The sequence below is a fragment of the Carettochelys insculpta genome, chromosome 6 (genome assembly GCF_033958435.1).
Source record: "Carettochelys insculpta isolate YL-2023 chromosome 6, ASM3395843v1, whole genome shotgun sequence".
In the NCBI taxonomy this organism is placed as follows: domain Eukaryota; kingdom Metazoa; phylum Chordata; order Testudines; family Carettochelyidae; genus Carettochelys; species Carettochelys insculpta.
The window spans coordinates 54355349-54643706 of NC_134142.1; the positions used below are offsets into that span (position 1 = coordinate 54355349).

Here is a 288358-nt window from a genome sequence, read left to right on the forward strand (position 1 = left end):
ACATCCTTTGTATACTGGGGGACCCAAAACTGGACACAATATTCCAGATGTGGCCTCACCAGTGCCGAATAAAGAGGAATAACTACTTCTCTAGATCTGCTCAAAATGCTCCTCCTAATGCACCCCAGTATGTCGTTAGCTTTCTTGGCTACAAGGGCACACTGTTTACTCATATCCAGCCTTTCATACACATAACCCCTAGGTCCGTTTCCATCGTACGGTTGCTGAGCCAGTCAGTCCCCAGCCTGTAACAATGTTTGGGATTCTTCCACTCCAGGTGCAGGACTCTACACTTCTCCTCATTGAACCGCATCAGATTTCTTTTGGCCCAGTCCTCCAATTTATCCAGGTCCCTCTGGATTCTCTCTCTACCCTCCAATGTAACTACCTCTCCCCCTAGTTTTGTGTCATTTGCAGACTTGCTGAGAGTGCAATCCAGTGCCTCATCCAGGTCATTAATAAAGATGTTGAATAACGCCGGCCCCAGAACCGAGCCTTGAGGCACTCTGCTTGAAACAGACCGCCATCCAGATATTGAGCCATTGACCACTATCCGTTGGGCCCAACCATCAAGCCAGCTTTCTATCCATCTTATAGTCCAATGATCCAATCCATATTTCCTTAACTTATGGACAAGAATGTCATGGGAGACCGTATCAAAAGCCTTGATGAAGTCAAGGTATATCACATCCACATCCACAAAATATTTTAAGACAAACAGAATACCTGTGAAATCCAGTGCAGTAAACATTAAAATGCTTGCCGGTCGACATGAGCTATTCCATTAACAGATTCACAACTCTTTCTTTCAAGACTCTCCCCTCTCCTCTACCCACTTTAGCCTTGCATCTCTGAGCCTACAGAACTGCCACTACACACAGATTAGTAGGACTTGTACTGTTTTGAGGGGACAAGTCCATTTGCCGTATTGCATCAAAACATTAGCCAGCTTAGTCCTGGACCCTGCCTCAGGATCAGTTAAGTCCCTTTCAACTCCTTTCCAGTAAAACGTTTGTTTTCTAAGCAATTACTGGAAACACACAAGTAAGCACATAGCCAATTTCACTCTGCCCTGTAATGAATACCCATTTGGTATCACACAACTAATGTCTGCTGCACAGGAATACAAATGTTTACTGTAACAAAAAAGTGAGAAGAGAGATTCAGCAAAGATAGGCTATATAAAAACAGAATGAAAACTTACAGATCATTCGGTTCCCATAATTTTTTATCATGTTCTTAAAGATTCCTAACTGGTTAGATAATATTTCAATCTTATGGCTTAAGGTATCATAAAAAATAAAATAGCATAGCAAAAGAAACTTTAATGGCTGTGTCTATGATAACTGATTTATTAATATTTCAGTGTAAGGAAATCTGAAAGAAAGCTGCCATCATGAATACTCCTAGTAAATTAAATAAAGTGTTAAAGTAGAAAGAAAACTAATAGCTACTTTAAGCGCTTAAACTATGTTTCCATTTAAATATATATGGATGAATAAATAGTAAAATGAAATAGTGATCTGACCAGAATCTAACTTTCACATATTTTATAATAAAGCAAAGTATAATTCAGGAATCAACCTTCCCCAAATGCAGATTTCCATCTTACCAAACCTGAGCATCCTTTGATGACCACCATTAGACTGATTTGAGCTCCGTGACAATGTTTTCAAATTTAGGCACCCACAGTTTGGACTCAAGTGTTGAGAACTGTACTTATTAACCCAGACAAGGATTTGAGGTACAAGTCTGGACTGTCAGTTCTGGTTTCTCTCTAGTATCAAACCAGGCACAAAATAATAAAGACATCATCATTACTCTTTGTGGAAACAGGAAGAATGGTTTTAAAAGACAAGCAGCAGCTTTTTTATAGTTTCTTTCAGAGCTTATCAAGTGCCATTTATATATTATCCAAGAACCAAACTACTTTTGTACAGACATGCAAACATTTTAAGGTCAACAGAGTAACTCTGTAAAATCCAGAGCCGTAAACAGGAAAAATGTCAGGTGCAGTTCTGTCTTCATTGCTCAGCAGAGGGGCTTTCCGTTTTGTACATTCTTAGCACACTGCCTCCCCAGATTTACTCCCCTCAGCAGTGCTTCACTGAAGTCATCCAGTCCTATTAAGGTAGTGAGAGGGGACAGGAACCCATAGAGACCACCCAAGGCTATGCTTAAGGGCCAACCAAAAAACAGCAGCACAATGAGCCAAAATATTCCCCACATTACGCAGTTGCAATCTGCCATCTTGAACCTAGTGAGACAGAAAATAGAGATTAATTTGGACAGGTTCTGTTAAAAGATAGTTTAAACATATTTATTTCCCAAGAAAAATTCCTATTCAGACAAACAAGCTACAGTAAACTCTTTCATATCCACCAGCCCTGGGACTGGGAGGTTGCCGGGTATTCAAATATTCTAGATAATAAAGATGTATACCTAGCAATGAATGATGCTAAAGAAAAACAAGATTAGATATTAGGAAACAAACAAAAATGTCTGCAGAGTACTTTATTTACCAACAGTAGTTTTGTACATTAAAAACTTATGCTGTGTTTGCTGCATTTATTTGTGTTTACTTTCACTATACTGTACTGGCACAGAAAACATAACTAAAATTTACTTATGGTTAAAATGCTGGTTATTTGAGAATTCCGGACGATAGAGTTTACTGTGCTCTGAAAAGCAAATTTAACTCTTATATTTTTACAAAGCACTTTAATCCAATACAGTTCTCAAGTCCTTGGGCTGTTAATATAGTAGCCCCTCGAGTTACACAAGGGTTCCGTTCCACGCACTCTCATGTGACCTGAATTTTTCATGAGTGGGGGGTCTGGCTTTTTCCCTGGCCAAACACACGTTCTACAGCTGGAGAAGCAGCAGAAAGGTAAGTCTTACAGTGGGGTGGGGGGCAGTTGGGGAGGGTTAATCCTGGTGGTGGGTTGAGGGCTGTGGGAGGCAGGAGGGGGGTGGGTTAGGGCTGCAGGGGGTGAGGAGTGGAGTTGAGCCGGAGCTGTGCGTGGGGGTGGGGAGCTGAGCCGCGGGGTGTTTGAACTGGGCCCACACATGGGAGGTGTGAAGAGGGCAGGGGGTGGGGGTTGAACTGGAGCGACATGCGGGGAGTTTGAACTGGGATGGGACTGGAGCTGTGGGCGGAGAACCAGGTTGGGGGTGTTGAACCAGAGCCACGGGCAGGGGGAGGGGAATTAAACCGGGGCAGGAGGATGGAACCATGGCTGCTCATGAGGGGTTTGAATCAAGGCAGGAGGGGTCTTGAGCTGGAGCCGTGTGTGAGGGATGGTGAGCCGGAGCCAGAGCTGGGTGTGGGAGCCAGAGCAACACACGGGTGGTGAGGCGGCAAGGGGGTTGAACTGGGGCTGGGGAGGTTGCACCTGAGGGGTGGTGAGCTAGAGCCAGAGGCAGGGGTGAGTAAGAGGTATGTGTGGGTGGTGAGCAGAGCTGAGGGGTGGGGGCTGAGCCAGAGCCATGCAGAGCTGGTGGGGGCAGGGGAGGGTTGAGCCAGGGCCGCGAGTTAAGTGCAACTGGAAATTGCACATTTCCAGGGTTTACCGTACGAACCAGGGTCAGCCGCGTAAAAGCAGGATCACGTACTCTGGGTTTGCATACTCTGAGACCTTTAGTGAAGTATAATGTTATTCAGGTCTTACTCGCAGGCCCTTTGAGGGTGCACAATAAGCTCTCAAGACACCAACAGGCAATGCTGAATGAGGTGAGTTCCTGCTGCTTACTGACTGGCTTGGGAGATACAGTATGTTCACAGCTAGAACCAATTCTGTTTACAGCCACTTCTTTTTGGAGCTCAACACAGGGAGCTTGTAATTTCTCTGACAACTCAACAGAGTTGTGGCGAGGACAACCATAGCTGTTTCCCTTCCGCATGAGACCTCAGATCTATTGTGAGCTGTCAGGGCCCTTTATTTTTGTCTTTTTCTTTCTTCCAGAAGCCTGGGAATACTACACATCCCAAAATAGTACATAATCCCAAATACATCTTGATGCATCCTGCTACATTAGTGAGGACTGCTGTTGCTGTTTGGTGGTGATTATCACTTCTATGTTCCTGTAGGATAAAGAGAATTTTTTCTCCCCCCAAAAGTTAACTGAAGATCACAAACACTAAAATGCTTTAATCATAATCATATGCTATTTGAATGGTGTCACTACAAGATAGCGTTGAGGATTTTTGATGTGCCCTAACTGTTCATGTTTATTCCTTCATGTGTTTGGATTAAATTTTAGAAATTAATATTAATTTTCTAAGTATAAATGCCAGTTTCGGGGACTATTAAAATGTAATTTAGTTTACTCTAAACTACTGGAGCATTTTCAGTATCGATTCCATAATCATGTAGTCCTTTTTGGGAATTTAACATTGTTATTCATTAAAGCTGGTCAAGGAATTTTAACAGAATACTTTTGCATCAGAAAATGGAGTTTTGTCAAAATCAAAATGTTTCACTGGAATGCGTCAATTTAGACAATTTTTAACAGAATGATGTCATAATGAATTATGATGACTTTCGTGTTTCATTTCAGTATGGTAGAAATATTTTATTTTGATAGCACAGAAGTGTTTGGATGTTTAAAGTGTCATTTAATTTTGATGTTTATAACACTTTGTATATTATATTTAGTGTTTAAATATTTTATGTTTCAACTGCATATAAATGAAATGTTTCAAAATTACTTTTTTGTAATTTTCCTGAGAGAAATTTTGAAGTTTCAACATTTTACTGTTTCAGAACAAAAACAGAGGTAAAAAAGCAAGTAGTTTTTGTGTAATGGAAATGTGGTTTTCCATTTAGCTAGATCTTTTATCTGGAATATACAGTAAATATAGGGTTACCATGAGATGACAGTCACACTGTGCAGGACTGCAAAAACCCTGAGTAAGAGAGTGTCTATGTCCTGGGGACAGATAAAAGGTGACAGAAAGGGCAAATCTGATTTTGACAGATGGAGAAACAAGCATAAATCAGCTAAATGTCTTGACCAAACTCATATCAATAAGGGTGGAGCCAAAAGATCAACCCACATTTCTTGTTTCCCAGTCCAGCGGACTAGCCAAAAGACTGACCTTCCTATGCTTAATTACACAAGTAGTCCCAATTTCATGAATAATCCTTGTTCATGTATGCAGTCCCATTGGGCTGGGACTACACACATGAAGATTTGGGCCTTCAGACAGTAAGTAGGTTCCTTGAGTCAAACATATACTATTTTTTGTAATTATTTCTAAAGAGTAATTGCACATTTTAAAATGTGAGATTCATGCATCAGTAAGTAAGATCACCTGTTATATATGAATTATAACGTAAAATATATTTTTATAATAGGTACCTTTAACCAGAATTCCCAATTGTCACCTTGCTTTAAAAAAAAATTGAAGATTGGACAAAACTCCACCTAAGGAATCTAAAATAAAATAAAAACAGAATCACAACTGTGTCAAAAGCGTTAGTGAACAAAATAAACTATGTCTGGATTACTGCATTCTGCTCTGCACTGCATTCTGCCTTGGGCACCTCTGCACAAAAAAAAATGTAAGTTGTTTTGGAAGCAGTTCAATTAATACTAACAAAAATGGCTATGGTACTGATGTTATTGTCTTAATGAGGAAAAGTTAAAATAACTGCTTGATTAGCTGAAGATTAAAGAAATGGTGATACTCATCCGTAAGTATATGAAGTAGTTAAACATCGAGGATAGAGCGAAATGATTTAGAATGGCATAATGGTAGTATAATTAGCCATCATGAATTGACACTGACCTTTAATGAAGCAATATTGTAGATACTATAGTATTGCTCTTTTGAACTGGTTGTTTCTAACAGAGATGCTGTTAAGATGCAAAGGATGCCATGACAATAGGCACTATGCAAAAAAAGCAATACAACCTAAGAAATACAGAGCTATAAACTGACCAATCAACTCTCACATCCAATTTGGAACTGGAAACACAAGAAGCAGCAAAGAACGAAAGAAAAGCAGTAGCAAATACAGTACACTACTACATTAAATGTAAACTACTAAAAAGGGGGAAAGCTGCATTCTTCTTCTGCGTATTAAAATTTCAAAGCTTTATTAAGTCAATGTTCAGTTGTTAGCTTTTTAAAAGAACAACCATAATGTTTTGTTAGAATTACAGACAATGCAGAGTCACAAACATCTTCCACTGCCCAGATGTTCATAGCTCTGATGTTCTACTTCAGATAAATAAATGATGGAGTGAAATAAAGAAAATTTAGGCTAGCTACCAGGAAAAAAAATTTTTTTGGACAGTGAAATTAGTCAGGGTGAGCAACATTGTCCCAAGAGACTTTCTCTTCCTTGAGTCATTTTAAAGCACAGCTACAAAATGTTGTGCACCACAGGGTATAATCCTACCCTGGTAGTTTCTAGTGGACAAGAGTCCATATAGGCCCTTTACATTACTGATTCTAGGATTCTGTGATCAATTTAGTAAGAGATGAATACATCAGTGTATTAGTATCAAGTCACTGGGGTGCATAGTAGGTCTTACTTAATTTAAACTGCCCTTGGACACAGAAAGGTATGCATTTTGTTTGACTATGAGAAATACAGCAGTAGAAAGACTTACCTTTAAAATATATGTATTTCTGCAGCCTTTTGAATGAGCATACGTATTCCTCTAGGCATTCACTGAAGCACAAGAAAACAAGCTAGTTGAATAACACCAGGATCTTAACAAAAAGCCTTTGTCCCCCCCTTATGCAACTCACTGACATCATCTAACAGAAGTGTATCAAAACATTAACATACCCACAGTAACCAATGTGACATCACAAACAGGCCACTGTTTCATGGGGGCAACAGGGTGCAGATAAGCTGAAACACATGGCTTCCTGTTATACGAATATCTCCAATAGCATTAACCTGAGGGGAAAAGTTTGCCACTGGTCATCTAAGAACAGCTCACACATCCCATGTGATTTGTTGCCCTACTTCTCCTGCTCTTGCCCCTCACTTTGAGTTCCTGTCACATAGTGTGTCCGTGTGTGTGGAACTGCCCCATACCCAGACCTGCACAAGTACAAAGCAAAGCGACCTCTGGCCTAGCAACTCTCAGGTGGGGATTGGAAATAGCAGCTGCAGGGTACAGCAGCAGGGGATTGAGTCAGATTCACATACTCAGCACAGTGGCGGAGGTCTCTAGCTCTGTGTTGATATGGGACCTACCTTAGCAGGAGTCCCAGAAACTACCTTACCCCACAGAGAGAGGAGGCAGACTCCCTGCTGGCCTTGGGGGACAGGCAAGATAGGCAGGCTTGCCTCACACCAGCCATGGACACCTCAGAATTCATTGGGGCTAGTTCAGAGTCAGCTGGGAGAAAAATAGAAACATCCCTCTCTCTTAATCTTTCCTGCCTTCTTCCACACCCGGCCTGGTAGGGCTCGTTTTAGCCTGCAACTTGCTCAGACCCTTCCAACTACCTCAGAGTCAGTTGTTCTTCAAATGTGCTCAGCTTTCTAGGATACGTTTATAAGGGGCAAAGAAATCCACAAAAAAATTCTATAAACAAACGCACCGTAACAAAGGGAGACCAACAGTAATAAGAGAACAATTAAAATATACTATTCTTAATACATTGTCATAATGGCAGAGCGAGGAGGAGGGAACGTGGAGGGTAAGAGGCAGAAAGAGGGAAATAAACTGAAATGAAATAAATGCAAAGCCCTGAAGGGGAAGTGAAAAATAAAAGTAAGTCACAGATTAAATAACAGATCCCCAAGAAAAGCTGGTAATGGAAGATCGTAAATATAGAACTACACATTCTGAGAAAGATTAGAAAGAAACAGAGCAGGAAAAAGAAAACCAATAAACAAATGACACACGTTTAAGGGCCCAAACCTGCAAACAACATGTGTATTCTTACTCATAGTCCCTATGTCCCACTTCGCATGGAACTAGAAAATATGAGAGAAAAACGTGGCTGAAAACCATTTTTGCACACCCAAGTCTAAAGGTAGATAAAAGCCTGTTCAACCTGGCAGCCCTAACTAATAACTTAGAGTTTACACATGAAACAAACATTGCAGAGAGAGGTGAGTAATGAAAAGGACAGCTCACTGGTACAGACCGAGCTACAGCTCTTGGTAAGTGAGGCACAATCTAATAGCATGCATTTTGAAACAGTTAAATGAAACTGTCAGTGCCATAACTAGCTAATTTTGTGCCTGAGGCAAGAATATACAACTGTGCTCCCTCCTGTTGCAGGGTGTGCGTGTCACATTATTGTCACCTTTACCTCTGCCCTGGCTGTAGAGCTGGGCTTCCAGAGAATGGTGGCTGTTAGCTGGGCACCTAGCTCTGAAGGCGGTGCCCTTTCAGCAGCAACTTTAATTAGGAGGGGGGGGAGTGGAGGACGAATCAGACAGAGGCAACAGCATAACAAGCTTCAAATGGCTCTTGACGAATGCACACAGAGCTGCCCAGCTGGCTTTTAAAAATGGCGCTGCTGGCTTCGGAACTGCGCCCTTCTCAGCTGTGGCATCTGAGGCAAGTGCCTCAGTCACCTTACCCTCATTATGGCCCTGGAAAATGCATACATCTAAGAAGGAGGAATGCAGGCCTTGCTTACAAGATGGAGGACTCTAGCCTAGGAATCAATGACCCTGAACAAGATTTAGGGATCATGATGGCTAATTGGCTGACTGTGAGGGCTAATAGGAGTTAGAGAGGTTATTCGAGCTCTGGGTTTGATGCTAATATGACCACTGCTGTGTCCAGTTCACAAAGGATGTTGTTAAATTGAAGAGGAGTGAGACAGGAGCTACAAGAATTAACAAAGGATTAGAAAACATGACTTCTAGCAATAAACTCAAGGATCTCAATTGATTTAGCATAACAAACAAAGTTAGAGGGTGATTTGATCACTCTAAAATACCTATAAAGGGCTCTTCAGTCTAGCAGAGGAAGGTTTAATATGTTCCCAATAGTTATGAAGCAAGACAAATTTAGACTGGAAATAAGTCATTTTAAACAAGGGAGGGTATTTAACTAAGAGCAATTTACCAACAGTTGCAATTTTTAAAATCAAGAGTGTTCTACGTTATGCTATGAAGGGAATCATTTAGGGGGAGTTCTCTGGCCTACGTAATACAGGAGGTCAGACTAGATGATCAAATGATCCCTTACCAGTCTTGGAATCTACGGCCAGATCTACACTAGGGGAAAAAATCAATTTAAGATACTCAAATCCAGCTACAAGAATATCCCTGGAAATGACATATCTGAAATAGATTTTTGCCACCAGCTCCACCATGGAAAGTCAATGGGAGAATCTTTCCTGTCTACCTCCCTTGTTCCTCATGACTATGAGAAGTACTGGAGTTGATGGTGGCACCCTGACAGTTCGATTTAACACAGCCCCACTAGGCGCACTAAACCGAACCCCAGAAGATCGACCAGCAGCGCATCCATCAGCTGGTAAGTATAGACATGGCTTATAACTCTATGCTGTCTGGCTAGCAATGCCATCATGCAGCTAGAATTGCCCTGTGCTTAAAGGCTGATGTCAGAGTTGTCTAAAATCTGCTATTGTAGCCAGAGATCCTCTAGAAAAGGGCAAATTCCAGCTGCCTTTTTATGGCAGTGTTACATCTCTCATGCCACAGAGCAGCATAAGGAGGATCGCTCATAACGGATCTGGCCTACGGTTTTCAGTAATGATTCTGGCAGCAGCATTTCAGTTCAATAAACATACTCTCATTTCCACTTCAGGGAGATGTGAAGAGGGAAAAAAATCTGTAGGGAACTTAAGATGGAGACTGAACAGAGAGAAAAGGGATTACACAGTGCTGGGAGTGACATGACACCACAGGACAGCTTTGGAGGGAAGACTCTGAGGAGACATACTTTACATATGACAGACCCAGCCATACACAAAATAGCACATTTTGTTACACATAAAGCTGGACATGGTGCTGCTGGGGAACTTTTGGGAAGGTGGGAGTTGAGGCTAACTGTGGAGTCAGATCCTTGCTTCACCCCACTTTGGGGTGGAAAAAAAAATGACAAGTGGGTCTTGCTCCCAATTTTGTTTCCTCTGGTTGCATGGACATTCTCTCTCAAAAAAAACCTTGTTAAAGTTTATTAAGGTGAAATGGTTGTAAAAGGCTGGTATCCTGACTGTGACTAACACCCAACCACTATACTGAAATCTTGTCTCACACACACTGAATAGGTGACTCCTCCTTCTGTCTGGTTTAATGCCTTCCCCCACTGCTCTCTGCTTTCTAATTCCAGTTGCCCACAAGAGCATAGTCTCACATATACAACAGCAGCTCAGGTGGTACTGCTTGGCAGATCTGCGTTAAAACACTTAAATTGGTATATCAGTGAATTTCACACTAATGAGGGCACTTGAGGCACCCAGGTTTAGAACCATCTCCTCTCTCACTGTGGTGCATGGGAATTCCAGTCAGAGAAGCTCCCTCCTTTCATATTCTTTTCTTCTCCAATGGAATCCCTCAAGTCACGCTTTCTCCTTCAGCCACTGCTCTTGTCAGCCGGGTGATGTATAGCATGTGTATTTCTAAGGAATATATGTCTGGAGGAAAAAGGTATTAACAGGTAAAATTGCACCAGCCCAGTAGTTACAAAGGCTATGTCTACACTAGAGAGTTTTGTCGACAAATGGCATTTTGTTGACAAAAAACATGGAGCATCCACATTTCCAAGGCTTTCTGTTGACAGTAAATTGACAAAATGTGGCACTTCTGCCAACAATGTTCTGCTGCTTCCCCATGAGGTAGAATGCCTCCGTCGACAGAAAGCCGGTTTGGACATTCAAGGGACTCTGTCAACAAAGATATAAACAGCTGATTCATGAGAGGGAACTTACTTGTCTTTCCTAAAATGTTATGCCAGTTTGGAGCCAGCCCACCAAAACAAACAAAATTTGTAATTTGCAGGGCAAGCCTCTTTTGGAGATGGAGGTTAAAAAGCAGCATTTGAAAATTACTATCATCACTGAAGGGCCCTTTATAAAACTGAGCCTCTGGAACAGCTTATGCTCTGCTAGAACCAAACTTTCCAAAATAAGGATAGAGTTTAGGTGAGGCGTGTAATGTAAAATGCCAGATGAACTGATTTCATATTAACAAACTTGGATGGGTGTATCCACTCTGGTTTATATAGGAAGCTTACGTCAAAGTTTGATTCTGGCATTACAACCTCTCTCCCCCTAAATAATGTGAATACACAAACACACAACATATATCATTAATTTCATACTATAAAAAGACGCCCATTTCCTAGAGGCCTCATCCTAATTTTGCACCAGTACATTTTACTTGACTCAGCTCAGAATTCAATCGTCGGGCACGGGGTACAGGACTGAGAGCTCAGTCAGCAGCAGCAGCTGTCCTCGGTGCTGCCTCTCATCACATAGTTCAGGCTGACAGAATGCCAGTGGGTGAACACCGGGGAAGTAAGGGAGCACATTAGGACAGTTGGCCCACCCACCACTGAAGTCTGAGCTGTGCATCGTGTGCATGTGAGAGATTAAAACCTAGTGCATTACAAGCCTCCGTGCTCAGTGGAGATTAAACCAGCTCGCAAATGGGAACATACACAAATAGATTCAATTATATTTGGACCCTGTGGTACCGGTGAGTCTAAGGAGCTCAGGAGTGGAGTAGTCAGGCTAGGGGCTCCGTGCCAGTTCACGGTTTTACTTTTGAACAGGAAGGGAAAAGGCCTGGCACAGGCTATTTTAATCTTAGCCTTGTACTTCTTTCAGGTTACACTGGCTCATTGATCTCTGTGACAAGACGTGGCAGTTTTCAAAACGTGAACTGAAGCAGCATGGTAGATAGCAGGGGCTCGATCCTTGGCTGAGCCAGGGTCACGCATAATGCAGCTTGGAAAAAGACATTTGTCTTTTCTCTGATCTGGAGATAATCACCTCAGATCTACCAAATTACAGTGGCTGGGGCAGTCCCATAGAGATTTGTGTTTTGGCTAAAGATTAAGCAGAGCACCATGTGCCTCACCCACTCCTGTCCTAAGTTTTCCTTGTTACACGCTCAAACACCATGGTGTTGAGAGCAATATGCAAATCTAGATAGATGCACATCACACTCACTCTTGTCACTAGGATTCTCATGCTTTAACAGTCCCTACAAGGCATGTGTGTAATGTTCTAGTTAAGGGTACACACCAAGACAACTGAACTAAGAAAACTGGAAGCTAATCTTTTTTGCAATAACTAGTTTCTCTAGAAGCACATTCTCTTCATTTATAAACAACTGAAGAATCATGAAAGAGAGTAATAATTTCCAACTTACTTCCTTGCTAACCAGTGCCATTCCTCTTTAAATATGTAATTGTTACAAAATTTTATTTTAAAAATTATTTATAAGCGAGACTGGAGCCAGATCCTCAAAAGACAGCTATTTAGGCACCTGTCTTGTACGGATTTCAGTGGGAATCAGGCACCTGAATATAGCTGTGAATCCAGCTACAAGGCACTTGAAAGGACTCCTTTTTAAAAAGTTTCCAACACACAAAATGAATACAAAATTATACTACTTACTGGAGTCTTGGTCTCATTCAGGTCCTTCCTTTCTCTGGGATTGTTCATCACGAAAGGGTGCAGATACTTTATTTTTGTGTGGTGATACCTAAGTTCTGTTCAAGCTGATTCCCCCTTAAATACAGTAACTGATCAAACAACACCCATTCATATTCCCAAACAGTGGCCAACCCATGTCCAAAAGGAAGACTCCAGCTCATCTGTGCCAGTTGAACAGACCCCTGCACTTGAGCAGAAGGGGTTAAACCAATGCACTTAACTGCAGAAGTCCCACCCACCCAGCACTGCTGGGCATGTGCCAACAACCATAGTATCAGAGAGAGTAGCACAGCTCAGACTGGGCAGACTGTTGAAGAGGAAGGACATGTTGTGTCAGCCCCTGCTGCAGATCAGCCTGGAACCTGGGAGTCTCTGATGTGTGGACAGGCACTCTGACCCACTCCCCCAGACACTCAAGATTAGGAACAGATCTCTATTCTCTAGCCATTGGGAAGCACTGCCCTGAAACTAGGGTCTAATGTATACTGACTTTGGCCCTTGAGCCACACTGTCCCTGTGACTGATTTTATATATATATATTATGGACTCTGGCCAGTGGGTCCCCTTTGCCCTGTGATGTGGAGCTGGGGTGTATTAACTATGAGTTTGGCTGCTAAGCCAGGTGATTGGATTGCTGGGCATGACCTGAGTGATGCAACCACAGAGCTACTGCCTCATTGCTTCATCCTCAGAGGATAGGGATGAGCAGACGCCTTGACAAAATCAATTCTCCCAATACTCCCATTTCAGTATTCTGTTGTGTGTCCTCAGCTAAAGGGGATGATTTTTTAAGGACCTGTCCCCACACACAACTCAACATCCCAAATGCATATGGTATGTCTCATTTTGGAAAACATGGTCTCATATAGTTCAATAGGATGAGGTGGTTGCTTACTGCATTCCATTTGTATTCGAAACATGCATGCACAGAATTGGGTGGCAGACTCCAGAGGGTCCCAGACCCATCAATGGGCCCAGCAGTGAAGGTGATGGACATGGCTGGAGACAGCACTGGCATCTTGCAGAGGAGCCTTGCCTTATGTGCTATGTGAGGCCTCTTAAGAGATAGGGGGGCTGAGTCAATATGTGACATCTCACCTGACCTGATGTGGTCAAGGCTGCAATGCTGCGATTTGGTATAATCCCAATCAGGGACATCCTAATGACCACAGCTGTGCTTCTAATGCACACCGGTCTGCTGGGTTGCAGTGGTACTCTGGGTGCCAACACATAGGAGGGAGACAAGGAGGTGTTCACCAGCAGTGGTAGGTGCTGCTCTGGCAGTCCCAGGTCTGATTGCACAGATGGGTGCATACCCTCCTCCATTGGACAATTGCCATGGTGAAGTTCCTTGGCTCCCCGAGTGCACGGAGGGAATGAGCAGCAGGTGACAAAGTGGGCTTTGCTGAGGCAATACAAGCAGTGTTGGGGCTTGAGGTTCACAGAGTAGCTTGGCTACAGAGCACAGCTCTTGGAGACTCTTTGCCAGGACACAGTCTGTGGAAGGGCAGGAGGAGGAAGTAGACCCCAAATAGGGAAGAAATCCAACAGACACCTAGCTAACAACTGGGTAGCTATTTACGACTAGAGGAAAACAAAAAACAAAAACTAGATACAGGAACCAGGAATGGACAGAGTTCTCTTGGCAAGCAAAGAGCACCAAAGAATGTGGATTCTGATTCCGGCTGTGAGGTGGTGTGAGAGAGAACCGGAGCAGTGTCAGCCCAGACAATCACTTAAAGCCTCAGATGCAGCACGTGGTTGATGCACTTGTGGGTCAATGGACACGACTGAAAAGTTTCAGCGTCAGTGCAGATGCACATGTGCACCCACATCTAGGACCAATCACTTAATGAAGAAATAAAAATTGCTGCTGAAATGACTCCCAAAACCAGGACAAGGCAAAGGTCAGAAATAATAAAGTCTCTTCTCCCCACCCCCTTTCTCTTTTCAACAGACACAACACATTACGCCCCTAATTACCCTCCATCTGAAAATAAGTGCTCTTCCTATACAGAGGTGCAAACTTTGAACAGTAGGATGCTGAAGCATCTCTCAGTGTATCATAGGACTTCACTTATATGGGGTTGTGGTAATTTCAGACTTCACAGTTGATAAACACAATAGGTTTGGCCTTCCTTTATCTCTTGCAGGGAGTGCCGATGAACCTTACGTTTTTCCACCTGAATATTTTAAGCTTACTTACTATCCTCAAAACATTGCAAAGGTGTTTTACTGGCACAAACTCTGAGGGTCAGAAGCTGGATTTTTCCCCAGACTTCAGATTCACCCAGAGGGCAGATGTCAGGATACCCACTTCCTTCCCTAAGGATGTTATGGGCCCATGGTGAAACTTGTTTGAGCTTGAGTTGCTAATGTACATGGGGTGGGATAAGAAAATTTACTAGACATACTTAGGAGCTTGGGGAACTCTTCTTTCCCTCGCAGCCTGCTTGTTAACACCAATTGCTACCCTGTTCCTTCGCCCCATCACACTGGTTTGAGATGGAGCCCTGCCATGTAGCAAAGATCAGAAAGCTGTGAGCAAGAGTGGCAAAAAAGTTTGCCTCTCAGCTCTCAGATAGGAAACTAAGATAAATTATTCTCTAAGAACTTGATTGAACTCCCTCCAAGGCCCACGAGTAGCCCATTAGTCATAAACTGAAGGGGATGCTATGATACAGAAAAATTTCTAGCTGAAAACTGCAGTTTTTCCCATTATTTCCCAAAGAGAGGTGGACAAAGGCAGGGTTTCTTTAAAATATCATCATCTGACTAGGGAAAATAAACAGAACAGAGTCACTGACTCAAGGTAACATGTTCTTTGCCTTTGTTCTTTCAGTAATTAGACAAATGAACAGTACATTAGATTACACCTGCCAATTTCAGTATTTCAACATCTATAAATTTGTCACTGTAAATTTGCATCAGTGTGATTTGCAGCATCCAAAGCATAATCTCTGCTTTGTAGACTCCCATGCTCTCTACCGCATGGGGCTATATAGTAACGTTTTGGCCACATACATTACAGTGGAGTATTTTTAAAAAGTCCTATTTAACGCATCTCTGTGGGTCACAACTGAGAATACCAAGTTCAGAACACCCTGCTGAGAAACAGCATATATGCACCCAAACTCCACTGTAAGTTACACTGAGCTAGGAAAGAAAGTACATTTCTGGCTAACAAGATGTCAGAAGAGCCCTTTACCAAGGTATTCCAGTCCTTGTGTCACCACCACAGATACTAAACTTAATTATGGCTATTTAAAAATCAGCTCTATCAAACCAAAGATTCTTCTGTTCCTGAAGGACCAGCCCCATACCCAGGTCAATATATCACTCAGGTCTCACCCAATAATCATGCTGGTGCCAATCATTTAGTGTTTAAAATACAAAAGTTTATTTATAAAAAGAAAGGTGAGAGCTGAAATTGGTTAAAGAACTCAAATGCACACAATAATTGCAAAGTTCTTGGCTCAGGCTTGTAACAATGATGAAAGAGACTGTGGGCTTAAGCCAAGTTTCTGGCTGCTTCTAAAGCGTTGCAAGATCCTCCATGTTTTGGTTGGAATGCTTCCATTAGGCTGGGGGAGGGCAGTAATTTTTGGTGAGAGCCACTGCAGGAATTTGGTAGGAGGTCAAGGGCCACACTTCCATATTATTAATGGAGGTGGGGTGCAGAACAGAACTTGGAGTAAAGGAGTAGGGGACAGGAGCAGGTGTGGGATTTGGGAGAGAGTTTAGAGGAAGGAAGGGGTTGTGACCTGGGGTAGGGAACTGGGGTGCAAGAGAGGGTACAAGGATTTGGGTTGTGACTTAGGGTAGGAGAAGTTTGTGACTTGGAGCAGGTTGGGGTGCAAAGTCCGGAACAGGATATAGATGCAGGAGCAGAGGTGGGAAGAAGGGCTGGGATACCAGAGGCAGGTTCTGCCCAGCAGATGGTTACTTGGGTAACTTCCAGCCAGCACCTGCCCGCAGGTTCCCTCCATGCCTTGGCAGGCTACTCAGAGCAGCCACTGTGAGGCCATCAGGGGATGGGGAGTGCTACTTTGAGCACTGACAGTTCTTCAAACAAGCAGCTCCAATTGGCCATATGTAAACTGGTCAATGGAAGCTCCCTCCCCAGCTATTTAAACAGAGCCCCATGGCAGGCTTTTCTGAGTAGCATACAGGGGTGGGGCAGGCAGGGAGCCTGGCAACATGTATAAGCCTCAGTAAAAAGTGCTATTCGGTTTCACTATCATTCATTAGCACAAAGCTGCAAACACTACAATGAGATCAAATCTCACGAAAATACTGTCTTTCAAAAACAAGCAACCAAGGCAGAGAGAGAGAGAGAGAGATTTTTGTATGAGAAAAAGGTCTATGGTTCCCCACATAACTATATCCACTTTTTGAACTTTCAGGTTCTATCAGGGCTCTCTACACTGCAGAACAAGTGCAAATTGCTTAACAATGCACTGGGGAATGAGGATTCCTGGAGACGATGCAGAAGGCCCTTCACATATAGTACAGCTCAACAAACACTAAAATATTTATAGAATATAGGTCGGAAAGGAAAGATGACCCTCAGCTGAGCTGGTCACATGTTGCCTGAAGGCCTAGTACTATTCATCCCTGATTAAACATATGCCTGTTTATGAAACTATCATCCACATATTTAACTCTGTACCATTCATCTCTCCACTAGCAGAAAATAAGCTGTGCATTTTTTCACTGGCCGATTAGGAACAGGTGGGGCCCTGGGACAACACAGTCACAAGTCCCCCCACCAATATATTAAAATATTAATGTATAGTTACACACCAAAACAATAAACTGCTACATATAAATCACAGTTTTATTCTTAATAATTAATCATGGTAAGAAGTATGTTTCAACACACAACATAAAATATTATTTACAAATGCAATTTCAGGTTACCAAAAAATATAAAAAAATCAACATATCCAATAATGTAATGAAAGTCTATCACTATATGCTTATCTAATGCAATTTAAACACAAAAATACATTGGAAATGCTGAATACAGTATAAACTAAACTCTAAATTTGAAAAATGTAAGAAATGTCTCAGTTGCAAAAGCTATTTCACACAACCAAAATTAGAGTAGGCTTTTGTACTTTCATTTCAGCAAAAATCATGGATAATGGCATTTGAGTCTATGCTGCATAGAATTTCATGCTCAATTGACAAGAGAGTTAGCGCATTCAAACAATGTTGATGCATGGTTGACCATAATTTGTTCTTAATCAGCCCAAGCTTTGAAAAAACAACGGTTCTCCAATACAGTTAGATGCCATGAGGCAAAGATACAAATGTAAAATTGTCAACATTTTGAAATGCATTTTTAAGACCATAAGAATGAAGCAAGCTGTACATTTGCATTTCAAATCCCTTATCACTTGCTTGATCTTTTGCAAAATCTGTGGAAAAAGATCTGAAAACTGATACAGTTCTGCAGTGACACATTCTTCAATATCTGAAGAGTAATATTTTAGAAGATTTTGAGCAACACTTGAGATTTCTTCCCTTGTCATTATTTTCACTTTGCCGCCCTTCCCTGGTCAGCACTACGAAACTAGCCAGTTTTACACTCAACACTTCTTACTGCATTCATTTCTTATAAAGCTTATGTTACCATAAAGATCACCAATGTATGTGGAATGGGATAATATAACCAGAGAAGGGTGTACTGTACAAGATGTTCTTGAAAATAATATATAAATGGGAGACCAACCCCAAGTGGCAGCTACAAACACAATACAACTCAGTCTATTGTCAACTCAGCCATTTCAAGGAATTGGAACCAACAAGCTGTAAAGTTAGCTGGTGTCATTTAGAATATGAGAATGTCATTATTTATGCTTGAAAAGCTATTCATGCTTATTACTACTCAGGATGCATAATAAAATTATGCCTAATTTTAAAATAAGAATGATGTGACAAATTTCTTTTGTCGCAATTAGAGTGAATTGTTGAAGGAAAATGGAGTTATGGAGCCTTCGGGCCCTGGGACAAATGCCCTTATGTTAATCCACCACTGCATTTTTTTTTTCTTGTTGATATAAATGACAGATGGGACACCCTTCTCATATGATTCATTTTCTGGTTTGGGTGAGAGTTCAGAAAACAAAGGTAACAGCTCACAGAGAGCCTGGGGTACCAAAATTAGAGATTGTGAGGTACAATACTGGAGACGTGCCATTTACAAACTGAGATTGATTTTCGTGAAGATGACGTAGATGAGGGGCTTAAGATTTGCTTTTAATTTTTTCTTTGAATTTGGTTCTCATTATGAACATATTTACAAAACTTGACCATTTGAAACTTCATTCATATAAATTATTCTTTTATCTCTATTTAGTGAGGAAATCTTGCTGGCATTTTCACAACTGAACATTTTTCCTTTGCCAGCAAAGAATACGAAGCATGGTCCTGTGGTTACTGCTTTGTTTGCAAGTCTACTGAAAAAGAGTGTGTTTCATTGACTCAATTGCCAAGTTGGCAGATGCTGCTGATAAATCAGTGCAAAATCTTTTACTTCTGAACTGCTTACAAAGCATGTGCATTTGGAAGCTACAACAGAAAATCCACTCATGCACTATCTCCCTATGCACATGATACTGTTTTGAAGACCATTTCCCATGCATGGGGGAACAACCTTTACCTTTAATGTTACTTTTGCATACGTAATTACTGTCTCAAAAATACACACTTTTTCATTGCACAATATTATCAGTTTCAAAATTTCAGTGTCTTTATGAAAGGTAGGGAGAGGGTTTGTTTTTGCCTGTGCTGACACACTAAGAACATCAGCAGAAGGCAGCAGTGAAAAGGAGTACAACTAGCACATGGTCTTACACTACTCTCAAAGGCTACAATTCAGCAAAGCACTCAGATACATATTTAACTCCCACTGAAGTTACTGTGACTGCTCATATGCCATTACCGGTGCATGCTTAAGAATCTTACTGAATTACGTTCCATACCAACATGCCTACATAGACACATGTGCAGTTTAGTTCCAAATCTCTCCATTGTATACTTTATAAAAGTCCTAGGGAAAAAGTAACATGAAGTGGGCTGGAAGATGATTACTTAATCACTACAACAGGAGTCGAGGAACCTTCAGCCAGCAGGCCAGCTCCAACTCCCTGCTTAGTTAGATCTGGCCTGTGAGTTCTGACTCATGGAGATTCAGGAAGCTCCAAGCACAGCCCTAGCCCACAGGTGTCACCCTCACAGCTCTGACTTGTCAAGAAACACAGGCAATGAGAGCTGTGGGTGCAGCCTCTGCAGCTGGGGGCAGCATGCAGAACCGACTACCTGCCTGGCCCTGAGGCTGCAGGGACACATGCCAGCCGCTTCCAAATCTGGGAGCTGCCAGAGATAAACATCTCTGCACCCTTCCTGCACCCCTCTAGAATAGAAGTACCAGCCTTAAGTACCTACTTGCAACTAGCTTCCTTCCAGAACCCACACCTCAACCACTCCCTCAGCCTTTGTCCTCTTCCACATCCAGACTCCCCTGGCCCAGCTGGGTGTGGCTCAAGAGTTTTTTTTTCTGATGATCAGTGGCCTGTGGCAGGGAAAAGGTTTACCACACCTACACTAGCACTTTGATCAGAGTCCATGAACCAGTAGAAAACAAGTATTAAAAACATTTTTACTAAACAAGTTATGAAAGAAAAGCTCTTGCCTCTTAACATGTGTAAGTACTGAAACGGATAAGAACTTAGTTCTCATTATTGTTTAACATTACATACCAATCATGATGTTCATCCACTGAACTATTCAGTGAAAAATATGCAGAATAGGTAACAATGCACAGCCACTATTAACCAAGTCCAAGTTATTTTTTAGATCTATCAGCCTCCAGTCTGTGCCCAAAACATACTGAGGGTAAAGATCACTGCTCAGTCTGTCTCAGCTTCACTGTCTTCACTATCACTATCTCTTCCTGGATGCTCTGGCATTTTCCGAGGTTCTTCCTCTTCTGCCACTTTCACTCCCTCTTCTTTCACTGTCTCTCCGTCTTCTTTCATCACCTCACCACCCTCCACTGTTGTGATTTTGGTTTCAACTTCCATGTTTGCATCCTGAATTTGAACAGTTTCACTTTCTTCAACCAGGGCTGGTGGGGGCAATAAATCCTGCTAATATAAGAAAAATAACACAAATGAAGTTCTATAGTAATACTTGTATACACCAATTTCTCTTTCAGTTCAAATTGCTCATCTTAGATCTAAGACCTAAATACCTTTCATCATTTCTGCATAAAACCCAAAATACCAGACTTACATTTTTACTTCTGTTTCTTTCTCCCTTACATGCACAAGTATTCACTATTTCTGAACTTTAAGGAACAATTAATACAACTCCTTCAGAGATAGGAATGAACATGAAATTTAACATATACTCAGGTCTTACCAGTCTATACTTTCCAAATTAAAGAAATCCTATAAAAGAATAAGGACAAGTCACCCCTAGATAAATTGGGGGTAACAAAATGCACTCAAACACCCAAGTAAGGATAAACAGTTAAAAAAACAAAGAGTGGTATCATGCAGCAGTCTACCATAAAATAGACCACTTCGCTAGGAAGAAGTGGAAGACATTTTTTGAACTACTAACAAAATAATCTGAAACACACAGGATTGGGTGAAGACGGGGACTTAAAACTACCCAGACCTCTCCTGGGAAATTATGCAACAGAGCAGAACTTATCCAAAAATTTTTTGGAATGCATTGGAGCTATTTTTTTTATTACAGAAGGTGCAAAAAGTGACCAGGGATGACGCTATTCTGGATTAGATCCTGATAAAAAGGGAGGGACTAAAGGAGAATCTGAATGTGGAAAGCCGTTTGGGAGAAAATGACAGAATTCATGAATCTTAGGAATGGTAGAAGTTCAAACAGCAGAATACTGATAATGAACTTAAGCAAACAATTTCCTAATAAGATCCCATGGGAAGCGAGTCTAAGGGAAAGAATAGTTCAAGAGAGTTAGCAGTTTAAGAAAAAAGAGAAAAAGACATTGTTAAGGGCACAACAACAGCAAACTGTAACAATGTGTAGAAAAATAAGGACTAAACTAGGAGGCCACCAGGACTTAATCAAGAAATTATAAAGCACTACAAGACGTGGACATCAAGTCAACTTACAAAGGATGAATATAAAAAAAAATATATAAGCACATACAGACCAAATTAGAAAGGTCAAGGCACAAAATGAGAGTTTTAATCTATATTAAAATACATGAGAAGCAAAAGAATGACTAGGGACAGGGTAGGCCCATTACTAAATGAAGGAAAGCCAAAGGGAAAAGGCAGTGATGGCCAGTCTTCGATGACTTTTCTCTTCAATTTCTCCCCCCTCCTCGCCCTAGTCCAAAAAGTTGTCTGTAATAGGATAACTAACATCACGAGTATCATTGTAAATGGGGGAGGAACTGAGGCTAAAACAGAAAAAAGAAAAGTTAAGAATTACTTTGATGTCTTTTAGTCAGCAGGGCCTAGAATCCTTAAGGAACTGACGGAAGTGATCTCTGAGCCACCGATTATCTTTGAGACCTCTAAGAGGATGAGAGATATGCCAGAGGATCAGGAAGGGTTATTACAGTGTTTATCTATTAAAAAAAGAATAAGTACCCCTGAGGGAATTCTGTGAACATTTTAAGTGTTTGCGCTTTTAATTTGTTAGTAAATAAATGTGGAAGCTCCATCATGGCAGTGGGGAGCACAGTCAACTGGCTGCATAGAGTTCGGAAATCCTCCTGCAGCCTTCCCCCAACACGACAGACACAGCGATGATGCTGCATGTGCCCTGACACAGCACAAGGGACAGATCTGTCCCCAAAATACCCCAAGGCCTGGCTCCTCTACACCAGGAGCATCAAGATAGCAAGCAAGGGGGATACCAGTCTAGCATGCATTCCCAGCCCTGGCCCCTGATCCATGCATGGGGCAGGGAGGTTCAACCTGGCAGGAACCAAATATGGAAGGGTTAACTGTGTGCGTGGGATCCAGGTGAGGGGTTGAGGGTTCTAAGAGTAACAGTTCGGGTATGAGCAGCTCATCACAGCCCATGGCGATTTACCTCTCAGCCAGCTGTTCCAAGCACCCAAAATGACCTGCCTGTGATGCCTTGCAAGAGCACATAACCAATCTTGATGTTTCCCTTTGGATCCCCATCACAAATAATTTTTCTGTTGGGAAGCAAAGAAAACTGCAAGGGCCCTGAATTCTGTATATGCACAGTAATGCAGAAACTCCCAGAAGTCAGTAAGGAAAACCAAAGGAAGTAATTCATACTTCCTGACCCAATGAACCTTTTCCCAATCGGTCTGCAACTAGTCTGTACCAACCTATTGGTAACTAGCATGATGCACATTCCAGGGAAACGCTTACATAAATTAAAAGGCTGGAATGTGGTGCATGGGCTCTCTGCACATGTATGAATTTTATCCAAAGCAAAGAATTTAGACTTGATAAAGCAATCCTTAGGTACCTCATACTCCATCCCAGCAGTAGTGTGAAGATGAATTATTTAATACAGGCAAAGTACTTTTGTCCTCAGGTGGGAAGGCATCTATAAGTACAAAGCATTAAGAGCAGTTATACTAACTACACTATGGATAACTGGCTGAGAAGACTGAAAATAAAGTCGGCTGTAAAAGAATGCTGAGGAGTGCTGGGCAAAATTCCAAGTTGAGAAGACTATTTATCCACAAATACAAAAATTCCAGGTTGACAAGGAATATATGATTCAGCTACATGATGAATAATTTTTGGTAATATTCAGAATGGCTTTAAATGAACCCAAAGTTCAGACAAAGTTCCAGAAGAGCACTGTTTACCTGTGGTTGCCAAAAGGGAGCTTTCCTTCACACTACAAATTAAGTATTAAATTACAGTAAAAACATACCTACAATTAGCTGACATTAGTATTACATGTTTATGACAACCATGGAAAGTTTTAAAGAGTGGTTATTATGGGTAATTATGGAGATAGAGAAATAATCTTATGAACTTTGAAGATACCACAGGGGTCTTCATAATGTAAAGTGAATAGCAATTATGGACACGTGAAAAAATAAATTTCTCAAACAGAAGGTCTATTATCTTTACTAAAGATATGTTTTCTGAGGGCAGATAGAGACTGGGACTCCTATAATGAAGCTGATCCTTTTTGCCTCACATGTGATTACTGCCATGTATCGCTTTTGTAAGAATGGATTCATATAAAATGAAAAACAACTTCTTGTATTAAAAAGAATTATGCAAAACACATGACAATGCTTTCTAATATCTGCATATTTGTTGTGTCCCCCACCCTCCCCAACTTTTGGCTCCATTTCTTCTGCAAGGACAGCATGACTCATTGTCACAGCAGGGAAAAAGCAGTTGCACTGCTACCATTAGCTACTAATGAGTTAGTTTTAGATGCAAGTAAACAGTGGTTAAATGTCAGCAAAACCATGAGTGCATTTGTAAGTTCTTTTATTCTCTTAGGTGTCAAGAGCTATGCAAGTGCAAAATATTGTCATTCATGCTTGATGCTACACACAAAACTCTTTCTAGTATATGATTTTTTTGACTGTTGTAGCAGCTAAGGAACCTAATCAAGGATCAAGGTCCCCCACTCTATGAACTACCACAAACACAGTTTCTGTCCTCAGAAAGCTCAGACTACAATTTACGGGTTTGTCTATACTTAATGGAAGATTGACACGCTGGCCATTGATCTTCCAGAGTTTGATTTTGCACATCTGGTGAAAATGCAGCACAATCGACCTCTCTGTGCTCAGCCGTTGACCCCGTATTTCAAGCTATTGCATGGACTAAGGGACGCCCACACGAGGCTACAGAGGCTTGGACTTCACTAGGGAAGTAAGTCGCTTCTGATACTTTGATTTTAACTACGCAAATGCCGTAGCTAGAACTATGTATCTGAAATTGACTTATTTCCCTAATATAAACTTACCCTAAGACAATGAACAATTGATGAATAAATGCGGAGGGAAGGGGATAAAAAGGGGAATGAGACAGACGTGTTTGCAAAAATTAGTGCCCACTGATGACTACTGAGATCAGTGCTAATCAACACTTACATCCTTCTCCTCGACTATTAGCAATCTCATCCCTGACTCTGCATAAATGCTGAACCATCTCTCTATCCACCATGTAGAACAGCAGAACCCCACCAACACCATATAGTATGAAAACGACTGATATGTACAGGCTTTGGATAGTTATGGAGATAGCCAGACAACTAGTTGTGGAGGAGACGAGTGGGCTAGTCTGCCTCATATGAGAGTTGCTACAGCACTGTTTTGTTTTTTTTTTATTGTTTTGTGACTCACATGACTACCTCTCAGACTATTCACATGACAGCAACAGTATTGGAACAAAAGAACTAACTGGGGGACAAACGCCAAACCACATATAAAAACATATGATGTGTATAGTCTATTTTCCTTTAAAAGTGAAGATTTTTATTATTTCAACTCATGGCAAACTCTATAATGATGGTGTCTTCCACTGAGTTTGACAGATGAGTTAGTCAGTCACTTACTGTGGATCTGGAGATGAGACCAAAGTCAGGTTTGTAGTCCCAACTGCAAGAATGCAGACTAACACGGCTATCTCTCTGTCACCACGCAAGTGCCACTGATGAAGACAACTGTAGATGAATGTGTGCTTTACAACTTGCATGTAAAGTAAGCTCTTCAAAGCTTTCAATCTGATGTGGAAGAGCTAATGCCACTTGACCTTGTCATAACCTCAGAGCTCCCTGGTGTTTAAGTCAAAACTGACTGACCGGCTTTGAGAGAGTATTTGCAATGTTTTCTTAGTCTGCCCCTAAAAAAGAAATTCCCACCTGCCATTCTCCATAAAACTCCGCCATGAAGCCACTGCTAGCTCCATGCCAGTCCCAAGCCTGGACGAAGGTAGAGGGTTGGTCAGATGTGTGTCAATGCGCTGACTGTCAAACAACAATACGAATGAAATCTGATGCCAGTACAACTAAACGATAGAAGATGCTGGTTCAGACGTCGCCCAGATAAGCAAGGTCCGTGATACCAATCGAGCAATTGGGGTTGGGTCGATAAAATGGCTACCAAAAGAAAATTACAGCTAACACATATGCTATCCATTGGAACCTGGAACATCTGAACACTGTGGGTAACTGGAAAATTAGAGCTGCTCTGGATGGAGATGGAGAGATACCGATGTGATATACTTGGACTGGCAGAGAGGTGTTGGACAGCATCAGGAGAGATATGCGGTTGCAAAGTCATTTGGTCAGGAAACGAAACGAAGCATGAAGCAGGAGTTGGATTCCTTCTTAGCAAAACAGCTAGAAGAGCATTACTAGGATGCAAACTGGTGAGCGCAAGAACTACAGAAGCGAGATTCGAAGCAAAACCATTCAACATCCCAGTCATTCAGGTGTATGCACCCACGTCGGACAGTACTGAGGAAGAGACTGAGCTATTCTATAAAGAGTTGACAAGGATGGTGGAGGAGATACTGAAGAAAGATGTGTTGATCATTGGATGATATTGGAATGCAAAGGTTGGAACAGATAACAAAAGTTGGGAGAGAGTCATGGGAAGGTTTGGATATGGAGAGAGAAACGAACAAGGCGAGAAACTGCTAGAGTTTGCTACAGAGCATGAGATGGTGATCTGCAACACGAGATTCCAACAAAAGGACTGTAGGAAGTGGACATGGCGATCGAATGAGGGGAAGTCCAAGAACATGATATGATTTTGATAAGAAGATGGATAACAAGAGTACAGCAATGCTAACCTTTCCAAGGAGCAGATAAAGATTCAGACCACAGTCTAGTGACTGCAAACATCAAGATAAAACTCAAAAGAAAGTGTAAGACACAGTTTAAGAAAAAGAGAGACATTGCAAGGCTATGTGAGGAAGCAACAGGGAATGCATACAGAACAGCACTTGAAGAGAAGATTATTGCCACAGAGAAAGACCTCGATAAGAGAGTCACAGGGATAGCCATCGCTATAGAAGAGGCAATTGAGTAGACTGTTCCAGAAGAGAAGATCAATAAGAAGTGGATTACCCAGGAGACAATGAAGTTGGTTCAAGAGAAGAGAGTGCTGAAGATCAGATGAGATGTCTCTGAGATGGCAGAACAGTAATATAGGATGAAATGCAATGAGGTAAGAAAAGCAGCCAGAAAGGATAAGGAGAAATGGTTAGAGGAGCAATGTGAAGCTATAGAGAGGTATTATGGCAAATGTAAGACCAGGGAGGTGTATAAGACAATCAGCAATATTAACAAGAAATGGCAACCAAAGCGGATGGCGATAAAAGATGAGAATGAAAAACTGCTCATGAACAGGGAGAAGATTGTGCAGTGATGGATGAGATATTGCACCAATCTATATGAAGCACAGTTGGACCCGAGTGTCTCAAAGATTGATTGAAGAACTGAAAGAGATATCTCCCCCCGAGCATCAAGAGTGAGACTGATATTTCGAATGAAGAAGTAGAAAAAGCAGTGAAACAACTAAAGAACAACAAGAGCCCTGAAAATGATAAGATAACAGGAGAGATGATCAAATACGGTGGAGAAAGCATGATTCAGGAAATACACCAACCATGTCATATAGCATGGAAAGAAGGAAAGATGACTAAGGAATGGACAAGATCTGTGCTAGTGACAAAACCCAAGAAAGGAAGTACACTGGAGTGCAAGAACTACAGAACGATTGCCCTAACGAGTCATCTAGGTAAGGTGCTGATGATGATGATACTGACAGAGATTCAGATCGCAGAGAGAACAACGTATAGCAGATGAGCAAGCAGGGTTCAGAAAAGACAGAAGTACCATACAGCAGATATTGGCACTAAGACATAGGGGAGAAAGCTCGATGAAAGAACAAAAATGTATACACTTGCTTTGTCGATTTTCAAAAGGCATTTGACAGAATAGATCAGCAAGTGACTTGGGTGGTGTTGGAGTCATACGGAGCGGATAGCAGACTGATACGGTTGTTGAAGGATATCAGTGATAATGTGGAGGCAGCGGTGAGAACATGCAGGGAGTTGGGAAGTTGGTTTAAAACAAGCAGAGACAAGGAGATCCAATATCGCCAAGTATCTTCATCACACATCTGCAGAGAGTGATGGACCAGATCAAGGAAGAGGTAGAAGGGGTATCCGTGCACGGGAAAAGAATAACTTGAAGTTCGCGGATGATATAGTTATCATTGAGGACGATAAGAAGCTAGCAAAAACGGTGCATGTGTTAAATGAAGAAGGGAAGCGGTACGGACTGATTATGAACATTGATAAAACAAAAACAATGGTATTTGGAGATAAGGAAATAGGAAGGAAGATCAGTGTTGATGGTACTGAACTAGAAAATAAAGAGAAATTCACATATCTGGGGAGCAATATAACATGATCTGGAGTGTAAGAAGGAAATAGCAACTAGAATAGCGAAAGCAAAAGTAAGTTTGAAGGCAATGGATAAGACCTGGAAAAGCAAAGCAATTAGCTTAAGAACGAAGTGAGCGTCTTGAAAACTTGTGTATTCAGCAGCATGTTGTACGGATGTGAGACATGGGTGGTAACAAAAGATTCTAAAAGAATATTGGCGTTTGAATGGAGTTGTTATAGAAAGATTCTGAAAATAGGATGGATGCAAAAGATCACGAATGAGGAATTACATAGGAAGATACAGCCAAAAGAGAACCTGCTGCAGCAGGTTATAAGATGGAAGCTACAACTATTTGGACATATTTGCAGAATGAACGACAAACGAAAAATCAAGACCCTAGTATTAGGCATAATGGACGGTTCGAATAGGAAAGGCAAACCCCACAGAGAACGGATAGATCTTCATGGACAGAGGCCATTGCTCAGAAATGGTAACACTGCTTTATTCCTCCTGTGGCAACTAACTTCCAACTTGTTACCCAGTCACTGCTGCACTAATACTTTCATATTAGTCAGACATCTTCAAGTACATTAGTGATTTTTTTGGTTTGTTTTTTAAAAAACAAACAGTTCTTGCTCCTTCCTCCAAACAACTCTTAGCAACAAAATCTATCTATCTATCTATCTATCTATCTATAGCACTTGTATGTATTTGTTAATACAAAGGGAGTTTTGAGTATTTGCATTACAGGAAGCTTTTTGAAATTGAAAAAGGAATCACTTCCTCCTAGCTCCACTGAATTAAAAAACTACCAAGCCTGCGGAAACCTGGTATATCAAATTTTAACCTACTCATCTCAAAAGCATCCCCTGATTTTCTACAGGGAGTTACATTTTTGATGAATGTTTTCAGAAATTTATTAATCTACTTACCTGTCTATAGTGATGTGTACTTTGTATCATGTGCATATACATGTTATACACAAAGTTAGCCATCTGAGGCATGTTCTTTATAACATGTACTGGGTGAGAAGGTCTTTCTCCATTCTAGGGGAAAAGCAAAAGAAGTTAGCATTCAGAAAAAAACATACTGAATCTTCAAAAAGTGCTATTCTTATGCTAGGAGAGATAGGCAAAAGCACAGAAGTGAAATATTACATTTTTAAACAAGATAGCTCCCTACTCTCCATGCTAATTCTTGTCTAGATATGCAACTCGTACAAATGTAACAGAGGGTCACCTATCTATGCATTGAGAGGAAGAGACGCTGTGTGATACGAAAAACTTGTAAAAGGCACAGGCAAAAGAAAAGCTTCTTAGAAACACACTTCACTTTTTTTTTTCCTTTCAAAAACACATGCATATTGCTGTAAGGAAGTTATACAGCATCAACTATTCACGTAAGGGTTTGGAATATTAACCTCTTAATTCCAGGAAACCAAAGTGGCCACTTGCAAAAGGAGGAACACAGACTTAAATTTTGCTACACTTGTAAATTTTATCATTCCAGAAAAACACATCTATGAGATACTAGATAGCTCAATTAAACGTACATGACACAATCACAAAAATAATTAAAGGCAAAAGAGTGATGATTAATCGATTAAACAACATTTCTCAATACATTGTGTCAATTACTCCTCTTATTCATAGGATCATAGAATCCTTGGGCTGGAAGGAACTTTAGGAGGTCATCTAGTCCAGCTCCCACCGAAACCAGGATGGACCCTAACTAACCAAACCATCCCAGCCAGGACTTTGTCAAACCGAGACTTCAAAACCTCTAGAGATGGAGATTCCACCACCTCTCTAGGGCTGGGTCTACACTTACCTTGAATATCAACAGCTGCTATGCAATTTTAGGTATGCCAATTGTGTACCAAAAATTGATTTTACAGACATCAATATTCATCCCTGTCCACACTGCAGAATGCCAACAGGAGCGTTCCTTCTGTCTGCATTCCTTAATCTTTGCAGCTCGCAAGGAGTTCCAAGGTTAACAATGACCCCAGAACGTGTCATTTCACACATGCACAAAATGACACCCTGGAAGACTGAACCCAAGCGTTCAATCTTCCATGGCAAGTGTAGACCCAGTCTAGGTAAAGCTTTCCAGTGCTTCACCACTGTTCTGGTGAAATAGTTTTTCCTAATACCCAACCTACACCTTTCCCTCTGTAACTTCAGACTATTGCTCTTTGTTCTGTCATCCATCACTACTGAAAATAGCCTCTTCTCCATCCTCTTCAGAGGCCCCCTTCATGAAGTTAAGAAGCCACATGTTTTATTTTAGATATTTTGCATTACTCCAAGTACAGTAGACCCCCGAGTATGCAAGGGTTATGCTCCTGAGCACCCTTGCATAATTCAAATTTTGTGCAAGTTAGGGAGGTGGGAGCCAGGAAATTTACCAGCATATCATTGGGGGAAGTCAGGTGGGCAGATAGCCGTGATGGCACAGTTTCTCCCAGCTGGCGGAAGCTGGGGAGAACTTTGTGCTGCCATGGCTGCCCACCTTGGTCCCCCCAGCTGGGGGAAGCCAGGGAGAAGCCGCGGCAGTGCAGCTGTCTGTCTGCCCAGCTTCCCTCAGCTGGGGAAGCCGAGGCCTGGAGTAGGGATCTGTGGAGGGGACTTCGACTTGTGCTTACCTCGTGTTAATACAAGTCGAAATCGCACATATCAGGAGTTTACTGTAGTGGTTTTAGCAGGAATAAAACATACATCATACTCTACTCACTGTACTTATGAATGCAACATGGTAAATTCCTCAGCCATAACCATCCAAAAGACGTTTATCTGTAATGAAGAAGCTTTGCAGTCCTGTCTCCTTTACTATGCACTCAGTGAAGAGAGTGTACTGCTAACAAGCTGTTCTGTTATACAATTTAGAACAGATGTACTTACCTGTCTGAGTGTTGGAAAATACTCTGTGGGAACTATATGCAGTTGAAGTGGCCGAGCTGTGAGTTGGCTGAAAGCTGGAGTTAGCTCAAAGCAGTTCTGGAACAATGATACTCTTGCAAAGATATAAAGACCAAGTCGGGCTCTTGACATAGCAACCACCAGACGTCTGACATCCCTTCAAGAAGCAAAAAAATGCAATAGATATGGACTTTTTACTACCAATAGTGCTTTGCTTGCCACTGAAATGTCTTCATAAAACAATCTCACGCATGCACATAATTAAAGGGCATATACAGCATTAGGAAATCTGTAGCTATCATGGAATAATCCTTCCCAGTTTCTTCATTATTTTACCCAAGTATTTACTGTATAGATATAAACTGAAGTTTAATGAATAGTAATGAGATGTTTCCACAAAACTGTGTCCATCTTTTTCCTCCAAAAGTCTTTTCCCCCCTCTGAAGCTGAGGTGCAGACATTCTAAAATGCGCACAGCAAAAGAGAAATGAAACAAAAGCCAAAAATTGCTGATACACAAATCAAGCTCAGATTATTTTCTCAAGATTATTTCAAGCCTTTAGTTGAACTAGCATTACATCTCCTAATATTTTAATAATGCTGTACCTGCAATGATATGTACAAGTTATAGTATTTAGGGAAGACCCAATAGTGAAAGACAAAATGGGTACCAGACAACCATATATGGAACTGGTTTTGAGCTTCTTTCAATACGTCACATTAAACTTTGTTAACACCATTTACTACACAATTTGTATATGTAATATGGAAACATTACCAGAAACGCTGCTGCAGTAAAAATTAGGTACATTACACATTTTAATTCATTTGTGAAGATATCCTCCTACATACCTAAGGTGACCAACAGCTTTGGTTCGCACTAATGAAAGGATAATATAATCATTTTGTTGACCTTGAAATCTGTCTACAGTCGTCACCTAAAAGGTAAAAAAGAAAGCTACATTAAAATCAATTACCTAGAAGCAAACTGGCTCCCTCCAGCAAAAAGTGTCATGCGACGCTTATGCTGAAGGTTGGCATGATTTGGGAAGAGAGGAAGCGCATGCCTTGTACCTCTCTCTGCTATGGTTCATTTCTAACTAGTGCCTGAAAAAACACCAACTTTTATGGTCTGAGATGATGACAAACACAAAGCTTTTTTTTTCTTGAGACTGTAGTGAACTGAGTACTATGAAAGCATTCAAAACAAAAAGAAAATACAGAAAAGTATTGATGGTATTTGGAGCTCTCTCTGATTGAGAGAGGAGTATTTGCAAACACCCGAAAAATTAGGAGGAGTTGAACACATTTAACACTCATTGATGTCTTCTTAAATGTGGGAATACAGCAAACCCTCAAGACTGCCTCAGGTTAACGCAACTGCCGTGAGTCAGGCTGTCATCTGACAGGAGCAGGTAAACTGACTCTTGGCTGTACCCCAACAGCAGCGGTTTCCTGGTCCCTGGAGTGGTAGGGAGCTGGGAACCAAGCAGCAGCTTGGTTAGCTTCCTGGCTCCAAGGAGAGGAGGGGAGCTGGGAGCCAGGCTGTCCCTGCTTCCCAGCTCCCCGCTACTGGGCCTCCTCCATTGGCTGGAGCCAGGAAACTGACCAAGGCTGCTGCCCTGGTCAGTTTCCCAGCTGTGCAAGGAGAGGGGAGCCAGGAGCCAGTTTTCCACATGTGATGGTCAGTTTCCCGGGTCCCGCAGGCAGTGGGGAGATGGGAACCAGGTTGCCCCCTGGTTCCTGGCTCCCTGCCACTGAAAGCCAGGAAACCGATCCCCCCGCAGGGCTCCTGCAAACCTGGTTCCTGTCTCCCCCCAATTTGCACAGAAATTCAAGTTATGTGGGGATTGCAGAAACACAACCCCTGCGTAAAAGACAGTTAACTGTTCTGTAACTGGTGTTCTTTGAGGTGTGTTGCTCATGTCCATTCCAATTTGGGTATCCACTGGGCGCATGCCCAGTTGCCGGAAGCTTTTTTGCCCTGAACCCCTGCCTCTCCCTGTTGTTCACAGCATCCACGACAAGGGAGTTGGGGGAGGATGGGTGAACAGATGTTCATTTCTCTGGGCTGGGACAAAATATTGGCACTCATTTTTCCTAGCCATGGGCAAGGCTGAGGCCAGAGTCTGCCACACTGTCTTTGCTGTGTTTGCAATTGTCTTTATAATGGGCAGTGCCACCCTGGACGGTCCAGATGTTGAGAGGATGTTTGTAATAGGGTCTATTTCATCCCTGACCTCTTCCGCCTGCATCCCCAGACTCCAGGCCACTCTCCTCAACAACTGCTGGTATGCTCCTCCATCCTCCAGGACTGGGGATGCAGAGGATCCAGCCACCGCCTCATATGGGGAGGACAAGGATGAGGGCATCATGCCCTCCAAGCCCACCACTGCGGGGGGTTCCGGCACTTCCATTTGAGTCCCTGGCACCGTGGTTTGCGGTGCCGTGCTTGGTGCTGGGGGTGAAGGGACCCCAGTGGTCTCTGGTACGGTGCCATGAAGACAGGGCCACTCTTCACCTGGGTCGACACTGGTTCTGTCCATGCCGGCGCTCACTGAACCACAGTCCCCAGTGCCTGCAGGGCTGGTGCCCACGCTTGGGTCGTCGCTGACTGCACCAGTACCTGGGTCGGTGCCGACAACTCCGCCTGCTCTCTCGGTGGGGCTCCCAAAGCAGCAGTCGGCACCGATCTCAGCACCTGAGGAGTGCTGGGTGCCCTGGACGGGAGTCCTGCATCCCACCCCTGTGCCTCATGGATTGCCCACGGAGTCCAGAAGGGCCCTCGTGGGGCACCTTGGGGATCTTTGCCACTCCCCTCTCCGAGGGGCGTTGGGAGTGGTGTCGATGCCCGCTGCATTGAGATGACCTCGTACTCCCGCTCTGAGGGGAGCTGGAGTAAAACAAGTCCGATTCTGACGCGGACCTGACGTTGATGACCACAGCACCGAGGGAGGCGACCGCTTGCGGGGGTCTCACCAGCTTCAGGAACCATGCCGGGGTCCCTACAGCCTGTTCAGTCACGTGAAACCGGGGCAATGAAGGCTCCCGGTGTGGCGTCTGCAGCGGCATTGTAATTTTCAGGAGGCCTTATGCAGCGCTAAAGGCCTCCAGTGTTGAGGGCAGTCTGGGAGAGCGCAGGCTCCTGCCTCATGTTGGAGTTGATGCCCGTACTTCACGACCCCGGTCACGGTTTGATCCGGTGGACTGCCCCAAAGCTTGCCTTTGCTTCCTTCTCTCTTGGGATTGATCCCGGTCCCATCTTCTCTTCTTATCAGGCACCAGGGACTGGCTCTTATGGCGACGGGAGGCGCTAGGTGCTGAGTCCTGCTCTCGGCACCAGGAACTTTCTGACGGCACTGATGGTGCCGGAGCACTCTGCGCTGACAATGCGGCACTCTGAGTTCCCACAGGGGAAATGTTGGGGCACAAGGCTGATTCCTTTGGTAGAACCTTCAGCCACTGAGCTTTATCTTTTAAAGTCCTGGGCTTGAAGGCCTTGCAAATAGAGCAGCGCTCCCGGAGGTGTGCCTCACCAAGGCAACTCAGGCACGCCCTATGTGCGTCACTTTTGGGCATTCGTTTGCCACATTTTGAACAGTTTTTAAACCCTGGGGAGCCAGGCATCCCCTGGCACCAAGGGAGGTTAAAGACCCACCTCAGCTCACTAGGTGCTAAGAAGACCAATTTACCTGTGAAAGATAACTATCTAAACTATTTACAACTAATTAAAACAATAAAGGCTACCAGTGAACGCTCAATGAGGGGGCTCCAGCAACCAACAGCGCGGCCCGAAGGAACTGAGCAGTGGGCGGTGTGGGTAGTGCATATATGGTCGGCCATATGGGCACCACTCCAGGGGGCGCCGCACCGACCCCAGGGCTACCAGCAAGGGCAAAAAAGCTTCCAGCAACTGGGCACGCACCCAAATTGGAATGCACATGAGCAATCACTTGACGAAGAACTCAAGGGTTTACTGCACTACTTCTAAGCAGGGAACCCATAAAATTAGACTCATGAGATTTCAGGTATCCTTGATAATCACTGTGCCAGCAAAACCAAACCTATATATTCAAGGCTGAATGTATGTTCTTTTATATTTAGCCTGTTAACCACTTTTCCTCATACAGTTTGACATCTGCCTTAAAGTTCACAGACACTCAGTTACTCCCACTAAATAAGTGACCATCTAATGGATCAATACTACATGTGCAGCAACAATCATTAAAAACTGGATCTGTGACACTCACCCCTCTATCTTTCTTCTTAAGACTAAGTTAAGTCACCATTCCCTTTTGGCAGCAAAATAATGTTTTATTTTTCATACCATATTACTTCTCTAAATTGTATATATGTGTTCTATTCAACCACCAAATATTGGGGTAATGTTACTAGCAGATTTTGCAATGGCATCATTTTAATATACCAAAAATCTCATCAATGTTATAGCCTAAAACGCTGCAACAGACTCTTAGAATTATGTTAGTATTTCTTTTAATTAGGGTTTTTAAGCAGACATTTCACCCTATGGGCATATATACTCTGGAAAGCTCTTTTGTTAGTAATTATGGTCCTTCTGTTGTGTTGAACTGCCAAACAACTAATCTATCCTTCTTATATAGCTTGGGAGTACCATCTTCCATCTATTTATATAGCCTATCTACAAGCCCAAATAAACAAAACTGAAAAGATCTATGTGCTGTTGAATAACATCTTCTGAACAGTGGTCTAGCCACAGTATCCCAGTGAACACCACATCTGGAGTCAAAGAATGAACTCATTGTGCAGGTATTGGTAAGATCATATAGTTGGGTTGTTTTATAGTTTATAATTCTAAACAGTTGAGAATAATGATAAATATTTGGTTGTTCTGAATATTACCTTGTTTGGTCGGCCGATAATTGGGTTATGCCCACAACGCTGATTAATGACATCCCGGATCAGGTGCTTTTGTCCATTATAGGTTGTCAGAATACTTATCTTATCAGCAGGGTAACCAAGCAGGCACATATACATGAAGAGTGCTACAACATATTCTGCTTCACCAAGATTCTGCATTTTAAAAGGGAAACAAAATGTTATTCAGCTCATTTGTGCCTCTGATTGTGGGAATGAGTTGACCCTACTGAGGCATCCTGGTTCTCAGAAGACCCAGGTCTGAAATAAATCAAAGCACGGGAAAACAAGCCAAGTATAGGAAAAAGATGGAGGAACCACCGATTGCCTTAGGTTTTATTCATCTAATTTAGCTTCCTCATGAATAAAGGGATTGCTGAAAATCCTAAAGTTACCATATTCTTGTCAAATGATGTTTCTGTGGATACATCTGCTGATGCCCTGAGCACTTAAAATACATGAACATGAATAAAAATTCTTCTGTTACTATTGGTGTGATGTGAATAGATCAATCAAGAAAATGTTGACATGAAAAGCTCAATGCTCATAAGATGTGTGTAAACAGGCTTAATCAGACCCACTAACCAATAACTTCTTGGGAAATGCTCAAATACGCTTAAGTTCATTTCAATATGACATTAAAATTGAAGTTATCAGAAAGAAGTCCCTGAACCAAGGACTGTGTCTTGCTTTGTGTCTGTTCAGTGGAGTCTTGATTAGCATCTTTGAGTACTACAATATACTAGCAATAGTTTTTCATCTCCTCCTCAGAGGAGACAGCGTGACATTACAACACTTACAGTGCCTCCAAACCACAAAATCATAATCTATGGATACCTCTATTTACCTATCACAGTTTTGAATACATTTTCAGGCTGAGATTTTTTCCAATATGCTTGGTAGTAATTTAATAGAAGCCACTAGTAAAATTCTCACTGATTTCACTTGTGGCATAAATAGCCTAATGCTAAACATGTTTGAAAATCTTACCTTTTTTAGTATTACTGCTACCACTAGCTACACAAAAACTGATGTTCTTATGAATAAAGATAATGAAGGGAGGATGATGTTATAGCAGTGATATAGTCACAATACCCAACCATTTTTTTTAACAAAAAAAAAAAAAAAAAGACCTCAACCGTAATCTACAAACATGCCTTATATCCCTTAGAAAAATTACAAGATACAAAAATAAAACCTTCAGAAACATAACTATGAAAATCCTTAATTGTGTAAATTATATCCCAGACTTTCACAATAAAAACTATAACACAGGATCATATTTTTGTACCTCTGTACCAGTTTTTAAAAGAAAGCTTTATTTAAGAAAGGAACAGAACTGAATGTGTAGGGCATTAAATTTTTAGTGGGATGGAGGCTGCACTTGGAATTAAAGGGGTCAGATGAAGACTGTGCTTTATATAGCATGACTGCTAAGCATTTGACATAACTGTGACCTTCCTAGATTTTTTTTAAAATGTTTGCTTTGATCGTGGTTATACTTGAGCAGCCTGAACTATTACACGATGTAGTGTTATACAATATTGTGTTGAAATACACAAACCCATGGACAATATACACGATTTGATCCTTGTGTGAAGGCTGGTTTGCGAAACCTTTTTTTAGAACACTAATATAGATCAATAAAAACAGTGACTCGCCTAGTCTTGACATGGATCTCAAAGCAAATCCTCCATCTTCTAAGGCTAGAGAAACTCTGCTAGGTATTTTACTGCTGAAACAGATCAACAGGATTGTAATTGTCACTGGTCCAAAACGCTACTGATTTGTAACAAAATATGCAGTCGGAGGAAAAAATGTGAAATTCACTTCCACTTTGGGGACATGGAAAGAGCCAAGGAAAATCAATGTTCAGTGTGAAAGGTTAAACACCACATAATAATAATAATAATAATAATAATAATAGTAATAATAATAATAATAATAATAATAATGTGATCTCCATCATTTAATAATAATTATCACGAAAAGGAGAATGCTATCATACATGCAAAAATATAACAAACATGTTAATGGTCTGAAGGTTTACCTAGCTTCATTTTAAAAATAATCAATATTCTACCTTCATTTCTTTCCAGATTTGATAAGGCAGAATGCTGCATTTCTAATATAGTACTGTATCCCTTTTCTTACCTGGTAGAAATAAGGATTGGGTTCAGACTCTCCCACACCATGGAAATCTTCTACATTTATAAGCTGGAAATCAAACATCAATCCAGCGTTTGCAGTTCTGAATTCTGGCATAAGTTGTACATGAGGCAGGTTACCCAGATTCTTATAACGCCAATTGTAGAGATTACACAAACTTTCAGAAAAAACAAAACCAAAAAAAACATTAAGAGGAGTTTGAACTCCTTCCTGACACATTGGGCGGGGGGGGGAGGGGGGTCTTAAAAGGTGACATGCAAACAAGATAGATACAATCCCGTTCCTAAGGCTCACTTCTGTGCCTTACTATTTAAAGGTTGCCTTCAAAAATTTTTTGCTTCTTTTTCCACAGTAGGAAACTTGGGTTCTCACTTCCTCACTTCTCTAAATTTAATGGGAGGAATCTGGCAAGGCATTTGGAGGTTTTGAATAGTGATATCGCACGTGGCTGTAATCTGAACTGCAATTCTCCCTTCTCTCGGATGAGGGGTAGGAGATCCTGAACACAACTTGCCAACGTCCTCTGGTAAAGAGTGACAGGAGGACCTGACGTTCCCATTTTATAAATGGAGAACAGAGTCAGACATGCTAATAGCAAGCTTTTCAAAAATGTTTTAACATCCTACTTTCAGAAGTGACAGACGTTTAGGAGCTTAAGTCCCAGTTAAAGCCAATAAATCTTGTGCTGCTAAATGTAAGTTACTTATAAAAAACACAAACACTTTTGAAAATTCTTCCTTAAGTAACCTCCAAGAGGTTGCACAGGAAGACTGTGGGGGAACAGGTAATTAGGCCCTTGTCTCTTGAATGCCAGGCTAGTGCCCAAACCTTTATTTCATCCTTTCTTTTAGAAGTCATCTCTTCCAAATGGAAAAGAAAGACTCACTCTCTAACTGCACAGAGTAGAGATAAGTTCATCAGGGGGTGAAGAGTGTGCTCAATCTACCTTTATACAGAACCACATGGAAACATTATTAGCAGATTAACTGTAATTTAATTGTGACATCTGGGGGCCTTGAAGAGACCAGACTCAAAAACATACCTCAGATGGGGAAGACTGAGGAGAAGCTAGTCTCAGAAGTAAGGTAACATATGCTGTTTTGGATTCTGAATGCTCTCCCTCTCTCCCCACCCATCTGAGACAGTTGGGACAAAACTGCAACAAGGAATAGGAAGGAAGAAATGGGACAGAAGAAGAATGTTCCTCCTCCTCCTGCTCTAAAAGTTATGTATTTTGGAACACTGTTTCGAGAAACTTCCGCCAAGTTTGTTTCTGCAAAGACATGCAGGTCAAGCCTGTGGGGCTTTTACAAGAGTGTTGATAGATAACCAGGTGGCAGCTTTATAGACTTCCTTTGTGGTGACCAGTGTCCTTTCTGGCCAGGACATTACCATGAATGTGCTGAACTGGCTCTGATCCCCTCTGGGATCAGTTTATCTGTAGCTGAATACACTGCTGATAGCACTCGATCCACCTAGCCAAGACACAGATATGAAAACGAAAAAACAAAAAAGATTTCTATCTGGATGGGCTCCAATAACACACATTTTAACTATTTCAAGGTTATTCCTTCTGGATATTGAGGCTTTGAATAAAATAAATGACTAGTAAAACAGGGCACTAGAATGAGACTCTGGGTCTATTCTTGGCTTTGCCTAGGGCCTACCGAGTGATCTTGGGCAAATGACTTTACCTCTATCAGTTTCTCTACCCATAAAACACAGATAAGTCTGACCTCCTCTTAGGTACAAGCAGTTTTGAGATTCTTAAGTAAAACGCTACAGAAGAGCTAGCTATTATTTTTATTAATAAAGGCAGAATTATTTCCTCTCAGGTACCAATCTTATAGAAATAAATGACTCCTGTGGAAAATATAAGACTAGTGTTTTCTGAAAGCAGAGATTTGAGAAACTCCTCAAGTTTTACCATTTACAAAATGGAAACCATGAAGAGTTAGATGCCACAGATGTTTGAATGCCTAGATCATGAAATGAGAGTATGAGATCAGAGATCCCAGATTTGAAAAATTACCCTGATTGTTGGCTCGGGTAGTCAAACTGCCTTAGGGAACTTGTTACCATTAGGAATAGGAGATTTGGATATACCTGTATTTATGATTCTATTTATTACTGAGACATGTAGTGAACTGGTGGAACGTCTTAGGCCACCCTGTGAGATTGTGGTTCTCAACCATTCTACATGTGCAGCACCCTAACATTTTTGAATGGTAGTGCAGAGGTCTGTGGACGTGTTGAAAACCACTGCTGTAAGGAAATCTGGGCTTCAAAGAGTTGATATATTTCTATTTTGATCAATTAAAGATTTTTGTTGACTTTCATGGGACAAAAGGTTAAAAAGTATGCAGAAAACAAGTATTTGGAGTATTTTATTTAGGATTTATTGGTCAATTAACCAAGCTATCAGGTTTAGTTAATTTTAACTGAGAAGTGTCAGACAGTAGAGAAAATTCAGCCTACAAGAAAGTTTGAGCAGAGTAATAATCATGTATAAAACCAGAACACATAGCAGCTGCAGATAAAGATGGATGAGAGATTGTGACCCGAGATGCCTAGGACAGCCCACACTGAAAATGCAAAGGCCAGGGCAGGCTGCAAAAAGGAGTGTAGATTGTTCCCAAACTGGTGATTCTTAGTAGCATTGGTGAGTTTGTTGGCTTGGATGGGTCTCTCAGTCCTTTGTTCAGAGTTTCAGTTTGTAGAGAAGTTACTCCAGACGTGGGAAATAGAACTCACGACAAAAATGAAACAGATGACGCAACCTTCTTATATCCTTTGTCTCGTGGCTTGTATATTCTCTGCCCCAAACACAAGCTCATAGCATATGCACAAGGAAAGGCTCTTGGAGTTCCCTGTCCACAAGCATGTCCCTACATGTCCTGCTGACTCTCATACATATCCGCTGGCTTTTCTCAATGTATTAACTGTACTCAATATTGCCCTGGATGTGCCATCAAACAGACTAGGTAGTGCTAATGATGATATGTCTGGAGTCGTCAACCAGAAATTCTGCATAGGTTTGAGGTGCAGATAGGTAATATATATTTATAATTTATAATATAAATATGACACATACATATAAACAAGATTATCATAGTGATCAAATTATAACATTCCAATGTTATCTCACCAGTCATATCTTGTGAAATTCATTGCAGTTTTGTAATACTGGTACCTATAATATTTGAAACCATCACCCATATTCCATATAGCGTCACACCTCCCCATGCAATACGTGATCCTGTCAAACCTTTTCTAGCCCAGGAAAACTGGTCTTCATTTTTTCTCTCTCTCAACTCTTAGGAGGATTGAATAGTCATACAACCAGGTTTCTGAAGACACAGGACATCTTGCTATTACAGGTATGGGTTATTGATAAAAGCAGACCAGTTCTCTGATCCCAGCTTCCCGCTGGCATTCTTGGGCCAGGACTTAAGCTCTGGAATAAGTAGAGTCTCTTCTCTAGTACCTTTGTGGTTATTAAAAACAAAAACAATGTCTGTTCTAATATGAGGACCCTTCTTGGAATTTGCTGGAGTGGAAAGCAAACACTGGTTTGTCTGTGTCCTCAATCCCAGCTAACCAAACTTCTCCCCAACCAGGACTCCTATCAAGAATTTTGAGGCACAGAAGAGATTTACTTTCAACAGTTATCTACTATTTAAAGGAAAAGTCAGAGGCTAACTGCGAAAGCCCATCTCATGAAGTCCGTGGATCAATTCATCAACTACTGTGTTAGTATCTCTAGGGTTAACTTGAATTCATCATTATTCCAGAGATCAAGGCTTTTTAAGTTATTACACGCATACATTATGGTGCTAGAGCTTGTCAGTCGGGTTTTAGGAATGTTAATGCTTCAAAGCTCTTTTACGTATGCTTTCTATTGTTACTGTCTGCAAGGTCTATTGTGAAGATAACCCTCATAGCAAAAATTATTGTCCTTTGCTATTGATACCATGATTACATCAACTTTTGGTCAGGTACAGAGGGAGTGAATTGGGTTCATGAGCCTCACCATAATCCTTGGTCTTTTTTTTTTTTTTTTAAATTGAGTCCCTAAAGATAAAAAAGACGGAACCATTTCTGTAGCGGTGACTCCTTAAGACTCTTAGGCCATTTGGACAGGGGGATTCACAGAACCCAACAAATTGACCTAAATTTGAGCTCTTTCCCTTTGCACAATGACGATCTTCAAATAAATTCCATATCCATGACTCCCAATTTTGTCACTTGACAGATAGATGGAGCGTGTTCTGACTATGGGCTTGCACCCTTTGGTAGACCATGCCTTGATGGGGAAGGAAAGATGGAACAAAGGATTTGAAGGAGTTTGGTGGGTGGAGCTACTTAGAGAACAAAATGCCAGGGAAATATTAATTTCTACCATCCTCCTCCTCAAGGAAGTATGTAGCTTAGTCAGTCTACAAAAGAGAAGAGTGGGGGCGGGATTTGATAGCAGACTTCGACTACCTGAAGGGGGGGGTTCCAAAGAGGATGGAGAGAGCTGTTCTCAGTAGTGACACATGACAGAACAAAGAGCAATGGTTTCAAGTTGCAGTGGGAGAGATCTAGGTTGGATATTAGAAAAACTATTTCACTAGGAGAGTAGTGAATCTCTAGGATGGGTAAGCTGGAGAAGTGGTAGAATCTCCTTCATGAGAGATCTTTAAGTCCCTGTTTGACAAAGGGCTGGGATGATATAGTTGGGACTGATCCTGCTTTCAGCAGGATGTTAGACTTGATGATCTGCTATGAGTCTATGTTGGAGTGGGAGTGAGGAGGGGAAGGGATTTGGATGATGATTTTAAAGTTTATCAATAAGCTCTGTCCAAAGCTGAATTGTTTCTCACGTTTACAGAAAGTGAAGTCTAACCAAACATCTCTGATAAAGGGGAATGGTCCATATGTATCTAGAGAGACAAAAATATCAGAGATTTTAAGGGAGATATGGTAGGGTAAGTGACAGACTTGCTCAGAAGTTGTTTGCCTCAGAATGAAGCAATTCTTCAATCCTCTCATGCAAATTCTCTGGGGAAGATGCAGACCAGCAAATGGAAAAATTTAACTTTATCTATCATTTAGAGTTAGAGTAAAATGGAAACCTCTCTGAAAAATATTTGTAGTCAATAGGCTCAGAAAAAATATTCCGCGAAGCTTTTAATTTTTCAATAAAGTTTTATAATGGAAAAATTTTAAGAGCTTTCCTTTATGATGTTCCCTTTACGCTTTTTAAAAGAGCACTAAGTCCACTCATTTTAAAAACTCATTTCCTATTTTAAAATAGTAGGATTTTATAGTCAAGCATTAGAACCAAACTCTCACATCCCAGAAGTCAAAAGCATCCTCACTAGTAGTCTTTTTCTTACAAAAATTTCAACAAAATGTAGACCCTTTATATATAGTTCTTTGCCAGACTGGGAGGAAATTTAAAACTGCATGCACACTAGCTCCAGAATCATGGTGGAAGTAATAGCCATCTTGCAGTCAGAACTGGTCCTAACTTTGAAGAAAGGCACAGGGCCAGATACTCAACAAGCACAAAATGGCACAACTCCAATGGAGCTTTGCCAATTTGCACCAGCTTCAGATCTGGCCCAAGATGCCTTTCCTCATGAATAGCCCTACAAGAAAATGTACTGGTATCCAAAAGGAGCAAGAAATTGGAAAATAAGTCAGTGGAGTGAGGGTCTACAGTCCTGTTTATGAATAAAGAACAAGATATATTTCCAGTAAAACTCAAGTGACTTTAGTGGAATTACACTACCTATTTTATTTTTTAGAGCGCAGAAACTGTAATGTCCAGATGCTAAAAGGATCTAGAATTTCATTACAATGTTCTTAAAATCTAGACAATGAACCAATTCCTAAGAAGAACACTTTCTCCTTCACTAGCTTAATATTTAAGGAAGTAAGTTGTTTAAAATAATATATTTTAAATTTGGTAACCATAAATAAGAGCTCCTCTCCTTTTCCTTACCTTGCTCTTGCTCTTCCTTGGGCATCCAAGTCAACAGTTGGCACCCCCACCCGAACAAAGCGTGTAAAAAGAGACTGTTCCATGTTGGAGTACTTTTGAAAAGCCATGTTCTTAATGACTGGTGGCAATTGATGATGGTCACCAATCATAATCCATCGTTTCAGTCGGCTGAATCCATCTTGGGGGTTCTATTAACACAATTAAATTGCAGAATTAACCTGGGTTATCGTATGATCAGGCATTACCTCATGTGTGCAAAGAGAGTCTGAAAAAAATCAGGTAAGTTAATTTCTTAAATGGTTGATAATGGGGGTTGGGCAGGAGGTTGTATCTTAGGAATCCCTTGTTCAAATAACTCTAAATTTGGACCAATATGTCTCCCCTGGACCCCAAGAGATATGGCAAATTTAAGAAAAATCCGATTACCCATGTCTATTTTGGAGCACTCAGAACCCTCTTTAGAGCCCTGGGATCAGCCACACTGGCTGCTACAGCAGTCATGGAATCTGCGACCTCCATGAGTAGGGCTCTGTCTGTCATACTGAAGAGAGTTTGCGAACTGAGGGCTTGATCCTGAAAATGCCAATCCTGCAAACTACTACTACTTCTTCAATAGATAGTGCACGGACTCTGTAACTTTCAGTATAAGGCTCTCTTTTGAGTACGAAACAGACAAACCCATGATGCCAAAATCATTTACATGTTACAAGCCAATACTAGTCTCATGAGTGCATACCACACTTCAGTAATTAGAAAAAACATATTGTTCAAGATTTGTGTGAAGAGTAATTTATTTTACAATGAAATTCTCACCTGCAAGAGGAGAGGTATGAAAGTTTCTATCTCCAGAATCTGAGCAGACTCTTCCATTAAGATGTTATCATACTGAGAGAGATGAGGGGAGGAATTAAAAAATTCTGGTTGACAAAACCATAAAACAACAGAAACAGGAGCACATTTGCAATGGAGAGAAGCTACTTCAGAATCATAGGTATGGACAGTTGAAATTAATTTTATATAGATGAGCTCCAAAGCAACAGTTAAATTTCTTTTGTGTCTGAGAAGTACCCATAAACAAACCTCCATTAGACCCTAAATAAAGTCTACCTGTATTTTTCCGCAACTAAAATGTCTCACTATCAGCATCAGCTGATAATGCTGCTCAGTACTCAGTCAACAAGGCTCCAGCATAAAACAAATGCTATGTCTACCTCTTCTTCCTTTTCAGATGGAACTATGGCTTTTACCAGCGACAAAATGAATTGAAGAGCAATTTTGTTCTATTTAGTTTGTGAGTTATTTTGCTTTAGGTTCCTATCTTATTTTCTCCTTTTCTTTTTTGTTCTAGGAATAAGTCCTAAGTTCCTTCTTCCATTTATACTTTTGAAGGTTCATGGGGGGGAGGTAAGAGGGGAGGAACGGCATGGTGGCCACAAGACTTGCTGCTGAAGATAGGTTCACCTGGGAGACAAGCAACTGCATTTCTTCTATTTATCCTGCTCCATTACCCACATAATAGCCACATCTGGTTTGCATGCGGAGAGGACAAACCTGCCCAGCCCCATCGGCAAACAGTTCTACCTGTTCTGGAAGGAGAAAACACCAAAATCAAGCTAACATTTTAAGTTAACCAGCTTTGACCTATACTTTATTCACCCTCTAACTGAAATAGCTCTCTCAGAATAAAAACTGTGTGCTGACCAACCCTAAGTGAAAAATGCAGTAGATATTTACATATGAGAATGGAAAAAGCAAGTGTTGCTGCATGATCCTCTTCTTCAAATTGTTGATTATTTAGCAAAGCAACATGTTTGAAGAGTGCTTAGTTCAGCTGACCATCTGCTTTTTTACTGACATGCAATCACAGCACAACAATTTATCAGAGTCTACTACTGCAGAAATTTACAATTTCTTCAAACAGAATGATATACATGCATGGAATCAATAAACAGAGGACAACAAATCATGAGTATACGCATACGAGCAAACTGTTTGATACATACAAGCAACGTTCAAATTAACATCTGTACACTTTTCAATATTCAAAATACCTTATAGGATCTCAATTTGTATATGTGTCCATTATGTTATTAAAAAAGGAAAATTAGGTAATTTAACACATTAAAATTGCAGTGAATCAATATAATGATTTACAGTATAGAAAATTAAATGCAAGAAATTATTTTAAATTAGCACAGTGTCATGATGGGAATCATTACCTTAAAGCCTAATTCAACCAGGTCATGTCGTTTCAAGGCTGCATGAGTACAAGTCATTGCAATGATCTTTGCTTCTTTCACCAAGAGGTATTTAGATCTATCCAGGCCACTGCGGAGGAGTTCAAATGCTCTGAATTCCTACAAAAAGGAGGAAAAAAAAGCACTCTTAAGAATGAGCATACAAATTTTGCTTGCAACAGAACTATGCATGCAAAATTATCTGACTTTACTCCTTCTGTTCTCAACTCAAAAAAAAAGTAGAAGGTATTACTCAACAACAATTTCACATTTGATTAATTTCCTATCTAACAAAACACGGCTGCGAACAAAATTTCAAAACAGGACCTGTAAAGCTGTATGTAGAAAACTGAAACACCTATTTGTGTTCGCAAATTGAAATTTAACACGCACATACACAATTCCCTGATAGTTTGAAGACACATTCATTTTTAGAAATAAGATGTTTTCAATTTTTTTTTTGGACTTTTTTATTGTTTCACAGGATCAAATTTAGAGATTAGAAAATTAGGCCCATATGGTTTTAAAATCACCAAACACACTGACAGGAAGGGCTGAAAATCACCAATTTAGAGTACTGCACCCCTTTCACAAGTCTGATTTGGCCGGCATAACCCCAAATCTCACCTCATTTAAAAACTGTTTTACAAAATCAGACATAAGAATATAAGTGTCACATAAAATTATTACAGGTTGAGCCTCTCTAGTCTGGCACTTGACTGGTGCTGAATGAGAGAACTGGCCAAACAAGAGGTCAATACTGTCTAGCAGCATTACCAACACTTCCACTATTTACTGGGATCTTAGAAGACATTTATGAAAAATAACAGCTAAATAGCACAGAATACTGACAGCCAGGATTGGTGGCTGTAAATTTTATGGGACCATGGGAAACTTGGCCAAACCCACAAGAAGTGGATATCCCAACTGACTAAAATCATGCCAGACTACAGATGGTGCTGGATGAGAGAGTACCAGATTCGAGAGGTTCAAAATGTACTACAAAATTGCCTGCTTACTCATTTTTACCACACAATTATAAAATAATCTGAGTAAGTACTGTACATACATTACAGTGTGTACTGCCTTTGCTAGCGATTTTTATGAAGCCTGTTGTAAAACTAGGCATATACCTAGATAAGCTGGTCTTCCCTCTGGAAGACTTCTGGGGTAGGCAAACGGTTGAGAACTACTGGTCCATATTTCCTTTTATTCTATCTAGTTTTTAAAAAAGGGCCTTCCAATACATAACACAAAAGTCCAGTAAACTGAAATTTTACAGATCTTACCTCAAGTTGAGTGAATATTTTCTTTATATGTCTAAAACACCCTTCAGCAATTTCCATGTCCTCTTCATAAGATTTGCCTTTAAAAATTGGTTGAGGGGCATTTGCAAAGTACTGGTGAAAAGGGAAGAAACTATAGACATCTGCAACATCAGGAAGCTTGCCACATTTAGCTTTCACTTTGCTAATATATTCCTCCCAACGAGACATTACCTGCAGCAAACAAAGGTATCATGATGGTGTATATATTTTTCTATTCAAAAGCCTTTTTTTCAAACCTGAGGCTACCTATTTTTATTTAGTACAAATTTGCATAAAGATGACAGGTACATTTGCTTTCCACGTAATTTCATTAAAAAAATTTACAAACATATTCCAACAAGAGGAAGTGAATTTCTTTAGTAAGAATAAGCTTCTTCTGAAACAGATAAGTGACTATTTTGTTGCTGTATTCTTCTACAAAAATCAAATGTAAAGTTAATCTCCAATTATTGCATGTATCCCTTTGTTTTTCCTCATTCAGTTACCTAACAAAAAAGTGGAAGTAAATTACTGCTCTAAGATCCACTATCAATAGGAAAAAGAAACTTGCTGAGATTTTCATATCTTCAGGGGAAAATCTAAATCAAAAGCTTTGCCAATAGTTATGTAAAAAAAGAAGCACAAATGCTGGCCTTTCAATTTATGAGTCATCCAGCACAGATTTAAAACAATAGCAACACAAACTAGTAACAGTATAATTATAGCATCAGTTGCTGTTTGCATTTTGAGCTGCCAAACAAAGCCATTTTTTAAGACTGTTCTGAGAAATTCACTCCAATATTCACATTGTGCTCGTAACCTAGGGAGGTCCAAATCTGCTATTAGGAAAAAATATTTGCTCTCTTACTTGGTACAAGAAGAAGTGGCCCGCTGTTTCACAAGTATAAGAAACATCTCCTGGAACCCCCAGGCTCTCTTGTAATCGTCCAACTTCACGCAGAAGCTCTAATCTTCGAGCCAGGACATAATTAACCCTTCCATACCTGCACAACAGATGCAAATGTGATACAAATGTGTTCTGCATTTCTCTCTGAGCTGAGATGAGTTCTGTTGAATGCCAACATCTGGATGTCACAAAAATAACTACATGGAAGAAGCACTAGCCTTTACTAGTTACCAATAAAAAAAGACCAAAAACCTGCTGATGGCTCACTGTTACTGTGTATCTAGATAATATTCTATGCCTCCCATCACCACAAAGCCTCAACTCTTAATGAAGTTATCCTCATATATTCCTGTGAGGAAGGGAAGTGTTAATCAACTTTTTTATATTTTACAGCTGAAGCAGAGGGAGTCAGTGACCTGCCCACAGTCACTGGGAAGTCTGTGGCAAAACTAGAAATGTAAACAGTAATTCCCAAGTCTCACTCACACAAACCATACTTCCTTATGTAAATGGTGAAGCTCTCCGTGGTTATTTTATAACGCATTCTTAAGAGGTACCTCTGTGTCCATCCTCTACTGAATGCATCCCAGACAGATGATTGGGCCCACTGGCAGAGATGAGGAGTGTAACTTCTGCCTCTGCTCCAAGTATTCATTTTACACAGTTCAAATCCAGAACTGTTTCCTTTGCACACTCAGTTTTCCCAAAACAAAAAGCAGTCAAGTAGCACTTTAAAGACTTTAAAGTGATACTTGACTGCTTTTTGTTTTGATAGTGTATAGACTAGCACGGCTTCCTCTCTGTTACTATTCAGTTTTCCCAGTTTGTTTAAATCCCTTCTACAACAGTAGGAGAGAAAAAAATTCAACAAAAAACAAGAAAATGTGACTAAACCCGTAACAAATGGCTTATGAAATCAAGGGAGAGAGTAACAGTCACTGTTTTAACTCTTTCCCCTCCCACAGTTATATGGACAACACCCCTTAAAGGTCAAATGAAAACTGTTATTGTGCTTAGTGAGTTTTCCAGCCATGTGCTTTTAAAAGATATTTTCTGAATGTGAGAGAGGTTAATTTAAAAAAACAAAACAAAAACAAACCCCAAAGCCTCCGACTGAAACATCTGAAGATGCAAGTTTTTCTCATAATTAAAAAAGATCGAATCTCCCAGGACTCGTGATTATTTCTATTTTCTTATAAAAATGGGATAACCAAAGTAGGAAGTTTGAATTCAGAAAGTTACAGAACTGGAAAAAAACCCAGTCTTTTACAACTGAAGCAACCAAAGTACTTTTCCAGCAGCCACAATCAAATACTCTATGTTAAAATACAAAATTTACCCTGGAGTTACAAGTGGCTGGAACCAGATTTTTCACTAAAGGAAAGTGTTCTTATTCATCACAGTCCACGTCATGTGCCCAGTTTTGTTTAGTATGTAAATATGAACACATGCAAGGCTAAAACCATGTTTCATATGTTAAAGACAACTGCACCAGTATGAAGAATAAACCAGCAACAATACAAATACCAGAAATTAATCAAAGAAAAATACCAAGACCCCCAGCTCCTATCCCTCTCGCCTGACCAAAACAACGTTACTCTGCACACTACTTTTTTCCCAAAAAAGCCTAGGCACAGAGCTGTATCTTTGCAGCAAGGCTCAGAGGTCAGCAGTCAGATTATTTTGGAGAGGAAATAGTAAGGTACTCTACAAATTAATATTGTTTGAAGTGTTACTGTAGCCATGTTGGTCTCTGGATATGAACAACAGAAAGTTGGTGAAGCAACTCAAGATGTTGCTAAAGTAATCTAGTACTTGTTCAGTTCATTTATTTTCCAATACACCCCTCTGATTCTACATTTACTAACATGTGCAATCCCAGTGAAAGCAGTGGGACTACTCCTACATGTAAAATTAGCTATGCTCATATTTTTAAGAGCAGGTTCCCACATTTATACAAAAACTGGAAAGCAAACTTTAGGAAGTATGTACAACTTAATTACCAGCGTATTATTTCCCATTGCTGTACAAACCCTTTAATTTAAATGGATGTTAAAAATTCTTTAAATAATACAAAGCAATAACAATGAACTACTGTAAACAATTCTGTAAAATAATTACAAGCACAGGAGAACTGAGTCTTGAAATTTCAGCCATTCCATAATATGCAATATTCAGCAGACTGCAAGTTAAAATAAGATGAATAGATGCACAGAGATTTGAAATTGCAAAGGATGCATTATTTTAGCCTTCAATTTGCATTTCATTAAAAATGCTTTAAAATGTGTACATTCTTAGAATATATTTACAAATTCAATCATCTAGATGAAGATAGGTGAATATATAACTGCCTCAATATGTATAAAAGTTGAAAAGTACATTTTTAATTGAATAGGCTACAAAACAGAAAAAAAATTAATTTCAGTTGTACTGAAAATAAAAGTCCTATACTCAAGAGCTGTAGAGGTATCTCTACACTGCAATCAAAAGAAAACATAACTGACCCGTACCAGCTAGCCTCAGCTTGAGGCATGGGTCTGTTTAACTGCAATGCAGATATCTAGGCTATGGCTGCAGCCTGTGCTCTGGGATTACTTCTCCCTCAGAGGGTCCTAGAACTCAGGGTCTAGACTGACCTGACGATACTGCAATTAAGTGAACTCATAGCCTGAACCATGCAAGCCCAGTTAGTTAACATGGGCCAGCCACAAGTGTTCAATGCAGCGCAGACATACCTAAAGTTACAATTACAGTAGCAAAGCGTTAGGACATAATTTTATGGGAAAGAAAGCATGAGTCTAAGCAAACTGCCCGTTTATTAGCAATGAACGTAGGAGGAGTTTAAGCATACATTTGTCCGGTTTATATAAATTAGGTTATCATTGGCAACTTCCTCTTGCCCATCAGCTCACCTGCTGAAATCTTTCTCTGTTTCCAATTCCTCCTCTCCATGACCAAGACGCAGGAGGTGGCGCTCATCAATGTCTAACGCCATGATTTTCTCAAACAGCTGGTTCAAGGCCTAAAGATTGACAAGAACAGGGAAAAAGATTGTTTTCAGAGGGTTTTGCAGGGAAAACTAAAGATTTACTGATGAGCATTATAGTAAAGGATGCCTATTTTGGCATGAACTAGAAACAAAGCAAAAATGAAGGTAACACCTAAAGTAGAGCTCTTACTCCTGGAGCAGAAAAAAATGAAGTCCATTTATACTATATGCTTTCTATTCTATAGATACATACTAATTTTAAAAAACCCAGCATTCACCTATACTTCAAGTTTGCTTTATAAATTGGCTGTCAGTTTACAAAAGAGTTCAAGTACTACACCTAATTATTTGTTATGAAAGCAACAAGTCAACATGAGGCACAAATCAAATTTTGTCTGTTTAACATTTATTCACAAAGGGTTGTATCAGACAGACAATCTTGTCAGGACTAAGTTACAACTGCAGAATTCTGCCTTCCTAAAATCTCCCTGTAGTTTCAACTGGATAGGATATACTTAACTATTTGTCTTAAACAGTGATAGAGTAGTACTCCTTATAGGCTTTCACCTCAGGACTGTTTCAGACTCGCACAAAAACCACTGTACCAGCACAGCCTGCATACCACTATCCCAGACTGCAGACAATCAACAGAAGGGTAGGAACAGCTGTAGGTCAATTATAATGTTGCTTGTATTTGTTTTGATGGAGATGCAGAAGTGGACAGTCTTTTGTTGTGCGCAGTTACAATGCCAGTAAAAGAGTGAGGTGGGCATGACAATGCATCCCGTATTCTTCACAGTCTTTAAAGTGCTACTTGACTGCTTTTTGTTTTGATATTATTAGGATATGATTAGGACAATTGCAATGTATTTTATACAAGATCAGTCCGGTAACAGGTCACTGAAAAGGTTCTGATTTGCTGAATCAGATTAACCTATTTGTATCCCCATACATGGGTAACATCAACTAGTCAAGATGCTTTCAGGCTACATAGCTAGGTAGAGAAGGGCCATTAGGGGGAAATAAGGTTAAGAGAAGCTTATGTCTCAGCTGGAGAGTCTTTCAGAAAATACTACAGCCTCTGAATAATGGTTGCTATGACTGTACAAAGATGTGACGTAAACACGTACCGCCAGACTTTTACTTGGGATATCACGTGTTTTTCCACAAACGGGTCTTGGAACAAAACTTTGAAATAAATGGCTCCTGCCATATGCACAAGCTATAGAAGGCAGGGAGTGACATCATCTGGAGTTTTTCAATACCCACATAAGATTCCTGGAAACACCCAAGTTAAATACTGAACTGGGGGAAGTGCTGGACCCATGCTAAAGGGATTTTTATCCTGTGAATGAAACACCTGAGGATTCCAAGTCATAAAGCAAGTGCAGTTTGCTTCTTAAGACTCTTTAGCCTGCTTGTATCTGGTATTCAGTACATTAAGCATAATTTGCATTTTGTTTGTTAGGTAACCTGCTTTAATCTGTTTGCTAACACTTCTAATCACTTAAAATCTATCTTTTGTAGTAAATAAACTTATTTTTGTTTTATCTAAACCAGTGAGTTGGTGCGAAGTTCATGGGAATCTTAGCTTGGCCAAAAAGTTTGTAGAGTATTACCTTCCACTTTGAGGGAGGGGTGAGTTTTGACTTACGCTGTATGTGTGGTAGATGCTATGGAGGATGAAGGGCTGGGCAGCTTTCACAGCAGTACAGTGGGAGAGAGTTCCCAGGCTGCTGGCTTGGGGACTCAGGTGGCACCACATGGGGGAGACGTTACAGTTACGTGTTATGCTCTAAAGGCTATGTCTACACTATAGCCTTCTGTCCACGCAAGTTCCTGACGGGAGATATCTTCTGACAAACTTCTGTCAACAGATTGCAGCCAGACTGCCAAGTGGCTCGAGAGAGAGTAATCTGCTCTGTCTACAGAAAACGGGCAGACTGCCAGCTGCTCTCTCAACAAAATGGCCAACTGGAAGCACAGCAGACAGGGCTGCCCAGTGTCCCAGCAGCTCTGTCTGTTGACAGAGGGTCCCCTGGAATGTCCACACCAGCTTTCTGTCGACAGAGTTGGAGGGAACCGGATAAGACTGTCAAAAAAGTGCTGTGTACTGTCAACATAATGCCTTGGTAATCTGAATGCTCCCCTGGTTTTGTCAACAAAACCCGCTAGTGTAGACTTAGCCCCAGAACGCCTGAAATTCCACAGATGCTACTCTTACTTGACTTAATGATTGATCTGAGTAAGAGACAAGAAGAATCAGTAGTTCTATACCACCTGAAGTGAGAAGACACTGCTAAGTAGGGCTTAAGAATACTTGCTGACTCTAAGAAAATAGTAAGAAATGCAAGGGTGTACAGTGTAGTCTATGGCCAATGACCAATATATAGATGCACACATGGTGAATTGATTAAAGGTTCATCTCTGTACTGTGTTTCAGCAGAAATGTTCTCCTGATCATGTTGGAAGATGAAGAGATGACAGAGACAATTTGATTTCTTGACTAAATAATCACAGGGAAGGCAATTAGGTCTCTCTGGCTTGTGATGAGCTGGTGGCTGTAGGGAGGTGTTGTGTCTGGACTGTGTGAGAATGACAAGACACAAGGTATTATATGCCTGGATTCTATCAAAAAAAGTTGCATGTGTGTAACTAAACAGATCTGGTCACACAGTGTAACCTTAATGCAGACACATTCAAATGAATTTCTCATTGCAAAATTAATCTCAACTAACTTAAATAAGAATTCAACTGATTTAAGTATGTCCATATTTGGGTTTACAATGCTGTAAGCTAGATGAACTTTATATTAATTTAATAACACTAGTGCAATTTGCCTGATATCTGCAAACCCGTTTTATCTGACTTGTCAAAAGTGGAAAGACTGAAACAGTGGGTCAGAAGTGTGAGGCTGAGATATTATTCTGTAGTCCCCCATAAGGTTTCTGGAGTGATAAAGGGTATTTCACATACAGCAGAAGCAGAACAGTCCCACTTGTTTAAAAGGAGAACAAAAGGTAACTTTTTGGATTCCCACCACAATCACCTAATGTTCTACACAGAAAATACATCTGATTAAATTGAAATGCTTCTGTTAATGTCCTCATAACTCTCTAACCTACGTGTATCAAGTTTAAAACTCCACATATCTGTTGAAGTCAACATCAATGCAAATAACTATTACTGAAGCCTCATAAAAAAATAGAGCAATACAAAGTGTCACACAGAAGTTGTTCACTTACCTGGTTGGAATGTGTAACTATCAGGGTTCTCTGTTCTGGGAAGTTATGGTAGAGATTGGATATTATCTGCACAGCCACATCAGTTTTACCTGTACCAGGTGGTCCCACTACCTACAAAGTGATAAAAAAAGAACAAGTACAGTTGTGCAGTTATCTGCAACATACAACTACTCAACTGGAAGAAATATAAGACGTTATAAATTGGGCAGAACAGGTTTCTCAAGCACCATCTTTATTCCGACAAAGCACTGACTTAGGAGAATGACGACCAAAATCCTATTCCAAACTCCTCCATTCATTGTCAACTGTGGGCGCACTCTTATTTGTTTCTGTGGAGTCCGCACAGAAATACAAGATAGAGTGGAAGATTCAGCCCTGTACCAACGCAGAGTCCCATGCTTGGGATACACCTGACCATACAGACAAACTGCACACCATGGAATTAGAGCCATTTAAAACCTGTATAGGTGTGACCACTGCTTAATTTGTGCCAGGGCTTCCCAGGCTGAGCCTTGGTCTTTCTAGGCATGGCAGTTCATTGTTCTGCTAACATTAGGCTTGCTGCATCAGTTATAAATGTAAAAAAGTTGCTTGAGCTCTGGCACATCTTTAATCACAAAGCAGGCAGTGGCTGCAACTGAAACACTCTCTAACACTTAAGATAGTCACAAGAGGCTGGGGAACCTTGTGAGACACAGGGCAACCACAGAAAGGCAAGAGCAAGCAGAGACAAATACCCTGGATAAGAAAGGAGTCATGGAACAGATTCATAGCTTTAGTACTAGCTTGATGAGACTGTGACCTTTTAGTTTTCAATAGGTCCCTACAAAATATAGGACTGACCCTGGTGATATTATCAATATACCTCGGATTAATATTTTTATAACAAACTGCACAGAAGTTTACATTATACAGTACAACTGCATGTCAGTTATAATTCTTCATATTAACAGATTGGTTTTTGAAGTGTTTATATTTCATTCCACACTATTATAAATACAGTATTTCAATTGTTTAGTTATATGATTTAGTTACTACCAATGTAGCTCCATTAATCTTAATAGCTCCCCTTTTTGAAACTTAGGTCTTAAAAAGGAAAAAAAACAGTAAAGCCACTTGTCTATTGAGGTTCTTATATTCAATGATTTTAGTTTACCTTACATACCCAAACGCAATACATCTGCCAAAAGATATTCTTGAACCTGAGGTAGCTGATGTCAGGAGTACTCTGGAGGAGTTCTATGGTCAAATTCAGAACTACTTTGGAGACTGAGCCTCCTCCATTTGCTTCCTGAAGCCATGAGATTCACCCCTAATTTTCTTTCTTCCTAACACTTTAAATATGAGCAAAAATCCAACTTGAGGAATGTTTTTAAATATTATAGGCAATCTCATATTGTAGACCTGCTTGCCTCCTTCACACCAGAAGTTCTATGGACATGCCAATTGGACTCCTCAAGGAAGGACATCATCACACCTTATTAGCATAAACACACATACAATGCACCGGAAAGTGGTTCAGCTTTTTTATCATACATGGAATGAAAACACAGGTTCACATTGTACAGTGAACCTGTATTTTCATTCCAGTTATAGCTGCCAAAAAACCAAGTGCTCATTTTTAAGTGTCATTTTTTCCCATTTGGTCTAAGAGAACGCTCTTTGAACGCCGAGAAAATATTTTAAGCTGAAAATACTCATTAGCAAAACATAAGCCAAAACTTTACATTTCTCCCAACAAATAATCTGTTGCTGATAGATTGTTGGAACTAAACACTATCAGGTATGGCAATTTATCCCTAAAAGGCTTCCAGTAAAACTATGCAGCTGATACTTCATAATACATTGTGTTTATATGGAAAGTTATTATGATTCATCAAAGATTAAATTATATTAATTAACAGGGCATATCACTGTATTAAAAAACAACTTAAAAGAAAGCGCTACATCACCTAGATTTTTCCCCCTAGTATTTTATGTGTTGATTATATATTACAAAATGGCAATAAAGATTTTAATTTGTTAGTCATCCTTCTAGCTGACAAGTAAGGAATACTGGTATGAAAGGAGACTCCCATACTCAAATGGGGGTATTCTTAGCCAAATACTATAATTATTTAAAAAACAGCAGTGCAAATCAATGGGCTTGTTCCCAAAAAAAAAAGCATTATTAAATACACATTTTTTCATCATTTACCACTAGTGACTTTTACTGTCTCCCAAAAACTCTGACATGGAAAATGTCTTATTCCACTTTAAAATAATTCCTCGGGAACTGCAAATACAGTCTGACTATAGGCCATTTATCATCATATACACGGTCCTCATTAGTCTTACTGCAGACTAAGTTGCTAACCAATTCTACAGCCTTTACCCAGGAGAGCAGCCCCATGGATTTTTGTGGGCATGCTCATATGAGTAAGAGCTGCAAGTGTAACTGTGGGATACAGGTGCAGGACCGGGAGGGTATTTTGCTCAGCCCTGTTCTATAAGAGGTGGGAGGCACATACACTCACATTAGAACACACATAGGAAACCCCTCTCACAGAACTGTATTTAAGTCAACTTTCACTTTCTTTCCTTCTTGTGTTTGTGTGCTACCTACACAGGGCAGAGGATACATGGGAAAAGATAAGACAGTCAGCAAAGGCCTGACTTCAAAAAGAAGCACTGCTGCCAAGACACTCAATCTCCTGCTGAACAGTGGTATAGAGAAAAAAAAGTCAGTGAGATATTCTGCTGAGTAGATAAACTTAAGGACTGGGTCTACACAAACCCCTTACTTTTGAAAGGGGCATGTTAATGAGCGGGTTCGAAAGATGCTAATGAGGCGCTGTAATGAATATTAACATGCCCCTTTCGAAAGGGAGGGGCTTGTGTATACACAGGGAAGGATGGACAGACAATAGCTGTCTGGTGAAATACAATTATAAGCAGAAGATTTACTTAAGAACTGTGACTCCCTGAAAATCCTTCACTGGTGAAGACTATATTCAAACAAAATCAAATTAAATACGATGCATTATGTCCTTAGTTTAGGAAGTTAGAGACTGAAATTCTCACAAGGGGCCTAAAACAGAGCTTAGTGAGGTGAACAGAAAGGCCTTCCTTGAGTACAGTAGGCTCTGCATAAGGCCCAAGATATTACAATTACTGTAAATATTACCAAACTGTCACAAATTCAGCATGGAAAAAGATTACTAAATTTACCCACTCCAAACACACACACCCATGCCAGTTAAGTGATCCACAAAAATCCCCAGCTACTGTAACACAGGACAGAACTATACCCACAGGGCTTTTTGTTGCTTGTTTGCTTTTTGTTTAAGGCAGAGGATGTTAATTGGGTGTTTCCTTTTCTTCATCTGCTGGTACAGAGAACACAAACAAAATCATAGTGGACACAGAAAATGTAATTTACCTGCACTACAAAGAACCAATGCTAAATTTAGACAGCATAATTTTCAACAAGAAATATGATAACGCTTAATAATTATTACCCTTACCATAGTCAGCCCAGGTTGCATTCCTGCACGTATAGCTTCAATCTGAGTGTGAGTAAACTGAATAGTATTGCTGTAACAAACAAAAATAGAGTCAGTGAATGCAGAAAATATATTTAAAAAAAAAGTGTTTAAGGGATTATTTACAAGTGACACTCAAAGTGGATCAGTTAAACTGTATTAAATTCCTGCAGACACTCATTCACATGTTAATTCACTTCTAGTACCTACTAAAATAAACAAAATAAATATCCTCTGTTTTACAAGCAAAGAGTTTTTCCTTACTGTGTAATCAAATCAGTATAGAAATTCATTTGCAACCTGGTCTCCCGGACACTGAACTGTTACTTGGCAGAAATTAATAACATTACCGTTTGGGTTGATTGTATGGATATGGGCCCCTGTTCAGAATAACATGAGGTTCAACAATTAATGTTTTAGCTTCTTCAGACTCTCCTTCGTTCCCATCCTCTTCTTTCCGTTTCTTCCCTTTTCCTCCTCTTATTGGGAAAGTTATCCTGTAACAAAAGTTTTAACTTCATTTCCTTCATAAGTAGGCCAGTTACACATATCTCTAGTTAACAGGGTGAGAGGAGCCACAGCCAAGAGAGTCAGGCTGCTGCCCTGGCCAATTTCCCAGCTCTGCAAGGGAAGGGGAGGGGAGCTGATAACCAAGAGGTAGCCTGGTTCCTTACTGCTCTGCACTGGCAGGAACTAGGAAACTGACCAGCTATGAGCTGGTCAGTTTCCTGGGTCCCACAAGCAGCAAGGAGATGGGAATCAGGCTGTCCCCTGATTCCCAGCTCCCTGCCACTCTGGGCTGGTCAGTTTCCCAGCTCCTGCAAGCCCAGGGGAGCCAGGAACCAAGCTGCAGCCTGATTCCTGTCTCCCCACAACTTGTGTGAAAATTTTTGGAGTGCCATCAAATGATATGGCAGTCTACATAGATAAATAAGCTATTCCATTTCCCAAAGATTTACAATCTATAAGACAGAATTCAAGACAAGAGTGGGTTGGATAATTCTTATTCAGTGGAGTAAATGTTTTACCAAATCTATTTGCCACTTGGGAGTAGAACGACGTGTGCAGCCAGCTGGCCCAAAGTCTGAAAGCCTGGGGTACTCAACACAGGGCAGTCTACACCCTGGTGCTGTCCCAGACTCTAAGAGCCAGTCCTAAAACTTTTAGGCTCTAAGCTCCACAATGGGGACTCTGGAAAATCCAGCTCAAGCAGGGGGCCTATCAGCAGCCCCGAAAAATGCCTACAGAATGAAACTATCTTGTTAATTTCATGGCTACTATTCAGGGAGTAGCAATCAGGAAACTAACACGAATGTCAATTTTACACAGATGCTCTCAATAGTATTTCGGTCTTTATAAAACCAATTTTTCCCAAGGACCTCTGGTTTGCCAAGAAATTGCATCAGTTTTTGTTTTGGTTCCAAATTTGAACCAAAAGCACCAAAACTTCTCCTGAAACAAAACCCACGTTTTAGCCAGATCTACTCAACATTATAGGACAGGGTTGGGTAATAAAATGGCAGCAGTTCACCAGAGTTAACCCGGGTGGGCTGCCGCTGCTGTATTTACCTGAGCCTCTCCAGGTACAGGTGATAGTAGTTCCTGTTGGCCACAGACTGCAGCTCCCTTCCTGGCCAACAGGAGCCACAGGTAGCAGCGTGGACCGGGACACCACTTCCTGTAACTCCCATTAGCCAAGCATAGCAATCCACACCAATAGGAGCTGCAACCACCTACACCTGCAGACGCAGGTCAAGTGGAAGCGGCCCAGCAGGTGCTAACCCAGGGTGAACCTGATCCAGTTAGCAGGCCAGTATTTGCCCACCCCTGCAAGAGGACACCAGTTCAGGAGTGCAAATGTGGAATTATTGATATGGCACAAAAGGTACTGGTTTTAAGGAGTAATAGAAAGGCAGACAAAGTGTATTTGGCAAATGAGAACAGGGAAAGTGTTTTAATCACATGACATGGAGTAAAAGGTAGAGAACTGGAAAAGGAGATAGGATCAATAAGCAGTAAGGTGAGATAGCATGGAACAGACCAGAGGAAGTGGGGGAGTAAAGATGCAGGCAGGAGTCAAGATAAAAACAAATTAATGATAGAAAACAGTCTTCAGACAGAAGCAGCGGACTCTTCTGTAAACACTGGTGATATTGTTGATTTATATATACCTTGCCTCCTGCCTGCATCTTTGCTCCCCAGACTACTACTAATTTATTTGTATTGTGGTTTTTGCTGGAGCCTCAGTCAAGGATCCACGACCCCATTGTGCTAGGCACTGTAAATGCACAAATATCATCCCTGACTCAAAACCTTACAGTCTAAGATGACAGAATAAGTTGGAGAGAAAGGGAGGTATGATATAGAACAGGTGAGAATTTACGCACCAATGGGTGAGGTGCAAGATATGTTCTAACATCTAGCAACTGCGCTCTGTAGTTTCATTCTAATAAATCTGAAAACACCCACACACCCTTTACTTCGATTTCTCTTGGGAAATGAACAGTAAGGGTTTTCTGTCCTCAGCAAAATAAAAGTCATTAAAGGCTTTCAAAATGCTGCTTCATGTGATGATAAATGTAGTCTTCCCACAAAGAGAATATGGAAGCACTTATTGCCTACCCTGCATTTCTCCTTTGATTTGTACAGCCCATGCCACAAAAAGCAGCCCTTCGCCTTAATTTATTGCTTCATTAATTGTGGAGATATTTCTTAATATGCTGTACCATGAAGAGATGTCTGTCACAAGAGACTATTAAATGGAATTGGAGGATGTAGGAGCTCTTGGTCCTCGGATCATAAAAATAACATAGGTATTCTGACTGCGGTTCCAGCCACAACCACAACACAAATAAATAAGTAGTAGTCTGAGTGCCCTCTTCTACTTTGCCTTCTTAAGATCCATAAGATATTATCTTTCTCCCCAACTTTACACCCTTTATGTCTGAACATCAGAATCTAATTAAATGATGGCTAGAATGGAAACCAGGAAAAGTTTACACTTTTTGTATTTAGGATAGGAAAAAAGTCAAACACAAACGTGGTATATAAACTGATTACACTCTCACTCTTCACATATTGCTTTTTCCTATAGACTTTCCACAGTTTGGGTTATGTACAATGTTTTCATATGCACTTGTATAGGGTGTAGCACAAGACATCCTAACCCTAATTTTGGCTTTTGGGTGACAGAGCAATATTACAGTATTTCTAACAAATTACAATAGCAGCTCTCCTGACTTATTTTCTCAGTCAAAAGAACATATGAGTTGCTGAATTAAAATGGACTTACTGTCTAGTTTTCCAGTACCAGCTTCCTTAATATACATTTTAGGAATAACACTGAAATGACTTAAATTTATACCATGGTTTAATTGGAGAATTAACTGTTTAGACAAGCATAAGACCAAGTACATCTGAGATTCTTAGATCACCTGAAAGGAGGTTTCTGTAGAGCTGGATTGTCAACCGTTACTTTTATGTTATATCCAGGAAAACTGGCTTTTAAATGATCAATGGAGAGGAAGGTGTCATTAAAATCCAGGGAAGCAATCTGATTTGGCATTTTCGAATAATGAGCACTGCTTGGGTCCCCATATCCAAGGATGATGTCATGCAACCAATCAGGAACCACACAGTCTGTGTTCATCAGATTCCTAATAGTCTCCAGAACAGCCTGTCGGTGACAAAACAGAAGAATGAATCAGTAGATATAACATCTTTTATCATCACAATGTGACATATGGAAGATCAACTCTCCGAACCACCCCAGCATCCCAGTGTCTTCCGGGGGGCAGGGGGAAGGGGAGTTATTTTCAACTGACAGGTGTTTGGTTAGACTGAAGCAGGTGATACATTTTTGCTGATGTCATTACACAGCCTATTGTACACAATTACAGTATTCAAGCTGAACAATCTCACTGGTGAATTATCCCATTAGTGAGAAATAATTTAGCTCAAATTAAACAGATTATTTGGCTCACAATGACGTCCATATCATCATCCTCAGTGAGCTGCCAGAGCAGTCAAAAGCGTGTCTTTAAAAGTGGCACTGACACTGTAACTAACGTATCCTGTGTGTTTGATCATCATATGCTGAATTTACTAATAATGGCACTTATTTAAATGCTTGAAAGTAAATATATTGTATCTAGATGGGCATGCTGTGGTTTATGCTGCCTTAGGCATAATTATCCAAATACCCAGAAAGTTCTTATTCCAGAATCCTTAAGGCTGGAGAAAGAGTCAAAAGCAGAAAATGATTAAAAAAAAACAAAAAACACACACACCATTATTTTGAGATACAAGTAACAGACCAAGAATAAACTGGGAACGCAAGGCTGTATGAACATCATTTTTATAACAACTGTTCCATTTAGAAACTAATGCTCTTCCTATTCAGGATTTCCATTAACCTGAGGCAATATGTCATTTTGTGCTTGGCACTGCAGAGGGACTGAAAATGTGAATCCCTAAGGATGATTTTTTTTTTTTTAAGAATTCGTTTAACAGTCTAGTTGCAGAGTCCCTGAAAAGTTATTAAAACCCGTCCTTACATCAAAAAGCAAAATTAGATGAGCTGTGTAAAGTTTTCTGCCCTCCCAGCATCATCTGTGCGCATACAATGCACACGCTACAAACACTCACAGGTTTAAGCAAATTGAGAAGTACAAATCAGCAGGAAATATCTGAAATTTTATTGCAGGTATAAATTACTAGTTTTCTGACTGAAACACCAACTGATATGAATATTAGGACTAGGTGCCTTTATAATTCTTATTTCACTTCCCTCAATTTTAACAATTCATGATCTCAAAGGGACAAAACTTGAAAAAAAACAAAAATCAGAAGACCGTATAAAGTTAAGGACTATTTTAAATTCATGACTTAAGAGAGATACCATTAGGTGATGGTCTAGAATAGATGCTACTGTGAACTACTTCTGATGTGAGCCAAAAACAAAGGTAACAGATATCACATCTAGAGGAGGATGATGCTTTATGATGAGAGTAAGATGGGAAGAGATTGTGTGGCTTTGCATAATTTCCAACTTAGTGAGATCATACTTCTAAGAAGCAGCAGCAGCAGAAGTTACTCACCAGGTACAGTAACAATGGGTCTTTGAGATGCATGTCCCTGTGGGTGCTCCACTCATGTCTTGGTGCATGCTGTGCCAGGGATCGGAGATTTTATAGAGCAGTGCCCCTTGCATGGCGACTGTACACTCAAGGCTTGTGCTCCTGCTGTTCTGTGATGTGGGTGCATGGTGCAAGCCCAGTCTTCTACCTGAAGTCCCTCTAGACTCCAAGCAGAGGGAGGACAGCACAGCATGCACTGGGGGACACATCTCGAAGCACCATCATTAATGCATCTGGTGATTAACTTCTTCTCCAAATCGAATGGTGTCCCTGGGGGTGCTCTACTCAACTGACTCTGTAGCAATACCATCCGATGGAGGTTGGCTTTGGAGTCTTTTATGTGGAAGGAAGGAAGGACCACACCTGCTAGTGATATGGTAGGTACTGGCCCCTTCTGTAGGCCATACTGCTGTGTGAAAATATGGCATGAGGACTATGTGGCTGCCCTACAGGTGTCTACTAATGATAGATAGTCTGAGGCAGCTGTTTGCCCCAGCTTTCACACGTGGTATATATGGAGCCTGCAATCCATTTGGATAGGTGCTGTGCCGAGACAGATGTTTCTGTGTGGGGTCCCGACCATGCCATAAAGACTGTCCTGTTTTCTGGTTTCTTTAGTTCTTTCAAGGTAGAATGCAACTGCCCACCTTGCATTCGGGTATGTAATACAGCCTCCTTGGAGGCGGCATGAGGCTTAGGGAAGTAAGCAGGGAAGTAAATGGGTTTGATTATGTGGAAGTCTGATATGACCTTCGGGAGAAACTTTAGATGGGGCCTGAGTGTCACTTGTCTCTGGTAAAGGTGGTGAAAGGTAGGTCTACCACGAGGGCTGCAATTTCTCCTACTCTTCTTGCTGATGTTATTGCCACTACAAAAGCCACCCTCAAAGATAGGTATTGTGGTGGTGTGGCGGCTATTGGTCAAAGGGTAGCCTGTTAAGTGTGTCTAGGACCAGATTCAGGTCCCACAGTGGCACTGGGGTGGGGCACAGGTTTGGATGCTTTTCCTGCAAGTCTGAGAAAACACTTCACCATGGGATGTGCACAGAGAAAGAAACCATCTACCAGATCACGGAAGGCCATGATCACTGCTAGGTGCACTCTGATGGAAAGACCCATGTCACTGAGGTCCATGAGGCAGTCAAGCAAGGTCGGTATGGAGACAGTAGTGGGATATAAAGTGTACAGTGTACACCACTGCTGAAAGTGTCTACTTGTTTTGATAGGTGCTTCTGGTGGAGGGGTGCCAACTGTTTAAGAGGACTCGTTTGACCCTCTGCAGTTTGCATGCGGAACAAAGGCTGCGTTTTCACAGAGAGCACCTGAAGGTTGAAGGATAGCTTCATCGATGGGGAAAACTATCTTGAAGGAAGCTGTGGGTTGCAGTATTGTGAATCATCTGTATTGTCTGTCTTAAACCTCTTTTATGTGATGCCTTGTGATTGGGCTACCCATTTAAATAGTTCCTGAAATGGTTTCAGGTCACCTGCCAGTGGAGAAGGCGAGATCTGGAATATTGCTTCATCTGGATCTAAGTCCATGTGAGGAGCTCTCTGAATCTGAGTGAGGTAAGTTTTGTGCTAATTAGAACCCGCTTGAGAGATTACAGTAAACCCTCAAGATACACAAGTTGCTTGTGTCTTGGGTTAACGCGACTGCTGCCCCTACAGGCAGTGGTTTCCTGTCAGAGGCGGCAGCCATGAGTCAGGCTGCTGTCCCCGACAGGAGCAAGGTAACTGACCAGGACGGCAGCTTTGGTCAGTTTTCTGGCTCTAGCCAGTGAAAGGGAGCTGGGAACCAGGGGCAACCTGGTCAGTTTCCTGGGTCCCACAAACAGTGGGGAGACAACCAGGTGACCCTACTGCCTGGTTTCCATCTCCCTTTGACTTGTATGAAAATTTCAGTTACACTAGGGTTGCAAGAATGCAATTCCCACATAACTCAAGGGTTTATGGTATTGAGGGCTGGTGAGCAGGCAAGGAGCGCACAAAGATTGTGGATGAGCGCCTGGAGGTGGTGCTGTTGTTGAGCTGTAGAAGCTGTATGTGTCTTGAATGGTAGGCATAGGAGGAACATTATCTGTACTCCAGCCATGCATCCCAGGGGCTCCACTGAGGTGGGAACTGATGCAGGCGATACATACTTGCCTGATTGCGCCAAATGGGATGCTGCTGAACGGAATGATCCCTGTATGAAAGCTAAGATGCCAGTGATGGAGAAAGAGATGAGTGGCCTGATGAGAACCTGCTCCTATGCCTGCTACCATAATCAGATCTTGGGGATAGTGGTGTAGGTGAGGGGGGGCACCCTGTGGCACATTAGTGTGCCCCAGAGCTGTGGAGTGTGGCAAGCAAGCTGCTGCTTCTGTGTCAGACCGAGGAGATTTTTGTAAGCGCTACGTTTTGCACAGCGCTTTTTTGTGCTGTTGTATCGGTTGTTCAGGCACACAGCGAGAGCTCACAGCAGCTCATGGTGGAGGCATATGTGGTTTCCCCGAAGCTGCTGCCTCAGCGATGCCAGTCGGTGCAGCAAGTTTAGCTGCTGCCTCAGCTCTCCTGGCTGATGCGGACTTTCCTTTCTCTGCTGTGCCAGAGAATGATAGCACCAGGGAACGAGTGGCTCTGGGCAGCACTGATAAGGAGCGTGCATAAGGAGAGTGCTAGGGAGGCCTTTGCAGGGTGCTGAAGCTGCCCTATCAGAGAGCTTTTGCAGTGCCTGCACCTCCTCTGGTTTGTCCCTTGCTGGTTGAAGAGACTTTTCCCAGCGTATGGATTTAAGCCGCATTTTGCGGTCCTTTCTGGCCTTAGCCATCATATTCAGGTAACAAGAGCATTTATGTGCTGCATAAGACTCCCCCAGGCATTTGACAAATGAGGCATGGCCATCAGAGGTAGGCACTGACTCCCTGCACGAACCACAAAAGTCTATAACCAATAACACATTTCTGTTTTTCCTGCTAGGAAGAAGAGTGCGGCTCTGTGCTCCATCTTCAGCCAGGGACAGCTGAAAAGGAAGTGATGGGGCTCGCACCACATGCGCACTCCACAGAAGAGTGGGAGTGCGAGGGGCTCAGGGCACAGGTGCGGTGCGAGGGGCACTGCTCTGTAAAATCTCCAGTCCCTGGCACAGGCACACACTGAGACCTGAGTGGCGCACCCCTGGGGACACCACTCAGTGGAGAACAACTAATTACAACACATGGATATCCTATATCAGGGTAAGGAACTTATGGCCCACGGGCCAGATCTGGCCTGCAGTGTGCCCTGATGTGGCTTGCCAGGCTCAGGGGGTGCCCCTCCAGCAATGGCAGCAGGAGCCAGTGCCGGCTCTCTCGACATACAAGTGGTGATGCCAAGGCTAGAGCAGTAACTCCATGCTGCAGGGTGGGAGTAAAGCTCCCAAGCTTCATGCGCTGGGTTAAGACAAGACGCAGGCCAGATCCATCCCACATGCTCCGCCTTGCAGAGGGGAGGAAGTGGCTGTGCATGCCGCAGGCACAGTCCCTTGCCACTCCCACTGGCCTGGAATCCCAGCCAATGGGAGAGGTAGGGGGCAGTGCCCATAGAGAGTGCTTCCCTGCGCGCAGCCCCTTGTGCTTCCCTGAGTGGTTGTACCAGGTAAGTGCCCAATCCTCTGCCCCCACCCGCATTCCGCTGTTGCCAAACCTCACACTTCCAGCCAGCTCCTGTCCCACTCTCCTGTCCAAACCCCGCATCATCACCACTAACCTGCTCATGCACCCTACCTCCTCCCCAGACCCCACACACGCACCCCCAGACCTGTCCCCAACAACCCTTTCCCATAGACTGAACCCCTTTTTTTAGCCCTCTGCTGAACTGGGGGGGAGGGGGGGCACACACAAATTCCACTAGCGCCAAATCCCCTGAAGAGTTAATACACATCTGTGAAGGCGCTCACCCCCTGCCCCTTCTTCTCACTTAGGGGCCAAGTCAGTGAGGGTTGCGGGTGTTTTGCTTCTCTTTTGTCTGCTGCCAACTGATTTTTTCCTAAAGATACAGTGGCCCCCAACACAAAAATGGTTCCCTGCCCCAGCCCTAGATTATCCTCCTATATGATTATATTCAGTCTTCAAGTGGAAAGCTTTAAAATATGACCCTCATCTGGGGGAGGGACGGGACCTACTATTATTCACATCTGTATATATAAACCATGTAAGTAAGATAACCTATAACACTGCTGACCTATCACAGAGAAGTGCTGACTATCATACCTAGCAATTCTATTATGTTTACACTTGCTACTGCTGTCATATTTGCTTAATTTACTACACTGCACAAGTTGTTTTTGGCTGCTCTCTCCCCTGCAGGCTCAGCATAAAAAAAACCAAGCTGTCTTCTATCTGCCCGACACATTATTAACATTAATCATTCTAGAGTCCTACCTTGCTTTCTGTTATCCGGCTGAGGTTGGTGGGAGGGTATACAATAGACACAGATAATCTGTTCCCCAATTTATGAAAACTTAGGAGCAAATTATCTGTTTAGTCTTAAAAGGATGAATGTGAAATTAAGGAAAACTAATAAGCAATATTTTGCATGGATGATTTTTTGAGGGGGGATCTGTTCTGACTTTTCAGTGCTTCACTTTGAAACTGTAAGCATAGTTTAAAAATTAAAGTCACAAGCCATTTTTCTCCGTTCAGATACACTCTTCCATATTGTATTAAAAGAGAGCACAGAATCAAAGAACACCAGAACTGGAAGGAACCTTAAGAGATCAACAAGTCCGATCTCCCACACTCATGGCAGGACCAAGCACCATCCAAGACTATCCCTGACAGGTGTGTGTCTAACCCACTCTTAAGAATCTCTCTACTGACAGAAATACCACAATATCCCTAGGCAATTTATACCAGTGTTTAACTACCCAGCCACAAAGCTTTTTCCTAATGTTTGACCTAAACCACCACTGCTTCTTCTCCTAACAGAGTTTCACAGGAGAATGATTTTTCTCCCTCCTTGTAACAACCTTCTAAATACTTGAAGGCAGCTATAATATCCCCATAGTCTTCTCTGTTCCCAATTAAACAAACTCAGTGATTTCAATCTTCCCTCATAAGTCATGTTTTCTAGAACTTTAATAATTTGTGTTGCTCTTCTTCAGACCTGCTCCAATTTTTCCACATCTTTCCTGAAATGTGGTGCCCAAAACTGGAAAGAGTACTCCAGTTGAGCCCTAATCAGAGTAGAGTGGAATAATTACTTGTGTGTCATGCTTGCAACACTCCTGTTAATACTTCTCAAAACGATGTTTGCTTTTTTTTGTAACTAGGAACACTGCCAGTGGAACACCATAACAATGTTCCAATTTTTCTTTGCTCGCTTTCAAATCCAAAGGTGTTTAAATATCTAATTCAGATCAGGAATCTTCTTCAACCTTGACAGAGGGAGCAGCATCTGAAACACTGAGTGATTTGCCAACTCTGACATAATGTACTCATGAGAATTTTTTCCTCCTGATCTTTACCTAAAAGCCCCAAAAACAATAGTAAGTAGAAAAGAACTGATCCAAGATGTATTTCCCTTCAGCACTTTGTGCTGAAGACACAATGGTGAGAAATTAAGATTTAAAATACTGTTTCCTTCCCCTTGCATTATGTTAACACTCTCAACCAGCGGTTCCCAACCTTTCCGGTACAGTAACCCATTTTGACTATTCAGGGAGACTTTGTGACCCAAGGGAAATCAAAACCGGGTGGGGGGAGGAGGTTCTCCCCTGAGAAAAACACCCCTCCCCCACCCCGCAGCTTAAACCCCCCTCAACCCCCAAAACGCCCTCTCAGCGAGGATTCCCTGAGTTTTGAAAATCTTATGTGGGACAGACAGCCCCACTCGTGGGATCCCCAGCCAGGGCTGCCTGTCCCCCATAAGATTGCCAAAACCCAGGGCGCTCTGTATGTGGGCTGGGCTGGGGTGCGGAGTCCTGGCCAGCAGTGCCAGCTGCAGGATCCCCAGCTGGGATGCGGAGGGAACTCCTGCAGCCATGAGGATGGGACGTGGAGCCCTGGCCAGCACCACCACCAGTGGATCTCCAGCCAGGGGTGTGTCAGATCCCTTACGGGGAGATGGAGGGACCCTGCAGCAGCGCAATGTGAGCTAGCTGGGGCGCACAACCCTGACCAGCTCTCAGGCCTCCCACCACCATTCACCGTTCCCCATCCCCAGGCTTAAATCTCTGTTAGCACCCCCCGCCAGTCCCTCACTGGGGAGTTCCACACTGCCGCTGCTGACCCCTGCTGCTCCTTCACTGGAGCGTCTCCTTCTCCACCTGTCTCCCCCACCGCTTCTCCTACGCCCATCCTCCACCTGCAGTGGGGGCAGTTCTCTGCCCTGCCGGCTTAAATGGGACTCAGTTTACTTGGTTTCAGGGTGGGTTCCCTCCTGCCAGCTGTTAAACCAATTACACCGAGTTCCATTTCAGCACTGCAGGGCAGGGACTGGGAGGCGACCAGATAGCTCAGGGTGCTGCAAATGGCCCAGCAGGGGACTCTTAGAAAGTCTAATTGTGACTCATGTTTGGGTCAGGACCCGTAGGCTGGGAATCCCTGCTCTAAACAATGAGAATGTCTACGAGAGAGAAGTCAAGGGCTACATAACAGGTTTGTATTGAACATAGCCCAGTTACACCTCTGCTGCCACTACTCATGATATCACAGCTACTTATGCTAGCAGGAGTATATAAATACAAGCAAAGAAACCACCTCCCGAGTTTGGAGAACAAATGTAGTCAATGTCAGCTAACCTTAACATTTTTAGCCACAAGACCTCTTTTGAATAGTAGCCTAAGACACACCCTTATTTGATAGAAGAGCGGCAGGAAAAGCGCCTCAATCTCTTGCTCTTGAAAGAAATCAATACTAAAAATCTGCGAGCTTTAATAAAACACAGGAAAAATAGAAGAAACAACAAGTAGGAATAATAAGCACCGATACACGATAAAACAAATCTGAACAGGTAAGCAATGTAACAAAACAATAGATGACAGAGATAAGACTGCAAAGAGCAAAAGGGACCACTGTATAAATGCACTGGAGACATAATGGACACAAAAAGTCCTTAACAGAACAGCAAGCTGGGGTGGGGGAGGGGGATCAATACTGTGCTTTGAACTTCAGAATGTTTGAACTGTTCTAAAACTATGTAGGCCCTGAGTTTAATATTTTTCTCAGAACATAAAGAACAGCAATGCTGGGTCAGACCAAAGGCCATCCAGCCCAGTATCCTGTCTTCCAACAGTGGTCAATGCCACGTGGCTCAGAGAGAATGAACAGAACAAGTAATTGGCAAACAATCCAGTACTGCCCATTACCAGCTTCTGACAAACAGTCTAGGGACTCCTACCCTGCCCATACTGGCTAATGGTCATTGACAGAGCTATGCTCCATGAACTTATCTAGTTCTTTTATAATCCCTGTTACACAGTCTCAGCTTTACAACGTCCTCTGGCAAACAGCTCCACAGGTTGACTGCACACTGAAGATGACTATGTAAGTGTTAAAAAGAAGTGGCATACCCTTTCACAATTCTACCAAGAACATGACAACAGCAAATCAAGTTAAATAATTTGAGTAACAGTGACCATTCCTGTGCCGATGTGAAAGTAGTGGCCTCTTCTGACCCCCTACTGCAGCACGACTTGAGTTTCAGTCATTTTATTTGCCTGTGTGGGTCCCATCATTCAGGTGCAAAGTTACATGCTTATCCCACTACGTGAGCTAGACTTTTTTTTTTCCCCTTGGTTAAGTTTCACTGCTATACACAGTCAAGTTGTAGATAAAATACAAGCAAAAATGTGTACCTTTTATGAGATTCTGAAAAGGGCACACTCATAAAATATGTACTGGTTTCTCAGTAAAGCCCTGTGTGCACACAGAATTTATATTTGTAGCCGTAAAGCACTGAAAACAGCAGCATGTTGGGATACCATTTGCAGAAGCCTGTGCCCAGCCTGCTCCTTCCTTCCACGCAGTGGTGTCATCTCTTACCAGGGCATGAGAAGGAACAGCCACCAGAGAGCATGGTGCTCAGAGGAGCTGGCTAGCCTGGGCAATGGCTCCTGCAAGCGGCATCTTGACACACTGCTGCTTCCACTGGTGCTCTTCCTGCCCTGGTCACAGCCCTGTTGTTCTCACTTATTATCATTAGTACCTTGCAAGTCTGAGGAATATCTGCAGATATAAACTGTATATCTGCACAGGGGTCTACTTCTCAGTACTATTTTTTTACTTGAACCAATTGTTGTGACCTTTATATTTGTAGTCAGACACTTATAAACAGACTTCCAGTACATATAAGCCCCTGAATGGTGCACAGGTTCACTTTAGTAGGTTGGCTGACATCTTCTAGGATTTACTATTTTTAAGATATATCTTTACAACTTTTTTTTTTTGCCTTTAACATACCATCCATACCTGCATTAACATGGACTGGGTGGACCTGCACAGGGCCACCCAACAAAAACACAATTCAGACAGGAAGGAATCAGGGCCCTATCTGCACACACTGGCAAGGACCACAGACCAGAGAGGTGAGCCAAGCCAACCCTGGATGAGTCTGCCCTCTGACCACACCTCTGTGGTGCTTCCCATCCAATCGTACTCAGGAGGCTCTCACACTTTCTTAGAATGGAAGGAGGGTGTGATTTCCCCTGTAACCTCAGAACATCCCACACTCTGGAAAAGTCTCAACTGCCATCGTATACCGGGACCTAAAACTCCATAATCCCTCACAGATAGGTGTTAAACAGCTTAGGGAAATACTTTCTGGCCAGCTTTTTCCTCACTGAACACTCTCCATCAATGGCACATAGTATGTAAAAGTCAACAACTCTATCAACTCAGCGCATTCCAAAACTATTATCCTAAGAACAGTTACAATGTTTCTTACCTTAAAATTGTTTTCTTTTGGCTTTCGCCTCATGATTATATTGAATGTCTCATAGACATCTTCTGCTCCATTTTGGATTGTGTTTGTCATGTCCTGTTGATACTGGTTAGGATCCAGGAATACTCTAAATGTCCTTGTGTCCCCTTTTAGTTTTGGCTTGGGTTCTGGTCCTGTTCATATTTGAAACAGGAGTCAAAAATCAGACAAAAGAAAGAAACAGTGTTGAAAAACAAAACTAAGAGCCATTTTTCAGGAAAAAAATTGCTCTTGAAACATAATTAAGAAAAATGGACTTGGAAGCCCATATTTACGAGTATGATTTGTTAGTATGCGTCTCTAATGAAGTTTTCAGAAAGAGATCTATTTTGTTGTAAAATTACAAAGATCAAATGGAGCTATGCTAATTCACACCAGCCGATAGACTGGTTCATTATTTTTTCTAATGGATTATGTAGGGACTTTCTGGAGGCTTTCATTTAAAAAAAAGACAGCATAGTTAGTAAAAAATCTACCACCTTTCACACCTGTCGTTCAAGATGTGCTGCAAATGTCCATTCCATTTCTAAGAGTATGTCTATTCTTACCAGGAGATGGGTGAGTCTTTTAGGAGTTCAATTTTGCAGTTTTGCATGTCTGGTAAAGACTCTCCGGCCAACCTCCCTCAGTGAGGGCAGACCTTACAGTCGACTGCGGATACACTGATTCTAGCTATGCAACTTCCATAGCTAGAATTGCATACCTGCAGTCAACTGTAAGGCAGAGTACAGCCCAAACATAAGTGTGTGCAACATGCACAGTTGCCAGAGACTTTTGCCATAGCAGTATCTGTATTGTCACTTTGGCCCCCCTTTGAGTGGTACACTTACACATTGGTATATGAGGTACCACTAGCCCTACTCCCTGGATAGGTACCTGTGTCAGAAAACCTACCAAAGAGGCCTGCACCCTTGCCAAGCAAGTGATCTTAAGTCGCTGGAAGCAGCACATTTGCTCGACTGCAGCGGAAATGAATGCAGGCAGCAATTCTTCAGGTGGATACTTGGTGCCCTTTCATCCTCTCAGCCACCGCAATGAATAACTGCATAGACTTACAGAAAGGCTTTGTTCCATCAGGGCCAGACTCACTAGATAGGCGCGGTTAGGTGGTCGCCTAGGGCTTGAGGCTTTAAGGGGAACCAAATTATATGAAAGCAACTTTTTTCTCTATTTAAAAATACGTTCTCTCAAACAAAAAGTATCAAATATTGTACTTGTAAAACACTGCATCATTGGCATGTCACAAAAGTTGAGTTACATTACTTATTTCACATTGTGGAGCATGGCAGCGCATGTAAAAACATGACTGAAATGTGTCACAGCATTGCTTCAAAAGTGAAGGTAGCAAAGTCTTCCAGAGGAGCAGCATCAGAGGACAATCAGGGCTGGTGCTGTGATTTCTGGACAGTGACCAACATCTAGGATACCACCAGGCAAGGGGACAGTGTCTGATTAGAGCCTTGGCGACCTGTGACACAAAGTCTGTCATTACTGTAAGACTGGAAATGGCAACACACTCCAGAACCACGAACTATGTAGGTCAGGAGCAAGTCAGGGATCTGAGTTGTGGAGCTGGAGAGCGAACATACAGTGCAAGAGACTAAGACTGAGGAGATATGCATAGGAGGTCACATTCCTTGCTTGTGCTTCTCCTAAGCCATGCTGCTGGGTGGGGGGTGGGGGGGGTGCCTGCCCCAGCATTCATAGGAAGTGACACAGTGCTTCCAGAGGAACAGGGGAAGGGTGCAGAGCAGGGGCATGTAGCTGCCACCTGGACCCTCTCAACCAGTCACCAATGGAAAACAGTGATGTATCCGTGCAGTCCAGTGATGGGATGTTCTGACCTCCTGTGAGGCTGCACTCCCCCCATGGGTTTCCTCTCCTGTGTCAGGGTGCAGCCATGACAGCCAGTTTGTGTGACACCTGTGGAGCCAGTCAACCTTGCTCTTTGACCACCGGTACCACACTTCAAGCCCTGGGAGAGGCAGGTGCCTCTGCCACTTCCAAGGGTCAGGGTGGGGGTCTAGAAGTGGCACTCCATGAAGCCCAACTCTGGGCGTACGGTCTATCACAGCTCCCTTATCCTTTGGTGCCAAAGGGCTGCTACTCTCTGGCTTTTCTTCAGCATTATCTAACAGGATTGTTAAGGGGAAAAGCTCATTGCCAGTGGTGTGCTTCACATTACAGTTGAAGTACTTAGTAGGCGTTCACCAACCCTCTCACCAAAGGCAAGAATAGGAACTTGAACTGCCATGAGCTGTAAGAAGGAAGTGGGAGGGCACAGGTTTCACTCAAAGGAACACATCAGCTGATCCTACGGATACGACTAAGAAAAGTCTCTAACAACTGTGCATATAGGTGAAGCCCCACAACAAAATCAACATGAGCAAGCACTTGAAGCAGAATACCATACTTAAGTATGGGAAGCAATAAAGTGTTCATCATACTAAACAAAAATAGCTTTAAAAATGTGAGAGTTTAAAAACAATCATCATCATACCTTCTTCAATGACACGACCTTTATCATCCAACATGCCCTGGATTTCACATCCTCTGACATAAACCAGGCCGGTTTGCTCAACAAAAGCTCTCCTACGATCAAACTTTGTGCCATAAGGTTGTGTTGGACGCACCGTAATTAGAAAACAAACATCGTGCTTGCGCAGACCTTATTGAAAAACAGAAAAACCATGAGTTATCTGGTTTATTCACCAGCAACAGCCATGTTTGTTTCTTAACAAGCAATTGGAAATGTGTGCAATAGGCAAGCTTATTTTTAACCTTTTAACTAAGGTCAAGTCTTTAGTTGCCAATCTAGTTTGTACTGGGGGAATATGTCCAGCACTTAGAGGACACAGAGTCAGCAGTGTTTTATAATCTGTCTTTGATCCTACAATTATATGAGAATACCTCCAAGTTTAAAGATAATTATGTAAGACACTTTAAATAAAATCCTTTATATAGAAAATTTTGGTGCTATACTGAGGGGTTACAATAGGTTCCCCATATAAGGCCCTTCCAACTCTACGTTTCCATGCTTTTATTAATTATCCTCCTCTAAAATAGTCTTCAACTTTCTCCTTTGCCATGATGCCTGTTAAAAAGAGATGTCAATGGTTAGACTGACAGTATACAAAGGCCACTGACTAATACTGCCTCATTGTTTCTTTGTATTCCCCTCACTTCTGTATATCCATTTGGCATCTCTTGTCAATGGTCTTTGTCCAATGCTTGGCAGAGTGGGATCCTCGTTCATGACTACAGCTTCTAAGTGCTACACTTTAAAACCAGTCCAGATTGGATCAAACAGTCCACTAATCAGAGAACAATTTAAAAGAAATGACTTCTGGAAAGATTCTGCTCAACAAACAAGATGTAAATGGAAAAAAACCAAAAAGCAAAGACAGGAGAGGGAGCTTTATACAATATAGTTAGAAAGGAAGTGTAAAAGTTCTATATATGGAGACATCAGCCAAGAAAGAGCCCAGGACTGCAGAATACTTTTAAAAAGACATGGACTTGTCTGAGGTTCATAGAACAAATCTGTCAAGCTAGGTCTAGACTGCCGACAGTTCCGTTGGAGAGCTTTTCTGAAATTTAGCCTGTTCACACGGGGTCAAATGTTGGAAAATCCCCTTCTGACAAGACATCCCTTCTTCCTCATGGAATGAGGTATACAGGGATGTCAACAGAATGCTCCTGACTGGCAGATCTCTTCCAAGAGATCTGCAGTCTGGACACACACTCTGACAAAACTTCTGTCAACAGAAGCCTACAATCTAGACATAGCCTCTGATGTCCAGTGTACATCAGACACTTTGCTTTTCAGACAATACTTTGGACTATCTTCTGTCTTGCTGCCATTGATAGTCAATAACAGATCTTGGATGAGAAATGTTTGAAACGGTATTAATCCTTGTAGTTAGCTTACCATACACAAGGTATCTACCCTTGTTTCCCATACGACAATAAACTAACGTGGAAATTTCTATTAATGCTTCTGAGAAACTACTGTTGAACAGCTGTATCTGAGCTAGGACTTAAACTGATAATACAATCCCAAAGGTATATCTTTTGCAAAATACTCAATCAATCCATTTTACTGTATTTTCCACATTTAGCATTTATGCTATGAGACAACCTACAAAACCAACAGACTATCCAACTCTAGAATATTTAAAAAGGACTCACACTAACTGAAGTTACAGACTGTCAATGATACTGCAGAATATGAATAATTGCTTCTACCAACTTGCCAACAAAGTCAATTCAAGTCTAATTCTTTAAAATGTCACCTACTGATACTACACTAGGAAAAGAAAGGTTACTCACCGTAGTAACGGTGGTTCTTCGAGATGTGTCCCCGTGGGTGCTCCACATTAGGTGTCGGGCTTGCCCAGCACCACAGATCGGATCTTCCAAGCAGTTTCTGCCAGACCACGCATGCACCGGTGCGCGCCGCTCCCTTGCGCGCTCCTGGCCACATGCGCGATCCGGTCCCCGCCAGTTCCTTGACCAACCGCCTTGGATGCTCCTGCAAAACACTAAACAGAGATCGGAAGCGGGGAGGATGGGCGGGTAGTGGAGCACCCACGGGGACACATCTTGAAGAACCACCGTTACTACGGTGAGTAAACTTTCTTTCTTCTTCGAGTGTCCCCGTGGGTGCTCCACATTAGGTGACTACCCAGCAGTAACCCAAGATAGGAGGTGGGTAATCGGATTATGTGCAGCTTGTCCCCAAGAGGACCGCTGTCGAGAGACGGGTATCCTCTTGGAATACCCTGTGAAGGGCGTAATGTTTGGCGAAGGTGTCATAGGATGACCAGGTCGCCGCTCTGCAAGTGTCTTTTAGCACAACGCCCTTGAAAAAGGCTGTTGAAGCCGCCACCGCCCTAGTGGAATAAGCCCTGGGCGTGGCCAGTAAAGGAGTCTTTTTGAATTCGTAGCACATTTTTATGCAGGATACGATGTGCTTCGAGATTCTCTACGAAGAGAGACCTTCTCCTTTCAATTTGGGAGCGATAGAGACTAGGAGTCTATCCGTTTTCCGGAAGGACTTGGTCCTGTCTATATAGAAGGCTAGCGCCCTCCTCACGTCCAGGAGGTGTAGGCGTGCCTCTTTGTTAGAGTTATGAGGCTTTGGATAAAACGAGGGTAAAATGATAGGTTCGTTAATATGAACTCAGAAGAAACTTTAGGAACAAAGGCTGGACGCAGCTGTATGGTTACCGCCTCCTTGGAAAAAACAGTGCAGGGTGGCGTTGCCATAACTGCCGCAAGCTCGCTCACCCTGCGAGCTGACATGATTGCGAGAAGAAAGGTCGTCTTTATCGTAAGGAAGCGGAGGGAAATCGTGGCCAACGGCTCGAACGGTGGTCCCGTTATCGCATTAAGCACCAGGTCCAAGTTCCACGAAGGTGGAAGCGGTGTCCGAGGGGGGTATAGGTTTACCAACCCTTTGAGGAGCCTGGTAACCATGGGATGGGCGAACACCGTGTGCCCTTCCTCTTCGTGTCTGAACGCCGAAAAGGCGGCAAGGTGGACCTTTAACGAGGATAGTGAGAGTCCTCCTCTCTTGAGGTCCAGTAAATACTCTAATATCACAGGCATAGGCACCGAAAGGGGGGCTAGCTGTCTGGCAGAACACCATGCCGTGAAGCGAGTCCATTTCCGCTTGTAGGTCTTCCTGGTGGAAGTCCTCCTGCTACTTTCTAGGACTTGCTGCACTTCCTCTGTACACGTGCTCTCTAGGGAGCTGAGCAGTGGATTAACCATGCTTGTAGTCGCAGGCCTTGGGGGTGCGGATGCACTATGGACCCCTGGGCTTGCGTACGCAGATCCGGCGCCACCAGAAGGGGCATCGGTGGCCGGTCCGACATGCGCAGGAGTAGGGGGAACCAATGCTGTCGATCCCACGTTGGGACTACTAGGATCATTCGGGCTCCTTCCCTCCTGGCTTTCTTCAAGACTTTGCGGATGAGCACTGTGGGAGGGAAAGCGTAAAGCAGAGGGCCCCTCCAGGAGATTGCGAATGCATCCCCCAGGGACCCCCGTCCCAGTCCTGCCCTGGAGCAGAATTGTGGGCACTTCTTGTTGTGTTGAGTAGCAAACAGGTCTATCTGGGGAAAACCCCATGCGTGAAAAATCGGTCGTAGCAGATCGGGACAGATCTGCCACTCATGCGTGAGTGCAAAACGCCTGCTCAGCTGGTCTGCGTTCACACTGTGAGCGCCTGGTAAGTACGAGGCTTTCAAGGTTATATTGTTGGCGATGCACCAGTTCCACAACCGGACTGCTTCCGCACATAAGGCACAGGACCGAGCTCCTCCTTGCTGATTTATATAAAACATGGTGGAGGTATTGTCTGTACTGATCCCGACTACTTTGCCTTGTATACGGTCTCGAAAGTGTCTGCAGGCGTTGAACACTGCTCTGAGCTCCAGTATATTTATGTGCAGTGATCGCTCCGTGGAGGACCACAGCCCTTGCGTCACCTCTTTGCCCATGTGTGCTCCCCACCCTATGAGGGAGGCACCTGTAGTAAGAAAAACCAATATTTGTGGCTGGTGGAAGGGTACCCCTGTTAGCAGGTTCTTGAGGTTTATCCACCATTGCAGGGATTTGCGCACCTCTGTTGTGGGCGACACCACCCTGTGAACGGTGTGCGCTGCCGGTTTGTATACGCTCACCAGCCAGTGCTGCATGCTGCGCATGTGTAACCTGGCGTTCTGTACTACGAACGTCGCTGCTGCCATGTGGCCCAGCAGCTGTAAGCATGTCAGAACCGGCACCGTAGGGCTGAAGGTGATGACTTGCACGAGGGAGCCGATGGCCCGAAAGCGAGTCTCTGGTAGATACACTCTCGCTGTAATAGAATTTATGCGTGCCCCTATGAACTCTATGTCCTGTGTGGGGTCTATCTTTGATTCTGCCAGATTGATAACCAGGCCGAGCGAAGAGAACGTGCCTGCTGTGACGCGTATCATGCGTAGTACCTCCTCCTTCGAGGCCCCTTTGAGTAGGCAGTCGTCCAGATACTGGAATATAAATACCCCGTCTGTGCAGGTAGGCTGACACCACTGCCAAGGTCTTGGTGAAGACTCTGGGGGCCGAGGAGAGGCCAAACGGTAGGACCTTGTATTGAAAATGTTCTTTGCCTACCATGAACCGGAGGAATCATCGGTGAGCCGGATGGATAGTTATGTGAAAATACGCGTCTTGTAAGTCGAGGGCTGCGAACCAATCTCCATCGTCTAGTGCCGTAAGGATGGAGGCGATTGTGATCATCCGAAAGCGTTGCTTGCGCAGGTACTGGTTGAGGCCTCGAAGATCTAAGATGGGCCTCCAGCCTCCTGTCTTTTTCTCCGTGAGGAAGTACCTCGAGTAGGACCCTCTCCCTTGCAGTTGCTCCGGCACTCTTTCCACTGCCCCTATGAGCATGAGATGGTCTACCTCCTGCTTGAGTCTCGCTACGTGGGGGGCCTCCTGGAGGTGGGGCCTGGGTGGAGGTCGTGGTGGTGGGAGCGACTGGAAGGGGATGGCGTACCCCGTGGCTATGATCTCCAACACCCATTTGTCTGTGGTGATCCTTTGCCACTGGTCATAGAATGGTCGGAGGCGATGGTGGAATAACCGCTTCAGATGACCTTGTGCGATGGTAGTGATGGCGCAGCCCTGGATCTGTGTGTCAAACTTGTGGCCTTTGGCCCTGCCCCGAAGACGCACGGCTCTGTTGGGAACATCGCCTGGGAGTTCTGTACTGCTGGTGCTGTTGATGTCGCCCTTGCTCGTAACCCCTGTGGTACTGGGGACGCTGTTGCTGGTACTGGTACCGTCTTTGTTGAGGGTAGTACTTTTTCTTTCTGTATGGAGGGGTGTAAATCCCCAGGGTCCTAAGTGTGGCTCTTGAATCTTTACTGGAATGAAGGACCGAGTCAGTTGATTCAGCAAACAGCTTCTGCGAGTCGAAGGGAAGATCGACTATCTTTGCCTGCAGGTCCCTCGGTATACCCGAAGTCTGGAGCCAGGACTCCCTTCGCATCACCACTGCCGTAGCTGTAGAGCGTGCTGCTGTGTCCGCAACATCCAGGGCGATCTGAACTCCCGTCCTCGAGGCCGCGTAGCCTTCTTGCACGATGGCCTTGAGCACCGGTTTCTTGCCCTCTGGAAGCGAATCCATGAGGGAGGTTAACCTAGTGTAGTTGTCGAAATTATGGTTCGCTAGATGCACTGCGTAATTTGCCATTCGCAACAGTAGAGTGGAGGAGGAGTAGACCTTTCTGCCGAACAGCTCTAGCTTCTTGGCATATTTGTCTGTTCCCCCTGTCTTGAATTGAGATGTCTTTGATCTTTGTTGCGACGACTCCACCACCAAGGAATTTGATTGTGGGTGGCTGAACAGAAACTCCATGCCCTTTGCCGGCACGAAGTATTTTTTTTTTTTATCCGCTCTCTTGTGGACAGGCGGAATAGTCGCAGGGGTCTGCCATATCTTAGTGGCGGACTCCAAGATTGCGTTATCAAGTGGTATTGCTATTTTGGAGGAGGCCGGAGGTCTCAGATTTTTGAGGAGCTTATGGTGTTTCTCTTGCACCTTTGCTGTCTGGATGCCTTGCGTGAAGGCCACCCTCTTAAACAGCTCTTGGAACTGTTTGAGATCGTCCGGAGGATGGACGTCCCCCGGGGCCGTAGCCTCGTCCGGGGAGGAGAGCGAGGAACCACTAGGGTACACCTCTCTGGACCCTTCTGGTTCCTGTTGGTGATGGTACATCCGCTCTCTGAAAGCTTGCAAGGGAAAAATCTCGGGGTTCCATAACCAGTTCCCCCCTGAGATACTTGAGTCTCTGTCCCCGTTCGCGATTGCCCTCGGGCATACGGGACCGTCTGTGGGGATCTTTCCCTGGTAGATTGCCGGTGGTGTCTATGCCCTGCATGATAGGGGCGACCACGGCAGCATGGGCACTGCTCTTGGGAAGGTAACCTAGACCACTCCCTTGGTGCATACCCTCTGCGTCTGGGGGAGCGAGATCGTCGAGAGACCTGGGACACTGGAGAGAGCGATTTGTGATAGTACTCCAGCGGCTCAAACCCCAGGAAGGGTGAAGGTGGTCCCAGCCAGGGCGAGGCTGGTTGTAAAAATGGAGATGGGGGCTCCGGGTAGGCTAGGGGGGACCCCTGCCTCCTAGTTGGAGTCTGCAGCATGAGCGGAGGGCTGAGAGAAAGCACTCTGCAGCCCTGTCTGGAGAGGGGCTGCAGTGCCTTGTTTTGTGTGCAGCCTTCCCCATCCCTTGAGGGGGTAGCTCCACCCCCTGACGTGCAGGGGATCTCAGCCCCGTCCGCGCCATGCTCGGCACGCTTATGGGCGGTGCCGCACGGGCGGTGTCCTCCGGTGCCTGCAGGCTGCGTGCCTGCGCGCTCTGCACCGCCGGTTCCCCGGGGTCGGGGCCGCTGCTTGCGGTGCCGCCGGTACCGGCGCTGTTTAGCTGCCGCCCTGCCTGCAGTGCGGGGCGGCTGTTTGATTATCGGAGGCTGAGCCGCCTCCACGTGGCTCTCCGTGCCGCCGCCGATCAGCTGTTGCTGCGGCTGGGGGCTGTGCGCTCCTCCCGTCCCGCTCGCTGTTGCTGCCGGCAGGGATCGGGCTGGGGAGACTTTCCTCCGTTTTTGCGCTGATGGGGTGAGGGAGGCGGCATTCCTTTTATGGGCCCCGGAGGGTCCCTCCTGCTGCGGCCGCTCCGGCACGTCTGGCTGGAGGGCCTTGTCGAAGAGCAGCATTTTAAGCCGCATCTCCCTGTCCTTCCTTGCTCTGGCTGTTAATTCTGCACAGAAGGAGCATTTCTGCGTGACATGGGACTCCCCCAGGCACCTTATGCAGTGACTGTGCCCATCAGACGCTGGCATTGGCTCTCGGCAAGACTCTTATTCCTTGAATCCTGAATAGGACATTGTTGGTGAGTCTTTCAGTTGTTAATGGGGTACTTAGCACCTTCTCTGTGCTGTTTTCCCCCTCTCCGATAGCCTGCTGCGGCAGGAGGGCTAATGGCCCTAGGCTCCTGGCCTCCGGTGCTCCGCTTGTTACTAGGACTGGACTGAATGCCGTCCCACTTGTTGTTTCTTTTTTTTTTCTTTTTTTTTTTTTTTTTGAAAATAACAACTGGCTAACTTAACAGTAGCCTAAGAACTTGAAAACTTTAAAGAAAAACAGTTAAAACCATTGAATACGCTAACTTGGCCGTAGCCTAGTCAGATTCCGTCTGCAGCCGACAGCGGTTAAGAGGAACTGGCGGGGACCGGATCGCGCACGTGGCCAGGAGCGCGCAAGGGAGCGGCGCGCACCGGCGCATGCGCCGTCCGGCAGAAACTGCTTGGAAGATCTGATCTGCGGCGCCAGGTGAGCCCGACACCTAATGTGGAGCACCCACGGGGACACTCGAAGAAGAACGCAGGATATATGGTGCCAGTTGGCAATTGCTGACAATATTAAAAGCCACTACAGGAAAACACTGGCTTTAACCAAGTCATAGCTTGTCACATACCCACTGTAAATATAAATGGATCAGATTTGCTCCATGACTTAAAAAGGAGACTACTAGCATGCAGACCGAACCACCTCTCTACCCTACTTGTCTACTCTTTTGTTGGTAACAAGTAGGCTGTGTCTACACTTGCATTCCTCTTTCAAAAGAGGCATGCAAATGAAGGAAATCAAAAATACAAACGAGGTGCAGATTTGCATATCTGGTACCTCATTTGCATATTCTTATTTTAAAATGGCTTCTTTCGAAAGAAGAAAACCAGTGTAGACGCTGTACTTTCAAAAGTAAATCCCATCTTCGAAAGAATCCTTCTTCCATTATTTTTTATGGCAAGAAGGATTCTTTTGAAGATGGGGTTTACTTTCGAAAGAGCAGTGTCTACAATGGTTTTCTTCTTTTGAAAGAAGCTATTTCAAAATAAGAATATGAAAATGAGGCGGCAGATATGCAAATCTGCACCTCGTTTGTATTTTTCATTTCCTTCATTTGCATACCTCTTTCAAAAGAGGAATGCAAGTGTAGACACAGCTGTAGAATATTACTTTTACAAGATAAAATGGAATCATGGTGTAACATAAAAGATATGCAACTAAAATATTCAGCAGGTTGGGCTTGCTGTCAGGTGCTTATACAGTTGAGTAGGTTTCACTTTAATAACCCTACAGTTTTGATTCAGGATAACTCTAGACTTCTCAGAGTATTTGAGGATTTTTTTTTAAAGTGACTAATGGAGTTGTCCATCTTGATATACTAGTAAAGTAAACCATATAAAAAATATTATGGTAAGCTTAAAAAAAAAAAAAGCTGAAGGCAAATCTGTAAAATCATTGCTCCATAAACTTCAGACACTTTTCCTTTTCATTAAGGCTGTGAGTCTGTCGCTGAGATCACAAATTCCATGACTTTCTGTAATCTCCATAACTTGTGCAGTGACTTGCCTGGTTATCCCAGGAGCCACATGAGCAGTTTCGGCATCTTCTGGCAAGCCACATCAGCCACTGCTGGGGCAGTCTCAGACCACTGCGTCTCTCAGCAGCAGTGGGAGTTTTGGTGTGGGAAAAGGCCCAGCGTAGACGGTAGAGGCACAGGAGGGGCGTGGGCTCTGGGAGATGCCACTTCTGGGGAGCACGTTGAAGTAGCATCATGTCCCTCGACTCTAGGCAGAGGCGTAATGAGGCTGCTCTTTACTCAGCCTCCCCCTGTAGGCACTGCCCCCACAACTCCCTTTAGCCACAGATCCTGGCCAATGGAAAATGTGAAGCCAGTGCTCTGGGTGGGACCTGCACATGGAGACCCCCCTTATGTGCCTCAGCCTAAGAGCTAAGTGACATGTTGACGCTCCTGAGAAGCACACTGAGTAGGGTACAGAGACAAGCAGTCCTGCCAAATTCTCCCTTCCCCACCCACCTTTCGCCAACAGAGCACCCAAATTTTAGTCACGGGTATATAGTACAAGTCAAAGACTGGTCAAGGGTCATTTGTTTACAGCCTGTAACCTACCCATGACTTACTAAAAATATCCATGATTAACAGGTACCCTTAACTTTTCATGTTATCCCAAAACAGTACAGATATAGGCAGTTTTTATTATGGAGACATATCTCCTTTACGAAGTCGTTGTCAATAAGCATTTCTAAAACAATAACTACAGAGATGCAAACAAACAACATTTCCAACTACTATCTGCAAAAATGGCAGCCAAGCCTAGATATAGCATATGCCAAGAAAGGAGGCACTTCTAGCAGCACAGTAACTTCCCCACCTCCAGTGACATTAGCAAACTAACTAACAGAAGCATTTGCTTATCAGCATCTGCAGAGGTGTTTTTTCCAGCACAGCTGTGTTGGTATGTGTTTTTCACATCCCTGGCTTATGTAGTTATACCAACAAAACTTAGTGGTATATACCTGGCACAACTTTCCTTGGTTTACGTAGTTCTCAGCTGTCTAATGAGAAGACAAAACATAAAAGTGCACTGTTGGCATCACGAGAAACTTTAATTTTTCAGATGTTATTCAATTCCCACTCAGCTAAAAGACACAAGTGTGTTCTGAAAACGGCTAAATTGTGGTTCTGTTATTCTGGTGAGCAACACAACATGTACATATCACAAGGGGGACAACTGAACAGAATGAAAAACAAGATAAAAAAAGAATCTTTTGGGTGAAAGATTACTATAGAATCTTGTAGTAGCAGGTGAAAAGCTGAAATTGTATTGAGCCTTTACCCTGTAAAGCTGAGGTAGTGACCCAAATATTTAACGCTAACTACACGAGCCAGAATAAAGAGAATGGAAGACTGGTTGGGAGCAGCTCCTTTCTACCCTGCATAAAGGGAGAGTGGCTATCATTTCACAGAAGAGAGTTTATGAGTCTACAGCTAACTGAACTAACAGAGCTAGTTCTTTTAGCACTGGCAGTAGATGATCATGTTTTTAGGTCCAGAGGTCCCACGTTCAATGAAAACTGATGACAGCCTGAAAACTGAAAACATTAAGTGGTTGTACCCTAATTATTTTCTGGATTACAACTGATGGCTTTAGAAAACTGTATGAGAATTTTAACAGCAGTTAAAGATCTGAATTCTTGGCACATTCCTTGCCAGCTCAAGGAACGGTCTCCTAAGCTATATGGGTTACAGCTCAGTCTCTTGTGCTTATTTGTACCAAAAAGCAAGTGTCAGCATTTATGGTACAACAGATTTATAGTCAAATTGAAATTTGGCAGATTCTACTAGCTGCACATAAATTTCCATTACAGAGAAAAGGTTATAAAGTGCTGTACAGACAAACCCAATCTAATAGCCTAGAGATCAGCACAAGTATTTCAGATTTCTGGCAAAAGAATACAAAGAGAAGTGAAGTGATTGAAGAGGAAAGCAGGGAGTTACCCAACAAGGCAATTTTTGAAACTCTTATTTCTTCTATATCAATTTATTTTTCAGGCACCATAAAAATATTGAGTGGTTAAAGTTTCTATGGGGGGGGTTGATATTTTAGATTTTTACAAAATAAGTGTTTGAATCTGTTGAACCTTAATTCTGTAAATCAACCTCAACCTTAGTTAGTTACTTCTGCGCCATAATATTGAGTAGGATCAGGACACTTAACACTAATACCATGAGTGCTCTACACTCATCTCAAATTCTCAGAATATCTACAACGGGTATGGAATGTTTGTTACTGACATAAAAGTAAGCACCTTGCCATTCATCTTTGATGTGATCTCTTACATTCAAATGAATTGTAACATCTGCTCGTACTCGCATTGGCCAGTTTTCACCAATGTTGGGCTTTGCCACCTCTACCACAGTGAAAGACACAATGGGTTGTGCCATTCGAGCCCATCCACCAAACACAATGCCTCCGTATTCTGATTGCCTTACAAAAAAAAAAAAATATTGTGTTAGCCATCAGTAGTTTCACTTGGATTTTCTTTAAATTGGTGAATAATTTAAAAAAAAAATCAGTTAGCTCCAATTTTGAGAGCTATGAGGAAGCATAATTCAAGAACTTCCAGGCATGACATTTCAGCATATTTTCTATCAAAGAACCAACAAAGTGTAAACTAGCGTATTTCAAATTTCATACTGACTGAAAGCAAAATTTGTGATGAGAGTTCAAAAAGCAAAGTCATATAACTATTTCAGGATTATACCTTTAAAATGACTGGATTCAGCTGATTGCTATTTAGATGAATGTATAAACATTATATTATAGACATCAATTTATTTCCCCCCAAAAACCTTTAGCCACGTCCTAAATCATAGTGTTAAGTTTGTTTTAGTTAAAATAAAATATTACCAAGGTTTCATCCTACTGACACTGTCCTCAATATCCTGTCTGATCTCATATGTCGACTCTAAGCGGAAGAGGTTGAAGTTCCGCAGAAGGTAGTCATGAAGAGTCAGAAACTGTAAATTCAGTTTAGGAAGAGCAAGGCAGCCTAAGAAAAGAAAAACATTAATCCATCTTCTGTCTCTTATTGTAACGAACTAACTGGTTTTACATAGTCATAATCATATATACAATGCCATCATAAATCTTTAATCATGACATAGGGACAGATGGGCCCCACATTTAATCCTTTCAGGGATGCCCCTTCTCACTTGTCCCAACTGAAAAACACCATACCACAGTTTTCTACCTTATTTTCTCAGCACTGTGCCACATGGAGTTAGAGATATTTTAAACAGAAAATAATTTTAATTGGCTAAATAATAGCAACCACAAACTTCCCAAGTATCAACGATAACAGATTTGAAGATTAAATAAGTTTTGGAGTTTCTACTCTGAGCAAAGCTGTTGAAGCTACCATAGGATGAAAACACATGCGTGCATTCACACACACACACACACACACACACACGTACATTCTTGAGGCAAATTCACTGCATACTTTGAGCCATCTTCTCCCTCAAATACCATATCTAGTTAGCCCAAAATTTTCAGATTGTTTCCGTATTAGCATAAAATCATTCATATGAAACGTCAAGGGTATGATTAGTTTTAATTATGTCCAGCCAATATGTTCAAAACTGGGCACAGAACACCCAAAATAATAGCAGCACTGTTGTAGCCACGTCAGTACAAGGCCAGTGGACAATTTTGCTAATTACTTAAGCTAAACTACCTGTTTGACATTGTGTTTAGCTGTGACATTCTAAGTACCCTTCCTGGACCTCAAGAAGAGTGCTGCATCTCTCCCCAACAAAAAAGTTTGATCCAATAAGTGTTACTACCTGACTCCATCTCTCCAAAATAAACAACTGTATTTTCAGCATATAGAATGGAAGTACTAGAATTGCTCAGCAACTCCATTTCTTATGCACTGCTCAGTTAAAAGGATTTTTGGTTTTTAATTTTACTTTACCAGGAATTTACCAGGTTTTATTTAAAAATGGGAGCAAATTAATAAGCAAAACCAATCGCAAGGGGAGGAGAAGGGTGGAGTATGCAGCAAGGGCAGTTGAGGAAGTTTTCCCCTCCATGTTATGGTCAGGTCATGTCAGCTGCCTGCACCAGTTTTTTCCTTTTCTCATTCCCTTACTGCACACAGGAATTGAACAAGGTCATGCCAAAGGGCAGGGATGAGCTTGGAGTGAAAGGCTGCAGCCTATGAGTACGATCATCTTCTACATCACCACCTGAAAAAGGCCCAGCTGCTTTCTTCATTAAAAAATTCCCAAATCCTAAAAAAGCCAAATTTCTGATTGGGGGAAAAAAAAGTTACACTAATAAAACCCTCTTACTGTCTTCTAGACATTTTCCAGGTTGGGGGTGGGGAGACCAGTAAATATTGATAAAAAGGTCTTTACTCATTTATTACTTTGACTACTGTTCCAGTTTCACACTTTTGTTTATGAACTGTGAAAGTATGAAAATCTCTTGTAATATGCAATATTATTGTAGAAGTCTTTCTGGCACACAGTACATATTGGCTTCTGTAAGCACAGAGATTTACTGCTAATAAAGAAAGGGGATAGAATGTAATTATTCCTATGAAGATATATGAAAATAGCATTTTGGCTGTGTCTACACTAGCACAAATCTTTGAAATGGCCGTGAAAATAGCCACTTCGAAGATTACTAATGAGGTGCTGAAATGCACATTCAGTGCCTCATTAGCACGCTGGCAGCCGCAGCTCTGCGAAATTGCCAGTTTTGCTGCCCCACGGCTTGTCCAGATGGGGGTACTTTTCAAAAGGACCCCAGGAACTTTGAAATCCCCTTATTCCTATCTGCTTACACATCTACACAAGCGATACCATCACAGGACCTAACATCCACCACATGATCAGGGGCTCTTTCACCAGCACATCTACTAATATAATATATGCCATCATGTGCCAGCAATGCCCCACTGCAATTTACATTGGCCAAACTGGACAATCTCTACATAAAAGAATAAATGGACATAAATCAGACATCATGAATGGTAACATACAAAAACCAGTAGGAGAACACTTCAATCTCCCTGGACACTCGGTAACAGATTTAAAAGTAGCAGTCCTACGACAAAAAAACTTCAAAAATAAACTCCAAAGAGACATTACAGAGCTGCAATTCATTTGCAAATTTTATACCATCCACCAAGGATTGAACAGAGACTGGGAGTGGTTGGCCAGTTACAAAAGCAGTTTCTCTGCTCTTGATGTTCACACCTGCACATTAGCTACTGATAATGGGCCACATCCCCCCTGACTGAACTGATTTGATTTCTCCTCTTGATGCTTACACCTCCATATGAACTGCTGATAATGGGCCACATCCTCTGTGACTGAACAGACCTTGTCAACTCTGGCCCTCTTTAAACCCTCCTCTAGAACCCCTCCCCAGTCTACTCATGCATCTGCCGAAGCAGGTGTCTGCCCACAAAAGCTCATGCTCCAAAATATCTGGTAGTCCATTAAGATGCCACAGGACATCTTGTTTTTAAAGATCCAGACTAACTCAACTACTCCTCTCATATCTGTAGTTCATAGTGGAAGCTCTAGCAACCAATCAAGAAAGAAAGGGTTTGGGGATAAACATACTAGTTTAAAACTGGCTCATGACAAATGGGCGGGAAACCCAGTCCACCGATGGCCGCAATCCTTAGGATAAGGTTTGGAGGACTGAGTCTACTTTGATCTCAAACAATTGACTGCGTATACTGAGCTGCAGCCATGGTAAATTTATGACCACAGGGAAATCCCTTTGGTTGTGGGGTAAGGGTGGGAAATGAAAGTGTGTTCCGGCCAGAATCTGTGCTAGGCTTACAAGCTTATCAACGTTCACCCTACGTGTCCTTATTTGTTTCTCATCTTTTCTCTGTAATGCTTTTTATGTTAAGAGAAGTACAGTTGCATAGGAAATGTTGTGTGGTACACCCATTAACCAAAGTGAGCAGATGTCCTTAGGAAAACTATCTGTGCTGGGAATGCAAATGAAAACAGGAAACTGCAGCCTGGAAATACCTCAAATTAAAGGGAGTGGGGTGTATTGTTCTACACAAGAGAGAATGACTGAGATGGCTATGTCTTTGCTGAACCACTGAGGGCAAATAAAAGTGCTCCCAACTGGGAAAGATGGTATTCCTAGTATGTGAGTTTGTGTTTTAAAAACCTAGGAAATTACATATAAATACCCACTCAAGCACTCAGAAGTTTGAAAATCCCAGAATTAAGAATGAATAGTCAACCCTATTTCTGGCATTTCCCACTTTGAAGTGCTGTCTCTTGCAACCTTATTAAATTTTTTTTTAAACACAGTTGTGTGGATGTGCAATTATATAGACATATCATATAAACTGGGTTGACAGAAATTCAGTATAGCATCTTTTTAACAGTGTACAATACTCATTTTCTAATATTAAAGTATAAAACAAGCAGCACAGAAATGAGTAATTAAATAGGGAGATGAAGATTTTTTCAGACATCCGTTAAACTTAGTGTTTCACTTATGACTATGAAACTAAAACTGTCTGGTTTTTGTACAGATGGTTAAGAATCCCAGTTACCAACAAGAACATTTGAAATGGAAGCGTCACCAAAAAGGATACCTTTGAAATCAGAATTTCTACAGATTCACCACTATGACTGTTCTACACATGCCGAAGTGGCATGCTAATAAACGGCCCGGAATATGCTAATGAGGTGCAGATGTAAATTCCTGGCACCTTGTGAGCATAAGGTCACATGATCTGGAGTCCGGAAGACACTCTTCCAGGCTCCAAATCATGTAACCTTATGCTCGTGAGGTGCCAGGAATTTACATCCGTGCCTCATTAGCATATTTCGGGCCATTTATTAGCATGAAAGTGGCATGTGTAGAAACAGCCTATGAGAGCCAATACTGATAGCCTTAACTAATCATCTACATTCTGCTGACAATAAAAACTGTAGTGTAGCTATTCTCTATGTCACCCCTTGGTTTTAAGAATACAGAATATTTCAGGCTTATTTTTCACAAGGTATTCTCCATTTCTGTGTTCAACAACCTAGGTACACACTGTCCCTCCACCTACAGTAATAGATTTTGCTTACAATTCTCTGTTATGACAAAATCCACCATCAGAACTCATCACAATTCACTTGCTGCTTATTGTAAAACTAGTGTGAATCATTTCTCTATAGCTCACTTCTTGAGGGCAGGCAGTAGCAGTGTGGACAGGAACTTTTCCCTGGTGCGTATAGTGTAATTGAGATTGTTATATAATTTTGTCTGAAGTTTTAATATTCTTTTTAATCTATGTTTATCTAATCAGTAATGAAGACACTCATTTCAGATGACATTATTCACTCCAGTTCAAAACGCCTACAAAAACCGACTTTATTCCTGGACGTTAAAAGGCACTAAAATAGCAAAAAGTAAATATTGCCGAGTATTAGAGGCTATAGAATGGTTGTTAATGAACTAGAATTAACTGCAAATCCTTTGAACTATGAAGTTTTAAGAGTAATCCAAATATATTTGAAGAAATATACCTTCTCCAGAATAGTATTCAGTTGGGACAATATTTTCATCCCAAATAATCTTCTCTGTAGGATACAGAGGCATCTGATTAAGCTGTTGAATCTGAGATATTCGACGTGCATGACGGGACACCTAGGGAAGTGAAAGTGTACATTTATACCAAAGCCTAACCAAGTCAACTTTTTTTATGCAAATGACAAATAGTAGCTTCTCAGCCACCCCTCCCCCCAACCATTTAATTGGCAAACATCTATACATGTTGGAACAACTTTAATATGCGACGCTTAAGCAACTACCAGTAAGACACTGGTAAGAGCCCTCTTAAGTTGCCACTGTTCAGACACACCCCCACTCTTCCAGAGGAACAATATTTCATAAGTCATCTTTCCCGTTTAGGGATTAGTTATTAATTAACAGTTCTGAATTCACATCTGTTTCCATCTCACTCAACCATCATACTACTACAGCTCATAAGGCGTTCCTAACTTTTACAGCCATTATGTAGTTCACAACATTAGAGATGCAACTGTTTTGATTTTATTTAGTTGGAAGAAGTGAATGCAAGCATTCTTGTAAGAAAAAAGCAAAAACAAATGATAAATATAATTAGCACGTGTGGGGTTTACCAGTAATTCGAGCAGAAATTCTTTATCATAACTCGTATCTTCCCCTTCAGGTAGAGCTGGTAACAGGCAGAGGTATGATGCCACCTGGTGGAGTGTGTTTGGACTGCACAGTAGTGAGGAATAGAGAGGGGAACACAAAAGTCAAAGGATTTTTTTTAGTTTTTGTAAAAGCTTTTATTTAAAAAAAAAAAAAATTGAAGGATTGTTTGCATCCCCTGAACCGTAAAACTATATTAAAAACACCCAAGAGTCTTAAAGGTTAAGCTAATTACTTTACCGGGTAATTGCCAAGATGTGATGAGCACAGAATTTAGAACATGACAGAAAGTGACTAGCAAATAAGGACAGATACAGCATGCCATTCCGAAAGAAAGCACACCTTCCAACAAAATTTTCATTTCTATATATTGGAACAGACCAGCAAACATAAAGTGTGTCTTTAGCAGTCTAAAGACACCCAGGGTAGAGCCACTGCATTAAAGACAAAGTACCTGTCCATGTAAGACTTTAAAAATGCGTTAGCACTTCAGCTATATCATTAGCACATGCCTATATCATGCGTTTAAATGCCAGTCTACAAAAGGTCTAAATTCTTCCAGGATTACACTACTATGTTTGAAGAGGAGAAGTCCAACAAACAGTTGTTCGAGAGAAGGTGGTTTGGGAAGTAGGAGTTTGTTCATGGCTACTGCTGTTGTTTTCGTTACTATTAAGAATAAAAAGTGGGGAAATTAACAGTGTGACAAGACTGGCAAAAAAGAAAGTTTATCTTAGTCTACAGTATTGGAGATTCCCTGAATTGCATTAAGAATTGTTACAACAGCAAACATATGGGGACACCCAATCAACTCACAAAATTATTATTGTAACTACAGCAAATATAGTGTTACATCTTTGAAAATGTCTGAAACTTTAACTAAGGTTAGAGCTTTGGGAGAAAAAGTGGCTCCAACTCAAATTCCCATAGTGATTTCTGTGGGTCTTTTATGCAGCAACAAGGAAACAAAAAACACTTGAAATGACCAAGAAAAGAGAAGTTACTCACCGTAGTAACGGTGGTTCTTCGAGATGTGTCCCCGTGGGTGCTCCACCATAGGTGATGGCTTGGCCGGCGCCGCAGATCGGATCTTCCAAGCAGTTTCTGCCGGACCGCGCATGCGCCGGTACGCGCCGCTCCCTGGCGCGCTCCTGGCCATGTGCGCGATCCGGTCCCCGCCAGTTCCTCAACCAACCGCCTCGGTTGCCCCTGCAAAACACTAACAGAGATCCGAAGCGGGGAGGATGGGCGGGAAGTGGAGCACCCACGGGGACACATCTCGAAGAACCACCGTTACTACGGTGAGTAACTTCTCTTTCTTCTTCGAGTGTCCCCGTGGGTGCTCCACCATAGGTGACTACCCAGCAGTAACCCAGATAGGTGGTGGGTAATCGGATTATGTGCAGCTGGTCCCCGAGAGGACCGCTGCAGAGAGACGGGTATCCTCTTGGAATACCCTGTGAAGGGCGTAATGTTTGGCGAACGTGTCGTAGGATGACCAGGTCGCCGCTCTGCAAATGTCTTTCAATGCAACGCCCTTGAAAAAGGCTGTTGATGCTGCCACCGCCCTGGTGGAATGAGCCCTGGGAGTGGCCGACAAAGGAGTCTTTCTGAGCTCGTAGCACATTTTTATGCAGGATACAATGTGCTTTGAGATTCTCTGCGATGAGAGACCTTCTCCTTTAGATTTGGGAGCGAGGGAGACCAGGAGTCTATCCGATTTTCGGAAGGACTTGGTCCTGTCTACGTAGAAGGCTAGCGCCCTCCTCACATCCAGGAGGTGTAGGCGCGCCTCTTCGCTGGAGTTATGAGGCTTTGGATAGAACGAGGGTAGAACAATAGGTTCATTGATGTGAAACTCGGAAGAAACTTTGGGAACAAAGGCTGGATGCAGCCGTATGGTTACCGCCTCCTTGGAAAAGACAGTGCAGGGTGGCGTTGCCATGACTGCCGCAAGCTCGCTCACCCGACGGGCTGACGTAATTGCAAGAAGAAAGGTCGTCTTTACTGTAAGGAGGCGAAGGGGAACCGTGGCCAAGGGCTCGAACGGTGGTCCCATGAGTGTGGTAAGCACCAGGTCCAAGCTCCACGAAGGTGGAATCGGTTTCCGAGGGGGGTATAGGTTTACCAACCCTTTGAGGAACCTGGTAACCATAGGGTGGGCGAACACCGTGTGCCCTCCCTCCTCATGTCTGAACGCCGAGATGGCGGCCAGGTGGACCTTTAACGAGGATAGCGAGAGTCCTGCTCTCTTGAGGTCCAGTAAATACTCTAGAATTGTAGGTATAGGCACCGAAAGGGGGGCCAGCTGCTTGGTAGAACACCAAGCCATGAAGCGAGTCCATTTTTGTTTGTAGGTTTTCCTAGTGGAAGTCCTCCTGCTACTTTCTAGGACTTGCTGTACTTCCACTGTGCATGTGCTCTCTAGGGAGCTGAGCCATGGATTAGCCACGCTTGCAGTCGCAGGCTTTGGGGGTGCGGATGCACTATGGACCCCTGGGCTTGCGTGAGCAGGTCCGGCGCCACCGGAAGAGGCATCGGTGGGCGGTCCGACAGGCGCAGGAGTAGGGGGAACCATGGTTGGCGATCCCATGTTGGGACTATCAGGATCATCCGAGCCTTGTCTCTCCTGGCTTTTTGCAGAACCTTGTGGATCAGCACTGCGGGGGGAAACGCGTAAAGCAGGGGGCCTCCCCACGGGATCGCGAACGCGTCCCCCAGGGACCCCCGGCCCAGCCCTGCTCTGGAGGAGAATCGTGGGCACTGTTTGTTGTGCTGAGTGGCAAACAGATCTATTTGGGGAAACCCCCATGCGTGGAAAATAGGCCGTAGTAGATCGGGACGGATCTGCCACTCGTGGGTGAGCGCAAAACGTCTGCTCAACTGGTCTGCCTTCACGTTGTGCGTGCCCAGCAAGTAGGAGGCTCTCAGGATTATATCGTGGGCGATGCACCAGTTCCATAGGCGGATTGCTTCCGCGCATAAGGTACGGGATCGAGCTCCTCCTTGCCTGTTTATGTAAAACATGGTGGAGGTATTGTCTGTACTGATCCCGACGACTTTGCCTTGTATACGGTCTCGAAAGTGTTTGCAGGCGTTGAACACTGCTCTGAGCTCTAAAACATTGATATGCAGAGACTGTTCCGTGGGTGACCACAGTCCTTGAGCCACCTCTTCGCCCATGTGCGCTCCCCACCCTATGAGGGAGGCATCCGTAGTGAGGAAAACCGATATTTGCGGCTGATGGAAGGGTACCCCTGTTAGCAAGTTCCCGGGGTTTACCCACCATTGCAGGGATTCGCGCACCCCAGGTGGGGGCGACACCACCCTGTGAACGGTGTGTACTGCCGGCTTGTATACACTTGCCAGCCAATGTTGCATGCCGCGCATGTGCAACCTGGCGTTCTGTACCACAAACGTAGCCGCTGCCATGTGGCCCAGCAGCTGCAAGCACGTCAAGACCGGCACCGTAGGGCTGAAGGTGATGACCTGCACGAGGGAACCGATGGCTCGAAAGCGAGCCTCTGGAAGGTATACTCTCGCCGAGACTGAGTTTATGCGAGCCCCTATGAACTCTATGTCCTGTGAGGGGTCTATCTTTGATTTTGCCATATTGATAACCAGGCCAAGTGCGGAGAACGTGTTTGCTGTGACGCGTATCATGCGGAGAACCTCCCTTTTCGAGGTCCCTTTGAGCAGGCAGTCGTCCAGATACGGGAAAATAAACACCCCCTGTCTGTGCAGGTAGGCTGACACCACTGCCAAGGTCTTGGTGAAGACTCTGGGGGCCGAGGAAAGGCCAAACGGCAGGACCTTGTATTGGAAGTGTTCGTTGCCCACCATGAACCGGAGAAAACGTCGGTGAGCCGGATGAATGGTTATGTGGAAGTACGCGTCTTGTAGATCAAGGGCTGCGAACCAGTCTCCATCGTCCAGTGCTGTAAGGATGGAGGCAATAGTGATCATCCGAAAACGTTGCTTGCGCAGATACCTGTTGAGGCCACGAAGGTCTAAGATGGGCCTCCAGCCTCCTGTTTTTTTCTCCGTCAGGAAATACCGAGAGTAGAACCCTTTCCCTTGCAGTTGCTCCGGCACCTTTTCCACCGCCCCTATGAACTCTAGGTGGGCCACCTCCTGCCTGAGCCTGGCTACATGGGAGGCCTCCTGGGGGTGGGGCTTGGGCGGGGGTCGCGGCGGCGGGAGCGACTGGAAGGGGATGGCGTACCCCGTGGCTATGATCTCCAGCACCCATTTGTCTGTGGTGATCCTTTGCCACTGGTCGTAGAATGGTCGGAGGCGATGGTGAAAAAGTCGTTTTGGATGATCTTGTGCAATGGTGGTGATGGCGCAGCCCTGGATTTGTATGTCAAACTTGTGGCCTTTGGCCCCGCCCCGAGGACGTACAGCCCTGTTGTGAGCGTCGCCTGGGGGTTCTGTACTGCTGGTGCTGCTGATGCCGCCCTTGCTCGTAACCCCTGTGATACTGGGGGCGCTGTTGCTGGTATTGGTACCGCCTTTGCTGTGGGTAGTACCTTTTCTTTGAGTATGGAGGGGTGTAAATCCCCAGGGTCCTGAGTGTGGCTCTTGAGTCTTTACTGGAATGAAGGACCGAGTCAGTTGATTCAGCAAACAGCTTCTGCAAGTCGAAGGGAAGGTCGATTATCTTCGCCTGCAGATCTCTCGGTATGCCCGAGGTCTGGAGCCAGGACTCCCGTCGCATCACCACTGCAGTTGCTGTGGAACGTGCTGCCGTGTCCGCAACGTCCAAAGCAATCTGAACTTCCATCCTCGCAGCCGCGTAGCCCTCTTGCACTATGGCCTTGAGGACCGGCTTTTTGTCCTCTGGAAGCGAGTCCATGAGGGAAGTTAATCTGGCATAGTTGTCGAAATTATGGTTCGCCAAGTGCGCTGCATAATTTGCCATTCGCAAGGTTAAAGTGGAGGAGGAGTAGACCTTTCTGCCGAACAGCTCTAGCTTCTTGGCATCTCTGTCCATTCCCCCTGTTTTAAATTGAGATGTTTTTAATCTTTGCTGCGAGGACTCCACCACCAAGGAGTTTGGCTGGGGGTGGCTAAACAAGAACTCCATGCCCTTCGCCGGCACGAAGTATTTCTTATCCGCTCTCTTTTGGACAGGCGGAATAGTTGCCGGGGTCTGCCATATGGTAGTGGCGGACTCCAAGATCGCTTCATCAAGCGGGATTGCTACTCTGGAGGAGGCCGGGGAGCTCAAATTTTTAAGGAGCTTATGATGTTTCTCTTGCACTTGTGCTGTCTGGATGCCTTGCGTGAAAGCTACCCTCTTAAACAGCTCCTGAAACTGTTTGAGATCGTCCTTGGGATGGACGTCCCCTAAAGCCGTGGCCTCATCCGGGGAGGAAAACGAGGAACCGCTGGGGTACATTTCTTTGGACCCTTCCGGTTCTTGATGGTGATGGTGCGCCCTCTCGCTGGAGGTTTGCGAGGGAAAATCTCGTGGGTCCACGGCCAGCCCCCCCTGGGATGCTTGAGTCTCCGTCCCCGATCGCGATTGCCCTCGGGGGTACGAGGTAATATGTGGGGATCTCCCCCTGGTAGATTGCCGATGGTGTCCATGCCCCGCGTGGAAGGGACGACCATGGTAGTATAGGCACTGTTCCTGGGAAGGTGACCTTGACCATTCCCTTTGCACGTACCCTGTGTGTCTGGGAGAGGGGGATTGTCGAGACACTGGAGAGAGCGATTTTGCATAATAGTCCAGCGATTCAAATCCCAGGAAGGGCGAGGGGGGTGCCAGCCATGGGGAGGCTGATTGCAGGAAAGGAGAAGGGGGCTCCGGGTAGGCTAGGGGGGGCCCCTGCCTTCTGGTTGGAGTCTGCAACATGAGCGGAGGGCTGTGAGAGAAGAGCTCCACAGCCCTGTCTGGAGAGGGGCTGCAATGCCTCCTCTTGTGTGCAGCCTTCCCCCTCCCTTGAGGAGGTAACTCCGCCCCCTGATGGGCGGGGGATCCCGGCCCCGTCGGCACCGTGCTAGGCACGCTCGAGGGCGGTGCCACACGTGCGGAGTCCTTGTGCGCCTGCAGGCTACGTGCCTGCGCGCCCTGCACCGCCGGTTCCCCGGGGATCGGTGCCGCTGTCTGCGGTGCCGCTGGTACCGGCGCTTGCTTAGCCGCCGCCCTGCCTGCGGTGCGGGGCGGCTGGCTGATGATCGGAGGCTGAGCCGCTTCCACGTGGCTCTCCGTGCCGCCGCCGATCAGCTGTTGCTGCGGCTGGGGGCTGCTCGCTCCTCCCGTCCCGCTCACTGTTACTGCCGGCAGGGATCGGGTTGGAGAAACTTTCCTCCGTTTTTGCGCAGATGGAGTGAGGGAGGCAGCTTTCCTTCTAAGGGCCCCGGAGGGTCCCTCCTGCTGCGGCCGCTCCGGCACGTCTGGCTGGAGGGCCTTGTCAAGAAGCAGCAGTTTAATTCTCATCTCCCTGTCTCTCCGTGCTCTGGTCGTTAACTTTGCACAGAAGGCGCATTTTTGTGCCACATGGGACTCCCCCAGGCACCTTATGCATAGACTGTGCCCATCGGACACTGGCATCGCCTCTCGGCAGGACTCACATTTTTTAAAGCCTGAGGCGGACATTGTTGGTGAGTCTTTGAGTTTGCTTGTGGGTACTTAGCACTTCTTTGTGCTGTTTCCCCGTCCGATGGCCTGCCTCCGCAGGAGGGCTGATGGCCCTAGCTCCCGGCCTCCGGCGCTGGTTACTGGGACTGGCTTGAGCTGTCCCTCCGTAGCTTGTTTGTTGTTTGTTTTTTTTTTTTTTTTTTTTTTTTGCAAAATAACAACCGGTTACTTATGGTATCCTAAGAACTGAAAAACTTTAAAGAGAAAAACAAATAAAGTCGTTGAATACGCTATGTGGCTTTAGCCTAGTCGGATTCCGTCTGCAGCCGACGGCGGTTGAGAGGAACTGGCGGGGACCGGATCGCGCACATGGCCAGGAGCGCGCCAGGGAGCGGCGCGTACCGGCGCATGCGCGGTCCGGCAGAAACTGCTTGGAAGATCCGATCTGCGGCGCCGGCCAAGCCGTCACCTATGGTGGAGCACCCACGGGGACACTCGAAGAAGAAACATCATTTACTGTAAAGCCCTAAAAATGGCAAAATGACTCAACCGCATGTATAGTTACGAAAATATTAACACTTTTACTTTTAAAACGACTAGATCTCAAACTTACAGTGTTCCTTTCACTTGACCCAGAGATTAGACTTACTTCATCACACCCAGATACAGCAAGGTGTTTATGTAATCAATTCCCCAAATGAATAAATTGAAGCACTAATCATTTGCCCATAGTTACCCAGAGAATTACAAGCAGAACCTAAGAGTCCCAATTAAAAATGCCTTTTCCAACCAGGAGTCAATTTGCAATTTAATTACAGCATTACAGGGAAAGATGGAAGGAAATATTGAGGAAGGCATCGGACACCAACAGGCACTGAGCTCATTGTTGGTGTTTGATGATGATTACACATGTGCACAACACTCATAAAAAGACTGGAAGATTAATATCAAACAACAGAGAGAAATAAACTTGACAAACTGAATTTCCATCTTTAAGGCTTACCTCAGGGGTCCACATAGTTTTTCCAACGAATCACGTGTGTCAACTGCTGCCACATTTGAAAGTGCAAAATCGTACAGTTCCGGGAAATGTGCAAAAGCTGCTCTCTAGAAAAAAGATTAAGGTGCAGTCATAATGATTTTTACATGGTAATGTCAAGTTTATTACAGGGTGTGGGGGGAACACTTTGACAAGAATTTAGCAATTAAAGACCTGAACATGAATACATTCCATACATGTGGCAGCATAGCATGGACACCGTTGGAGTAAAAATAAATGAAAAAGCAACTATTCTTCTACTTGGTAGACATGATTTGCTATTCTTCTGCTTCCGAGATATATTTACTTTCAGCACTTCTGATGAACAGTAGATGTTTGACATTGCTATAGACTCCTAATCAGCAGTAACCTAATTTTGGTAGAAACTGAAAAGGATGTGAAACTCAGGGATTTCACTCATTAAAGTTCATCTAGTTCCAAACTTTAAAGGGCATGAAAATTTCAGTGATCCTCTGGATGCACAATTTAAAACTGCTGTGTAAGCTCAAAGAGTCCCAATTAGCACCACGTGAAACATCCATAATACTCTTGCTGAAAGCCCCATCACGACCATAGGTTAACCAGGACTGGGCTCATATGTCACCTGGAAGACAATGCTATTAGCAGCTGGTGCTGTCCAAATATATGCTGATAACCTGTTCAGAGTAGAAGTGCCATCTATTGCAGAACCAATATCTACTCTTCCTGATCCCTAGGTGTCCCACAAAAGTAGTTTTATGGAGACTAACCCTGCTTAGGCCAGTTCTACACTATAGGGAGAAATCGATTTAAGATACACAACGTCAGCTATGCGAATTGCATTGCTGGAGTTGATGTATCCTAAATTCTTTTCCTGATGTCCCCACAGCAGGATATCGAAAGAAGAAACTCTGTTGTCAAAATTCCCTTACTCCTCACAACAAGGAGGATCAAAGTTGACAGTGGAGCCCTGAGGGGTCAATTTAACATGGCTCAAATGGGCACACTAAATGTCACTCTGGAAGATCAACTGCCACATCACTCTTCCAGTAATTACAGATGTATCCTTAGTTAATGAGTTAACAAGATCAAAACTGGAGGTGGTATCATTTTGCTGATGCAGATAATAAGGTTACTAATTGTAACTGTCACTTCACTTAAAATGACTGCAGCCACATGGCTTATTTATGTTTATTTGCTCAAGCAGTTTGAGGTGTGTATTATATGAAGTTCAAGATATTTCTGAGCAAAGGAAGAAACTGAAAACCCAGCAACAGTCATTCAATAAAGTAAGAAAAACTAGACATTTCCTTTGACAAAGACCAGAATCCTTGTCTTACTTGCAGATTATATTTAAAATACATTAAAAATGAAACCCAGCGTTTACCTACTTGTAAAGAAGTAATTCTGTCATAGTGAATTGTAGTCATTTCATTCTCTGTCAAAGCATTCCCAGTCTGGTCGTTGATTTCAAAGCCAGTGTAAAATTTAAGCATGTCTAAAAGCTGACACAAGATACATGCAAATCAGTAGAGTATAAGAATGGGATCAGCAACTACCATTTAAAACCTTGAGTAAAAACAGATGGGAGATGAACATCTGAAAAATGTGTGTCTTACCAAAATACCAGTAATCTAGCCCAAGGTGTGCAAAGTGAGAGGTACTAAATTTCATGAGGGGGAGCGCAGCAAAGTCCCACTACCTGCAGCTGCAATGTTATTAGCAAGGGACAAACCCAGCCCTGCCAGAGGGAGCACAAGCAAGGCATACACCCCAGATGCTCCCACTTGTATTGGGCCACTCGCCCTGCAAGGTAGAGGGCATGTGCGCCGCTGCTGCTGCCTCCTACCCACCCCCAGCCAACCTTCTGACAAAAACTCAGCGAACACCCTTCCCTGAGCCCTCCAGCGCAACCATTTGTGGGGCAGTTGGGCTGCCTCCACTGCCCCCTCCCACACGCTGCCTGGCTACATCACAGGTTACCTGAGTGCACCAGCAGAACTGAGCCTGTCCTTACTGTTGCTGTTGCTCTACGGAGCTCCCCATCGTCCCCCATGGAAGCAAGCCAGGGGACAGTGTTCACAGTGGGGCAGGAAGAAGCCTTTTTAACTTGGCTTCCCGGCATTGGGCTTGTGTGTTTCACTGAGATTTTTAAAACTTCACTCCAGACCAATGTTCCCTCTAACCTTTGCCCCATATCTCAACCTGCGCGGCATCCTCCTCTAACACCAAGGGACTAGAGTGCATCACTTCTGGGAGATCACCACTCATTTCCAGGACTATTGGCAGGGGGCTGCTAATTATAGGGACAGAAAGTGTGGCCTCTTGTAAAAAGTTTGCTCACCCCTGATTTAGACAGAGGGAAAAAACAAACAAACAAACAAAACACATGGACTGAATTAGTTATAGATTTTGTGCATAAGCCAAAAATAACCGGAAACCAGTTTTGAGAGTTGATCTACAGTTCAATGAAGCCCCAGCAAGCCCATATTCTATCTTTAGTTATATACAGAGAGATGTAAAATATTTTATACAGATACACTCACACTGAATTTCTGTCTTCGTGGCCATAGTCAGACTACACTGAATGCCATACATATTAATTCTTTTAAAAGGCTACACATGCAAAAAAAAATACAAACTATGCAAATACCACTTGATACAAATATGCATGCACAAAGAACTTCAATGGTGATACTATCTCACAGGAATGCAAAAGCTATAGTTCCAGCTAAAAATAAATCTGTGCTATGGAAGCCATCTTTTAGGAGACTAAAATAATGGTTGTTTAGCATTTTATCAAGGAAGTTCTGCAAGGAGCTATCAGGAGTTGAAGTTGAGACTAGTTACATGGGGAATTGAGCTGAAAAGCCATAAGATAAAGTTGCAGAGGACATCTTAATTACAAATAACGTCGTGTGCACAAAATTAAGTTGCAGTGCCTGCGTAAACACAAAGAATGAAAAAGATAAAAACCCTAGTCATCCATTGTGAAGTGGCAACTTATCAGAATCTGGTAGGTCTGCCTCAATAATGACAATAAAAAAGCAAAACTATTGCACTAGGATCTTGACCAACTTTTTAGTAAAGAAAATTAAATGAACTTAAGTATGCACAAAATTTTTGAAATCGCTGGCACCATAGGCCTGGTACATGGACTGTAATGCTACATACTAAGGGATTACTAGATAGCTTATTTTGAACACAGAAGACACCTTTTCTTTATAAATAAATAAATAAATAAATAAATAAAGAGCAACCCCCATACAGCACCTCTGGAAGGCAAAGCTCCTCCGAGCAACAGAGAGACTATATCTGGATACATCCAGGTAACAAACGGAATTTGCAGTGAAAGCAATGCAATCCTGAGTACTGTATAGGAATCCCCCAAGAGATGGGTGCGGGAGGAGAGCAGTGCCACGGGTGGGGGGGAAAGAGACTCTCCAGCCAGAAGCCAGCTGGACAGTGCCCGGCCAGCAGAGACACCCATGGGATCCCTGGCGGGGGAGGCAGGGAATCTCGGCAGCCCTGCAGCTGGAGCCTTCTGGCTTCCTTCCCCCAGCCACGCAGCTCTCTGACAGCCGTGCAGCTGGGGAAGGGAGGGAGAAGGCTCTTAGCCCAGTTCCTGTCTCCCTGCTTGTGGCAACCAAGAAGCTGACCAGCCATGAGTTGGTCCGTTTCCCAGGTCCCACAAGCAGCATGAAACTGGGAACCAAGCAGCAGCCTAGTTCCCAGCTCCCCTGCACTGGCAGGACCAGGAAACTTACTAGCCATGAGCTGGCCAGTTTCACAGGTCCCCAAGCTGTGGGGAGCTTGGAACCAGACTGCCCCCTGGTTCTTAGCTCCCCGCCACTCAGGGAGCCAGAAAATTGACCAGCTGGGTGGGCTGGTCAGTTTCCCGGCTCCAGGAAGCCCAGAAGAGCCAGGAACCAGGCTGCTGCCCCCACACCGCCTGACGTGCAAAAATTTGAGTTACACAGGGGTTGCAGGACCGCAATCCCCACATAACTCGAGGGTATACTATATCGAAGTTCACTTTCTTATGAGTAGTCTAGGACAACTGCTACAAATACTAGTCCTCAGAAATACATCAATAGGACTAAGCCCTTTCTAGCTTTGACAGGACCCCAGATAGACAAACTGAGCAGGAAAAAACAAAAAAACCCTCGCATCATCCTGATTACGCTGTTCCTTTTTCATTTCTAGATGGACTTCATTTTAAATAGCTGACTATGAAATTTAGAAATGTTTTCTATAGCAGCTTTTAAAGGGTGTAAAACATTAACTACCAGTTAGTGAAAAGTGAAACAAACCTTGTCAGGACTTTAAAAGAAGGTAGATGGAATAATGTGATTTGGATGTCAAATTTAAGAGGATGTTTGTGATACTCAACAGTTTTAAAATTCACACACCTCGGCTGTCTGATTAGCCACATAACACGAGTGGATGCAGATGCAAACAGGCTGACTCTGAAGTCAGCAGCAGCAGCTTCCAAATATTCATATTCACCACTGTGCCTACTCCTGTCTAGAATTCAGTTTTGCTTCTGTCTTGCCCTTTCCTTGAAGCCCTCCTTGCCAGATTACCTGCTCACTCCACTTCTTGACCTGATCTCTAGCTCCTGCTCTTGACTATGGGCTTCAGTTCAACTCTCTGCCGAGCAACCCAGTTTCTGTCTTCCAGCTGTACTCTTGGATTTGACTCTGGTTGCTAGGCCTGCTGCCTGCTCTAGCTGCTAGGCCAGACTGCCTTCATCCCAGTCAGCTGGCATCTAAAATAGTCTAACTGATGAATTTCAGGGCATGATACATAAACCATTCACTTCCTATGGCTTCTGGGAAAATGTGAGGTCATATATAGGCTGAAACATTTAAAATACTGATTTTGGCTATACCTGTTAGGGCATGTCCAGCATTCATCCAGCAAACAATTGTAAAAATATATATTCAAACACAGAGAGGAGGCCATAAATACACAATGAAAAAGTGCTGTTTTGGACATTTAAAAATCTATGAAGAGAGTCTGCTCAATAATAATCCAGTTTTTAGTTTATTTCCAATAAACCATGACACAAATTAGCCATTTTCAGCAGACAAAGAAAGATACATGAGAAGAGGTAGTAAATATTTTGAACTGTTTCACAGCTCTCTTCTGTAATATCAAAAACTCACCTGGCAGAAGAGATGGCCTTCCTTTTCCCTTTTAGCAAGGTTAGACAGGTAACAATGAACAACAAGGTGGGAGTCATCTAATACTGTATTAAACCAGCGCCGTGTGGGAAGCAAGGCCTAGAATGAATAACATTGCATTAGTAATAGTCTTAACTTACAGCAATTTGAAATCTATGTCTATCTATGTATATCGGCTTCACATTTCTCGATGGCTGGTCAGGATTGTGTGTTGAATAAACAGCTGGTGACGGTTATTTATATAAAAGAGATATCTATCCTACAATGCAATTCACCTGAGCTGACTCCTATTCAAGTGAGTAGATTTTGTGAATGTATATGAATCCATGACATAGAACCTTTTCCAGAATCAGGGCATCAGAATGCACACTTTACTACTGAGATATTGACTGATTTTAGTATTAGCAGAACACAGAAATAATTCTTTTATTAACAATATCCTTAACTTTCGTGTCTGCTGTACAGTACAAAAGGAGGCTTTTTGCAAACATTTCCTGCAAATGTAAAAGCTGAGTCGTTCCTCTATATATTGTATGCATACTTTATTTTTAAATTAAAATACTTGTATTTTCAATAACACCAATATTAGTAAATGCATTTCACTAATACAAATAAGAATTTATTCAAAGCTTACTGAAAAAAATAGACATCCAAATTTTTCACACACCAACTGTTTAAGCCTTATTAAAATCTTGCCTGATGTAAGGGAAAGAAGGAAATGACATAATTCCCACCACTGAAATACAGATATTACTTTTCTTTAATATTGCAGCTATTTAACAGCACATATTATTTAACAGTTTAGGATACGAAATTAAGAATACCATACTCATTTGAAAATATATGTAGAATTTAAGCAGTCAGAATATCGTTGCCACCAGTAAGTAATTAGAAGTGAGGGAGAGGACAGGAGAAGAGAGGAAACAGCATGTCACCACCACAAGTAGTAACTGGCACTCATAGGTGCTAACAAAAAATAAACCCTAAGGTCACACATGAGAATTTCCTTCCAAAACATATCATTTGTGGGTAGAAGAATATTCAAATAATTTAGATTCACCAGTAATGGTTATAATTTACTATGAAATACCTCACCCCCACCCAAAAAAAAATGTAGGTAAAAAACACTCCACTCGCATGGCACATGTCACAAAGAAATACATGATGGCTTTTTATAGCTAATTTCTAGTTTGCCAGTTCCAGTCATTACAGCACGCTTCCTGAACTATTTAAATGCTAACTCTCTTGTAATACACATAGCAGACAGAGAGCAGACGTTACATTTACTCAGGCTCATCCTTTTGGCCAAGACCAAATGTCCTCTCGAAGGGGACCTGTACTTTCAAGAATATGGCTTGGATGATAATTGGCCTTTCATTACCAAATACTATGATCCTAGAAAACACTGATTTTTTTTTAAGCAATCAGCCAGGTAACATTTATTTTTCTGTATAAAAACAATCACCTGTATTTACAGTTTCTGATAGCTCACCATCATGATCTTTACACAGTTTAATGAAGATGAAGTAATCTAAAAGAAACCTGCCATTCATGTGTGAAACTATACCATCAGTGATGTGTGAACTATTTCAAAGTAGCTGTACTAGAGAAACTCAGAACAATGTCATGTTTCCAGTTCTTGCAAAGATCATATTCTTACAGAACCTCACTCTAACCCTGAATTGTTTTACAATGTACTATACTGTTCTTGTGGCAGGAAAAAAGTTTCTGGATGTTGTAATAGAGTAAATCATGTCTTTCATAGCTCAAATGGTAACAGAAGTATGAAAACTGTCAGTACAACTAAAAGAGTTAAAGAAATTTACAGTTAGAATTTTCCTCTGAATTTCCACTTGATTTCCTACACTTGACCAAGGTATCACTTTGCTAGCTACATTCTAAAACAACACAGAGATGGTTAAAAAAAAAAAAATTAAGAGGATGTATACTTCATGCTACAGTAAATTCTGGGTATTAGCAAACCCCTCAACAACAAATAGTTGCCAGTAAGTTTCCAACAGTTGCCAGGTTTTCGGGGTTATAGCCAGGGAAGAAAGCACTAGGACATGGGCAAGGCAGGCAAGGGGCAGAGAGATATCACACAGCACTGTGGGCCCCACCTTGAGCACCACTGCCTGTGAAAAGCCAAGGCACCCTCTCCCTGCCGTTGCCCTGCCCACAGTCTCCCCTCCCAGACTGTAGTGATAGAACTCCAACAGGAGATCCCCCTTTTGGCAGGGATGCAAGCATCCTAGCTACTAACCTCCTGCACTGCCCCAACAGCAGGCAAGTTTGAAGGACTGCAGCCACTGAAAGCACATCCCAGTATTTCCTTCAAAGGCCTCAGCTCTGCAAACCCGTCGGCACTTGGGTCCTATTTTTCACAAGAGTTTCCAATAATGACATGTGATTTCCAATATTCTAATCTCATCCTACTATTATCCAGAAGTTGTTAAACTTGCTATCACTATTTTGCAGCACTGTATACCAGAAATATCAATATATTACATGTTCCTATTACAATCACTGAGAGTAAATAAGACAACTGTAATCCCATGCCAAGCTTAGGTTCTTTGACAAAGCAGCATTTTTTCTGCCTACCAAGCTTGCCATGAATATAGCCAATATTGAAGTGAAAATCCTGAACACATTCAGGTCAGTCAATTGCAAACTTTTCATTGACTTCAGTGGCACCAGAAAGTCACCCTAGGTATCTGTTCACCTTTGATCATACCTGGGAGAGCAAACAAATCACCACCTCTAGTGCCAGGACGACTGCAATTTAGTCAATCATCATTTAATCTTAGCACAGGATGAAGCCATGCAGTCATTACCTTCCAGAGACCTCTGGTTGCACATATCAGCTATAGACTGAAGTTCTAAAGCACCTGAAAACTTCACACTGGTTTTAAAGTCTTGTTGGACAGCTTTGAGCACAGCGGTTTTGGTTTTGGTTTTGTTTTTAAAGGAATTGTGGGTAACTAGAAATTGAGTGACTTTAAAATTACCTGCACTTCCTGGGGCTGCAATTGGCAATCCAAAAATCTTATAATTGGCAAACTGTATGTTAACAGCACAACTCTAAGGGATCCAAATCTTTGACCGTTCTTGTCCTTTTTCAGAATTACTGCCTCTGCTCCAATCAATGTCTAATGGTTTGGGGCAATTTAAGTTCTAGGCCTGCACACATTGGCGATTTGCCCTCCTCATGGTCATCAACAGTCAGTCTCCTGTACAGCTGTCATCGGGCAAACTCCTAGCTATAGACTGGCCATGGCACTACTTCCACTGGTGCAGTCTGCCCTGTTTTAAACTGGGAAGATGTTTCACAAGTGTAAATTATGGATTATTGTTATACAAAGAGGTCTAGTTTGGCAGGTCTGTTGTAGTGTACCGGATGAAACTCACTACAGTTTTCACAGCCAGATTAGTAATAACAGAGAATTTTGTTTTCTCCAGACATGGAGACTGAACACATTTCGACCTGGAAAAATAGTCCATGTATCGTCAGAGTTAAATGAGCAGCATATGTTCAGCAAGTTCTGTTGGAAAGTAAATGCTTTGGAGAGATGCTGTTTTACAGTTATCTTACCTCTAAATCTATCATGAGTTCAATGAATCTTTCACAGTAGTGAACTTTATCCATCGAAAGAGGACCTAGATACAGAAAACAAAAAATCTGTGTAACTCATGATTTATTTCCCAACATTATTTTCAGACCACACCTCAACAATTAAAATATATATTTAAATCAGACCTAAAAAGCTCAAGCTCCCAGACAAACAGGGCTGTTATCCAATAATTGACATTAATGTTTCTTAGCCAAAGTGGGAGAAGTAACATTTTCACTACCTCGCTCACCTCTTCTTTCTATTATCTGGGGACCTGCGCAGCTGTAACACATGCAAACATGAATGTTTCTCACATTTAAGCTGTATTAGAGTAGTAATACGTTTACTGGATCATTCTTCCAGTATTCTGAATTGCTCTCCAATGAAAGCAAAACAGATTTTCAGAAGTAACTAATGAGTTTAAGCACCCCAATTTAAGATTGGCCAAGCTGACACCAGACTTCCCCAAAATGCTGAACCTGCTCTCAGAAAATCAGGCATCTACAATATATCAAAAGCAGAGCATGAAAAACTGAGGTTCCTAAAGTTACTAGTCACTTTTAAAACTCATGGCTGTGACTTTTTTTTTTTTTTAAATAAAAGGTCTTTGCAATTTTGAAGCACTCAGCTGTGATTTTTGGAATTGCTTATTAAACCTAAATAATGGATCCTATGACTCTGAAGTGCACTGGAAGTAGGAGAAGAACAAACAACAGCAAAGCAGTTATCCTCCTAAGGCTTCTGAGTTCAAGTATCAGCTGTTTAGATCTAGCAAGTGTAATCAATTTAAACACAGAGCACCCACTGGGTTTCCCAGTGCCTGCAAATAAAGTAGGACTATCTTCAGCCTGTTGAATCCAACAGAACGCAAAAAATAATATTCAGAAGCAATAAAGACAGTGAAAACAACAAACTAGATTTCACTTGGAGAAAACATTTTGTCTGATAATTACATCTGAGATACAAGCCTTTTTGCCAGATGGACTGTATAACAAACATTTTGCATATCATGGCAATGCACTCTTATCAGATAATACAACTGTCTTTCCATAAACCATCCTACTGTAGTTAAAAAAGTGGTTTGAATCAAGTGCATGGAAGAAATATCAGCATGCACAAGATTGGGGACACTGTTTAACCCAGCTTCAAGAAGATTACCAGAATAGCTCTGGAGGCTGACCACTCTTGGCCAGGGAGAGGCAAAGTCAATAGAGCCACTACTACATAGTAAGTTGAGCTGCTTGACTAACCAAGGGCACTAGAATGTAAATGGCAGAAGAAGCAGCCATAGCTTGGATTTCACAGTGGAAATTTCTCTCCCCCCAGCCCTAACGGAATTCCCTGCATCTTGATTACTCTAGATTAGCGCAGAAAACAGCCTTAAGCAACATGCACAAGGTCACACAGCCAGTCTACAGCACAGCTGTGAAGTATAATGTTTTATTTAAATAAAACTTGTCCTGCTACCACATGAAGATAAAAATATACGAGACAAGCACAAGATAAAAATATGATTAAAATACAATTAAGAATACAAAAAAACCATTGGAACTCAAAATTCAAATTAAACTAATCACAAGGTTCCAATATAAAATGAGAATTGGGGCATGGAAAAGGGAGACAAGACTCATCTTTCTGAAAATAAACTCTCAAAAGGAAATAGCCTTGAGGCTTTTTTTTTTTTAAATTAAAAAGAAGCAAGATGAGCCCAGACAGATGACGATGTTATTGATTTAGGAAGTATCTTTTCCACTTTCCCTGCAGCTTGACAAGATGAATCATTAAGACTGTGGCCACACTTGGCCAAAACTTCAAAATGGCCATGCTAATGGCCAAATCGAAGAATACTAATGAGCCGCTGAAATGAATATTCAGCAACTCATTAGCATGCTGATGGCCACGGCACTTTGAAAGTGCTGCTTTCGAATACATGCGGCTCGGCTGACAGGAATAAGGGGATTTCAAAATGCGTGGGGTCCTTCTGAAAAGGACCCCCCTGTAGCCGAGCTGCGCACATTCGAAAGCGGTGCTTTCAAAGTGCCGTGGCCCGCAGCATGCTGATGAGGTGCCAAATATTCATTTTGGCGCCTCATTAGTATTCTCCGATTTGGCCATTAGCATGGCCATTTCAAAGTTTTGGCCAAGTGTGGCCACAGCCTAGAGTTACACTGACCCACACGAAGGAGGCACGAGCAGAGCAGTTGTACAGGAACCTCAAATAGGACTGTATGGGAGAGTCTTCGGATCCCAACAGCAAGGGGAGGGGTACTGAGTCTGTATTAATGAACATCCAGTTTTCTAGTATCTGCCAGATACACAGAATTTTGGCTAATGGCAACCTAATGCACAACTATGAGCTAACAGATTCCAAGAACAAGAAAAGGGATCCTGAAGGAGATACAGCTGAAGTTAATGCTAAAATTGGCAACATTGTAGCAATAGGCTTTATTACACGCTAAATATTGTGTCCTATATTGATGTATTTTCCTTCAAAAAATCAAGCATGCATGTTTTCTTGTCAGATCAATTTCCTGGTGAAGATACATGAAATCTCACCTTTCAATTTTTATTCCCTTCACTGTAACCCCACACCGGCAGTATAGGTTTAAGCTATGGATTTAAGTCCCAAATTCAGCCAACCATTTAAATATGTGCGTAAATTCTGTTTTCAATAGGACATTAATCCTTTGCAGAACAGTGACAGACTTCAGTACATGCTTAAGTGCTTTGCTGAACTGGGCACTTTGTTCCCCCTGAGGCAACTGGAATGTCCCATGTCAGAACACAAGATACTAAGCGAGATGGACCATTGGTCTGATTACGCATGGCTGTTCTTATACTCTTACAAAAGAGAAGAAAACCTGTCAAATAGAAATTTTATTTTATTTTAAAAATACAGGGATTTAGACCCCGGAGGACTGATCCTTAAAGGCAGATTCCTATGTCCACACAGTATCTCTACTGCTGTAAATGTCCAAATCTACTGAATCTGACTGTAGGATCATGGCCTTAAAAGATAGTTTGTTCAGCACCATAAGAGCTTCCAGTGACACCAGAAAAAATACATATACATTTTATATACATGCACACAAATTTACCTGAGAGAGGTATTGATTTTAGCACACAGATAAATTTCTGGATGAGCTGTGAAAGAAATCTTCTCTCTCGATATGCTCTAAAATCAGACATAAGACCAAACCATTAAGAATGCAAGCTTGAAGTTCATTATATCCATTATTAGCACAAGAGGTTCTCAGCTAAATGCCACTTATATCCAGGGTACACTTATTTTACCAGAACTGCTTCTGGAACTTTGCAATTGTATGTTATACATTATTTTTAAACAGCAGCAGTCAAACCAAGATTATTTTGTCAGCATTTTTTTCTTATTATTGAAGTGACTTACTAATTTGCATAGCCAAAATCTGTAACTTTGTTTCAAAAGAACTAAATCACCGATTACCACTTCGCCATTGAGTAAAAGCGGGTAATTAGTGATGTATCACAGATGTATGCTTCATCATGAACATCAATGCCAAGAAGAAAGCCTTAGGGGAGAGTTAATCTTGTGGGGTAAGAGATATTTAATTTTTCTTCAAAACAAACCATTCACTGTAAGCAGTAAAGATTAAATAATCTTTTAAGTCTGTGGAAAGGGAAACATTTACACATCAACTGTATGGGATATTAAATGTTCTTTTATGGCTTTCGTCATATAGTTTTTTAAAATATCTGGTTGATCTGTTAACTGCTGAGGATTCAATAAGTAATCTCCATAAGCATTTCATATAGGATACTCTATTGGAATGTTGTTCTGTAATACTATGTTTAGAAGCAACTTCAGCGATGATGCTGATCTCTGTTACTCAGATCTATTTTATTCAAACATTTGTCTCAAGAACACTAAACTGGATCACAAGCAATACATGACATGTAGTGAACTTAATATGAAAAAAACTGTTTCTACAACATACTGCATTCGTGTCTTTTCATCCATTTTATCATCATTCTTCTTGATCAGATTCCAAAATTTTCTAAGCTTTGATGTCTTTTTTAGTTCCTGTTCCAAACGTGCCTGAAAAAATAATATGGTATTCAGCCACCAAGAACCATTCTAAACTCACTTCTATTCTATAAGATAAAAATCTAGTTAGCATTTTTAAGAAAGGGAAAAAAAATGTATCATATATAAAGAAAAAAAATCTAAAAACCAGCCATCCAATAACGTGATCAGGTTTCCCCAACTCTATTTTCAACAAATATTCCGTGTAAACAAGGTTATAACACATCACGGTAGAAACACATCTAGGCTGTGACTACACATGCCCTCCCTCCTCGCCTTCGGAGGGGGAACTTGTAGACGCACCTTTACTGATCAGTGACAGTCTATTGAGAGTCCCTGGAACAGAATCCTTCATACTTAAATCTTTGTGCACTCTTTGGAAGGCTGTTCTACCATTTTTCTGTGATGCAGTACTTACAGGTTGTAGGCCCATCCACATTGGCAGGGAGATGAGCTGCTGCACCTGAGCCCTGATCAAATCCACTTCCTATTACAAGGTATTAAACAGAGAAGGCAATTTATAGCATTTAAGACCTATTTATAGAAATAATCTTGCAAGCATATTCTTATATAATACCTCCACATTTCCCAGTATAATCTACAGTTTTAAATGGAACTGAACTTGAGACTCAACTTCACAGTCTTATGTCCTCTTAAATCTTATACAATTCACACTCCACTTATTTCAGCAGTAAGTGTCAATTTCTCAATTCTGTCCTGGTAGTAGGACAATAAGTAGTTTGCAGGAGGGAGAAGGAAGTAGAAGGGCCATAGGAACTATCAGACTTCCCTGTTGCACCCAACTCTTGAAGGTAAGGATTTCAACATCCTATTTAGCAGGCTCACCAGCTAAATCATTCTAGCTCTTGCCTGGAAAATACAGCCATATGGAAGCTACTCAGACATGTTCAGCATAACTTACCAAACTGTTGAAGCAGTGATCTAGAAAGAGCAGGAGAACTGTCTGTTCATGCAGAGATAGTTCACTGTCACTCTCATCTAATGATGCTTCCAGTATACATTTGAAAAAGAAAGGAAAGTGCTCTGGCTTCTTTTTGAATGTCTAGGAATTCAAAGGAAAGTCATATTTTCAATTAGGTCCAGTCAAAACTATTTACTGTCTAAAAACCCACAAACAATTTTAAGTTTGTTCTTAACAAAAGCCACACATGAAAAACAATGTAACTGGTTCTCTGCCCTACTCTGATCCCTTCACGTTTCGTAGACAGTACAAATGGAGCAGAGATTGGCTATATCCTCCTATTCTAGAATTCCCATCGCGTGGATTCTAACTTAAATAAATAAACACATGAAGAACATTGCACTTTGGTGATTAGAGAAAAGAAGAGCAGTCTAGCTGTAACTCCTATCACACAGCTCCACAACAAGGACGCTCTTAACAGCCTCTACAGTGAAAACAAGGATTGGGGGAACAACTTCCCTTCTAGAAGGAGACTCAAGTGTTTGGATAGGAAAGTGTGAGGAAACTTGCATGTTCCATGGTACAGACACTGTACAGACCTGGGCAAACAGTCTCACTCCTCCAGGCTATTCATCCAGCAGGTTTCATTAACATTAAGGTAATTCCTTTCCCTTTCTCCTGCAAGTGGGTACTATTAAAAAGAAAACTACCCACTACTGACCTTACTGTACTATCTCCTACATTAAGAATGTATTGAGGTACAATGAGTTTAGTTCTTTTTAGAAAAAAAATACTTAACGGGATATATTTTTAAAGCTAATGATGATCATTTTCAACAATAATAAAAGTTCTCTAATGTTGATACATATATTTTTAAAATCAGCAAATCACATTAGGAGGAAAATATACCTCTGCTCTAAGGTCTGCATATTATATTTCTGGCTAGGTTATACTGTTACGTTTTTTTTACATTAAAAAATAAGAAGTTTACTTTAGAAATTATATTCTGTACTAATTACTAAGAATATTTATACATAAAACATTTTCAGTTTGTATGAGCTAGAAAAATTTACTCAAAAGATTTCAAACAAGAAACTGTCAGGTAAAATATCTGTCCTACTTCCAGTGACACATTTCTATAAATGTAATTTCTTCTCAGCATTTTTTCTACCACCAGAAAAAGTCACCAAATTCCAGAGTTTTTGTTGAGTGTCAAAAAGAAAGGGGGAGAAGGGAAGGGATGCAAAGGAATGACACAGTAGAACAGATGATTTCATATCAAAGGAAACATCCCCATGAAAAGAAATCTTTCATCTGTCCATTGCTTTTCTGAAAAAAGAACATTCACCTACTTAAAGTACTTAGGTAGACAACCTGAGAAAATGCACCATTTACTTTTAAGATTGTAAGCTCTGCTACCTTCCATTACTTCAAGAAGGCACAGCATGAAAGCTTCAGCTTGTGGATCAAAGTCAATGTTAGTTGTGACTAAAATTGGTTACCTCCCACGCAGGTACGTTTTCTCTGAACTTCTCATTCACCATACAGCAGATTGACATTAAATAGGCTTTACTGGACACCTCTGGAGAATAATTCATCCACAGGTAATTTTCAAGGTATTGGCTGTGAAGAGAAAGAGTACCTCATTAGTTCTCACCACCCACATAATCTGTCACTTATAAAAAAAATGTAACAATCTATAGATTTATTTTTAAAAATCGATCTTTACAACTTGTGAGTAGGTCTTAAAGTTACATCTGATCTAGGTCACTGCAGCAAAAACTTATTGGATGGGCAAAGTATATGGAGAGAGATGAATTACTCACTTGAAAGACTCCTGATTAAAGAGTTTTTACATGTGCTAGGTGCTCACAGCACAATATTGTAAGCCTGGATGCTAATTCATGTTGATCTTCCAGTAGAATCAAACAACTCGATCTACTGAATACACAGAGGATTTACCCAGTGATGCTCGGGTCCTTGTGGGAGCCAGGAAATGGGGTGGAGGGGAGCAGGAGTCACAGCAGGGGGTTTAGAGATGAGGAGGAGCTGAGAGCAGGATGTAGGGTGCAGGAATCTCCTTAGTCTCAAGATTTGGCCTTACTTGATCCCACTCCCTTTCAAAGGCTGCAACCCATCTGCATTTTTCATTATAAATGGACTCAAGACGAATTGGGGAAGTAAAGACACACTCAGTTTTCCTGTAATGGCGAGCTGCATGAAGGACAAAATATTTACACAGGCTTTTTTTTTTTTTTTTTTTTTTTTTTTGAGAGGATAAGACCCAAACCCAAATTAAGTACTTAACTAAATAAAACCACTAATAATATTAGTTAGAAAAATTACACAAATAAAATCAAACCACTATAAAATAACCAGGAAACAGTGCTCTAATTCTTGCTTTTTACAATGAGATCACATTAAATAATTTCCTTACAATTAAAAAATCCAACTAATATGGTACAATGTAGTCTGCAGTGTCACGAACAAAAAATCTTGTTTATAATTTAGAGGTAAACCAAAGCCCTTTATCAAAAATAAATAAAGCTTGAAGTGTAGCAGTCTGCAACAGAACCATTTGAATAAAGGACTGCTGCTTATTTATCATGGAAGGACAGAGTGACCAACACTGCCGTCCTCGAGCAAGCTGGAATCCCAACCATGCACACCCTCCTCAGGCAGCGTCGACTCCGCTGGCTTGGCCACATCCACAGGATGAACGATGGAAGGATTCCAAAAGACATCCTGTATGGTGAGCTAGCCTCTGGCAAAAGACCTCCCAGACGCCCCCAGTTGCGCTACAAAGATGTCTGCAAGAGAGACCTCAGAGAGGTAGACATCGAGCTGGACAACTGGGAAGAACTAGCGGACGACTGCAGCAGATGGAGGCAGGGTTTACACAAGGGCCTTCAGAAGGGCGAGATGAAGATCAGACAGCTAGCAGAGGAGAAGCAAGCACACAGAAAGCACAATAAGGACTTGCCAGACACCCACTACATCTGCAAGAGATGCAGCAAGGACTGTCACTCTCGTGTGGGTCTTCATAGTCACAATAGACGCTGTAAATGAAGTCCTCAATTGAAACTTTAAAGGGAGCGATCCATAGTCTATGCAGACTGAAGGATGCCTACTACTTATTTAATCTCACAGTATCAACTATATTTTCATTCCTTTATTTTTATTACGTTGGGCACCTATACATGTAAATAAGTACTATCATCTTATGTAACTTGTCTTCCTAAACATAATTTTTATGAAATATTTGTACTTCTCCATCTCAAAACAAATTTGAGGTCACCCATACAGATATTATCTAAACTATAGCAACAATTGTAAAGAAAAAAATCATCGACTATATGAGTGCATTTGTGCATCCTGTCTCAGAATATGTTTGCTCAATGACTCCACATAAACCTAAGAGCTAAGATAAACAAATCTGGTATGCAGTATTCTCTTGTAACAACTAAAAGAAAAGTAAAGGTTTGGTTGTGCCAGGATAATGATGTGTGTGGAAAGTGACTGTTTCTCATCAAACTGAAAGGGAGGACTCCGATAGCAGGGAAAGTTATACTCCAAAATGACCACAGTAGGTCAGTGAGCAAGCGCGGCCCCAACCACACCCAGGGAACAGCCAGAAGCTGTGTAATGCAGCCCCTGAACACCTCTCAAACCCCACCCTGACTCCTACACCTGCCACACATGCACCCTAAGAACCCTGCCCTGCGCCTCTCCTTACCCCCTTGAAACCTTACTCTTACATCCTCTACGCTTCCAGCCCTGAAGTATCTGAGTAATGCCAAGTAAATCTTCTTGTAAGTACTGCATTCAAAGGACAAGTAGCACGTGGCCAGTCTGAAGATAGGGAATTGATCCTGCAAGTCCTCCTTGTATTGTTCGTTTGAAGCTGTACATATGGACAGTTTGCACAACTGGACCCAGAGTACGGAGAATATTCTGCCCCAATAGCTAGAGAACACCCATCAGAGACTCTCCTGCACTCTTTGAAGAATCTCTGCTTCTTGCAAAGGTGTTTGCCCAGCCATGCTAAACGGGTAAAATGTTACATGACGGGACCCCAAGGATACAGAAACATGAAGTGTGTGTAAGAAGATGGAAAAGATTTAAGTTCTGATAATGGGTGAGAAACAGAGAAAAAGACATCAATTTTAGGGAAACAGTGGTAAGTACATGTTGTGCAGTATTAGCATGAAGAACCTCTAACACAACTTAAAGACTGAGGGTTATAGGAAGTATTAAAATAATGCATACTACCGAGCATTTCTTTACAAGGGTATCAATGCCAGATGGAAATTAAATCAGAGGTTGCTGAATAGCACCAGTCAAAACCAGAATTTTGTTGATGTTCTCATACCTTTTCAAATGCACAATGAAGGAAAAAGGAGAAAATACCAACATTTAAAAAGTGATCATGTTGTTGCTAAGCTTATCCTAATTTTTCCAATAAATGGTACCATTCGAATATCACACTTCTTCCCTCACCTCTTGCCAGCAAAGAGAGATAAAAAGCTTGTGGTTGAGAAAGGTGAGAGGACTATTTAGCCCTGGCTAAGTGCCAGCTCATACTATCCTCCCCAACAGCTGAACTAGAGAAATCTAAGTGAAATAAAACATTAATTTACAATTAATGTTGGCATTTCATACCTTTTATTTTTCTGTGATTTACACTTAAATGCATTACAATGTAACTTGAAAAAGACTTTTTCTTAATCATTTCTAAATATCAGCTTTCCATCTCCTGTCAGGTGAACAAGTCATGCTATTGTCCTTAAACTGCCGCATACCTCACAAACGTTGCACATTTTGTGCCCAATCCAAAGACTCCCACTGACTTCCATGGACTTGTAAGAGTTGCCCCCAGTTTATTCATTTGCATATTTTGCACTCCTTTTCAATGCCGTACATTTATTTACATTGGAAATTCACCATGATGAAGCAAGACTTTCTACAAAGTATTACCGGCATATGTTTCCTACACTACATAATACTATTTGTCTCATTCTGGACTTTAGGAGGTGGGGACAGATGAAGTGTACTGCCTTGCAAGCTGATTTACTGTCCTGTGTGTCACCTTTACTTTCGCTAGTTATCACAGACAGTTAATTTGTATTTCACTCCAAAACTTACCTAAATTCAAGGAGCATTATCTTCCTAATGGCAAATCTAAAAAGGAAAAAAGGAGAAAGTGAAATAGACAAGAAAAAAACTTTCATCCTTATCTTTTAAGTAACTGCTCAGACAAAAAGTTTAAAGCTTTCCCTTTACTTCATGATTTGTTCATAGGGGTTATACTCTTCTAAAATTTCTGTACAACTTCAGATCTATTGAGATTGAAGGACAGCAATTGGGGTACTTCAGGAGTCAGCTAGAAGTTTTGTTCCAAGACAGAGTGAAATGAAGGGAGACTTATAGATGACCTATGCTCCACTCAGAGTACAAGGGTTAAGAAGTAGTCTTTCAGATAATGTCTTGCAGTGACAGCTAAATTAATTCCAAATTAACTTCAGTAGCTAGTCTTTGAAGTTAATGGATTAAATTTTAAAGGAATCCCACATGAATCACTAAAGATCTAAAAATGATCATTTTTAATTGAAATTTAGTTAATTTATAGCTAAAGTGGATAAAATAAAGCAACTGTAAATCAAATATTCATGCCACAGGTTTTAAAATCCAAGCTCTCAAGATACCAAATTTGCCCCCCTGGATGTTAAATTATACAGGTTCCATAAGTCTTCAAGGACACTATTTGCTGCTCCCTCTTTGTTGAATGCAGCCATGGAATGCTGTTAACCTGACACAATGCTTACCTCATCCTCTTCTCTATGTAACATTAGGGCTCAATTGTTTGTGCACACAAAACATTCTTTTTAGCAAACTTTTATTAGTAAACTAGGAAACATATGAATGAGACAATAACCAGAAGGGACATCCCTTGCCATCAGCTCCTTTACATATCTCTAACAGGAAAATATTGCAGGGAGATCACAGAAGGTAAGCATCAGAGATTTGTTTCCCCTACTATCTGGGAACTCAGGGAAGAAAGAGAAAACTCTAAAATTAGCAATTGCTACAAAGAACACCTTACACTACAACAAATCCCACAAAGGGAATAGAGAACAGAATGTAGAGAATGATTTATTCGCTATATTGGACCTTATTTAGATCATAATTCTGGAAATGCAGCCATAAAGAAAGCTTACATTCAATCTCTGAAATCACATAACAGCCATCCAATAGCCATTTCTATACTTTTCATTCATTTTTAGCATTCATATTATTAAATTATTCTAAATTAGCATGGATACTTGACTCCAACATACCCTAAATAATAAAGGAGCAACATTGTACTGACCTTGATTTGACAATTTCTTTTTCATATACATCTTCAATTACCTATTGCAAATGACATTTAAAAAACAAATGAATTCCTAGTACTGGTTGTATTCATTTTTATATTCTAAACATTAAGGTTCCTGAAAACAAAAATGCCACTAACTAGATGCTCTGTGTTTAATGTTTGGTGAGTCCTGAATTATATCAATAATGCCTTTATTGCACTTCTCATCAGCAGATCTTAAAATATTCTGCAGAGGTGGGTAAAATCTCACAGGAAGTCCACGGCAGTTCTCAGGCTAAACCCAGTTTAGAAACTAACCAGTAATTTTTGGTAGCCAACTTGAGGTATTTTAGAGATCTGTCAATCAGAAAATATTGCACTACTGCCCTCAAAAATTCAAATCCCTCTAAGATCTTTCAAAGAGGACAAACATACAAAAAAAGAGGCAATCAAAAACACCAGAAATTTTTGAAAATGCAAGCCTAAACAGACGAGGCTTAACAGTTATGGCTGACTGGCAAGTGCTAAAGCAGCACCCTGCCTGCCACAGGCTCCAGCCCTGCAGGGCTTGCCACAGGTAGGAGGACACGCCAGTGCATCTGGAGCAGCCCTTGTCTGCACCAGGCTCAGCCCAGGAGCACTGCGGGCAGGGGAATTCCAGCTGAGCCAGAGCAGCCTCCATCCACAGCAGCCCTATTCCATTATAAAAAACATGAGCTACTTACAGCTCAGTTTAATTTTATTTATAGTGTAGACAAGATCTTAAAGCCCTAGGCATGTTACTATGGAATCTACTGTAATCAGATCCACTTACTCACCTGCAGTTATTGGGTACACAGAACCAAAGCTGGGTTTGGATTACGCCTGCCGAAATTCTGCATCACTGCATAATGCAGAATTTTCATAGAATTAATGTCCTAAATTAATGTCCTAATGGAATTTTATTTTTCTGTTCACACTCCCATCCCACGGAATTTGTGATTTCCCCTGCACGCTGAAAGCCCCTACCACTCACAGTTGACAGCAGCAGTGTGATTATACTGTATTATTCTGACATATACAATATGCAGAAATTTGCAGAACTTTGAAATATTGTGCACAATATTTTTATTTTTGGCACGTAATTACCCCATAAGTAGTTTTGGATGTTTTATTATGCCTGACCCTGCAAACACGTGTACTTAACTTTACACATAAGGGGCTTCCCTACACTACCTCCCTACTTCGAAGGGAGGATGGTAAGTAGGGTGTCGGAAGATTATTAATGAAGTGCTGCGCTGCATATGCAGCACTTCATTAAGCTAATTCTCCCCTGTGGCAACTCCAAAGTTTTAAACTTCGAACTGCCGGCTCACGTGTATCTGCGGCGCACCCGCCGGTACTTCAAAGTGCCTGGGCAACTTCAAAGTCCCTTTACTTTTCAAAATTTTGAGCTGGCACTTCTAAGTTTAAAACTTCGGAGTTGCCATGGGGGAGAATTAGCTTAATGAAGTGCTGCATATGCACCGCAGCACTTCATTAATAATCTTCCAACACCCTACTTACCATCCTCCCTTCGAAGTAGGGTGGAAGCATAAACAAGCCCAAGTAGTCCTATGAGAGAAACTAATGTCACTGACAAGAATAAAACTGCAGCATTTCAACATGGTGGAAGCAAAGACTCTCGTCTATCTCCCAGATGGAAAAGATGATGAAATATTATTGGACAGAAGCTGACGTATGTACTTTGATCACATCGGGGGCCAGAAAAAAAACCTGGAGATAATCATCATGGAAGAAATGGTAAAGGTTGATCAGTTAGAAGAACAGCCGATGTGCAACAGATCACTGGTAGGTCAGCTACCGAGCATGCAAAGTTAGCAATGGATTGAGATGTCTTCAGAAAATTCTGCTATGTCATCACCAGTATTCAGACATGCATTTTATTTATTATGCAGACACAATAACTACTGCTTAATTTTATGTAAGAATAAGTATGTATATTTATAAGACTTCATAACGTGCATTTGTAGACCTTACTAGCATTTAAGTATATTTGCTAATGAAATCAGAAAGATTAGCATGATAAAAATTGACTAGGTTCTGGGAAATTTTCAAGATAATACCAACAATATTTAGGGATAACAAAATTGGCTGCTTACTATTCTACTTGCTTTCTCTGTTTTCGTGTGTAGAGAAGCCCTATTAGAGTGATGACCAACACAGAAAAAAATATTCTTATATCCTGCTATCAAAGAATTTTTTAAAAGCTCATCACTTCACTATTTAAATGTTCTTCACTCTACTGCTTCCTACGCAAGTAATAATTTAAGTTCTCACCTTTGAATCAAAAGGTAATTTTTTCTTCACATGTGGTGCCCAGTATTTATTTGCCAACTGTAAGAAAAAAGTCTTTTCATTAAAAATATGCACAAAATTACTACAGCGTTTCTATTTTATAGTGGTTATACTACAGAAATGAAAAATCCCTTCCACTTCTGTAGCAAGCATCTATACTACAGGGGCACAGTGAGAGCACTGCCCTTGTAAGGATTTGTAATGGAGCTACAAGCAAAGGTTCCACCCAAAGAATAAGATTTTAGCCCTTATGCTTGTTACAATAACCTTCCAATCACGACCCAATGGCGGGACACAGCTGCGGTGCTGAGTCTACTGCCAAACAACTCAATGCTCACAGCATTACCAAGCAAAACAGAAATAAAGAAACTCAGGCCAGCCCTCCACTGAACCACATGCACATAGACTCAAAGTACAGCTGCTTATGGGTCATGGGGACAACAGTTAAGCGGAGGGTGAGCAATGACACACATATAAGGGGGAGGTGGAATGAATGGACAAGGTGTGGAACTGTCCAACATTGGACATATCAGACTCCAGCCACTAGAGCTACATGCGGCCCAGGGAGGCTGCCAAAACCAGGAGCTCAGAGGGCTCTGACTCCGACAAAGCCAAGCGGCCAGCTCATGCTTACAATGGGGCCAAAAATCTGGCTGCCTAAGTCGCAGGAGAACACTAGATAGGAATCATAATCACTTGGGACACTACAAGTTAACCTGTTAGGATGAGGCTTACCAGTTATGGTTACCCAGGAGAGAATAGAGCAGATCTCTACCTGCCATGGGCCTGGAACCGCTGTGGGCAAAGGCACTCCAGTAGTAGCCCCATAGAGTGCCATGGGCCGGGGGACTCCAGCTCACCCAGAGGAGCCATCATCGCAAAGTGAGGGGTGTGTTCCCCAGTTTAACCCATAGACCTTAACATTTAACTGAATTAAACAAGACTTTACATCCCCAATACGCACTAGCCACTGGAGAACTTCCGCCCTTGGGTGTGGGGAGACAGGGCGCGAGGGGTAGCGCAACACCCTCATGCTTCCCATCTAGCTCCCCCATGCTCAACAGCTGGCCCCACGTTCTGGCCTCCGGGCAGGCCCTCCGAGATCCCGCTACTTCCGGCACGCACATTGGTGCCGCCACCCGCGGACACTGGGGGCTCTGCAGCCCGCTGTGCCCGGGTCCAGGCCACCGGCCCGGCAGACTGCGCCGCTCCTCCGCGTCCTGCCACCTCCCCGGGGCTCCGCAGTCACGAACAGGCGGCGGCCGGGACGCGGCACAGGGCCTCTCGCTACAAATACTCCCAGCGGCACTGCTCTCGGCCCCGGCCGGGCCTCCTGGCTGCGGCCCAGCACCGGGGGGCGGACGGACGGACAAATCTTTCGCACGCCACCTCTCCCCGCCCTCACCTGGGTCACGAACTCCGCGTTGATCTGCGACACAGTGGGCGCCACGATCTTCTTGGGCTGCAGGGGAGCCGCCGCCGCCGCCATGCTCACCCCACTTGCAAGCGGTCACGCGGTCCGATCGGTCTGGTCCGCCCCCCGCCTTGCCTTGGCCGGTGGTGTCGCCCCCCGCTGCGGCCCCGAATGGACTCTCCCACTCAGAGGCTCAGTCAGCCCCGTTGACTTCAGCCTCACGGACTCATACCGGTCGCTTGACTCGGCTAGCGGAAGTTTCGGCAGAAGGCGGAAGTGGCGTCTGGGCCTTCGCGTGGCTGCGGCAAGAGAGGCAATCGGAGGGGATCAGAGAAACCAAGCGCTCCTTGCTACAACGGCAGTGGGAGACTGAGTTAGTGGCACCACCTGCTGGGCGCTCAGTGTAACTGCAATAAGACGGCTGGCTCTCGGTCGCTCCTCAACCTCAAAGGCACTACATTCAGACCATTTTGTTAAAGTGCTACATGGCTGCTTTTTTTGTTTTAATAGAATAAAAAGAAAAAAACAGGTGTCTCTCTCTCTCTCTCTCTCTCTCAATCACTATGCAATAAGATGGTGACAGGAGCGACTGTCTGTATAGGATACAATGGTTCCTACCCCCAATGTTGCACGGGAGAATGCTCTCTCCTGTAAGACCAAAGAAGCCAGTGACATCCCCCATGAAGAGGAAGAGCCGCAGGAGTGAGAGCTCAGCAGTCCCCAACCTATTTCCAAGCAAAGCAATTTTCACGTTTGTTTTTCCTCCACACCTACTGCCAGTGTAACTCACTCACCTTTGCCTCCTGCCCCATCCCACTGAGTGGCTGGGTATCCTAAGAATTGTAATGCATCAACAACAGCAAGCCAAGAACCTATGCTGCAGCTCATGCTGTAAGAACTCATATTTACAGCACTACATCTCCTCTGTTCACTCTCTTGTCGGGACAGAGCTCTGTCAGAGGCAACACACAGTAATACTACAGTAGGGAGGTAATTTTACAAGTTCAACTGTCAACGTAACAAATTCTCACCTCAGTTATGCAGGTACAGGTGTGATGAGGACAAAGTGAAGCACCAATAGGGAAGTGCTAGTCCTGTCCAATTTTGGAACTGGGCTGCATAGAATAAAGTCTCCAGCAGATTGGGAACTTGTGGTACAGAGAAGACCCAGGAACTTCTGATTCTCTGCATCAAAAATAAACCTATATGTTGTATACTATCTTGCATTAATGACTGTTGTGTTTACTTTACATTTTAAAACACATTTTAATATGCCAACATTAAATGCAGAACAAAAGCCAACAGTGCTGGCCTCTTAAAAGATTGTGACATTAAATTGAAGAGTATAATTAATTTTAAATAAATTGTTCTATGTACAACTTAGGCTAAATTAATTAATCTAGAAAAGAAGTCAAAAATCTCCATTGACATGTGAGCTGGATTTGCTCAGAGCAATTTAAACTCATGATGGAGCTATAACTTTAAATTCCCTCATGTTCTTAAACATTGTGTTTTTAAAAAGTTGTATCACTGCATTTATCTACATATCAGTGCTCTCTATTCATTTTAGATTTTATCAGGTCTGACTGGATTCCAGAATTATCTTTTATTAAGTGAATTATTTCATTGTCCTCTCCTTGTGAGTTTCACCTGTTCCATAATTGATTTAATATACCTTATTGTCTCTCTCTCAGAAATCTGGAAGCAGTAGGGCTCCTAGCTGTTACAGTAATAATGCGATATCCCCAATTAGACTTCAGCTGTAAAGAACAGCTGCACTGCTAAACTATTATTTCAATCTCAAATTACTGGTTTTTGAAGAAATGTGCAGTAGCCCCCCCCAACTTATGCGTAGGTTGCATTCCTGGGCAACCACGCGGTAAGTCAAATTTTGTGCAAAACGGGACCAGGTGGCAGATGGGCCCTACTGCCTTCGGTCCCCCAGTTCTGGCTGAGCCTGGGTCCCTGCTCCCATGAGCAGTGGGGAGTCAGGAACCAGGTGGTAGCCTGGCTCCTGGCTCCACTCCACTTGCAGGAGCTGGGAAACTTGATCAGCACTTCTGCGCTGGTCAGTGCCAAGTGGCAGGAAGCCAAGAAACTGACCAGCACTGCTGCGCTGGTCAGTTTCAGGTGGTGTGGAGCCGGAAGCCAGGCTGCTGCCTGGTTCCCAGCTCCCTGCCATCCACTATTTCAACTCACATTATTACAAGAAACACAAGTTGAAATCATGCAGATCAGGGTCTACTGTATCCTCCAAGCCATGGGAAGTGACCATATAACTGTGTGATCCCAATCCCTCCTCCACCAAAAGTTCTGCAGTGGGTGTTGCAGTTACTAGTACCTACTGTGTCTCAAATCAGTCTAGTGTCCAGCTAAACCAAGCACAACAAGGGGGTCCAGGCCTCAGCCAGGCACATCTGAAACTCTGCTGGTTCAGAATGACCCAAAGCCCCTCCACTCTTATCCATTTTTTCTAATAAATTCTCATGTAAGTCTATGGACTCTTCTGTGTTATTGTGTGATCATTAATCACAAAATGGTTGTTTTTGCAGTTCATTTTCATCAGAAATCTTTTTATTTTGTCCCTTGTTCTTGATTTAGAGCAGATACTTTTTGCACTCTTGTTTGACCATCAGTAACTCAAAGATCTTTGGAAACAGGTACAGTACAGCAGGGTGGGGAGGGACATGGAGGAAAGCAGCCATGTCCAAGTTGATTCCAATTCAATCATGCTTGTGTGTATTTGTCTAAAACCAATAGTTTCATTCCATATACATCTTATTAAATAGTAAATGTGGGTACTTTCACACATGATGGCTCAGCTTATTAACAAATGCTTCTTAAAATATTTAGAACTATCAAGGCTTGTTGCATAAAAACAGGACACATTCTGGGCAATGTTATACCCTCGATACTTTTGTGCACAACTTACATTAACTTTTATGAGGATCCTGTCTTCATGACTGTACTACGACTCGAAAATAGATTAGACTCTGGGATGTGCCAGCGAAGTGATGGGCACACCTAGCGAGAGGGGGAGCAGAGATTATTGCATGCCACTTTTAGCTTCCCAAATCCTAGGGATTGGTTTGATTTCCAGCTCAAGTTAGAATAGCCTCTGTTTAGTTTACTTGGTTTTTAATATCTTCTCAGCAGCTATTATACAGGATGTGTCATACTGGATGAGACTATGGGTCCATCTCATTCAGAATCCAGTGTTGGACAGTGACCAGTATACCAGATGCTGCACAGGAAAGTGCAAGAAAGCCTATATCATGCAGTTATATGGTAACTTCCCAGGAGTTGGGGAAGGTACACTTTGAAAGATAGATTCACCAGAATTATACAAGTAAACATAATACTATGTTTTTGACTTCTTCTTATCCCTAGAGTTTGGGATGTAGTGGCAACAATGCCAATCAGGCATTCTTCCATGATAAGAAAATTAATCCATAATAGGGCAGTCTTGTCAGACACTATGATCTAACTTAGTACAGATGTGGGAAATACTCAACTTACTACGTAAAAGCAAAATCCAAAGTACCTTTCAGACTAAACTCTCAAAAGAGCATGAAAACATCTTTTATTGAACCAATTTCTGTTGGCAGAAGAGATATGTTATGGGTCTGAACAGAGTTATTCAGGTCTCGGAAAGGAAATCAGTGTATCAAAGCCAAGTACAAGTGACAAATTTTTGAGCACAAATCACTTAAGCTGAAGCATGCAAGAGAGGATTAAATTGTTATGTATAAGACGTTTACGTAGGTTGTAAGAAGCGTCATTTAAAATTAAGAAGACAATTAAGGGTTAGCACGCAGTGGGGTGAGTTATCATGGACCATAAAACCAGTGACTCTTAAATCCATGTTTGTGTGTTTAGCAGATTTATGAATGTAAATTCCCAGGCTTGCCTTCTGAAGTTGTGCAAATTTCCTGTAAGGATGAAGACTCAAGGTAAGCTGTGGAGTGATCACTTTGTGAAAAGCGTTCATATTTGGGTGGTAGTGTGATTTTATCTTTTATCATTTTTCTGTATCAGTTCCTTAGAGAGCATTGTGATGGCCTAGTTTCATTCAGATAGTAGCGGTTGGGACATTTAAAGGTACAGCATATTGTGAAAGGCATTAAGTGTTCCCTGTTAGATGTGCACTTCAGCAGCCATCCAGGAGAGATTCAAATGCTGCCCAGCTAATTAGCAGAGCACCCACAGGGCCCACAGCGAGCAGCACATGTTTCCACTGATGGCACATCCACACATACCTCAGTGCACATAACAAAATTTATTCTGCACAGGGATGGAAAATACTAGAGAGGATATTGACTGGGACTACCCACAACACTGTACTCAATGGAGTTTGTGGGATCCTCCCAAAGTAAAATGAAATCTGAGAATTGCCTCCTAGTTTCTGCAGATCACAAAATACAATTGTGAACAACTGTTCACCACACAATTTAGTCTCTGCTCTGAAGATCCAAAGCCTGGAATGATGAGGGCCTGCAGATCAGAACTATAGGCAAATCCAAATCCGTTGGAGTTTGTGGTGATCTTCTCATTGATTTCAGTAGCGTTTGGATCAAGTTATAGGCGTGGGGAAAACTGGTGGGTGTTTGCTGATCAGGATTAAGTGCATTAGCAGACTCATGGTAGTCAGGAAAGGACTGGAAAAAGAGGTACGCAGATAAGGAGTAAGAGACATAAGGAGAATCAAAGTTGTGGGGTGAAAAGCTATACTGCACTTATGGAGATACATAGCTCATGCTTACTGTACATTTACAGATCTTTGAAAGGGAACAGAACTGGACTGGTGGGAGATACAGGGCAAGATTAGCAAAGCCATGGGAACTCAGGGCTGGCATAGTAACAGGATCAGTTCAGGACTGAGGTTTTTAAATAAGGAAGCATTCACTGTGGCACACGGGTTTCTTGGTTTAAGATACTGTAACATTATTAATCCTTCATTATGAAACTAAAATTTTAAAATTCTATTAGAAAAACAAAATGTGCTACTCAAAGTTCCTAGAGAAAAATTATTACATAGTTATCACATAAGGTAGGACAATTCACCTATTCAGAGTGGGGGAGAATAATGTAGCTAGTAATAAAAAAGAGTCACTTTGTAATTCAATTTCCCCTCTAATGACTGCTTCTCAGACATACATTACCCAGAGCCAGCAAAGCATAAAACCAGTCTATTAAGTTATAGCTCACCATTTTAAAGATCCCCAAAACTCCTGTGAACCTAATATGAACATGAGCTTCTTTATAGTTTAGGAGACCTAGGCATTTTGCACATTAAAAACACATTACGGAAAGGGGGCTATTACAGGAAGCTCTCACGCAGTCTCTCCTGATGACAGCAGTCCCACAGTACTCACGTAAGGATTACTGAAGCATGTGAAAAGGGCAGGGTTAAGATTTACAGAAGTTTATTTTATATTGTAGAAGGAAGGCACAGTACTTGAACATTAGAACATAAGTCCCAGTTTGAGATATGAAGTCTCATTAACTTCAGTGGGTTTTGGATTAGGCCCAGACCCACCAAGGTACTTAATTGTCTAGAATTTGTGTAAGTCCCACTTTTAGGGTGCACTATGATCTGCTACACTCCCACTCAGCTGCTGCCTAATCTCAGTCAATGTCTAGATCTAGTAGGCCTCCTCAGAGGCCGCCTACTGGCTCTAGTCCCATTCACGGTCAAACTGGGAGGAAGAGATATTGCGAGTGACCATCTTATAACTTCTAGTCCAGGCAGTTAAAGCAGTACCTGGTTCAATTTCCTTCCTGACTCTCTCGGACGGAGAGAAATGATTTGAACGAGGGTTTCTTACTCTGTCAGGAATATGATCTAACCCCTGAACTATGGGATACTCTAATGTAGGGCTCCCTCAGTCCCCCCATGGAAGCTGTTTCCATCAAGGATAAAGAGTCATTGAGGCAGGGAGACAGGACCGTGGGTCTCCATACTTCCCACTCAGTGCCCTAAACACCAGACTACACTATCATTCCATCTCTCTGGCCTAAAGCTTTCAAGTATTTACTCACAGCTTTTGGTGCTGGAAATGCACTTGGAACTAGTCCACAAACAAGCCAAGATTCATTTAATTGAAATTATACTTTTTTCTGTAGTACTTTCAAAATATGTTTTTTTCTTTTCCCTCTTCCTACTTCTGCTAGATTATTAGCTTCTTTTTCGTAGGAAGTACGTCTCAAAACTGAACATGCTCTTTGCTAGTTCCCCAGGGAAAGCTCAACTGTAATGGTAGAGGCCCATTGTTTGACTGTTTTCCTGTTCACAATTTCCTCTGGTTTAACTATTTTAAAAAGAATCATGTTACTGCTAGCAGCTTATTACTATTAGACCTGATCCCCCTTCATTGAAAAGAAACACAATGGCTATGCTCCTAATGAGACTTCAAAGACTGGTGGCTTGAATTTGCCATGAAGCAATATGTAAAAATCATGATATACTGATGAGCAATATGAAGTGTGATTTAAGCATTTTTAAAATGGCAAATATTGTTCAGTGCTTACCCCAGGGCATCCTGGCTCCTCCCCCTGGTTTCCACGGCTGTATAAAGCCCGCAAAAACCTATTAACTGACAGGTTTCCCTGGTGGCTGCTACTCCAGAATGTTCCTTCCAATGGGTTAACATGCTGCTTTCGGGGACAGACAATAATTCATATCAGCTGTGCACTTGCCACAGGTATACAATAGGATAACACCTGCAGAAATAAAAGTTAAACTGAGCAAGCACTACAAAGCCTAGAATTCAGAATGATTACATTTAAACTTTTCCAGGACCACCAGAATGAATGGAAATACAGAGTTTATATGCCTGGATGTTACTTTGTACTCAAGTCTCGCTTTGCAAGAAAGACTTAGGAAAAAAAAAAAAAAGGGCAAAATCCTGGTCTTAATGGTCATTCTCTTCAAAACTGCTGGCTTTTCAACCTCATACTTTTCCTGTTCAGTTTTAGGAGTCTAATCCTCCATTCCACTGCATAATTCCTTTGAAGGTTAATGGAATTACAGTGGTATCATCACTAATTTGGGGATGAACAGAATTCCCACTAAAGGAAGATAAATGACCCTTGGTGCCTTTTTTAAAAAGTTCCTTAGAGCCCTAACAATTGTTCCATGCTTCCAAAAATAACCAGTATATAACACTTCCCAAATATGCCTTTCCTGATCTCAAAATTAGGCTTGTGCAAAGTCCCTCCAAGAGTTTTCATATATGTACTGACATTTCTTGGAAAAGCTCATTTTGAGATAAGGCGTGGCAAAAAAAAACATTACTTTTTAAAACATGATTACATATCTGTTTTTCTGAACTCCAGTCCCATCTATCAAAACCAACTCATTCGGATTGCCTCAAATTGGGCAAAGAATTGTCCAGTGACTACAAATCAAATATGAAAAATTTGAAAAGGAAAGTACTCCTGAAAACTTTAATTGTGTTCCAAATTAAAGTTTGGGGCCAAAATCAATTATAAAATATACTTAGAGTAACTATGTGTTACCATCATCTGGGGGAAGAGACAGTCTCTCCATAATATTTAAACACAGATGTATGGGGGAAATAGAGTACTGGTATCTGTATAATAGTTAGGAAAATGCTCTTTTATATATTCCTTAGAATGATTAGGTCTGTACAAAGAGATTAAGAAGTTACTGTGCTTTTATTCCCCAAAGTCACCACCAGGTTTGATCCAGTTAACAGCAGTGCTCTCTAATTTAACTTTTTTGAGAGTCATATTAATGACGTGAAACACTTTTTAAAACATGGCAAGTATGGTTCTTTTTAAATATATATTGAAAAGTTTATTTAGTTTGTAATGAAGAAAAATGGTTTCAGGAACACTCCGATTTGCTCTAACGTGCAGCAATGTGGTACTTATTGTGACATCTAATCTTTTATCTTCTGCCTATCAAGTTTCACAGTTGGTCTTTACACCTCTAGAGTCTTCAAACAAAGCACACCACAAAAGTATTACATAAATAAAAAGCATAAATAAAAGGTTTCTTACAGGTATTTCTGCAGCACACCCCCAAAAACACTTCTTACAGTATTCTGTCTTTCAACATGAAACACTCAAAAAAATTAGGGGGGGGGAGGGATGAGAGAAAAAGGGTCTAAAAGTATGACTATCAGCATGACCATTTTTCTCATTTTACTTTCTCTCATAAGGTGAGACAGTCTCAAGATAGAAAGAAAAACATTATATAGCTTATGCCATTGTAAGACTTAATCTTTTGAAAGATTGCAAATAAGTTAATTGAAATGAATCTGTCTCTACTTATACAATGAAAAGAATCTCACCAATTTTCTGTTAGCTGGAAATCTTAGGATTAAAACATTCAGGCAATTTTTCTTTCGGAGAGGGGGCAGGAACCTCTTATCTATGAATTCCCAGAGTCTCTTTTCCCAGCATGTTCATAGTTATTTTTGATCACCCGTTCTTTCAACACAAGTGGTAACATACGCAGAAGACAATTTGATACTGTAATAGACTTTACTAAAACAAAAATGAATTTACTTGATAGGAGCTAGTTGTCATTTACAGTCCCATTATTTCATGTTATAAAGGAAAGACTTCCTAACAACATTGTCAGTTATTGCCTTATCCCATCCTAAAGAATATTTCCTTAACTTATGCAGAGTACTATACCAGGAAATGAGGTTGTTAGTTAAAATTTTGAACTTGCAGAGGAACTAAGTGGTGAGTGAAAAGGAGACGCAATAATGACTTCATTACCTGAAAGAGGGGTTGAAAAATACACCTGTGGCTTAGTTAAGAGCCCCATACACTTCCTTTGTGGGCTGGGGTGGGGAGGACACACACCTGACTATCGTGTGGGTTTATCCAAAAAGCTAGAAGACGCATGGAATAAATACTGGAAAAGTCAAAAGAAGGTTAAAAGGACTGTACTGAAAAACACACTCATTTTAATGTCCATAAGTTTGTAATACCTAGCTCTTACACAGCACTCTTCAGCCATCTTAACGCAGGTAAATGCAGGTTAAACTCCAGTCCGTCACCCTCGGAACCTGACTGGTGCCGAACAAGAACATTTGCTGGACCACAGGAGGTCAATATTTTGTAGCAGCATTACCAACACTTCCACTGCTTACTGGACTCTTAGAAAACATATAGGGGTAAATTACAACTAAACAACATCACAGAACACTGAGAGCCAGCACTGGTGATTGTAAAGAAACATTATGGAACTGCAGGAAACTTGGCCACATTCATGATAAGTGGTCATGTGGCTAACTTAAATGATGCTGGATTCTGGCTCTTTTGGGACAAGAGAGTGATGGTCTAGAAAGATTCAACTTGCATTATCTTTGTTAAGCTCATGTTACTGTCATGGAACTTACTCACACACCTTTTCTTCAGGAATAAAACAAGAGCAGACACGGTAAAACAGATGCAGAATCTACTACTAACCAAGCACAGTATGCATTTCAGGCTTTCAATATACATGTGGACAAAGTGATGTGGGTCAAGGACAGTCTTTTTACATTTGCTTTTTGGTAGGTGCACTCAGAAAGGATATTGTCATGAAGTAACTCTGGATGGGGAAGAGGCACAACATTTAAACACATGATTTATATTGCACTACAGACTGCTGAAACACATTTATGCAGTAACAATGTGTATTCACAAAAAACATTGCTGAAAGTTTTCAAACATCAACCCTTATGTATCACAAAACATATTAAGCAGACAGTCCAAAATAGTACATTAACCTTTCTTCAGGTCATCTCTTTAACATATGCAGCGAATCTAATGCAATCTTGTTAATTCTGCAATCCTGATGTTTTAGAATTTAAAAAAAAACAAAACACCCTCTCCTGGGACACCATCCACTTCTGCCAAACACAAAATATCTTCTAGTGTTTCTCATCCCACACAGTGGAATGCCAGCAGCCATTTTATCTTTCAGATTTTTTTTTAAAGTGAGTAAGGTGATGCCTTTTCAAATGTGGGGCCTGTCTGAAAGTTTTACTACAAACCGAACATTCAAATGGCTTCTGTCCAGCATGCATTAAATAGTGTCTTTCGAGTTTGGAAGGTGATTTGAAAGTTTTAAAGCAGACACTGCACTGATAAAATCTTTTAACAGTGTCACTTTTTTCCATACCCCCAGAAAAATCATACCAGTGACTGCAATGGCTTTGCTCCATTTCCAATGATTTACTACACAAATACGGCTGTGTGTTTGTATTGCTGGTACCAAGAACAAAGTCCCCAGACTCTAGTTCAACTTGGATTTCAGCTGCTTGGTTGGACTGAATCAACTCAAATTCTGGAAAGCCAGATGCCTGTGAAGATCTCTGGGGATAACCGGCAGACTGGGAAGACTTAAATTCAATGTGATCTCCCTCATGACTGAAAAGTTTGTTCAGATTTTCAAATTCCACATGGCAAACAGGGCTTTTATATGGTCTCTTTTCAGTGTGGATGAGTTGATGTCTTTTTAAGTGAGCTGTCTGTCTAAATGTCTTCCCACAAACATTACAGCCAAAGGGCTTCTGTCCCGTGTGAATAAGATAATGTCTTTGAAGTTTGGATGAAGAAGGAAAGATTTTTTCACATCTGTCACATTTACAAACTTTGTGTCTATTATGTATATTTTTAGTAGGAGCTGAAAAAGCACAGTGAAGTGATGCTTCTGGATTATCAAAGAAATCTGCATCCAATGAACGATAAAGAGAGTCATCTTTATTATGCATTGAATTATCCACGTTTAACATACTTTCACCAGTAATCAGACCTTTTAAATTAATTGCTAACTTGTGCTTTTGTAGGTGCTCTTGCCAGGGTAAAGGCACGACAAATGTCCTTTTCTTTTTATTGCTGATTGTCTTGTGCCTGACAACCTTGCTATGATAATTCATAAAAGTTTTAGGGGAAGCATTCTGATCAGACTGCTGCTCATTAGAAGCAAATGGGTCATAACTTTTAAAGTGACTTGTTTTATTTTTTTTCCTGTCAGACAGAGAAGAATCTGATGCCTTTTCTCCAGCATTTTTGAGCTTCCTCAGGACTTTATTTCTCATTTTGGCTTTATAGCTGTAGCCTGATTTGCCACTGTTTGTATTTTTGCCATCTCTCTGGTAAAAACATTTGTGCAAATTTAGAAATCCCTCTGTTTCGAAACACTGCTCACATACTGGGCACTGAAAAGGTACAATATAAATAGAGTGAACATCAAGTGGGTCATTCTCCAGGGTCTCAGAAGTACCAACACTCTCAAAATCATCCCTTTTTCCTTCAAGTAAGTTCTGTGGCTTCAGGTATTTAGAAGTCTTTGCTCTGTAAAGGACTCTGGGAAGAGTCTTATTTCTGACATGGAGTTGTTTGTGCTTCAGGAGTTTGCTCTGAATCTTAAATCCTTTCTGACAAAAACAGCACTGGAAAGGCCTCTCTTCTGTGTGTGTGAGCTGATGGATTTTCAAATGCGTTGACTGCCTGAAAGATTTACCACACAAGGAACACTTAAAAGGTTTCTGTCCAGTGTGAATCAGTAAGTGTCTTTCCAGCTTAGATTGTGATGGAAACATCTTGTTACACGTTTCGCACATATGAGTTTTCTTTCTCCTCCTGGCACTGTGCAGATGATCAAACTTTGTGCATTGATGCAGCATCCTCCGCTCTTCTGTGGTAAAAGATTTCTGGCAAACAGAACAATGAAAAATTTCATACACCAGCCCATTTTGCTTGGCAGCCACTGATTTTTTCGCTTGCTTTACATCGCTCTGATAGTTTACATTATGAAGCTGTTGATGCTTTAAGAAAGTAATTAAAGTTTTGAAGTTCCTGTGGCAAACATTACATTTAAAAGGAAGCTCATGGGTTAGCTGATGTCTCTCCAAATGAACTAGCTGTCTAAAAGTTTTATGACATATATGACATTCAAATGGCTTTTGACCAGTGTGTATAAGATAATGCCTAGCTAATTTGGAGGGTGTTTCAAACTGTTTGTAGCAGATGTCACATCTATATGGCCTTTTCCTGGGCATCCTGTTAGCTGTTACACACTGCTGATTTTTGAACATTTTTAAAAAATAAGTCTCCTGTTTTGGTCAGTTTCTTCAGAAATGTATTTCAGTTGAAACCATCACAACACTGAGCAGGAAGGCTGGACCAGCAGCAAAGTTATCTTAGAGAAGGATTCCTTAAATTTCATGGACCCCTAAAAAGAGTAAGAAGAAGAAAAAAAAAACAAAAAAAAAGGTATTTTAGGGAATAGTTTTCTTTTGCCTTTTAGACAATCAATTTCAGCTATTTTAGCTAGTGCAAGCTATATTTATCTTGGATTAAAATGCTTCCTAATGGACCGATCACAAGCTACATCATGTGTTAAAGAAAAAACTGGGCTATTGTACAGAAGAACTCAGTTAAAATGAAGATTCGTTTTGATTCAGCCTCTTACCACTGCATGTTACTCCAAAATCATGCCAATTTTCAGCTATAGTAAAAATTTATATCATACAGAGAGATCTTGTTTAAAAAGAGTTCTTTGGGGGGTTTTTTAGCAACACATTTTCCATTACTATCCTCACCCTGAATAAATACAAAAAGTTACAATAAACTCTTTCATGTCCAGCAGCCCCAGGACTGGGAGGTTGCTGGACATTCAAATATCCTGGATAATAGAGAGGTACACCTAGCAATGCATCACACTGAAGTAAAACAAGATATTAAGAAACAATCAGAAATGTATGCAGGGTACTGTATTTAACAACAGTAGTATTGTACACTGTAAACTTATACTGTATTTGCCGTATTTATTTGTATTTAATTTCATTATGCTGCACTTACAGAAACCCTAACTAAAATTTTCTTATGGCTAAATGCCAATTATTTGAGAGTTCTGGATGACAGAATGCCAGGTATGAAAGAGTTTACTATATTAGCAACTTTGGTTTTGGTTTTTTCCTACAAGGGCAGGGGAGCCAGGAACCACCAGGGCTGGTCAGTTTCCTGGCTCCCAGAGTGGCAGGAGCTGTGAGCCAGGGGCAGTCTCCCCATGGCTTGCTGGCCAGGAAACTGATCAGCTCATGGCTGGGCAGTTTCACATTCCTGCCACTGCAGGGGAAGAAACCAGGCTCAGAGCCTTCTCCCTCTCTTCCCCCAGCCGCAGGGCTGTCAGACAGCTGCATGTTTGAGGGAAGGAAGGAAGAAGGCTCCAGCTGCAGGTCTCCCTGACCCCTGCCTGGAACTGCACAACTGGCTCCACTCCAGCCAGAGGGCTACAGGTCTCCCCACCCCCTAGCCAGGGATCCTGCTCATATAAGCAGGGGAAGTTCACTCATACAGTGAATAAATGTAGGTATATACGTTCCTGGTTTTAGCAAGTACTCATTAATAAAGTGCTTGTTAAACAACGGATGAGTGTACTTAACATAATGCTTCCTCCTTCTTCTTCACCTCACAATTACCTGAAAGTGATAACAGGCATTTGCATGACACTTTTGTAGCTGGAACCGCAAAATGGCAGGTATGCTAAACATTCTTCTGTATTTTTGTGCTTCAACCACTATTCTTGAGGACATGCTTCCATAGTGACAATGCTCCACAAATTGCATTAATTAAATTTGTTTCTGAACTTTTTTTTTTAAGGGGGGGGGGGTGTTGCATGTTTCCTGCTGCGTCCTACCCACATTCTACTATATATTTCATGTTATTGCAGTCTTGAATGATGACCCAGCATATGCTCATTTTAAGAACACTTTCACTGTAGATTTGACAAAACACAAAGAAGAGACCAATGTGAAATTTCTAAAGATGCAGCTATCTTTAGAAGTCTTACATTGGTACTGTCTTTGCATTTGACCCAAGACTTAATCTGAAGTGTCTTCTGGAATCTGGGAAGGACAGGGGATGTGGCATGCTTTCAGACACCTTAAAAAGCATACAGAAACTACAGAACCTCCACTACAAAAACAGAATATCAATCTTCTCCTGGTGGCATGTGATTCACATGATGAAAATAAACATGCATCAGTCCACAGTGCTTAAGACTGTTATCAAGCAGAACTCTCATCAGCATGGACACAGGTCCCCTGGAATGGTGGATGAAACATGAAAGGACACATGACTCTTTAGCACATCTGGTACGTAAATATCTTGCAATGCTGACTAAAATAGTGCCATGGGAATGCTTGTTGTCACTATCATATGATGTTATACACAAGAAGTGGGCAGCATTAACTTCTGCAAATATGAATAAACTTGTTTGTCTGAGCACTTAGCTGAATTAAAAAATAAGACCAAATGGCCTTGTAGGCTCCAAAGTTTATACTGTTTTTGCAACTACTTTTATATGTAATTCTACATTTGTAAGTTCAACTGTTATGATAAAGTGATTGTGCTACAGTATAGCTGGATCTACGCTTGCCCCAAACTTTGAAGCGGGCATGGTAATCAGGGTGATGGGAGATTACTAATGAAGGACTGCAGTGAATATGCAGCACTTCATTAGACTAATTCCTCTAAGTGCCGGCATGTGTGTAGCCACAGGCACTTCACAGTGCCTTTACTCTGAGGAATACATGCATGCTGGCATTCTGAAGTTGCCACAGGGGAGAATTAGCCAAATGAAGTGCTGCATATTCACCATAGCACTTCATTAGTAATCTCCCATCACCCTGATTACCACGACCCCTTCGAAGTTTGGGACAAGAGTAGACAAGCCCTATTTGTACTAAGTGAACTGAAAAATATAACTTCTTCTGTACTAACAGTGCAAATATTTATAATAAATTATTAAGTGAAGTGTACATTTGATAGTATGTTTGTTGTAACAAATAAATATTTGAAGAGTAAAATGTATCAAAATATTTAAACATAGCATTCTATTATTGTTCAAAGCTCAATTAATCATTATTACATTTTAAACTGCTTAACAGCCTTAAAAATCCTTTATAGCACAATTAAGCAGAAGTCTAATTGCATATTTTAGAAGATACCTGGCATGCAACAGAGATAAGATATAATACCCTAGCTTTCTTCACCAGCTTTCCCTTAGGGAAAAAATACAAATCTCATTGATAGAATATGCTGTTTTCCAAATGTAGTATTTCCACCCAGTTGTTTGGAAATGGGCAAAAAGGACAAGAGTTTACCACAGTTTACACCACTACAAGTGTCCTCCCGCTCGCTCTCTCTCCATCCTAGATTCTCCCATAAAATGTTTTGAAACATTCTAGGAAGCCAAATAAAAGTGAAATAATGAGCACCACACTGGTGCCATGCCGGAAGGAAGGGTAAATAAAAAGACCTAACACCTGGCTGACACCGGTGCCAACCTTTGTAGGGACAGGCCTATGGTCAATTTCCATTTAAAGCTTCGAGATTGGCTCTTACAAGTAAACGAGCTCCTTCCTGCGCGAAATTTAGAGGAGCACAATCTGGGGTGCAAGCTTCTGACACACGTAAACCAAGGGACGATTTTCAAAAGTCTCCAATCAATCAAAGCGTGAACAGACAGCACCACAGACCAGCAGTCCCATGATAGGGAGGGACACGACGACAGTGATTTCCACTAACGCACCCCCCCCCGCCCAAAGCAGCCGCACAGAGGACACAGAGTCCCACGGGGGGGGGGGGGGGGGGAGAATACTGCGGTGACTCTAACGGGGTGGGCCGGGGGGCAGCTCCTGTCCAGGCCAATTCCTACTCCCACCGCAAAACTCCCATGAAACTCCTCAGGGGCCAGATTGTGAGGGCAGAGCGGAACCAACAGCAAAGCGGCGCCTCGCCCGGCCTCCGCCGGGGCCTGCCGCCCGCCGCGCACAGCGGGAGAGCGCGCCGGGGCAGCGGCGCATTGGGCCGGGCCGGACCGCCCGGGCAGGGGAGGGGAACTCAGCGCCCCGCGCGGCAAGGGGCAGAAAGAGGAACAACCTGCAAAGGCGGCTGCCGCGCCCTCACCTTCCTCGCACGGCTTGTGCGGCGCAAACGCTTCCCCCGGATGGCACCGCGTCCGGGAGACCCCGGGAAACCCAGCGCCGGGTTTTCGGTTCCCACCCCGCCCGCGGGCGGGGCTGGTGCCGGGTTGACTCCGGGAACAGTGCGGGGAGCCCCCTGCTTCCCTCCCCAGCAAAGACAGCGCCGCAACCTCGCCCCGCCCTGGGAGGGGCGCGCAGGGTGGTGTCCTCCGCAGAGATCTGTCAAGCCGCCCCCCGCGCTCCAGAGCTTAGCTCAGGCAACGCTCCGGGGTGGGTCTGGTCCCAGCCAGGCTCTGGAAGAGCTGATCACAGGCGCGTCCCCCAGGTTTATGTTTAGTGGTTCACAAATTGTCTGGCCCAGAGCCCACCCCGCCTCATGACAAAATCATAAACTCACCGAGCTGGAAGGGACCTCAAAAGGTCATCGAGTCCAGCCCCCTGCCCCGAGCAGAAGCAATGCATTTGCTGATGTCTACTTACCCGTCATTACTAAACGCTTCATATTCGGCTACCGAGGCCTAGAAATGTAAACACACCGTTGTATTTTAAGGGGGCACGTGTTTGGCTCTTGTTGCATATATCCTTTTTCGTTTTCCAAACTTTGTTTTAAATGGAGTAAAATAGTAATTTGTGTTGAAAACAAAAGATTTCAGCACTGTTTCCATTTATGAAAGGGGGGATCTTTTTTGGGTTTGGGGGGTCACCAACCCATGGAAAAATCAGTCCTGAGCCACACAAAGGTGAGAAGCACAAAAACAAACAAAAAATCTGCAATCAATTCTTGCTGATGTGGCTCCAGACTGAGACACCTCCCTCCCCTTGCGCTGCCCACCCACAAGGGGTGGAGGGGATAAGGAGGAGCAAGGTTCTGGGTTTCTGATGGGCCAGATTAACTCTTCTGGGCTACGTCTACACGTGAAGCTTACATCGAAGTAGCCTATTTCGATGTGGCGACATCGAAATAGGCTATTTTGATGAATAACGTCTACACGTCCTCCAGGGCTGGCAACGTCGTTCAACATCGATGTTGCGCAGCACCACATCGAAATAGGCGCTGCGAGGGAACATCTACACGCCACAGTAGCACACATCGAAATAAGGGTGCCAGGCACAGCTGCAAACAGAGTCACAGGGCGGACTCAACAGCCAGCCGCTCCCTTAAAGGGCCCCTCCCAGACACACTTGCACTAAACAGCACAAGATACACAGAGCCGACAACGAGTTGCAGACCCTGTGCATGCAGCATGAATCCCCCGCTGCAGCAGCAGCAGCCAGAAGCCCTGGGCTAAGGGCTGCTGCACACGGTGACCATAGAGCCCTGCACAGGCTGGAGAGGCAGCGTCTCTCAACCCCCCAGCTGATGGCTGCCATGGAGGACCCCACAATTTCGACGTTGCGGGACGCGGATCGTCTACACGGTCCCTACTTCGACGTTGAACGTCGAAGTAGGGCGCTATTCCGATCCCCTCATGAGGTTAGCGACTTCGACGTCTCGCTGCCTAACGTCGAAGTTAACTTCGAAATAGCGCCCGACGCGTGTAGCCGCGACGGGCGGTATTTCGAAGTTAGTGCCGCTACTTCAAAGTAGCGTGCACGTGTAGACACAGCTCTAGAGTCCAAGGGCCAGTAGGTGTTACATCTCTCCTTCTTAAGGATCTGGGGTTGGACCACAAATAAGGGGCTGAGTGTGTAGGAAACGGGGTGCTGGGGAGTGGGAGTAGGGTCTGGGTGGCAGGCGAATATAGGTGTGGGTGAGGATGTGAGGTCTGGGTGAGAGATAGGGTGCTGAGTAGGACGGAAGAAAATCAGAGAGGAATAAATAGCAAATTAAAGCCTTAATCCAGTAGGTGTTGTGTTCATCTGTGAGCTGAGGGGAAATGCCCAAGAAACTATTCTTGAGAGCAGTTGTGTTGGCGGCTAACAGGTCTCCACTGGGATCCTCCACCAAATAAGGAACACATCTGTAGTTACTTGTATGCTTTTCCCCTCCATGTTGTAACCTTACCCCCAACTTTATAGGGAACTCTAAGAGAAATGGTGGTATGAGACACTCCTGGCAGCATGCCTTCTTAGAAGCTCTTGTAGCCAAAACTATGGGGAGCTAAAGAAATGAAAACTGAGATCCAGGTGGGAGTGAGGAGGTAAAGATCTTTCTCGACGATCAACCAGTATATGGGATATCAATATAATATCAATTTTCTTCTTTAGAGGCTATGTGTACACTAGCCCCAGAACTTGGAAAGGGGGATGATAAAGAACCTAATCGAAAGATGCTAATGAGGTGCTACCATGAATATGCAGCACCTCATTAGCATAATAGCAGCCAGGGCACTTCGAAAGTGCCGCTTTCAATCACATGCGGCTCATCTACACAGGGTCCTTTCAAAAAGGACCTCGTGTACACAAGCCACGTGCTATCGAAAGAGGCACTTTCGAAGTGCCACAGCTGCCATTATGCTAATGAGGTGTTGCATATTCATGGCAGCACCTCATTATCATGCCCCTTTCGAAGTTCTGGGGCTCGTGTATACATAGCCAGAATAGGGCAGGCTTAAAACCCCAAATCCATTGTTGTGATGACAGCTAACATTAAAAAAAACTTTCCTGTGATGTGGGAATAACCCAGGGAGGGGAGATTTAGTTTGTTTGGGTTTTAGCCACTATGTTTCATTTGTGTTTATGATATACAGTTACTTTAGCTGCTCATGTAATCCTAAATATGCTTAATTAAAAAAGGCAATAGAAATATATTGGTTGAGATTTTCAAAGCATTCTATGGTACTATTATTCATAGAAGATAAGGAGTCTAAATTCCCTATCTGGAGGCTTTTACCTTCATTTCTATTACTCTGAGGGCTGATCCTGTACTCTTTAGTCAGGCAAAATCCTCAGTGATTCCTATGGGCTGTTTTCCTACAAATGGACGCAGGATCAGAGTCATAATTCATACTTCCACACTGTTATTAGGAATAATTAATCTGAGAGTCATTCAGATTTTATTGACATGAAGCATATGCAGCACAAGCCTTTCCAGTACAGTAAAGTCTTGACTTATGCAGGCGTTGCATTCCTGCAACCCCTGCGTCACTCAAATTTTCGCGCAAGTCAGGGGAAGATGGGAACCAGGCTGCCACTTCCCAGCTCGCCTCCACTTGTGGACCTGGGAAACTAACCAGCCCTCATGGTCAGTTTCCTGACTGCTTCTCTCTGCCTTCCCCAGCAGCTTGGAGAAGGCAGGGAGAAGGAGCTGTAGAGCAGCATCTAGTTGTGCTTAACTCACATTGCAGAAAGTTACATGCAACTTGAAGCCGCGTATGTTGAGAATTTGCTGTACCACATGCTGCCTGTGTGATAACAGATGATTAAACAATAAAAAAGCAACAAGTAATAAGATTATCATAAAGTAACTCCATCCCTGGATATCAGGTCCAAGCACCTCTCTCACACAAGTACAGTTAGATTACAGATACCACCTTTCCGCATGTGCCTTATTGCTGTATAATAGCCACAAATACGTGTGTAAATGGATTCTCTTTGGGCCAGTGGGGACGAGTGGAAGGAGGCATTTGATGGTTTCTCAAAAAATGTTTTCCAAACTGCCATGCCTTGTGGAGACTGTTCTTGCCAGTTTTAAAATCCAGAAATGTTTTGCTTGTGCCGCAGTTGCCATTCCTTAGTTTGACACTGGTAGAAATCAAATCACAGTCTGTTGTCTACAGAGGTTCTAAGTAACATCAGACCTGGGACAGCAGCACATGGATCAAATGTTAATACTGCACAGTACAAAATTTACTTGCAAAGAAATTTATCTTAGCAATGAGACAACCCCCATAATATTAGAGATTGTTTAATACAATATAATATTTTTTTATTTACTTGGAAAGTAGCTTGGGCTTCTTGTGGTTAGTCCATGGCACTGGGAGTCAATGCTACTCCTGACTTTGACACTGACTCACTACATATCTTAGGCAAGTCACTTAACTCTCCATGCCTTGGGTACCTCTATACAATATCTCATATGGCTATTTAGAGTCTTAATTACTAATATTTCTATTTTTACAAGTGCTTCTAGAACTCAGCAGAATTACAGCTTCTTTTTATAAGAGACTTTAAGCAACCACACTACTCTACATACAATTGCAGGACTGTCTGATACTGAAGCAATAGCACTGAGATGAGTTGTGCCCAGGGCTTCAAAGCTGCAATGGGACTTATTGCCTGACTCCAAGAAAGGGTTCTTATCTGTGGGGCCCTCCCTCCACATCAGACTTAGGCCTCTAACTCTGTGAGAAGGGTAGGACTTAGGCTCACCAGAATGTCAGCATCACCCTTTGGCTAGTTTAGGCAACTCTACACCTAGGTGTTGGCTTTTGAGGCACGCATTGTGAGGCACCCATCTCTCACCATACATCATATAGGGAGCCTCTGTGGTGTCCACTGATTTTCAAGGCTTTGTGGATCCAGGTCAACAAGTCCTTCAATTGTCACAGTTCTGTCAAAGTCAGTGGAAGTAGGACAGTTTTTGACAGTTGTGGATTTATTTATATAATTCTTCAAGTTGGAACAAAGTGTACTCCAACTGTCTCAGATGTAATAACTGAGCACTAAGATTACAAAACAGATTAACTCCTTCAACATGTTTCAGAAGAAAATCCTGCAAATACAAGAGGCGAAAAATAAAGTCTAATGTAGCTTCATCAGCAGACATCTAACCACAGAGTAATATAAGGGCTCATGGGAAACATTTACGCACATATGTTTTGATTTAACATGGGAGTCTGTTAAAAATCCATTTGTAATGATGGCAAATAACTGTCACATGTAGGATTCTGCCTCTGAATTTTTTTATTTTTTCAACAAAAAAAGAATAAAGGATAAAAAAGCCCCAGAACGTTAGACAGAAATATTAAACCATGACAGAAGTGAGCAATTATTGTAACTTTGTTCTTTGGAATTGAGTTTTCAGGTCTTGAATTTTAAGCCCTCTGTCTTCGGAGTTTAGTTCCTTTTCTTGTGGTGGGAAACCTAGTCCCCCACACTGTTGTACAGTATGTATGTTGTGTGGCCTTTTTAAATTAATTGTTTTAAATGTATGGTATAATACGCACTCTCAGATAAACCACGTAGTTTTTGTAAATGCCAGTATTTCAGATTTAATAAATAACAAATAATCATGTCATTGTTCTTATTGCGTGGCAATCATTCCAGAGTCTCTCTGTGCTGAGATGATGCCCTTTTCTAATGATTTCCTATTCTACCTTAGGGAACTAGCCCCCTGCAAAACTTTGTTCTAAAATTAAGACCCTTCAAAATCATAAAAGTATTGATTGTAGGGTCTTCACAAACTCAGAGACAGCTGGCAGTTATAGAACTTGAAGCTACAGGAGAAGCGTATTAGTTAACTAGTGCACATTGGTGTTGGTGCAGTAGCTGTCTCTTTACAATTGAGTCTGTTTCAAAACCCATAGTCTATATGCTGACCTGCTAGTATTCAATAAAGTTATGAAATAAAAAGCATTTAACAGTAATACTCTTATAAGTTAATATATCAGTTAATTTCTCCTCAGCACGGAAAGCAAACCAGATTTTTAAAACTGTACCTACGCATTATCATATGCATATTTTATGCTGTCATTCTTTTTTCCTTTCTAAATGGCCCTCCTGTTGGAGTCCTCTGGTGCACAATAATCAATTGTCTCAGGGAAAATTGATGTTTAATTAATTTTAAAACTATGTGTTCCCTATATGTGAGCCTCAAAATTTTCTGAACTGAGCATTCTAAGTAGCAAAAGTTCCTTAATCTTCAGCTCTTCTGTTACCCGCTAATAAGAAAGAATGCATTTTAATTAGCTTTTTAAGTAAACTTAATTACATAGATTTATTAACAATCAGGCATATGTCAATGGGCTACATTTTATATACAGTGGTGTAATGCCTTATGACCTAGGTATGACTTGACTTATGAGAGGAGGCTCAGAGAACTGGGCTTATTTAGTATACAGACAGAGCCATCCCATCCATAGCACCAGGGGTGGGCAACCTGTGGTCTGGATCCAGATCCAAAGGCTCAGGGTTCCACTCCCAAGCATCTGGCCCATCGCAGGGTGGAGGGGTGCGAAGCATTGCAGGCTGGATCAGGCAAGCCGGGGCTGAATCTGGCCCACAGGCCCAGCTGGGATGGGGCAGAGGGGGCAGGAAGTGGATCTGTGCTGCGCTGTTGTCATTCTCCCATCTGGGGAAAGAGGATAGGGAGCAGCAACAGCAGTGGTGCCTGGAGGTTTTATCCTGACAGTTCGACTGGCTGGAATTCTGGCTAACCAGAGTAGCTGAGTGTGATGTGTGGGAGTGGTGGAGGGAAGGGCACAGAGCCATGTGTTTCCGGGGTGTTACACAGGTCCGTTGCCCAGCCTATAAACCCCCAGACAGCTCCTGAATTTCCTCCCGTGCTCAGCCTTCCCTTCCAGACTCTGTACTCCAAACCCTCCTGCACCCTTCCTCCCACCCAGACCCTAGCCTGCTTCTGCACCCCCCTTGCCCAGACTCTCACCCCTCACCTGCATGCTCTCCTGGTCAGCCTCCCCAGTCACAACCCTCTCCTGTGCTCTCTCCCACCTAGACCCCCCACCACTGCCCACTCCTGCACCCCATTCCTACTCAGACTGCACACACCCAGCCCATTCCTGCACCCTCCCTCTTGCCCACACCCCAAGCCCACTTCTTGGCAGTCCCCTACCACCCTGAACCCCTCATTTTTGGCCCCACCCCAAAGCCTACAGGGGCCCACAAAATGTACTAGCCCTGGCCCCACGAAGCTCTGGGGCTGTTGTGTGCGGAGGAATGAAGGAATGAGTATCAACTTTTTTGTTGTTGTTTTTTATTTGGATTTCAGTCAAGAACCACATCAGTGAGGATTTTTATTTGTTTGTTTTGTTTTGCTTTTCACTTGTGTGGCCCACAACTGATTTGTCTATGGGTCAGTGGCCCCTGGCCAAAAGATCGTTCCCCACTCCTGCATAGGACACTTCAGGTTGGCAGCCCTGTGCCTCACACTGTGGCGGCTTCAAGGAAGGGGTGCAATCAGGGTAGAGCAGGGGCAGAAAGAGGAAGGGTGGAGTGGATTGGGGGGCAGAATGGAGTGAGGGAGGAACAAGGGCAGGGCCTAGGATGAGGGGTTTGCCCCAGAGCCAGTGAACTCCTGGGGATGGTCCTGTCTGCGGAAGAGATGTATGAGGACAGATCTGATCACATCCTTCAAGTACCTGAAAGGGGGTTCCAAAGAGGATGGAGATAGGCTGCTCTCAGAACAAGGAGCCATGGTCTCATTTTGCAGTGCCGTAGATCTAGGCTGAATATTAGGAAAAACTACTTCACTAGGTGAATGATGAAGCAATGGAATGTGTTAACCTAGGGACGTGATGGCTGGGGTGATTTAGTTGAGCCTGCTTTGAGCAGATGGTTGGACGAGATGGCCTCCTGAGGTCTCTTCTAACCCTAACCTTTTATGATTCTAGAACAAGCACCACTTTTGTTTCAATGCATTCAGTATAAAATATGAATGCAATTACATTTTAATGAAGTTAAGCTATCATAATAAATGTAATTATTAAAAGAAGCTGAAGTGTAACTATTCGGCTCTGGCTGGCAATATATTTCAAGATAAACTTCAAACATTAGTGCAACATTATAATTTGTGAAAACCAAGCCATTTCAACCAGTACTCACACCAGCAGTTTATTCACCTTGGATGTTCAGTTGTTGGAAAAACAATCAAAAACCACTGGCTCATATCCCTTAATTGTTAGAATCCCTTTAGAATCCCTGCTTTGAAATTGGTTGCAGGCACTATCAATTATATCTACTTAAACAGACAAATTTAATTACCACAGAAGAGCAATTGATTTTTAAATTACCACTGATTGCACGGTGGGTCTCTCAGTGGGAAGACAGGTACATACAGACTCTCAAATGTAATCAATGTATTAATTAATCTACAGATTGGCACAGGCTGTAGAAAGTTTCCTCCTCTTGTGCTCTCCTCTTCTAGAATAATTTGTTTCAGTTTAAAAACAAAGTATAGTGACCCAGAAGTGAAAGACACAAATACAAAATAAAATGGTGCATATACTATGAAATAAGTGCTTTCGTTTTCTGACTTTTAATGTTTTGTGACATTTGCTAGTTTAGATGAGCCCTAGAACATAAGTAAAACATCCCCCTACAAAATGTGTAAGCCAAACATTACAATAACATGCTAGTGCTTGAATATTTGAAAGTGGATGTGAAACTGACTAGAAACAGAATTGAAAGTGACTGATCCATTTTTCTATTTGCAGGCTGAAAAAATATGAAAGTAAACAGAAATAGCAAAAAGCAAATGCGACATTTAATTTTTTTAATTTTCATTAATCAAAGGCATATTAATAACACAAGTGCTGCTCAGGGATTTTTTTTGTAATTTTTTAGTTTTTAACCTGAATTCATTTTAGGGAGCTGAAAGACTGTGAGTTGTCAAGCAATGTGTGGGGCTGACAATGAAGCAGTCTTGAAGTTTTCAAAACATCAGAAGTCAGGCCTAGTTACAGTGCCCTTCCCTAGTTCATGGCAGTCACTCAATAATGAGTAGGATATCTTCATGTCACCCTGTTTGTGAGTCCCTTGATGGCTGATCAGCCCAATTCTGGAGCCACAGATTTTGTCACAGAAGGGACAGGTGTTAGTAGCTTTTGGAGGGGTGCAGTGCAGTTTTTGACACTCTTTTCTTCTCTGCCTCTCTTCGTCTGCATTATGGTGGGACATCTGAAATTGCATGAGCCCCCTCACGATTACTGTTCTCCAGAGGGGGACAGTCTTGGACAAGGTTCTCCCAGGTGTTAACACCGATGCTGCACTTTTTCATGTGTGCCTTTAGCATGTCTTTATATCACTTCCACTGGTCCCCAATGCTCCTCTGTCCTTCCTCCAGTTTGGAAAACAGGACCTGTTTTCGAAGGCGCTGATTGGACATCCAAACCACGTGACCAGTCCAATGAAGTTGTTGATGGATGATAATGGCTTCAATGCTGGTCATGTTCAACTCTTCCAGAACTCTAGTATTCGTGCACCTATCCTCCCAAGAGATATTTAGGATTCTCCTCACTCGTATAGTTAAGAGGGTAGCTTTCAAAGAAAACAATTTACCCCTTTTCACTCTACATGGATTGATTTTTGAAAATTGGAGACTGCTTGCCGTTCCAGTTCTAATTCATTACAAGTTATGTATGGTAGGGAGCATTTGTGTTTCAATATCAGCCCATTAGTCACTATACCTGAACTATTTTTCAAGAAGGGATTTCATTTTTCTAAAAATTAGTGTTACATTTGCATGAAATTTGTATAATTGATTTTACATTCTTTGCTTCATCATTCTAATCATCTGCATGTTGTTTTTGTAATATGAAAGATAAACAGCTCTTACAAAAAGATTGCATCTATGCTATGGTTAAACATTCAGGACTTTAATTCACCCAAAATATCTTACGTTTTTCGAAATATTTTCTGGGGGGAGATTATTTTAAAGAAAGTGAACATCAACAAAATCCCAAACTTCTTTCTTACTAAAAAAAGACTATGTAACTGATCATCACTGAAGTCTTGAATGGTAAGTGAAAAAGGGCATACTAGACATATTAGTTTTGTATAAATCTCTGGTCCATCAATCAGGTTTTTGGAATAGATAGGTAAATAGTGTAAAACACAAGGCCCTTCTCCAAATCAAATTAGCCTTTAATATTCTATGCCTAGGGAGGTTGTGGAATCTCCATCATTGGAGATACTTACAAGCAGGTTAAATAAACATCTATCAGGCATGATCTAAAGCAGTGTTTCTCAACCTTTTTTATAAGGTAACCTCTTTTTAAAAAACAACATAAGTACACCCAGTACCTACAATTTTCAGACACACACATTTTCTTCTACCCGTGCAACACATTTATTTAAACAACTTATTTGCAACTGGTTGGTTGGAAGAAATTGCCTATAGGCAATAAACTTGCCATTGTACATATAATTGTGCCAAAAGAATAAATTAAAAAAAAATTAGATGAACATAAAATAAGTCCAATTTTTTATTCATAAAGAAGATTAAGAAGCACTAAGTTAATGTACCCTCCAGAAGAGATCTGAGTATCCCCACAGGTACACACACCCCGATTGAGCACTACTGATCTAGAGGTGCCTGATCCTGCCATGAGGGTAAGAGACTGGACTTGAAAATCTCTTGAGGTCCATTCTAGTATTCTATGATTAAATATACAGGTATTCATTTATATCTACTCATTTACACATGATGCTGTAATTTGCAAAATCTGGGGTGACTGACCTGAACAGGGGCACAATGAACCCACCAGGGCTCCAAGTGAGTGCAGATGCCTACTTAATCTGATAAATTGCCAAATTAGGGGTGTAGTAACAACTCAGGCCTTCTTTTTGCTAGCAGCTCCATGTAGGTGAACACATGTAATCTATGCAGATCCCCCTTACAGTCAGGTATCTCCCTGCACAGAGCACCTTGCATAATCAGGGACACACTTGCCTGAAGTTGCTAGACCTCTAGGTGTTGCAATGCCTAATTTTGAGGCATCTAACATTTACTCCTGTTGCAATTCTGCAACTGTTGTTTTTGGAGCCATAGTACAAAATTCCAACAGGAGTAAACTGTGGAATCCACAAATCATGGAACACGTACCTTTAAAATCAAGCAAGTGCATTTCTTCTATCCATTCCTAGTTTCTTGGGTGTCCTCTCAGTAATGGTTCCTACAGGGATTCTCTGACTTCTGAAGCCAGTTCTTCTGGTCATGACACATTAGCCCCTAACTCTGGGGTTCAGAGACTCTTTATAGTGGTCAAAATCTGTACCCAGGAACAGGAGTCAGACTGTCAAAGCACCAAAGTCATCTAGTTTCTTGTGAGAATGAATTAGGCATCTACCTCATCCCACACGAAACTGAGTGGGGCAGGATTTGGGGTTGAGAAAGAAAGTGGCAAGTTCACTTTATCACTTGTACCTCAGTGGTTAGAAGAGTTACCTGTGATCAGTTCTCTTTTCTGCCTGATGGGGAAGGGGAAAGGTTTTCAAGAGGAATTTCCCACCTCTAAGACTCATCTGGAGGATTTGATGATATCTGTGTATGGCAGGGAAAACCCCAGTCTCTTCTCTGAAGCTGTTCCACTGCCTGTAATTAATGAACAATTCACTGGAACAGGAACCTGGGTCTCCCACCAGCAAAGGGTGAGGGATGGGAATGGCAGTGGTGTTGACCACCAGACTATAGTTCCACTCTTCCTGGCCCCATTGCTGATCCAATGATTCATCAATTATTTAATATGCAGCAAACAACTTCTACAAGACACCTTAAGGAACCCTTTCCCCATCTTATTCCTTAGGGTTTAGCTGACACTCCAAAGAAGTGGGAGACTGTTGTTCAAATCTTTGCTTCTGTCAGGGGCTCCCCTGACTCCATATTCCAAGTGCAGAAAGTGGGGCCCCATGGAGACTTACAACCAACTGTGCATGTAAACAGGCTTTACCTTAAAACTTCCCAGGGTCACATATTCCCTGGCTCTGGGGGTAGTTCGCTGCCACCACCAAGTGAGAAAAAAAACCACATACCCCAATAAGACACACTCGGACATTTTCCTGTGGGGGTACCCCAAGTTCTTAAACCTTTCTTCAGGAAAGTGCTTCGACACCAAAAACCTGTAATTCAGTAGCTGACCATTTGGTCTGAGGCACAGACTCTTCCCAGGACACAGAAATCAGATCAGTTGCTTACAACAGTGATTTATTCATAAAACAGGAGAAAAATAAATCATGGGTTGCATGCAGAGAAAAGTATTTCTGTGGGATTCAGCTTGAAAGTCACAAGGGGGAAAATCTGAAATCAAACACCATAAAAGAGAAAAAACAGAGCAGCCAACAACAAAACAAGGTAACAAGCCAACAGTCCATCCAAATTTAAAATAACCAGAAACCTAAACATGTCTAACTATATATTTGCCTTGTACTTACACCTCTATGTTTGATTTTGCAATGGTCAGGATATTTTTGATTTTATTCCAATTGCCTGGGCGCCATCTCCCCTCTGGGTCTTTCTCCCTGTCACAGAGAAAAAAAGCCCTGGGAACGGAAATTGTTTTCAGTTTAAACACAATTACTTCACTCCCATTGGCTCACCTGGGATTCAGGTTACCTCAGAAGGATTAACCCCTTCCCTGCACTCATTCATGATAGCTCCCTATCAGACAGCAGGGGGAGTTCAGGCAGGTCTCACAAATCCCAAGTAAGTAAAAATTATCCGGTTGGTGGCACAATGCCCATTCCCTTAAGAAGAGCTGGCATAGGAACTGATCTGGCAGGTAGCCTCTGAGCAGGGCCATCCTTGAAGGGGCCTGGGGCCAAGTGCACTCCCCCTGCTGTATGCCCTGCCCTGCCTCTGCTCTACATCCGTCCCTTCCCTCAAATCCCACCCCCTCCTGCCCCCATTGTACCCTTTGCCCGAAGACCTCTCCCTCAAGTGACATGAAATGGGGGATTACTCACACCGCCTTGTCACGTCCCTTCTTTTCTAAAACTGTAGCTTACATTTTCTTTTGAGTTCTATCTTGATGTCTGTGATCACTAGACTGTGGTCTGAATCTGTATGGCTCCTTGGAGAGTTCGGCATTGCTGTACTGATGTTATCCATCTTCTTTTTGAAATCGTATCTATCATGTTCTTGGACTTCCCGTCATTTGATCACCATGTCCACTTCTTACAGTCCTTTTGTTGAAATCTCGTGTTGCAGATCACCATCTCATGCTCTGTAGCAAACTCCAGTAGTTTCTCACCTCATTCATTTCTTTCTCCATACCCAAACCTTCCCATGACTCTCTCCCAACCTTCATTATCTGTTCCAACCTTCACATTTCAATCTCCTCTGATGATCATCACATCTTTCTCTGGTAACTCCTCCACCATCTTTGTCAAGTCTTTATAGAATAGCCCAATTTCTTCCTCCGTACTGTCCAACGTGGGTGCATACACCTGAATGACTGAGATGTTGAACAGTTTTGCTTCGAATCTCACTACCATCATTCTTGCACTCACTGGTTTGTATCCTAATAATGCTCTTCTAGCTGTTTTCCTAAGAAGGAATCCAACTCCTGCTTCATGCTTTGTTTTGTTTCCTGACCAAATGACTTTGCAACTGCATGTCTCTCCTGATCCTGTCCAACACATCTCTGCCGGGCCAAGTGTATCGCATTGGTATCTCTCCATCTCCTTCCAAAGCAGCTCTGATTTTCCAGTTGCCCACAGTGTTCAGACATTCCATATGCCAATGGATAGCATATGTGTTAGTTGTAATTTTCTTGCGGTAGCCAACTTATTGACCCAACCCCAATCGCTTGATTGGTATCGTAGACCTTGTTTATCCAGGCTACGTCCGAGCCAGCATCTTTTATCATTTAGTTGTACTGGCAACAGATTTCATTCGTATTGTTGTTTGATGGGTCAGCTGTGTGTCAATGTGCTGACAACTGTTAGCCAATGGCCAGGTGAGACGCCACTTATGTCCTTGTCTATGGCAGAGCCCACCAGTGACTAGGCTGAGAGCAAGTGAAAGCAGCTGGGTTCTTTGTTTTGTGTTTGGTTTGCACAGTAACAGGAGGAGTCAGGTTAACATTTAATCAATTACTTTGTTTATTTATCTAACAAGTTAATCTCTTACTGTTACAATGTTTGTTTGTTTACCTAGCAAGTTAAGCTCTTGTGGTTACAATTTTTACAAGGTTTATACTTTGATTAAAAATAGCTAGCATACACTCTAATTCATAGATCTATACTTGTTAAATGCGCGCAAAAGAAAAAGATAAAGTACCTAGCAGGTCTTATTCTCACCCGTGTTACCAATGTGGCTTGGCCAGTTTCTCTCTCAATCCCTTGGGAAGAAGTCCTTTGTCCCTTTTTCTCCAGGAGTCGGGCGTCCCTGGGGACCTGGGGAGACTCCACCCTCCTGTCTGGCAGGAAAGATGATTGGAGCTCAAATCGGGGGTCTGCCAGACCCCTCTTTTATACTCATTGGGTCACGTAGGCTTCTTCCTTGTTTCAATTGAATTAAACTGTCTGATGCTGGTTCTCACAGGGAGTTCAAGGGTGTAGTTCACACCTGTGAGGTAGACAATTGAGGGCATTTGTTTCTTAATGGGCCAGAGATTTTCCTCGTGTCTGGGACCAAGTGTGCGGCGAATCAACTGATGGTAATTAGCCAAGGGCAGTCCGAGGCCCAGCTGTTAATTAGCCCATTGTTCTTAGCTTTGCTCCGGAGCTTCAAAGACCGTGGCTAAAATAAGCCCCTCTGCGCTCTCAGGCATTCCAGGGCTGGGCTATTTCTTTAACCCTTTTGTGCTCTGAAGCACCTAGGGAAGGCAAGATGGAGTAGAGCAAAAGAGGGGGTGGTTCTGTCTGGCTACACCAACCCTGCTCCTTCATCCAGGCTTGGAACTGGCATGGAGCTTATAGAGGCTTCATGGCAGAGTTAATCTTGATGCATGGGATGTAACAAATACAAGCGTGCAAAGAATACAATCCCAATTTTATCACAAGTCGTCATAAAATTAGTTTGAATGAGAAGTTGTTATGTCCATTACAAATGTCCTAACTTCTAATTAAGTTCAGTTCTAGAATATGGAGGGAAAAATGTATTGCAATAGCACATTCTGTTAAAATACTTAAGCATCATGTTTAATAAAACTGATGTAAATGACACAACATTGAAAAAAGCTGTAAGGTATTTTACTGTAAAAATTTGGCAAACACAATCTGAAATCAGCTAATCCTGGAAGAATATTTTATTTGCATATCATTGTTATCACTTTCATGTAATACTTAACAAATGTGTCAGAAATTAACAATATACTTAATGACTTAATGGATAAGATACATTGTTCTTAAATACAATTATACCCTTCCATCTGAAGTGTTAAAGTTGTGTCAGCATTTCCATTGTATGTGCCTATTTTCTAGAGGTTATGTCACAGTTGTAACTACTAGATTCCAACCCATTCTTGACACCTATGGCAACTGTCCAAAGGAAAATTAATATTTTAACTTGGAAAACATAGCTGTATGTTCTTTTCCATCAGCTGAAAATAATTAAATAATTTTTAGCACACAGCTAAGGGCCCAACTGTGTATTTTTTGTTTTGCACACATCTTTTCCTTCTTCCTTCCACATTCTCCCACACTTGCATAGCCATTGAAATCTCTGCAAGGTGATAAGTGCTATCACCAGTGTCGATGAATGGTCAGATCTGGTTTGGTATTATTTTGCCTGTGTTCAAATGTCTGTAAAACGTGGAAGGCAGCAGAGAGCCTGGCTCTGCAAGTTGTATGCTTCAAATGTTCACTGATTATTGTCAGACAGACATATGTACCCAGGAAGTAATTTTGAACGGCTATTCACATCTTTGACTACTATATATATTAGAGGTGGATTATGATGTGTCAGTACATGCTCATTACTATACAGTCATACAGTTTTGTACCACTCTATTATCTTATCAAGTATATCAAAACAACAAAGCATTAAGACAGGAAGTCCTCTTCCTTCAGAAGAAATATAGAACTGGCCTCCGAACTAGGAATTTTCACTCGTCTATAGGCGAATACCATTTCTATTTCAAAACAGAAATGTTTAAGCTAATATTTGTCAATGGACTGTTTATCTTACACTCCCACCAACCACTCACTCATTTTAGTTAATGTGACTAAAGTAAAAGAAAAACATGATTTTAGCTTTAGTGATGAATTTGTCCCTTCATGTTTAATGAATGACTTTCAGGTGACAGGCACAGAATTACCCTCTGTGAGTTAACAGGAGAACATGAGGAGAAATTCTGAACTGAATTCAAGTAGGGTGCTGATGACAGCAAGTGCCCAGAAGAAGTTATGTCACAATTTATGAGCGACAGAGGCAATGGTGAATGCCTAAATCCTTTTTTTCTCTTCTCCCAGCTTCTTCCCTCCTTCCGGGCTTTTGACTTCTGCATGTATTTGTTTATTTCTCTTAGGAGCAATCCATGTCTTTTATTTCTGTAATAGCTTTTGGAGGCCCATCCTCTGCCCTCACTTACTGGAAGAGACAACCTTGCCCCCACCTTTCCTGATGAATAGGAAACTGTGAGCATTTTGTGTCATGGAATTTCCTGGCCTTATAATGTTGATTTTCTCACATAAGACATAATTAAGCCTACACAATTAGTGTAACCTAAAAACTGCTCCCCCAAAGAGTGTGTGTGTGTGTGTTCAAATCCAGTTTTAGCAAAAAATCTGATCAAGAACCTGAATCAGGTGAAAATGAAACTATCAGGTTATCTGAGAGATGAGAAATCTACTAGCCTGAGTAACAAATCTGAATGTAGTAAGAAATACAGAAACTTTAGGAAGCCACTCAGGGTTAATATTCCAACAGAGAATACAAAAGGTTAGTTTGAAATGAAATGCACTTTTCTTATCCCTAATATAATTAAAACAGGTAAAACAGTTGTTGAACATGCCTATCACTTTTTAGCTGTCTCTCAGAGCTGTTCCACATCCCTCTGTGCACTTTTAAAGTTTTTAATATGAATATCAATCCCCTTCTCATAGCTGTAAACTATAAATGCAATGAATCCCTTAGGAGTTTTCCAAGGCTTGTGTTAATGCCCCACTAGAAAGCATGTAAAAGAGACCTTTCTTTTGTAAAGTGATCTTGTAATTCTGTTCAATATCCATCATTTTTAAGGCCAACTTATCCTATTTAATGGATGCAAAATTATATTTTGCTAGGGAAGGAGTCCCTTGGTAATATTATCCAGTATAGAGGACTGACACTTGGTGGGCTGAAAGTAAGAATTGTTTTTATGGTAAAGACCTTATAAGAACTTTCACAGGGGCAGCACTTAGTAGCATTGTGGTAGTTTAGGGTCAGCATTTCCATTGTAACTTGAACTTTCACAGATTTTAAAACTTAACCATAAATATTCAGTCTGGTTTCTGCCAAGACGCAATACTGAGGTGACCTGCAAAGGAGTTGGTAAGATGTTAGGTTTCTATCTTTTGGCTGTTCTTTATAAAAGCATTTTTTTCCAGGTGATACTTCTGTGAGCAAAAATAATCAGTGGTCTGGTCTTTTGTTTTGAGATTGTTTTGTGTTTCTTTTATGGTTTTTTTCAGCAGAGGAAAGGAAAGGACATTACATCTTAGCGGTAACAGAGTTAGAGAGCGAGCAAACTTTCACGTTTTAATTGACAAACTTTAGTTGAATCTTCACACTTTAATTGAAGAAGAGGTGATCCTGATATTTTAAGAGTGACATTCACACAGTGCTCATTGGGCATTTCAAATTAGAATTAGCATCAAAGATATCTTGAGAAACAACAGCAGTAAAGCCACAGCAGCATAAGTGGTGGTACAGGTAAGTTATCTATTTACCCAGAGTCCTGGGTGGGTGTGGCTAGGCTGTGTCATTGCTTGTGGTGCTGCGGCTTCAGTACTATTGTTTTTTGAGCTAGCTTCAGTCTAGCTAGGTCAAGCTAGCTCAGATATGCCCACACATGCTGCGATCACATCTCCAGATCTGAGTGTAGAAAAATCTGATTTACAGTCCTAATTCTGCCAGAGACACCCTGTGTCACTGTGGAAAAGTCACTTGTCTTTTAAGCTGTCTTCACTGCGAAGTTAACTTGGTGTATCGATGCATGCTTGAATTAACTCCATTCTTGTTAGCATATGTTGAGTAAGAGCAGCAACCCTGCAACTAACACTCAGGCTGTGTTAGCAACTGATGAGTTGTACTAAAGTGACATGTAGTCTGCCCCCAAGATGAACCACCCAACCTGAGGATCTGAAGAAGTGGGTCTGTCCCATGAAAGCTCATCACCGAATAAATCATTTTGTTAGTCTTTAAAGTGCTACATTTCTGCTGCTTTGTTTTGTTGGAGTACAGACTAACATGGCTACCTCTCTGTTACTATTCAGCCAACCTGAGTTAAAAAAGCAAAGTAAAAGGTCTTGTGTGTGGAGAGGACTCAAGTTAGGGCAACAGTCAAGTTATAACTTGGTTAACTCTGCAGTGTAGACAAGTCTGTAGGGTATGATTCTCCAGTGCCACTAACTAAAAGTGAAAGAGCCAGGTCTGGACTACACCTGCAATTTAGATCAACCTAGTTATGTTGCTCAGGGTAGAAGTGGGGACTGTGTGAAAAATTCATACCTCTGAAACACATTGGTAAGCTGACCTAAGCCCTGGTATAGCTATCGCAAGAAGAATTCTTTGAACAACACAGCTACCGCTTGTCGATGGGGGAAGGGAGGAATGGATTTGCCTCCAAGACAGAAAAAGCGCTTCTGTGCATGGTATCAACTCTCTATCTGACAGTGGTACAGATGCAGTGCCTAGCTGTACCCCTGTAGCTCTTGTGGTATAGACACAGCCTCAGAATCTAGTCTGTCTGCATGTGTGCCTCTAAGTGCCTTTTTTTTAAAACAGGGATACTATCGCTTTCCTACAGCACAGGTGAGTTGTGAGGTTAAGATAGTAATTCTGTGGCGCTTGCGCATTACAAGCAATCAGTGTCATAACAAGTCCTAGAAACAAACATGGGTGGATGGAGCACAGAAGAAACCATGATAGCAGCCCTTATCAGTCCCTCAGGTCCCAGATACATGTTTTACATTTGTTTTGCAACATGACAGAAAAGTAGCAAGCCAAGAAACAAACCCCATAGCCCAAATATTTACCACTGAAAGCCCTTTCTAACAGGAAGCAAGATATTCAGTAATAGTATGAAGAACATTCCTTTGCAGCCAGTAAGAATAATTTTAATCATTGGAAATACTGCTTTTCTTTGGAAGCTTCTGTTGGTTTTCCCACTTATTCTTCTACACCACTAGCCATTGAAATAAAAGCAATCTCCCCCCTTGGTTTCGAACATAGATCTCCTTTCCAAAGCATCTACAGAGAGAAGAATACAATAGGTAACATTTAGCATCTAAATAAGAAAAGACTGAGGGCCTGGAGGGAGGGAGGGAATTTTTCCTGTTGGTGGTCAGAAATAGCAAGAAGCAGTAATGAGAAAAAGGAGACTCAGTCATCACCAAAGTAAGCAAATTATTTTGAAATCCACAGAACTGACAATGACAAACACAGGAGATGCTGTTAGGAAGCCACATGAGTGGCCTGAAGAAAACGTTGGCTTCTTTGAACATTTATCAAACCATTTCATTTGAAATGGTTTTATTACGGTCCTGTTGAGCGAGTTACAAAAGCAAACAACTTGTCTAACAGGTTTTTAAGAGGAGACTCCAAGGGGTTGTATCAGCTGCAGACATAGCCAAGCAGAGCCTATCACTCTGGATGAAAGGGAAATAGAACCAGACTCAGGCCACTCCCAAGTATTCTCCTTTTCACCACAGAATTATTCAGGGGCAGTGCCCCCAGTCTGTGGAAATTATGACCCATACGTATCACACACCAGTGGTTTTCAACCAGTATGTCTGATTTTCTACATCCTTGCAATTTGTGCAATCGTTTAGGTTAGTGCTACACTCACCCCAGTGCCCGCAGCTTGATGCAAATGAGCAGTCTCTAAAATGCAAAATGGCTGCTCATTTGCATACCCAAGGTAGAAAACAAGCAATGAAAACATGGTCCTGCCAGCAAAACACCCCTGTCACCAGCCCCTTCTTCCTGATTTTTTCTAGGGATTAGGGGCTGGCAACAAGGGTGGTTTGTCAGCAGAACCACGTCTTCACTGCTTATTTTCTGTGGTGAATATGCAAATGCGATGCTCAAATATGCAAATGGAGAACCAATTTGCATTTTCAAGATTGCTCATTTGCATCAAGCTGCCAGCACGCGAGGTGAGTGTAGCACTAGCTTTAGATTCCGAGTCAGGAAAACACTTCAGCACATGCTCAGTCCCTATTTAGGACAACAATTAAGATTATTCAAGATTTACAATATTTTAATCCCATTGACTTTAATCGTATGCACACCATGTTTAAGTGCTTAACAAAACATGGATTCCCCCCCCCCCACTTTACTGGGGTTTTTACAGCTGTGTGAAGTGTTATAAAAGCTGCCATGCTGATTTGGTAGCATTTTGCCAGGATGTAATGAAACCCAGGATTCAACCTAATGGGCAAACATGCTCAGAAGAGCTTGCTGGACCATTTTCAATGAAATTAAATTTCATTGAACGATGTGGCAATGTTTCAGTTTTGGCTAAGTTTTCTGATTCCAGACTCTATGGCTACATCTACACTCACTTCCTTCAAAGTTGCTGCTGGAGAGAATTAGCCTGATGAAGTGCTGCATATGTTTCGCAACACTTCATTAGTAACCACCCACCAGCCTGATTTCCATGCCCCCTTCAAAGAAGGGGGCAAGTGTAGACATACCTATGTTTACGTCTACACTAGAGAGTTTTGTAGACAAAACTGGGATTTTGTTAACAAAACTCGCAGAGCATCTACACACAAAATGTGTTTTGTCAACAGAAACTGTTGACACAAAAAGCTGTGTAGATGCCCTGGGTGGACCTTTTGTCAACAGAGAGGGGAAAAGATGATATGCTTTTATGGGTAGACAAGGTTTGTTGACAGAAGTTTTGTCAGAACATCTCTTCCATCAGTAACTTCTGTAGACAGCAACTTCAAGTGTAGACATAGCCTGTGTGTGTGTCTGGGAACATACTTAAGGGACTCTCTATAGCTGAGAGGTTAGGACTGTAGCTTAGAGGTTAGGACATTGTAAACCCAGGATCAAGTCCTTGGTTTAGGTGAGCTGGAGTGAAAAGTCTGCTATGAATCCAGCAAAGATATGTCTGTCTTCCACAGACCAAGACCCTTAACCACTAGAGGACAGCTGGGCCCACCTACTGTTCCCAAGCATCAAGACACTACCCCATTTTTTTGCAAAAATACTCAGTAGGCTTTGTTTCAACAACACAGATGTCATGAGCACAGACTTGCCTCAGCTTTGTTTTCATTCCAATGCAAATGAAAATAATATTGGTGACAAAACAGAATAGTTGTTGCCTAGTCAGCTCTTGTCCACAGTGTCTCCATTCACCCTGCACAAGCCCTGACATTGACTGTCTTTGTTTGGCACTTTATACCATGACAGATTTCTACATGCTGCAGTGGAGGAAATCAATAGAAAATTCTCATTTGATCCAGTAAGCAACTGCCAACTTTGATAAGTTTGATGAACTGCTATCTCAAGTAAATAATTTAGAGAGAATCATTAGTGTTGAAAGGACATCATTAATGGTCATCACCAAGAAAGCAAGGAAAACAAAATGCGTCACGTTGGTCCAGTGCTTTTATCAGTATTCTCAAAGAAAATGTGGTACTGAACTATACACTACAGGGAATTGAAGAGTACAAGGACAAAGAGAATAAGGTGTATCCATTTGCCATGTGGTGACAAAGTAGATGATCTTTTCATTTATTAGTTTTTAATTGCCTTTGTAGATTTTACTACTAGGAACTGATGATCACTCAGGCATTGACCCTGCACCTACTTATGTCACTGGGAAATGATTTCAGTGGTGCAAGACCAGGTTCTTTATTTATATATAAATGTAATGCCTAAATGTTAAGGGATCCCAAAGTACTATTGAAAGCCAAATCCTCTTCCTGTAATTCTGTTGAAGTCCATGGCAAAACTGAGAATGATTCTAATGAGAACAGAAACGGTGACAAGGATTTTGAAAATGGGGACAGTGGAGGGACGTATGTGGTAACTTTTTGAACACAGAAATAAGGAAGTAGTACTGAAAGTTGACTTTCTAGAAGAAAAGTCTTGTTAGAATCACACTGGTGTATTTTTGTGATAATTCTCAAAGCGTTTATAAAATGGCATTCCTATCAGACGTGCCACCTTATCTCAAGCAAAGACTGAAGTCTGATGGGCCCATCTGGGCATATACTGCTCTCTATATATACAAGTACTAAACAGTAAAATTACATGCAAAAATCAGATTTCTCATGTGCTTGGCTGGATTTTTCTCCACAGAAAGCATCTGATTCAGTGTTCTGGACTCAGATTCCCCAGGTAATTATATGTTTGCACTTAATTTTAGGTTTACAGTTTTTCAAAAGAATGCTGTACAAGGCAGAGGTAAGTCTATGCTCATGACATCTGTGCAGAAATATTTGCTGAAATGCACTTGGTCCTCTAAGTATGCATTATCACCTGCCATTAAAGGATGATGAAAGGGTATGCTGGGGATTCTATATTTTCATTAGATTTGATCAGTAGTTAACCTTTATTTCTTCTGAACTGGATATTCCAGTAGCGACAGTAACCTCACCGGATGCATAAGAGAAAGTTCCATTATCATCATGATTAAATTTCATGATAAAAGACATGCATATTTTTACTTAATAAAAATTGTTTCATCTTGCTTTGTACTAGCTTTTGCTGTGTAACCACATACTCCTGCTGCTGTAGCCTCTTCCTTTACCCTGTCACCCCATTCCATTTGTTATGCGATAGCTAAATTAGATTGTAACTTCTTCCAGGTAGGCACTAGACCTTCCTATTTGCACTATAAAGCACTTAGAGTACTTTGGGTCCAGTAAGATAATAAACATTAATCATTTCAGTTTTATGGCATGGGAAATAATGTAATCGGTGAAATATCTATAGCTATTTTACAGACTGTCTAGGGTTACACCGCAGTGCTCTTCATGCAGAGATTTCCTGACAAAACTTCAGTTGACAGAGCGTGGCGCCACACAAAAGCAATTCAGGAGAGCGCTCCACTCTGTCGACAGAGCACCTGGACTGCCTGGCTGCTCTCTTGACAAAACTGGCACCCAGAAGCACAGCAGAAAGGGCTGCCCATTGTTGTGGATGCCCTGTCTGTTGAGGGAGGTTCCCACCCCACAGAGCATCAACACACAGCTTTTTTGTCAACAGAATCTGTCAACAGCTGCTGGCAAAACTGCTGTGTTTCGTCTAGATTCTGTAGAGAAATCCCATTTTGTGTATGCACACTCCATGAGTTTTCTTGACAAAACCAGGGTTTTGCCAGCAAAACTTGCTAGTGTAACCATAGCCAACATGTAAAATACTGTAGATGAAAGGTGCTTTTCTTGGGATTGGAAAATACAATTTTCATTAGACACTATTCTACAAATAGTAAATTGTACAAATGAACTAAGAATGCAGTACTTACTACATTGGTAAACTCTGTGCTGAACATGTTAGGGCTTGTCTACACTTAATGGGAGATCGACTTTCCAGAGATTGATCTCCTTGGTGTCAACTGAGCAGGTGTAGTAGGGATGCGATAAATCGACTGTGCAATATGGAAGGGCTTCCATTAACAATAGACAAATTGTTTTGGTTCCTCTTCCCTCCCACACCGGAAAAAAAAATCATTTGCCCAAACCTCAAACTGAAAGTCAGTCCATTTAAACTCTTCTCCTGTTAGACTCTTCCACTGTTCCCCATTTCCAGGTTCTCCTTGTAAGTAGAAGGGGAAGTGCTAGGAAGCACAGAGTGGAAGAAACTGTTGTGGCTTGTATGTGCAGCCTGATTGGAAGGAGGAAGTAGTAGGAATCTTGAGAAAATCTATTGCTTTGCGACTTCTAGAGGGCTTTAGCAAATTCCAGTTCCAATGATCTGCAGTAGAGCAGCTTGATGTTGGGTATCTAACTGATAAAATCAGAATGGTGAACCTTCCAAAGATTGCCTATCACTAACACCTATGTCCCTCTCTCAGTTTCCAACTGCAGAGAAATTCTCCCGATCCTTCCATCTATTTGAGCTGCACTCAGAACAGAATCAAAGGGCTAGCATGAGGAAGGTGGCTGTAAGCCACATTTATGACTCCCCTAGGTCACTGGTATAAAGTGCAGCGCTGCACTAATTAGTTATTACTTGTAATAGGTCCAAGGGCTTTTGTGGCAGTGGAGTGCTGTGCCTTGTCCCCAATACGCTCACTATATACAGGTCAGTTTTAAGGTTGCTTAGCAGAGTGCTGTACTATACCTTAGTTGGTGCTGAGGAGCAGGCTGAATTGATTTTTCTATTACTAAACATGGTTTTTTACAGCATCGTGCATAGATGTGAATGACTACACACGGGCAGAGGCTGTGGACAATTGGGCCCAGCCAGGTCAATAATGAGAGCCAGAAAATGTTACTTTGTCAATGGGATGTTTCCATTCTAGCATCACTGTTCACTTGAAAAAAAACCTATACTAGCTATAAACTAAATATTTTAGCTACCTTTACTATGCATAGCTAATTGTCAGATTTGATAACTGAGGGACAATTTAAAGTAATGTACACTCCTTCTCCAAAGTCATGCATATTCCTTCTCCAAAACAAAACAACTCCCAAAACTGAAACTGTGTATCTGCAGACATTCCTTTCCCCACAACAAAATGGACAAATTACCTAATAGTATACTTCTGAGGTTGAATTATTTTTCCCAGATGAAATATTTTATACTAGAGCAGCTGATGCTGAGTCCCTGCCACACAGGGAGTTATTGCAATCTCATGGCAGGTGGATTAACTTTGCAGGCCAGAAAATCGATTCCTTTGCTATAGTGAGAAATTTAAAAATCCTGTATTGTCAAGTTCAGCAATCATGAACTCTCTCTCCAGCCAGCCATTTTGCAATGCTCTGCAGTTCAGTGCAACACAAAACCCAACAAGTAATTATAATATTTTTAAAAAGACAGCTTTGAGGTGATTGATTTCTTACTGAATTTCCCAGCTATAGATTACATGGCAAGTTTCCACAGCTTTGCAACTAAACCATTATGCCACTTCCTTAAACCTCACACTACAGTGAAGCCTCAAAATGTGTGATTTGTAGTTGCGCTTAACTGGCATTAACATGCGTTAAGCGCAACTCAAAATCCCGCACCTCCTGGCTCTGGCTCAATGCTGCCGGCCCTGCGCAGCCCCAGTTGATGAGCTGTGAATGGCGCTGGCTCTCCGCCCCACCCCGGTTCAAACCCCACACGGCCCAGTTCAACCAGCTGCGTGCAGCTCCGGGTCTGGCTCACCACCCCTGCATGCAGCTCTGGCTCTGGCTTACCACTCTTGTACATGGCTCTGGTTCCCCACCCCTGCCCCAATACAAATCCCCCACAAGTTGTTCTGGCTCAATCCCCTCCCCCCACATGTGGCTCCAGCTCATCACCCCCCATGGCCCATCTCCAGCTCCACTCCACCCCCCTGCACCCATGCAGATCTAACCCACCCCAGGCTTAACCCCCTTGCCCTCCTCCCATGGTCCCAGCCCACCGCCAAGCTTAACCCTCCCCAGCTGCTCACCCAACCCCAGGACTTACTTTCAAAATTTGCTCCAGGTGCTCCTGCTGCTTCCCTGGGTGCAGAATATGCATGCCACTGGGGAAAAAAGCCACCCCACAACTCATGCAAAATTCGAGTTATGCAAAGGTGTGTGGGAATGAGACCCTCATGCAACTCAAGGGACTACTGTACTGGTATAAGACAGAGCAGTCAAAGGGCTGCTTCAGGCTATGGCTGCTGGAATGAAGCCAAAGTGGAAAGCAACTCTGGCTGGTTTTTACATCAGGCCGGTATGCACCTTAGAAACCCTTTTAGAATTGGTTTATGGTCCCTTTGCACTGCTCTGACATTTCATGGGGACCTTAGCAGGGACGAAGCATTGGGCCACTGCACTGAACTATTTAACTAACACTAGGTCTCTTACCATAGCTGTGGAAAGGAGGGGATAGCAACAGAAATTAGTATGATAAGAGCAGTCTCTTGGGGTAAAAATCAACGTTAATTAACTCTACACTCTTCAGTCATTTCCTATAATACAGCTACTCAACATTTTCCTTTCAAATAACTCCCTGTGTTTGTGATCTTTACCAGTGCATGTGCCAGAATGGGAGTACTACTTCAGTGCAAGTTGGCAAGTGCCCACCTGAAGATTCCCCTTCCATAAGGGCACAGCACTCATAGCTACCGAGGATCACAGATGCTGGAACTAAGAGTGATGGGGATGATGCAGCACCCCCTGGCTTGAAGTGTCTTCCATTACATACAGACTTTACAGTTTAGTTCAGTGGCTTTCAGCACCTCCACTGTAAAATTCATCCCAACACCCCCCCACCCCCGCAAAGATTTAGCTAGCCCAGAGGCATTTTGAAAGAGGTTTTGCTTTGAATACAGCCATGTTGCCCACACCTGAGGGCCTGTGCAGACTGCAGCTTGGCTGGAGCAAAGGTAATCTACTTTTTTATTAGATTCATGAATATCGAGAATTATATGCCAATGTTGCCATTAAGCAACTGATATCTCCTCACTGTTTATGGGAGGACAATATGCAAATTGATAATTAAATCTAGTCACTTCGGGTAGAAACTCAGTCCTGTACAAGTCTATATGGGGCATGGAAGCAATGTGATGCCTAGGACAAAGCCAAAATGGGAATCATGGTTGTAAAGTAAGCACACAGTAGTTTCAGCTTCTTATCAAAGCTCACAAACTAAGCCAGTGATAGAATTCCCAGAAGTCATTATCTTAGGTGAGTTCCGTATCCCTTGAGATATTTCCAGCTGTCTGGTTCAAAATCTCATGCCCTTCATTATACCTATCTGACTCTCCAGGTAATCTCTACACCTCTTAGACCATGTAGAAATACTCTCTAGATGTGAGCTAGGATATGGCTACCTAGGCATCTTCAATGATACGGTCAAACAGACCCCACCTAAACAAAATGTTTTATTTGATGATGATCCTGGAAGCCACCTAAAAGCAGCAGCAGGATCAGAATGCACTGGTACTCCTTTCAAATAAGCCAAGCTGATCAGCACAAACTGCAATGGTCTGGCCGATTGGCTTCAGGTCCAACACAAAGTCCTGGGTCCTTGTATTCCAAGCCCTACATGGACTGGGTCAGGCTGCCTCAGAGACAGCCTCTCCTTCTGCCATCTGATATGTCAGCTCTGTTTGGAGATGATATTTCTACATGAGAATAGATCTTGCAATGGACAGCAGCAAACTTCATAGTAGAAAGCCTTTTGTGTCTCAAATCGATGATTAGGCTTTATCACACTCTTGCTGCCTTCAAGAGAAGATGTAATTAACCATCCATTTGTGCAGGCCTTTTCCCAGGAAAATTCTACAAGTGACCTGGCTCTGCCAATGGCTGTTTTCCATTAACAACTGGGCTCTGAGAAAGGAGGGGAAGTATTTCACTTTGTGGGTAAGAAGTAGTACTTAATGTTATGTCAAGGTCACCCAGACACACAGGTGACGATAGGCACCTTAGTAATGTGTGGATTAATACTAAATAGCACCATCAAACATAAAATAAAATAAAGCTCATCTCTGATATTGTGCCTTTGATCTTCTGGCTTCAGCCACCACTCTGATCAAATGTCTGTTTCGAAGTATTCATGATTTAAACAGGGTGATCCTTGGGTCAGCGTAGAGAAACGAACATACAGTTAGATCTTAATCATGTTGATAATGGGAAGCAGAAGGGGATTATGAGTAGAAAAGAGACGGAAGGTTCAGAGAGTCCTGGGTAAGAAGATAGCTAACAGCAGCAAGTCAGGTGAACATGGAGAAAAGCCACAAGAAGTCTGGAGTAGGGGCAGAGGGAAGTAAGAGAGGCCCACGGGAGGCTGAGGAAAAAACAAGGATCAGCTTTAAAAAAGAGCAATCTTTGGAATCATTACTGCTGTCTTTCCACTCTCTTGTTAAATTCTGAAGATAAATGTGTGGTTGATTACGTGTAAGTGGCACTGCAATTAATAAGCTGACCCAAATGTGGCCTGTTTTTATTAGACTGGTTTGAGGCAGGGCTGGGGGGGTGGGAAGGGGGATATTTTTTTCCAATCTACTGAAATAGTCTTTGAATACCTGGTGGTAAATTTCAAGCCCATTTCATCAAGACTAATTTATTTTCAGGACCATTTCATCAAGATTAGTTTATTTTTTCACCTCCACCGTAACAAGCCAGTGTGAAAGCTAACAGTGCTCCATGGGCACCTCAGGTCTGATGAGAGAGTTGCTTGGAAAAAAAAAGTTCAGAAATTCACACTGTCCACCACAGATTATTATTACCTGATGATCTGAAAGTGTCATTTTAAAACTGGACTTTCATTGGACATTTCAAAGACAGATGATCTTTGACCTTTCAAATGGATGCATGGCAGAGCAAGCCTGAAAAGTGCAGAACCCCGCTAATGTTTCAACACAAGGCTTTGCTTAAGGCTACATCTACGCTACAAGTTAGGGGTGTGATTCCCAACTCAGATACGCATAAGCCAGCTAGCTGATTGAGAGCTAGCATGGGTATAAATAGTGCAGCTGTGGTAATGCAGGCAGTGGCAGTAGTGGCATGATTTAGCCATACCAAGCACAAACTTTCCTGAATCCTATGGATACATACTTGGCACAGTTAAGCCACCACTGTCCAGGCTCCCATGGCTGCACTACCATTTACATTCATGATAACTCACATCAAGCTAGTGCAAAAACAGGCATGTAATCTGGGAATCACATTCCTAGCTCACAGTACCAATGTAGCCACTGGTAAAATAACAACAGGAGAAACTTACTTAATCGATATATTTTTCCAGATATTTTGCCTGGCCAATAAGGTGCTGACCATAGAGAATGCTCGCCATTTGTAGAGGCGCAGCTATCTTGAAAAAGTAAGAGAACCAAATATCCTACAACTATTCTGAGGGAGACAGCAGCAGGATAGTAAGAGGTTGTTGGAAATATGCCTCCCTCAGCCCCTCTAGGGCTTGTATACACGGCCATCTCTCTCAAAATTCCCAGATGGAGTCATTTTGTGTTGGTAAAATACTCCTTCACTGTTGGGACTCTTGCCTACAGTGTTTAAAAGTACAGAAACAAAGTATCACATTAGACACAAAGACTAGTGAATTTACAAAGGGATGCAGTGTGCTTGGGTTGACCTAGCCTGCTAGCAGGAGTGAATACAAAAGAAGTATGGCTTCTTCTCTCCACTAGGACATGAGGGCAGCAGACATAACTCTCTAGTCAGAGGGAGCTAGATGCAGATATATGGCGATCCTGCAGGAAACCATAATTGATGCTTGGTTTGGGAAGAAAACTTTGCCCAAAAGTCATTTGGTTATTATCATTATCAATTCTTTGTATTACTGCAAATTTTAGGAGCCCTAATCATGTATCAGGACCCTTTGTACTAGGTGGTGTACAAACACAATAAAAATGCAGTCCTGGACGCAAAGCCAATCCATAGGTTGATGCTTGGTTTGACTTCATGCTGAGTGCAGGCTCAATTCTTCAGTCTTCTATGTCAAATTTACACCAGTGTAACTCCACTGAATTCAGTGGAGTTATACTGCAATCACTGGAGGGGGTGAGGAGACATGTTTCCTTCATCTTTCTCCTATTTTACAGCTATTCCACTCAGCATGGCAGGGGAACTTATATGTTCTTTCACCTGCCCCCATATCCAATCTCTTTTGTGTGGTACTGCCACACAGGCAGTCACCATCGGACAGGTTAGTGTGGATTTCAATGGAGTTCGGACGGTGTGAGATCAGTGCAATGGCTAATCAGGACCTGTTTCTTGAGAAGGAAGGGCACACACCAGCTTTCATTCCAACTTTGTAAAGCTTCACTGAATGAAAATATAATGAAGTATCCTTACCTCCCCTGGGGAGACAGGAAGACTTTAATCTATAGGAGAGAATGACTTAGTGACAATTCTGTTTGTCAGCCTACTGTACCTCTTCACCTATCATGCATAGCAGTATCTTGACAGACAGTGGTGTGTGTACACCTACCAGCAAACTAGCAAGCACAAAGAGCAGTTAATTATGACTGACATAAGAGCTCTGGCAACTTGCACTGTTGGAAATGTTCAAAGCAATAAAATCTGAAGTACAAATGACAAGTATAAGTTTCACCCAACTTAGATGAAAAAAAAAGAGTGCAAAGTATGGAAAAAGCAGAATACAACAACAAACTAAATCTTTCACAACAAGTACAACTTGTTTACCAAACTCCTCTTTCTCCCTCCTTTAAAGGAACATCTTGACAAAGAGATATCACAAGCAATGCATGACCAGAGATGGCCTCTCTTTAGTCTGATAATACACAAAGTCTTCTATGCAAAGGGGCATTACTTGGGCAGACCATGGCCGTTTTGCAATGTCTAATCAGCAGATGAGTTTAGAAGGACCTGGGGCAACTTTACAGATTTCTTTGGCAGCTGCCTCAGTTCTAGAAGCAGATATTCATCAGAAATGATGGCTCTTAACAGAAATAGGGCAACAATGCCTCCTTAATTGTAGGACGGGAAAATGTAGTCCCTGAACTGCCATCCATCCAAGTAACAGTCTTTGTTGTAGCCATGGAAACAGGCTATCAACTGGACCAATATGTGCTACATGAAACTATGACTCTCATTTGCCATTAAGCTGGTGGAGACATGTTGACGAGCACACTAAATGATGGACGTTAAGGTCACCAAAAGCTTTCACTCCATTCACTGCATTATCTTAGAGAGTCATATGACTATTCTTTGGCCATTTGACTTTTATTGAGTAAGCTCAGAAAAAGGTACAATATAATGGCTGCTGTGTATCCAGTAGTGAAAATCTCACAGTGTTCAATCACTGGTTTTCTAAAAAATCTTTAGCTATCCATTGGGCTATGAGAGCAAGAAAAGAAAACTTTTGGGATTATTCTGTATGTCAGCTACGAGCAAACAGCAGATCTCGGTCCTCAGAATTAATATCTGTTGAAGATAGTTTCACTCATACATAGCAAACACTATGTTACCTGAGAAATAAGTTGAGGCAGGAAGGGTGACTAGAGGATGAGGGGGCAGAATAGTAATGGAAATCTTCTAAAATCCAGCTCCTGCAACATTTAAACTGCCTAGTTATTAGCGATCTTTATTTCCTCCAACAGGGATCTTGACGACTGCCGGATAATCTAATTTCCATGTTGTCCTTTGGACAGGATTCTCCTTCACAGTCCCATGAATGGTTCTTGGTGTTTGTGGGAAGTAACAAAACTCTGACTCGGGCATGTTCTCCGTTAACCGTTTCCACTGGTTCTTCTCATAGATTCCAGAAGTTGGGTCTCTGTTTTCTCACAGCTTATGCACAGACATAGTATTCCCATAGGTAGTCTAGCTTATAAAACACTCTACTCGACTCTAGCAAGGTCAACTTGATTCAGTGAGAAAAAAACTGACCCACAATGGTTTTGGGGTTTGGTTTCAATTTATTTTGCTCGTGCTGCCTACAGAGATACAAAGGAGTCCTCACACTGAGCAGACCCAGTTTGGTTCATTTCAATCAGGGGGCAATGAAATACATACAACATACAACCAGTTAGGACAATGCAGGGCAACAGGTTCTAGTCCCAGATCTATGGAGTCACTAACTGAGCAATTCCTAATGGCCTTTTGTGAAGTGGGGATTTGTTACAGGTGGAATCCTGTCTGGGATTGATTCAACTTGTTCCTTGTACTCACATGTGAAAACTCATACCCCAAAAAAAGCAGAATGAATGTGAATATTTTGATTGTGCACATGCAAATCAACTAATTAAGAAAGCTCAGACAACTCTTGGGAGCAAAGCAGACATGACGTGGAAGACGGCCAGTACTGGCAGGAGTCAGGCATAATACCGGCCACTATATATGGTCCCACACATCCCACAGGTCTGATTTCCAAGGTACTTCAACCCTGATCTGCAGCACCCTGCCTAATTTCTATAGCAGGGATTTCCTGACCAAAGATATTTAAGCTATGTGGTGATCTCTGTATGGGGAAAATCCCAAATTCCTAATGCATATTATGGTTTCTGTTAAGACCCCTCACTTTTATGTCCAAATTTCATAGTCTGGTAAAAGACCTAACTAACTTATAACCCGTATCATGGTTCCCAAATACAGCTAGTGTGAGAAGGAACTTAAAAGTAAGGCCATAGCTTTCTCATAGCTAAAGAAAGAGATAATAACGACAGCAACTGTGCTCCAAGGCCAAGTCCAGAGGCTGTGAGACAAGCCTGAGCTGCCAGGGATGAGATACCCTCCTCTCTTTTCAGTACTTTCTACAAGACATTTCTCTAGTTGACTCACCCAGGGCCCCAGATACAAGAACAATGAAAAATATGTAAGTAATATTTGTTATGTACTCTCACTGCTTTAACTCCTTCTGATACGCTCCTGGGGATCATACCAAATCGAACAAAGGCATCATTACTCTTATGGAACATAAGTGAGACTAGAATCAATGTGTATGTTGCTGAAACAGATTTACTAAAGAAAACCCACCTGTGTATCATATAAAATGTTGCATGTAAATTATGGGTGGAGACGCTGTGTAACCTTTTAGATTATTGGTTTATTGTGCTTATTATCTCTTGCTGCCAGCACCTATCCAGGGGCTTGGGACCTCTCACCCTGTCACTTGTCAGCGCCCATTGAGATCTTATATAATCACTTGTAACCTACTGCTTGACAGAGCTTCACTGAGCCTAGCCTGACAGGCAAGGTGGCACTCTGCCAGCGCTGTGCGTAATTAAACCCTCCGCTTGATTCTACAGGGTGTCCAAACTTTGTTCCTACAATCTGTGTGTGAGTAAACATTTACCAAAAATACAGAGGCTATCTATGGCTTGTGTGTATTACTCATATGCCATATATGACCCTGACCATCTTTCTCACTGCAGACTTAAAATTAATGCTGCACTTTAAAGATATGATATTGTTTAAATGACACGCAGTCCTCCTTAGGGAAACATTAAGCAAAGAGAGAACCTGTTAACATAACATATCAGAACACACATTGGCAGAATCACAGGCTGCTGCTATACTACAATTCTCCTGTCGGGGGCGGGGGGGCATGGTAATGAGGCAATTTGAAGCAGGCTAATGAGGTGCTGACACGCATACTCAGCACCTAAGTAGCATAATGGCGGCCGTGCGAATGACTATTGAATTTCAGATTGACAGTGAAGATGGGGAGGAGCTTCAAAATAAGCTGCCCCTTTGATATTCCCTTACTCCCACAGAACTAGATCAGCTTGGGGGATTTCCTGAGCAAAGGTATTAGCCTGCTTCGAATTGCCTCATTACCATGCCCCCCTGACGGGACAATGGTAGTGTAGCAGCAGCCACAGTCTCTGAAACGTGGAATAAATCAGAGAATTGTTTCCATTGCCTTGTTTCTTTAAGGGATGGGGAGTAGCTGAAGGATGACTGATTCTAGTGTGTGGTGATGTAAATATAATAAATGTCATCTTAATAAAGGATATACAAGTCCCAAGAAGACTGTACAACATAATCAATATGCCATTCATTATATATACATATTTTAAGGCCACCATTTAAGACAATGGCACTAAAACGATGTCTGTTCTAGTCAAATCTGAAAAGAGTTTGGTGCTGTTCCATCATCCACTATTAAAAAAATTTCCATCTTTCAATCTGACAGGGAATAAAATTGTCCAGTCATGCTGTGCAACAATATTTTCTCAAATTACAGTGACTCTTTTGGAGAGCTGCTATTTTATTTTATACGTATTAAAGTGCTTTTCCAAGGGGAAGGACTCCAGGGAAATCTTGTCCAAATATTTTATAATTTGCTCCAAATCTAGCTAAGGTCCCAGACCCAGCTAGTTTTTGGAACTATATATCACATACGTTTCAAAATGTGCTTTTCCAACACCACTAGACTCTGCTATACCAACCTCCTACTCCTCCTTTGATCAAGTCACACACATTTGGTCCCTACTGTCAGTCAGTCTTCATTCCTTCAAGAAAACATGCAGATCATAGTTGGTGTGGCTACAGTTCAGAAATCACAAATTAACACTGTCTCCCCTGACCACCCCACATAGTTTACTAATTTGAAAAGAAATGAAGAGAAAATGCAATAACACTGCTTCTTGCCAGGCAGTCACATCATAAATCTTTTGCTTCTGCTCTTGGGAACAGAAACTACCCTTTTCCTAAAAGTACTGTGGCTAGGCGTAAAAAGAGCCAATGTACAACTTACCAAATGTATTTTATTAAACTTAAATCTTCCTAATAAGATGGGCCAAACCATCCTAACGATTTATGATTTTTGCAAAACAGGAAGGAAGCCAAACGTCCTGGCAACTTAGTGTAGTGTCCTAGGACTGCATAGCGCTTCAAGGAAGTAGCAGCTATTATGCAGTGTCTCCTGAGGCTATTTTCCAACCCTCCATGGTGTAGAGTACTTCTGGAATCACTGCTGTTTGAATCATCCAGCTGCAGATCAAACACAGTACATACATCAGAGCTTTGGAGGGAATTGCTGGTAGGTCACTGATATGCAAAGCTAAACTTTAATTGTCTTCAAATGTTTCAGGCTCATTTAAATTGTAGTTCTACTGGGGGTAAGGAGTTGAGGGGGTTGAAGTGTGAAAGCTAGAGTCTATGGATCAGATTCATGAAAAAGTTACAGACCATTTACATAGGAAAGGAATGCGTGAAAATCCTTGACTGTTCGCCTACATGATTTATTGAATTCCTTTTCTCTGTGCCACTGGTTAACTGTGCTTGAAAGCTATGGAATCCAGAAATGAAAGTGGTTGATAAAAAAGGGGTGTAACATCATAACCTATTAACCATATGCTCAGCATATGTGCTAGAAGCCAGTTATTGCAAAAAGGACTCTGAGGTTTAGTGGTTGCCATCTAAATACCAACAAGGGTTTAAGGTACCACATTTCTCCCCATTACTTAGTACAGGAAATAACTGTGGTAGTGCAATACCACTGCATTGGAACTATGAAGAAATGTTGATTTTTTTTTTAAAATACCAATCACTAAATTGTCCACTGTGAAGTAGCAAAAATGGGAGATAGACTCTAGAGTGATGGAATCAGCAGACAAAGGAAGGATCTGTGAGGGCCAGACATCTTGGCTGACCAAGCTCTGTATTCTAATTACTGCTTTGTTTGAGCACTAGGAACACTAGTGACAGCTCCTCAGTGGTTTTGCCTTATCAGGCCTTGCTGTGGTCTGAAATATGCCCGTAGTATGTCATTTTACAGTGACTGAGTTCCAGATCTCAACATCTTTCAGGGAGTATTGCTGAGATTCTCTAACTAAATTTCATTAAAACAAAACATAAAATACTGCCCATGGAACAGTGTTGCCTTTAAGCTGAATGTTTGGGCAGCTGCCCAGGAGAGAGTCAGGTGTTGCTCAGTTCCTCACCAGAGCATCCAGAGCCATCCACAGTGGGCAGCATGTGTTTCTATGGGTGGTGCACATCCACAGTGCCTTGGTGCACATAATGACATTTATTCTGCCCAGGGATAGAAAAAATTAGTGGAAACACTGCCCTGGAATGAAGAAGAGAGAGACAATTTCAGACAATAGAGTATTTGAAACATAACCATCCTTGACTACACTAAAGGCAAAAATTGTACAAAGTCAAAGTTAGCTAGACTCTCAAAATCCTTTGCACGTTAACCACTCTTAACTTTCCCTTGCTGTGATGCCTACGATATCTTGAAAACAGTTAGAATGTTGGTGTCCTGCTGAGACCACAGGCTGCAGTCAGAGATGCCTGGTGGTGTGCTGTGGCCACTGAGATTAGGGTTGGTAACAGATGGATTTAGACAGAAAGATGGGGGGGACTACAAATAAAAAAATGGGACACTGTTCCACTGTTTACTTGTATCTCCCATCTGCCTATGTACATCCTCTGTTGTTTCCTGTCTTATACTTAGATTGTAAGGCCCTTCGGGCAGGGGCTATCTTTTTTGGTCTGTGTTTGTACAGCACTAGTGTTCTGGTCCATAATTAGGACCCCGGGCACTATGGTAAAATAAATCATAATCAACTGTTTTCTAACACAATGTGTTTGCTCATCGTAGACAAGGCCAATGAGAAGGCAGTTGGAAGAATATATACCCTGGAAGAGTAGGAGCTCATGCCTTTGCCCAATTTCCTCTTGACTCAGAAGTTCCACAGGCTGGCCCTGACTGCTACACTCTTCTGGAGCTTCAGTTGACTAAAGATAACATGGAGGAAAAATGTCAGAGAAAAGGGGAGAGAACAAGTGAGATTTTTTTTAAAAAGAGAGAGACAACTACAGAGAGGTGAGAAAGGAGTCCATGGAACACAGAGAGGAGAGAAAAGGAAGAAAAGAGGATGGACAGAGGTCATGGAAGAAGTGGAGAAACAAAACAAAACAAAACAAAACATCTTCCTTCCCCGAAGCAGCGCCGCCAGCCATTCACAATGAGCTCTGCCTTACTGCATTCTAATGGACTCCATGTCAACTATAGCAGGGAGGTCCAAGAGAGTTCACATAAGGGAAGAAAAGAGAGTGTGGGGCAGACTGGACTGAGGTGCACTGGACTGGGTGCACAGAAGGTCAAACTTGGACATGGGAGAGCCTGTAGTGTCAGAGCATGTGGGTGAATGAAATGGGTGTGTTTCTTTGGGATGTGTTTGAGAGGCTGAGGTGGGATGGGAGTCAGTATGGGTTGGGGTCTGTGGGAGAGAGTGGAATGGGGCTTGGAGATAGACTGCCTTAGAGTGGCATGAACTTGTGCACAGCTCATACAAGCAGTTCAAGAAGGCTACAAAAAAGAGCTGTTTCCCCCATGTTTTGTTTAGCAGTAGCAATTAAAACATAAAAGGAGTGGTTAGTTGGGACTGTCATTTGTTCACTTCATTAAAATATTAAGAGGGAACACATCTGACCAGAGCACTGCGCCCAACGTGCACTGTTGAAATGTGCTTACCAGTGGTCTGTGACCAGGACAGCAAGTTTGTCTCCCGCTGGTTTTCCCCTTGCCTCACAGTTTTGTTGGCCTTAGGAATAAGCTGTTGCTGCGATTCCTGTTTCCAAGCTGCTAGTTTGTGACGTGTGCAAGGATACCCTGAGCACTTTGTTCCAATACTGTCTAAGCAGAGAATAACATACGATGTCACCGCATCCCCTATGGGTGAGCTGGCATGATGAGTTTCCTCTCCTCAAGTACGAGGCGACTCAATAGGAGAACCAATGTATTGGTGCCTTGGCTGGCTGATATGCAAGAGTAGAGTTTAGGGAACTGACACTGCACGGGAATTTGTAGTCAGCTGTAGAGGCCTTTTATCAGTAGAGATCTGGACACAGTAAAACTTGTTTGATTTTCAAATACAGGTTGAACCTCTCCAATCTGGGAATCTCTCATCCAGCACCAGCCATAATCTGGCATGATTTTAGTTAGCTGTATGACCACTTATTGTGGGTGTGGCGAAGTTTCCCATGGTCTCATAAAATTTGTTTCCAGAAACCAATCCTGGCTCCCAGTGTTCTATGCTGTTTTTTAACTGTAATTTACCCCTAAATCCAGTAAGCAGTGGATGTGTTGGTAATTCTGCTAGCCAAAATTGACCTCCCATGGTTTGGCAAATTCTCTTATCTGGCTCTGGTTGGATGCTGAGGGTGCCAGATGAGAGAGGTTCAACCTGAACTCCAAAGTAGGTAGCAATTATTGCTTGAATATTTGAGTATTTACAGGATGTTTTGATTGACTGTGTGAAATCCTGTTAAATTATCCTAAAGCCTCTTATGCTTTTGGTATCATAGAGGATTTGACCTTAAACTCGAATTCTACTGCTGTCTCGAAAAGAATTAGCAAACAAATTATAACATTGATTTTAAAAGATGAACATTTCATATGGTTCACTACACCACATACTGAAGACTCATTAATATAATCCATATCATTTGCATCCTGTGCAAAAAAGAATGCAGGTCAATCATTTTGATCGAGAAGAAACTGTGTTCTAGGTTTTCAGCCTCTCTTCCTTGTTCCCTTTAATTTACTTCCCCCTGCCCACATCCTCCGCCATTGCTTTTCCCCAGACTTTATTTTTGACTCTCTTACGTTATCCTCTTTCAAAGATTCTTTTCCCTCAGTCTGTGCTGTTCCCATTCTTAACCACCATTAAGCTCCCTTTTCATTTTGCTTTCACACCCTGCACCATTTTTTCTCTCTCCTTTCAGATTTTCTCCTTGCTTCTCTACTTCCTTCAGCAGCTCTTAGAAAGATGTAAGTTCTTAAAAATGACAAATTCAGCTGCTGACCCAGCAAACTAAAGCTTTGAGCCTCCTACAGCCAGGCAATAATGGTGCTTAGCTTAATGGAAAATGTCACTGATTCTCTGGTGGGCCCAGGGCCTCTATGCTTTGCTTTGACCTTGATTGTCTCAAGAGCCTCTTTGCTAGGCTTAGCTTCCTGCCATTTGCTGACCTTTTGAATTTACCATACTATTGCCCTGTGCAGTAAGAAGTTCCAGATCATGCCTCATAACTCATAGCCTAAAAGCTAATTAAATTCAAATATCAGAGGCAATATAGTACAATTCTTTAAGGGCCAACACAAAACCAAAATCTTCAACATGGAAATGGAATGTGGATTTAGTCGTACATCATACCAGTGCTTCTTAAACCATGTCCTGCAGAACTCTGATGTTCCATGAACAACTCACAGGTGTGCCACAAGAGTCTGAAAGTTTTTTGATATCATATAGTGATGGTTTATATTTTCTGTTATTAAAACCAGACACAGTCTTACTTTTTCACTGCTATGATGCCTGATTACATGACTTGATTTTTTTTGTTTGCCGTATATGTTGCTATGTGTGGTTTTGTTTTTGTTTTGGTCTGACAACAAATTTTTGAAGAAAATTTACATAGGTTTCCCACATTAAAAAATATAGTTTGGTGTTCAGGGGTCTCAAAAAGTTTAAGAAACACTGCATTACGCTATATATATATCACCTAAAAAGGCCAAGAAATAGCATCGCAACTCTTTTTCACAAAGTACCAAGACTAATTATACAAATAGCAACATTTTCTAAGGACTTTACATAGGTATAATATTCATATTATTAATTAGCACTTTCATAAAGAAGCACAGAATTCCCAAGATTACTTTAAATACTGTGAATAACACATGGGAAGGCTGGTATTTACAGTTCCAAAATGTTTTTGTTCGGAATTTGTCCAAAATGTATGTTGGAATAGAGAGTGGCGGGGGGAAAGTGCAATTTAAAACACGACTCTCAATTGTCTTCTGTACCTTGGACACTTGGGGGCAGCATTGTCCACGGAATATTGCAGAAAGCACTTGGAACAGTGAGCGTTCAGAAAAACACACCAGGGCAAGTAGGTTCCCTTTAAGAAAAGTGTGTGAGCCTAAGAAAAACCTAATTAAAGGCAGAAGAAAGTCTAGCACTCAAAGGGTGAGGGATGTTGGTGGGGGGACAACACAAATGCTCTTTTTTGGGGCTCATTCAGTTCATGCTCTCTCAGTCTGCTGCATGTTCAGATCAAGTCTTGTCTCAGATTTCTCTTTCAGCACAAGATCATGACATAAAATTGACTTCACAGGCAGCATCTCACAAGCAGTGCAGCTTCAATGCCTCCTGTGCTGGAACAGTTTGACATTCTGATCGCAAAGTAAAAGAATTTCAACCTACTTCGTATCAAATCAGCAATGTACATATGGCCTGGGCACCTTAATCTGCTTTTCCAGTACCCACAGTTAGGGCCAGAATTTTCACAAGAGATCTGCTCCCATTTAGGCTATGTCTACACTAGAGAGTTTGTTGACAAAACCTGAGGAGGGTCCATAGTACAAATGTGTTCCCTCCACAGTAAATTGACAGAACCTGGCACTTCTGTTGACAGCATTCTGCCAGTTCCTCACTAGGAAGAACACCTCTCATACAGAGATTTGTCAACAGAAAGCCAGTCTGGGCTTTCCTGGGGGGCCTTCTGTTGACAGAAAAGTCTTCCGTGGTGCCTGCCAGCTGCCTGGAGGGATGCCCTGTCCACAGCAATATGAGGTCTATGGTCCATGCTGCCAGCCATTCTTAAAAGCACAGGGAGCCCTGGAAACCCCATGGCAGGAAGCTGAGATATTGGAAGCAGTCCAGCAGCAGGCTGTCTGCTCAATGCTCTCAGAACCACCCCTTCCAGCTGATCTCAGAGCCAATCAACGTGTGACCCACGCGGGCCTCTACAAACCAGCTGAAGGGATGCCAGGAGTCCCCACCAGGGTACAAAATGCCAACCACCTCCTGGGCTGGGCCCAAGATCCTCATGATCACGTGGGGCGAGGAACAGACCCTCCTTGACCCCTCAATGAAATGTAGGAACACCCCTGCCTGTGCCCAGCTGACCACCACCCTGGTGGCATGAGGCCATCCCTCCTGCACCATGGAGCAGGTGTGCATGAAGATTAAAGAAATGAAAATAAGAACATAAGAACAGCCATACTGGCTCAGACCAAAGGTCAATCCAGCCCAGTATCCTGTCTGCTGACAGTGGCCGGTGCCAGGTGCCCCAGAGGAGGTGAACCGAAGACAATGATCAAACGATTTGTCTCCTGCCATCTGTCTCCAGCCTTTGACTGAAGACTAGGGGCACCATATTTTACCCCTGGCTAATAGCCATTTATGGACCTAACCTCCAAAAATTTATCAAGCTCTATTTTAAACTCTGTTAGAGTGCTGGCCTTTACAGCCTCCTCCGGCAAGGAGTTCCACAGGTTGTCTGTGTGCTGTGTGAAGAAAAATGTTCTTTTATTAGTTTTGAACCTACTACCCATTAATTTCATTTGGTGTCCTCTAGTTCTTATATCATGGGAACAAGTAAATAACTTTTCTGTATTCACTTTCTCCACACCATTCATGATTTTGTATACCTCTATCATATCGCCCCTCAATCTCTTTTCTAGACTGAAAAGTCCCAGTTTCTCTAGCCTCTCCTCATATGGGACTCTTTCCAAACCCTTAATCATTTTAGTTGCCCTCTTCTGAACTTTTTCTAATGCCAGTATATCTTTTTTGAGGTGAGGAGACCACATCTGCACGCAGTACTCAAGATGTGGGGGTACCATAGTTTTATATAGGGGAAGTATGATATTCTTAGTCTTATTTTCTACCCCTTTTTTAATAATTCCTAACATCCTATTTGTTTTACTGACTGCCGCTGCACACTGTGTGGATGTTTTCAGAGAACTATCCACTATAATTCCAAGATCCCTTTCCTGATCTGTTGTAGCTAAATTTGCCCCCATCACATTGTACATGTAATTGGGGTTATTTTTCCCAATGTGCATTACCTTACACTTACCCACATTAAATTTCATTTGCCATTTTTCTGCCCAATCACTCAGTTTGCTGGGATCTTTTTGAAGTTCTTCACAGTCTGCTTTGGTTTTGACTATGCTGAACAGTTTGGTATCATCTGCAAACTTTGCCACCTCACTGCTTACCCCTTTCTCTAGATCATTGACGAACAAGTTGAACAGGATTGGTTCCAGGACTGACCCTTGGGGAACACCACTAGTTACCCCCCTCCACTGAAAATTTACCATTTATTCCAACCCTTTGTTTCCTGTCTTTTAACCAGTTTCCAATCCATGAAAGGATCTTTCCTCCTATCCCATGACCACCTAATTTACATAAGAGCCTTTGGTGAGGGACCTTGTCAAAGGCTTTCTGGAAATCTAAGTATATTATGTCCACTGGATCCTCCCTGTCTGCATGTTTGTTAACCCCTTCAAAGAACTCTAATAGATTAGTAAGACACGACTTCCCTCTACAGAAACTATGCTGACTTTTGCCCAACTAATCATGCTCTTCTACGTGCTGACAATTTTATTCTTTACTATTGTTTCTATTAATTTGCCCGGTACTGATGTTAGACTTACCGGTCTGTAATTGCGAGGGTCTCCTCTAGAGCCCCTTATAAATATTGTGCACCAGTGGGATGTCTGGGCCCACAACACAAGGTGGAAGTCAGGCACGACTGGCCACCTGCCCCTACTACTGGGAGCTCCACTGCTTCTTGGGGGGGATGATGACGCCTTCCTACCCCTCGTCCCTGGGACACTGCTGAGGATGCCCCCCCACAGCCAGAGCCCGAGGAGGAGGACCAGAAGCACCTCAGGACACAAACCCCAATGGAGCCAGATGCAGACACTGGGTCTGAGGACAGTGACAGCACCTTGGTCATCTCCCTGGACTCGGACCCCTCCAGCCAGATCACCTGCAGAGTGTCCCCAGAGCTCTTCGAGGGTCCCTCTGGTAAGTACCCCTATGTGTCACATACCCCAGGGCGTGGGGGCAGAGAAAGGATGTGCTGCGAGCCTCACTAGACCAGCTCAGGCAGGACCTTGCTCTGTGGGCCCAAACATGTAATGATAAGTGAGGCAGCGTGTCCCACGCAGACCTAGCAGGCAGCCTCACGGGAGGCTGGACAAGCCCCAGTGCCCAGGGAGGGGGACGTCTGCCAGCCCCTGCCATGTCTGGATGCAGGCTAGCCACACAGGCACTAGCCTGACCCCAGACCCACTGAAGAGTGCAGCTCCCAGCATGCAGGCATGCCCGCAGGTGAGAGTCAGCACCCACTCCTGCAGACAGCACAGTGAGCAACACGTGTGTGTGGGCGTCCCAGGAAGGGCCGCGCTGCACCTGGATCACCCACCACCCATGAGGAGACCCCCCTGTGGATGGACACCCCGCCTTGGCTGCTAGCCCATCGAGCAGGTGTGGGGGGCAAACTGGTCCCTGAGTCACTGCAGAGCCCCATGCAGCCGGGCCCACCGTGCAGGCCACACATGCCTTTGTTCCTGGGACATCCCCGTTCCTTGGCCTGGGTGTTGTCGGCTGCTGCTCATGGTGGGGTCAGGGCCTTAAGGGGCCACATTTCATGAATGACTCACCATCTCTCCTCCTTGCCATCCTTACAGCTGCACTTGCACCACCCAAGGGCTGGGCCAGCCCCACCTCCCTGCCAGGGCCAGTCAGCCCCACCCCGACACCAGAGAGCGATAGCCCAGAACCGGCACCAGGGCAAGCCAGCACCCCGCCATCACAAGGGCAGGCTCACAGACGGAGGGGACATCGCCAGCCTGATGAGGACCTTGAGAGGCCCCACGCTGCTGCCCTCAGGAGACTATCCAACCTCCTCGAGTGGCGGCTGCGAGATAACTGGGTGTGGTGGGCGTGGGAATGGGAATGGCAAAAGCATGCCTGGGACCAACTGATGTCTCACTTTGATGCCACCACTGGTCTCTGGCAGGACTTGTTGGCCCAGCCACCCATGGCTGTTGCCCCCAACTTCCTCCGCCACCACCACTCCCCTCACTGAAGTTGGTGGGTCAGATCCTCAGTGGCACCAGAGCTGAAGCCACAGAGGTAGGGGCGCACAGCAGCTTGAAATGATCTTTGTGCTCACTCAGTTCCTAAGATTGCTGGGGATTTCTTTGATGCCTGTTCTAATTTCAAGCACTGGCCATCCAGTGCCATTCAAGCATGCTGGACCTGCTGTGGTGGGTGATGGCCATGGCCACCCCTCCTGCTCCTCAAGCCCCCCTGCCAACCAGACCCCGCTGTAGTGCTCCTGCCTCTCTATCTCCCATGCTCCCAGCCCCAACCCAAACTTGATGGGGGACCCAAACCTACATGGGGAGAGGATCCTGAGGCCAATGCCATTTGGGGTCCCAATCTCCCATGGGGTTGCAATTCCCCCACCCCGTCCTGGGTTGAGGCCCTCCACCCTCCAGTCCCAAGCCCCCGCTCCCATAAATATTGCACCATGTTAATAGTTTTCCATTACAAAATTTATTTTGAACACATTTATCTATGTTAAAGTAAAAAAGGTACATGTTCACCCCCCATCCTTCTTTACTGGGGAGGAGTAGGGGAGAAATGAGGGAGTCAAAGGAGGGGTCATGGTGAGGACAGGGTAGGGCTTCATGGCCAAGGCCCTCCACTGGGGGTGCCTGGGGAGGGTCATTGGGGGTCTCGGGAGAAGGTCTCCCTTAGGGCCCGCTGGATCTGCAGCCCCTCCTATAGGCTTGGGGGACCTGAGTTATGCCTGACTGTTCGTAGCTGTGGCTGGCAGCCACCTCTCACCCGAGGAGTAAGGCCTTCCCCTTCTGGTCCCCAAGACTGTATAGGGCACAATACACCGCCACTACTTGGGGAACTTTGTGTTCCCGCACATGCAGTTGGGTAAGGAGGCACCTGATGTGTACCTTCAAGTGACCAAAGGCACATTCAGCCTGTATCTGGGCTTGGTTGAGTCAGGCATTCAAGAGTTCCTGGCTCAGGTCCAGCTGACGGGTGTAGGGCTTCATGAGCCAGGGCACGAGGCGGTAGGGTGCATCCTCCACAATGCAGAATGGCATGTTTATGCTCCCGACCACCAGCTCCCAGTGGGAGATGAAGATGCCGACCTCCATCCTGTGGTACAGGCTGGAGTTGCAGAACACCATGCATTGTGTTTGACCACCTGCCATACATGTCAATGAACTGTACCAGGTGGTCAACCAGAGCCTGCAGCACAATGGAGTAATATCCCTTTCAGTTGACGAACCTGGCTACGCTATGGTCCAGGGCATGGGTGGGGATGTGGGTCCTGTTGATAGCCCCAAAGCAACTGGAGAACCCCAGGGCAGCAAATCCGGCCATGATTGTGTCCATGTCTGCCAGATGGACGACCTTCCATAGCAGGATGGTGTTGATGGTCATCACGACCCACAAGGGGAGGGAACCAGACATGTTAGGGACTGAGGGAAGAGGGCCCTTGCGTCCTAGTCCCTCTCCCATTTCCGTACCCCAAGCTAACTGAGAGTCCCCATGTGAGGCTGTCCCCCCGCCTGCCAGCAGCAGGTCTGTTTGAGGGTGGGACGGCATAGCTCCCTAGGGATGGGGCTTCCCCCCACCCCTCAAACCTCTGACTCCACTCCCCAAGCATCCCCCTTGGGTGGGACACCCCCTTTCTGTGCAGGTCCTACAGCCCAAGAGTGCCTTACCTGCAGGAGGACAGCCCCAACAGTGGACTTCCACACACCAAACTGGTTCCTGATAGAGCAATAGGTGTTGGAGGTGGTGAGCTTCCAGAGGGTGATGGTGACCCACTTCTCCATGGGGAAGGCAGGCTGCAGCCAGGTGCAGAGCTCCAGAAAGGTGTTCTTCCACATTCGGAAGTTCTGGAGCCATTGCTGGTCATGCCACTGCCCCATGACAAGCCAGTCCTACCAGCTGGAACTGGTGCTGTACCTCCAGATCCACTTGAGCACGCAAGGGGGCAAGTGCAGATTAACCTGTGTGGCAGCCATGGCATGCTCCTTAAAGCTGGTGCCAGGCTCACCCCCTCCAGAGGAAGAGGAGGACTGCGTGATGAGGTGCAGAAAAAGCTGAAGCACCTGTGTGGGGCCAGTGCAAGCCTGGCCTCATGGATACCTGGAAAGCACTAGTGTCTCCCTCAGCAAGCATGTGAGCCCTGATGTGGCAGCCGTGCTGTCCTTCGATGAAGTAGGCAAGCCACAGCATGGGCAGAGAATGGGCATCAAGTGGGGGGAGGTGTTTAAAGGTGTGCCTCACTGGGGCTCCTGGAAGGGCCTGACAGCCATGCGACCCTGTCTGACAGTGTTCTGGGGGATGTTTTATCGCGAGAGCGGCTGGGCAGACTGGCCACTCTCTGTTGACACAGCAGATCAACAGGGTGATCCGCTTTGCGGTCTGGTCTCAATCTGTCGACAGAAGTTTTGTTGGAAGATATCTTCCAACAGCAACTTCTGTTGACAGTTTGCTCTAGTCTAGACATAGCTTTAGATACCTTCATAAGAGCCAGATTTTCATATTTAGTCAGACTATGTAGATGACTATTGAGTTCCTTTAGAAATCTAGCATGAATAAGCAGGAAAGAGACATGAGACACAGAGGCTGGGTCTACACTAGGGAGTTTTGTTGACAGAAGGGGACAATTCTCGACAGAACTCTGCATTTGCCTTGACGGTATTATCCCTCAAAAATTTGAGGCATAACAATCTGGTGACAGAGTGCTGTTGACCGAAGTGCAATGTAGACACTTCTGTCACCAGAGAAGGCTTCCGATTGCCGGGCAACCCTCTTTGCAGAGCTGCCCTTCCGCTTTCTGGAAACCAGAGGGCAATGCAGTTCTGTCGAGATTATCCTCTCGACAGTAATTTTTGTCGACAGATGCTTCTAGTGTAGCCAGAGGGTTTTGTAAATCGTGTCTGTTAATTGTGTCATTGATTCAACCATGTATTTGTTGTGTGAACGTCTTTTGGGTTCAAGATACTAGTAGAGAAAGCAAGTTTCCTTACTTCCTGCCTTTGGGTTGGGGAATTCTAAGGAACTGAGTATGGGATTTTCCACAGTGAAGTGGAATGTCTCAGCCACCTAGGCGTCTGTTTGTGTTAGCTGCAAGCACATATGCAGGATCTCATCCATGCTTGTACAAACTTTCCTGCCACAGCTCCACCACTCCTCTTACTGCAGCTAGTCAGAACTACTGGCTGCAGCATAGACATAGTCTGAGTGGTTTGAAAGCACAAATCCATTTAGAAGCCAAAAGGACTTGTGCACCTCAGTGCTTTGAAAACCTCACCCAAACTTTTCACTTTCAGCAAAAGTGACTGAAAAGGTTAATCCGCCACTGAAATTTGTTGGTGACCTTTTAAGAAAAATCAGAGAGGCCATGGTCCCCTAAGGTGGAGTTATGGAGTACCTTGATGTAGCTGTGGAAAAAGCCAGTACACTTTGTTTGCTATCAATGATGACACTAATTTCCCGTTCCATGGAGGGGCAAGTTCAGATCCCCAAGGCTTTCCACGGCGTCCAATGACAGGCAGCTGCTCAACCACGTGGTAGCTCTCTACCCTTTCCAAAAATGCTGAAATACCTGGAGGTGACTCTGCAAGAGAGAAGGAGCAAGATAACAGGAAGTGTTGAGCTCAGCCCCTTCTGCTGCTGTCTGTTTGGTGACTCTTGGAAAGACAGCTTTCCAGTGCGACAAAGAAGAGGGATGAGATCATCCAGGAAGTCTGGGCAGGATAAACAAGCGCCGCCAAGGAAGATGAGAGAAGACAGCCAACTGAGTGGAGAAAAGAGACCGGGAAGAAGGGAAAGGGGGAAAACACACAATGGGAGATGAGGAACGAAAGACAGGAGTTAGCAGACAAGCACCAAAGGAAAGGAGAGAACTAAAGAGTTGGAGAGTATGACATAGTGAAGGGAGAAAAGGGAGATGAAGATGAAACAAAAGAGGAGGAGGGAAGTAGTGTCCAATGACCAAAAAGAAGGTAAATGAGCAGCAAAGCAGAAAGAAAGCAGCATTGCCAAGCCCATGATTTCATAGTGATTCTCACAACATTTGGTGTTTTGCCTAAAGCCCCAGCTCCTGGAGTCAATTGACTGTTTAAGAATATCCATTTTCATTTTAAAAAGAGTGAATTTATATCCTTTTTGGCTCTGGAGAAAAGCCTGACTATGTGAAACTAATATAGCCTAAAGACTGAGACCAGAAGGCAAATAAAAAGAATTCCAAAATTATTTTTAAATCCCATGATTTTTAAAGCCAATTCCTTGATTTTTGGCCTGTGGGCTGGAACAACAGAGAAAGGAAATTCAGTCTGCCAGAAACAGTGACATGTGAGACACAGGCAAAAGACACCACTTCTCTACAACGTTATTTTTCCAGAGCGTTAGTGCTGGCCTAAGTTAACAAGGTCAGACCACTGCAAAAGCAACAGACAAAAAGAGGAAGAGACATGACTATTTCTGACTTGACATTGATTCTTTTCAGGTTGTTTTCCTGAACTGTTTCTCAGGGCCAAGAAGGGGAAGAGAGTCCATTACCATTATCCACATCTTCCAGGTGGGGAAACTGAGGAACAGAAAGACTAAAAATCCAGTTTAAGACCATAGACATAACCTGTGGGAGAGCCAGAACAATAATTTAAATGTTCATATCTTCCCGACACAGGTCTGCTTAACTATGCTGACTCCTAGGTATGCTGTTGTTGATAGCAATCACAAGCTATGTCTACACTGGGATGCTACATCGAAATAGCTTATTTCCATGTAGCGAAATCGAAATAAGCTATTTCAATGAATAGCGTCTACACATCCTCCAGGGCTGGTGCTGTCAACGTTCAACGTCGACGTTGGACAGCACTACATCGAAGTAGGCGCTGCAGGGGAGCGTCTACACAGCAAAGCAGCCCAAATCGAAATAAGGGTGCCAGGAACAGCTGCAGACAGGGTCACAGGGCAGACTAGCACTTCCGGGGCAACAGCTAGCCACTCCCTTAAAGGGCCCCTCCCAGACACACTCAGCCTGCACAGCACGCGGTCTGCAGAGCCACAGGCACGCACACCCCGTGTAAGCAGCATGGACCCGCAGCAGCAGCAGCCAGAGGCCCACACACCCGCCCCTGGAGGAGCAGTGGTTGCCCTGCTCAGTGCCATGCAGAAGGCAGCTGACCATCTTTTATTTCAGGAAGATAAGGTGTCCTCGGGGGATGAGGAAGCAGCCCCAGACCTTGCTGCCCTGCCAGCCCCCCTCCCCCACCGCCGCACACGTCGCCGGCTGTGGAGATACCCCACGAGCACGGACTGGTGGGAGCGGCTGGTGCTCGGTGAGTGGGACAATGACCGCTGGCTCCGGAACTTCTGAATGAGTCAGCAGACATTCCTGGAGCTCTGCCAGTGGCTCACCCCTGCCTTGCGGCACCAGGACACCCCCAAGCGATGTGCCCTCAATGTAGAGAAACGGGTCGGCATTGCTGTCTGGAAGCTGGCCACTCCAGACAGCTACCGATCCGTAGGGCAGCAGTTTGGCATGGGCAAGGCCACCATCGGGGCTGTCCTCATGGAGGTAAGAGGACCCACGGGGAGAGGGGAACCCGGGGGGAGGGGGGAAGCCCTGGGGGGGAGGGCCAGACACACCCTGCACACCCCTCACCAGCGCTCTCTCATGTCCTTCCCCTGCAGGTCGTCTGCGCAGTCAATGCCCTGCTCCTCCATAGGCTTGTGCGGCTTGGGGACCCGGATGCTGCCATCGTGGGGTTTGCCAGCCTGGGCTTCCCAAATTGCTTTGGGGCTCTGGATGGGATGCATATCCCCATTCATGCCCCAAAGCACAGCGGAAGACGCTTCCTCAATAGGAAGGGATACCATTCCGTGGTCCTCCAGGCCTTGGTGGACAGCTGGGGCCGCCTCTTGGACATTTACGTTAGCTGGCCTGGCAGCACCCACGATGCCCGGGTGTTCAGAAATTCGGGCCTGTGCTGCCGGCTGGAGGCGGGGACCTACATCCCCCAGCGGGAGATCCCTGTGGGGGACACCACCATGCCCCTCTGCGTCGTCGCAGACACGGCGTACCCCATCCGGCCCTGGCTCATGCACCCTTACACGGGCCATGTCACAGCCAGCCAGGAGTGGTTCAACACGCGCTTGAACCATGCGCGCCAGGTGGTCGAGCGCACTTTTGGCCGCCTCATGGGGCACTGGAGGTGTCTCTTCACCCGCCTTGATGCGGGCCCCACCAACATCCCCCAGATTGTGGGAGCGTGCAGCGCCCTCCACAACCTCGTCGAGAGCAAGGGGGAGGCCTTCTTTCAGGGCTGGGCTGTGGAGGCTGGCAGGGTCGACATCCAGCCACCCGCTGCCCACAGTCGCCAGGTTGACCCTGAGGGGATCTGGGTCTGGGCCCATTTTGACCAGGCTGCAGGGTGAACGCTGGCAGGGCCAGCTGCGGGTGAGCCACCCACTGCACCCCCCAATCCTCCACAACACTCTCTACCCCTACACCCACACCACAGAGCACCCAAGAGCACACCCCCCGCCACACCTCTGTACAATAAAAAAATGGAATTTTTTTTAAACAAAACCCTGCAACCCTTTGTATTATTAATATGAGAACAAAAGAAGAAGGGGGGAACTATGTACATGGGGGGGCAGGTACAAAACAAGGGTAGAACAAAAACTATTTACACAAACATGGGGGGAATGAATCCAAAGGAGGGGGCCTTGGGGGGCAACGTCCTTGGCCACACACCCCTATTGTCCTGCGCCTGGTGTTGGGGGGCGTGACTCACATCTTGGCCGGAGGCCCGGTCGAGGCTGGGGGGGGCCGGGAGAACTGGCAGATAGGGCCGGGCGGTGTCTGGAGGCCCATGGTCCTCCTCGGTTGCAGGCCCCAGGATGGCCGATGGTGAAGGGATGGCGGGCGGAGCAGCGGGTGGAGCGGCAGGGGGGGCCAAGTGCTGTGTGATGGCATTGAAGGTGCGCATGAAGGCCCCCCAAGCCTCCTGGCACCAGGCCAGCACTCGGCCCTGGAGATGGAGCCACCACTCCTCCACCTGCAGGCGCTGCTCAGACACCTCCAGCTGACGCCGGAGGGTGGTGAGCAGCTGGGGGGTCTGTGGCTGCTCACAGATGGCCCCGCCGCTGTCGGGCTCATCCTGGGGCTCGTCCGTGCTACGCCGAGGGGCTGGCCTGGTGGGATGGCCCCGGTGGGCTCTCCGGGACCACAGATGGCGCGCCGGTGCTCTCCGGACCCTCCAATGGTGCAGCTGCAGAACAGAGCGGGGAAGAAGAGTGGAGACAGCCGTTAGTCTGGGCCCTGACCTGTGGCCCTTGTCCCCCCACCCCTCTGCTGCTGGTTTCCCATCCCCGTCCCCAGGAGATGCTGCTGCTGCTGCTGACAGGTGTCCAACCCCCGACCCCGGGGGACCCTAGGTTCCGCTCCCCCCATCCCCAGGGATGGGGCATGGCGCTGTCCTGCTGGAGGGAAGGGGCTGATGGACTCTTCTGAGGGACATGCCACTGCTGTCCTCGGGGCCATGGTCATCTGGGTGTGTGGAGGGCCCTGGTCATGTCTCTTGTCCCTGCCCCTTAACCCCGGGGGTGTGCACCAGGGGGGTACATACCTGATGCTCCGCTCCCATGGTCGGGGGACAGCTATCGGGTGGACGCCCTGCTGGAGCTGCGGGAGGGGAGGGCGATCTGGAGCCCCCCGTCGCTGGAGGCCCCCTCCTCCTCCTCCTCCGGTGTCCCGGGGTGGGCTCCTGGGGGGACCCCTGGGGTGCAGGGCTGGCCTCTGGGGCGGACTCTGTCTCCGGGGCCTGCTGAGGCTCATCAGCCAATGTGTCAAGGGTGGCCGGGGGGGAGGAGGTGTACCGGGGGCCCAGGATATCCCTGAGCTCCCTGTAAAAGGGGCAAGAGGTGGGGGCAGCCCCAGATCAGCTGGCCGTGTCCCAGGCCCGGGCGTAACCCTGCTGCAGCTCCTTCACCTTACTCCTGATGTGGTCAGGAGTGCGGGCAGGGTGACCCCAGGCAGCCAGGCCCTCGGCCAGCCGAGCGAATGCATCCATGTTCCGCTTCTTGCTCCCCATTACCTGGAGCACCTCCTCCTCGCCCCAGAGCCCCAGCAGGTCCCGGATCTCGGCCTCCGTCCAGGAGGGGCCCCACTGCCTCTTCCCCCCACTGGCTGCCAGGCTGGGAGCCCTGGGTCCCCTTGCGGGGGGTGCCCTGTGGGCGCTTGGGGGGCTGGCTGGCTTCCATGGGCAGCAGGGTGCTGGCTTGAGGCTGCGGAGGGACGTGCAGGCTGGGCACGTGGCAGTGCTGCTGCCTGCATGAGCTCTCAGCTTCCTGCACAGCAAATAAGGTGGCGGGGAGCTTTAAGGGGCTGCTGCATGCGGCGACCATAGAGCTCAGGGGCTGGAGAGAGCGTCTCTCAACCCCTCAGCTGATGGCCGCCATGGAGGACCCTACTGTTTCGATGTTGCGGGACGCGGATCGTCTACACATGCCCTACTTCGATGTTCAACGTCGAAGTAGGGCGCTATTCCCATCTCCTCATGAGGATAGCGACTTCGATGTCTCGCCGCCTTATGTCTATTTCCACTTCGAAATAGCCGGCTAGTGTAGACGCGGCTACAGTGAGTTATACATCCCAGCAATTTAAAACTAGAGCTGGGAAGAACATTTTTATTACATGTAATTTAATAGATATATTCTGTTTTGTTGAAGTTGATACATTTTTTGGAGACCTGTCAATTTATACTACATTTTTGATGGGAAAGTTTTGAGGTCCAGTGAGAGAGAGAGAGAAAAAAACTGAATTGAAAATCTGACCTTTTAGCTCAGAAAACAGACATTTTGACACAATTCTGTTTCATACAAATATTCAGAATCTTTTCTTTTCATTCCAGTGCATACAAAAACAAATTTGGAAACCCCGATAGTTGTCACAAAACAGAATTGTTGTTCTTTGGTCAGAGCTACTTATAACTGAAATTTGACTGGTCTTGATATATACATATATAGATACAGATAGATAGAGCGAGAGACAGACAGAAACAGAGACAGAGACAAAGAGCTTAGTATTTGAAATACAGTATAAGAAATTGCTCACAGCACATTAAGAATGCTCAGAAATGTGTAATTTTAGGGTTGCACTTTATGTTGTAAGACACAGTCTCCTGTTAGCAATCATTTTTCACTCACTAAGCACACATTAGTTGAGGTTTCTAGTTGAGCATAGACCTAAAAGAATCATGGCTTTTTTAAAGAAGGTCATAAATTATCATCAAATACTGGGGTCTGCAAATCAACTGTTATTTGAACACTAGCTGCTGCTTTTGAAAGTCCTGTATCATTCTTTCATCAATATCCTTTATAGCAAGCCATGAATTTAGAGGATATAAAGCCTACAAGCTCAATTGAAGATGCTTTACATACAAATTGCGCATTCTTTGAATGTTCTTTCTTTAAAAAATGGTTTTCTCATCTCAAAGATATTTTGTCTGGCCTTTGTTCATTTCCTCAGGTGATGTCTACACTAGCACAGAAGACCAGCCCATTCAGGGGCGATCTTCCATGGTTTGATTTCATGGATCTGGTTGGGACACATGAAATCAACCTCTCAGGGGTCGCAGTCGGCCCCTGTACTCTTTGTAACATGAGGCGTAAGGGAGGTCAATGGGAGAACCTCTCCTGTCAACCTTCCTTAGTAAGGATGGCCAAGTAAGCCGAGCACAGATATGTCGATTCTAGCTATGCAATTTCTGTAGCTGGAGTTGCATATCTGCAGTCGACTTACTTTGTCTAGTATAGACATAGCCTTAGTTTTCCCTCTTCAAGGACTTTCCAACAATAGTTCTCTTTGCCCATTGCACCCAATGAAAAGAGTGGGAGCAGTCTCCAGCACCTCTGCGAGACCTGCTTCGCATCCACAACATCTGTTCTGCTGTAAAAGGGGGAGCTAAGGTAGCAGGTAACAGCTGTCAAACAAGAAAGTTGCGAAGCAGTGTATGTGTGGGAGAGAAATCAAAAAACAGAGATGAAAAAATAATTTACTGTATATAGCACAGAGGAGAAACTCATGATGAAGTCCTGCGTTAACTCACCTAATGCTTTCAGGAATCAGAAAAATGACACTGTCAAAACACAACATTAGTTTTCAGAAGCCTCCAGGCAAAATTTTATTTATTTAAAGTTAGCTCCTATTTTAATAACAAAAAAGTGGCAGCATATTCTACATCAAAGAAAAAAACTTTTCCTAATGTTTCCATTCCTCTTCTGAAGTACGAAAGCTGAAGTACCAGAACTGTCTTTCTCTAAATAATTATGTGACTGGCAAGATCTCAACCTGTGAAAGTATTTTTCTCTGCATCGGGGATTGTACTATAGAGACTCATCTCTGGCACTGCTTAAACCTGAACAACAGCAGGGAGATATTTTGATAATTTCTATTTAAATAATTAGTTATAAACAAGACTGATAATGATTAAAGAGATTGCTTGAGTCCAAAATATGGACCTGAATGCCTGTATTTTAGGTACTAAATTAAATGTGGCAAGTATCAGAGGGGTAGCTGTATTAATCTCCATCCACAAAAACCAAGAGTCCTGTGCCACCTTAAAGACAATCCAATTTATTTGGGCATACGCTTTTGTGGGCAAAACCTCACTTTCTCAGCTTTTGACCACAAAAGCTTATGCTTAAATAAATCTGTTAATCCTTCAAGTGCCACAGGACTCTTAATTAAATTAAAGATGAGAGCAGTCAAGTGTCATGTTGTAGGACTTGGCAGACACTATTTATCTACCTAATCTCTGTGGTTAGTATTTACTATTTGTAATGCAGTGGCACCTAGTACAGACTATTCATTTACAGAAAAAATGGCACACAGATAGGGTTCTGTCATTCATCTCCAACTTTCTTCTCTTTCGTTGGGACATCCCCTCTGTCCCAACTTCAGGAACCACCATTGCTGCTGATTTGTCCAGACATGGAGTACATGGAGTAAGAGAAGTTTTGCACTACCACTTTAAATTCTATTTTAAGAACTGTAGAGATATTGAAAAGTATTTAATTATCTTTTTCTTGGGCACAGTATTTCTTTTTCTCGATCCTTGGTATATTAATATTTTACTGATTACAAAACAGTAACTAACACTGAAGTGGGAGACCATTTCTCTAAAGCCATCTCTGGTAACTAGAACACAGTTACTCTCCAAGATCCTCATTTCTATAGGTTTATTCTTGTTTATTTTTGGCTTTCTCATTAATTCTTAATAATACTTTCCTTTTGGTATTTGCCTTCTTTCTTGTCTTCTTTTCCCCACTAACTGCTGTTTCTGATCCTCAGTGGTCAGGCATTAAAACTGTGCAAATCTCCCAAGTTTGGCTGTAAGGTTTTGGTTTGAATGTAATTGGGCTTCTACTCCATTGTGCCAAGAGAATTCTGATGTCCCAGAAACAAACTCCTGACTAATAAAAGATGAGAACTACAGAATGCGTGGCTAGTCTTCTGCCAGGAATAAAAGTAGGCTTTAATGTTGATCCAATACTAGAACTCTTATCTCAAAGGAACAACATTCTTCTTGAAAGAAAAAAGGGGCAATTTGGCAAGAGAATAAAATATGTGACTTCTCCTCAGGCTGCCATTTTGATGTGTTGGAGAATCTTGCATATACTTATGACCCTAAGAAAAACAGAGTCTGGAGTCCTGTGCTCTTCATAGGGTCACCCATGGCAGTAACGTAGAATGCAAGGTACCAAAGCACAACCCAACATTACCTCATGTGGCCTCGTGCCTCTGAGATCTGAAGACAGTAATATCCTTCATAAAGATCACAAACCCATCAAAGAATGCTGGAAGGAACATTACCAAAAGTTTCTAAACCGAGAAACAACTGTGAATGACAACACATTTAATTCCATCCCTGAGCATCCAATATGAAAAACTCTTGCTAACCCATGGATGCCCGAGGACCAATGAAGAACAAGAAAGCAGTAGGTCCTCATGGCATACCATCTGAAGTATTGAAAGCAGGGGCAGAAACACAAACAAGCTTAATTTGTTGCTTCTTAATTTTGGCACACCAAATAAATCACTGTTGAGTTACGTAATGCTAATCACACCACCATTCTCAAAGGTAGACAGGGCTGACTGTGGCAACTACCAAGGCAGATCCGTCTTCCCCACCATGGGAAGATTTTTGCTAGAATCTTACTGAATTGACTCCTCTTGCTTACTGAGGAAGTACTTCCAGAGCGGCTTCAGACCATTACCACACACCAACAACATGATTTTTGCATCCAGGCAGACCCAAGTAAAACATCAAGAACACCACCAAGAGCTGTATATGGCCTTTATTGATCTGACCAAAGCCTTGGACGCTAACAATCTTGAGGCTGTATGGAAAACCATGTCAAAGTTTGCTCAAGCAAATGTATCACACCATAAGACTCCTCCACAATCAGATGACTGCTTCCATTCTGTGCAGTAGTGCTACCTCTGAGTCTTTTGTCATACAAATTTGTGAAAAGCAAGGCTGTGTACTGGAACCACCCTTTTCTCCATTTTCTTAGCAGCTATGAAAACATTAAGCCAAACTCGTCTACTACAAGGCATTGACATTGGACTGACAGCAACATTGTCAACCTTCCTCATCTCTGAAACAGAACAATAGTAACTTAATCAACAATAATCAAGCTCCAGCATTCAGATGATTGCACACTTAAAGAAGATTTACAAACAGCTCTTAATAGCTTCTCTGAAGCTTATGAAAGCCTATGACAATATCTGTACATCAACCAAAAAAATAAAAAGTTCTCCACCAGCCAGTCCCCAGTCAATCATCAGACCCAGTCGGGAAGGCCCACACTGATAATGAAGAACTAGAAAAGTTAGAATACTTTATCTACCGTGGCAGCTATCTCTCACAGAGGGCAGAGATACAAGTTGAGATTCAGCACACTATACGCTGCACCAGCCTTGCCTATGACAGACTGTCTCCTCAGATGTTCAACAATCTTATCACCAGGACACTTACTAGACTTTCAGTCTACACCATTTAATTCCAACTCACCTCTATCACAGAGAGACTGGGATGACCTATAGAAACACCTGAAAAATCTGGAATGTCAGCACCCTCACTTTTTTTCCAGAAGAGCCTCAACGTAAGTGGGAGGACTGTCACACTAATGCCAGAGACTTCACAGAAGCCAACATATCCAACGTTGAGACCCTCATTATCCAGCACCAGCTAAGGCAGAGTAGGCACTGTATGCACATGACTGATACACACTTATTAAAACAACTGCTGAATGGCAAATTTACCAAAGGAGAAATGAAAGGGGGATGTTAAAAGATCTCTCTTTGAAGACATCCACCAGGTAAACATCAAGAGATGTGGCACCAAAACTACACACTGGAAGATAGCCCAGGAGAGGAATAAATGGTGAACACTTGTCAGAAAGGGAATGTCCATTTTTGAGGAAAACAGCCCTGCTCTGGTTGAAGAAAAATGCCAGAAAATGAAGCCAATTGATTTGTCCCAACCCCGTCATCAAACGCCTCCTACAACATCTGCCAATGAACTTGTGGCTCAAGAATCAGATTCCTTAGTCACCAAAGGACCCTGACAAGTATAACCTGTGAAAAAAATCATCCTTAACCTTTTGGTTCACTGATAATGTTCAAAATATGTGAACATCTGTCAAGAGAAGTTATGAAAGAAAGTGAAGGCCTCTGGCTATCAGACAGATAGGAAGAAGAGCTCACAGCAGAAGTCAGTGGATGGTAGAATCTTCTTTCCGGAGTCACAGAAAAGAATAAAGCTGCATTGTTGCAGTATCTGTAAAGCTGCAAGACATGATGCTTCTGGATGTCTGACCAGTGGATTTGCATAGTTTTGCTCAATAAAGTTTGCAGGCTCTGATGATGTTCCCCTGTGCCGCTCTTACATAGCACACCCATATAAGTTCATCCATGTCTAGGATTTTAAAGGTTTACAGAGGGAAGGACTGGTTTTGCATGTGATGGTCTACATCAGTGGTTCTCACCTGGGGTACCTGTACCCCTGGGGATACTTGTACCCCTTGAGGTCCTCAGAGGTCTTCCAGGAGGTACATCAACTCATCTAGCTATTTTCCTAATTTTACAACAGGTTTACGTAAAAAGCATTATCGAAGTGGGTACAAAGAAATATCATACAATGACCTGTTTGTACAGCCCTGTGTTTTACACACCCAGGTTTAAGTACAATATTTATATTATAATTAATTTATTTTATAATTTTATGGTAAACATGAAAAGGTAAACAATTTGTCAGTAATAGTGTGTTGCTACACTTTTGTATTTTAACGTCTGATTTTGGAAGCAAGTAGTTTTTAGAAGTGAGGTGAAACTTCGGTCTTGCGTGTTCCCATCAGACTCCTGAAAAGCTACGCTTATTTGGAAAGGTTGAGAACCACTGGTTTAAACAAATGTGTTGCAATGGTAGAAAAAAAATTGTGTGTCCTAAAATTGTAGGAGCTGGGGGAACTTATATATATATATTTTTTTTTAAAAAGGGGTACTTTATAAAAAAAAAAAGATTGAGAAAGACTGGTCTAAATTTTTGCATAATGATGCTCTATGCTGTTAAATACAGCAGTAGTGGACAAAGGGAATCTTGTATACATAATTTGTAAAGCACTTCAGGATCCTCTGAGTTTAAATGTGCTATAAAATGCAAGATTATCATGAATTTTCTGAAGATCTTATGTTTTATGGAGATGACCCTTCCTGGGACTGACACAGATACTACAGCAAGCCAGACTCCAAGCCTTGGGGCATAAGCAAATTGGTGTTCATGCTCATATTCAATTTGGATTCCGTCACATATTAAATTTTTTCAATGTTATGCAGCCATTTATGAATACATTCTTGTTTCTGGGCTATTGATGACTGCAGGACTAGAACAAAGAATTACATGGTGCTCCTCACCAAGGCTGTGTCTACAATTCAGCAATCTTTCAAAAGAACTTATTCTGGAAGATACCTTCTGAAAAAAATTCATTTGAAAGAGCATGTCCAAACACAAAAAAGCAGATTGAAAGATCAATCCCATCTTTCAAAAGAGAGCATCCACACAGCCCCCACACGTTTGAAAGAAAGGACCACACAGCATCTACACAAACTTTTTTTTGAAAGAAGCTTTTGAAAGGAGGTGCTTTTCCTGTTCTGGGAGCAGAAAATGGCTTCAGGAAGAAGGGCTGTGTTCGTTCGATTTGGATCAAAAGAGCACATTTCGTATGTGGATGCTCCATGCAGTCTTTTGAAAAAGACCTGGATTTTCTGAAAGAACTTGCTAGGGTAGACACGGCCCAAGAGTTTTACAAAGGTCGGGAAGTATTTTTATCTCTCGTTTATAGATGTGAGAATTGAGGCCAAAGGGGATTAGGGGACTTGCCGAAAGGCAAAGAGTAAACTGGTAGTAGCATGAAAGTCCAGATCACCTGATTCCCAGTCCTATTGATAGCCAAGTGTCTAGATCATAAATGCCTTTGGTGTTTAGCACAATATCCAGGCTTCATCCTCCTGAATTGGATTTCTGCATAACTTTAAAAAGACTCAAGTTTCTGAAAAAACAGAGAACAGAAAAAAATAAGCATGACCTAAATTCAGTGCACCACAACTTTATTTTGTATATGGTGTCTTTCAAAATGCTTTTAAAATGCTACAGTTTGTACAGGATGTACTTCACAGGCCTTTAAAGTTACATGAGACAATTGCAAATATAAACAGCAATGAGATATCAAATATAGATTGGACAAAGGTAAAGCAATGATTTGAAGAGATTTCAGATAGCAGAGCATGTTAGTGAGTGGGCTGATGAAACAAGGCAGCTCCTAGTTGTACGAACTGTAGAGAAGAATGCCTTTTTGTCCAACAGTAATTAGATATTTAGTCATAAGAAACCAGTGCCTGAAGCATGACAGACAGAAAGCTGTGCTAATCTATATATTATCAAAACAAAAAAAGAGTAAAGTAGCACTTTAAAGACTAACAAAATAATTTATTAGGTGAGCTTTTGTGGGACAGGCCCACTTCTTCAGACCACAACCAGACCGGAACAGACTCAATATTTAAGGCATAGAGAACCAAAAACCAACCCTGATTACTATTTTTGGTTCTCTATGCCTTAAATATTGAGTCTGTTCTGGTATGGCTATGGTCTGAAGAAGTGGGCCTGTCCCATGAAAACTCACCTAATAAATTATTTTGTTATTCTTTAAAGTGCTCCTTTACTCCTTTTTTTGTTTTGATTGTACCTGAAGAGAAGAGGTAGGCTGAGGAAGTCAATCAATGGAGGTTTTTAAAGGCAAGACGGTAGTTTTGAATGCAATCCTTAAATAGATGACATTCCTGCAATGAGCATCAGTCAGAAAATGCCAGGAAAGTTCAAACAGATCAAAAGAGAAAAGGCAGTAGTAGGAGGATCAACAATGGGCAAAATCAACCCATGAATTAATCATATAAAAGCTGAAGCCAAAATCCAGAGCAGTGAGTCACTGGTAAAAGGGCACTTGCATGAAACAGAAGGGTTCAGTTCTCAGGTACCCTGTCTGGTTTTTAAAATTAAATCTTAAAATATGTCAAAAATATTCAGTGTTCAGATGAGAGAAAGTTGGAAAAAAAAGCTTTCAAGATCTCAAGTCTGTATTTTGAATGCTTGGCTAATACATCAACACTGGCTGGCCTGCCAAAAATATTAAAATACAAGTAAAGACATCATAAATTAGTAAATTGTCAAGTGTTCTTAATAAGTATTCCTGGTGCCAGACATACTTATAATAGTAAAAACAGGTTACCGAAAAAGGCTAAAAAATAAGTGCCAGCTACTAGTCAGAGAGATCAGAATAGTTTTATTTTCACACACCAAGTAAGCTGGATCTGTAGAAGCCAACACTTTCTGAAATAGGCGATGATGATTTAACTTTGGACACACACAAAGTTTTTGTGTTTTAGGATTTTAGTGTTCGTTTGAAGAACTTTATACCACACAGTACAAACTTTCTACTAAACAAATGCATTCATTTATTTGAAATACAAGATGTATTCAGTCACTACATTTTGATAGGGTCAAATACTGCACAGAGGCAGGAGGTAATGGATTGAACAGAATGTCCTTGAAGGAGAACAGCTGCTTCACATCACCTCTCTTATACCCAGGAGACATTCTACTTCCAAAGCTTGCAAGACTTCTGAACTCTAGGAAGAACGATGCACCGATGCTATGTGGTGCAACAAATCAACTCTTGAATCACTTAACTATAAAATCTGAATGGAAAAGAAAATAATCTTAGCTGAAAATTTCTCAATGTCATCTTTTAACCTATTTAGAAAGATCAGCTCTGACTGCTTACGGAAGTCCAGCCTAGCCATCACCAACTTCTGAAATTAGTAAAGCACAAAAGTTATGACATCAGTTTTTCTCCTGCAGTTCTAGCTGGTAATTTCCTTCCAGCTTGCTTCTGTGCAATTAAAGAAATAGGCATGCTGAGTACTTTTAGAAGAGGGAGAGACAAAGCTCACTAACATCCAAAACTGTAATCTATTTTTTTTAATATCTCCTGGCATAGTCTGAGCCCTTGGTACAGAAGAAAAAGGAGACAGCATAACTCAAGTCTCTGGGTTACAAATTAAAAAAAGAATTTCCACCATTATTTAACACAGCTTGCCTGTTGAACTGAATTTTACCTTCCCTATATTTGTGTTTTCAGAGCTGGAATGTTCATCAGCAGACCTTTTGTATCATACATTGAATAAATTGTAAATTTTCCTGGGGGTTCAATAAACAAGCCAGAAGAATGTGTGTGTGTGTATAAAACCCCAAAGCTCTTAAATCAATATTTTACCTCAGCATAAGTATGTACACACCCAAGATCAAAACTGTTCTAGGAAAATTCTACAGCACTGTAAATCCTAAGGTAAAAGTTACATTTACACATTTCAGATGGTAGCATCCTTTTCTCTCACCCCTTTGTATTCTTTCTGTCACAACCACAGACATGCAGCTAACACTCTTTGGTTACACAGAGACTGAAAAAAGAGCTTTGTGAAACGTCGCATTCACAGCAGGGCCAGGTAGTTAGGACGAAAGCACCAAAGCATAGGCAAATAAAAAGGTGCTCAGACACTTCCTTCTGGTTTAAAAGCCTTAGGTCTCTATATGAAGCAGCATTTTGCCTTACATTTCCATATCGAACAAGTTGTCTTGTTCATATTTAAAACTCAGCTTAACCAGCTTCTAACATCTGTTACTTACGTTACAGTGAGGTGGTTGACGTCTTTCTAGTCAACCCCAAAAGACTGTTTTTTTCAGCTATTCACAAAGGAAACATTTTTAAGTGCTGGTTCAAGAAAAGGAATTCCTGGCTAGAAGCATTTCTTAGACCAATGCTTTGCTTCACCACTTTTCAGCCCCTACACAAATTATCCATCCAGTTGAGGGGAGGGCCTAGTTTGAGGCTTGAAATCTTGACATCAGACAAGTGCAATGTCTTTGAGAACAAGTACCCTGATCCCTGGCTCTGGTTACACTACAGCACTCTGTCAACAGAAGTCACTGCTGGGAGAGATTTCCCAACAAAACTTCCGTTGACAGCGTGTCCAAGCACAAAAGCCAATCGGGAGAGCGCTCAGCTCTGCCGACAAAACAAGCACCAGAAAGCACAGCAGAGAGGGCTGCCCATTCTTGTGGATGCCCTGTCTGTTGAGAGAAGCGCCCCCCCGCCGAGCAACCACTCAGGTTTGACGTTGACAGAATCTGACAACAGTAGAGTTCTGCCTCAAAGCTTGGAGGCAGAACGCTGCTGGCAAAAGTGCTGTGTTTAGTCCAGACACTGTTGACAAAATGCATCTTGTGTGTGCATGCTCCACGAGTTTTGTAGACAAAACCAGGGTTTTGTTGGCTAGTGTAACTATAGCGCATGGGTATACAATGTATATTCACTGTAGTACAAATGCTGGGATAAAAAGTGCATTTGAATGCCTTTCTTAAGATCGGTATGAACAGATGAATGAGATATGGTGCAGAGATGGGCATATTCATACTCCTTCTCTGGCGTTACAGCTCTTTTTGTGAAAAGCTAAAAACTATCACCTTCATTTGAAAGGCTTTGCTTCCATTTCCTTTCCCACTGGTCCCTACCATGTGCTTTGTGGTGTGGCAACTTGTCCCACTGCAATTAATTAAATGCTTGTATTTAAAAAGCTAGGAAAGATGTGCTCATTGAAGTTAATGTGGGGAGTGTTGTCTGGTTAGCCAGGAGAAAGACTGGGAGAATGTTGTCCATTCCTGAGATGCCACTACAGCTGGGTGGCAGTAATGTTCACCTGGCTTCAACAGGAAATGTCTGGACAAGTGAGGAAGGAGGAAAGCAATCCCAGAGATGCCCATCTCATCACATTTGGGCTGGCAACATCTCATTGTGCAAATTTCATATTTTGCCCTGTTCTTCTGAAGCACTCAGAGTGTTTCACAATCTCCAGAGAGGTAGGGAAACATTATAACACCTGTTTAACAGATGGGGAACTGAGGCAAAGAGAGGCTAAGCCTTGGTCTATACTATGCAGATAAGTAGTTTGCAGATACCCAATTCTAGCTATGGCAATTGCATAGCTAGAATCAACTTATCTGTAATCAGCTTACCTGGCCATCCTCACAGAGGGAGGTTGATGGGAGAGTTTCTCCCATTGACCTCCCTTACTCCCTGTGATAGGCATACAGGGATCGACTGTCGACCCCAGATACTTCAGTTTTGTGTGTTTCTATCAGATGCATGAAATTGAACTCCAGAAGATCGACCCTGAATGGGTCCATCTCCTAGTAAGTACAGACAGGACCTAAGTGACTTGACCACAGAGGAAGTATATAAGAGACAGGCAGTTGAATTTTGGAATCTTTAAAAGAAGCAACCTTTTTAGGGGAATAATGAACTGGAAGCACTAACTGAAGTGGCAGAAGGAGTGAGTTTCATCAACATGGCTGCCATCCCCACTGACTCCCCACTGTGACACGGTTAGGCATTTGTTTTCTTGGTCCTGGGACATGCCCTGACAAGACTGGCCTAAGAAAGGGACCCAGATGACATTTCTACCTCCATCTTTTCCATCTCCACCTACGCCCTATCTCATATGTGTCTCTTTTCTTTTCTATCCTTCTACTTTCACCACTGCCAACTGAGACTCTGGCTTAGCTGACAAAGGTTGCCTAATTTGCAACAGTGCCATAAGCCTGTGACCACAGAAGCAGAAAAAAAGCAACTCTCAAACAGTCCTGCTTGCCAGGTCTCAGAGTGCTCCGGGAGACTGTGTGCCGTGCTTCTATTTCTGAAGTCAGCACGTCCAGTGAAAAATTAAGTTAAAAAATCTCCAAGATTGTACTGGAGCTAATTTACTACTACTTACTACTACTTAATCCTTGTCCTCCACGTGGCACATAGGCCAACTAAAAGTCTCAACTTCACTCTGCCTTGAGCCAAAACTTCTAGCTGACTCCAGGATTACCCCAGTTGTTGTCCTTCAATCTCAGTAACTTTTCTCCATGTTGTCCAAGGTCTTCCTCTTTTGCATTTTCCTTGCAGGTTCCATGTGGGAGCTTGATGGACTACGCTGTATGATAATTTTCTGAGGGTGTGGGAGCTAATGTACTGATCGTCAAAACAACAGCTCTAACTGACAACTGGCCCAATGTGCCTAGGCCTTAGGATTCCAGAATCATTACCATCTCTTGTGAGCTGCTTGAAGTTGTAATTAGATGCCAGAAAACACTTCAACAATGAGAAAAACAGGACAATATTTTGAAACAAGATCTTTATTTTTCATCCAAAGTTAGAATGTGTCATTTGTCATCAAGAAATGTGAACACTTTAAGACAGACTTTGCCCAAATCAAGCAATGTACACCTTGATGTGTAATGAAAACAGTCAGTACAGTCAACTCTCCTCACTTTCTTCTACGTGGAATACATGCTTTGCTACAACTGATCACACAGAAATGACTAGATCAGCCAGCATGCTATACGAATAACTTCCTTTTCAGGTAAATCCACTACAGGTACCAGAATCAGAGCAGGTGTTTTCTCACCCAACTGCTCTTCTAGGTAGTCTTGCAGTCCTAAAAAAGGAACAAAATGAATGATGAATGTCCTTATGTTTTAGTTATTCAACAAATGAGTTTTATATTGTAAGAAGTGTGTCTTGTCTTTAAAAATAATGTACACATCAAATTGCTAATTGTAGAGTTCTGAATAGCCTAGTTAACAAAGGTAACAGAGGTACTCAGCACATACCCGAATTTCAATTAATTCTTTCTTAATTTGTGACTTGAGGGTGATACGAGGTCTGTTTAAATTCAGTTATTGTACATGCTAAATGTCTCTTTTACTCATCATATTTAAATATTCAGTACACAGCCATCTATGGCCACCAGCTCAATTGCTGCTGCATTCACAGAACCCCACTGCATTAAAAGTTGCAGTGTTGTATCACAGAAGAAACAGACGACCCGTTGGTTTTTGTTTAAAGTGTTAGGAAGTCCCCTTTAAAATTAAAAAAAAAAAAAAGATAAGTCCTGTGGCACATTACATAACTAAGAGATTTATTGCAGCATAAGCTTTCGTGGGCAAAGACCCACTTTGTCAATACATCTGATGAAGTGGGCCTTTCCCATGAAAGCTTATGCTCCAAATAAAACTGTTAGTCTGTAAGGTGCCACAGGACTTCTTGTTTTTGCGGATACAGACTAACACAGCTACCCCTCTGATACTTTAAAATTAACTGAAGTGCCATATACCTTTACAGCTATCAAATCACAGGAACTGTAATAAAGTTAAAGCTTTTAGGAGTCCACAGAAGAGCAACAAATATCATTAGGGCTGTGTCTACACTAGCCATTTCGAAGTTTACTAATGAAGCGCTGAAATACATATTCAGCGCCTCATTAGAATGCGGGCGGCCACGGCACTTCGAAATTGACGTGGCTCGCCGCCGCATGGCTCATCCAGACGGGGTTCCTTTTCGAAAGGACCCCGGCTACTTCGAAGTCTCCTTATTCCTATGTGCAGATGGGAATAAGGGGACTTCAAAGTAGCTGGGGTCCTTTAGAAAAAGAGCCCCATCTGGACGAGCCACATGGCGGCGAGCCGCGTCAATTTCGAAGTGCCGTGGCCGCCCGCATTCTAATGAGGCACTGAATATGTATTTCAGTGCTTCATTAGTAAACTTCGAAATGGCCATTTGCATGGCCATTTCAAAGTTTTTGGCTAGTGTAGACATAGCCTAGGAGTCGGGAGTTAATGATTTATGAAAAAATTAAAACAACCAAATGTACAGAATCTGAAGATTAAGGGGAATATGACAGCAGTCTACAAAAGTTTAAAAGGTACAAACACCATGGAGGGAGTGGAATTTATGTGAGGCATAAAAAGTCTCATTAGAAGGCTAATGAAATGGAACTAAGGAATGGCAAATTTAGGCTGAATATTAAGAAAATCATATATAACCTTCCCAACAAAATGATAGAAGCCTAGTCACAGAGCACTTTTGAAATCTTACTGGAAACATGCTAAAAATTATACTGAAGGGACTGATCCTTGGCTGCAGGCTTTAGATTTAATGGGTCCTTTCTGTCTTTAGCATCTTTGATTCTATCACCACTTCAGCACACAAAAAAATTCTTGTCTAGATAAGCCATGTAAAGAGGGTAAAGTTTTAGTCCACCCCCAACCCCTGCTCTGAATGTCAGGGTGTGAAAATACAAAGTGTTAACATGTCCTTGGTGGAATTCTGTCCCGAATAAAATCAATAGGAATGTTGCCACTAATTTCAGTGGGTCAGGATTTCACCTCTATTGTTTTTACTGAATAGCAACAGAAGGAATATATCTGTATACCTTTTAATTGGAATGCTACCATATAGATGTTGCAGCCAGAGGAACAGTCTAAAATGCTACTGAGTTATTTTGCATTGTAAATTGTTGACATTAGAGATGAAGACTGACAGAGGTGAACCCTAAGATCAATATTCACTGCAGGGTTAAAGGACTTCATGTTCTGTGTAATAAGCAACTCAATCTATGTATCACCACAATTCCGCAGTGACACTCTAATTAGAGACCAGTTAGCATTTCTAGTCTGCACTCTGATTTTGGGTGACCTCATAGTGATGCTGACTCAAAAGACATTGGTACAAAGTATGCAGAAAGTGTCAGCTCAATTTAAAAAAAGACAGTTTAAATGATACCTTAATGTAGATTACTTTAGTTTTTGGTTTTTAGGCAGTTAGAAACCACCCCTTTCATTTTCACAGGCACGTAGCCAAGGGCCACCATCACAAGAAACATGGTTAACATTTTCAAAAAGAATATTTGGCAAGGAGGTGACTTAATAGCGAACTCAACTTTTTTGGTATTTAGTGGTGACCCAAAATACTTACTTTGGAAAACTTTCTGACGAGCTTTGAGTCTAAAGGGTCACATTTTCTTATTCGTGCAAATCACATTTGCAAAATCTGCACCCAAGTTTTTCACCTTCCATTGAATTATGGATGAAAATCCAGGTACTTGGACCTCTTGCTATCTTATTACATGTGAAAATTGGGTAGTTAGGTGGGCAAGGATTCTGTTTTGGATTTGTAGTTCACTTTGTCACTCTAAAAATGTGGAGATAAATATCTGCAGCTAGAAATTTCACTGGCAGTATGGTAGAATGGACCTCATGCTCTCCAAGAATAAAACTGTAAGCCAAAGTATGTGGGTGGAGAGACAGGCACTGCATTCACAGTGAAACTGCATCAGTTCAAGTGGACATAGTTGAATCATTCAAGAACACAAATGTTACGTATTTTATTTGCTATAAATAAAACAATAATTGATCTTCTACATCCTATCTTCTACTAATAGAACTATTTTTAATTATGTGGTAAGTGGCACTAATAAAATCAAATCCTTAAGGTTTCCTGCAAACTATGCCTTTAGATAAATAACAACTCTAGTCAGCATTATTTATTTATTTTATTAAGCAATTCTTTGCTTAAATGACAAGACTTCAAGTAGCTTTTTACAATGCTGCATGCTGAACTAATTGTTCACTGCGTGTCACTCCTGTAAATATTTTTCTTAGAAATAAGGATACATAAAATCAATAGCTAAGACAATAAATGAAATCTAGTCTGATAGAGAACTTAGTGATTCATTTCAAAGAGCAGTAAACAAGCATTTATCAAAGTGATAAATACAGCATGCTCAGCCACATGTACTTCTTCCCATTTCCACCTGATGTTACCCCCATGTCAATGACAGACAAACTCTACGGGTGGTCTCCACACCCACCACACCTAACAAGAGTTGAGGCAGGGGGCTTAAACTGCCAGCAGGGTTTTTTCTACTTAAACCAGAGACAATTGAGAGAGACATGAAAATACACAGGAAGGTGGAAAGAACTGAAACGGAAATAAGCAAAATTGACTCAAACCAACCAGCCAGTGCTATTTATTCTTATTGTCCTGTTGGTAACAACAGGAGATAATTCAGATCAATAGTGCAGTGACCTTTCATAGTGACCTAACACCTTTCACGTGTTACCATGGCATTTTCTAACATCACAGCCTATTGCTTCAAAGGTGGTCTTCATGCTAAACAACCTCATGAATGCCAAAGCATCCTTTTAGGCAATTAGTCTTAACCTTTACAAAAATGATCTTTATACCTCCGCTATAGCAAGACCCTGCTGCCGTCCTTACTTGCACGAGCTGAAGGCAGTCACACTGTTGATGTGGGCAATGCTCGCAAAACCAGGGCCATTATCCTGACACACGTTTAGAGGCAAGCACTCCCCACTGGTTTGTCATGGGCAAGAACTAGCCAGACTAAAATCCCACGTTGAAATGGAGAATGGTAGCAGAAAGAAAGATTGTGTGCTTCAGCCAGAACATAAAAATCTATTTGATATTACCAGTTTACTCTTGGTAACCAAAAAAGATATTCTTACGTCACTTAGTTCAGGTCTTTAAATCCCTGAGCTAATAAAGCTCTATTGCTTCGGCTGTGTAGATTTGACATGAAGCGTGTACTTTGAAGAGAAACCTCACCGGGGATCAGGTTCCTAACTGTCGAGTAAGAGTTCCAATCCCACAAGATGTGCCCCTGGTGTGCAGGGCACTTGACCCTTCGACCAGTACCAACATGACTATTCACAAATTATTGATGTCCCTAAATCCCTGGCAGATTGCAGACAGTTCTCATCTCCCATAAAGCTGAAGCATATGGCCATTAATGGGATGAATTTAAAAAAAATACGTACACATATTCAGTCTTTGTCACGTGAATGTAAAGCCACAGAAATGGTAGAAGGTGATTGAACTGGACTGAACGCTGTTAAATACATGATTAGCCTCTTGTTATGGATCATTTCCATTGATCTATATTTGGTTTCACAGCACAGTTTAATTAAAGCTGTCTGGAACAAGCCTGTTCCCTGAATGATCAAGCAGTGCAATGAAAAGCTGAAGCATGAGAAAGCTTGAAGCCTTTTAAACAAAGATTCAACTGATTATCTCTGGGGCTAACAACAGTGCCAGGAAAGGAAAATAAGGAAAATATGTACTTTGGAAATATTAATTGGTTTTATTGCTGGTTCTTTAAATCAGGCCAGTGTGCCAGAGAAATCATTATTTTCCAAGTTTGTTCTTAGAAGCCTACAATGAATTTTGGATAAATGCAGAATTTCAAAACAAAATGTGTACAACCTAATTGTTTTATTCTGGCTAAAATCTTCTTTCTCAGAACTAGCACTGAACCTATTAAATAAAAACTACCTTAAAAGAAAAATCTACTGGAAAAAGTGAAATAAAAGTAAATGTTTCCCGAAGAATGACCTGCAGTGATTCTTCTCCTATTAACTTGAAGTTTTTTAAAGAAAAATCTGGATATTTTATATGCTTTAATTCTTAATTTTCATTAGCCCTTTATCATCTCTTTCCCTTCACTTTCCTAAAGATATTTTAAAAATCAGTCATGTTGGACATTTCCCTTGTAGAGTATATGAGCAGGATTTTCAAAACTGCTAAGCTCCATAGAGCTGGGGGCAGATTTTCAAAAGTGCTCTGCTCCCATTTTGGTACCAGCTGGTCCCAAAGTGACCAGCTTTTGAAAAGGACTAAGCAACCCGTAAGTCTATGGAAAATCGAACCATAAATATATGTTTTTATATTTTAATTTCAAGCTGTTAAAGTTGGGATCATAAACTTTTGCAATCAGTAACCTTAAAAACAATATTCAGAGCAAGAGGGTTTTACAATTACTAAACACACAAAAAAATGGTATTGTAGCACAGGTATAGGTACCAGTAACTCCTGATTTCTTGTCCCACTTATAGAACTAATTATCCTTAGCCCTTGTGTCAGTCACAAGATCTTTGTCTGTTTTTCATCTGTAACGTGAAGCTAATGCTGATTTCCCTAACTCTCATGGGAGTTTAGGGGTGAATTGCCATTTGTAAAGCACCATATATGTGCTAATTATTATTCAACCTATAATTTTTCATCCTTCAGACTGCTTCACATTTGGCACTCATGAGAAGGCAGGTTGGGCACAGCGGAGGTCTCTGGGTACTGTGCAAGTTTCTTCCTAACACACTTCCATTCTGAACTTCCACCACCTTGGTGTTCACTGCCTGGCGCTCTGCTCTGGATCAGAGGCTTCCAATCCTGGTGAATTGTTAGGTGGTTTTCTGATGTGGTGACATTTGTGACAAACGTCCACCAGGGATTAGGGTGAAGCCGGAAACTAACTTCTACTTGGGAGCCGCACTAAGTCAGGATTTAAGATGAAAATGAGAATAAACTTTGAACAGGAAGTACCAGTGCAGATTCTCAGAGCTGCTGCACTAGTGATTCACACTGATCCCAGTTCCAAAGGATTGTCTCTATTTCTGTTTGTATGACACTGAACCTGATGGGACACTACCAAAATGCACATACTTAATTTTTATATGGGACCACAAAGGCTTTATGCAGAGAAGGAGAGACGAATGACTCTCCATCCCCCAAAACGTACATTGAGTGGCTGAGGTATCCATCCTCCTTGCCCTGTATGGGTTCCAACACCATCCACAAAGCTGATGGTGGGGTGGGACCAGGGCCAACATCAGAAGGCCTCACCAGCCTCCTGCTTCTGAAGGACCCCAAAGGTGTCCACTCCTTTGCCAGTCTGACCAACTTCCTTTCCTTTCTGCTGACAGGGGGTGGGAGGGAAAAGGGCACATTTAGGGAGCAGGCAGGTGTGAACATTTACAAGAATGTTGCTTTCCCAGAACTGAGTCACTTGACTGAGAAAGTGGGATTTTTTTGAAGCTAATAATTTTTTCAACATCTTAAAGAAATTAAATAGAAATAAAGTTATTTTTAGAGCTGGTTCAATTGTGGGCCTGTCAGCATTGGCAATGATTCTCTTTTATCAGGCCGCCAAGTTAATTTATTTTGTTTTTTCGAGTAAAGTTTGCTTAAAGACCAGTTTCGGAGAAGTTACTCACTGGGGGTGTTAATTAGTGCTTTGCACACTCTGCAGGGCTTGGTTTATGATCATTTTCACTTATTCAACCCTGTAATTCATGTCAGATGGGGATGGGAGGAAAGCAACCCCATTCTGTTCATCTGAAGGTTTGATTGTGACTAACTTAAACTTCTGAGAGAATCTCACTTCCTTTCCTTCTTCTTTGGGGCCTTTGCTCTGTCCCTCTTCCAGACACAATTAGTAACAGCACTTACGACTTATGCACAATTTCAATGTGAGGCACCACAATGTAACCTAAGAACATCCTTGTGAGTTAAGTAAGACTTTTGATGACGTTTTCAGGGGCTATGGTCCCTATCCATAGTTCTTTAAGAGGGTGCCATGGAGAAGTCTTTCTCCTCTTGTATTTTTTGTGGTTTAATTGTAAGATTAGGCACTACCCCTCCCTTCCTAAGGAGGAGTGGGTCCTCAAGGGCAGGAGGGGAAGGAAACACATTTCCATTCCTGCTCCTGCAACACTAAACATAAGACCACACACAGCCGCCCATGAAATTTAGTGCAGTAGTTGGGGAACTTCCCCTAGCTACTATGCTAAACCTCAGGGGAGGTAGGGTGCTCCATACGAAGCAGAAATGTTGAAAGAGATTTAAACATCAAGCAGAGAGGAATAACAGATTGGTACAGGGTATGTATGAAACATATAAATGAAGGCACAGAATATCAAGAAAAACATCCTGAGAATGAGCTATATTAGTACATGGAGGAGGAAACTATGTCACTAGGGACATTTAAAATTAGAGTTGACAAAGGTCTAAATAATATAGTACAGAGAACATTCCTTCACTGGTAAAGGGCTAGACTAGTTGAGCTAACAGGTTTTTGCAATCTCTAATTCCTATGACAGACTGGCTCGAGAAAGAGAACGAGGCTAGCTGTGGGAGGACCTTGACTGTGGTTCATAAATTCCTCTGCTGCTTGACATCCTCTCCCTAAATACGTGGACTGAATGTATCAAAATTCAAACGTAAGCCTGACTTGAGGTTTGATAGGAATGTTTCACGAAGCTCTAATATAAATTTGCCAGATGCACCTACATTGTTGTAGGAGTAAGAAAATCAATCAAGATAATAACCACAATGACACACTTTTCCTATGGATATTTTTAACAACTGTAATTAGAATCTTAAATAACATTTTTAACATATTTATGCCCCACATAGCTCTCTCTGGATATATGTAAAATCATCTTCTATAATACACAGAACCAGTCAAATTAGGTATTTTATCATGCATATCTATGACAGGTCACAGAAAGAAATGTGATTCTTCTAAAGATAAACAAATGTATGCCAAGCTTCTCTGTATGTTAGTTATGGCTATTTTTTAAGAGACAAAATTAAGTTCTTGCTTTCATTATCATTTTTTTTCAAGCTGCTGGCTGTAATTTAGAAAATAGCACAGCAACAGCATGTAACAGTCTTTGCTTCAATGTGCCATATTTAGCTTTGTCCTACATAAAGGTACTGTAGATAGTCAGCCTACACAAAATGTGCACTACTGTTGAAGATGTCATTAACCTTCTACACAAAGTAAAGAAACACTTAAACAGTCTCTTCCAATACTCACAAAGGAGGGTAAATATAATATCCAGGAGATAGGCGGAACCAAACTTTATTGTGTAAAATTGCTGAGGGGACACCGGATCTGAAAAGTGAAATTTTCCATTTTTCCTTGAAGACATGGCAAAGTGGATAGATTGCAAGCCTATTTTCTTAATATCATCTTCCACAGTCCTCAAGCCTACATAAAGTTCTCTCTCCTCAAGAGAAATATGGTTATTAAGCTGTATTCAGTCCCTGGGCAGCAATGCTACCAAGTCGAGATGAGTTATGAATAGAGGCAGATTATTACAAATATTTACAAATGTAAGGAACAATTGTTTTGTGGGCTTCTAAAAATCATTTGCAGTATTTGCACTGCTTGTTCGCTCATACACGGGGGGTGAACAGCCACTGTGGGCCCTGGGGCAAGGTGGGTGGGGCCTTGGCTCTATGCCCCTAGAAGGGGAGGAGCCAATAGTAGAAAGGCAGAACCTAGGGCAGTCAGCTCTTAGCACAACCCAGACTGCAGCACTGGGGCCCTCTTTCCCTTCCCCACTGCTGCGCAAAGTGGGAGAGCTATGTTGTTGCAGTACTTCAAAGGCCCGAGACCGCTGGCTGAAACTGCTGCCAAAGTAGCTGCAGAGGTGGCCAGAGCTCTGGGCCCCTTTGAAACACCAGGCACCAAGGCAACTGTCCTCTTTGCCCCCCACTCCATCAGCAGGCCTGCTCACACAGAAATTGGATTTGCCTCTGCAGCTCGAGCAAGCAGCACAACTTACTGTTTGTTCACTCACACAAATACCTGTCCTGTGTTGACATGCAGATTTTTCTGTGTGGAAATGAATGAGCATGGGGATACATATTTAGCAGCAAGTTGAAATTTTACCCCAAAATTATCAAATGAAATAACACACATAACAGTGATGATAGCACTTATTTCACCTCTGTGGCTGAGTTACAGCTACTTACCATGGCCCAGAATCTCAGAGCATGGACTGACACTGAAACTACCTGGCACAGATTTGCTAAATTTGGGACAGTTGGTAGCTATGCCCTTCAGGTAAGCACTGGGAAACATTGGTGGAGCACTGTGTGGGAAGCTCTGTGTATGCCTGCTGGTAAATCAAGGACTTTTATCTCCAGAGCTGTCAATCTGGCACCTTTCACAAGTGTTAACTTCACTTAAATATTTTTTAAGAGAAGCTGTCATGAGACATACTGAAGCAAATATGTCCTTCAGTGGTTACACATGGACTTGGTTGTAACAGTGTTTGTTAAGTGCTTTGACATCTCAGGATGATATGTTCTGTATAAATTCAAATTTGTTGGTTTGTTCATCCACTCTGCTAAGTACTCTCTGAAATCTGCGGTCTTTGGAAACATGAGATTTGAGACAATGTAATCTAACTTGGACCATTCATGTGTAACTCTGGCACATGCATGTATTTGGTGTAGTCTTTGGCCTGTAAACAACAGAAAAATGTGTCTGAAAAATATTTTTGGTTCAACAATTAACTGTCTGATGGCTACAGGGAGCCATACATAACAAGCAGTACAAAGAACACCTTTTATTCTTCAAATTAACAGGTGATAATATAAAATAACACTGAATGAGTAATGCTTTTTAGTTATGACGCCAGAGCCTCACATGCTATACATTAGAGCTACACTGATGTACACCACTGAATGAGCTGGTCAGTTATCTCTAGTTCACATATATATATAGTCCCATGTGCAAGCTACTGAAGTTATTTCAAGATGTTTACTGTTCTGAAGCTTTAAATCAATCTACCACACTAGAATAAAATGACAAACCAAAATAAAACTACATTGGAACATGTTAAAACCCGATTAGGTTGCTGCAGGTCATTTCTATTGATGCAGATCTGACTTCATGCTGCAGTTTAATCAAAGATGTCTGGAAAAATGCATGGATGGCTCAGGAGACTGGTCTTGGAATACACAGCCTTCCGTCAAACTCAGAAGCAGCCTGTTAATGTCAGAATTCATTACTACTGTATCTCAAGACTGATATGAAATAAGGTGTAGGAGTCCTGGTTAAGTCACTAGTGAGGGCAGGCAAATACATATTTCCTAAATATTAGCAATATTTGAGTTTGGATGAAAAGATCAATTGCTGCCTGGCACATATTGAGCATATAGGTCCCCTTTGCTCCCCATAATCATGAAAGAGAAGGTAGAGAGAATAAAAAATCTTAGCTCCAATCTTATGGCCTCCAGAGAGGAGGAGTGAAAATTACTGCACTAACATGTTCCATGGACAGAAGGGGAAGAGGAACATCTCACATACCTCATCAAAAGCTAGAATAGAAGAAGTCCCTCCGTTGGCTTCTAGTAAAGTAAGACATATTTGTTAGCCAACTACCTGGAGGGATGCAACAGGGAGAGGTATACAGCTGCATCCAAAACCAGCCAAATGCCAGATGTAAGGAATTGTCAAATCTTAGGCTATATTCACATACCTAGCTCCAAATTCTTAGCAATATAGACTGTATGACAGTAGTGTCTACGGGCCCCAAACAAGATTAGAGTGTCATTGTGCTAGCACTGAACATACACATAACAAAACACAGTTCTTGCACCAAAGAACTTACAATGAAATGAGGTAAGACAGATTGTAGGAAAAAAGAAATTTTGTCCTCATTGACAGATGAGTAACTGAGACACAGAAAGATTTTGTGGTTTCCCAACATCACACAGGAAGTTTGTGGCTGAGTCAACAGACAAATTCACCCCTTGCATCTCTGGCCAGTCCATCACATAGATGATGCTCCATCCTATTCTGATTAACAGCCTACGTGTCATCCTTGCTGGCAGTCTCAAGAAAACAGAGAAGAATCTTGGGTTTGTTCTATAACCCTATGAAAGCTCAAAAACCTAGTGCTATATACCAAATATTAGATTCTATAACAAAAGGCTTTATAACTGGAGACAATTTGTAACATAACTATTAAGAGAGAACAAGATCCTGGTGAAGTTGCAATTATAAAAAAGACTGGCAACATATATTGTAGGGATCTCAGTCATCTATTTTTAAAACTGGACTTCAATGAAGAATCTTTTAGCATTACACAAATTACATTGACTGCTATAATTTTTGCAAACTGATCAGATTTGTCACCACATATACGGGAAAGTAAACTACAATATACTAAATGGAGTACGCTTAAAGTAAATGTAAAAAGCCTGTCCAGAACTGACCTTCTCCTGAAGGGGTCTTTTCTGCATCGAACAAGATTTCTACCTACACTGCTTCCGTGACACAGCGCCAACACAGACTAATAATGATTAAGTAACGTCAAACCATTTCAAGACACTGACCCAAGAGAATTACAAGTTCTAGAGCCTTAAACCACACCTCTACCAATAACTATAAGCGGACATTAGCTGAAACAGATATTGGATTAATGAAACTGAGACTGCTTAGAAACAAAACTGATGTGACGTTCTAATCACTTTTAAGAAACATGAAGAGTGAGTGATGGAGAGATGACCTTTATCTTGGCTAGAAACCTTCCCCCCACAAACAAAAAGCCAAGCCATGAGGCACAATGAAACAAGGTTGTGCTATATTCTTCTACCTATTTCTGAAAAGATGTGATCTGATACAATATCAGGTTTTAACAATGTTGCAGGACTGCTAGAGGGTATGAAAGTGTCCAATAAGGGATGTCAGTTTCAAAGTAAAGCAAAGATGTCCATGTAACCCTTCTTCGGTCAGCACTGATCATCTGTGCCATGGGCCTTAACTTGTCAGTGAACATCATACCTTCTTGTGTTATGGAATATGGTAATAAGAAAGACAGCCTACAGAAGGCCCTAAAATCATCTCAGAATGGGGCTGTGTTCTCCAGTGGTATTACAATGCCAGTGATCTACCAACACAACTTTATCTTAACTGAATTAACTATAGTTACAGTGAGGAAGTGGGTCTGCCCCAGGAAAGTGCATCACCTAATACATTATTTGGTTAATCTTTGAAGTGCTACGTGACTGTTTTTTGTTTTATGAATTAACTATAATTTTCTAAAACACTTTCTGAAGTTTGTTTTTTAGTTGTACTGAGGTAGAGAAAGTGACAGAGAGAGAGCCAGATAGCCATGTTAATCTGTATTCTATCAAAACAAAAAGCAGGCATGCAGCACTTTAAAGACTAACAAAATAATTTATTGAATATATATAATTATTAAATATATTATATATCATACATTAAATTATATATATCATTATTAAATTATTTTGTTAGTCTTTAAAGTGCCACATGACTGCTTTTTTGTTCGGAGGTAGAGAAAGTCACTGAAAATCTCCTTTTGCTTCTGTGCACAAGGCACATGTGGAAAGGAAGGAGAGAAATAAAAACAAGCTCAGTTGAGCTGAATTTTTGCCAAATCACTTTGCTGGGCACAGCAATCTCTCTTGCAGCCTGTCATGAGATCACCTGTGGTTATTAAAGCCCTAAAGCCTGAAAAGGTGACACATGAAGAAGCTTAAGATTTTTTTTGTTTAGTTCATCAAAAAAATCTACCCTTTAAAAATTTTAACAGTATAGGGAAGCAGAGGGAAAAAACAGTTAACAATATTAACTGGATCTATACATGTGTGTATCACCGGCTCATGCAGAATAAATCAATCTCTGTAAGATGCATTTTCTTCTTGTTGTAGGAACTAGGTTAGGTAAATCTAAATTTTCAACCAATACATAGATCTGTATCCTGATTTAAAATTAAAGGTTTCTTGGTCTACTATAAGCAATAAAACAAAATATTAAAGTAGTAAACTATTTTTTGAAAATATAGAGGTTGGTTATTTATTTTTCCAGAGTTCCAGCTTTCTCTCTCAGGGGAAATCTGGAAGTTTTAAATTAATTCACTGATCCTTAGCTGTGTCACCATTCTTACCCCTTTGACCCTTTGACATTTTTTGTTTGCTGTAAGAACTCTGCTGACTTGTTTGCAAATTATAAATCCTATCGTGCCTTCATTTTTCTCAAAGGACGGGCCAGTAATTTTTTTTAAGAAATCCTCTCATAGACAGTTTCACTATCATGGACTGCTGAAGATTTATAATATGTTAAACTAGGCAAAAACTCTGTGGTAATCAGCACAATACATTTTTCACTCCATCATAATAATTTTTTTCTCCCTCCATGTCAATAAAATCTTTCTCCCTTTTTTACAATGGTTTACAACTTAAGTAATTTAATACAACAGTAGTTATATTTTTATTGAAAGCTTATAAAACTTGCCCCGTAAGTCTCTTCCATGCAATACATTAACCAAAAAACTGACAGAGGAGAAGGGGAACTGATGATTACTAGAACTGTAATTCCATCTTGAAACTCTGTACATGCCATAAACTACTTCTGCTTCACTTGCATACTGCAGATACTGTCAAAATTTCTCAAATGAGTGCCCTTGTATTTAATCTCTCCTAATCTGTTATTTTACTTTATCTATAATAGAAACAAAAATGACTCCACATTTCATACAGCACCTTCTGTAGAATGATCAGCGAGTGGTCCAGGGGAACAGGTACAGGAATAAGTGCCAAGAGTTACAGTTTCTCTTCACAGTTCTGCTGTTGATTTGCTGTGAGACTGCATGTAACTAAAAGCAAGCACATGACCAAGTGCCATGCAGAATCGGGGCCTTGATGCATGATTATCAGACTGCTGTGCAACTACAGCTCCTGTTGCTTTTGGTTGTAGCTGGATGTGTTGAGCACCTCTTAAAATTAGGACTTTAAAGTCCCTGGTTTCTTTGCCTTTAAAAGGGGATAATAATACTTATCCACCTTTGTAAAGCGCTTTGAGATCTACAAAAGAAGAGCAGAGTCCGAATTCAAAATATTACTGTTATTGTAAGCTCTGTTGGATTTCTGAGAGTTCAAGCAAAGACAGGGCTAGAGAGCCTTTTATGGAGATTTATATCATATCAAATGGTTGTGTCTGTATCTACAAAACACTTCACTATATTTGTAGGAATAAACACAGCCCACCCGTTTAGATTCCTTTGCACACAATATTAATAAATATAATATTAATTCAATCTTTTTGATAAAAGGAAGGGTAAAACCTTCATGACTTGTAAATGTGTGACAATTTGTGTCAGAAATTCTGTTCCTAGGCTACATCTACATATTTATTTAAAATGTAAGGATGAAGATAACGAAGGTTAACTTTGAATTATATTCTTCATGGTCTATTATAGTATTTGCTACTTTTATTCTGCAAAACACCAACACAGCAAAACCTTTGTACTAAGATTTTTAATAGACAGGAATGTGTATTTTAGTCCAGGGAGAGAGTTAGAATTTCTAAAGCCAAGCATGAGACATGAATAAATTCAAAAGTCATGTCTTAAGGGGTTTGAAAAAAAAATCCTGTAATCATAAAACTCAAGAGTTCTAATAGTATGAATATACAAATTGTTGTTTACACCTTTGCATATTTGATTAAGATGTACAGTAGACGGAATCAAGCATTCTTATGTTTCAAACTGAATCATGAGCAGAAATTCACAGTAACCCACTGTTCCCTTCCATCTCAGATTCACTCCCAATAATTTACAATTCACATACATGCACAAAAATCTAAGTTTAAGAACTGCTGAGCCTTTCTGTCCAAAGTGCCACTGGCCTTCTGGAATAAAAAACAATAGAGAAACACTTAAGTGTCTCTCTGCTTAGTCCCAAAGCAAGAATAAATTACTTCTTTGAGTGGGAGGATGGAGCTGAACTATTAAGTTTGTGACCATGGAGAGATCAACACATTCAGCTGAAAAAGTGGAATTTTCTATTTTTCCACAAGCCTGATAAAGTGCAGACATATGGAAATTAGTTCAACACAGTGTCTCCCAATGATGTCAAGCCCTGCCTAGATAGATCACTCTCTTTGGAGGATGAAGGGTCACAGACACCTTTGTGCTCTCTTAGTTTTGATTTTTTTTCTCAATGTACTAATCATGCAATGTTTAGATGAATTACTGTGATCATAAGAATATTAGAAGAAACCATAAACTAACTAGACATCTTTTATTCCTCCAAAATGTGTAGGGGTTTCACTAAGTTAATAGGTATGCAGGACAATGGATTGGAAGAACTGCGCGAAAGGAATCTTAATTATTTCAATCCAGTTTGCTACAGGCAGTTTTCAAAAATATTCCAAATCAGCTATGAAGACAATGCTAATGTACAGCATGAGAGGCTATGAAATATGAAATGACTTTCAGGGTCCAAACCACAGGTTGCACAATGGATTAGCTGAATAATCTTTGATATCTGATCACAAAGAAAACTATCTGTCAAGTACAGTCATACCCCAAGATACACCCATTTGGGTTATGAGAATTCAAGTTTACAAGGAGTTTGATTTAAAACCCCTACCTCGTCTTACGAGGCATTTCCTCGAATTTGCGAGGAGCGATTTCAATTCTGTGTGCCTCAGCGGGATGCGGATGCCCTGCAGTGGGGGAAAGGCTGCGGCTCCAGGCAACGGCTACCTGTAGCTGCATCCCGCCCAGTGTGTCTCTCTGCAGCGCCTGGCAGCAGTTTCCCAGAGCCCCTGGCCCAGCCTTCACCTGTGGGCGGTCTGGGTCTCCGCCTCGGCTCTGCAGCAGTGGTGCACCCCGGCCCAGCTGGTGGCTGTGGGCTCCCAGGTGCTCCCACAAGACGTGGCTGCTGGGCACGCAGCCCATCCCAGCCCTGCCCCTGCTGCTTGCTCCGCGGGCAGTGAGGGGGCCACCGCTGCCCGCCCGGAGCAGCTGTGCCTCGGGCGCCACTTGCTGCCTGTAGCGTTCCTTTGCATTTAGTGCCTCGGCTGCTGCTGGAGGGGCCTCTCTGCTGCTCAGCCCTGCATGAGTGAGACATCACCCCCTGCCAACTGGGGGCCTTCTGTGCCTGCCTAGCTCCCCATGCGGCCAACCCCTGACACTGCCCCCTCCCCACTTAACCTAAGCTGCGCTCAGGCTGGGCTGCGTCCCCGTGCCCTGCTCTGCTCTGGCCTGCCCGCCCCCTTGCACCGGCTCCACTTCTGCAGCTGCGGGCAGTTCCTGGCTTTGCGCCCCCCTCCCAGGCACTCTTCGATTTCCATTCCCCTGTCTCTGCAGGTAAACAGACATATTGTAGCGTAATTAATGAAGGGAAAATGCCTTGTTAGGTTGTGTTATGATAACCAATGTTAACTATTGAAGTAATTGTGTTCATTTTAATGGGATTTGGTGTTGTTTTAGTGTAAATGGGTGTAAATTTTGGGGCTCAGGAATGCTTAAAATTTTTTCCCATTGAAATTAATGGTAATTACATTTTCAACTTACAAGAATTTGCCCTAAGAGGAGTTTTTCAGGAATGAATTACCCTCGTAAGGCAGGGGAAGACTGTATGTCATGTTCATTTCTCTAATCAATTGACTATCGAGCTTTAGACCCATTGACCAGCACTGATCATTTCTATTAGAATGATGTAAACTATGAGTATGATTCTGTACCCTTTCCCTCACATGCGTACTCCCAGCTGTCTCAGAGGGGTTACTCATGTAAGTAAGAAAATGTTTGTGGAAGTGTTCAATGATCATCAAATAAGTGCTTATAAGCAAGAAAACACCCTTTTAGAATAGTTAATAGAAGACTGATAAGTATTCTAAAGAGTACTTTGGTCCCAAAATGGAAATGTTAAAAAGGCGTGTGCTACTACTGGCTCCCTACTATATGGCAGATACTGAAATCAATATGCTGCACTGGTTCAGTAAATGTGTCTCTTAACAAGTTAATAAAACAGTGATCCTCACATAGTCTTTCCATCAAACTTTCAGGGGAAAAAATGAGAATATTAAATGCAGCGGGATAGGGAAGATCTGCTCCATTTGCTCTGCAATGATAATCTTTTACAAAAGAGGATTTTTATTATTAATTCTTTGCCTTCTGGGAATATTATAATTTCTTAGAATGTAGAAATGCCTTAAGCGCACCAATTTGCTGAGCTAGACTGAATTTCAAAATGTTTCAAATGAGCTGATAAACAGCTGCATAATTAGCCATTATTAGATCAAGACTATACATTACAGATATCCAGTCGAACCAGCCAATGGATACGTAAATTTTGGATATTGTTTTAAAAACTAAGAGTCAGTGTTATATTTTGACACACATCACACTTTTTTTCTTGTAAAGAATTAAAAAGCACACTTCTGATTTTTTCTTCAGTAATGCAGATTATTCTATCAACTAACTCCTTGGGGGTCTTATCATTAAGTACATACTTCTGTGCATGAATCATGAGGAGTTCGTGGACTAAATATAACTCATGCACAAAAGTGATTAGATTGAGAGATTTTTTTTTCAATTAAGTAGTTACAGCTCCATTGCATGCATGTTACACTTAAGGCCTGATGTATTTATTTTCTGGGAAGCTGGACACAAACTCAGTTGCAAGGTCCTTGGATTTGGTAGCACTCTGCTGAGACAATTCCATTTTTGTTACAAAATGGAGTTTTTTCATGATTAGGAGACAGAACAATACAACCATTAAAGGGTGAAATTAATGTATTTTTCTCCATAACCATACATTTCTGAAAACGTGGGTATTTATAATACTTGCACTCAAGTAGAATATGAAGACGGCACTGAAAGCTTTGGCAACTAGCTAGAGGATATTTCAAGGGTCAGTTTGAGATTGCAGAATAAGCACCTTAGCCAGCTACTTCTGTAAAATAATCAGCCCAGAAATAGTAAACAACGTTGACACATGCAGTGACATGTTTAGATTTCAATGTTAACAATCAGTTGAAATGAATGTGAACAGTTCACATGGCTGACAGCTAGTGGTCCAGATCCTGATGTCAATCATATTAATATCTACAGATTCAGGAAAACTACTGATTTACATGTAGTTCACATATTCAAGGTTATCTTCATGACCATGAAGAACAGACATATAATTTTAATGATAACAATATCTCAAAATCTGGGGCACAGTTCAGCAATGATTGGTTCTATGCTAAATTTTGTGTCCATGCAACTGCAGAATGTGTGGCTTCTGCTTATGCCAATCCACCCTGCTTTAAGCTCTGCCTCAATATGCTATGTAGTCTGGGCAGTAGAAATGAAGGTTTCTTCATCTCCAATTGCAACAATACAATACTAAATTAAAGTGTAAAAATAAAGTCACAACTGACTAAAGACAGTTTGTCTGTATTCTAACAACCAAAACTGCAGTCCTGAGATCATTACAAGCAGTCCTTGTAATGCATGAGATAATTGCTGTCTTTGTTCATACCAAGTGTTAATGTGTCAAATTTGAACATGAAGCCCAGTTCACAAATCTCCCTATGTAATCTGTTTTTAAAGCCCTTTGTTGTAGGACGCATACTCTCAGGTCTTTAACAAAATGGCCCACTCCACTGAAATGGGGTTTGTGACAAGGAAAAGTTCCAGGTGGTGTAGTCTGTGATCACCAATAACCACAGTAATACTAACCCTGGAACTTTTCCTTGCAACAAACCCTGTTGCCAACTTTGGCCACTTATTTATTCTGGGGATACCATCACTGGTTCTAACCACGTTAATTACAAGATCAGATTACGTGCTCATTCTCATGTACCTTGACCAGTTTATGTATACCATTATGTACCAGCAATGCCCATCTACAATGTACATTGTGCAAACCGGGCAAACACTTTGCCAAAGAATGAATGGACACAGAGAAAACATCAGGAATCTCAATACACACAAACCGGTCAGTGAGCATTTCAACAGCAAGACTCTCTCCTTCAGTTCATGTATTTGATTTAATCCCACCCTCTCCTTCAGTTCACATATTTGATTTGTCAGTTTTTATTGCAATTTTTTTGGCCCTCTGTACTATATATCTGGGTCTGGTCTGGAAATTCTATAGATCTGAAAAAGTGAATCTATCCCATGAAAGGTCATCACCTAATATATAATTTTGTTAGTCTTTAAAGTGCTACATGACTGCAGTTTTGTTTTGTAAAGACTAAAGTCACAGATGTAACTCTTCTTACTGTGGAATTATCTAAGTATAGCTAATGTGCAGCTGAAGTTAGATCAGTCTTCCTAATAATGTTAGCAGAGTTAGCTCTGTCTTACTTCTAACCAGTCCCTTTTCCTTGGGGGTTTTAATGTAAAACATTGATGTGAATAGGCATTTTCCACCCAATGTCTTCAGCTGAGAAGAAGTTAAAAAGGAAATGGCTCATCTGCAGAGTTATGATCAGAAAAGTGACTACTTAAAAATGGCAACTTCTTACTCAACAGATCTGCTCCTTGTATGGATTATATTTGGCTAGCTCTGCTATTGTTGAAAACCTTGGATGAAAGACTGGTACTCAAACTTGTCAGTGTGGCAGGTCTAAATATTGCCCAACTTGGACGAAAAGCCAAGCTTAATTCTAAGGAGTAAAAAGAAGGAAACATCTATCTGGCAGTGTGATTGCATTAGAAAAAATGTGTAAAGCTGTTCAGGAATGTGGAATATTGATAGCTCCACTGGACACAGGTAGCCATTAATGGAGACAGGGTTAGGTGCAAGAGAAAGGCAATTAGATACCATGCCCACATATACACTGGTAGGTATGTGTAGAAACACACATACTCTTCACACATAAAAATACATTGTTACTCGTTTTAGCACTGCAGAACCAATTCTGCTAAGAGGTAGTATGTACGGTTCTATGCTGGTCCACACACGTTAACTAAAGGTGACAATGTCCACCCAGCAGCCATTTCTACCCTACCTTAATAAAACTCTGAGACCGCTGCTTCAGTGACATCTTTAAACCTACCCCCCACTTAGTGAAATCCTCTGGAAAACCATCTGTTGGAGCCCTGTAAGATAGGTGCTCACAGATCGTGGGAGGTGGGATCAAGTGTTTGAAGGGGAAAGAATGATCACTTTCTGTAGTATCTCCTCCTTCACACAGATCCAAGTGGAAAATCCATGCAGAAGACCTCTGACATTAAATCACGCTGGAGACCTATTCACTCTCTCAAGATAATCTCTACAAGTAGTTGCAAGTGGTTACAGAAAGTAGCAGCCCCAGCTCAAGGATTTATGCTGGTAGGTTGGGAGGAGGTAATAGAACTGCTGAGGGAAAGCATAAGTGCGGAGCACTTTTCTCACTTTGTGGCTCAGGGGACTCTTGACTCCGGATCCTGCCAGAATCTGAGGGGTTGAGAGTCCTCTGACAAATTTAATGCCCCTGCATGCCCTCATCTCTAAGGCTGCATCTACACTACAAGATAAAATTGAATTTGATTAATTTAGCTCGATTTTACCACACGACTGTCTTCATTGTAAAGACCATTAGCTCAATTTTGGGTGCAGTAATCTCGAGATTGCAAAATCGCAGTTACCTGATGGGTACAGCGTCAAGCTTGAATTCAGAAGTTCGATAAATGCAAGTGTGGAAGTGCCACCTCTTAAAAGTGAATTTATTAGCCTCCAGAGGTGTGCTATATGTAACCCATAATGCCCCCTCAGTGCTCCGCTCTGGCTGCTGCTCTCCAGTAACAGGAACAGCCTGTATTTCCAAGTGGGAGCAGCGAGCCTTTAGCTATGGGCTCATGTTAGTATGACAGCCTGAGAAATGGCTTCTTTCCTTCTATGCTGTTAGCAGTGTGTGAGCATCTACCCATTCAAATAGCCCCTGCAAAGAGTTTGCAGTTCTATCTGTACACTTGCTATTTTTTTCTGCGCTGCCTGGTGCCAGCCCCTGACACACCATACCCCATGTCAACAATGCTGTGCTGGGGGTTGTGCTTGCACAACACTCTGAGAAACTTCTCAGTGGTTTACATTTGTGTGTGAACAAATCCCTTCCCCACAGGCGCCACACAGTCTGGGTCTTTCCTGTGCTCAGCCACTTCACATGGGTAGCCCCCAATCCAACCCAATAAAAGATGTGCCTGCCATTTGGTGCTGACAAAGCTTCCAGTCACACGGGAAAGAAAGTTTGGGCTTTGCTGCTGCCATGAGGAAGTTTCCCCCAGCAGTTAAGATACTGGAGGCTTTGCTGATGCTATGGGGAAGTCTCCCCCAGTAGTTAAGATACTGGGGGATTTGCTTCTATCGTGGGGAAGTCTACTCCCCCATGGAGGCTAAAGGGCTTGCTGTTTCTGCCGGGGAAGGAACAGCTCAACTGGTCATCCATGTGTGAATTTGATGCTGCCGCCAGGCAAAAGTCTCCCCGGAGGCTAAGGGGCTTGCTGCTGCTGGGATCGGGCCACTTCAACTGGTTATCCAGTGACCCCTCTTGGCCCATACCTGGGCTTGCTGATGCTGGGGGAGGACCACTTCAACTTGTCATCCAGTGACCCCTCTTGGCCCCATACCTGTGCTTGCTGCTGCTGAGGGAAAATCAAAAATTCTTTTTTTTCCCTGCACTCTTCTCTTTCTTCTCACTTTAAAAAACAGTCCAGGATCCTGCATTAAGGCTCTTCCCAACGCCAATATGGCGTATGGGGAAATAAAAAATTTTTCTTCCTACATTCTTCTCAATGTAAGAAACATTCCAGGCCCCTGCATTATTTTTAGAGATCACATTTCTGAAATGATGGGAGGTGGGATACTCAGTAGATGGCCAGCTGAGAATACAGGTGCTGCACCCGTTTTGGCAATATAATGTAGGGGGAAACCAAACATTCTTTCTTCCTATCCTACATTCCTCTCAAATTAAAAAAACATTCTGGGCCCCTGCATTATTTTCAGGGATCACATTTCTGCAATGATGGGAGGTGGGATACTCAGTGGATGGCCAGTTGTTGCATGGAAGCCTTATAGTGCACTGGAAAGCCACATGTGCTTTCCATTAACAACATAATGAATAGGGAAACCAAAAATTCTTTCTTCCTATCCTACATTGCTCTCAAATTAAAAAAGCACTCTGGGCCCATGCATTATTTTCAGGGATCACATGCATGCAATCATCAGTGTATGTCCAGTTGAGAATACAGTCACTGCACCCATGCTGGCAACGTAATATATGCGAAAACCAAAAATTCTTTCTTCTAATTTTGAGTACCTTCTGCACTATTTCCAGGAATCAACATATTTTCAGGGATCAAGAGGAAAATGATGAAAATGCAATGGAGGGAGATAACGTCAAGACCAGAGAGCATACCCAGAATGCTATTGGGATGAGGGAACTGTGAGATAGCTTCCCACAATGCACTACTGCAACAGTCGATGTTAGCCAGTGTGTGGCAGCAATTACTCGACTTTGTAGGGAGCATGGTGTGAAGTGAGGATGGTCAAAATCAAAAGTTCTAGAATTAGAAAATCGCTATAAATAAATTCGAATTTATCTCGTAGTGTAGACGTAGCCTAAGATGAGGATGCTCTAATTGGAACTAATGAGGTTAGTCTTGCAAAGGTATCCTGCCTCTCTGGCCCCAGTGTTTTCTCTATAGGTGTAGATGATGTGAACCTAAGTTCCATCTGCAGAATTTTACTGACTAAGGCTGCAAGCTCTCTAGAGCCTGGCTCATGTCTAAATATCTATATATAAACGCCCAGTACATTGTTGTCACTGTACCACTTCTAGCCAAGGTATTTATGTAACACCTATCACCGTTACAGCTAAGTGATGCACAAAATTAAGTAGAATAACAGCACAGATCTACAAGAGGAGTGAGATGTAATGTATGGTGGAGCCTTTAAAAATTGCAATCCTTATAATAACATCCTCACCTGGTGCAGGAAATGGTTAAAACTACAGTGTGGAACATGTTACAGTATAATAACTAAGACGTACTCATTCAGTTTTAATAATGCTATCTGGCAGCCAATTAGTCCCTAATACAATTTTATCCTTTGTGGAATTTTGAAAGAAGTAAAATGTAAAACAGCCAAAATAGTTAATTGGACCCTAGAGGGGCAGGAAGAGGAATGCATGGATGAACTATTTAACTTTGAAAAAATGGATAGAAGAAGAAACCATAGTATTTGTCATAAAGCTGTTACCAATGTGGGTTTACGTACGAATATTATATGTCACATTGAAAAACTAGTATTAATGAAATTTGTAGGCTGAGAAAACAAACTCAAAAGTCAGGAAATTCTAAAGGTAAAGTTTGTTCCCAGAAGAGTAAATTTGGTTACAATGAACATTCTGCATATTTTATGGTATACCTTAACAGCTATGATAAATTTAACAGATAGAAAAGAAAATATTACATACTGTAGGATAATGCTGTCCTCAATTACCCTCATGGAAATGAGTGATTAAATTGGCCAAGGATGGGTAGTGTGGCTGACCAGTGGGAAACAACCTTAATTTTTGGAATGTGTTCACTTTTGATTCCTTTATTTCTAAACCCGACCACTGCAATAATAGGGATTTCACCCAAGAGTGTACAATAAACTTATAAACACTATGGTCTAATTCTGCAGACCTTACTCAGACCGAATTCCAATTGACTCAGCTGGTGACAGTGGGAGTTTGTCCTGATGAAGAAACTGCAGGATTTGGCATTAGTCCTTTCTTAATTTGATTCATGTACTCTGTGCGTGTGTTCAATTTCCCTTAATTTATTTCCTTACTCGAATCTAACCCATCTTCATGAATAAAAGGACCCTCAAAATCACAGTTCATGCCAGTTTTCCTTATACAAAATATGACAATTCTGGCTAAGAATTGTGCTGTTTTGTTACAATTGGTCTTTGAGTCTTCATGTGGGCAAAGCTTTAACTGAAGTAAAGGGGATAGCTCCAGTCCTGTGTTTAACCTGTGTTCAGCATACCATGAGAAGGGGAAGGAGAGCTTTCAGCCCCTTTTATGTTTTCCTCAATCCTAGGAGCACCTAGACATCTCTTGGACTAAGCAGAATAGGGCCTACCTCACTGTGAACAGTCCACAGAGGTGAACTTAGTTCTTGGATCTCTGGGAAATCATGTCCCCATTCCCCTTACACTAGCTGCGGGAGGACACGGCAGTGGTATAGGAGATAATGTATTTATATCAATAGTGGTTTCACCTGCACAGGGAGAATCCCCCCAAGACTGGATCCACCAAGTTTATGACTTAATTGCTAACAGACTTGCACAAAATGACTACAGCACAGCTGAAAATCTGGGCCAAGGTCTGAGCTCTTAAGGAAGATATAATCTGACTTCATTGATTGGTGTCAGAATGAACAACATCTCTCCACATTAACATTAAATTGGTGATCATAGACAGGAAACAGCTGAGCAGCAGTTATTATTCCACCTCTTCATTTAGTGGATATAAATTAAAAATGTGTCCTACTATAAACCAGATTAAAGTGGAATACAATTCTCTTAATACTTATTTAGTAAAAAATAGAACCCTTCCCAGTTAGTGCACTGAGAGACAAGAGTCTTCTCTTCTTTATGTTAGCTGCATTTCAACTATTAATATAAGAAATTCCTCTGCTATTTATACATGTGTGTGATAATATCTTAACATATTTCTAGGATATGGTGTGATTACCATAACATACCCCTATATACTGATCTCCTGCTTTATTTATTTCACCTTAAAACATCTCTGGAAAACTTTGCATCATTAATGGATGATTTCCATTTCACGGATACATCCATTAGGTGCCACAGATAATTCTGATCTGATTAAAGGATAACCATTTAAGACCACTAATTCGCATATTAAGTACTCTGGACTGCACATTGTTAAAGACCTTATATATCTATACACATTATCCTTGACAGAAGACAATAAACGAGATCTTAAATAGCGGATGGATCTTTTCTAGCCTAGAGTAAGGAAATGAGTGCTATAAAAATGACCTTATTTAAAAAAAACCCGCAAAACCAAACCAAACCAAAAAAAAAAAACCTTTATATTTTATGTCTGTCCAGTAGTGGTGCTCAAGGACTCTTTTATTTACTGTGGAATTATGTAAATCTGCCCACATTTCTCTTTAAAAGGTTGTTTTCATTTTAAGGTATTAAAATTGTTTTAAGATCTAGAAGCATAGAGCCTATGCACAGACTTTTGTAGTTGGTTAAAATATTACAGTATTTTTTTCTTGTTTCACTTAGCGAGTAATTCTGAATTCAAGGACCTGCATTAGTTACCTAAAACAATACTGTTATGCTATCAGATATCGCAGAGTGCAAATATGTGGAACACGTGCCCAGTAGAAAATTCACATAAAGAAAGAGGAATTAGAGGCAAAAAATAACACCCCCCCGAGTAATGCCTCCTTCAAATATCAAAGAAAAGCTGCTATACAGACCTTAAAAACATAACTGTGGAAGTGTGCTATCGTTTTGTACCAACAATGGGATTTTTGCTTTTACATGATTGTAGCCTTGTGTGTGGGCACTCTGGGCTGCTCTAAGTTATGCCAGTGGAACAGTCCTCTAATGACTCCTGGTTAGTCCTAGAATTGTTTTCATTCCTAACCGTGCTCAGCTGTGAAATGTCCATCCTTGCCCCAGGAGGTCCAACCTATGTGAAAGTGGGAGGAACTGTTATTTATATTTGCTCAACATGCTAAACCTGCTACAAAGGGAAATTTTGGCTTCATCTTTTAGGATAGCTTTGTTTTGTTTAGATAGTTGAAAGCAACTGGGGCAGAGGATGCGGACCAATCTCAAGCATGGCAATTGAGAGCTCATTCTTCCTTTAAGGAACATCATTTAAAATAAATATATTATTAGTTATGTATACTCAGTCTCATGCAGAAAATAGTGCCAGTCAACTGAAAAATAAAAGACTATAACCTTAAACTTTAACATTTAAACATTTAACATTTAACTTCAACCATTAAAGGAACTTCCCACTTCCAGTTCTATGTTCCAACTTTAAGCTATTACATGTTAATAACTATAGGTCTGCATCAAGGACCATATAGAGGTTTACTGGTCTATAGAGAAACTGTAATACAAGTCAACAGTTTTTTCAATTACTTGTAAAGTTTGCATTCAGTTCTCCTTTAAAACCAATCTCTGGCATATTTTTCTCATTTTCTAGCTCCACTTTATCTGTATAATTTGTGGAAATCCCATTTTCAAGAGAGATACCATATATAAAAAAAGTAAATTTATATAATCATGTTATTAATATGTTATGAAACATAATCAGAACATGATCTGAGTATCAGTTCTGACAATGAAAAAGGAGATTTTTTTACCTACAGTAGTTTCATACCACAAAACTTTGGGGATATCTACATACCTTACTGCAGCGTAATTCAGGGGATGCTTACAGCATTCCCTGAATTACACTGCATTATATGATTCCACTTCCCACTCCTCAAACATATATTCTGAGGGTTTGATGCTGATTAGAGGTGCATAAGCACTGTTTATTAGTAAAATTCGACACGATGGGATGTCTTATATAGGAAGTCTAATCTGGATCCTTAGTATATACCCATGAACTTCCTTTATGTGAAACATCTCCCTCTGGCATTCAATCTTCTGTTCCACACATTTAGGACACAGCCTTTAAAGAAAAAAATTACAGTGACGTTCCTGCAGCATTCTTTTAAGGGTAGCATTATACATAATGTAAAATCAAAGACATCTTTCAGTCAGCAATATTTTAACACAATAGCATGAAATATTTTGTATGGAAAAAACAAAATCTAAAAATTAAGATGAGGACCTGCAGCACTAAGTGAGATTAGAATGGTGTCAGGGATTTTTATCCCTAGGGCACTACTGTCCCCCTGTGTCAGGGGAAACAAGCCTCTGGCTGTGTAAAAATCAATGCAGGTACATGGAAAATCTAAAGTCTCATAGGCTGCCATTTAGCAGCCCCCCCCAATGGTCACTCTGGGTCAGTTGGTTTCCCCGGTAACCTGAACTCATGAGTACAGGTTTGAATCATGGACCTCTGATTGGCTGGAGGGAAAGCTTTCTAGCACCTTCCAAGCCACCGAGGACCTGTTTGAAAACCAGTTGTGTAGAATTTTGGACCTTATGAATATGTTAATCAAATCATGACTTATTTATGAACTAGTTCGAAAAAGCCAGAGCCCCAGCTCATTCGGGGGCCCTTGGTGACGGGACTGAGAACGCTGCTAGCCTGCAAAGGAGAGCGTTGGCTGTAATAACACAGTGTCCGCTGATCCTCAGGCCAGCCCAGCTGGACGAAGCTGAAATCACTGCGGCGCCGCCAACATCGGGGTCGCCACCGCTCGACAGCAGCACCTCACTGCTGTAGGGCTGAGAAGTGCAAGCTTGCACATCGTTGCCATCGCAGCCCCAGCGCTCGCAAGCGGCGAGGGAGCGGCAAGTGGGCTCCTCGGCATACCTGTTGGGTGGCGAACTGGCCTGCGGCTCTGGCCGCGGGTACTGCATACCCGGCAGGGAAACCAGGAGCCTGCCAGCGCCACGTCATCGCCACCACTGTTCCCGCCATACCACCACCCACATCGCTCGCTATTAGAGACCACTCACCTGACGAGACAACTCAACCGGACTGGACAAACCTCAACGTCGAGACACATAAACCTTCACTTGACCCGAGGCTCAGCCCGGAGTCTTTTACCAGAAACTGACATTTCACATACAAAGCCTTCAACTACTTTGGGCACCGGGACCCCTAAAAGGGGGGCGAAGGGTCACTCCCATCGCCGTGCCGTCTTCTGGCAGGGGGAGGGCAGAGCCTGGGGGCCTGACTCCTTTGGGCCAGGCCTAAAAGCCCGTATATTGCCAGCTAGAGGCGCACTTGATTAATAACACCAGTTGATTATTAGCTTATTATATATTAATTAGTTTCATAGTACTTTTAATAGTAGTGCTCTTAGTTAGTTACAGTTATCAAAGTAATATCCTGTCTTAATGCCATATGTTGGCTGAGAAATAAACACTTGGCCTATTGCTGTATGACAATGCCATAAGGCATACTTTAAATGGTGGAAGCAAAGCCACCTTATTCCCTCTAATCATTTTATTCCCCTCTTTCTGCATTTATCCTAGTGTGGGTCATAAGATCCCCAGGAAAAGGTTGGGGTTTTGAAAGAGGTTGACAAGGGTAGCATCCCCGGCAGTCTCTACCACTAACCACTTGGGCTGGGAGTAGTGCCCCAGCCCAGATCTTCTTACCCTTTTTCCTTACCCTAATCTAATAACTTGGTTTCTTGCTTTCCAGAACAATAAAGTTAATTGCACAGGTGTTCCTCATGGAGCATGTAGTAATAACTGTAAGTGTTTAGTTGAGTATAGTTAAGGGTTATTCTTTATAGGAAACTATTATGAGTTGGTTCATGTGTATATTCTACACTTGTTGTATCTTCACCTGCTGTTGTTTTTGTTAATAAATAGTTCACTAGTTGCACATGTCAATCTATGCCTAAGCCTCACTTCCTGTTCCGGCTGCTGCCTGCTAGGTGGGTAAGGTGGACCTTACGTGCATTTGCATTGCTCCCATTAACGGCCGCGCTCTCTCATGCTTGGTGGGGCGGGTGGGTCTGGCCCGCTCCGAGAACTGAGTGTCCCAGCGCCTGGCTCACCTGCACGATTTCGGCCACTGGGCGGGGAGAAACCACTGGTTTGCGTGGCAAATGGTACCGAGTCTAGCTGATGAATTATATATCACCACATATGCTTATATACCAACATTAAAGAAGGGCTAAGAAGGTATTTTCCTTTCTGTATCTGATGCCCTTAAGTTTACCACTGCTATTTTTTCTGCATGTTTTCAAGCTGGAATGAGTTCTAGTGGGGTTGGGAACTTAATTCACTTATATTTGTGAAATGCTTTGAGATTTTCAGATGGAAAGGGAATTATTGGAATATCTGAAACCTAAAACTAGGCAGAAATTACTGATTACTGCTTCATTTTGGATCTGTCTTATTCCTACTTTTCCTTTTTTTGTGTTGTGGGATTTTTTTTTTTTGAACTTGCATGCTTTTTTACTGTCAGAAACCCTCTATGGTCAACGCTGCTCCCCTAAACAGGCTAAATTATCTTGGGAGTTACAGTAAATGGTATTCTTTCTGGCAGCCTATTGGAACCACTTTAATTAAATAAAGTACTAGCCACAATTCCCTGAAGATGATGAGAGACTGCAATGCATGAGGGGAGGATGTCCTTAGGAAAATGATTCATTCAAGAAAGCAATTGCCCTCATGAGTGACTTTATGTATTACATTATCAATATACTGTGTGGGAAAGATTATTTTGAGGCTACATGACAGCACTTCACCATATGCACTTTACTAATTCTAATAGCTCTATCTCCAATTAACTCTAGAGAATATGAGAAACACATGCTATGACAGGACGTTTTTAAGACATTTGGTACTCAGAAAAAAATTCATTGCTGTTCAATACAATCTATTTCATTTTGCCATCCATTTTCCTTTCTCTTCTTCCATGTCTCAGTGAATTCTCATCTCCCACTGCCACAGGCTATTAATTGGGAGAGGAAAAAAGCTCAGTTTAACCGCAAAGGTAATGAAACACATGAAAATCACACAAGAGAAAGTTAATGGTCAGAGCCACAACCACTAGCCTTCCTGTCATGGGCTCTGCATGTTCTTCAACCAAACTTTTAATTACTGGCTCATGAACTAGCTGTACCTGCCAAAGGTTAACCCATCTGTTGAGTAACTGGCCGGCTTGTAATGCTCCTTCTAGAACAGCTTAGCATCAGCAGAAATTGTTCCCCTGAAAAACCCAGGAGCAATTTTAATGCCAAATACTGCATGGCCACATCTACACTAGCAAGTTCTTTCAGAAATCATGCCCTTTTTCAAAAGAACACACAGAGAATTCACACACAAAATGTGCTCTTTTGATCCAAAACTGAAAGAATGCGGCTCTTCTTCCAGAAGCCCTCTTGAGCTCCCAGATCAGGAAGGGTGATACTTTTCGAAAGCTACTGTCAAAAAAAAAGCATGTGTAGACGTTCCATGGACCTTTTTTTTTTGAAAGAGGAGTCCTCCTGGTGCCAGATTTTTCAATTCCTGGCCCATTCTTTTGAAAGAGCGGGGGCTGTGTGGAGGCTCCCTATTGAAAGAGTGGATCAATGTTTTGATCCCCTTTTTTTGTGTGTGGATGCGTGCTTTCAAAAGAAGATCTTCCAAAAGGGATCTTCTGGAAGATCATCTTTTGAAAGATTGCTGTAGTTCAGACAGAGCCCATGTGTTCAATCTTTACAAGAACATAAGAAGTTCTGTATGTAATAATTCTGTAAGAGCTGTTCTTTTCTTCCCTTATTAGTTACTGCCTGCATCTGTGACATGCATTAATGTACACTTCAAAATATTTGAACCTTAAGTCAATAATTAATTTTGTTTTCAGTTCAAATGAAATACTTTTTATTCACTCAGAAAAAATAATTTACAAAGAAACTAAGCAAAACTAATTTGATCTAATGATGATTATCATTCCTCCCTAAAAAAGAACATAATTTATACATACAGAGAAGTGATGTTAAGCATTAGCTAAAAGCTGTATCATCATCATCATCATCATCAATAACCATGGGCTCAGCACCCATTGGTGTCTGATGACTCTCTCACTATTTCCTTCCATCTTTCCCTGTCCAGCGTGGAGTGGCTTAGCTTCTGTAGACTAGCTCCGTACCAGTCTACTATATCATCCATCCATTCTCTGTGGGGTCTGCCTCTCCTATTCAAACCGTCCATTATGCCGAATACCAGAGCCTTGATTTTTCATTCGTTGTTCATTCTGCAAATATGTCCAAATAGTTGTAGCTTTTGTTTCATAACCTTCGGCAGCAGGTTCTCTTTTGGCTGTATCTTTCAATATAATTCCTCATTGGTGACCTTCTGCATCCATCCTATTCTCAGAATCTTTCTACAACAACTCCTTTCGAACGCCAATATTCTTCTTTTTGAATCTTTCGTTATCACCCAGGCCTCACATCCATACAACATGCTGCTGAATACACACATTTTCAAGATGTTCAGCTTTGTTCTTAAGCTAATTGCTTTGCTTTTCCCGATCTTACCCATCACCTTCAAACTCACTCTTGCTTTCGCTAGTCTAGTCGCTATTTCCTTCTTACAGTCTAGATCATACGTTATGTTGCTCCCCAGATATGTGAACATTTTCTAGTTCAATACCATCAACACTGATCTTCCTTTCTATTTCCTTATCTCCAAATCCCATTGTTTTTGTTTTATCCATGTTCATAATCAGTCCATACCACTCCCTTTCTTTGTTTAACACTTGCACTCTTTTCACTAGCTTCTCATCTTCCTCAATGATAACTATATCAACCGCAAACCTCAAGCTGTTAACTCTTTTTGCGTGCACAGATACCCCTTCTACCTCTTCCTTAATCTTGTCCATCGTTCTCTCCAGATGTGCGATGAAGATACTTGGTGATATTGGATCTCCTTGTCTTATATATACCTACATAAAATTACATACCCATATTTTGTATCATTTTGAAGTATGATTTTACGCTAAGATGTTTAGACTTTGTGGCAATGGGCACTATAGAACAACATACAGTAGATAGATAAGACTTCAAAAAAAAGTGAAAAAAGCACCATTTTACTCATCTGATCTATTCACTTGGTAAAATTCTGGTTCCACTGAAATCAGTGGACGTTTTCTCACTGACTTCTATGAAGTTAGGATTTCTTATCAACCTTGTGTATTCACTCGAGTGATGTAGATACACTACTGCTTCTTCTTCTTTTCTTTTTTTTAAATTATGCTTAGTACTGCAAAGTTAGGACAGAGTGGGATTGATACAGTAACTGACGAGGACTCAGGAGACCTGAGTTCAGTTCCTGCTTCCGTAAGTGGTTTCCTGGGTGACCTTGGGTAAGTCAGGTTTCTTGTTTATGCCTGAATGATATTGACCTCCTTTCTAAGTGTTTTGAAATCTACTGATGAAGAGCACAATACAAGATACACCCCAGCAGCTTTAAGATCTGACAATACTACTATTGATTATCACTAGCAAAATAGCTTACGATGTTCCTGACGGATATGTCAGTGAAATTCAGCTGAAGACAGCAAGATTGTTCAGGAAAAATTATAACTGTAATTTGGACTATAGAATCATTAATACTAATAAAGATGTAGAAGAAGGAAAGAATCTATGATGCTAGGAACACAAGGTGGGCTTGCAGGGCTGGCAGTTATTAATAATATCTTGTAGATTGAATACCATTTATTATGGAAATCAGTGAGATATAAACATGAAATCCCACAAATGGATATATTATTTGAATATGCACATTCAAATATCTGTTTGATGAAGTATATTGCATATATCCTTTGGGTACTGCTGATAATGTCACAAAAGGTGCACTGGTGAACTGAGAGCCATTTTTTGAGTTGTGGACCAAAAACATTTAACTAGTGCTAGAGAATATCAACGAGTTGTGGCTGAAAATGAAGTCTCTGATCTACCAGTGAGCTCTAGATAATATTGCAGGTCCACAACTGAAAAAATGGCTGTCATTTCACCTGGCACCCCACTGTGCTCTCAATTTTGCAATGTGAGAAGATCTCTGGGACTCTGTAGAGACCTGGTAATTTAATTCTGTTCATTAGGGGATGACACACATTATCATCAGTTTTAAATAAACAGTTTCTTTTCCTCTTCATTGCTTGACTTTTCACTGTATTTGTCTAACAGATAAAATCTGTAATCCATAAAGAAAGAAAGCAACAATTGCAATCAAATACATTTACCTCAACCATGGTGTCAAATCTCAGTTCAGAGCTATGATATGGAGCTGAATGGTTGACCAAGGTAGTTACTTCAAAATACTAAATTAAAACACCCCAGCAGCTTTAAGATCAGACAAAGGATTAATGAAGCAGATGCAGTTAATTTCAAATATGTAGAATATTTAACCTTCAGGAGGGGATACTTTTTTTCAAATATGGTCTAAATTCAGCTTTACTCAAATGCCCTGAGAAGGAAATATCAGCTTGCAAATATAAGACTACAGTAAAATGCCAGTTATCTGGCATTCGGATAACTGGCACATTGGGTTAATCAACATACCCAGCTGGAGCAGCTGCTGCAGTGCCAGAGTCCCACTGCCAGGGTTGGGAGCCGAGGTAGAGTGGGACCGGCTGCCGGTACCAATTTTAATAACCAGCACATTTTATTATCTGGCATCCCAGCCTGAACTAGTAATGCTAACACCTAGTGCTGTAGCATCAGCAATAAACTTTCTGCAAAATGCTAAGTAGCATTTAGGGCGTAGCAGCAACATATCAGCCTCACTTCTATCAGCAAAAGTGTCTGTGGATGGTTCTATCTTTGTTGTGCCAAATTTTCCATGTCAAAATTGTTCATTACACAAATAAAACACTGATCTCCTCTGTCACTTCTGCAACTCATCCTGGGATACAAAAGTTAAACTGGGATCTTTCATTTTCACACAGTAGGGCAAAATGTCACTGGCACCTGTGCAACCTCTTGGCAGCAAGAGGTTCCGGAGTAGCTGAAGAGAAACAGGTTTGTAGCATACTAAGAACTTAGCAAGCAGAGAGTCTGAACTAGCCTGAAATAGCCTCTCCAGATTAGGTTAGAGCAGGGTTTCCCAAACTTCATATATTTGGAACCCGGTTTTTTTCAGTGGCCCAAAAATATAAAGGTATATAAAAAAACAAGGAATGAAAAAAAGAATAAATTTTCACTGTTTATTATTTATTCACAATAATAATAGTACATAATAATATAAATCTTGATATAAAATACTTAAGAGCCTAACTTACTTTTATTAACTTAATTACACAGGAAAATACAAAATGTATGTTTTCTAAGGAACGGTATTTTTTTTTCCAAAGATTGGTACTGGCCCATGCACCACAGTTTGGGAAATGCTGGGTTTGAGGAACACTAAAAATGAGCACAGAGAAGCTTGCACCTCTGCAGCCATCCTGTAGATAATCAGAGCACCCTGAGGTTGCAAACCAGAACTGAGAAAAATCAACTTCAAAAGAAGCCAAATCCCAAAACCCAAGATGAGTTTGCAGAGCTGATATTAAGAATAAAAACACTGAGTTTACTCGAAAACTGAACAAATTTTAAAGGAAATATTTGAGAGAACTACACTTTCAGGCCTCTCCATGTAGGCAGGCTTTGCAATAACAGAAAGCTGTAGCAATCTTCTGTATCACTGATTAAAATCGAACATATGAGATACTAACAATCTCTGGATTCATTTAATTCCAAGAAAAATTAGGCACTCTTCCTTTTGTGATTTTTAAAAGACGGATTTTGCTATTCCTCATAAGAAAAAAAAGAATGCATTAAAAATCCAGTAAATATTAAGCCTTCAAAAACAAAGAAATGAGTAATAAAGAAACTAAATATAATCAAAAGCAGGTCAAATTTATCTCTGGCATTCTCATCACATTTCCTGCTTCCCTATTTCCTCTGATTTAGGCCCACTCTCTGTCATGCGTAAAGAACATAGAATCACAGAATCATAGAACACTAGGACCGGAAGGGGCCTTGAGAGGCCATCGAGTCCAGTCCCCTGCCCCGACGGCAGGACCGACCACTATCTACACCATCCCTGATAGACATCTATCTAATATGTTCTTACATATCTCCAGCGAGGGAGATTCCACAACCTCCCTTGGCAACTTATTCCAGTACTTGACCACCCTGACAGTTAGGAACTTTTTCCTAATGTCCAACCTAAACTTCCCTTGCTGCAGTTTAACTCCATTGCCTCTTGTTCTCTCCTCAGAGGCCAAGAAGAACAAGTTTTCTCCCTCCTCCTTATGACACCCTTTAAGATATCTGAAAACCGCTATCATGTCCCCCCTCAATCTTCTTTTTCCCAAGCTAAACAAGCCCAATTCTTTCAGCCTTTCTTCATAAGTCATGTTCTTCAGACCTTTTATCATTCTAGTTGCTCTTCTCTGGACCTTCTCTAATTTCTCCACATCTTTCTTGAATTGGGGTGCCCAGAACTGGACACAATATTCCAGCTGAGGTCTATCCAGCGCAGAGTAGAGCGGTAGAATGATTTCTCGTGTCTTGTTCACAACACACATGCTAGTGCATCCCAGAATCATGTTAGCTTTTTTTGCAACAGCATCACACTGTTGACTCATATTTAACTTGTGATCTACTAGAACCCCTAGGTCCCTTTCTGCTGTACTCCTTCCTAGACAGTCTTTTGCCATTCTGTATGTGTGAAACAGATTATTCCTTCCTAAGTGCAGCACCTTACATTTATCTTTATTAAACTTCATCCTGTTTACTTCAGACCATTTCTCTAATTTATCTAGATCATTCTGAATTATGACCCTATCCTCCAAGGTAGTTGCAACCCCTCCCATCTTGGTATCATCTGCAAACTTAATAAGCGTACTTTCTATGCCAATATCCAAATCATTAATGAAGATATTGAACAGAACTGGTCCCAAAACAGACCCCTGCGGAACCCCACTTGTTATGCTTTTCCAGCTGGATTGAGCACCATTAACAACTACTCTCTGGGTGCGATTAGCCAGCCAGTTATGCACCCACCTTATTGCAGCGCGATTTAAGTTGGACTTGCCTAGTTTGTCGATAAGAATATTATGCGAGACCGTATCAAATGCTTTACTAAAGTCTAGGTATACCACATCCACTGCTTCTCCCTTATCTACGAGTCTCGTTATCGTGTCAAAAAAAGCTATCAGGTTGGTTTGACATGATTTGTTTTTTACAAAACCATGCTGGCTGTTCCCTATCACTTTACTACCTTCCAAGTGCTTGCAGATGACTTCCTTAACTACCTGCTCCATTATCTTTCCTGGCACAGAAGTGAAGCTTACTGGCCTGTAATTTCCTGGGTTGTTCTTATTCCCCTTTTTGTAGATGGGCACTATATTTGCCCTCTTCCAGTCTTCTGGAATCTCTCCTGTCTCCCATGACTTTCCAAAAATGAGAGCTAACGGCTCAGCTACCTCTTCTATCAGCTCCTTGAGGATTCTAGGATGCATTTCATCAGGCCCTGGTGACTTGCAGACATCTAATTTTTCCAAATGGTTTTTAACTTGTTCTTTTTTTATTTCAAAAACTAACTCTACCCCTTTTCCACCAGCATTCACTATGTCAGGCATTCCTTCAGACTTCTCTGTGAAGACCGAAACAAAGAAGTCATTAAGCATCTCTGCCATTTCCAAGTTCCCCATTACTGTTTCTCCCTCCTCACTGAGCAATAGCCCTACCCTGTCCTTGGTCTTCCTCTTGTTTCTAATATATTTGTAAAAGGCCTTATGTAAGTGTTATCATTGAGAAGATTTTTGGTAACAGACTTAGTAATATTTAACCTTGTGAATACATATACCATATCTAGAAAAACATACAAGATTAGAGATTAAAGAACGCTTCTCTTTACAGGCAAGATGGCTAAGATTTGTGCTCAATGACACTTCTACTTTGCATTTACTGTTCTGTTTCAAAATGCTGTACAAACTATTAACTAATTCATGCATTCCTAGGCAGCAGGAGAGTTATATTATTCCAAGGTTTATTGCAACAGTGTTAACAGACATAAAGAAAAGCATTGTGATAACTTTGAAAAAATCGTGACAAATATACAGAAGAGATTGCAAACAATGCCTCTCACAAATATGTCTTCAGCATTGCACCAGAGTTGATCATATAGAGACTTGCACTCTTAAAGTATGGCATAGATACCTGCTTAAAAAGAAACTGTTCAAAATCTATGGTTCTGTTTTTTCCTTGATGTTTTCTTACATGCATGGCAACTAAATGCTTCAAGTTGTGGCTAAGAGCATGAAACTCCACTCACTTTATACAAATTGCCAATTTGAGGGTGGGGTGGGTGTGGGTGTGGGTGTGGGGGAGTTCCTTTTGTTTCTAAAGGTTACTGAGGACTAGAGGTATTCCAAGGGGCCGGAGAAAGAAGAGAGCTCTACACTTTAAAATGTTTATTCTGTTTTAAGATATTGGGATCAGTTGAGTGACATCAAGAAAAAATTTCCTGGCAGAGAGATTGGAGATGGAAGAGATTCATCTGCAGACTTTTTTTTTTTTTTTAAGGCCCTATAGGACTGTTTCTATCCCTCATGTCTATTCTAATATGCCATGCTGGGATAAATCAAACTGACTCTTAAAATAATAGAGGGAAGGATATATAATTTTACAATACTTTTGGAGTTTTTTATTTTTTTTTAAATTTTGGAGTAGAGGAGAATTTTCTCTATGGAAAGACTTATTAGAGGTTATAGCTACACATATATTTTAATAAACAGTCTACTTTTAGTTACAAACCCTAGCCTAAGAGTTATACTTTTAAAGGCTAAAGGAATTTTTTCTTTTTCTTTTTGCCAGAGCACTCGTTCATAATAAGGTAGGTGAGAGGAAAACTAAAGAAGCCTCATAAAAGAGAAATTGAACTGGGTGCTCAGCGTGAAGACTTCAATCTAAACCTCTCTTGGGCCACGTCTACACTAGCCCCAAACTTTGAAATGGCCATGCAAATTGCCATTTCGAAGTTTACTAATGAAGCGCTGAAATACATATTCAGCGCTTCATTAGCATGCAGGCGGCCGCGGCACTTTGAAATTGACGCGCCTCGCTGCCGCACAGCTTGTCCCGATGGGGCTCCTTTTCAAAAGGACCCCAGCTACTTTGAAGTCCCCTTATTCCTATGAGCAGAGGTACCCACGACCGCGGGCACGCTGGGCAGGCCTACCTCCAGGTGCACCAGGAGGCACCTGAAATGCACCTTCAGATGGCTGAATGTAGTCAACAGCACAGCTCCATGAAGGTGGCCTGAGTCATCTGGAAGTTGTGGAGCCACTGGTCATCATCCCACTCTCTGAGAATGATGTCGCCCACCATTCCCTGCTGGTGGGGTACTGCCACAGGCGGTGGTGAGGCTGGAACAGGGGGTGCTCCGGATGCACCGTGGGGGGAGCCTGCAGAAGGTTGGCCACATGGTGGGCAGTACGTAGCCTCATATGGCAGGCTGTCAGGATGGCCATCAGGCAGGCCATCATGTCCAAGGTGTCCCCATCAGTGAAGTGCTGCGGGTCCATGGCAGGCAGTGGTGTGGTGGCTAACCAAGGCTCTGCCGAGTGCTGTGCTGGAGGTTGTGTGCTGCAAGCAGCCAGAATCCTCAGCATGTGCACGGGGGATGTGTTTGGGAGGAGCCCTTTAAGGGGTTGGCTCACCCGTGCTCCAGGAAGGGCTTGTCGATCATTCAACCCTGCCCTCACCATTTCCTGCCCAGTTATTTCAAAATGAAGTTGTGGCTGTGTAGCCGCTCCATTTCGAAATGACTGGGAGTCTTTTTGATGTTGCGGATCACAATGTTGATCCACATTTAGTGTGTAGTCGCTTCCATGGCATTTATTTCGAAATAGCTTATTTCAAAATAATGGATAGGGATAAGCCATTTCGAAGTCACTCTCTAGTGTGGCCACAGCCTTGGAGTAAGTAATTAACTGTTGGTTTCCTCACAAGGTAGCTCTTGATGTCCAAGATCTTTCAATATGAGCAGAAAGGAGAAGCTGCCTTGATTTATCTAATTAGGCATCAAAAGTGCCTTCCTCATCTGTTATTGTCAGATTTATTGGAAATCAAGGTGGGATAGAAGCAGCAGCCAGCCTGATTATTGCTGCTTTATTAAAGAGCAGTATACTTAATTTTGGGAAAGAGATCTGAATTACTGAATTCCTGCTCTTTACCATCTGTTACCACATTAAATTGGATCTGACAGAAAAAATAATGAGAATGGGGGGAGGGGTATCTCAGTGGTTTGAGCACTGGCCTGCTAAACCCAGGGTTGTGAGCTCAGTCCTTGAGGAGGACATTTAGGGATTGGGGCATACAGATGTCACGGATGGTGCTTGGTCCTGCCAAGAGGGCAGGGGACTGGACTAGATGACCTTGTGAGGTTCCTTCCAGTTCTAGGAGACGTATATTTATAAGTGTTTGCACTCACCTCCTGTTCATGGGTGCATAGGGGGCAATCAACAAAGTCTTTGATGTTTCAGAATGACTCATTTGGTTTCAGTGGGCCTCCTAGGAAGCAGGACTAGCACCTTAATTATTACTTTCCTGTTTGATGAGTTCACAATTGTACAGGTTTATAATGCAAACACTCAATACTGTTGTGCTTAAAACACCTCTGTGGACATAACTGCCCCCATGAGTCAGGGACAGCATGCTTTTGGAGGGAAAGATCACTGTGAGGAAAAATCTCCTCAGACACATGGAGTTTCAAATTGTCATAGCCTTCCAGTTAGCAGCACTTCAAGGTCACTTTTTGACTGTTAGCTCCCCCGGCAACCTGAAATTATCCATATTCATGAATCATGATTTGCATGCAGTGCTCTAATTGGGTGGGTCTGGAGAGTTTCCAGAACCTTCCACCCAAGTGAGGACCTGTTAGAAGACTGTGCCTGCATGCTAATTCCTTCATAAATATTCATGAGGATGTTCTATAAAGCAGGGGTCGCAGCCCATTCTGCAGCCCTTGACGGGGAGGTGTGGTTCCCAGGAACGTCCGCCAGTCCCCCCAGGCTAGCCTGAAAATGCGAAGAACTGAAGCGCAAGATTGCTCATCGCTTGCGCTCCTGGCAAGCAGCAAGCGGTGTCTCTGAGGGGAAGCCGCTGCCAGCTGTCGAACTGGCCTGCACTTGTGCAGGTACTGCGCGGCTGGTATGGTGAAACCCAGGGCCCGCCAACATACATACTGGACCTGACCAACTTATCAGACGTGACTTTTCCACCGGATGGGACATACCTAACAGGACAAGTATCTCCATTCACAGGCCTATGCTTGGCACAGAGCCACAGCTATCACACTTCACGCCAGTCAGTGGCATCGGGACCCTCAGTGGGTGAGCGAGGCTGATCACCTCGCTGTGTCTCTGCCTGGCAGGGTAGGGGCAGTACCCTGGGGCCTGATCCCAAGGCCGGGCCTTGCTGGCCTCTGGCTGGACTAAATCTAGAAAAAGGGACATTTAATAAGGTTGTCCATTTTACAACTGTTATTATTGTATCTAATTGTTAGTTATAGAGATATTTATAAGATATTTCTAAAACAGGGTATTTTAATGACATTTAATTAGTTAATTTATCGAACTGTTAGTATTACTATAATTGTTAAAAGAAGATAGGATACACCTATTAGATTATCTTAAATGCTAGTTGTTAACAATATTCAACCACAAAGGAATTAGTAGTCACTTACCAGCCACATATATATGCACTAAGGTGAAGGCGTGGCCTCCCTTTTTCCTTGATATATTTTTGGGTCCAATAGAGAGGAAAATCCTCCTTCAGGACTGTAAATTGATATACGGATCGGGCTAGCACTCTGATCCCAGTAGGGGTGAGAGGGGTAGCGTCCTCCCCCCTCCTTTGGATGAGAAAAGGGTACACATATATTTATATATTTAATATTTATCTATTTATCATACTTCTTTAACTTTCTTTAACTAGCACGCCACTTTAGTGTCATCATGAACACTGTGGCTCTCATCCAAGTAAGTGGGTACTGTTGTTAAGCAAACTAGTGCAATACCATTCTATTTGCTTTTCAATTAATAAATCTATTGTAAGTGTTTTTGAAGAAAAAAGTCTGCTCATCTGTCTCATTGTTCCTCCTGGCTCTTGCTTGTCCGGGGGGTGGGGGAGCGTTCAGTGGGGACCGCGTCAACCGAGTGTGCACCCCGTCATAAGTCTGCGAGGGTGGGTCCTGGGACCTTAGGTGAGGGGGGCCTAGCGCTACTGTAGTATTTGCGGTCCTGCTAGAGAGGCTCCCTCTGCATTCCATCAAATACAACTTCGTATCTAAGGACACAGATATTGAAATCAATACATACAGAAGCCTATTCCTGTAAGTTAAACACATATTTTAACAAAGCTAACACAAAGGTGAGCCAGAGTGGTTTCTAGCTATGCATTTGTCAGCATTTGTTGAGGCTTAGGGGGCTTGAACTGAGACGGCACATAGCCTATCAGCATCATATCCCCTATCTCCAGCATAAACACACTGAAAAGAGTACCTACATACCATGAAGTAAATGGGAGTACAGGCCACTTACTGCAAGATGAGGCTCTAAAAGGCAACTATGAAACCTCACCCCTCTGCATACAGACTTAGGATCATCTAACTCTTAAGTTGCTGAAGCTACATCCCACTTTTCAAAATGACTATAGAGGTATTATCTGCCTCCATTCTAAACCCTTGGAACCTCTATTTTGAGTATTGACACAGTATAGCAAAATACCCAAATTTGATAAGATCATGTATTCATTTAAAAATAAAAAAGAGATAGTTCTTTAGTAAGTGCAAATGGAATTCTGCTACTGCACTACAGAGAGGTAGGACACCTTCTGAAAAATACTAACAAACCTAAGACCCAATATGAATTTTTGAAAAAAGTATTCATGACCATTACCTCTGAGTACTCCAGATGGTGCATACTTAGAGGCCACAATTTTGCTTAGGACATGCATCTGCAATGCACAAACATTCTATTGAATTCAGAGATATTATGCACAGAGTCAACCCTGGAGGTGGCACATTAATGATACCTGCACACTATATCTCCACAGTAAAGCACAGAGATTAAGCACACCTCATGGTGCTAAAATATCTACTATTAATGACTAGTTAGGTCATCAGAGGCTAATGAGGGTGGATTGTGGATACAAGATGATAGCTTATGTTGCTCAGCTAAGTTTTTTGCATCATCTCATTAAATTGAAAAACAGTTCCTGATTCTACAGAATGCTATAAAAGCATAACACCACTGGCTTCATGTTGTTTGAGATGCAGTTTTCAATTTCCATAGAGGTGGATCCATAGAGGGGAAGCTGAGAAACTCCTTCTCCATGCACCAGTGATCCCTTTCTCCTCAGCTTTTGGTTAAACTTATTTTAAGTTTGAAACTTATTTGAAACTAGACAGGGCCCATTTGCTTGTTTTGTATAGATTTCATAAAATCGTAGAACTGGAAGAGACCTTAACAGGTTATCTAGACGAATCCTCTGCACTCATGACAGTACCACGCACCATCTGAGAGTGTTTGTCTAACCTGTGCTTAAAAATCTCCGATGATGGGAGTGAATTTGGACCTCTATAGATGATTCATATTGTAGCTACATTAGAAATAATCAGAACCTCTGTCTTCAAACTAGGTTTTTTTTGTTTATTTTTCTTTTAAATTTGAATCATTTGACTCACCAGAACATATTATGAATTGATTTCCTTATAGCTGTGTTACTATGAAAATCACTCGCTTTTGGTCCTACATGTGTGAACATCCAGAAACAGAAATCTAGATTGTTTTACAATGCTTGGAATTTGATATTTCTCAGGCGACACAGCACATGACTCTATCAAGAACTAAAACAGTATTTTACTTTAAAATACCCCTTCCTTCCATGTTAAAACAAAACAGTTTTAGTTTTAAACGTTAACACCAACAGGATACGTCACATTTGGCATAAGAATGATCTGTCAAATGGGGGTATGATCTATCAAAACTTGTTTTACTTCAGTACCACTATTTTTCTTCTGAAGTGCAGGTAGGGAAGATATTAATTACTGTTAACTTACTAAATAATACCCACTAAAACCCAAGCTGTGAATTCTTATACTCATTTTTCCCTCACCATTCAGCCTTGCTTTTCATCTACCAAACATATTTTGAGCAGAGTTGAACACATTTTTAAATGGAAACTTTGGCTGTGCTATGGTGTTTTTATATTCTGACTGGACCACCACAAGTCTTGGGCTGCCGCTTCTTGATTTTTACAGTCTTCTTTTGTTGCAGTTGATTCATTTTGTTAGTCTTAAATTTTCATTTTTTAAAAATCCTAAATAACAGCCTGAAAAGTGATTAATGGTATTCAGAACTGACAACAGAACAGGAGCAACTTAAGCAGGAACAAAAGATTGAATGAGTAGAGTACTTAAAAAAAGGTGTAAATATTTATTTCCTGTTTGAAAATTAAGGCCCAAATTATATTTAACACAGACAACAATGCATAGGAAGGGAAAGAAGCGTATTGCCTGGAAGCATTAAGTGACAAAATTCCAGCCCTCTGATATGTATGGGAAAACTGCCATTGACTTCAGTGGTTCTAGGATTTCACTCCAAGGCTGGGTCTACACTTACCATGAATATCAATGACTGCTGCGCAATTTTAGATACAACAATTGAGAACCAAAAATCAATTTTGTAGCTTTTGATATTCATCCTTGTGCCCACCGCAGAATGCTGATGGAAGCGCTCCTTCCATCGGCATTCTTTAACCCTTGCAGCTCGCAAGGAATTCCAGGGTTGACGCTGACTCCAGAACATGCTGTTTCACACATACACAAAATGGCACCCTGGAAGATTGAACCAAAGCGTAATCTTTTGAAAGAACTTGCTAATGTAGACGTAGCCTATGTGTTTACACAGCACATAGAAGTGAGCCTTATTCCAGCCAGCAGTGCTTGTACTAGCACTGCAAAAGCAGTTGCGTAGACGAGTGGTTCCCATCCTTTTTCAGTAACAAAGCACACTTCAATTCCATGGGACACCCACTTTTTCAGCTGAATCAACTGCTTATAAACATCTCATTTACTATGCTTACAATCATACTAGAGAGGTTTGCAACACAGTAGTGCATACAACAAGCTAAACAAGGATCAAATGCATTGTTTCAAATCCATCACAAAATACCATCCTAGACAGCGAACACAGACACATTTTCAAAATCTGCTCAACACCATGCTAGGGATATTGAGTAAATGAGTAACCACTGAAAGCAGGCTCCCCTCCCCGTCAGACTGTTGGAGCCAAGATGCAGCATTTAAACTGCATCCCAGCTCCAACAGGCCTTGCCAAAGGAGGGGGTGGAGGCAGGCTCCTTGCCAACTCCTGCATTTCAGCTGCTGCCTAGCATGAACAGGCTCCTGAAGGGTCAGCATTTCCTCTCTGCAAGGAGCCACTGCAGGGCCTCAGCTGGCATGGGGTCATCAATTTCCCCCATCCCCTCCCCCTCCCCTCTCCCCACACCTACAATGGTGGTTCTGCAAAGAACTACAGCAAGTGGAAATTAATCTAATTTCACAGCACACTTGGACAGTTGTCACGGCACACCACTGTGCTGTGGCACAGCAGTTGAAAACTACCTGTGTGGACAGTGCTTTAAGTTGTGTCTCAAGCAGGAGCATAAGTAGAATCATCACCGTCACTAGGTTTCAGGGACTGACCTGCAACTTCAAAGCGCTGTCTACAGCACTATTTTTACAATATTTGCTCAAGTATTCCAGCGGTGAGGCTTCCTTCTGCTGTCTCTGTAGCCAGACCTTGCGGCTACGTCCACATGGGCAGCCTCTGTCTACAGAAGTCATTGTTGACAGAGAAACCTCAGCAATACCTCTGTTGATTGACAGATCACATCTACACACAAAAGTGGCTCAAAAGAGCAAGCTGCTCTGTCGACAGAGAGCAACTGGACTGCCCTGCCCTCTTTTGACAGAAGGACTGACTGGAAGCTCTGCAGACTGGGGTGCCCAGGGAACTGGAAGCCTTCTCTGTTGACAGGTCTACGCAAGCACTCTGCTGACAAAAAACTGTTGACAGAGGTGTTATACCTGATCGGGGACAGGGACAACACTGACGACTGAACAGCTGAGTTTTGTTGACAAACCCTCAACAGAACACTTTAACTGTGTAGACGCTTGGCGACTTCTGTTGACAGAGGCTGCCTGTGTAGAGCAGCCTGTGACACCACACAATGCACTTTTAGAAATGGGCACAGCTGTAGGGAAAGCTTGTCTTACGCAAAGAAAAGATTTGAAGAAAAGTTTTTTTTTTTGTTTTTTTTTTAAGATAGAAACAATGAACTGCATCATGGAGAAAGAACTTGCCTTAAGAGTAATTATCAACTTTGAGGGTAACTGATACGCTGCAAGCTTCTGAAGCATATTCATAGAGAACAACTTCTTGAAAAAAAAGAGAGAGAAAATGATAATGAGTTCCAACCAGTGTGTGTTACTACAAAGGAACACATGTCTGGTAACTAATCAATCTAAAATCTACTGAAATCATTTTTATAACATTCACCATACGATAGTTCTATTCTAGGCAATCAATATAACATACATAATATAATACGACCGTCCCACTATCCAGTAATCTTTACATAGCATGTTCCTTATTGCAATAAAGTTTAACAGCTGAAAAAAATTGTACCTCTCTTACATACAGTATTTTTGAACAAATTAAGCCCTACAGTGACAAGTTGCATTTTTAGTGAAAGCACACTAAAACAGCCTAGATTTCTGGACATTTAAATATATAGGACCGAAAGTTACTGATTTTCATATTATCTCAACTAAAAGAAAATCAATTAATAATACAGTCTGATCAGTCAAATGATGCAAATTTAAAAGAAAAATGAAAAAAAACCCCAACATAATCGGAAGACAGAGATTCTGATTATTTCTGATGTTGTTATAATTTGAATCATCTAGAGCAGTCCAAATGCTCAATTAAACCACAGCAGGTGAGCTATAGTACATAATATGAAACAAGAGCATGCAGAACATATTGCTGTGTGGTTAATACAGAGAAAATATTGGATTAATCAGATAGAAAAGTACACATTTATCTTTATACATGTGATTGTGGGAAATGCCTGAAGCCACACACAATTAGTCATGCATTTCATAAAAATCTGGAAGTGACAAGACCCTTTGACAGTTCTAAAATGATGAACAGCAATCTCATAACAGGCTTGATCTTGTACCTCTTTTTCCATGACAAGATGAGCATTTAAATAAACTACACAGCTTCAATTTTCCCTTTATCTATTCTTACTATAATGCCATTGTTTCTGAAGAAAAGGCCCTGAACTTCTGAGATGAGGAGTGTCTACAACATCTGCTAAAGTCAACATGAGCTTCACATAAAAATAAAACCCATCTTACAACACTGTCACCTGTGTGAACTTGGGCAAGTCAGTAACCTGTCTGTACTGCAGTTTCCCTGGGAGTACATAGGGAATAATCATACTTATCTTGAAGGGACTTACTTCACTAGTATCTATAAAGTGCTTTGATATAAAGGCAAGATACTTAAGTATGAAATGGGTAGTCTGATGAATCAATACAAGACTGAGTAAAATAACACTCATAAACAGGATAAATATTTCCCCAATTGTGAAATGAGATATTATATGTATCTTTATGAAAGATAAGAGAATCAAGAAAATTTGGAATAGTTCCTCCTTATCAGAAAAATCTGCTGGGAGGGGATTGCTAAAGATGGTACAATACCTTGTAAAGATTGGATAAAAAGTGCTCAGCATACTTTTTTGTTGTTTCTTTCAGAAATAGCTCCCCAAAGGAGAATGTTCGAGGAGAATTCATTTTTCATTTCTCAATTCCATATTTTTACCTCACTGGCAGTAACACTCAGGTTATGCTGTCTCATTGATGTACTCCAGTGGCAGAGGTAATCAATTTTAAAGCCTTGAAAATTATGAAAAACATATTTATTTTTAAAAAAATATAAGAATAAACAGAAATGAACTGGCATCAGATCCAGTGAGTTGACAAGCTACTATACAAAACTCAGGGTTACACAGAGCTATTGTGAATTATAATTCACGAGGTCTCTCACATATAAGCTTCTAATAATCTCTTATTCTAAATGTTACAGGTAGGTTTTAATTTTGGTTGACTGTGATAGAAACCTCCCACAATAAGATGAAAAGTGTATTTCTCTTGCCTGCATACCTCTTCATGAAAACTGCACAAACCACGGCACTCAGATGCCAGGTAAGAGGACAACATACAAAATAACACTGGGAAACTGCTAAGCTGAAGTGCTGAGAAAAAGTAAGTCCTATATTTCACTGTCAAACCAAAAATAAACATTTGCAATTTCAGTTCCTTTGGTTCAACTGTGTTCTGTGGAAGCCTAAAAAATTGGAGTTTGTGCAGTGCTGATTTTTGTGTTCAAAGAGGCAGAATACTCCACTCCCATTGGCTGGGCTCTTCAGCCATTGCTGCCAATGGGATGTAGTTGCATGTACACTTGCTGTACTGTCCTGTGGTGGTTTTCCCTGAAGATACCTATACCACTCTGATAAAACTGGAATGGACCTTGAGAGGTCATCAAGTCCAGTTCCCTGCACTCACAGCAGGATCTATCATCATCCATGACAGATTTTTTAAAATCTATTTGCCCCAGATCCCTACATGGCTCCCTCAATGATTGCTGTGTACAGACACCCTGATTTCTCTTTCTGAGCTACCAGGTCCTGACAATGGAGGAAAGATTTTCTCATTTACTCACTTTATATCTTACTTCTCCATTCCCAATGGAATGATGTTATTTTACTCCACATAGGGCCTTATGCATACCAGACACGCAGGGGTATCTAACGCCACGTTGTGCCTTTGAATTACCCTGCATAAGATTTTAGCACTATACAAGGATACACAAAAAGTGCTCTGTTCTCTACTTCTACTATATTCTCTACTGCAACATTAAGGCACCACTTTAGTTCAACAATTTTTTTTTTCTTATTTCTGCCTCTTATGACCCAGTCAGACAACACATGCTAAACCTTTTCTGGCCTTGACTTATTTGACAAAAAGATACACTGAACAAGTAAAACAACATCACCATAAAGGAAAGAATTTCCCTGTATATGGCAAAAGCATGCCCAGGCAAAAACCACTGTGTTTAAATTCACTGCAATACAGATGGATTTGCAAGGAAAACTGTAGAGAGAATCTGCTACTGCAGCAGAAGGCAGTAAGATCAGAACTAAGTCCTCACACTTCAGACACAATATGGAATAATAAAACTTCAAAAATATTCTAATCTGTGAAACATCCTTGTTATTTTAGTTGAAAGTACACTACGAAAACTTGCATGAACCCATTAGAAGGTCTATTTTCTCTTCCTTATAGTAAGTGCCAATATATCTTAAGATGCAACTACACATCTGTAATCCATAACAAAATTTACAAGTACAAAAAACATCTTCAGTGTGGGCCATAGGTGTTTCAAGCTAATATATTATGATGGGTCACAGTTATTCAGCCATTCAGCAAATCTGATAACCCTCAGCACCACCTGGATTGCACCATGCCCCTCCTAGACAGTCCTTAGTGCTTCCTGGGGCATGTAGTCCGGGGCTCTGGTGGGACTGAAAGGGCCTGGGGCTACGGCCACCATGGCTGTTAGAGCAGTGGTGGCTGGCAGCCCTGGACTCTCTTGAATCGTTGAGTCCCAGGACAGCTGCCTCCTTCTCCCCTGCCTGCAGCAGACCATGAATAAGGCATGGAATATCTACTGAAGCTAGAAAGAAAGAAAGAAAGAAAGAAAGAAAGAAAAAGAAAGAAAGAGAACACTTGAGTTCAGTAATGTTCAAAGAGAGCACTAAAAAGAAACTCACAATGAATTTGTCTCAGAAAATCTGTTAGTCTGTAGCTTCACAAAACACAAAGGCTGCACATGTCAGATCTTCTGGAAGAACACCGCCTTCTTCCGGAAGATCTGGGGAGCATCCACCCATGCAAGATGCTCCTCTGGAAGAACACACCACTTTTTCTGGATCCCTAATGCTAGTTCCGTAACAGGAATAGCACCTTCTTCCGGAAGATTCTTCGGGAAGAAAGCATGTTTGGATGCTCACAGACTGCTTCTTCTGGAAGAAGTGGTCTGCCATGGCGGCTCCCAGCTAGATTCTGGAGACAATTTATTAAGCCCCTTGGGGCTCTATGGTGCCTGGTTCATAGAATCATAGGGCTGAAAGGGACCTCAGGAGGTCATCTAGTCCAGCCCCTACTGCCACCCCGAAGCAACAGCCAGCAGCCAGCCTTCCCACATCTCCCAGGGCAGCCCTGTAGAGTCACATGATGACAGCCCAGAAAGGGAGCAGCCCTGGAAAAGGAGGACTCCAGTGTGGACAGAGCCAGAGCTGTGAGACCTCCTCACACTCTGGCATGAGGAAGACGTGCTGAGGGACACGTCGGGGCACTGCAGAAATGCCCCCACCTGCGCCCACAGGGCCAGAGCCATGGCCACCTGTGGCCATCCTGCCCAGATTGCAGACCAGGTCCGGTGCAAGATAAAAGAATTATGCCAGAGCTACGTGCAGGCCAGGGACAGCAGCTGCCACTCCAGTGCCGGTCCAGCCAGGTGTCCCTACTATAGGGAGCTTCAGGACATCCTGGCAGGCGATGACAACTCCCCATCTCGCCACTGCATGGACAGTGCAGCAACGGATGTCCCTGCTGCACTGGAGGGGGAGAATGGGGCTCCTCAAAAAAGGCTGGGGAAGAGGGCGAGCCCACTAGCCAGCCCAAGGGACCCTCAGATGACTTATCCTCTGAGGAGTCCCTGGTCATATCTGTGCCTTCAGGGCTGAGCAGCCAGGTGATCTCCAGCCAGGCATCACTGGACCTGCATGAGGTCACCCCAGGTAAGTGCATGGCACGGTACATCCCCTGATGAGGGCACACGCAGGCCCTCCTTCCATGCTCCACACTATGCATATGCAGGTCTGTGCTAGGGGGAACCAGGGTGCACAGCCATATTCAGCCCATCCAATCCCTGGGTAGGCAGCCCTCTGTGCCCGACCGCACCCCACTTGCCCAGCATCCTATTCCCCAGCAGGGCCCTTCACAGGTGCCTGTATCCCCAAGGTGAGGGGCTGCCCAGGCCATTGTGCTGGGACCATGGGCCTGCGTTATGCGGCCGTCCCTTGGGTCCAGCTTGGGAGAAGGTGCTGGCGGGGGGAGGGGCAGGAGGCTGCCACACAGGGTTTCGCTGGGGCCCTAAACCCCGCTACCCCACCACTCTTGTCTTACAGCAGCTCCATCCCGGGTGCAGGAGAGGTGCTGGAGGAGTCCGGGGCCTGCTGGCAGCATCCAGGCAGCAGATGCAGGAGGTTCCTCAGGAGGGCCACGACCCTCATGAGCAGCCAGAGCCCGAGAGACATGGAGGATCCACCACCAGAGCTTGGTGGAGGAGGCAGCAGCATACATGGCTGCCCTCCGCCACTAAAATGATGCGGCAGAAAGGTGCCTGGCCCTGGAGGTGAAGGACCTTCGGTGGCATCAGGACACGTGGGGGGAAGTGGTGGGGATGCTCTGCCAGGTGTGTGGGGCCCTCGTGGCACTCCCTCCACCCCCCTGCCACCTCCCTGCTGCCCCTCCACCGCCCCTCCTCTCACCACCGCAGCTGCCCCCTCCTCCCACAGCCCTTGCCACCCCTTCCCTCCACTGCCCCTGCTGCTCCCCTGCTGCCCCTGAGGCCTGAGTCATCTCCGCCCGAGGCCCTAGCTGCCTTCCTTCCCCGGGGTCCTCCCGCGGTGGCCCTGTGAGACCTGGGGCCCCAGCTTGCCTCATGGCAGGCCCCCTGCCCCGAGAATCCTCCCCCCTGTTTCCCTTGCCGAGGCAGTGCCACAGGCTGCCCACCACTACCTTCCTGTGCTCCCTGGGCCCTGACAGGGACTGCACACCTGGGGCGGGAGAGGCAGCTGTGGGCACTGGGGCTCACGGCCCTCCACCCCATCCCAGTACACCTGGCTGAAAAAAATGCACTATAAAGTTATTCCAGAATAGCTTATTCCAAAAGAAGGTCCTCCAGAATAAAGAGTCTACACTACAGGAAAGCTTCAAAATAAGCAAAACCTATTCTGAAATAGTGTGTCCTCTCACAATAGTGCCTATTTCAGATTAGAGCCTCTGTAGGCACTTCTTCCAGAATCTCTAATCCAAAATACTATGTCTACACAGCAGCTTTATTTTGAAATAAGCTGTTCCAGAATAGTTTATTTCAAAATAGCCCTTATTCCATCTACACAGCCCCTATTTCAAAATACCTCTTCAAAATGGGCACTGTACCTCATGGAAAGAGGCCTACCAATTTAGTAATAAGCCGACCACTATTTCAAAATTGTTACCTCTATTTCTAAATTATTACAAAATAGCAATTGTGTTGTGTAGACGCTAGCAAAGATATTTTGAAATAGTAACCATTATTTTGAAATAACTTTGCTGTGTAGACAGACTGCCTTGGTGGAAGATTTTGGAAAGTAAAGCTCCTTCAAAACTGAAACATCTAGAGCAGATTGCCTTATTTCAAGGCCACCCAGTTCTGGAGACTTTACTCCATGCTTTACCTGGGGTAAAATCCTGGCCCCAGTGAAGTTAGTGGGAACTTTTCCATTGACCTCAGTAGGGCCCTGCTTATCACCATGCAAAGACAGTTAGAACATTGTTTTAGACAAATTGGTGGAGTAAGATACTCCATTCTAGTCTTGGGAGTTCAAAGCACAGAAGAAGGCAACAGAGTGCAACAACTAAACTTATGTCAAACTGGAATTTGACTGCCTGGATTTTACTGTATAGAAAATTACAAATTATAGCTAAAACAGGAATGCCACTTAATTGCTAATATTCTGTGAACAAAATATCACAGTCTATTTTCTCTGTCGTGAATGCAGCCCACTCTCACAGCAGCTGACTAACACTTCTTATTGCAGTATTCCGTTTTAAACTAAAAAACCAAACCTTTCCTAGCGTAGTGTTTCCAAAGAAGAGAATAGTTTCTCTAGAAATGTCAATGTTCATTTTCTTTCTCATTTCCATGGAGTGCAGATTTCTCCCTCTTCCTTTCCTTGTTTCTTTGTCTCAATACAAACTCATAAGTGCACGATTAGAACTATCATTGGGCTGCGACATTTTTGCAAGACTTTTTATAACAGTATAAAACCAATGTGTCTCCTGGGTCTAATAAATTTCACAATGTTAGAGACACTTGAGGTAGAGTTAGGTTGCTACTATTATGAAGCTGATGCATTTATATTATCAGTAGACTTTCTCGAGTTTGCAAAAATCTCAGTTTTCTTCATTTAAACTTTCATATAAAGTTATCATTTGATTATGAGAAAGTGGCACAGAAGTGAGGCTTACTGCATTTCTTTATATAATAAGAAGGGGGAAATTGTTTTGGAAATGCACTCTGCTCCTAAAGTCAATGGTTCTGACCGGAGCCGCCAGGATCTCTCTTCAGCCAAGTGTATCTGTCAAAAATTGGACACCTGGTCACCCTCTTAGTAAATGAAAATCAGTTTAATTTTCTGAACTCATTTCTCCAAACACTTTAGTTATCCCATAAGTATTTTTTAAAAAGGGCTAATGTATATTTGTATAAAAGCAATGACTTAGAATATAATCAACATGTTCTAATTTTAAATAACTGTTTTAAATATTAGATATCTTGACATTCAAAAATACTGCAGACACAATCAGATTGGTATTTGTTAACATTCTAAAAACTTAATTTCTCCATCTATAATTTATGAGTCCATTCTGATGTGCTGGAATTTTGTCATGAAGTCTGTAACAGGGTTCAAAAAAGAAGCAGGTAAATTCATGGAGGACAGATCCACCAATGGTTATTAGCCAGGACAGGCAGGGATGGTGTCCTTAACTTCTATTTGCCAGAAGGTGGGATAGTGGATGCAACGTGTTCTGTTCACTCCCTCTGAAGCACCTGGTATTGACCAATGTCAGAAGACATGTTACTGAGCTAGATGGACATTTGGTCTGACACAGTATGGCTGTTCTTAGGTTCTTATATAAAAAAAGGGTAGTTCAGGAAAACCTAGTTGGGTCATGAGAAAGACAGAAGAAAATGTCTATTATTGCACCCTTACATTTACTTTTGGAGTGGATATGAGATGGAATTAAGTGGAAAGGTAAATACAGATTTTTTTTGTGCTGGTTTCAAGTATGAACATCATACCAAAAATAACATTCACTCTTTTCAGAAAATTGTGAAAGTGATTTTTTAAAACTGAACAGTGGTACAGCAGCTGCTTGACATTTGGAAAAAGCATCAGCTAATAAAAACATTTATTGTTATTCAAAGTTTGAAAAGGCTTTTCAAACCCCATACACTGTGGGGTTGAATCACTTGTTCAAATTAAACAGATACAGTCAACCTGAAACCTAGTCCATTAGGTAAAAAAATGAGTTAAAAGAAATTTCAGGACCTATATCCCTTCTTGAGACTTGTAACTAATTTTCATGCTTTTGCAACCACACATTCTTAATGTTTTAAAACCTTACTCTCTCTATCTTTTCTGCATACAGAACATGTTGTCAAACGGACAAAGAAGCCAAAATAATAGCAAAGAACAGCAAGAGGTGGTTTCTTCCAAGATTATCTTCAGTGAAATCATTCCTGTTCATTTGAAAAACATGTTCAAAACATAAACCTGGAACACTGCACAGTTCTAGAAGAGGCTAATGAACAGGAAAAAAAAAAGTCCCAATGCTCTTTTCCGATTTGCCTTCAAAATGTAACAGTATATTCTTTCCAGGAGCTGAGGCATGAGATACATGAGATATCTTTTTTTTTTTTTTTTGGTCTAATATACTTTTCTCCCATTGCCTTACCAGGTGAGCCATTAAGCCGAGCAAGTCTTTTGACTGTCTCATTTCAGAGCAACACATAAGGGAAAATTTCTAAGGGAGCATCCTCAGAAGACAATTCCTGATGGGGATCGCTACTTTTTTTCTTTAATTAAGTTATGAATAAATGCAAACTAGCAAGAAGTAGCTTATCAAGAATAGCAGGCTGTAAATGCATTTATAAAATGAAATGCACACACAGATCTTCAAAATGATATGCTGGAACTACCCTTTTACCTCCACTCTGAGAAAGAACTAATGTTTAAGTATGCACATAACTCCCATTTTTACAAATAAGACACCATACAGCCATCTTTCTAATGCACTATATTGTATAAATGTCTACATATTTACATATTTTATAATTTTAGAAATTATTTAGTAATTAATTTATTGTGAAAAAATTAAAAAAGTTATCAGAGACAAAAAACAAAGCATGTGCCCGCTGTTCACTGCAGACCATGCTGCTAGGCAGCACCATGTCCTGGCTTGTGTGCATTGAGAGCTCCAAGGGTGGGAAAGATTTTAGGTGCTGGCTGTCACTGGGAGAAGTCCCCTCCAGCGGCTAAGATTTTCAGGGGCTTGCTGCCACCTAGGGGACCATTTCAACTGGCTCTGCAGCCACAGATCCACCCACCCCGAAAAATATTTTCAGGGGCTTGCAGCCACTGTGGGGACATTTCAATCGGCTCTGCTCCCATGGTCCCCACACCCCTCTGCCCACAAAGATTTTTGGGGAACATGTCAACTGTCCCATCATCCTCCAATCCATCGAACCTCCTCATGAGATGAGGGGGTCCAGCACCCTGACAAGACATTTGGTGCTGCCCCCCCACCTGAGCACGATCGCTTGTTGAAATTTGAAAAAAACCCATCCTCCATATTGGACAACTCTGTGTAGTCTAGTAGGAAGCCAAAAATCTTTTTCCTAATCTTTTCTATCCTCTTTTTTCAAACTTTGGCCCCCTTAACACAAGGATAAGTGGGTGAAGGGGCAGTTGAGAAGACACAGACACCTTGCTGCACTGCAAGCCTATTGCAGACACCTGCTGCTTTCTGTAAAATCTTTGATATTTCAGTTATGAAAGCAAGAGGTATCAGCTCCATCCCCTTTTGGACAACTGCAGTGTAGTGGGAAGCCCAAAATCTTTTTCCTGACCTTTTCTGTCCTCTCTCTTCAAGCTTTGGCTCCCTTAACACAGGGAAGAGTCGGTGGAGGGCTAGTTGAGAAGACACAGACTGCTGGGTGATCCCAGGGCACAGAAGCTGTGTAATGGACTAGGAAGCCAAAAACCTTGCCTCACAAGATCTCTTTTTTCCAAACCTTTACCATTCGACTCTTTCTTTAAGCTTTGCATTGTTCCTGTATTATTTTCAGGGATCATATTTAATTAAGGGAGCAGGGAGAGAGGCTGGAGGGCCAGCTGAGACGACTCTGACACCTGCTGCTCTTTGTAAAATCTTTGATGAATCAGTTATAGCTACAGTTACAAAAACCAATTCAGTTATAGAAGCAAGAGATTTCAGTTAACTTGGTAATCTTTGAGGGTGCCCTACTCTTCCTTCCTTTCTCTGGGAAAAATGGCTGTTTGCTTTCCAAAGGAGGGGAATGAAGGAAATGCAATATGGGAAGATGACATCACATACCCACAAACACTTGCGGGGCATTTTTTCCCCTGTTACACCAGCAACAATACCCAGAATGCTATAGGGCTGAGAGAACTGTGAGATAGGTACCCACAATGCACTGCTGCAGCAGTCGGTGTTTGGTTATTGAGTGCAACAGCAGTAAGTCGACTTTGTGGGGAGCCTGTGGGGAAGTGAGGAAATTTAAATTTGAAATTATAAAACACAGCATTACAAAATAAATGTTAATAAATTTGAATTTATCTCAGAGTGTAGACGTATATGCCTATGCTTATACATGTTTCACAGTTAAACATATACTAGTGCATGTAATTACCAGACCATTCCCTAAATAGTAGCATTAAAAGGGTAATTTAAAGGGCTATATTATGATTGGATCAAGGCACCACTGCTTGTGCTACAGCTGTTGGCAAATTAGGTCTATTCACTAGATTTCCACACAGCAGCTTTCAGTCATGACTAGAAAAGCAGAGAAAAAGCCAAGGCTAACAAAATAAAACTTCATGACTTGACTTTGCAAAGGCAGAAACTTTTGCTATATTTCCCAATACCTAGAGACTATTTTAAATCAGAAGTCAGAAGTAATTTACAAAGAATTAGGAATGCAAGGGTCCTCCCATATACCTTATGTAAAGCCAAATCTCAAGCACCGTGAGAATAGCAGAATACTTTATTTTCAGCTCTCCTGTTACTTAAAGCTATTTTCACAGCTTAAAAGTTAAATTTCAGATAACAAAAACTTTTATTTTCCTCTGTCTTTTATTGCTGTAATGACTGCATTATAGAAGATAAATGGAAGAAAGAAAGAAAGAAAGAAAGAAAGACCAACAGAAAGAAATAAAGAACAAATGAACAACAAATACTTGTTAAAAGGGTTGGAGGTGGGAGAGCAAAATTGCAGTACTTATATGGATGATATACTTAATTTTCACAGATCTTACTCTGAGTCAGAATGTGAGTTTCAAAGGTGCTTCAAAAACTTAAAAAAAAAAAAACCCCGAACACTTGCATAACTGAACTGTGGAAAAGGTTTTAATCAGAGTTGGTTTATGGTAATTCAAATCTCAGACGCTACACACAAAGTGCTTTATTTCAGGCCTGTTTTCAGTTGCTGTCTTCCCATAGTCTTATGAAAGTGGTAGCAACAAAAAGGAACTTCGTTATTTAAATTTCAAATTCAATCATCTTCTAAAAATATGCTTCCACAAGAAGAAACAAAACACGAGAAATATGCTTCAGTAACAGCAATAAAGAAAACAGATTACTACTCTCCTCAACCATGGGAAAAAGGAAAAAGCAGTCAAGTAGCACTTTAAAGACTAGCAAAATAGTTTATTAGGTGAGCTTTTGTGGGACAGACCCACTTCTTCAGACCATAGCCAGACCAGAACAGACTCAATATTTAAGACACAGAGAACCAAAAACAGTAAGCAAGGAGGACAAATCAGAAAAAGATAATCAAGGTGAGCAAATCAGAGAGTGGAGGGGTGGGGGGAAGATCAAGAATTAGATTGAGCCAAGTATGCAGACGAGCCCCTATACTGACTGAGAAAGTTCCCATCACGATTTAAACCATGTGTTAATGTGCCGAATTTGAATATAAATGTCAGCTCGTCCACTTCTCTTTCTAAAATGGAGCGATAATTTCTCTTCAGTAACACACATACCTTGAGGTCATTAACAGAATTCCCCATTCCATTAAAATGTTGACTAACTGGTTTGTGGATCTGGAGTGTTTTGATGTCTGTTTTGTGCCCGTTGACCCTTTGTCTAAGGGAGTTAGAAGTGTGTCCAATATACAAAGCATCTGGGCATTGTTGGCACATGATGGCATATATGCTGTTAGTAGAGGAGCACGAGAAAATGCCTGTGATTCACTAACCAGGTTACTCACAGAATCACGGGCACCTTCTCATGCTCCTCTACTAGCATCATGTATGCCATCATGTGCCAACAATGCCCAGATGCTTTGTATATTGGACACACTTCTAACTCCCTTAGACAAAGGGTCAACGGGCACAAAACAGACATCAAAACACTCCAGATCCACAAACCAGTTAGTCAACATTTTAATGGAATGGGGAATTCTGTTAATGACCTCAAGGTATGTGTGTTACTGAAGAGAAATTATTGCTCTGTTTTAGAAAGAGAAATGGACGAGCTGACATTTATATTCAGATTCGGCACATTAACACATGGTTTAAATCGTGATGGGAACTTTCTGAGTCAGTATAGGGGCTCGTCTGCATACTTGGCTCAATCTAATTCTTGATCTTCCCCCCCACCCCTCCACTCTCTGATTTGCTCACCTTGATTATCTTTTTCTGATTTGTCCTCCTTGCCTACTGTTTTTGGTTCTCTGTGTCTTAAATATTGAGTCTGTTCTGGTCTGGCTATGGTCTGAAGAAGTGGGTCTGTCCCAAGAAAGCTCACCTAATAAACTATTTTGCTAGTCTTTAAAGTGCTACTTGACTGCTTTTTGTTTTGATAGTGTATAAACTAGCACGGCTTACTGTCTGTTACTATGGGAAAAAGGAGATTTGCTGTGGGTCTAGTCACAAAAGCCAGGTGGCCAACACTATCAATTTCCCAGTATATCAGTCCACTGTTGTTAGCCTGATCAAGAGGTGTAACTGATTTCCATGATTATCAGAACACCACACCACAGAAACACTAACCTAGGAACCTATCCCTACAACAAACCCTGTTGACAACTCTTTCCACTTGTATCTATACAAGTGACACCAACACTGGATCTAACCACATCAGCTGCACCATCAGTAGCTCATACACCTGCACATCCACTGATACAATATATGCCACCATGTGCCAGCAATGCGCCTCTGCCATGTATAGTGGACAAACCAATCTCTCTGCCAAAGGATGAACGGACATCAGGAATTGGAATACACATAAACCTAGAGCGGAACACTTTAATCTTCCTGGACATTTAATAAAGGATTTGAAAGTAGCCATTCTTCTATAAAAGAATTTTACCACAAGATTACAGAGGGAGACATTTGAACTGGAATTAATTTGCAATGTTGACACATTTAAATAAAGCCTTCACAGAGATTTCAACTGTCTTGTGCACTACCAGGGCAATTTCCCCACCTTTGATATTCACAGGAACAGCACACATGCCACTAATTCATCTATGGTCATACCTGCCACAAAATTTTGCTATGATTTTCTGCCTAAAGTCATTGCTATAGCATGTTTATTGATATACTGATGTTGTGTTAATATCACACTGAATGAAAGCTTCTCAGCTCTCATTTGGGCATGCTACCAAGCCATTTGTAGTTAATGCATGCACTGGTGTGTGAGTGTGTGTGTGTTTGTTTAACATACAGGCACCAAATTCACCACTTTCCTAAAGGATAGTGACTTACCCAGATTTTTATCACAGCTAATCGAAAACAAATTTTCTTACAATCTAGTGTATAAGAAAGCAGATTTTTATTTCATCATTTTTTGCAGACTTACCCAAGCTACTCAGCTTCTTCTAAGGGATCCACATTACTGTTGAGAGATAAGGCCAAAAAGAACCAAGCACTGACAAGGCCACCACAGAAAAGGCCTTGAAAAATATAGCATCCAATTGTCTACTGAGAAAACAGCCTAAAGCGCTTCCAAAACTAGATTCCTACATGGTAGCAAACATAGAAATTTATCATTATAGTCCATTGATGTTTCTATGAAAATTGTATTTATCTGCAGGTGCCTTACTGACAGAGATCTAATCACATAAAAACAATAGCTTTAACGAACTGAGGAATTAAAAAGTCCATTTTATGCACAAACCTGAATTCTGTGAATTGCTTGCAAACAGAATATAAATCCAGACACAAATGTGAAAATACTATGGAGGGATGAAATATATTATAAATACATCCCTGATTTCAAGAACAGAGATCCTAAAACAGGGGTGGGCAAAATGTGGCCTGTGGGCTGGATTCAACACATAAAGCTTTTGGATCTGACCTCTCCTGCACCTGAATCCCCTATCGCAAGCTCTCTTCTGTACCCAGCCTCTGTCCCAAAACTCACACCCTCTCCATAGAAAAGTGAAGCCATGGACCACTTACAAATTCTTGGAGTGGCTTATCATCAAAAATTATTGGCCACCACTGTTCTACAAACAACATTGTCAGTTTTATAGTAGTTTCAGATTGTCTTCTATATCTTGTTAGTACTCTAGATCAAAAATGAAATGTGTTGTTTAAAACTAATCACTGGGTAAGTCTACTAAAGATTTTATTTCCTTCTACAGTTTAGGCCAAGATACTCTGGTATGAGACTTTTGCAATATCATCACCTTCAAGAGACACATGCTGGTCTACTCTTCACAACTAGGAGTTCTCACCACAGCTTCTGGCTCTGACGTTTGGCTTTGGCCTTCAGCAGCATAAGGCAGTTGGAGATCTCTTTTCTGGCAGCTACACAGTTGGAACAGAAAACTTGCAATACAAAAGAACAGAGGGCCCATGCTCTAAAGAAAGAACTAATACATTTAAGCAACTGTATCAGAGGCAAAAATATGTTCATAAAAGAATTAAGTCAACTGGTAATACTAATTTTAAAAGAATTTTACCAAGCTCAGGGTAGCTAACATAAAAATGAATTAGAACAATGCTTTTTCCATAAGTCAATGTGAGAGTCTTTCCTAAAATATATTACAAAATGGCTTGCACTAGGTGAAATAAGAAGAGGACTTAAAAATAGGTGTAAAAAATTTCAACGGCCAGCGTTAACTACCATTTACATTAATATCCAAAGCTTATTGATTGGATACTTTGGGCAATTATACCAAGATTTCAAAGCCACTTTCTGTGGTCCAAGACCAAATTTAACTATTTTCTCCACAATTTTGAAGCACCACAGGGGATTGAGTCAATGTTTCCAACCTGAGTATACATATTATAACATGATTTATCTTCCCAAGTACTAATTCAGCCAGTGTTTGTTTACTTATTTATTGAAACAGCAGCAAAGATCTGACGCCTGAACTAGAGCTGGCAAATTCTTTGCTTTCTTTACAGGAAGCTTGAGGAATTAAAAGTAAATCTTCCTGTCTTTAGGTTTGCCAATTGTATCCTAGATTTTCCATTTAACCTAAATTAATAGGATTTGGTAGAAAACCAAGCTTAGTTTTCACAATCTATTTCAGACTTCATTATAATACATTTACTATCTTATAGTCTGTCCAAATTATATACTTTAGTCACAACAACAAATATTTCCCCACTTCTGCATCATCTGCTGGTGATGGCAAAACCAGTTACAAACCAGCCACATTTCTATTACTGATTTTGTAGCCATTGTGAACTGTCCCTCACACTTGATTAATATAAAATTTAGGAGATAGTGCATTCAGTGAGGAACAGCAGCAATGAACTATTCATTACCAATAGATATGGACATATGGGAGTGAACACAGAGAACGGCACTAACAATGATTAGGTGGCTAAGGAAAGACAACAAAAGTCAAATATGTATTGCTTTAATATAATGTGTGTGTTCAGGTGGAGGTGTGAACAGCAAAGATGTAGAGTATTTGGGGGACTCGCAGAGTTACGGTTAGGACTAAAGAGATGAAATTATTAAGTAAGACATTAAACTTAATATCTTAATATCAGAAAAAAATATCCTAACAGTGAAATATATTAATGTGTGTTATAGTTGCCCAAGGGAAGATGCAGAGCCCTAATATTCAGGACTGAAAAACTACCATGGACATAAATGAATACGGACAATTCTTCACTGGCGAGGAAACGGACTGGAACATCAAGTAGGACTTTTCCATCTCTGACTTTTATGATTCTTATAGCTGAAGCAGAGGTTTGGGAAGGAATCAGGAACTGAGGTTTCAACATGCCACCAGCTGTACACGCACAAATCTTACTAACTTCAGCAGTTGTTATGCCCTTTCAAAGGAAATTATTATGTATGTACAACTGAGCCTACAATATCTAATCCTGGCTCTCCCACAGCCTTCCTTTGTGATCTTAATTAAGTCTCAACTTCTGTCTGATGTCCCCCATTTGTGAAATGAAACTAATAATATTCTTCTGCCTTACTAGAATGCTGTAAGATTTAATTCATTAATATTTATGGAATACTCTATCAGAGGCTGATGGATGTGCTATGTAGGAGCAAAGAGTATTTTCAAATTTCACTTTCCCTCCTTTGTGTAATCCTTAGTGGGTCCTTTTCCAATTTAAATCTATAACTGATTAAGATCCCATTGCTAATCATGGAAAACTTTTTTAGCTTTAATTGCTTGTGCTGAGGCCTCAGACTGAGGGAAAAGAGGAGACTAGAAAAGAATAATTCTAGACCACTGCCACTGGATCTGTTGAGCATCAGGGCCGCTTCTGCCATGTTGAAGGTTGGTGGGCAGCACCACTCAGGAGACGTACCAATGCTGTCCAGCTTATTAGAAGGGTGCCCACAACTAGTGTCTATTGGTGGTGCATATTGGCATAAGATTTAAAGCAGACAAAAATTAATTCTGCACATGGATGGAAAAAATCCACTTGTGGATTTAGAAATGCAGAGGAACATAGTTGGTGCGGTATAAATGTCCCTCTTTATCGTTCCAGTCACTGCCACTTGCAGCACTGCGGAATCCTTTGCCCTTGCCCACCATGACTAGAGAGAGGATGACTAGGGAGAGTTAAAGCTCCTAGGTGGTCTCCCAGGCACTTCCTGTGGCTGACACTAGAGCTGTTATCGCCTCATGTCCCTCTTCTCTTTCTCTATAATGTTGCTTTTCCCCTTCACACCATCCTGGGCCCACATATGTTAAAAATTATAAGGAGAAATACAGACAAATAAATTTTTAAAAAGGTGGAACCAACATGCCATTTGCTGAACATCACTGTGCTTAACCGGCTGGTATGTTAAAAGCTGTTTGTTTGTGTTCTCTTAGCTTTTGCCTGACCTGTGTGTTAGGACTATAACCTCTTCAGGAGAGGGACCACATTTTTAATGTAAATATCTGTTCTGCATGGAACCTAAAACAACAGGATCCCTATCTTGATTTTTACTTGCATCTACAGGTCCCATAAGATATCAACAAACCAAATAAATCAATGCTTTTGGGAGTGTTAAGCCAAGATAATTATTTAATGCAAACAAAGCATGCAACCTTCAGTATTTTCAGCACGATACTGAACATCCACATATTGAGTATTTCTTTTATACCTGAAGGGAGGATATGTTTCTTTACTTTCATACTCTGACGTATTTTCATCATCCTTTTCACACGTCAAAATTTTTCAGAATGTCTAGTAAAGTGACAATACTTAAATCTCCCCAAAATTAGCTGTTTTCCCTGTCACTGTCACATTCTCATTTCTCCTTCATCTGGCCAGGGCCATCCCTACTCATATGTAAAACATGCAGCTGCTTAGGGTACCACACTGCCCCAAATTTCACAGTACCCTGTACATTTGTGTGGTCCTTAAGGGCTCTATCAGCCCCATCCCTGTCCCCAGTCACACCCTCAGGCTCAGCGCTCAAGCTCCCGTAGCCCTCAGCCACCCTTCCCAGGGGTTCTGGCAGCCCCCAGTCATCTCCTCAAGCATAAGCACCCAGCCCCACTCACTGAGAGGCATTCACATGGTTGGTGGTCACATGGTGCAGGAGGTAGCCATGCAGTGGGCGGCTGGAAATAGCAGTATTTTCCTCTTAAGAGCGCCTCTTCTCTCCAACATGCTGCACAGCTGCCTGTTGCTCCTGCAGCCTGCAACTCCTTCCCAGCCCTGTTCCTGCATTGCCAACCCTCCCAGACTGGACACCATTGCAGTAAATGATGTTCGATCTAGGACAGTTGGCAAGCCCTTTCTCATAACTTCGCCCTCTCCTCTCCATTTGGAGGAGTCCTTGGAAGAAGGGGCAGGTGAAAAGTGCTGGTGCTGTGCTGAGTAGAGCACCAGAACTTTTAGGAACAGTCTCGAATCTGGCATATGTAAAACAGGTCCTGCATAGACCAAAATGGCACACTATTTTCCTGATCAGTTTTTCATATCTAAGATCTTCAAACTCATGCATTTATTCTCTCTCTCTGTTTTGAGGAAAGTTAAGCATGTCGATGTTTGTCAGCTGGGGCCTGTAAGTGTTAGAGATTTTCCCAGGTCCTTCTACAAACTATTTCACAGAGAGCAAATCTAAATGGGGATACTCAGGCACATTAAGCTGAATTAACTAAAGATGTAAATTTCATATGCATTATTGAACATTCAGTGACTCTCTCTCAGACATACAGTGATCTTAGGATTCTTTAGCTTAATTCACAAAATGTCCCTGCCTAGACACATGATAAAAAGTCTTTTCTTGTTCACTTTGTTCAAATTTCTCTCATTATGTTTAGTTGTTTTATCCACTAGGATTCCCTGAAGAATGCATCGTCTATCAAATATTGGAAACATATTGTATCTTTTTTAGCTGTCATCTGGAAAATTTGCTTAGATGTTACATTATCTGAATAAACTTAATAGCCTGCACCTAATCAGTTGGAAAACGACCAGTTTAGAAGCATTACATTGTATTTATTTTTTGTAGATCATAATCACATCAGGTTAAAAATGAACATGGCAACATAACACATTATTTGCTAGCTTCAGGAGGCAGTATCCAAACCGATTTTTCCATGAGCTTGTCTTCAAAAACCTGGGCTAAGAAGTGCGTCTAGGATTATTTTGATCTCTTATAAAGTGCTTCAGAATAGATGACTTGCCAAAGTACTAGCTGTCAGGTCACAGCACTTGTTATGACTTCAATATATCAGCAACAGCATGGTTGTTTGTCTTAATTCTCTTCTAACACACAATGCACAGTCACATACCTATGAGATACAAATAGAAAAAGACCAAATTGCTGCCAGAGTGGATTTCTGCTGATCAGCCTTGCCCCCTTATTCCTTCTGTACCATTTTCAAAGGGCAGTATGTGTTATGAAGGTACATAGGAGCCACTATGTAAAGCATAGACAAAATTACATAGTCCCATTTTGAGAAGTGACTAGCCAACAATGACATCTTTTTACTTAATAGATCTGCTCCCTGCATATATTCACAATAAGCACCTTACTTCAGCTCAAGAAAGTTTTCAATAATTTTTGCTGCTGTCACCATATTGTATTATGATTCACTCCATATCATCAACAAAACTGTTAACTAAGTTGGAACTGAATATACAATTCACATTCTGGGATATGACTCTGAAAACTTATTGAAGAACAAATGATTACTCATCTTTGTAACTGCTGTTCTTTGAGATTTGTTGCTCATTTCTATTCAGTTAGGTGTGTACACACAGGGTGCATGACTGTTGGAAAGGTGACGTTGAAAGGTGAGACAATTGAGATGAATGGTCTGAAACTCATGCACATTCATGTGAAGAGATAACTTCTCTACAGACACATCTCCTGAGTGGTGAGGTCCCCAGATGGGTCCCCCAGCCCAAAGCAGATGCATCTGTTACCAGAGACATGGTAGACTGGGAGCTGTGAAAGTGGACAACAACCAGCACGTTTTGCAGACCTGGCCACCAGTGAAGGCCATCAGAGACAGCTGTGGCACCATAACAAGCATGTCTAGGCCATTCTGGCTGGGGCAATACACTGATGGTAGCCCTGCCTTGGCAAGCGGGACTATGTATGTATATGTCGCCATATAATCCACCAGGCAAAGGCACGTTCTGAACGTGGTGACCTGAAACTTGGACAGGAAGCATAGAATCTGGACACCAGCCTGGAAGCGATGATTGGGAAGGAACGCCCTCACCTTGGCGGCATAGACTACTGCTCCAATGAACTCTATGCGTTGAGTTGGGATCAATGAGGACTTTGCTGGATTGAGCATGAGCCCCAGCTTGTATAGAGTTTCTTTGGTTAAAGTCACTTGAGTCTCCACCTGGTGGGAAGAGTGGTCCTGCAGGAGCCAACTGCTCAGGTAGGGGTATACCTGAATGTCATTGCATTGAAGAAAGGCTGCCATCATTGCCATACATTTGGTACAAACTCTGGGGGTAGAAGAGCCCAGACTGGAGTGGTGCCAGGAAGGATGCTGTCTTGAAGAAATACAGTGTGTCACACTGGTGCAGTGGGCAGAGCATGTTGAAGATCTGGAGCCAGACCCACCCACCACAGAGGAGCGGACATGCATGCAGTGGGACGGAGATCAGTGCTGTGTCTATGACTGCCATGCTGCTAACAGCCAAGCCAGGTCTTTGAGCAGTGCTGGGACTCCGAGTGGCAAGGCACTTGAGCAGGCAGACACATTAAGGCAAGCTTGTCTGTGGAGACACACCGAGAGACAGAGGCCTCAGTTTGAGCTGGGAGTGCATCATTTCAGTAAGTCCCCACACCACCTCGTACAAGTCAAACATGGATAAAGGGCTGACCAGCACTGGTTCTCCTGTAGGTGAGTAGAGGAGAATAGGGCTCAGCGCACAGCATGCCAAGGCATTGGATTCATGGGCCCTGGAGCTTTTGGGTACCAATTGCATAGAGGGTATTGAGGCTGATGGAGCCAATGCTGGCACCCTGGAAGTCTTCAAAGCCTCTGCTGAAGAGTAAGAGCAGCACTGTGCTGGAGGCTTTGGGGACTGTTGGTGCTGAGCAGAGTCTTTCTTGGGCACTGGGCTGTGTTTGAAGATGGCACACCATGCACTGAAGAACCCAATGTGGGCTCCTGCCATGAAGGTTGAAGCAACAACTCCATGAGGAACTGATGGAGATGAAATTCATGCTCCTTGTGAGTCTGGTGCTTAAAAGCCTTGCAAAATCGACTTTATCAGCCTGATGAACTTAGTACAAACAACGAAGGCAGGAGTCATGGGGATCACCAGTCAGCACGGACTTCCATCAGGAGCTACGCTGCTTGAAGCTCTGTGACTTTTTTTATACCCCAATTTTTGTAGGGGCCCTGGGGAGAGGAGGGAGACACTTCACCTGCCAACTGCCTAATACTAAGAACAAGTACTCTGCCACAGAACTAACGGCTCTTCCTGGTGGTAAGAAGAAACTGAGCAGTGGTTGGGTAGACAGGGTCATACTTAGGGCCCCTCACTGACACCAGTCTTGGGGGCCCTACTGCTGACCCCATGGGTAGCAGCTAGACTAAAACTTTCTGACAGTGATGAACTGTGCATGTGATGCATGCACATCTAACCTGAATAGATACGAGCAAGCACTCAAAAAAGAAAAAGGACATTTATTTGTTATAACTGATTACGGAATATGGCTTGCAGAATTTTTGTCACTGGAAATGATGAACAACTCTTCAAGGCTACTACCTGATTTCCAAATGCCAGGATGAAAACACAGGGCTGGCTATTAGAAACAACATTTTCTTGCATATTTCAAGTTTACTATGGGAATAACTGAGATTTAATAAGCACAAAAGTCTGTAAATCTCTTTATTCCAAAGAGTTATTTTTGAGTAGCATCATGCTCTAAAATTGAGCACATATTTATTAATATTATACTATTACCAAATTACATTTTTATTTATATCCTTTTGCCCTATTGTGTCCTTTTTCTTTTTCCTATAGTATTAAAACTCAGCATTAAATAAGATGATGTTTTAGCAAATGCAAGACCTTATGCATTCCCTATTAAATATTTAGAAGTATTTTTGTGTACAGTGTGTGGAACAAGGTTTGTGAAATCCTAATGGTGTGAATTATGATAATTCATCATTCCTATACTGAGGTATAATCTAGTCTACTGGATGGTATGGCAAATCATGCTGACGTGTTTATATTAATGTATATGTAAATGAGCATAAGAAAGAAATGGTCAAATTTATTTTAAACACTTCTAAAGATTTAACAGCATCTTACTAAGTATATATGTCAGCTTAATCTAATCCTCCTACTTCTAACATGTCCTGTGGGCTCAGCACGATGCCTATAATGCTCTCATATGTTATCAGGGATTGCCTCTGAGAAGTTCACCATCAGTAGTACACTTTGTTCAATAAAACTTTACATTTGGTCTTAGGCTGACAGAATGCTATCTTTCTCAAATTTGCATCACAAACCTTTAGCTGCTTCTGACATCAATAACACTGGCAATAATACTTTCCATTAATCTGTTACAACACAGACAGTGCACATATTCTCAGTTCCCCTCTTACTTTGTCAGCTGCAGGCAGGCTGCACTACTTTGCCTGATCTGGTTTAAACGAACATTGAAATTCTTTGTGCTAAAAAAAAAGCACTTTTCTAATCAGCAGATCATTTAAGAAGACTATTGGTGGTGCTCCTTTCCCGTTTCAAGGATTTTAAGGTCTACATAAGCTAAGCATCTTCTTTTCCCCTTCATGTCCAGATTGAGCTCTTTCTACAATGAACACTGGAGTTCTGAGCTCACCAGAAAGACTGCTCATGCGAGCTACTGAAATAACCTCAGGAATGGAAAAACAGTATGTGGTTACTATATTTATCTCCTGTGAAGTGTTCCCTCTGGTCCCTAATGTGATCAATGGAAGCCTATCTATATCTAAATGCATAGCAAAGTGTAGTTAGAATAGAACAGTTACTCACCTCAGTATACTGTTGGCTTTTTTTTAAACAACCAGTCCCGTAGCACCCTGGACAAGGGGTCAAAGGTCAAATTTTGGCACTTTACCTTGGAAAAGTTGCTGACCCCTGTTCTAGAAGATGGAGTTTCAACCTTGTCTCTCCCAGCTTACACATTCTAACAACATCATCAGGAAAAAAAAAAAGTAGGCATGACAGGATCTACTAGGTATATGCAATTTCCCTAAACTAGTCCCCTTTGAACGGGATTTGTCCATTGCAGGATGGTCAGGGTTTTAAACCTGAAGGTTTCAAGTTTGCTATATTAAGGAGACCTATAAGAGGAGTGGTCAACATGGGGTGTGTTTAGTTATTGATACTCAGTTCAACTTCAGTCATCCTACTGACGCACTTAAAGATAAAGGAAATTTAGAGAGTCCTGATGAAAATCAGAAGGTTTGCAGATGGTTTAGCCAAGGCTAAGAATTAATGGTCTGGACACTCACCAGGTTCCACCTCACTGCCACTGCCTTCAAACTCCAAGGGAACATCACACAGCTCTGCCCTTTAGCCTAACACAGGTGCATGAGAAGACCCAAGATGAATGTGTGGAGCCAACAGACACAACTACTCAAAAGCTTCCAGTTTTGTGAGCAGTGAGGCTCATGCACACCTAAAATGGGATACACACTGGCATATACTTGAAGAATGTTCTATTTTGTAGTCAAAAAAAGAGAAAAGAGAAGTTACTCACTATAGTAACAGTGGTTCTTCGAGATGTGTCCCCATGGGTGCTCCACAATAGGTGTTGGGCTTGCCTGGCGCCGCAGATCGGATCTTCCAAGCAGTTTCTGCCGGACCGCGCATGCGCCGGCGCGCGCCGCTCCCTTGCACGCTCCTGGCCATGTGCGCGATCCGGTCCCCGCCAGTTCCTCGACCAACCACCTCGGGTGCCCCTGTAAAACACTAACAGAGATCCGAAGCGGGGAGGATGGGCGGGAAGTGGAGCACCCACGGGGACACATCTCGAAGAACCACCGTTACTACGGTGAGTAACTTCTCTTTCTTCTTCGAGTGTCCCCGTGGGTGCTCCACAATAGGTGACTACCCAGCAGTAACCCAAGATAGGAGGTGGGTAATCGGATTATGTGCAGCTTGTCCCCGAGAGGACCGCTGCAGAGAGACGGGTATCCTCTTGGAATACCCTGTGAAGGGCGTAATGTTTGGCGAAGGTGTCGTAGGATGACCAGGTCGCCGCTCTGCAAATGTCTTTTAACGCAATGCCCTTGAAAAAGGCTGTTGATGCCGCCACCGCCCTGGTGGAATGAGCCCTGGGAGTGGCCGATAAAGGAGTCTTTTTGAGCTCGTAGCACATTTTTATGCAGGATACAATGTGCTTCGAGATTCTCTGCGAGGAGAGACCCTCTCCTTTCGATTTGGGAGCGAGGGAGACTAGGAGTCTATCCATTTTCCGGAAGGACTTGGTCCTGTCTACGTAGAAGGCTAGCGCCCTCCTCACGTCCAGGAGGTGTAGGCGCGCCTCTTCGTTGGAGTTATGAGGCTTAGGATAAAACGAGGGTAGAACAATAGGTTCGTTGATGTGAAACTCGGAAGAAACTTTGGGAACAAAGGCTGGATGCAGCCGTATGGTTACCGCCTCCTTGGAAAAAACAGTGCAGGGTGGCGTTGCCATGACTGCCGCGAGCTCGCTCACCCTACGAGCTGATGTAATTGCAAGAAGAAAGGTCGTCTTTATTGTAAGGAGGCGGAGGGGAACCGTGGCCAAGGGCTCGAACGGTGGTCCCATTAGTGTGGTAAGCACCAGGTCCAAGTTCCACGAAGGTGGAATCGGTCTCCGAGGGGGGTATAGGTTTACCAACCCTTTGAGGAACCTGGTAACCATAGGGTGGGCGAACACCGTGTGCCCGTCCTCCTCATGTCTGAACGCCGAGATGGCGGCAAGGTGGACCTTTAACGAGGATAGCGAGAGTCCTCCTCTCTTGAAGTCCAGTAAATACTCTAGTATTGTAGGTATAGGCACCAAAAGGGGGGCCAGCTGTTTGGTAGAACACCAAGCCGTGAAGCGAGTCCACTTTTGTTTGTAGGTCTTCCTGGTGGAAGTCCTCCTGCTACTTTCTAGGACTTGCTGTACTTCCACTGTGCATGTGCTCTCTATGGAGCTGAGCCATGGATTAACCACGCTTGCAGTCGCAGGCTTTGGGGGTGCGGATGCACTATGGACCCCTGGGCTTGCGTGAGCAGATCCGGCGCCACCGGAAGGGGCATCGGTGGACGGTCCGACATGCGCAGGAGTAGGGGGAACCATTGTTGTCGATCCCACGTTGGGACTATCAGGATCATCCGGGCCCTTTCCCTCCTGGCTTTTTGCAAAACTTTGTGGATCAGCACTGTGGGAGGAAACGCATAAAGCAGGGGGCCCCTCCACGGGATCGCGAACACGTCCCCCAGGGACTCCCATCCCAGTCCTGCCCTGGAGCAGAACCGTGGGCTCTTCCTGTTGTGCTGAGTGGCAAACAGATCTATCTGGGGAAAACCCCATGCGTGGAAAATCGGCCGTAGCAGATCGGGACGGATCTGCCACTCGTGCGTGAGTGCAAAACGCCTGCTCAGCTGGTCTGCCTTCACGTTGTGCGCACCCGGCAAGTATGAGGCTTTCAAGATTATATTGTTGGCGATGCACCAGTTCCATAAGCGGATTGCTTCCGCGCATAGGGCACGGGATCGAGCTCCTCCTTGCCTGTTTATATAAAACATGGTGGAGGTATTGTCTGTACTGATCCCGACTAGTTTGCCTTGTATGTGGTCTCGAAAGTGTCTGCAGGCGTTGAACACTGCTCTGAGCTCCAGTACATTGATGTGTAGTGACTGTTCCGTGGGTGACCACAGTCCTTGAGTCACCTTTTCGCCCATGTGCGCTCCCCACCCTATGAGGGAGGCATCTGTAGTGAGAAAAACCGATATTTGCGGCTGGTGGAAGGGTACCCCTGTTAGCAAGTTCCTGGGGTTTACCCACCATTGTAGGGATTTGCGCACCCCGGCTGTGGGCGACACCACCCTGTGAACGGTGTGTATTGCCGGTTTGTATATGCTCGCCAGCCAGTGCTGCATGCTGCGCATGTGTAACCTGGCGTTCTGTACTACGAACGTCGCCGCTGCCATGTGGCCCAGCAGCTGCAAGCACGTCAAGACCGGCACCGTAGGGCTGAAGGTGATGACTTGCACGAGGGAACCGATGGCCCGAAAGCGAGCCTCTGGTAGATATACTCTCGCTGTAACCGAGTTTATGCGAGCCCCTATGAAACTCTATGTCCTGTGTGGGGTCTATTTTTGATTTTGCCAGATTGATAACCAGGCCGAGTGAAGAGAACGTGTTTGCTGTGACGCGTATCATGCGCAGAACCTCCCCTCTCGAGGCCCCTTTGAGCAGGCAGTCGTCCAGATACGGGAAAAGAAATACCCCGTCTGTGCAGGTAGACTGACACCACTGCCAAGGTCTTGGTGAAGACTCTGGGGGCCGAGGAGAGGCCAAACGGTAGGACCTTGTATTGGAAGTGTTCGTTGCCTACCATGAACCGGAGGAATCGCCAGTGAGCCGGATGGATAGTTATGTGGAAGAATGCGTCTTGTAAATCAAGGGCTGCGAACCAGTCTCCATCGTCCAGTGCTGTAAGGATGGAGGCGATTGTGGTCATCCGAAAACGTTGCTTGCGCAGGTACCTGTTGAGGCCGCGAAGGTCTAAGATGGGCCTCCAGCCTCCTGTCTTTTTCTCCGTGAGGAAGTACCGGGAGTAGAACCCTTTCCCTTGCAGTTGCTCCGGCACCCTTTCCACTGCCCCTGTGAGCATGAGATGGGCCACCTCCTGCCTGAGCCTCGCTACATGGGAGGCCTCCTGGAGGTGGGGCTTGGGTGGAGGTCGCGACGGTGGGAGTGACTGGAAGGGGATGGCATACCCCGTGGCTATGATCTCCAGCACCGATTTGTCTGTGGTGATCCTTTGCCACTGGTCGTAGAATGGTCGGAGGCGATGGTGGAATAGCCGCTTCGGATGACCTTGTGCGATGGTAGTGATGGCGCAGCCCTGGATCTGTATGTCAAACTTGTGGCCTTTGGCCCCGCCCCGAGGACGCACGGCTCTGTTGTGAGCGTCGCCTGGGAGTTCTGTACTGCTGGTGCTGTTGATGTCGCCCTTGCTCGTAACCCCTGTGATACTGGGGGCGCTGTTGCTGGTACTGGTACCGCCTTTGTTGAGGGTAGTACCTTTTCTTTGTGTATGGAGGGGTGTAAATCCCCAGGGTCCTGAGTGTGGCTCTTGAATCTTTACTGGAATGAAGGACCGAGTCAGTTGATTCAGCAAACAGCTTCTGCGAGTCGAAGGGAAGGTCAACTATCTTCACCTGCAGATCCCTCGGTATACCCGAAGTCTGGAGCCAGGACTCCCTTCGCATCACCACTGCCGTTGCTGTGGAACGTGCTGCTGTGTCCGCAATGTCCAGAGCAATCTGAACTCCCGTCCTCGCGGCCGCGTAGCCTTCTTGCACTATGGCCTTGAGCACCAGCTTTTTGTCCTCTGGAAGCGAGTCCATGAGGGAGGTTAACCTGGAATAGTTGTCAAAATTATGGTTCGCTAAGTGCGCTGCGTAATTTGCCATTCGCAACGTTAAAGTGGAGGAGGAGTAGACCTTTCTGCCGAACAGCTCTAGCTTCTTGGCATCTTTGTCTGTTCCCCCTGTCTTGAATTGAGATGTCTTTGATCTTTGTTGCGAGGACTCCACCACCAAGGAATTTGGCTGTGGGTGGCTAAACAGGAACTCCATGCCCTTCGCCGGCACGAAGTATTTCTTATCCGCTCTCTTTTGGACGGGCGGAATAGTTGCAGGGGTCTGCCATATCGTAGTGGCGGACTCTAAGATCGCTTCATCAAGCGGTATTGCTACTCTGGAGGAGGCCGGAGGTCTCAAATTTTTGAGGAGCTTATGGTGTTTCTCTTGCACCTCTACTGTCTGGATGCCTTGCGTGAAGGCCACCCTCTTAAACAGTTCCTGAAACTGTTTGAGATCGTCCGTAGGATGGACGTCCCCCGGGGCCGTAGCCTCGTCCGGGGAGGAGAGCGAGGAACCGCTGGGGTACATCTCTCAGGACCTTCCGGTTCCTGCTGGTGATGGTACACCCTCTCGCTAGAGGTTTGCGAGGGAAAATCTCGGGGTTCCATGACCAGTCCCCCCTGAGATGCTTGAGTCTCTGTCCCCGGTCGCAATTGCCCTCGGGGGTACGAGATAGTCTGTGGGGATCTTTCCCTAGTAGATTGCCGATGGTGACTATGCCCCGCGTGGTAGGGGCGACCATGGCAGTATAGGCACTGTTCTTGGGAAGGTGACCTAGACCACTCCCTTGGTGCGTACCCTCTGCGTCTGGGGGAGGGAGATCGTCGAGACACTGGAGAGAGCGATTTTGCATAATAGTCCAGCGGTTCAAACCCCAGGAAGGGTGAAGGTGGTGCCAGCCAGGGTGAGGCTGGTTGTAAAAATGGAGAAGGGGGCTCCGGGTAGGCTAGGGGGGACCCCTGCCTTCTGGTTGGAGTCTGCAACATGAGCGGAGGGCTGTGAGAAAGCAGCTCCACAGCCCTGTCCGGAGAGGGGCTGCAATGCCTCCTTTTGTGTGCAGCCTTCCCCCTCCCTGGAGGAGGTAACTCCGCCCCCTGACGCGCAGGGGATCCCGGCCCCGTCGGCACTGTGCTAGGCACGCTCGAAGGCGGTGACGCACGTGCGGTGTCCTTCTGCGCCTGCAGGCTACGTGCCTGCGCGCTCTGCACCGCCGGTTCCCCGGGGGTCGGTGCCGCTGCCTGCGGTGCCGCCGGTACCGGCGCTTGTTTAGCCGCCGCCCTGCCTGCGGTGCGGGGCGGCTGGCTGATTATCGGAGGCTGAGCCGCTTCCACGTGGCTCTCCGTGCCGCCGCCGATCAGCTGTTGTTGCGGCTGGGGGCTGCTCGCTCCTCCCGTCCCGCTCGCTGTTGCTGCCGGCAGGGATCGGGCTGGAGAGGCTTTCCTCCGTTTTTGCGCTGATGGGGTGAGGGAGGCAGCTTTCCTTTTATGTGCCCCGGAGGGTCCCTCCTGCTGCGGCCGCTCCGGCACGTCTGGCTGGAGGGCCTTATCAAAAAGCAGCATTTTAAGCCGCATCTCCCTGTCTCTCCGTGCTCTGGTTGTTAATTTAGCACAGAAGGAGCATTTCTGTGCCACATGGGACTCCCCCAGGCACCTTATGCATAGACTGTGCCCATCGGACGCTGGCATCGCTGCTCGGCAGGACTCACATTTTTTAAATCCTGAAGAGGACATTGTTGGTGAGTCTTTCAGTTGTTAAGCGGGTACTTAGCACCTTCTCTGTGCTGTTTTCCCCGTCCGATGGCCTGCCTCAGCAGGAGGGCTGATGGCCCTATGCTCCTGGCCTCCGGCGCTTGTTACTGGGACTGGATTGAAGCTGTCCCGCTTGTAGTTTGTTTGTTTGTTTGTTTTTTTCAAAAATAACAACCGGCTAACTTGCAGTTGCCTAAGTACTTGAAAAACTTAAGAGAAAAACAGTTAAAGTCATTGAATACGCTACTTGGCCTTAGCCTAGTCGGATTCCATCTGCAGCCGATGGCGGTTAAGAGGAACTGGCGGGGACCGGATCGCGCACATGGCCAGGAGCGCGCAAGGGAGCGGCGCGCGCCGGCGCATGCGCGGTCCAGCAGAAACTGCTTGGAAGATCCGATCTGCGGCACCGGGCAAGCCCGACACCTATTGTGCAGCACCCACGGGGACACTCGAAGAAGAAAGGCAAGTTTTAATCTCAAGTGGTTGAATAGTATTTAAATTAAAAAGTCAGTAATCTAGAGTCAGCAACTAAAACCAGATTTTCTTAAAAACAACCAACCAACCAAAAACCCAAATCCAAATAGTTAAGTTTCACCAAAGGCAAAGGCTGAATTCCTCTTTGGATTACAGAAAATAGTCTTTCTTGTAAAGCACATTTCAGAGTGGACCCCTCTGGTAGCAGCACCCTCAGGACCTGAGTGGTCCCATAGAATGGAGTTTTCTGGAGAACGGGATGTTAGGCCACTCCCAGCTGGCCCTGCTCCAGCCACCAGGACTCCCTGCCCCAGGCTGACAGTGGTACTATGATCTTGGAAGCCAGAGGCACTCTGCCCTCAGCTGCCGTGGCTCCCTGCCCCAGGCCAGCAATGGCTCTGTACCCCAGAAGCCAATAGCTATGCACCCCCAGATGGTGGGGCTGCCTTACCACCCTCCCTCCCCCCGCCATTGCCCATGGGCTGCCTGCTGCCAGACTGGCTGGTTATCCAGCTGCTGGCAACCTTTGTGGCTGGAGCCCTCTGGTCCAGCAACATCTGAGGTGTTGCCAGATCATGGATGTTACTGGACCAGAGAGTGCAGAACCAGAGAGGTTCAACCTGTACTGTTATTCTAGTGACACTAAAGCAAGGTCTTACCCTAATAAAGTATAAGTGGAAAGTTACTTAGCCCTAATAACCAGTAAGAATTTTTATGGAAAAAACATTTTTAGGTATGTGTCTCAACAAGAATTCAAATAATTTGGCAATTACCAGCAAAATCTCAAAAATTAATAATCTAAATTGTCCTTGAATTATAGAATCTAAAAAAAACCCCCATTCTGTATTCTATTAATAAAAAGACTGGGAAAACAATAAAAAAGGGTTTTAAAACAATAGGGGGCAGGAAAGATTTCCTACATTTCTTTCTATATATTTGACCCTTCAGTATGCAGAATTATATAAGTAATTTTTCTTTAACATATTGCTTCAAAATTGTCAGTCAGAACATACAAAATCTCTATTAATTTATATTTCATAAGCTATATAATAATAGCACAAAGAGGCTCTGGGGGCAAATCAATGAGTCCATTAGAATACTGCATCCTTTGAGAGCCTGAGGGAATGCCACTGGAGGCCTTATTCCTTACAGTGCATGCAAGAAGTATTTTAATGGAGCACTTAACCATGCCTCTTGTTGTGACTTAACACTATATTAAGAATGTTTTATTTATTTATTTATTTATTTAGTTTGATCCTTCATTACAGCAGAAAGGAAACTGGTTTAAAAATTCTCATTTTGGGGTCTACAGTACAGTATCAGAGTGGTAGACAACAGGAGTAGCAGTCTCATCAGTAGCCAATTAACTGGAAATTTTATTTTCAAATACATTGCGTGTGCATTTTCTCTCCATATACACTTTTTGTACAGACCCAGTAAGCAGCCCAGCTGAAGTTTCTTTTAAATTCTTTACTAATAATTCAGTGCAGGCGGTAAATGGTGCTACCTACTACACTTTCCCAAGAATGCATTTCTTACCAATGATGATAACAATGATCGTCATTAGGGCCTCAGGGAGTTTTAAAAGGAACCAAGGATGAATGAATAAATAAAAACTATGGTGACTCATTCTACACCCATGTCCTTAGTATAACATCAACACTAAACAGTCAGATTTTCCCCATTCCATCTATTTATACATTTTGCTAAATTTTAAACCAAAATAAGGCAAATGTACTTTATTCCAAAGTAATTACTCTATGCCCTGTGAAACATCAGAGAGGGAGCAAGCAAAAGGATAATGTAAATCATATGCTAGGAACATGTTTTAATCAGCCTTCTTCAGAGCTTTCAAACAAGGCATAGTAGAGCAACAACATTCTGTCAGGCTATATGTTCATTTCTTGCTTCCTGGATTAAGCATGCTTATTCTATGCCACATATTTTATCGCTTTCTATTTTTGTATTTTAAATCTATTAAACAATGTCAAGTTGAATTTCACTCAAAAATTGCTGCAGGTTAAGTAAAAAAAAAAAGTAGGATCATTGAGGGCTAGCTTTTATGTCAGCTAATTAATATGAATCCTTTGTGGCTCTGCAAATATCTTTTTGTGTGTGTGCATGTGTGCATGCCTGAAAGAGATGGATATAGACTAAGGGGCTGATCCTAGAGTAGAATCTCAGTTACAGACACCTTGGGAATGGGGGTTACCCGTAACTCTGAAATGTGTGTAATTCAGAACAAAGCACAGTTCAGGATCCAGATGTCATCAGCAGCTGATCTCCCAACACAGCAGTCATGAGTTTGCCTTCTTATCCCCCTCCTAGTACAGAGTGAGAGCAAGTGCGTAGGTGTAAAAAACAAGTGTGTCTCCTTTTGCCTTGGGCTGGCAGCCCAGTGTCTTCCTGTAAATGCCTGCTCTATATGCGGGGATGAGGACAGGCTGCCCAGAGGTGCTCACCTTCAAGATGTAGTATGGGTGTGGGCACAGTAAAGTATTTGCTTTTTTAAAAATGTCTCTGATACTGCCTAATTGGTTTCACATGATGACTGATTGACCAGTGAGTCTGTAATTCTGGTGGTCATCTCTTTGAGGTTCTAGTCCACTAAGTCAATGGCTAAGCTCTCATTGGTTTTAATAACAGCTGCAATAACTCATCTCTAAACATATTGTGAGACTCTTAATTGAAAGAGGTGACTGTGCAGTTGCACGTCCTTATGGTTTTCTCTAAGTGAATATAGCATAAACCCTGTATATCATGACAGAAGAGATAAATTATAATTATGACATTGTTATTGGTTTGAGCTCTTTGTATTTTGCAAGGGGATTAAAATTCAAGAGAGTTCTAATACTGCAACAAACAACGATTCAAACAAGATGCAAGCCACCCTTGTTACAAGGAGGAGGGAGAAAAGGCTACTACAAGGAGGTCTGAGAAAAATCATTTTTCTTAATGTCTAATAATAGGACAAAAAGCATTGGGATTAGATTGCAGCAAGGGAGGTTTAGGATGGATATTAGAAAGAACTTCTTAACTGTCAGAGTGGCTAAGCACTGGAATAAACTACCAAGGAAGGCTGTGGAATCTCCATCATTGGAGATATTTAAGGACATACTAGACAACCAGACAACCATCTGACAAGAAGGTCTAGATGGCATTTGGTTATGCCATAAGTGCAGGGGTTTGGACTTGATGACCTCTCAAGGTTCCTTCAAGTTGTAGTATTCTATCATTCAATGAGCCCTTCAGATAGGTCTGTTGACAAAACACTTGGTCCTCATTTAAACACACATGCACATTCACAACAATTTTCTACCTTAGAGAAACTGTAATTCATTCATTGTTTTTATATTTTAATCTTGTTTCTGCTTTAAATAATTTTTGCCTGCAAGCATCTGGAAATTACCAGCTATGCTGTACATGACCAGCAATGCAAAAACTCAGTAATTATAGTATTCAAAGACTTTTAGGCAGAAGGTTCAGCCTTCTAGAGTCTGACTAATTTTTGTTCTTGTCATCTATTTGGGCTGCCAGGTGATCTTGCCAGGTTAATATTTTTTTGCTAAGTGGTAATATAACTGGTAATCAGAAAAGGAACATTCATATCCTGACCATGCCTACACTTCACAAATGCTTTTAAAATATATTTTCCAGATAAACTTTAGGCAAACTGTCTTAACAATTGTCTTACCTGCTTGTAGTGTTTCAGCATCAAAATTGTCCTTCTTGTAGAAAGTTCTAAAACACAAGGGAATTGCACTGAAATCTTCTGAAAGTTTCTCGACAGCTTGTCTAAACACAGCAACCATATCATGAAGAATCCTATCTAAATTGACCGAAGGAGCAGATGGTGAAATCAAGCTTAGACACATTGAGATAGAAGCACCAGACGCAGAACTGGACTCCACAGCTTCACATTCAATTTGGCAGCCTTCTGACATTGTCTTCATCACAAAAGTTTTCCTTTCTGGTGGATCATCCAGTACTGCAATGACATGCCACTCAATGAGTGCATCTCTGGGTAGGTGGGACACCACAACCACAGTCAGCATTCCACAAACTGCAGCTACATTACTGCACATCTCTGGATCTTGTCTCTAAAAATTAAACAAAATACTCCAGACATTAGCAAGCAATGGAAAACACCAGAAATAGAATTTATATAGCCTCACAGAACCTGCATCATGAGAATTTAATTTTTAAAACTGGCAAAACTACACAGAAATCGTACATGCATTAAATGTTAAAATGAAAGGAATAGATATGTTAAAACAACTACAGTGTACATACTATGGTATGTTCACATTGTGTTTATAATACTTTGATGCTGTTATCAAGGATGCTTTGGTTTGATGTGCTTTTTGTAGTGAGAAAAAAATTATAATTGCTTAAGAGGACTTATAGCTAATACCTGCTCATATTCCCAACCTTAACCTTCTGCTAAGTCTCTGTTACTTAAAGGAGGCAAACCAATTTTAAAATTTAGGCTCATTTTTAGATCGCAGACAGGAATCAGTGAACAGCCGAGAGATCACCTAATCTGACATTTGTCCACTCCAATGTCTGTTGAATGTAAGAAATGCTAATGGTGTTGCTGAAGCCATGGAAATAGATGAGCACAATACTTACATTCTCTGAAACAAATCTGTTTACCCATGATACAGGCTGTCCTTTGAGAAGCAGCATGGCTTTAAAATAGCCTTCTGAAGGATGAGAGTCTCTCCCTGGTGACAAACAGCCTGCATTGGCCCTGCAGGTCTGAGGTTGTTCTTACACCAAAGTCCATTACTTGGCAAGTCAACTGCTGTGCCCATGAGCTGTATTTAATAATGGCAAACAAGAACTGGAATAATATTTAGCTTCTTATTTTCCCTACAAGCCCTACAGAAATTATAAGCTAAATTTTAATGTACTATGGCAGTACCTATGGGAAGGGAACAGAGGGCCCCAGATGACTATGTTTACTGAAGTTTCCTCTGGGATTGAGGGCACGAATCTGAGAAGCTGCGCCCTTTTAAATCTAGCAATTAGGGGTTTTGAAGAGAACTTTGGTCTGAATACTTATTAGCCCAGGGTCTGGCTGATAGAAGTACTGCCCCCTGGTATTGCTCTGCACCATCGATCCCTTTTCTTCTCACAGCACTGCACCCTCACAAGAGCAAAGCATAGCACTAAGATTTTAAAACCTGAACAGAAACTCAGAATGACATACTTTAGCCTCCAACCATCTTGAAGTTAAGCATGGGGTTATGTGCTTAAAGTTAAATATACTTGTCACAGTTAGAGTGAACTACACCTCAGACCCCTTTTAGTCCTTCTGACATGAACTTGGGTGACAAGCCAGGCTTCCTGCACTTCACTCAGAGTGCAATCATACAGCCCAATTGCTCAACAGCAGTTTCTTTGTTTCCCACCTGCATTAACATAAGGGCGACGTCTACACGTGCACGCTACATCAAAATAGTTTATTTTGATGTAGCGACTCTATTTCGATGAATAATGTCTACACGTCCTCCAGGGCTGGCAACGTCGACGTTCCACTTCGACGTTGGGCAGCACCACATCGAAATAGGCGCTGCGAGGGAACGTCTACACGCCAAAGTAGCACACATCGAAATAAGGGTGCCAGGCACAGCTGCAGACAGGGTCACAGGGTGGACTCAACAGCAAGCCGCTCCCTTAAAGGGCCCCTCCCAGACACAGTTGCACTAAACAACACAAGATCCACAGAGCCAACAACTGGTTGCAGACCCTGTGCATGCAGCATGGATCCCCAGCTGCAGCAGCAGCAGCCAGAAGCCCTGGGCTAAGGGCTGCTGCACACGGTGACCATAGAGCCCCGCAGAGGCTGGAGAGAGAGCGCCTCTCAACCCCTCAGCTGATGGCCGCCATGGCGGACCCCGCTATTTCGATGTTGCGGGATGCGGATCGTCTACACGTGCCCTACTTCGACGTTCAACTTTGAAGTAGGGCGCTATTCCCATCCCCTCATGGGGTTAGCGACTTCGACGTCTCGCCGCCTAATGTCGATTTCAACTTCGAAATAGCGCCCAACATGTGTAGCCGTGACGGGCGCTATTTCGAAGTTGGCGCCGCTACTTCGAAGTAGCGTGCACGTGTAGACGCGGCCAAGGCATCCTGCTGCTTTTGACACCGGTAAATCCTTTCAACTCCCGGAACCAGTGACCCGGAAGTTAAGTAAGGAGAAAGTAGCATCTTTAAAACAAAGCATTTATTCCCCAAATGTTTGAAATATGTAGAGCAAAGGAGAAACAAAACAAAAGGCCTATTATATACGTGGCTCTTACACCTTATTTCTTCTGTGTCAGCTTTTGTAAGGGCTCCTCAGATCTGCTAATGCTTATCTTTGTCTGGGGAAAAAAAGATAACATTACTCCCAACATGTTCTCACTGGTTATTTCCTTGCCAGCCTGTCAGCTTTCGTTGACACTTCCTTGGCAATCTCTGGGCACTCACTCAACCTTCCTACCTTTTCTAGGTCTAGGGTCCTGAAATAGTTTAGTGGTCCCTTTGATCTCTGTCTTTTCATCACTGGCAAAACATCTATGACACCAGTGCAAGGCCAAGGAGCTGCCTTTTCAAGGCTACAAATCTAGCTGTTGTGTTGGAGTTTGTTGAGATGTTCCTTATCTAGGCCATTGTTTTGTTTTTCTGGCTTGGTCCTTTAACAACTCCTTTTGATCTAACTAAACAGCAAGCCACCCATTATACACAAGCACAGAGACATGCCATGGATTTATAAAAAAACAATATAGGGATGTCCCAGTTCTCCAAATATATGGCTAACCGCTTTCCTGAATTGGAGACCAAATCAATAGTATCATCTTATGTACATAGCATACATTCCTAACACATTTTACTCATGACACCTTGTAAATGACAACAAATCTATTTATGAAAATAAATCTTATCTTTTTATATGCATCCTCCTGACAGAATACTGTATTGGAGAATTAATAATTTTATTTTATCTGCCCTCTGAGCGCATGAATTTTTATTTCTTTTAGATTCTCTCTCTGGTCAATAGCTTTTTCCAGTTTTTTTTAAGAGCTCACACATTAAGTACTCCTGATATTAGTGACTTACATTTTCTTCTCCTTTGTGTGGATTGATAGTAACTTTTTATATACTAATTTGTTTACACTGCTGCCTATATGGGTAATTCTGTACATTGTCTGACCTATGAATGGAAAAATAATAACAAGTTAAAAAAGTCATTCTACCGTAAGTCGATAAGGCCATAACACTCACCTTGCCTTCAATTCACATGCTCAATTTTCATCCACTCACTCTCGACTTCGAGAGGAAGGAGTAATGACAGGTTAGAGGCACTTTATTTCAAAATTCACTCACAAAGTTATTGACAAGCATTTTTCCTCAGAAAAGTCTCTGCTGCTTGACCCTCGTGAGCTGTTTACATGAAAAATACACTTACTTCTAGATTAACGACAGTGGAGTCTAATTCCACACCAAACATATAGCAATTGCTTTAGCATCTCTGTTTTTAGATATGGGATCAGAAAGAGGGATAATTTGTCTCAAATTGCAGTCACTTCAGTCATAATAAAATCTCACTGAGTACTGTTTGCTTTCAGTACTTTCATTAGGTAAGCTGGGGCTATTATTAAGGTACCAACACATAAATGTTATATTAGCACTTAACAGTAGCACAGTATTCTCCTCCAGGAGATGAATTCTAACCTTGTCAATATAATTCTGCTTTGAGTGCTGTAAAACAGTTTGAAAAGATGAAATACTGGTGCTTTGCACTGGGGGGAAAAAAAAAAAAGTCATGCTCATTCAGGCTTAAAGGCCACTTTGTTGGCCCAGGGTGCTGAGGTACTGTTTAGAAAATAACTCTAAGGAAGATCTCTCAGGTCAAATCAAGCACTGAGACAAACTTTTTTACTTTCTTGTACTTGTCTTAGGCTGTTAAATCAATTACTTAGTATTTCTGCTCGCCTTCAGCTGACACTTAGAATATGAGAGGAAATACAAGAAAATTAAGACCAAGATAAAGTACATATTCAAACTCAACAAAGGATAACCATTCTGAGTGAGAGACATGTACACTTCACCCACTCTTATAAATAAGGACCTACCAAGGTCACAATCCATTTTGATCCATTTCATGGCCGTAGGATTTGAAAATCAGTCAATTTCTCAGTGTTGTAACTGAGGAGGTCTTGTACCAAAAGGGTGGTTTAGGTTTTGCAGGGAAGTTGCAAAGTTGTTATGGGAGGGTCAGGATTGCCACCCTCATTTCTCTACCTTCAGAGCTGTGCCGCTGCAGGGGGTTGCCCGAGTAGAGGTGGGTCTTCTTTCCCCAGAGCTGCTGGGAGCAACCCAGCCTAGCTGTGAATCCTATCTGGTCTGTGGATGGAAATGAATTGTTTTCCTCCTGCACAGCTGGGAGATATCAGACTCATTAGTGAGTACCGCTCCTAGTTGCGTAAAGCTCAGTGGCTGGGATGCTCACAGCAGCATGGGGGAGACTGGACCCGCCTCAACAGCTGGACTCCTCTGGCTCCAGGAAGCTCTGGAGTTGCTGTCCAGCCACAGATCTTCCTGCAGCAGGCAGAGGTACTCAGAAGTGGGTATGATCTTCCCCTGAGAGCAGCTGCACTGGGGAAGAGTAAGTCCTGTCTGTCTCCAGCCCCACGGATTAGCAACTGGAGCCCAGGTAACAGCAAGAGCCTCTGGTCAACCCTGCCCTTCCCACTTTATTCCACGGCCCTGAATTTGGCAGTGTCCTCTCATATAAATTTGTGTTGTACAACACCCCTAACCTTTAGCTTAACACAGCTCAAGTGGTGGAGATGCTGGGGACTAATGATCTTATGTTCCATTGTCTATTATTGGCTCTTGCAGAAACTCTTTAAACAATGATTTCTCCCAACATATTTGCAAGAAAGGACTGTCACTTTTGTAGAAAAAAGTCTATTTGTTTGAAAAACTGAGCCACAGTTATTTCCAAACTGCCTTATATAACTGACTACCCTTCCTTGAATATCTGCAAGATATTTTTTTAATAGCATTGGGAAGTGCTAGGGAATACTGTACATAAGAAGCCAAAGACTATTTAAGGTAAAACTGTAATTTTAAAAAGATTACTTGCCATCTATTCATATTTATATTAATCTTTAAAATGTGAATGGGTTATACTGGATTGGGAAACAACAGGGCCCCTGATACATCAAGACACGTAAGTGCCTCAAGTAAAAAGGAATATTTAGCGTGCTTAAAATTATTCACGTTTAAAGAGCTTGCTGAACTGGGGCCTGAGTCTGTTAAGATGTTCAGGCTGGGAGGCTTTGAGCTAATCTTTGTATCAAAACATTTAGTATAAAAAATCCTCATCACTACTTGCCAAACAAAGGAAAGTTTGACTCCCTACTTTTTAAAAATATAATTATCCTCTATCTGGCTACTTTTCTGCATTAAATAAAAAAATCATAGTTTAAAACAGAACTGTTGTATGCTCATACGCAAATGCTTTCATAAGTTTTTTTTTGTCTCAGAGGATTTGTAGGCCTTAAGATACGTGACTTGATTAGAACATGTAGGCAAATGAACTACATAAATGTAATACAGATTTAAGAAGCACTCGGATGGGGAAGGGTACCAGGCATTTAACTGGTATTCCAAGTCTCATTAACCTCTGGGAGCGGCCCTTTTAGACTTTATATGCACGAGACACCAGGCACTAACTGAGACAAGCTAATCACTCTTACTTTTCCTAATATTAAACTTAACAAGTCCTATTGCTTTCAACTCAACTGTGCATCCAAGATGCCATGAAAATAAAAAAACCCTACTTGCCCTTGGATAATTCGGTGCAACGGGAAAAAATTCTTTCCTGATCTTATAACAGGTCACTGGACAGATCTAAATACACATGATACAGCTTAGGGGAGTGATTAAGACACATTTGAAAAGCTCAGGAGAGTTTAAATGTGGGTGTGTTATATGGGGGAGGCATGAAGCACATGCAAGAGCAACTTGACTAGCCCAGTCACCCACCCCCAGCTAATGGAAAGGTATCAGATCTGAGGTAACGATGGGAAGTCACCACTCTTGACCCACATGTACACCTGTATCACCCACACCTT

The 288358-nt window shown here is 42.5% G+C and overlaps 3 protein-coding genes across 9 annotated transcripts in view; all 3 read right to left on the reverse strand.

Moving 5' to 3' along the window:
• Positions 1 to 17247: 17247 nt before the first annotated feature.
• Positions 17248 to 124559, reverse strand: AQR (aquarius intron-binding spliceosomal factor). Of its 3 annotated transcripts, none has more exons than XM_074996923.1 (36): positions 124500 to 124559; positions 123460 to 123767; positions 122037 to 122093; positions 119733 to 119773; positions 118508 to 118543; positions 114865 to 114985; positions 113363 to 113503; positions 112859 to 112927; positions 112352 to 112452; positions 111476 to 111552; positions 108359 to 108423; positions 104749 to 104865; positions 100969 to 101082; positions 99563 to 99666; positions 91934 to 92036; positions 91319 to 91439; positions 86655 to 86796; positions 86053 to 86231; positions 74818 to 74985; positions 72282 to 72451; positions 61673 to 61914; positions 58589 to 58735; positions 58221 to 58290; positions 54715 to 54825; positions 51393 to 51502; positions 48442 to 48577; positions 47556 to 47765; positions 46249 to 46386; positions 44843 to 44914; positions 44030 to 44217; positions 38020 to 38191; positions 35851 to 36021; positions 31822 to 31907; positions 30952 to 31126; positions 28981 to 29094; positions 17248 to 20781 (listed from the first exon to the last, which is right to left on the reverse strand). In XM_074996923.1, exons 2-36 carry the CDS (start codon positions 123541 to 123543, stop codon positions 20545 to 20547), a joined length of 4389 nt encoding a protein of 1462 aa, XP_074853024.1. In that variant the 5' UTR covers positions 123544 to 123767; positions 124500 to 124559; the 3' UTR covers positions 17248 to 20544. The 3 variants fall into 3 exon arrangements, with proteins under 3 accessions (XP_074853024.1, XP_074853022.1, XP_074853023.1); XM_074996921.1 differs by having other exon boundaries at positions 17249 to 20784; XM_074996922.1 differs by lacking the exon at positions 124500 to 124559 and having other exon boundaries at positions 17249 to 20784; positions 123460 to 123812.
• A 6601-nt stretch (positions 124560 to 131160) lies between these two features.
• ZNF770 (zinc finger protein 770) lies at positions 131161 to 139511 on the reverse strand. 2 transcript variants are annotated; one of them, XM_074998827.1, is made up of 2 exons: positions 139387 to 139511; positions 131161 to 135673 (listed from the first exon to the last, which is right to left on the reverse strand). In XM_074998827.1, exon 2 carries the CDS (start codon positions 135534 to 135536, stop codon positions 133410 to 133412), a length of 2127 nt encoding a protein of 708 aa, XP_074854928.1. In that variant the 5' UTR covers positions 135537 to 135673; positions 139387 to 139511; the 3' UTR covers positions 131161 to 133409. The 2 variants fall into 2 exon arrangements, with proteins under 2 accessions (XP_074854928.1, XP_074854929.1); XM_074998828.1 differs by having other exon boundaries at positions 139414 to 139467.
• A 63969-nt stretch (positions 139512 to 203480) lies between these two features.
• Positions 203481 to 288358, reverse strand: part of DPH6 (diphthamine biosynthesis 6) — a 379645-nt gene continuing 294767 nt past the window's right edge. Inside the window, exons 14-16 of one of the 4 annotated variants that reach the window (XM_074996925.1) lie at positions 281917 to 282322; positions 271487 to 271555; positions 203737 to 203792 (exon numbers count right to left, since the gene is read on the reverse strand). In XM_074996925.1, coding sequence (XP_074853026.1) covers positions 271527 to 271555; positions 281917 to 282322 — 435 coding nt within the window. In that variant the 3' untranslated portion in view covers positions 203737 to 203792; positions 271487 to 271526. Of the gene's footprint in view, positions 203793 to 266160; positions 267696 to 271401; positions 271556 to 281916; positions 282323 to 288358 lie in introns of those variants that run through there. The other 3 variants (XR_012645934.1, XM_074996924.1, XM_074996926.1) reach the window with 3 other exon arrangements.

Bases quoted from the DNA above. Each gene is read 5' to 3' on its own strand.
- AQR (XM_074996921.1), bottom strand. From the start codon at position 123,543: ATGGCGGCGGCGGCGGCTCCCCTGCAGCCCAAGAAGATCGTGGCGCCC. The intron at 111,553-112,351 runs GTATGTTGTAGA...GTCTGATTTTAG, and splicing joins GATGAAAAGACACGAATGCA to AGCATATCGAGAGAGAAGAT. The intron at 58,736-61,672 runs GTGATCTAAGAA...CTTTTGTTACAG, and splicing joins CTACAGAAACCTCCTTTCAG to GATAACTTTCCCAATAAGAG.
- ZNF770 (XM_074998827.1), bottom strand. From the start codon at position 135,536: ATGTTCAAAAATCAGCAGTGTGTAACAGCTAACAGGATGCCCAGGAAA.